Below are 251,531 nucleotides of genomic sequence, written 5' to 3'. Positions count from 1 at the left end.
TGGTAAATCCGCAGGGCGCTCCTGGCAGACTTTCTGCGAGATTTCCAGCGTCAAATACACACATTCATGTTTGTGCTATGTATCAGCCTATTTCATTGAGCTTGCGTGTTTTCTCCTGCCCTTCTGTATCGCAGGAGATTTATAATAAAGTTATTTGAAATTGTTCATAATTTGTCTGTTAAAAAAAAAAAAAAAAATAATTCCCGCCCTTTTTACCTCATATGTGACATTACCTCACAAATTTCTTGTGTGTTGTGGTGACGTTCCTTATCTCTTTGTTATCGACTATTGTTTTATGATGTCATCAAATAATTCTCTACGTCTAAGGCGATCCTATTAAAAATTACTACTCCAAGTGGTGGTGATTTTTGTTCGTAAAACAAAGAAGATTGCAAATGGTGACTATGTTTTTTAATCGTCATTTGTCTCCCAATATATGTTCTGTCACAATTTCTCTCACAAAATGGCTGCGTACATTAGAAAAGTATTATCTGAACTGTTAATAATTAAAATGTTATTTGCAAACTAAGTACCTCATAATTTCATATTTTCATTTATTGCTTTACAGCTGTATAGCTTTTCATGTTCTTTCTATATACTCATGTATACTCATGTTTCATCTATATCTTTGTGCTAGCAGTGTGCTGCTGTATTCTCCTGTTGCTATATATATATATATATATATATATATATATATACATAAATATATATATGCACACACACCGTGCAGAACATGTTTAATAAAAAAAAAGAATACAAAAAAAAAAAGATTTCCAGCAACATTGTGAATTATGCTACAGTCTACCTGCTATGTGACAATATCTCATGGTGCCAGAATGATTACAAAACTATTTATATATATATTTTTTTTTAAATAGTATTTATTTTCAAAATAATATATAACATGCAATTTGAATGGAATTTAACTTAACATTTGTATATAAATACTTCACAAATAAAGTAAATGGTAACTTAACAGTGTATTCTCTACATTCACAGTATAAGCATTTTTAAGTTCTTTTTTAAGTCCCTTTAACAAACACTATACACACTATAAAATGTGTTTTTTAAAAGGCTAATTCAAATGAACTTGTCTTGTAGGAAGAGCAGATTTTGCTTTACTTCCATGAATAGCTAAAATGGTTGTCCCTTTATTAGGGATGCACCGATATATATCGGCGGCCGATACATGTATCGGCCGAAAATAGCTGTTTCGGGGAAATGCCGAAACAACAAAAAATGTGCCGATAATGACCCACCTCCCCTGCCCGCCCACAGCATAAGTTGCAAACACTGCCAGTGGCAGAGGCACTCGTGGAGGGTGCAGGGGGGCTGGGCGCAACATCTGGGGGGGCGCGCTCTCCGAGATAGGAATACTTCTTTTTATGTGCCCGGGCCGGCTCCCGTGTGTGGCTGCAGGCGGGGGCCTCCAGCTGTTGTGAAACTACAACTCCCAGCATGCCCGGAACGGCAAAGTCTGTCCGGGCATGCTGGGAGTTGTAGTTTCACAACAGCTGGAGGCCCCCTGGTTTTTAGTATACAGTATTAGTCTTTATATGCTCTGGTCAGCCCCTGCCTGCAGCCACACACAGGAGCCGGCCCGGGCACATAAAAAGAAGTATTCCTATCCCGGACATCCCTGTGTCCCGAAAAATAAGGATGTCCGCCGTTCACTCACCATTCCCCGGCGTCCTCCTTCGGTCCCTCGCTTCTCCGCCTCTATGGTCGTACACACGGGACGTCACTGACGTCCCGTACGTACAACCTTAGAGACGCAGGAGGACCGCAGGATCGTCGCAGGAGAACGCACGCCGGCCGGGGCCTGGTAAGTGACCGCGTCATCTTGTTCAGTGTTCCGGTCACCGCTCCCCCGGTCCCGGCACCTACTGCTATGGTCCATAGGCCATAGCAGTAGATGTGACCCCGGGCCGGAGGAGCGGTGACCGGAACACTGTGGGGGCAGCAGTACAGACATACAGCCTCCAGCTGTACACTGTATATGGCTGGAAGCTGTATGTCTGTGGGGTGGGGGGAAGCTGCCTACTATTGTGGGGGAACTGCTGACCTAATGTGGGGGGGGGGGGAGCTGCCTACTATTGTTGGGGTGCAGCTGCCTACAAATGTGGGGGGGGGGAGCTGCCTAATATTGTTGGGGGGGAGCTGCCTAATATTGTGGGGGGGATCTGCCTAATATTGTGGGGGGAGCTGCCTAATATTGTTGGGGGGAGCTGCCTAATATTGTTGGGGGGGAGCTGCCTAATATTGTGGGGGGGGGGAACTGCCTACTATTGTGGGGAACCTGCCTACTATTGTGGGGGAACTGCTGACCTAATGTGGGGGGGGGGGGAGCTGCCTACAAATGTGGGGGGAGCTGCCTAATATTGTGGGGGAACTACCTACTATTGTGGGGGAAATGCTTACCTAATGTGGGGGAGTTGCCTACTATTGTGGGGGAGCTGCCTACTATTGTGGGGGAGCTGCCTATTAATGTGGGGGAACACCCGACCTAATGTGGGGGAGCTGGCAATCTAATGTGGGGGAATCTAATGAGCGGAGCGCTGCATTTTACCAGAAGACGGGGAGAAGTCATTTTCGGTATCGGTTTCGTCCGGACATTTTTTTAAATTTTCGTTTCGGTTCTGAAATTTCCATTTCGGTGCACCTCTACCCTTTATAATACAAATTTAAGTCTACAGATTAAATAATAATATTAACTTAAAATTACCTTTAAATTCACTTTTAAACTACAAAAGTGTAAAAATTTTAAAATAAAGAGCAACAACTATTTTACTCCTAAAGCATAGGCAAACAGTTTTCCTTCTTTTTCCCTTTCCACTCTCTAACTAAACCAAAACTACCTTACAAAAAAATAACATCTATTTTACCTTAGTGGTCATGCTAGGCTGACATCTGACACTACCTGTTTAAAGCTACTACTCTTACTCAGGGGTTATCCTGTTATTCTGTTTTTGTCCTTATTGTCAAAGTCTTTAAATAATGGAGGACTTGAGACCTATTTGTCACACTTCATTACGCTAATGGACCTGCGAGTCTCACTATGTAATTTACTGAAAATATTTTCTTTCAATAATTTTTTATTAACTAATACGTAAGTGCAACATCACAACAAACAAAAAATGCAATACTATTCTTTTACTGTAAACTGTAATACAATTTGTACTTAAAATGCAGCCATTCACACTAATATAGGCTTAAGCGTAAGTTTTTATGGATTCATGCAAACCTGCTAACTACAACATCCAAATTTATTTGGGATGCAAGTCTGGCCTCAATTGCCAATGTAGCAAGATCTGAAAGCCTTTCCTCAGTCATTGTTGTGCGTAGGAATGACTTGATTAATTTTAGTGCAGAAAAGCTTCTTTCGCATGATGCACTTCCAAAGCCGGTAAAGCTCAAGGAATAGATTGGAATAGAGTAAGGCTCCAGAAAATTAGTGAACTCGAGAATTGTGTCCACCTTATTGGCATCTGATGACTTTTTCCTTTGTAGGGTTAGCATTGCCTGCTTCAGCTCAATCTTCAAGTTTTCCATCTTGCATTAGTAGAAATTGGCCATTGGCTGCAATTTCTCAAAATTAAGAAAATAATCAAATCGGGGATTCAGAGACTGTACATCTTCCATGATTTCCAGATAATCCCTGGAAAGCGAGAAGCGAGATTTTAGTTCCAAAATTATTCTGTCAAGAACAACATACATGAACTTTTTAATGAAATCATCTTTTCTGAGCAGTTGTTGTCGATAACATACAGTTTCCAAAATGATGCTATTTCTCAAGTGGAAAGGAAGCCGTCGATCTCGCTTCTTGGAAGGTGGTTTGGTATAATCATCAGTTGGTGCTGGTATACTACACTTTATGCTCATTTGGATTGTTTCTGCCCAGACACATCCTATTGTTCCAGAATTAGCAGAAGCGTCAGGTTCACTCTCTGAATTGCGCACTTCTTCAAGCTCTTGTATAATTGTTCGTACAAGAAGGACAGCTGATGCCAAGTCAAGATCTCTGGCTTGTAACATGTTAGAGAGCATCTGGGTCCTTTTTAGTTTGTTCTCAAAAAACACAAATGCCAGAATGAAGCCAAAATCAATGAACTGGTGAATTGATTTTGCTTCAACTACTCTCTCAGTATGGTTTCCTTCTGCTAAAATCTTGAGGGTTTCCAACAGAGGGTCAAGTGTTTTCAGAACAGCATTACAGGCTGCATGTTGGCATGTCCACCTTGTGTCACTTAATTGCTTTAGCTGAATCTCTGGTTTATTTGACATTTCTTGTTGCACATTAGTAAACACTGAATGGACTACAGAGGTACTGCAAAACACATACAGCTTTTCAAGTTTCACAAAAAATTCCTTTGCTGCCTGTATATTTTTAGCAGTGTCCACGATGACCAGGTTGAGACGGTGACTTTTGGAGAGAATAAAATGAAGTGCCTCACAAACAAAAATAATGAAACCCGGGAATTATCTGAATATTGAAGAAATTCCTGCACAGCCTTTACACCCGCATCATGGGGGATGCAGGTGTACAGGCTGACTACATCTACTGAACATAGGCTCCACCCTTCTTGTAACTGGATTTCTCTTATGGTTTGTAATAAGTGACCTGTATCCTTAAGATACAACGGACTACTAGGAAGCAATGGGCGCATAAGCCAATTAAAATAATGGGAAAGATGCTCAGTCACAGAGCCGAGCCCGGAGACGATAGGACATCCCGGGGGCCAACTCAGTGCCTTATGCACCTACGGTAAGAAATACCACTTTGTTGGCTTAGGGTTTTTTGGTATTAGCTTTTCTGCATTTTTCTGTGATAATATACCTATAATAGCTTGGTCTTTCAAAAAGGTTTTCAACCTGTCAAGAATTCTCTGGGTTGGATCAGTTATAAGAGGGGTATACGTGACCGTATCTGACAACTGCCTTTCGGCCTCTTCATATTAATACTGTTTAGTTAGAAGAACCACGCTACCCCCTTTATCTGTTCTTTAACCATTTCAATGCTTTGATCTCCTTATGTGATAAATTGGGCACACGCTGTGGGTATAGTGCTGCTTTCACATCCCTTTTAACAGCTTTATGAAATAAATCAATATGACTGCCTTGCATCACGGGAGGAGAGAATTCGGACTTGTTGCCCTTTTTGAATCTTTCGATTAATTCTTTCTCTTCTCCCGTGGGGCTACAATCCTCCCCGAATGCCCATGCCAACATCTCAACACATTCCCTCTCCCGCTCCAAGAATTCAGGAACTATCAAACCCTAGAGGGCCAATCCTAGCTTGAACATCTCCCTCCTTCTGGTGCTTCTCATTAATGGGTTTATTAAGGAAAAATGTGTATAGAGTAATGTCCCTCATCGCTCGATGTAAATCAATATCAAACTGCACTTCATTAAATTACAGGCACAACACCTGTGAAAGCCTGTAGACTCGCTTGAGACAATGTGGGTAACCGCTGCTCCGGATCCTTTCTGAGTGGCCACAGGTACTCAGCAGAGAAAGCAAAATGTTGGCATATGGAAGCCGTAAAATAAGGATATAGTCCAGGTGCTGGTCCTCACAATTAGATGGTGTCAAGAGTCAGGTGTAGGTAAAATCAAAGTTTCTTTAATGCAACATAAAAGTTTCAAGTCCTTTGCTGGACTCTTCCTCAGGCATAACATACATCAAACAAGCAACATTTAAATACACTAGACAGGTAACTCCTACCGGGTCACAGGTTACATGGTGACGTCACACCTGTCCAAACATAACATTTTCCAAATTTCTAAATAAGATTATTTAAGAGATAGGTAGAATATACTTTTAATTCACACCGTTCCTAATTAAAATGGGAGAGCTTGTTGTATTTTGCAGCGCTGGAGTACCCAAGTTCGGGGAACACCCGCGCTGCTTATCAGTGCTGTCAGCGCTGCTTGAGTGAGGCCGGTGTTTCGAAAACAGCGCATTACCCTGTCACAGAGCTAAACATCCGGGCGATGCGCTGTCAAGTTGTGAATGAACATTACTATAATTGGTAACGAGGCTGGTGACGTACGGCCGACACGCTACAAAATGTAAACAAACAGACCGTGACCGTGAGCTTATCAGGTGAGTTAGAGCCAATAGGTGTATATTAAACCAGATATACAGTTTCTGGGCCATATTGTACAAGCTGTGTATGAACGCTTTAAGTGATATTGGAGGATCTTGATAATTATTAACGTGCAGTTATATGTTGCTTGATTCATTTTGATCTCTTTTATTATTTTATTTTTTTATTTTTTTTTATTTCAAATTACAAAATTACAATAATGCATTTCAAAATTCGCTTTACACAATATAAATAATCCCACCCACACCCCTATCCCCCCACCCACTACCAGCTAGGATGCCTGATCCCATTTCTTCCACTCGTTTTCAACTTTTTGACCTATCTTTTTTCCATGATAGTAAATAGCTTCAAATCTTCTCATTTGTTGAACTTCCCTCTGCCACTCAACCCAACATGGGCCCTGGGGAGCAAACCATCTCCTAAGAATAATTATTCTAGCTAATCCGAAAGCCTTTATCAGAACACTGTTCTTACACTGCACCCTAAGTCCTTTCCCTAGAATTGCAGTTTTAATATCAAAGCTTATCTTAGTACCCAATTTAATTTCTACCATCTTGTATACCCCTGTCCAAAAAGAAAGCAGTTTTGGGCAGCTCCACACCATGTGTGACAAATCCACACCTTCCATATTACATTTCGGACATTTAGAGTCAAGTCTTTTTCCTATCTTATACAAAAACCCCGGCGTATATGGGATCCTATGTATCAGCTTTATCATAGAAGTTTTATGGTTCATGTTGAGAGATGATTGGGAAATATTTATAAACACTTCGCTCCATTCTTCCCCATCGATCTGACCTACTACTTGCTTCCATTTATCCCTACTCTTTGGAGGAAATTTTTCAACGGAAAATCTAACTAGGCCCTTATATAAGTTACCTAATACCTTTGTCGAGGAGAACCGAAGCCCAAACATATAGTCAATTAACTCATGTCTATTTATTGCCCATCTATGGTTGTTCTTCTCCTTCTCAAAAGCGCTTTTGATTTGTAAGTATGAAAAGTAATCGCTCTGACTAATACTAAATTCCCTGTTAAATGTTTCCCACTCTTTTAACATGCTTTCTATCACAAAATCTTTAACTCTAATAACCCCATTTCTTTCCCAGTTAACATATTCCTTTAGTTTCACCATTTCTGGAAAATTTCCATTACCCCACATTAGTGTATAGTACCTAATTTAGAAAAAAATAACTTTTAAAGCATCATCTTCCTTTATCATGTATTCAATTTGTGCCGCTGTATAATACAGTTGCATATTTGGTATACCCAAACCACCACTACTCAAAGGAGGACTCGAAAATGTGTGTTTCATCCGTGTTTGTTTCCCATCCCATAAAAAATCATTAATCTCACTCTGTATTTTATTAAAATGATGTTCCCCTAACCAGACTGGTGCTTCTCTAATCACATGCAAAACCATAGGGAAAATAATTGTCTTTATCAGAGTAATTCTTTCAGCCATATTCATACGCAACTTTTTCCATATTTGAATTTTATTTCTTACTTTCTGTCTCAATGGAGTAATATTCAACTGGGCAAACTCTTCTATATTTCTCAAAATCTTAATTCCTAGGTATTCCAGGGCCTCGTTTTCCTGCAAAACATGTATCACTCCCTGGCAGCCCTGGCTATCACCTGACAACATTAATAATCCTGATTTATTCCAGTTTATCTGAAAGCCAGAATATTTACCAAAATCCTTTATCAAATCGATAATACTAACAAGCTTTCTTCCTGGATCTGTGACAAACAATACAACATCGTCTGCATAAAGCAGTATTTTCTCCTCCTCTCCCTCGACACCAAACCCATCAAACAAGCTGAAAGATCTAATCAACTGCGCGAGTGGTTCAATGAAGAGGGAGAAGAGGAGCGGTGATAGAGGGCATCCCTGCCTGGTTCCTCTCTGCAGCGTCACTACCTCCCGGGAAATAATATTATTAATATTAACTTTGGGGGATCTATATAGGGCCCTAAGCCCCTGTAAGAAGCCTTCTCCGAGATTCATATGTTCTATTATTTTAAAGAGGAAGCCCCACTCCACCCTGTCAAACGCTTTTTGAGCGTCAAGAGACAGGATGGAGTGGGAGCCCCCCTCACCCCTTGCCTGCATATTAAGAAAAACTCTTCTAGTATTATTATAGATATTTCTTCCCTGCATAAATCCTTTCTGTTTCTTCCCTATTAGCTTATCCATCACTCGTTGCAAGCGCCTGGCCCAAATTTTTGCTAGTATTTTCTGGTCTGTATTTAGGAGTGAAATTGGCCTAAAATCATCCATTACGCCACTTTCCCTACCTTTCTTAGGAATCAATACAATGATGGCTTCAGCCATAGTTGGGGATAACTCCCCCATACACAAGGATTCATTATAAACCTCTAAAAGGTATGGCAGTAGCACACCCCCAAAAACCAGACCATCCGAGCCCGGGGCGGAGTTATGTACAAAGGACTTTAGGGCAGATTCCATTTCTCCTATACTAATCTCTTCCCTCATTTTCACCTTTTCTTCCTCGCTGATACTAGGGAGCCCTGTTTTCTTCAAAAAAATGTCAATTTCATCATCTGACTCCGAGCTTTCCCTCGAGTATAAGTCCTGGTAAAATTGAGTTGCCACACTTGTTATTTCCTCCTGTTTAGTACACTCCCTACCCTCTTTATTTCTTATCCCAATAATTGTTTTTTTCCCTTTCTGATTAATAATTCCCATAAGTGTTTTGTTTGGTTTACCTGTTTCAACATATTGTCTCTGTTTCCTGAAAAAAAAATAGCATGTTGAGCCTTCTCTAGGGCAATTTTACTGTACAGGTCTTGCAGCTTTTTAAGATGGTCTCAGTTCTCCGAGTTAGGATTAATACCATATGTATTTTCGGCTGCCACTATTTTCCTCATTATCACATTTTCCTTCTCCTTACATTTCCTTTTAAACCTGGTGATATTCCTAATGAGAAGCCCCCTCAGGAAAGCTTTTAATGTATCCCATACTATCAGAGTATCAGCTGTGCTTTTGTTTATTTCCCAAAATTCTCTAATTTCGGAGCTTACCCCCTTTGTTACGTCCTCAATTTTTAACCAATGGGGATTTATATACATACTCCTAGAGGCTTCTTGTGTCTTCCTCTCCTTTTTAATATAACAGACTAACATTGTGTGATCTGACACACACCCAGGCTCATACACTATTTTGTGAGTAAAAATTAGACCTGCATTATTAACAAGGACATGATCAATTCTGGAGGCTGTTTTGTGAGTGGCATTATAACAAGAGAATTTCTTCTTGTACGGGTATAACTTTCGCCAAGCATCCTCCCATCCCACCTCCTGACACCAGCTATAAAGAAGAGTATCATTATTTCCCAAATTTCTACCCTGCCAGTCAAGATCCTTATTCATGATGCCATTCATAGTACCCATTACCCAAAGGTCAGTATACTCTTTATCCATTTGAAAATCCATTAAGACTTGAAATACTTCTGTTGAAAAGGGAGGGGGGATATATGTAAACGCTAAGATAGATAACCTACCCTCCCATTTAACATAGAGAAATACAAATCTACCTCTATGATCGATTAGAGAGTTTAACACTTGCATGTTTACAGCCTTATGGATTAAGACTGAGACCCCTGAGGAGTATTCTGAAAAAGTAGAATGAAAAGCTTCCTTTACCCAACCCTCACTTAAAATATTCAGCGAATCCTTAGTCAGATGGGTCTCTAGGAGACATACAATTGCTGGGAGATGCTTGTTTATTCTATCGAATATTGCTACCCGTTTACTCCTGTTTTTTAGCCCTCTCACGTTCCATATTAATATTTTATTACTGATAGAAAGTAGAAGAAAAAAACAGGGATATGCGCCCCTAGTGAAGGATGTTTATAGGTGAGATGAAAACAATTTAAGTTGTAACACTCACCTATTTTCGTTGTGCTGAGAGCACAACATCTGTGATAGCCTTAGGTGATGTCTCAGGTCTGCAGCCACGGTCCTCTGGAGCAAAGGTGATGTCCCAGCAGTGTAAATAACAAGAAAAAGGCAAAAGTTGGGCCGTTGGTGGCGCTGGTCCTGATGAAAAGAAAGCTCTGTAGACCCTTCTCAGTGTCTAAATGTGGTTTTATTAGCACAGAAAGCAACGCGTTTCTGGTCCGAACTGGACCCTTCGTCTGGCAGGATGCACACTGCCAGACGAAGGGTCCAGTTCGGACCAGAAACGCGTTGCTTTCTGTGCTAATAAAACCACATTTAGACACTGAGAAGGGTCTACAGAGCTTTCTTTTCATCAGGACCAGCGCCACCAACGGCCCAACTTTTGCCTTTTTCTTGTTAATATTTTATTACTGTTATTCATAGACATAAACATTTTTCTGTTCTTTTTTTTCGGAACCGACAGGCTCCACTTCTCGCTATGGGGTGCATCCCAGCTGGTAGTGCCTCAACCCTCCCCAACCCTCTTCCCAACCTCCCATCCTCCCCCCAACCCCCCCCCCCTCTGTTGACTCGTGATACCCACGAATCTCTAAACTGCACTATGCCCCATCCCTCCGGACCCCCCTCCACCACCTTCTACATAATTTCTGCTTCCCCTACCACTACTACAATCCCCTCTCCTCCAACCATTTACTGGTCTCATCGTCACTAGTGAAGAAATACACCCTTTCCTCAAATGTTATCCTCAGTCTGGCGGGGAACAAAAGAGAGAATTTAATGCCGGTCGCATGCAGTCTCCTTTTAACAGGGTTAAAGGCCATTCTTCTACGCTGGGTATCCCTTGAGAAGTCCGGGTACATGAACACCCTAGAGTTGCCGACTGGGATTGCTCCCTTTTCTCTTGACAATTTCAGAAGGCAGTCTCTATCTTGAGAGCATAATAGTTTAACCAAGAGCGTTCTTGGCGCGAGACCCGGGGCAGGCTTTTTCATGGGGATCCTGTGGGCCCTCTCGACATGAAATAAATTTGTGAGTAGGGATTCCCCAGCAACCTCCTTCAACCATTTTTCAATGTAGGATGTTGGGTTTTCCCCTTCTTCACCCTCCGGGATCCCCACAATTCGTACATTATTACGTCTTGATCTGTCCTCTAAGTCAGCCAGCTTTTCTCTAAAATATTTGTTATCCTCTTTCAGAACTTCCCGCTCCTTTCGCATCTCGCCCAGCTCTTTTTCCATACGTGGAACTGCTTTTTCTATCTGCTTAACTCTATCTTTAATCTTGTTGGTGTCTTCTCTTATAAAGGAGACCTCCGCACTTAAAGCGCCCATTTGTGATGTTAGGTCCTCCAGTGACTTATTACATTTTTCAACCCCGTTCATAATAGATTTCAGAACCTGTGAGTCTAGATTCCCCCCTTCCACCTCTGGCAAGTCATCTCCTGACTGTAATATAGAAAATCTTGATCCACTCATAGTATTATGATGTTCTTGTTCTTATCCCACTTGTTTTTGGTTCCTAGTTTTGATATTATCGAGTGGGGACTTCAGGAATTTATCCATTCTTGTATTATGTGGGGCATCGCTCCCCCCCCCCCGATAGATTTTCTGGCATTGACTTTGGGAGGCATGGCAACACCTGGAGCCGACAGTCAATAATTAAGCACAATACGGAAAGGTGTTTTAATAAAGATGTATTTGGAGAAAGTTCTTAGTTCTTACCATGCTCCTCTTTTAATAGCCTGAGGTGGAGCAGATAGGAAAAAGAGGAAAAAACAAATGAGACTCACAGTTCTGCAGTATATTCAGTTCCCAGACCAGAAATGCGTACAATCCACCACCTCTCACTTGAGTCTTTCGCTGGCTCAATCTATCTCCGCACACTCCTCCAGCCCTTGATTCAGGCTCCTGTGTCTCTCGTCCTGCCTCGGTGTCCTCCGGGAATGCCGAGTCACATGTCTGCTGGATCACATGACCCCGTCCAGCCACTCATCGCAAAGCTGTCAGGCCCCTCTCCAGGGGCCTGGGCTGGCTCAGCCGCGTCCGAGCTCAGCATCGCCCGAACAAGTCCAGGTCCCATCCTCCGATGAGGGAGCTCGATCCGCGGCACATCTTCACCGAGGTAAGGGGGGGGAACCATGGCAGGGTAGCAGGGTTTTTTTTTTTTTTTCCCTTGCATCGTTCGGCGGGAGAAGGGCCGGTCCGGAGACCCGGAGCTGACGGCGTTACGTCATGCCGTCACGTGACCTCCCACCCATTCATTTTGATCTTTGATCTCTATTGGAGTGCAAGCCGCCATATTCCCCATACCAATAAAGACAGACCATGACTTTATGGAATAAATTGACCATGGGCCTTTTATTATGCGTTAACTAATTATTAACAAAAATTCCTTAATAAATCGATGAATCTCAAAAATGTTATAACATAAAATTAACCAGTAAACAAATCCATGTACTTCCATCTGCTGATTTGTCCACCCAGCCTAGCTGGGAGAAAGCCCCACCAACAAAAGGCCCCTGACAAGGGAGGGGGGAGGGGATGTCTACGAGGGAATCCAGCTGTGCACCTCACTTATATCACCTTATCAGTTACCCGCCAAAAATGCATCCTCCAATCCACAAACAAAAAACAGTGCCGAGCAACTTTGGATACTTCCACATCTGCCCAGCAACAGCCGGCAAGTAACCCAAACACAAAGCTGGACAACCTGAGGAGAAAAACTAATAGAGAGAATTAATAATTTAATCACACAGACTCACATTACATATAAGACAGACAACTAGTAAAATGACGGCACCTCACGTGTGGCCCCTTCGCTAACCTTAGGGGCCCCTTTGCATCAGTTATGGTTTCACCTGTCACCTCTGTAAGGGTGCATTCACACCACATTTTTGCAATACTGTTCCCGTATGTGAAATGTGAAAACCATATGGAACCGTATTGAAAACCGTATGCATTGACTCTCCATTGAAAACCGTATGCCAAACGATGCATCTGGTTACATTCGTTTTGCGTCTTGTACGGTTTTGTCCGTAGCCTACCACGGTTTTTGGTCTGGGTGAAAAACCGTATTAGACCGTATAAGTTTTTTGGAAAGTCAATGGGAACCGTACAGAATCGTATGTGCGTACGGTTCCATCCGGTTTGCACAATACGGTTTTTGACTTTGCACAGTTTTTTTTTCTTGGAATTTCAATCAAGTGAAACTTTATTCATAATGGAGTGAAAAGTTAAAAACGTAAAAGTTTATTTTTTTTTTAAAAACAGATGCAACCGGACATAATTTTTCAAACCATATACGGGTTAAAATTTGTACACACTTTTTGATACAGTTTAGTCTGGTTTTGAGGAATCCGTTTTTCATCAAACACCTGATACGGAAACTGTACGGTTGTTTGGTGTCCCCAGGCGGCATGTGTATGAATGATGTGTGTATATGTATGGTAGATGAGGTGGTGCTGAGTGCTGCTTATGGGTACACCATGACTGATACTTCCAATGGGGTGCTGCTTATGAGGATACCCTGACTGATATTACCAATAGGGGTGCTGCTTATGGGGGCACCCTGACTGATATTACCAATAGGGGTGCTGCTTATGGGAGCACTCTTACTGATACTACCAAGAGGGGTGCTGCTTAGTGAGGCACCCTGACTGACACTACCAATAGCGGTGCTGCTTATGGGGGCACCCTGACTCACAATCACTAGGGGTGCTGTTTATGTTGGCACCCTGATTGACATTATCAATAGTGGTGCTGCTTACAGGGGCATCCTGACTGACACTTCCAATAGGGGTGATGCTTACAAGGGCACCCAGACACACTACCAATAGGGGTGCTGCTTACAGGGACATCCTGACAGACACTATCAATAGAGAGTACTGCTTATGAGGATACCCTGACTGACACTATCAGTAGGGCTGCTGCTGCTTATGTAGGCATTCGGAATGACACTACCAATAGTGTTGCTGCTTATGGGGGCACCCTAACACAATCAATAGGGTTGCTGCTTATGTAGGCATCCTGACTGACATTACCAATAGGGGTGCTGCTTACAGGGCCATATGCATTAGATTAAATTAATGTTTATTCAATGTCGGGGGGATACATTAGTCCGCCTTGGTAGGGCCTGCTCGGTGGTGGTCTGGTTTCATATGGAGGACCTTCTCTTCTGCGCAATCTTAGGCGCTCTCGAAGAATAGTATGACCTAAATAAGAAAAAATGTATTTAAAGAATAAATTAATCTATTGATTTCTAGTATATTATGGTCTCTTTCTTATATTATTACTTACCCGCATTCTCAGGTCGACGTAGCCACGCCTCATTATCGTCGTTCAGGAGCCGCAGGTCCTTGCGCAGACTTGTGCCCTCTCTAGGCTTTAGGTGGTGTTGGCCTAAATTGAAAAAAATAAATAAAAATAAATAAATAAATAAATGGAAGAAAATGCTAATTGTAGAGTAAACTAGGTCCTCTTTACCGCAGCAAAGAAATAGTGCTGAGATGTCTGTGCGCAGGGGTTTCATAGCTTTTGATAAATTGTGATGTCATATAGAATGTGACATTACCACAGCCTGACAGCCATGTTGCTAATTTCCAGCTTCACAATATCTCCAATACCATGAATGGAAAGAGGACTTCTCTAGATTGGACTCAAGTATAATGTGGAGTGGAAAGTTGTGATCAGTAATATCAGTCGAAATAGTGCTCTAGACCAAAGATATATATATTATACCTGAGCCGCAGCATCTGTAATGGACGTCCATGAAGAAATGAAGATTACTCAGTCCACCTCTCATTTACCTCCTAAAGTCTGACATTAAAAGAAGTGTAAAATGAGGCAATAAAGTTGCACAAGAACTGTTCAGTTTACAGTCATCTTAATGAAAATATTAGAAGTAGAGCAGGAAAAAACCCTCAGGTATGGCGCTGCAGACTCTTGTAGACAGATGAGGCGGATGCCAAAGGTAATAGGAAAGTCCTCAGCAGGACATTTTATTAAAAAAACAATAAAATGGACAAGATTACGCGTTTCGGGAGGATCCCTCCCTTCCTCAGATCAGGATCCTGATCTGAGGAAGGGAGGGATCCTCCCGAAACGCGTAATCTTGTCCATTTTATTGTTTTTTTAATAAAATGTCCTGCTGAGGACTTTCCTATTACCTTTGGCATCCGCCTCATCTGTCTACAAGAGTCTGCAGCGCCATACCTGAGGGTTTTTTCCTGCTCTACTTCTAATATTGACTCCCAGGACGACTTGTTTCCTCCTGCAACCCATCGGCATAGCAGCGACTCGTACTACAGTACCCAGATTATATCGTGGGTGATATGCTTTTTTGCATAGATCTCAAGGTGAGCGGCCATCTATAAGCCCCGTGGGGTTCCCCCCCCCACCCACCACCCGATCTATTGAGGGTAAATACACGAGGCGCCGTCCGTCGGTCCTTTCTTTTCTTTTCTCTACAGAACCTTAATGAAAACTGCCTCCCCAGCTGCACCTCACCAACAGCTAGGGGGCACTGTTGGAAAAAAGCCCCCCAAAATTTTTAATCCCATTTCTTCTGAGTATGGAAATACCCCATATGTGGATATACGGGCGCACTACAGGGCTCAGAAGGGAAGGAGTAAAATTTGGTTTTTGGAGAGAGAATTTGACTGGAATTGAAGGCCATGTGCGTTCACAAAGCCCCCGTGCTACCAGAACAGTGAACCCCCCCACAAGTGACCCCTCACAGAATGTAATAAGCGGTGCAGTGAGCATTTACACCCAACTGGCCCATTTTCATGGACCAATGTTCAAAAAATCTGTCAGGCACCTGTGGGGTGTAAATGCTCTCTGCACCCCTTGTTACATTCTGTGAGGGGTTTAGTTTCCAAAATGGGGTCACATGTGGGGGGGGGGGGTCACTGTTCTGGCACCATGGAGGCTTTGTAAACGCACATGGCCTTCAATTCCAGCCAAATTCTCTCTCCAAAAATCAAAAATTTTGCTCCTTCCCTTCTGAGCCCTGTAACGCACCCGCAGAGCACTTTACATCCACATATGGGGTATTTCCATACTCAGAAGAAATAGGGTTACAAATTTTGGGAGTCTTTTTTCCTATTACCCCTTGTGAAAACGTCCAAATTTAACGAAAATTTGTCAAACACCTGTAGGGTGTTAAGGCCCACTATACCCCTTGTTACGTTCCGTGAGCAGTGTAGTTTCCAAAAATGAGGTCAATGGCTGACTTCCAGGGGAGGGCAGAGCGAAGCATCTGAACTCTAACCCCCCCGCCCCTGCGATTGGCTGGTCAATCCTGACCGGCAAATCGCAGGGGATAGGAGGAGGTGGCACCACCTCACTCCTATCCTTTAGGATGATCGGGGCTGTCTCTGATATTTTCTGGGTGATCGGGTCATCAGAGACCCGATCAGCCCGGAAAAGCAGTGATTCAATTCTGACCGGAGAATCATGGCGATTGCCGACTAGGGGGGGGGGGGGGGGTCAACAGAAATTATTAACCTGTTGGGGATGAAGGGCATACAGGTTAATAATTTCTGTTTAATTTATACCTTTCCCTCTTTCGTCTATGACCTAGTGATTCCATCGCTGGACCTTGATGTGGATGAAAAACAAGGAGATTTATTTATGTGGTAAAGGAGTACAGCAATTCACTGGTAATTAACAGAAAATTCTCATTTATCTTAATGACAGTAGTGCTTTACAGTGCATCTGTCACTAGAGGGACCCCTAGTAAATGGAGCACAGATTCCAGCAGCACATGAAAAGTCACAGTGTATTGCAAAGTAATAATACCTTTACTTAAAGGGGTACTCCGCCCCTAGACATCTTATCCCCTCCAAAGGATAGGGGATAAGATGTCTGATCATGGTGGTCCTGCAGCTGGGACCCCGGCAATCTCTGTGCAGCACCCAGCATTCGTTTAGAACGCTGGGTGCCTGTGGCGGGGGTTGTGAAGTCACGACCACGCCCCTCCTGATGTCACACCACACCCCCTCAATAAAAGTCTATGGAAGGGGGTGTAGCAATCACCACGCCCCCTCCCATATACTTGCATTGAGGGGGCATGGTGTGACATCACGAGGGGCGTGGACGTGACGTCACGACCTCCGCCGCCCGCTTCAAGCGTTTGGAACAAAATGTTCTGAACGATGGGGCAGAGGAGTACCCCTTTAAATTCCCCGGTGATCTATTACACTTAAAAAGACAATTTGGCTCAACAGTTGGAGAAGCGGGCCCAGGTTGACGATGGCCCAGGGTCCCGCCTCTCCAACTGTTGAGTCAGAGAATTCTAAAATCTTTTTTAATGTAATGGTCTGCCTGTAGAATCAATTAAAGGTACTATTGCAATACACATTTCATGTACTGGTGGAATCTGTGCTCCGTTTACTAGGAGTTTCCCTCGTAAAAGAACCTTAGAATGTAAATAAGTGTTTAATAATGCACAACTGTACATGTAGCTTTATCTCTCTCTTTATCTCTTACAAAAAGATTGGACCAAGTCAAAAAGGAAAAAACAGGTAATTAGATCAGTCCCTTTAATTCTGCCATTTAGGCAACTTTTTTACATAGTGCCCCATCACAGGATATATATATATATATAGATATATATGTATATATATATATATATATATATATGTCCTGCGGGGCTTAGCGCGCTTCATACCTGGCAGTTCCTGGTTGCTATCAGCAACCAGGACCTGCGGCTAATACCGGACATCGCCGGAAAACATTTTTAATGAAAAAAAAATTTGAAAGGTGAAATCACAGCCTGAAAAGCTGAGAGGACAGAGGGAGGCTCCTTATCTTGCTTCTCGCCGTCCGATCGTCGCTCTGCTGCTCCATGCCTGAGGCAGCCAGGCTGGAGCAGCAGAGCACTGATAGCACTGATCAATGCTATGCTATGGCATTGAACAGTGTATGCAATCCAAGGATTGCAGGTAATAGTCCCCTATGGGCAGGGCCAGATTAAGGCTGCCTGGAAGACGGAGCACTTCATTATGATGGCCCCCCCGACAGTTCCCCCACATTAGGTGCAGTATAGTTCCCCCACATTAGGTTGTAGTTCCCCCACATTAGGTTGTAGTTCCCCCACATTAGGTTGGCAGTATAGTTCCCCACATTAGGTTGGCAGTATACGTCCCCGCACATTAGGTTGGCAGTATACGTCCCCGCACAGTTCCCCCACATTAGGTTGGCAGTACAGTTCCCTCACATTAGGTTGGCAGTACAGTTACCCCACATTAGGTTGGCAGTACAGTTCCCCCACATTAAGCTGGCAGTACAGTTCCCCCACATTAGGTTGGCAGTACAGTTCAACCACATTAGGTTGGCAGTACAGTTCCCCACATTAGGTGCAGTATAGTTCCCCCCACATTAGATGCAGTACAGTTCTCCACATTAGGTGCAGTACAGTTCCTCCACATTAGGTGCAGAATAGTTCCCCCACATTAGGTGCAGTATAGCTCCCCCACATTAGGTGCAGTATAGCTCCCCCACATTAGGTACAGTATAGTTCCCCCACATTAGGTGCAGTATAGTTCCCCCACATTAGGTTGTAGTTCCCCCACATGAGGTTGGCAGTATACTTCCCCGCACATTAGGTTGGCAGTATACATCCCTGCACATTAGGTTGGCAGTACAGTTCCCCCGCATTAGGTGCAGTATAGTTCCCCACATTAGGTTGGCAGTATGAGTCCCCGCACATTAGGTCGGCAGTATACATCCCCGCACATTAGGTTGGCAGTATACGTCCCCGCACATTAGGTTGGCAGTATACGTCCCTGCACAGTACCCCCACATTAGGTTGGCAGTACAGTTCCCCCACATTAAGTTGGCAGTACAGTTCCCCCACATTAAGTTGGCAGTACAGTTCCCCCACATTAGGTGCAGTATAGTTCCCCCACATTAGGTGCAGTACAGTTCTCCACATTAGGTGCAGTACAGTTCCTCCACATTAGGTGCAGAATAGTTCCCCCACATTAGGTGCAGAATAGTTCCCCTACATTAGGTGCAGTATAGTTCCCCCACATTAGGTGCAGTATAGTTCCCCCACATTAGGTGCAGTATAGTTCCCCCACATTAGGTGCAGTATAGTTCCTCCACATAAGGTGCAATATAATTCCCCCACAGTAGGTGCAGTATAGATCCCCACAATTAGGTGCAGTACAGATCCCCCACAGACATACAGCCTTCAGCCATATACAGTGTATGGCTGGAGGCTGTATGCCTGTTTACTGCCCCACTTCAGTATTCCGACCACCGCTCCACCAGTCCTGGGTCACAATCTACTGTTATGGGCCATAGCAGTAGATCCTGGGACCGAAGGAGCGGAGGTCGGAACACTGAAGATGACGTGCCGCTGGTCACTTACCATGCGTGCGCGTCCTCCTCAATGCTCCGCTCTGCTTTTCTCGTATGGGCGCACGCAGGGATGTCAGTGACGTCCCTGCGTGCGCTACTTCCCTGCGGCCCCTGCGTTTTTAAAGTTAACGCAGGGGCCGCCGCAAAGAGGTAACCGCCGGGACACCCTTGTGTCCTGAAAAGATTTTTTGGGACACAGGGATGTCCCGAATGTGACAGGGGCCCCCTGACGGGGGCCCAGAGCAGGCGCTCCATGAGCGCCAATGATGATCCGGCCCTGCCTATGGGAAGTAAAACAAAAATGTAAAAGAAGGTTTTAAAAAAGTTAATAAATATGATTTAACCCCTTCAGTAATAAAAGTTTGAATCACCCCCCTTTTCCCATTTAAAATTAAATATATAAACAAAAATAAACATATGTGGTATCGCCGCGTGTGTAAATGTCTGAACTATAAAAATAAATTAAACCGCACTGTCAATGGCGTACACGTAAAAAAAATTCCAAAGTCCCAAATTGCGTATTTTTGGTCACTTTGTATGGTACCAATAAAAAAATGCATTTTTTTAAGTAGTAAAATAAAATAAAACCTATATAAATTGGGTATCCTTGTTACCGTATGGACCTACAGAATAAAGTTCTGGTGTCATTTTTATCGAAGAGTGCACTGCGTGGAACCGGAAGCCCCCAAAAGTTACAAAATGGTGTTTTTTTTTTCCAATTTTGCCCCACAAATATTTTTTCTCTGGTTTCGTCATAAACTTTGTGGTGAAATGATTGATGTCATTACAAATTACACTTGGGGGCACAAAAAATAAGCCCTCATATGAGTCTGTAGGTGCAAAATTGAAAGCGTTCTGACTTTTAGAAGGTGATGAGAAAAAAACTAACGTGCAAAAACCCTGCATCCTTAAGGGGTTAAAGTAATGTTTCCCATTCGGGGTGCCTCCAGCTGTTGCAAAACTACAACTCCCAGCATGCCCAGATAGCCGAAGGCTGTCCGGGCATGCTGGGAGTTGTAGTTTAGCAACAGCTGGAGGCAGCTGGTTGGGAAACACTGGAATAGAGTTTGCTTCAGACTATTCTGTCCAATAGGAGTGCTGGGAGTTGTAGTTTTGCAACAGCTGGAGACACCCTGGTTGGGAAACAATTGCCTTAAAGCATCTTAGTAGTTATTTTTTTCCTGTATTACGGCTGTATGTTAAAAATGGATCCATATTACTAGTCATTTATATGGTCAGAATTATACACTGGGCTGTAAATTACCATGTTACAGGTTTGTGGGATGTCAGAAAATGACTAATCGCATCTACAAATATTTAACAGAACTGTAAGTAAAGCCCAGAATAGACCTGTGAGAGGCGCCATTGATTTTATTTCTAGTATTTCGACTTTCTGAATAAACATGTAACTACCAGTAATGAAATATCCCATCTGTTTATAGGAAAATAGCGGCGGGGCAAAACACACACACACAAATATGGACTGTGACAGACTAGAATAAAATCCTGATGTCCGCAGGTGATGCTAGGAACTGTGGCTGAAGTTTCTTCTTAAAAGACAACTGTAGTGGTACACTTTTATAAATGCCAGTGCCCGGGCCTCAAAAATAAACAAAATAAACTCATACATACCTTTCTACCAGCCCCCGTTGGTCCGGCACAGGCCTCACTGTCCGGCAGTGCTGACATCATTCCACTTCCTGGGGACGGGGACGCCGCAGAGCCGTCGGCGTATCACCGGCCGTAGCGATGTCCCACCACAGCTGATGATAGACTGAGCCCACTGTCATGTAAGAATCCAGCCAGAGCTCCTTACATGACAGTGGGCTCAGCCTATCACCGACCGGGGCGGGACATCGCTGCAGCCGGTGATCCGCCGACGGCTCTGTGGCGTCCCCAGGAAGTGGAATGATGTCAGCACTGCCGGACCGTGAGGCCTGGGGCTCGTAGGAAGGTATGTATGAGTTTATTTTGTTTATTTTTGAGGCCCGGCCACGGGCATATATTCATGTGTATCACTACAGTTGTCCTTTAAAGACCACAGTTTTTTTTTTTTCATTTTTCATTTTTTTCACCTTACCTTCTAAAAATCATAATGCTTTAAATTTTTCACCTACAGACCCATATGAGGGCCTGTTTTTTGCACCACCAATTCTGCTTTGTAATTACATCAATTATTTCACCTCAAAATCTACGGCAAAACCAAAAAAAAGAAAAAATCTTTGTGGGGCAAAATTGAAAAAAACAAACAAACGGCATTTTGAAACTTTTGGGACTTACGATTCTATGCACAATGACACCTTATATTAATTCTGTAGGTCTGTATGTTTAAAATGATACCCAACTTATATAGGTGTTATTTGGTTTCACTTCTTTTAAAAAATTATAACTTTTTGTATGAAAATTAGAATGTTTAAAATGTCCTCTTTTGACTCCTATAACGTTATATTTTTATAGTTCCGACATTTACGCATGCGGCTGTACCACGTTTATTTTTGTTTACATATTTGTTTTTTTTATGGGAAAGGGGGGGTGATTCAAACTACTATTAGAGAAGGGGTAAAATCACCGCCATCAACTTTGATCGTGGTATCTAAAGGGTTGATACCCGACATCAGCCCGATTGGTGATGTCTGGCATTAGCTGCGGGTCCTGGTTGCGGATAGCAACTGGGATCCACAGGGTACGAAGCGCGCTCAGCTCCTGAGCTCGCTTGATATAACAGGAGCAGGCAGTGGACTTAAATATACATCCATTGTCCTTAAGGGCTTAACATATGAAATCTATTGAAAATGGGGGAAGGATTTGCCCATTGCAACATATCTGATCAATGCTAGAACTATAAGGTTATGTTTACACGTCGGAATATCAGCAATTCCGCACAAATTCCATTCGGCAGAGCTTGCTGAACATAACTGCGGAATTCCGCCGGAATTGCAGCAGAATGGCTTCAATGGGATTCTGCCGTGGAATTCCGCAAAATGAAAGACAGTTCTTTATAAACTACTAAAACAGGACGGCAGTGAAGAAGCATAAAAAAGCTATAGAGAAAAATGTAAAATATGTAAAAAACAGATAAAAGCTGCAAAAATAGAGACATAAAGACTCATTGCCAAAGAGAGTAAAACTAACCCAGTACAGGTCACCTGTCTAACCCAGGAAGAAGTACAGTGACGCCTACAAACAATCAAAATAGACAAATCACTAGGCCCAGATGGCATTCACCCCCGTGTTCTAAAGGAATGAAGTAATGTAATAGACAGACCCCTATTTTTAATGTTCAGGGACTCTATAGTAACAGCTGTAGTGACCAGTGTTGGGCAGCTGCTGCCAAGGCAAATAGAATCATGGGGTACATCAATAGGGGCATAGATGCCCACGACAAGGAAATAATTCTACCGCTGTACAAATCACTTGTCAGACCACACATAGAATACTGTGTACAGTACTGGGCACCAGTGTACAAGAAAGATATAGTGGAGCTAGAGAGGGTTCAAAGACGGGCAACCAGAGTAATACGGGGAATGGGAGGACTACAGTACCCAGAAAGATTATCAGAATTAGGGTTATTTAGTTTATAAAAAAGAAGGCTTAGGGGAGACTTAATAACTATGTATAAATATATCAGGGGTCCGTACAGAGATCTCTCCATGATCTATTTATACCCAGGACTGTATCTATAACAAGGGGGCATCCTCTACGTCTAGAGGAAAGAAGGTTTCTACACCAGCACAGAATGGGGTTCTTTACTGACACTGTGGAACTCTCTGCCTGAGGAGGTGGTCATGGTTAACTCTGTTAAAGAGTTCAAAAGGGGTCTGGATGCATTTTTGGAGAATAATAACATTACAGGTTATGGATTCTTGATGTATAGCAACAGAAGGTTGATCCAGAGATCTGTACTAATTGCCATATTTGGAGTCGGGAAGGAATTTGAGGTTTTTTTTGCCTTCCTCTGGATCAACTCAGTAAAGACTCATTAGGGATATAGGTTGAACTTGATGGACTCTTTTTTCAAACTTATGGAATTGGCACTGAAGTAAATTCCGCTGTGTGAATGGGCAGTAAATTATGGCAAATTTTCTGGCTGAATACTTCCAGGAAATTCCACACTGAAATGTTTTTATAAAATTTTTACTGATACTTACCGTATTTTTTGCCGTATAAGACGCACTTTTTCTTCCCCAAAACTGGGGGGGGGGAAAGTTGGTGCGTCTTATACGGCAAATACACACTTTGCCTGCATTAAAACTGCCCCTAACTTTGTGTGGTGTATAGTCCTCTTTTTATGCTGTGTGCACTGCAGGCTGCGGAAACTTCTCTGACCCTCCCTGCATGTCCAGGCTGTGTGTGTTCGGGCTTCTCTCTCCCTCCTATAGCGCGCGCCTTGTCCCCCCTCGCGACAGTCTAACCATGATATCACCGCTACTTTTACCTGCATCAGTGCGGGCTGTGCCTCCTCATGTCTCCCCGGGCAGTCTCACTCCTTGCGCCGCTTCTGTGCATATCTCCCTCCATGTTTACGGTGTGCTTTCCGTGCTCTGCTCCGCCCCGCTCCTATTTGATTTGATGCCCGTGATTGATGGGCAGAAGAATTGATCCACCAAAGCTCCGCCCCCCGATTCCCGGGGAGAAGACACACCGCCCTCCCTACGTCATACTGTTGCCTCTGGATACCATAGGTCACAGGCAGAGTGTATGGTGTGTGGGAGAAAGTTTTCAGGCGGACCAACTACAGGGTAAATGAAATGTACTGTGAAATGTGCATACACACCCACACACATCAAGAGAGCTTAGAGCATACTGTAATGAACTCCTTAACGGCGAAGGACGTGTATCTACGTCCTCCGCCGGCTCCCGCGATATGCCGCGGGGTCACGCGGTGTCCCCGTGTCATATCGCGGCGGTCCTGGTGGCCATCAACGGCCGGGACCCGCGGCTAATACAGGACATCACCGATCGCGGTGATGCCCTGTATTAAGCCTTCAGACGCGGCGATCAAAGCTGACCGCCGCGTCTGAAGCTAAAGTGAAACTAACCCGGCTGCTCAGTCGGGCTGTTCGGGATCGCCGCGGTGAAATCGCGGCGTCCCGAACAGCTTACAGCAGTGTTTCCCAACCAGGGTGCCTTCAGCTGTTGCAAAACTACAACTCCCAGCATGCCCGGACAGCCAAAGCCTGGAGGGAGGGACCCTTCCTGCCTCCTCGGTGTCCGATCGGCGAATGACTGCTCCGTGCCTCCGATCCAGGCAGGAGCAGTCAAGCGCCGATAACACTGATCACAGGCGTGTTAATACACACCTGTGATCAGTATAGGAGATCAGTGTGTGCAGTGTTATAGGTCCCTATGGGAGCTATAACACTGCAAAAAAAAGTGTTAATAAAGATCATTTAACCCCTTCCCTAATAAAAGTTTGAATCACCCCCTTTTCCCATAAAAAAAATAAAACAGTGTAAATAAAAATAAACATACCGTATGTGATATCGCCGCGTGCGTAAATGTCCGAACTATAAAAATATATCATTAATTAAACCGCATGGTCAATGGCGTACATGTAAAAAAATTCCAAAGTAAACAAAATAGCGTATTTTTGGTCACTTTTTTATACCATTAAAAAATGAATAAAAAGTGATCAAAAAGTCCGATCAAAACAAAAATGGTACCAATAAAAACTTCAGATCACGGCGCAAAAAAATAGCCCTCATACCGCCCTGTACGTGGAAAAATAAAGTTATAGGGGTCAGAAGAGGACATTTTTAAACGTATACGGTAAATTTTCCTCCATGTACCATAGTTATGATTTTTTCCAGAAGTACGACAAAATTAAACCTACCGTATATAAGTAGGGTACCATTTTAACCGTATGGACCTACAGAATAATAATAAGGTGTCAAATATGCACTGCGTAGAAACGGAAGCCCCCAAAAGTTACAAAATGGCGTTTTTTCTTCGATTTTGTCGCACAATGATTTTTTTTCCGTTTTGACATGGATTTTTGCGTAAAATTACTAATAGTAGAATTAATGCAAAGTAGAATTAATGATGCAAAAAATAAGCCATAATATGGATTTTTAGGTGGAAAATTGAAAGGGTTATGATTTTTAAAAGGTAAGGAGGAAAAAACGAACAGTTTTTCATTTCTGGATTTCTTGCAGAAAATTACCGTTACCTCCTTTTCAAGATGTCTAAGCAGAAGAGACTGGCATATAAAGTTGCTTTCAAGCTGGAAGTAATCAAATTTGCTAAAGAGCATGGGAACAGAGCAGCGGAGAGACACTTCGGGCCACCTCCAACTGAGAAAATGATAAGAGAGTGGAGGAAACAAGAGGATCAGCTCCAAAAGTTGGATAAAAGCAAGCACACCTTACGTGGACCAACTGCAAAGTGGCCAGAGTTAGAGGTAGAAGTGAAGGAGTGGATCACACGTCACTGGCAAAATGGACTTTCTGTCTCAACAAAAATGATAATCTATGAGGCCAAACGCATTGCTGCGGAAAAAGGCATTCAGGATTTCACCGGATCACCATCGTGGTGCTATAGATTCATGAAGAGATCTGGCTTTTCTATGCGCACAAAAACCAGAATAGCACAAAAAATGCCAAAGGAATACGAATCAAAGATTCTGTCTTTTCATAAGTTTGTTATTGATGCGAGGAAGGAGAATAACTTTGAAATGAACCAGATTGGGAACATGGATGAGGTCCCGCTAACGTTTGATGTGCCATCTAACAGAACCGTAGATAACAAAGGAGCCAAAACCATAACCGTAAAAACCTCAGGGCATGAGAAAACCCACTACACAGTTGTGCTGTCCTGCTGTGCAGATGGTACCAAACTGCCTCCGATGTTGATCTTTAAAAGGAAAACATTCCCAAAAGAAACAATTCCACGGGGAGTCGTCGTGCACGTTCATGATAAAGGGTGGATGGACGAAAATGGCATGAGGCTGTGAATTGACAAAGTGTGGTCCAAACGTCCTGGCGGGCTTCTGAAGAAATCTTCCTTGTTGGTGCTTGACCAGTTCAGAGCGCACATTACGGAAACTACTAAAAAGAACTTTAAGGAAGTTAAGACCTAAATAGCTGTGATTCCTGGTGGTCTTACCAGCCAGCTGCAACCTCTGGATGTTTCCATTAACAAACCGTTCAAAGTTCTGATGCGAGAGGAGTGGAACACCTGGATGGCAGCTGGGAACCATGATCTGACGCCTACTGGGCGGATGAAGAGGCCCACTATCACACAAGTGTGTGAATGGGTTAAAAGGTCATGGGACTCCGTGAAGGAGGACATTGTTGTAAAATCCTTCAAGAAGTGTGGCATTAGTAATGCCTTGGATGGAACAGAAGACCACGTCTTATTTGACACCAGTGAGGAAGAAAGTGATGACAATGACTGTGTGGATCTGTCCTCACTCATTTCTGATAGCAGCGAAGAAGAGGAATTCTTGGGGTTCGAATAAAAACATTACAGCCTTATTTTTGTTACTTTCATTGTTTACTGACTTTACTGACTGTTAATGAGAGTAAAGATAGTTCTTAACATGTTACATGGTTGACATAAAATAGTTGTTAAACTGCTGTTAACTTTATACAGTTGATATAAAATATTTTACTACAATATTTGGTTCAGAATCTTTTTTTCTAGATTTTCCTCCTTTAAAATTGGGTGCGTCTTATATGCCGGAGCGTCTTATATGGCGAAAAATACGGTAAGCATGTTCTTTTTTCAAAAGTGTTTTTATTCCCTCTAATATTTTTATTTCATTAGGACAGAAGTAGCCATCTTGCCTGAGCAATTTTTAACAATAGAAATTTGCCTTACAGCAAGCCGCATTGACATAGATAGACAGAATAGTCTGGAGCAAACCCTATTCCAGTACAACAAAAATAGAGAAACACAGCCGCACATCCACCATTTGTATTTTGATCTACTTGCTTCTCAGCATAATTTCAAAAACTAACAGGTTGTTATTATACATTTTGATCAAAAAGTACAAGCCCACTCGCCACATCAAGGCCACCTATTTAGAGTGGGTTCCTAACCTAACACTGGCGTAGCGCCGAGCGGCGACCACTGCCTCCACGGCACCAAGCCCACAGGGGGAATGACCCAGTGGCCAGGCAGCCCCACTGCTGCTTGACCAAGCCCCCAGCTCAGGGCCACACCACCCCACAAACACAGCACCACAGCAACAATGGCCGCCACAGAGCACCACACCAGTGCTCCCTGCCAGAGGGCTGTGAGAATGCTAGGAGAAAACCCATATGCAGTCTCCTGCCAATTAAAACCACCTCGGCCGAATGGGTGGAGTGGAGTGCTGGCTATGATGGCTTCTTAGAGCCAGAGGGGTAATTTTACGTGTCAGTGCAGACTTACAAGGACGAACAGGCTGCCACACTGGTGAAAGTGGAGGAGGAGGGGAAGTGAGATCCCAATCCGTCATCTGAGGAACAGGCAGATCCAGTGTGGAGTAGAAAACCGTCAGGTCAGCATAAGAATGCAGAACAGCAGAGCGTCCATCCCTTCTGGCATGTAGGGCAAATGGAAAGTTCCATCTGTAGCGCATTTGATGAGAGCATAAAATAGCCAGGAGGGGCTGTAGCATTCGCCTTTTCCGGAGGGTGAGCCAGGAGAGAACTTGAAACAATTGAATTGGAGCCCAGTCAAAGTCAAAATTTCGCAGCATATGGGCCTTGGCCATGGTCACCTCTTTAAAGGAAAACTGTCAGCTTTCTTCCCCTGCATTAACCAGCGGTACTGGCTGGTAGTGCGGTTGATGCTGATCAGTTTGATCCTAACCGTGCCCGGATCTGCCGCACCGTTCGGCCTTAAGCTTCTATTTTCGCTATATGCAAATGAGGTGCTAACTGGCACTCTGACGTCAGTGCCGCTTGCCGCAGCGCCACCCAACTCATCAATATTCTTCCCCTCTCTCTTCATTACAAAGCGGGGAGAAGAGGGAGGGGAGGAATATTGATGAGCTGGGCGGCGCTGCGGCCCGGCACTGACGTCAGAGTGCCAGTTAGCACCTCATTTGAATATACCGAAAATAGAAGATTAAGGCCGAACAGCGCGGCGTATCCGAGCACGGTAAGGATCAAACTGATCAGTGTCCCCGCACTACCAGCCAGTACTGCTGGTTAGTGCAGGGGAAGAAAGCTGACAGTTTTCCTTTAAGTTGGAAATTGTGGACACAATAAATAACATCTCTAGGGGGACCATTAGCAGACTTGGGGCGCAGGGCCCTATGTGCCCTATCCAACTTAATTTTGTGGGAAGAGGGTTCACCCAAGATGAGGTTAAAGATAGCTTCCAAAGTCACATGGAGGTTCTCTTCCCGGGTTGCTTCAGGGAGACCTTGCACCCGGATGTTATTACGCCTCCCCCTATTATCCAAATCCTCCACTTGACCATGCAGATCGCTGAGGAATTTCATTTGCAAAGCTATAGTAGACTGAAGCTGAGCTATATAAGCCCTGGTAGAATCATGGGCATCCTCCAAGCCCTCAACCCTGTCGGAGACATGCTGGAGATCCTGGCGGAGGGAGGAGATTTCCACCCTACAAGTGTCTTTAACTTCAGCAATTAAGGAACGGAAGTCCTCTTTGGTGGGAATTTGAGATAAAAGCTGGCTCCAGTTGGGGGGTGCTGGAGCACTCCAAATCTGTATCCGAGATAGCGTCCCAGGGCAATCCACCATCCCAAGGTTCCTGGGGCTCAGACACAGCACTGTGGCCCCTCTGACTAGAAAACTTTAGGGCCCCAGTATTTATCTTACTGGCTGACATATCCCTCTGTGGTTTGGGGGGTGCAGGCAGAGGAGAACAAGCAGGAGGGGGCACTGCAGGGGGACACAGAGGGGAGTCCGGTGGCAGGGACCAGTCCTCAAGCTGTGGGGAATCCTCAAGGGGACCAGCCAGCTGCACTGGAGAGGGTGACTCCAGGGAGTAAGATCCAGCAGGGGTCGCCTGGGTGCAGGGAGAAGATGTTGAGGAGCCCTGCACAATGGAGGCACAAGATGGTCCCTCACAGTGTCTGGAGGAGGAGTAGGCCGGGGATCCCAGTGGAAAGGAGCAGAGAGAGCAGCAGTGAGGAGCACTCACCTCCCCAGATGGCTGGACCAGTGGTACACTCACTGTCTCCAGCTGTGCGTACGGAGGAGCGGCAGACAACAGGACTGAGGAGACAGGCACTGTCGGGAGCTCCGGAGTGTTCGCAGCAGGAGGCAGAGGGCAGCGGGGGCAGCAGCTTCCGGAAGAGCAGGAGCGGAGTCGGGAAGCACCCGGGGCAGCAGGCCGTCTGAGGAGAGCGTGGAGGAGCAGACAAGTCCAGGGCTGACCAGTGGGTAGGGAAAGGTTTCAGCTGCCGTCTGGAGGTCCTCCCCATGGAAGAGAAGCCAGGTCACTGCAGATTTGAGCTAATTTACAGGCTAAGGGAGCAGGAGAGAATTCAGTGTGCAACCATCTCCTGCAGCGCCAGGCCACGCCCCCCCGGCATGTTGGCTTTTTAACGAAGGGCATTGCAAGTTCTTCCGCCTCTGCAAATACAAGCATGAGTGCTCCAGTTGCAGAGGATCTCACGCAGCCATTAGGTGCACCTCCCAGTTGGTTAAGTAAAATTCAAAAGGTCAGGGAACAGGTGAAGAGAAGGACACCAGTGAACATAGATGCGATGTCCTCCTGGCTCTACATGTGCCCCAATAGGGAGGCGCGGCCTGCCTTATGGAGGAATTTACCTGTGGGTTTTTTATTCCCTTCGAAAATCGCAGAGAGGGTACTTTTGCCCCTAACTTAAAGTCTCCTAGAGATAACCCTGAAGTGCTTTGTTTGAAGCTCCTGAAATAAATTTCTCTGGGCAGAATCGAGGGCCCCTTTTTGGAACCCCCATTTTATAACCTGAGGGTTTCACTGTTGGGTGTGGTTGCGAAAAAGAACCCGGGTCCTTTTGCCTAATTTACCATCTTTCTCATCCCAAGAGTCTGTCGGTAAATGATGGCATCTCTGTTGAAGAGGCGTCCGTTTTGTACGGATCTTTTGACAGGGCTGTGTTTTTGGTGGGGAAGGTGGGTCCTTTGGCCTTAATCACGAAGTTGGATATTGAATCCGCTTTTCGATTATTGCCCAATCATCCTACTTCTTACCATCTGTCAGGTTGTTCTTTTGATGGAGCCTATTTCTACGATACCGGTCTCCCCATGGACTGCTTGATCTATTGCCATTTTTTGAAATGTTCAGCTCGTTTCTGGAATGGGTAGTCTGTAGGGAGACTGGTTGTCGGGCTGTCACTCACTACCTGGACGACTTTCTTTTTATGGCCCACCCAGAGGACTGCCTGTCGCCCCAGAGGATGTGACCTGGGTTTCTGTGACCTCCCCATCACCTGGAGCGGTATCTGTGGTCTCCAATGGTCGCAAGTCCTCCCGGAAGTAATTGCCATCAGTCATTCTGGAATGTCCGATTTGTTGATTCTTATGCTCTCCGATCTCGAGCATTTTCCTGGTTTCTTCTCCCAGCTGGTGGTGATTTGGTCCGAGATAGTTCCTGGGATGGTGTGGCGTGGCTCTCGGGATGCGGCGGCCGTCCGGTGAATGCAAGGATTTCCCGCTTCCTTAGGTCACGTTCTGGTGTGGAAGGAGACAACTCCAGTTCAATGCGTCCTGATGGAGTGCACCTGAATGACATCGGTCTTCACATTTTTTTGTCGGGTGTCCAGGACGGGATTGAACAGGCTCTCTCTCTGCTGGGTGGGGTCGGTGTGCCATGTAGGCCTACACGGGCCCCTCCATGACGGAAATTTGAGTGAGGAAGTGAGCTGACATGGATATTGGTAAGGAGTTCTTGGTGGGATTGTGCCTTTGCTGATATGCAATATGTTTTCTGTTTTGTACGACTTTTTCCTGCTCCAGATCTGTTTCCGGGTCCTCCCAGTGTGTTATAATTTTTGGCTTGATTCTGATGTTTTTATTTTCAGGAAGTCACAGCGTGCAAAAATTTGAGTGAGGAAGTGAGCAGGCATGGCAGGAGCTGCCCGCTGGATGGCCAGTGGCTGGCAGGATCCACCTGGCATATATAAATATTTGAGTATACAGTTTATTTGTTGATGTTATTTATTGCTTATCTACTCAACGGTTTTATGAATAATAAACGCTGAGGCCGACTTTTCACCCAGCAATGAGAAATTGAACATGGTTTTTGTCTTTTTGGTCTTCTTATCATTTCATGGAATTTTTTTTTGTAAGGGTATGTTGTACAGCATCTCTGTGCAGTCATGTTGGCCCAGGTCAGCCAACAGCACCTCCGGTCAGTGGAACAGTTAAGGGTGGACCTCCTAACAGCGATTGGCAGGCAAAGTCAATTACCTCCTTTGCCTGACACCCTAAGCAGCAGCAAAAGCGTGGCACCCTCAGAAACATAAGGGATTATTATTTTAGTTATGCACTTTGACTGGTTAGTTACAAAGCACTGCACTATGCACATTCCTTTTGTTATCTTTCACATTGCTGAAGGTGTTCATTTAGGGCCGCGTTCACTTCATGATTTCTCCATTCGACTTGAGTACACGATTTGTCAACTTAAAATTGTAAACTAAGTCAGATCCATTGACCTCCATTAAAATAATCGGATCCAACATATACATCAGATTTGATCCGCATCATGTTCGGGTGGGAAATCGTGTTTGACCACGGTTTTCCCCCCAGAATGAAAATTGGATTCAAATCGTGTCAACATAAGGAAGTCCAATAATGTAAATGGTAATTGATTCTGTGACTGCTATTTCAGATTAATCACACCCATAATATTTGTTCACACATGCGCAGTAGCCGCCGAATATTCCAGAATGTGCTGGAAAATGCTAGAAACTTTAAGTATCTTCCTCCCAGAAGCCTCTGCTCTATATATAAGGGTCACAGTAGCCTTCCACACACACACAACTAGTCTGGGGAGCCTAGATGCCATCTTGCTACACCCAAGGAGTGAGGTACCCTGTAGAAAGTAAGTTTCCTCAGATATCTCTGTGCAATAGATATCTCTTTATTTATTGTGTTATCAATATATATTTATCTTTTGGAGGATTGTGGTTTGCTTGGGTTTATTGCATTTTTTGCACAACAATGATTTCCATGTTTTGTATCTATACACACTTTCATTTTTTTCTTCCTTTTGCAGTTACAAATTGTGTGGTGATTTGGGTGGGTTACTAGGTCAGCTGCTGTTCGTTTTTACATTGTCTGCCTCATATTTAGGATGTATCTTCCAACGAGTTCAATTATTTTCCTTTTTGCAGCTTGTGATTTTCTTTATTTTGGATTACAGATGTTTACTGAAGATTAAGGACCAGGATATACCCAGGAATCCTTGATAACTGGGGTAATATTTTTCTTTTTAGGTAAAAGTACATTTTTTATGTTGACCTAAAATGTGTGTGTATGTGTATATACATATATATATATATATATATATATATTTTTTTTTTTATTAATATTTTTTCTCTTTTTTGTATGTTTTGTTTGCCGAGTCCAAGTTCATCTGACCAGAGCCCTGTATGTACCCTTTTCTTCAAAGCCTTTAACTTTTCATAGGTAAAGCACAGCTGACCTTAAGGGTACATTCACACGAGCGGACCCACAGCTTATTTTACGCTACGGATCTGCCGCTGAAGGACCGCTGCAAGGTGGCTTTATATGTGCCTGCTCGGAGCGGCAATATGCCGCTACGAGCAGACACACTGCAATGTGCGAGTCGCATCGCGCATGCGCAGTATACTCGCACATGGTGGGAGCTCTCAGCCTAGCTCATGGAGCAGGGAGAGCGGCTGCCATGAGTGCAAGTACACCGCGCATGCGCGGCGACTCGCACTTCGCTTCAGTGTGTCTGCTCGTAGCAGCAGTTCTTCAGCAGCGGATCCGCAGCGTAAAATATGCTGTGGGTCTGCTCGTGTGAACGTACCCTAACAATGCTTTTATATTTTATTTTAGACTCGAGCAAGGTTCAGCCCAGAGCCGGAGGAGCAATGTCGATCTCCCCATCTGCCTACCACTAGTCAGGTTTGTACAATTTTCTTTTTTTGGAAAGTTCTACATAGTTTAGTATCGCAACATTAATTTACAGTTTTTATATATTTTTTGTCATTTTCTATTGTTCTGAGAAGCCAGAAAAGTAAAACAAAGTCAAAGCCATCATCCAGTCAAAGTACAGTTAGGGTAAGTATGTTCACCTTTTCAAGGCTAGTTTGACTTTCAGGGGGAACTCTACCACAACTAAAAACCACTATCCACGTTTCAACGGGGGTAGTGGTGCCAATCACTGGGAGCCCCTCACGATCTGCTGCCTTAAGTCTACTGCTCTCTTCATGCCTAGAGCGTTTTTCACTCCAGCCTGAAGGTCGACCACAGCAGTGGCCAAAACGCACCCTCCATTCCTGTCTATGGGAGATATGGAGCATTGTTCTGGCATCTCTGCCTCTCCCATAATCATGAATAGAGGGGGCGTGTGGGGTACATCATCACAGCGCGAATAACGCTCCATGCAAGAAGAGATCCGGGGACTTCGCACAGCAGATCGTGGTGGGCTCCTGGTTGTTGGCACCACTAACCCCAATCAGAGACTTATCCCCTATCCTGTGGATAGGGGTTTAGATGTTAGAGTACCTATCATGATCTTGATACATTTCATAATCGTCCCAGTTCACTGCCTCCATCATGATAAACCACCTCCTGTCTTGCATTTAGCTATGGTTGCATTTCATTTTCCAACTGTGTCAATGTATTTAATTATAGACCCATAGACCAATTTATTTTTATTTTTATTTAGGTATCCCAGAAATGAAAGAAAAGAATAGCAAAAGAGTGTGATATAGTGCCTGACTTCCCGACTGAAGAATTAATCCTTTCAGTACAGGATTGGCCAGCCCTGTGGGATAATACCCATGAAAAACATTCTGATAATTACCACACAAAAAAGATGTAAAATTGCTCTGTCTAGATGTTAGTTGAATGTCAAGAGAAAATTATGAAATTTCAAACCTACTTGGTGTTTTTTTTTTCCCCACTCTTTTTGGGCTCAGTGGCAGTTTTCAGATAAAGAAAAAAGCACAAATAAATCCAAGTGGAAACCTAGCAAGAAGAAGCAAATTCAGCTGACAGATTTCCTTTAATGGCCAAAAACAAGGGTTGAAAGGTTACCTAAAAGACGCACGTGCTGCCACATGTATGGCTGAAAAACAACATGCAAGTCCCACAAGTTGAGCCCATTATTCTGCAGATAATCCATAAGTAGGCGGAAACCTCCATGAGCCATATTCCAATTTTATCTGAGTGAAAAGAAAATTCCCTCCTGACTCCAAATCTTACATAAATTCAATAGGGGAGATTTATCAAAATCTGTGCAGAGGAAAATCAGATCGCTTCAATTAGTTTTCAGAGGCCTTTGTAAAAATGATAGAAGCGATCTGATTGGTTGCTATGGGCAACTGCACATTTCCCCTACACAGGTTTTGATAAATCCCCCCCAGTAACCTTGTATTGAATGAGTAGGCAATGCATATATCCAAAAACCAAACCAATCAACTTTAAAAACATTAAAGGGAATCTCACAGCTTGTTCACCCACATTAAACCTCATACACAGGGTTAGACTATGTTCACACAGCGGAATTTCTATGCAAAATTCTGCAGAAGTATTCTGCTGAAATTTAAGCTGAAATTTACTGCCCATAGACTTCAATGAAATTCCGCTGTCCCGTTCACACATTCCGCGGCGGAATCCCATTGAAGTCAATTCTTAGCAGAATGTTAAGTTTTGAGAATACGTAATTCCGCCATTCCGTTCAGCATGCTTTGGTTTACGGAATTTGTGCAGAATTTCTGATATTTTGCCATGTGAATATAGCCTTATAGTGCCGGTGAACATGAGTAAAACAATGTTTTGCTCACCCCGGTCGGTGGTCCTGTTAGTGAGATAGAGCCCCCCATCGCTAATATGCAAATGCATCCTTTTGCGCAATGGAGACGGGAATAGGAGAGAAGAGGGGTGTGTGATGTCACTAAAGCCTGCGAGAGCTGTGCCTCGCCATGCCCCGCACATACTTCTTGAGTTTGGTCTCCTTCCAGGTCAGAGGAGACCAAACTAACTGTTTGACTTTTGCAGGGAATAGAACAGAGCCACCTGGTGGCCGTTTTTTCAATCACAATAAAAACATATAGGTTGAGAATGGTTGAGAATTTAAACAGCAAATAAATAGCAAAGTGTCTTATAATTACATAAGGAACAATTTATTAAAATATTAATTTGGTGACAGGTACTATTTAATAATTACCTGTAATGAAGATATAAGATAAATATAGAACTCTACAAATAATTAACTCAACCAACAACTGTACATTGGTGCAAAAACTAAAGCTTTGACCTGTGAGATAGGAAACTAACTGTGTAAGGAAAAGGATTTTATATACAGACGTCTTATGTAATTGAGTGGATCTTATTTTATTTAGTAAACGTTCTATCCTCATGTGAAGCTATTGTTGTGTTGTGGTTTTCACTTTAGATAATTCCATCACATTATATGCTAATTTCTAAGAAAAATAAAACCTTTGTGAATGTACTTAATCCCATTGCCATATCTTGGAATAGTTACAGAATGTGCGTGAACCTTGTTAGGACAGTTAATGATTCAGCAGCTCTCTATAAAGTATTGCGTCTCAGCACGTTTAGCCTTTGACACTTCTTACTGTGCACTCAGTCACTTCTGAGAGAACCTACAAAGAAGACCTGACACCAATATGGACATGATAAACACCCACGAGAGTTCTGTACAGCTTGAGCCTCGGAGAAACTGCTGCTTGGATGCTGCTCTGAAGGTTAAAGAGAGGGTTTTTAACTGGTATGTAGAATATTTTCATTGGCAAGTGATATTGTATAAACTATATATGTAATGGAATGGGTAGATTAGAGAACCAAGACAGGTTATCAAGCTTTGGGGTTATTCAGTTTGGAAAGAAGATGTCTTAGGGGCGATCTGATCACAATGTACAAATATATGAAAGGACAGTACAGAGATCTTTCCAGTGATATTTTTATACCAAGGCCGGTAACATGACAATGGGGCATCCTCTACGTCTAGAGGAAGGAAGATTTCACCATCATCACAGCCAGAGATTCTCTACTGTAAGAGCAGTGAGACTATGGAACTCTCTAAACACAATGGGGGAGATTTATCAAAACCTGTGCTGAGGAAAAGTTGTCCAGTTGCCCATAGCAACCAATCAGGTTGCTTCTTTTATTTTTCAGAGGCCTTATTAGAAATGAAAGAAGCGATCTGATTGGTTGCTATGGGCAACTGGACAACTTTTCCGAAGCACAAGTTTTGATAAATCTCCCCCAATGTTGTGATGTCTAATTTAAAGAGTACCTGTCATAAAACCATATTTTCTAAACTAACTCAGATTATATTCCCTAACCACTGCTAACACCCCTCCTGCCCACAATTTTTTTTCCGAGCTTTAAAAAGCTGTGTATCATACCTTTATCCTTGCTCACATTGTGTGAGCTCCCGTCAGGAGAAAGTGGGAATTCCCCAGCAGGAGCAACATCACTGAAGCCTGTGAGAGCTGTGCCTCGCCATACCCCGCACACATTTCCTGAGTTTGGTCGCCTGCCAGGCCAGGAGGAGACCAAACTAACTGTTTGACTTGCGCAGAGAACAGAACAGAGCCACCTAGTGGCCGTTTTTTCCAATGACATTAAAAACATATAAAGGTTGATCAAAGTGTCTTATATTTACAAAAGGAACAATATATTAAAAGTTTAGTTTGGCGACAGGTATTCTTTAATAGTCAGGTTACAAGAGGGGCCTTGATGTTTTTCTAAAAAAAATAATATTACAAGTTATGGGCACTTTAATCCAGGGAATTTACTCTGACTGCTATATGGAGTTGGGGATGAGTTCTCCCCCTAGTATGGGGCAATGGGCATCTGCCTCATAGGGGTTTGTTATTTGCCTTTCTCTGGGCAAGCACATTAGAGTTAGTGTATGTTCACTCTACGGAAATTGCTGCAGCCTCCCATTGTTGTCAATGTGATTCCACTGCACAGTTCAAATTTCGGAAGTTCCATAGTGGAATTGGACATGTTAATTTTGGCAGAATTCATCCGGAACTGCACTGCAGTCATTAGGATGTATAGTTTGAATAATGGTGGAAAAAGTAGAACCATTGTAGAAGACCAAGAGCTGGGCTATCAGAAGAAGTTAGAATTGACTACATGTTAGTATTATTATATAATAAGACAATGTTAATCTGTCTCAAACCTAATGATGATCCTCCTCCAGTACAAGTGAATGGAGTTTTTGCCACTATCAAAAATGTGTCACATGGAATTCAGTTTGTGGCAAATATGTCACTTGGGGCCCTAGGGCTGATATGTGTTGTAAATGAGTGCAGAGAAAGGCAGCTCTAGAGTTAGTGAGGCCTGAGGCAAAAAAAAATCGAACTTAAAGGGGTACTCCAGTGGAAAACTTTTTTTTTTAATCAATTGGTGCCAGAAAGTTAAACAGATTTGTAAATTACTTCTATTTAAAAATCTTAATCCTTCAAGTACTTATTAGCAGCTGTATGCTACAGAGGAAATTCTTTTCTTTTTGAATTTCTTTTTTGTCTTGTCCACAGTGCTCTCTGCTGACACCTTTGTACGTGCCAGGAATTGTCCAGAGCATCATAGGTTTGCTATGGGGATTTTCTCCTGCTCTGGACAGTTCCTGATACGGGCATCAGGTGTCAGCAGAGAGCACTGTGGACAAGACAAAAAAAGAAATTCAAAAAGAAAAATTTCCTCTGTAGCATACTGCTGCTAATAAGTACTGGAAGGACAAATCTTTTTTTAAGAGGAGTAATTTACAAATCTGTTTAACTTTCTGGCACCAGTTGATTTAAAAAAAATGTTTTTGGTGCACATGCGCGCGGCTCACTGGTGAGGACGTGTTCCCTGTGAGCTCCGCACCTCCTGCCGGGCTTCAGCCTTAAATAGCGCCAATTGATTGGCTACAAAGCGGGGAATCCCGCCCAGATGGCAAAGCAGGGTGAGATCCGTCCTGGCACCTCGACGGACATTTTCAGATCAAGCGGGAGATCCAAGATGGCGCCGACCTTTTACTTAGCTTCATTCCCAATCTGACCCGGAAGGTTGCTATCTAATCTTGAAGGGTCTCTATCAGGAGTCTCGACTGTGCATTGTAAAGACCTACACCCCAAATGATGATCCTCTCACCCATTTTGCTGCTGTTGCCACTAAATTGCAATCCCTCTCCTATGATCACTTGGTGTGGGGAGGCGACTTTAATATGGTGAAGAATAGTGTTCTAGATCGATCCCACATGACGGCTTTCTGCCGCTCTGGTGCTCAGCAGAGACTTCTCCTGGGAACTCTCTCAGATTCTGACCTCGCATATACTTGGAGGGAACACCTTTTATTCTTCCCACAAACTCTACACTAGAATTGACTGGATACTTACCAATACTTCCTTTCTTACTCACCTACTCTACGCCCGTCACATCCCCTGTGTGTGGTCCGATCACGATCTGGTTTTTGCTCATTTTGTCTTTGGGGTCCGCTGGAATACCCCCTTTAAATTGCGCCTCAATGAGTCGCTACTCTGTCGACCCCACTTGTGATCCCAGATCGACACCGAACTTTCTTCCTTTCTCATTGCTAATGAAACTCCAGATGCTGATCCAGGTTGGGTCTGCATGGCCCAAAGATCCTCTCCTCCCTTCTAATTACCGCTCGATCTCCCTCATGAATTTAGATATGAAGATTTTTACTTCTATTTTGGCCAGCAGGTTGAACTCTCTCATTCACACCTCATCCATAACGACCAGGTGGGGTTTATCCCGGCCGCCAAGCCCCCAACATTTTACGGAAGGTTTTAGACATTATTAACTGGGCTTCCGTTACATCCACCCCCTGACTCTGTTAAGCCTCGATATAGAAAAGGCCTTTGACTTAATTTCATTTGTTTGGCGTGCTGCGAGCGATGGGATTTTCTGGTCCTTTTCACGCCCTTACAGTCCTTATACACTTGCCCGTTAGCATATCTTAAGCTTCCCTCCCCATCTTCTACCCCAATTCCTATCGAGAGGGGGACGCGCCAGGGGTGTCCCTCATCACCGGCTTTATTTGCATTGACTATGGAGCCACTGGTGAGTCTCCTTCGCTCATCCCAGAAGGTCTCGGGAGTATCTGTTGCTGGGTTTACCTATAAGGTCAATCTTTTTGCCGATGACCTTTTATTACACTAACCAACCATAGTCTCTCTCCCTAACCTGTTTGCTCTCCTAGACAGTTTTTCTGCCGTCTCGGGCCTGGTAGTCAATAGGAACAAGTCGGGGGAATCTTTTCTGTAACACTCCTACCTCTGTCTCTAACCTGGTCCACCTTAACTTTTCTATCCGTCCTCTTCTTTTCATTTTCCTTATCTAGGCATCTCATTTCCTACCTCTATTTCTTCTCTATATAGGCTTAATTATCATCCTCTCTTTAAATCTATCCGAGATGATCTTGCCAGATGGAATCTACCCCACATTTCATGGTTGGGTTGCCTCCATTCTGTTAAGATGGTGGATTTACCTAAACTTCTGTTTCTGTTCCGCACGCTGCCTATTCCAGTCCGTATGGCGAGATCATCTGGCGAGATCTTCGTCCTCGAATTCCCTCCACTGTCTGTGGCTATGTTATGGGTGGCTATGCGTATAGTGTATGTATTGCCGCTTATGAGGGGTGCATGCAGGATTTTCTCAAGGGTTAGTGGTTTAAAAACATAAAATAATAACTTTGCACCAAGATGACATTTCTACTGCAGTGACTAAAGAGTAATCAAACTGTTATGATTAAAACCCATTATCACCAACAACACCACTATAAATAGGCCAAATAATAAAACTACCACATAATGACTGGAAAATGCCACCATACTGATACTGAATAAATGTACTGAATCCACTGTACTGAATGATACTGAATCCACTGTACTCAGACCAGTATAATCCCCGGCCGCATGGCCCTTTCGGGCATGAGGCCTCAGGCGGTAGCCTAACTCGAGTAATGGAGGAGCCGTCTCTGAGTACAGATCACTATTACAAGGCTCAATCATCGTGCAGGGAGGGCAGTACTGACAGTCGCTGGATCATACAAGTGGCCCCCTGATTCTGTCAATCATTGGCCCTACATACCCTATTACATGGGGAGAGGTGCAGCTAACAAAACAAGGATATTTTAGCAAGGTAAGAGAAAGCAATCAGCCAACAATGGGACTAATCCTTTTGTTAAACAAAGGTGGTGAAACTGTACATTAGCAGGAAATCTGTGACTGAAATGGTTACATTTCTGCTGGTGAAATAGATATCAGAATATTATCCAATGTGTAAACAGTGAGGTATAAAGTAAAGACATGTGTGGCCAGCATTATCACCATGCAGTGCAGTTAAAGGGGTACTCCGGAGGGAAAAAATGTTTGCTGATCAACTGGTGCCAGAAAGTTTGGAAGGATTACATTTTTTATATAGAAGTAATTTACAAATCTGTATAACTTTCTGGCACCCGTTGATTTGGAAACATTATTTTTTCCTCTGGAGTACCCCTTTAATCATTTCAGTACCCAAGTAACTCTGCAACTGCTCAATTTGGACCCTCATTGTAGCAGTGGACCTCCAACTGTTAAAAAAAAGTACAACTCCCAGCATGCCTGGACAGCCACAGTTTAGAGACCTAGGATATATAGTGTGGAAGATATACCATAAATGTCTACTGTATTTTGAGGAATTCTGTGGACTGCTGAATTGCTGTGCACGGTGACATTACTAGTATCAACCCTGATTTTGAGCTTTCAGTAATAATATAGAAATTAATATAAGTATTCAAGTGCCTATACAATTCATAGGAGTGAATCTGGCCTATGTGTTGTAGTGAGTTTTGGTCGATGTTATATTTCAGGGAATACTTTTGGATTTCTTTGGGATCTCAACTCCATTCATTTCTCAATCATTTGCTTTTCATTTCCACCTATTATGCAGACTGACAAGTTTATATATTAACTTTGGCAATTGCATGAGCTGCTCTTAAAGAGAAATGGTGTTGCCTTAAGGGTTATTCATACTTGCAATAGCAATAATTAACAAAAACTTGGACATTTTCTACATATAGCTTCCAAAAGATTAGTAAGTCTTCATCTTAATTGTCATTTTTAGGCTGGGGTCGCAGTGGCACTGTCCAAAACCCCACTTCCATTGACATAAATGAAATCCAGGGAAATACACGAAAAAGACGTAACTTGTCACTTCTTTTTTACGTGATTGCTGAAAGTGTGCCTGTCATATCCCACAAAAGAAAGTTATGTTACTCAGTACCTAATCCCAATCATGTACATATAGTTTGTGTCTAGCACCTATATGTCTGACAAATACCTTCTTTCTGTTGCTTTGGATCCTCTGCTTTGGAGGAGGCGTGTCCTCACTCAGCATTAGCTTACTCCCTGAGTGCTTGGTCTCTTCATCCAATCACTGCAGGCTGCTCTGTAACCCCCTCCTCTCTGCTGCAGTTTGATAAGACAGGAGTGAGCACAGAGGAGTGCTAGCCCCAGCCTTACCTACTGGACTTTGTCCATGTCTGGGCTTCAGCTTGGACAAAGATGCTGCTGCAGCCGGACAGGATTATTTTCTGGATGGTATAGGGTGTTTTATATAAGTCATGGTTTCTTTAAAAAGGAAATAAAATTGTCTTATGAAGTTTATTAGAAAAGTTAATGTTGTGCCACGATAAACAACATATAAAAAGTCTTAGAATCTGACAGTGCCCATTGAAGCTCCCAATGAAGTTGATGGAGCTTTAGGGCTGGGCCCAGCCCTGGCATCCCCTTGGCATCAAGACCTACATTTACATCCATTGTCATTAAAGTGTTAAACAGGAAAGGGGGGCTGATTTGAAGTTTTATTTTAGAAGGGGTTAATTTATATAGGGGTTAACACTATTGTTTGTTTTTTCTTTACACTTCATTAGTCACCATTTATCAGCCATCATTATTTGGCTTATACAGATCAATGCAGTACCTACAGTATGTACTGCATTGATCCATGAAATCTGCTCTCTATTGGTAGAGCCTGCCACAGACAGACAGGCTCTATTAATAGGAGAACACTGGCAGCCACGGAGGCAATAGCGCCACAGGAGATCTGACCCACTGCATCACTGATACCTTTAACTTGCATTTAAATGCTGCTGTCAACTTTAAAACATTTTAGGTGTTAATTAATGTCCGTGGTGATTGGATATTAGCGGTGGCCCCCAGCTACTTAAATAAGCTGAAGGTCACCGGGTATGGAGTGGGCTCGAGTCAGGAGCTCTCTCCATACACCCTTAGCGGCACCATGATAGATTACAAATGTCATGGGTAGCCAATGGGTTAATGGCACAAAGGCTTTGCAGTAAAAAAAAAAATGTAGGAGCCACAGTGCTCAAGTGCTGCAGCCCTTTCATTATTGCAACTTTGCAGTTGCCCATAGCAACCAGATTGCTTTTTTATTTTTCAAAGGCCTTTTTTAAATGAAAAGATATAATCTGATTGGTTTCTATGGGCAACTGCACCACTCTTCCTCTACACTGGTTTTGATAAATCTCCCCCATGGTGTTCATTGCTGATCACTGATGGTCCATTGACCTGTGAACCCCACTACTGTATATCAAATTTGCTGTCTCTTTGTTCTGGGAATAAAATTCACTATATGCACAACTTCAGACGAAGCTTTACATGATCAGATTCCTCAATGGTTCAATGTAAAGTCATGCGGCTGCACCTTCACAATGAGAATTAGGGAACGAGACAGTCAGGATGTGAGAAACAGATGAAAGAGGGCACATTAAAGCCTGAGTGCTCTAGAATTTTCTGCCCAGTGATCCAGAAGATGGATGTAGGCTGACCCAAAGTCATAAGATTTACCATCTCTTTTGGATTGTTCGTGCTATACAGCCTTGATCTGCACATTTTAAGTCTTTCCTGTGCCAGGACATAACAAGCCGTATTAGGTTATATTCAGATAGATAAATTCCGCAGAAAAATTCTGCCGGAAATTCAGCTTACTGTACTGTAGATAAATTGTTTTCCACAGTCCTATTTAGACAGCAGAAATTCTGCATTCCGCATTCTGCAACAATGTAAGACCAGTCTAATATTTTGCAGAATGCCATTGAAATATATGGGGCTTGAATTTTGGCAGAATTCTGTGTCCTGAGAACGCAATTCCATTCAGCAAGCTTTGCTGAACTAATTTTTAGCGTGAGAACTTATCCAACAGCTACTGATTTCACTGCTTATGCCATAAATTAAATCCACAGTGGAAGTTATCAATGTCCAGACCTTTTTCTAAAACCTCTATGTAAAATTCTCTATGTTGTTACAATGGCAGTTGTGAAATATACAAATACACTGCTCAAAAAAATAAAGGGAAAAAAAGGGAACACTTAAACAACACAATGTAACTCCAAGTCAATGACACTTCTGTGAAATCACACTGTCCACTCAGGAAGCAACACTGATTGACAATCAATTTCACATGATGTTATGCAAATGGTACAGACAACAGGTGGAAATTATAGGCAATCAGCAAGACACCCCCAATAAAGGAGTGGTTCTGCAGGTGGTGACCACAGACCACTTCTCAGTTCCTATGCTTCCTGGCTGATGTTTTGGTCACTTTTGAATGCTGGCAGTGTTTTCACTCTAGTGGTAACATGAGACGGAGTCTACAACCCACACAAGTGTCTCAGGTAGTGCAGCTCATCCAGGATAGCACATCAATGCGGACTGTGTCTGTCAGCGTAGTGTCCAGAGCATGGAGGCGCTACCAGGAGACAGGCCAGTACATCAGGAGACATAGAGAAGGCCATAGGAGGGCAACAACCCAGCAGCAGGAGCGCTAACTCTGCCTTTGTGCAAGGGGAGCAGAAGGAGCACTGCCAGAGCCCTGCAAAATGACCTCCAGCAGGCCACAAATGTGCATGTGTCCATTCAAACGGTCAGAAACAGACTCCATGAGGGTGGCATGAGGGCCCAACGTCCACAGGTGGAGTTGCTTACAGCCCAACACCGTGCAGGACGTTTGGCATTTGCCAGAGAACATCAAGATTGGCAAATTCGCCTCTGGCATCCTGTGCTCTTCACAGATGAAATCAGGTTCACACTGAGCACGTGACAGAAGTGACAGAGTCTGGAGACGCCGTGGAGAACATTCTGCTGCCTACAACATCCTCCAACATGACCCGTTTAATGGTGGGTCAGTAATGGTGTGGGGTGGCATTTCTTTGAGGAGCCACACAACCCTCCATGTGCTTGCCAGAGGTAGCTTGACTGCCATTATGTACCGAGATGAGATCCTCAGACCCCCTGTGAGACCATATGCTGGTGCGGTTGGCCCTGGGTTTCTCCTAATGCAAGACAATGGTAGACCTCATGTGGCTGGAGTGTGTCAGCAGTTCCTGCAAGAGGAAGGCATTGATGCTATGGACTGGCCCGCCCGTTCCCCAGACCTGAATCTGATTGAGCACATCTGGGACATCATGTCTTGCTCCATCCACCAATGCCAGTTGTACCACAGACTGTCCAGGAGTTGGCGGATGCTTTAGTCCAGGTCTGGGACGACATCCCTCAGGAGACCATCCGCCACCTCATCAGGTGCATGCCAAGGCGTTGTAGGGAGGTCATACGGGCACGTGGAAGCCACACACACTACTGAGCCTCATTGTGACTTGTTTTAAGGACATTACATAAAGTTGGATCAGCCTGTAGTGAGGTTTTCCACTTTGATTTTGAGTGTGACTCCATATCCAGACCTCCATGGGTTGATAAATTTAATTTCCATTGATAATTGTTGTGTGGTTTTGTTGTCAGCACATTCAACTATGTAAAGACGAAAGTATTTCATACGATTAGTTCATTCATTCAGATCTAGGATGTGTTATCTTAGTGTTCCCTTTATTTTTTTGAGTAGTGTATATAAACCATTAAGTAAACAGTCAGTTCTGGAAGTTCATGTGTTGGAAGCAGGAAAAATGGGCAAGTGACTGGGACTAGGGCCATGTAGTGATGGCTAGACTACTGGGTCAGAGCATCTTCAAAATGGTAGGTCTTGTGGGATGTTCCTAGTATCACCTACCAAAAGTGGTACAAGGAAGAACAGCTGGTGATCCAGTGACATGGTCATGAGCGCCCTAGGCTCATTGATGCACCTAGACATGAGTGGTCTAATGTCACAGAAGAGCTAAATTGACACAAAATCATGCTTGATTTGTGAGGGGCAATTTAGCCACAGAATGCTTATTTTTTTTTTTTTCTTAACTGTTAATTTTTATTAAAGAATTTTTATGTTTACAAATCCAACAAGGAAATAAGGACATGAAAATAACATCATAGGGGGTCGGAGATCCAGGCATATCAGGCATAATAATATGAGAGAACACAAAGAAAGCCATAGAAGGGCTGCAAAGGTAACTGAAACAAGGCAAAGCCCTCTACTGGGGTATGAGCACATAAAGGCTAAAATTTCAGCCATGATTCCGGCCCAGAGGGCTACAAATAGGGGGGGGGGGGGGGGGGGGACAAAAAAGGGACCACGAAGACCAACACAAAAGACAACCACAAAACTGGTAAGGAAAAGGAGAAAGAGAAAAAAGAAAGAAAGGAGGGAGAAAGGAAGGAGAAGCAGAGGAGATCAAGGAGGCTGTCAGAAAAGCGATCCCATGGTTCCCAGATAGAGAGGAACAAAGGAATAGAGTTGTTTGAAGTGGCCGAGCGAGATTCCAAAGAACGGATCTCATGTATACGAGCTAATAAATCAAGTCTCAGAGGGAGGGAGAGACCTCTTCCAGCACTTAGCAATAAGGGTCTTAGCGGCCAGAGCAATATGCATAAAAAGCTTAAAGGGCTTCTTAGACAAAGCTCGATGGGATAAGTGCAAATGATAGATAAGGGTGTCCAGGGGGACAGAGATACCCAAGAGATAGATAGCAAATTTACCATTTCCCAGTAGTCCACTATGAGTGGACAAGACCAGAAAATATTGAACACCAATCCCAGTCCAACCCCACAGAGCCAGCACTGGGGGGGGGGGGGGGGGGGGGGGGAATAGCAGGATCCAGTCTATTCAGCAATTCCTGAGTATGATACCACTCCATAATCATTTATACTGGGTTTCCTTATAAGCAGTGCAAATAGAGGCCTTGGACGCCCGCTCCCAAATGACACGCCACTGAGGTAGAGTAATAGCGTTGTTTAAAACAGCCTCCCAGCGGAAGGGAATAGATATTGGAGAGAAGTCCCCTTGTCTGGAGTCCACCACAGCATAATTTTTGGAAGCCGGTAGGTTGAAGGGTGCCCATGCTTTCAAGATAATATACCCTGCCATGCTTAAAAAATTGTTCAGAATTGGTTTGACAACCAATTAAAGGCCTACAAAATCCACATATCACAATCTTATCAAGCATCTGTGGGATAGGCTGGAAAAATAAGTCTTATTATGTAATAATTTGAGCAATGATAGTGAGGGCCCTGCTCTCAAGAGCTTACACCCTAAGATGCTTGCTATGTATAATGGTACAGCATTCTTTTTACAAATAATTAAAAAGGTATTGCACATAAAAGTGCATGAGCCAGCCATCATCAAACAATGTTTGTATGTACAGATGTGCAGTGTATGGGGGGGGGGGGGGTCTGACGGCTGGGACCCCTGCAATCTCCTGCACTGCACCCCAGCCTTGTATGGAGCAGAGATCACTCCATGCACAAGGAGAACGGGCACCAGGCAGGAGATCGCAGAGGGACCCAGCAGTCGTACCCCCATTATCAAACACCCCTATCATATAGCTGAAGGCTGTACGGGCATGCTAGAAATTGTGGTTTTGCAACAGCTGGAGGTACCTTGGTTAGGAAACACTACTATTGGCACAAAGTATAGCCAATGGCTGTCCAGACATGCTGAGAGTTGTAGTTTTGCAACAGCTGGAGGTACCCTGGTTGGAAAACACTGCTATAGTCACAGTGTATAGATGATGGCTGTCCAGGCATGTTGGGAGTTGTAGTTTTGCAACAGCTGGAGGCATCCTGGTTGGGAAACACTGCTACAGGTATAGAGTATAGCCAAAGGGTGTCCGGGCATGCTGGCAGATGTAGTTTTGCAACAGCTGGGGGCACCCCGGTTTAGAAACATTGGTATAGGAACAGAGTATAGCCAAAGGCTGTCCTGGCATGCTGGCAGTTGTAGTGTTAAAACAGCTGGAGGCACCCTGGTTTAGAATCATTGGTATAGGCACAGAGTATAGCCAAAGGCTGTCCTGGCATGCTGGCAGTTGTAGTTTTGCAATAGCTGGAGGCACCCTGGTAGAGACACACTACCCTGCTCTATTCTCCTGTATGCTACACACAGCACAGCAGCACATCCGCACTGAACGCAGAGCGCGCTTTCTACTGCGCATGCTCAGTAGGAGCCTGTGAACCCTGCGCATGCTCAGTAGGAGCCTGTGAACCCTGCGCATGCTCAGTAGGAGCCGCCGAGACAGCGATGATTCGACGTGCGGTAAAGCCTCCTGGCCATGTGTAGCGTAACTCCGCACTCGCCTGCTGATGTCTGTCCAGCACTGCCCCTTCTGATGGAGCTGTGAAACCCGATCCACATGGTGCGCGGAGAGGAGTGGGCTGTCTGTCCCGCCGCACACTCACATTGTCCGGCTGTGCGGCTCCAGCACTACAGCTCCTCTGCTGCCCCCGAGGATGGATGATGGAGAAGCCTGTAAGCCATCCCTGGGCCATCCACCTGCTGCACCCGGCGCCCGCCTGTGCCTCCTCCTGTCCCAGCTCCCCAAGAAGATCTTCACCTGGTAAGTGATGATGTGTACAGGATGGTGCAGGTGTCACCTACTATATACATGGCTCACCTGTATCATTATATATGTTACCATATGTCTATACTGTAATTCTCTATCCAGGTACTACAACTCCCAGCGTGTACTGGGGAGCACTTTCCTGGCAGTCAGGCTGAGGTGTTGAATCATTCATTGCTATGTCTTAGATTTTATTCTTCTCACTCTTTTGGGTCTTTAAACGGTGATCCTCCGGTCGTTTCAAACTACAACTCCCAGCATGGCTGTCTGGGCATGCAGGGAGTTGTTTTGCAACAGCTGGAGGGCCACAGTTTAGAGACCCCTGTTAAATGAATTAAATCCCAGCTCTCTTCCCTCAAAAGTCCAATGCGCCCCCTCTGCACAGGCTTGGGCTGAACCAGGAATATGGAACTGAAGAAAGTAAAGTGTCCAGCGCAAATGGATGTCACGGAGCAGTTTATTTAAAATAAAACCTCAGTACGTGGACAGCACAGAATAGGTGACGCGTTCCGGCCCACCTAACGGGCCTTAGTCATAAGGTTTTATTTTAATAAACTGCTCCGTGACATCCATTTGCGCTGGACACTTTACTTTCTTCAGTTCCACTGTTCTTACCTATACTATAGATCAGTGTTGCCCATTAAGTGTGCCTCCAGCTGTTGCAAAACTACAATTCCGGGCATGCTGTGAATTGTAGTTTTGCAACATCTGGAGGCACACTTAATGGGAAGTTGTAGTTTTGCAACAGCTGGAGGCACCCTAGTTTTAATGCTGGAAGTTGTAGTTTTGCAACAGCTGAAGTCACCATGGTTGGGAAGCCCTTGTATAGATCTAATAAATCTGATCATATATTTATATATATATAATAAAACCTACATAAATGAAAAGCTGGGGAGTGAAGCATGCTACGGTAATCTTGTCTGTCACCAGTGTCACCTGCACTAACCTGTCAGTACCGGTGCAGGTGACACTGATGACAACGGTACTCACCTTGTCGCGGTCCGTGGCAGGCAGGGATCTTCGGAAATTTCCTCCATTAACTCCGATCGGGACACCCAGCTTGGGGCACGGGCGGAGCTTAGTGAAATCACTAAACTCCGCCCACGCACCAAGCCGCTGGTGCTCTCTGCAGGGTCTCTCAGCAGCGGTGACGTCAGTAAGCTCCGCCCATGCCCCAAGCCGCTGGTGCCCTCTGCAAGGTCTCTCAGCAGCGGTGACGTCAGTAAGCTCCGCCCAAGCCGCTGGTGCCCTCTGCAGGGTCTCGCAGCAGCGGTGACGTCAGTAAGCTCCGCCCATGCTCCAAGCCGCTGGTGCCCTCTGCAGGGTCTCGCAGCAGCTGTGATGTCAGTAAGCTCCGCCCATGCCCCAAGCCGCTGGTGCCCTCTGCAGGGTCTCGCAGCAGCTGTGATGTCAGTAAGCTCCGCCCATGCCCCAAGCCGCTGGTGCCCTCTGCAGGGTCTCGCAGCAGCTGTCATGTCAGTAAGCTCCGCCCATGCCCCAAGCCGCTGGTGCCCTCTGCAGGGTCTCGCAGCAGCGGTGATGTCAGTAAGCTCCGCCCAAGCCGCTGGTGCCCTCTGCATGTTCTCGCAGCAGCAGTGATGTCAGTAAGCTCCGCCCACACCCCAAGCCGCTGGTGCCCTCTGCATGTTCTCGCAGCAGCAGTGATGTCAGTAAGCTCCGCCCATGCCCCAAGCCGGCTGCCAAGACTGGTGCTAACGTCTTTTAGATGACAGGTACACTGGACACATTTCTGGAGAGTCATAACATTACAGGTTATTTATACTAGATTTATAGGGACAGAACATTGATCCAGGGATTTATTCTGAATTTTTCCCCCCTGGTATGGGGCAGTTGGCATCCGCATCATCATATGTCTTCTTCTGAATCAACACAGTAGGGACACAATAGGAATATAGGTCTGTGACAACAGGAAAAACAAAATAAGAAAATGTGTGTAATATTAGGGGTGTTAGAAAAAATCGATTCAGTCAAGTATCGCGATATTTCATTTGACGATACTTTATTGATTCAAAATATTTTCAAATCGATCTTTTTAGGGATGTGGAAATCCTATCGCCCGACGCCCGGGACATGCAGTTCTGGGGGCCGGGCAGGTGAATTTCTCTGGCCCTTAGCCCGACTTCGGGCAAGCAGGGCCGGACCTGACAAGCGTGGCGGCGCTCAGCAGTCTGTATGGAGCGGGCTACGGACTCTACCCGCTCTGTACTCTGCAGCCCCCGGCTGTTCTCTGTAGCCAGGGGCCGCCGCTAATAGCCTGCATGCGGCGAACGCCGCGGCTGGCTATTAACGCTTTACATCGCCGCTGTCCAAGCTGACAGCAGCGTCTAAAGGGACCTGTGAATGCTCCCTGTTGGGCTAGTCGGGTGGATCCTGGCTGGACTAGGCTCTATCAATGGATCGCAGAGCACCCAGATCAATAGATTTCAATAGAACTCTATTGACCTGTATGAGGAATCTAATGATTCCTCCTAAAAGTCCCCTAAGGGACTAATAAAGTGTTAAAAAAATATAAATTTATTCTAATAAAAGTTTAAAAGACACATATTAACTCCTTTCACAAGTTCAAATCGCCCCCTATTCCTATATAAAAACATGTAAACATAATAAAACTAAACATATTTGGTATCGCTTCGTGCGTAATTGTACAACCTATTAAAATATAACATTATGTATCCTGTATGATAAATGATGTAAATGTAAAAAAAAACAAAAAAAAAAAAAACTGAATTCATATTTTTATTATATCCCAGAAAAAAAGTTAAGAGATTAAAAAGTCAGATCAATACCAAAATGGTACCGATACAAAAAACACATTATGGTTATAATATAAAAGTTAGCCCTCCTACAGCCTCATGCGAAAAATCACAATATATCGTCTTTGAGACAGAATCGGGATATATTGTATCGTCATGTGTATCGGGATACATATGGTATCGCCAGATTCTTGCCAATTCAAACCCCTAATATATATTATATATCATATAGATAGCTATATATAATACAATTTTTTATATATATATATATATATATATATATATATATATATATATATAAATTATTTTATTTATTTTTTTTGACTTTGACTTACTAAACCTTGTAGTAATCTGATCATTTCTGGTTTAAAAAGTGTTCCCAGAGTGCTGATCCCAGGGATTATTGATGCAAAGAGTGCATAGGGGTAGTGTCAGATATGAGGGTTACATGTGGTAAACAAGGATCTTTTGCAATGGAACCCTGTGCCCCAAATTGAAAGGAGGTAAAACTACAAAAATATAAACTCAGCTTCACATCAAAGGGCTAAACAACGGCGAGTTTATCCCAACCAATGTGCCTCCAGCTGTTGGGAAACTACAACTCCCAGGATGCCCGGACAGCCAAAGGCTGTCCGGGCATCATGGGAGTTGTAGTTTTGCAACAGCTGGAGGCACATTGGTCAGGAAATACTAATTTATCCTATGAGGAGGATAACTTTTGATAATGAGAATACCCCTTAAAGAGAGTACCAAGCAACTATGCAAAAGTCCCTAAAACCTGGATATAAGGGTTTTTTCCAAATACTAACTTTACCTTGAAGCCCCAGTCCAATATAACAGAGAACAATTCAGATTTTTTTTTCTTCTTTCCTGTTTGCTGTGACAAAGGATGTGCCTTTTATTGCCTTTTTTGCTACGTCCCGCAGCGTTGTATTGTATTTTGTATATCCTGCGCTGCAGTGACTTCCCTCACCTCTGAAGTTCAGGTTGTTGTTCTTTTTTTCCCATTTGGCAGGCTGCCAAAACAAACCTAGTTACTTTATATAGTTTCTATATATATATATATATATATATATAGTAGTTTATGGGTGGATTCAACCGTATGTGTACTGAATAATAATACTGTGCTATATATTGTAATATTCTAGTCTCAACCGAGGTCAGGGTTTCCCAACCAGTGTGCCTTCAGCTGTTGTAAAACTACATCTCCCAGCATTCCCGGACAGTCCAGGCGGACATTCTGCACATGTTTGGCTGTTTGTAACTGGCCTTACAGTGTGGAATCCATCCCAAAATCTACATTCAATTCCACCCAGGGTCTTAAAAGGGTACTCCAATGGAAAACATTATTTTTTTTTTTTTAAATAAACTGGTGCCAGAAAGTTTAACAGATTTGTAAATTATTTTTATTAAAATAATCTTAATCCTTACAGTACTTATCAGCTGCTGTATGCTCCACAGAAAGTTGTGTAGTTCTTTTCAGTCTAACCACAGTGCTCTCTGCTGACACCTCTGTCCATGTCAGGAACTGTCCAGAGTAGGAGAAAATCCCCATAGCAAACCTCTCCTGTTCCAGACAGGTCCTGAGGTGTCAGCAGAGAGCACTGTGGTCAGACTGGAAAGTAGGGATCGACCGATACCGTTTTTTTAGGGCCCATACCGATAATCTGTGGAGGTTAGGGCCGATAGCCGATAACTTATACCGATATTCCAGTATAAGTTATCGGCTATTTGTCCCCCCGCGACACCGCTGCAGATCATTGATTTAAAGCGAGCGCTTTAAATCAATGCACTGCAGTGGCTTTTGCAGGGCCATAGATCGCCGCCGCCACCCGCTTCTCTCTCCCTGCCTGTCCGGGGGTCCTATCACCGCCACCGCCCCCTATCACCGCCACCGCACTGGCCCCATTGCCTCCCCCATCCCCGGTTTTATAATTACCTGTTCCCGGGGTCCACTCCACATCTGGCTCCGGTGGCGTCCTCCTGAACTGTCACTGTGCGCACCGACGGTGACGTCACTTCGCTCACATCACTCGTCATTGCGCACAGCGTAACGCAGGACGCAGCAGGAGCAAGAAGTAGCGTGGGCTCCGGGAACAGGTAATTATAAAACCGGGGATGGGGGAGGCAATGGGGCCGGGGCGGTGGGGGGTGCGACGCGGTGCGGCAGGTCGGGGGGGGCGGTCGCGGTGCGGCGGGTCGGGGGGGGCAATCGCGGTGCGGTGGGGGCGGTGCGGGGCATTATCGGCAAGGTAATTGCCGATACCGATAATGCCCAAAATCGTGATTATCGGCCATACCGATAATCGGTCGATCCCTACTGGAAAGTACTACACAACTTCCTCTGGAGCATACAGCAGCTGATAAGTACTGGAAGGATTAAGATTTTTATATTTTTTTATATAGAAGGAATTTATAAATCTGTTTAAATTTCTGGAACCAGTGGATTTGTGAAAAAAAAAATTCCACCGGAGTACCACTTTAAAGGGGTACTCCACTGGAAAAGATTTTTTTCTTTAACCCCTTAAGGACGGACGCATTTTTGACCTCAATGACCAGGCTTTTTTACATTTTTATTCTAACATGTATCTCTTTAAATGGTAATAACTTTAGAACGCTTTTTCTGAGCAGAGCGATTCTGAGATAGTTTTTTCGTAACATATTGTACTTTATATAAGTGGTGCATTTTTGTTGATACATGCAGCATTTTTTGTGAAAAACGTCAAAATATTGTGAAAAACTGGAAAAAAAATTTTATGGTGTACACTGTGCGGTAAAAGTGATGTTATATTTATTCCGTGGGTCAGTACGATTATGGCGATACCCATTTTATATAGCTTTCTATGTTTTTCCTTTTCTGAGCAAAATTCTTTTTCTTCCATTCATTTTCCAACAGCCGTAACTTTTTTATTTTTTGCGGGATGAGCTGTACTTTTTATTGGTATCATTTTTGTGCTACGTGCTACCTTTTGATCTTTTTTATTCCGCTATTTGTACCAAAATTGGCAAATTTTGGTTTTTTTTTTAATGTTTTTTTTTTTACGGCGTTCACCGTTTGGGATAATTTACATTATAGTTTTATAGTACACGTCATTACGGACGTGGCAATACCTATTATGTATATGATTTGTGTTTTTGATCTCTTTTGGTGATAATACAGGGCTTTTATTGGGAAAGGGGCATTTTTTTATTTATTTTTTTACACTTCATACTTTTATTGAAGAGCTTTTTTATTTTTTACACTTTTTACAGGTTATAATATACAGCAATACATTTGTACTGCAGCACAGTATGACCTGATGAGCTGCACACACTACAGCCTGTGCGATCCAGCCTCCTGCGCTGCCCGCGGCAGTGCCAGACATCGCTAGGACGTATGCATACGTCCAAATGCGCTAATGTGTCGGATGCTGGGACGTATGCATACGTCCTATAGCGGGAAGGGGTTAAATAAACTAGTGATAAACTGGTGCCAGAAAGTTAAACAGATTTGTACATTTCTTCTATTAAAAAATCTTAATCCTTCCAGTACTTATCAGCTGCTGTTATGATCCACAGATAGTTGTTTTCTTTTAGAATTTCCTTTTTGTCTGACCACAGTTCTCTCTGCTGACACCTCTGTCCATTTTAGGAACTGTCCAAAGTAGGAGCAAATCCCCATAGGAAACCTATCCTGCTCTGGACAGTTCCTAAAATGGACAGAGGTGTCAGCAGAGAGCACTGTGGTCAGACAGAAAGAAAATTCTCTCCTCAGGACAGGCCATCAATATTTGATCGGCTATTTGGCGCCGCCGCTGTACACTGTGAAAAGTTGGAGGCTTGATTTCCATTTATAATTTTTATTTAATTATTTATTTTTTCAATTTTATTTATTGAAGGTGCTATTTAAAAAAAAAAAAAAAAAATTGCATGAGTTTTGTAGGAATGACCGTAACCGTATTTTGCATCTCTACATTCCTTGTGATGGCCAATTTCTTATCTTCTCGTTCTCAGGTATGTCTTGAAGACGGTGGTCCTAGGTCAGATGCTGTCTCTGTTTATATGTGGGACCGCGGTGACCAGTCAGTACCTGGCAGAGGAGTATAAGGTGGACACTCCGATGCTACAGAGCTTCATCAATTACTGCCTGTTATTTCTGGTCTACACGGTGTGGTTGGCCTTCAGATCAGGTACGTCAGTTGTCTATCATCTGCATGCTTTATGATTTTATTTTAAGGGAACATTATGGTCCTGATTTACTAAGAGTGTTGTGTAGGTTTCTTTGTGGGTTTTAATTCCCTGTAATTTATTTTCCACGATATTTACTAAGGTTTCCCTACATTTTCCACTTTCCCTACATTTTGCTTTTTTTTACATCTGCTCTGACCTGTAGGGTTTTCCTCAGCTGAAATCCACCACATTTTATGTGGAAACCTTAGTAAATATGTTGTTTTTTTTGTGAAAATGTCGGGAACACGCCCCTTTTCAGTGACCACGATGGTCACGCCCCTTTTTGGGTTTTCTTAGTACATTGGAGAGTTAGTCAGGTTCTTGCAAATTCTGGCGCAGACAGAATTTCTGGCACACAACCCGATAAAGTATGTCGGGTTTGCAATAGTAAATTAGGGCCATAATCTGTCTCGTAAAGAAACCTATATCTTAGGCTGCGTTCACACGGCCGTCTAGACCCGTTCCGTTCAAAATTAAAAACGGACAATAACAGATGCAAATGGATGTTATCCGTTTGGATCCGTTTTTGTTCCATTAATAAACCCAAAAAATATATATACCGTATTTTTCGCCGTATAAGACGCACTTTTTCTTCCCCAAAACTGGGGGGAAAAAGTCGGTGCGTCTTATACGGCGAATACACCCCTATCGCGGCGGTCCCTGCGGCCATCAACGGGCGGGACCCGCGGCTAATACAGGACATCACCGATCGTGGTGATGCCCTGTATTAACCCTTCAGACGCAGCGATCAAAGCTGACCGCCGCGTCTGAAGGGAAAGTAACACTAACCCGGCTGTTCGGGACCGCCGTGATTTCACCACGGTGGTCCCGAACAGCCCGACTGAATAGCCGGGTTAGTGCTTACAGGACACCGGGGGGGACCTTACCTGCCTCCTCTGTGTCTTCTCCGTTCAGGGATCCCCTGTATGGTCGGCGCTCTCCTTCCTCGTCATCACGTCGTCGCGTACGTGTGTCGGCGTGCGTAACGACGTGATGGCGGCGACGGAGAGCGAGGATACCCGGCCGGCAGCAGAGATGTTCCGGAGCGACAGGGACACGGCGACATCGATGGAGCGACATCCAGGGCAGCGGTGACGGGTCCGGAACGGCGGGGACAGGTGAGTATTACCTCCTATGCAGTGGTCTGCAATCTGCGGACCTCCAGATGTTGCAAAACTACAACTCCCAGCATGACCGGACAGCCAACGGCTGTCCGGGCATGCTGGGAGTTGTAGTTTTGCAACATCTGGAGGTCCGCAGGTTGAAGACCACTATTGGGTTAAAAATCTTAATTTTTTTAGATTTTGCCCCTAAAAATTGGGTGCGTCTTATACGCCGGTGCGTCCTATAGGACGAAAAATACGGTATTTTTTATTTTTTTTTTTGTTCTGAGCATGCTCAGAAGTAAAAACGGCCCAAAAAACGGATGCAAATGGATGACATTAAAGGCTCATCCTTTTTCCATAGACTTCAATGTTAAATTTACTGTATCTGTGTTTTCTTCCGTTTTTTTGGGGACGGAAGAAAAGATACTGCTTGTGCCCTTTTTTTCTGCCGTAACAAAATAAAAAAACGGAAATGAGTGCAGACGGGTGCAAAAGGATTGTAAAAAAAAAAAAAAAAAAATCCCATTGACATGAATGGGAGTTTTTTTTAAACCCTTTTGAATCCGTTTACAACCTGCAAAAGAGGAAACATAACGGGGACAGACGGCCGTGTGAATACTGACTTATTCCATACAGCTCGATTACTCCTCATATTTATACTAATCCACCATAACCTAGTGAAGGGAATAACACGGATTATCTGGTGACAGAGGGATATGAGGTAGAACGTGAAGAGTCACTTCTTGAAAGTTAAAGGATAATATAGGGGATACGTTTTTTTTTCATGATACTTATCCTTTAACCCCTTAGCACATATGGACGTTTATGAATGTCCATATGCGCATCCCCATATAATGTGCGCTCATGAGGTGAGCGTGCATCATACCCAATAGGTCCCAGTTGCTATAAGCAACTAGGACCCACGCTAATGCCATTAACGCCATTAACTCTTTAGACTGACTCGGCGATCAAAGTTGAAAGTAAAAGCATCCCGGCTGCTCAGTCGGGCTGATCGGGACCATCGCGATAAAAATCACGATGTCCAGATCAGCTAGGACGCAGCTGGAGGTCCCCCTCACCTGTCTCCTGTGCGTCAGATCGTCGATTGATTGCTCCAAGCCTGAAATCTAGGCTTGAGCAATCAACCGCCAATAACACTGATCCCTGCCATTGAATGCAATGGCATTGATCAGTGTATTGAATCAATGTACTGCATGTTATAGTCCCCTATGGGGGCTACAACATTGCAAAAAAAAAAAAAAGTTCATAAAGATCATTTAACCCTTTCCCTAATAAATCACATAAATCAATAAAAATAAACATATGTGGTATCCCCACGTGCGTAAATGTCCAAACTATAAAAATATATTGTTAATTAAACTGCACGGTCAATGGCGTACGCGCAAAAAAAAATCCAAAGTCCAAAATGGCGTATTTTTGGTCACCTTTTATACCATAAAAAAAAAGGCCGATCAAAACAAAAATGGCACCGCTAATAACTGATCAAAACAAAAATGGTACGGCTAAAAACAGATCAGGGCGCAAATAATGAGCCCCCATACCGCCCCATACGTGGAAAAATAAAAAAGTTATAGGGGTCAGAAGATGACATTTTTAAACGTATACATTTTCCTGCATGTAGTTATGATTTTTTTCAGAAGTACGACAAAATCAAACCTATATAAGTAGGGTTACGTTTTAACCGTATGGACCTACAGAATAATAAGGTGTCATTTTTACCAAAATATGCACTGCGTAGAAACGGAACCCCAAAATTTACAAAATGGCGTGTTTTCTTCCATTTTGTCGCACAATGACTTTTTTTCCGTTTCGCTGTAGATTATTCAGTAAAATGACTGACGTCAATACAAAGTAGAATTAAAATAAGCCACCATATGGATTTTTAGGTGGAAAATTGAAAGGGTTATGATTAGGGATCGACCGATTATTGGTTTGACCAATATTATCGGCCAATATTCACGATTTTGGACGTTATCGGTACCGGCAATTACCTTGCCGATAATCCGAAAATGCACAGCGCCGCACCCCCCACCACCGCACCGCCCCGGCCAGAGACCGCCTCCGCCGCTGCCCCATTGCCTCCCCTATTCCCGGTTTTATAATTACCTATTCCCGGGGTCCGCGCTATTTCTGGCTCCTGCGGCGTCCTGTGTTACGCTGTGCGCTGCGCAGCGCAATGGCGAGTGATGTCCTCAACGCGCCGTCACAGTCAGTGCGCATAATGACAGCTCAGGAGGACGCCGCAGGAGCCAGAAGAAGCGTGGACCCTGGGAACAGGTAATTATAAAACTGGGGATGGGGGAGGCAATGGGGCAGTGGCGGCGGTCTCTGGCCGGGGCGGTGTGGTGGTGATAGGACTCAGGACCCCAGGACAGGCAGGGGGAGAGAAGCGGGCAGCAGTGGTGGTCTCTGGCACCGCAAAAGCCGCTGCAGTTCATTGATTTAAAGTGCCCGCTTTAAATCAATGATCTGCAGCGGTGTCGTCGGGGGGGGAGGGGGAATTGTTGGGGGTATAAATAGCCGTTAATTTATACCGGAATATTGGTATAAGTTATCGGCTATCGGCCCTAACCTCCACGGAGTATCGGTATCGGCCCTAAAAAAAACTAGATCGGTCGATCCCTAGTTATGATTTTTAAAAGGGAAAAAAAAACAAAAACGAAAGTGCAAAAACAGAAAAACGCTCCGTCCTTAAGTGGTTTATTTGTTGGGAGAGGGACAATGGACAAAAGTTAGGATCTGAGAGCCTGTAACAGGGTCTAAATTGCGATGTCCAGATGGCTGGAGTATCTGCAAGATGGCAGGTTTTCTTGGGTGTTCCTACCAAAAGGGGTCCAAGAAGGATCAGTGGCAGCACGATGGGCCCGATAATGTGTGTTGGGAGCAAGGACTAGCTTGTCTGGTCCGATCACACAGACGAGCTACTATAGGACAAATAGAAGGAAAAGTTCCTGCTGTCTAGAATAGAAAGGTGTCAAAACACACAGGGCATCGAACCTTGCTGTATATGGCTCCGTGTAGCCTCAGACCGGTCAGAATGCTCATTCTCACTCATGTTCACTGCAGAAAGTGCCTCCAATGGGAACACGAGCCTCACACTCGCTGCTGTGGTAATATATGTTTTACTTTAAGTATATCATGTGGATGTCTGGGTGCATGTGTGTCACTTAAAGTGGTACTCTGGTGTAAAACTTTTTTTTTTTTTTTTGTGTGAATCAAATGGTGCCAGAAATGTAAACAGATTTGTAAATTATGTCTACATATTAGCTGCTGAATACTACAGAGGAAATTACTTTCTTTTTGGAACACAGTGCTCTCTGCTGACATCACGAGCACAGTGCTCTCTGCTGACATCTCTGTCCATTTTAGGAACTGTCCAGAGTAGGAGAAAATCCCCATAGCAAACATATGCTGCTCTGGACAGTTCCTAAAATGGACAGGGATGTCAGCAGAGAGCACTGTGTTCCAAAAAGAAAATAATTTCCTCTGTAGTATTCAGCAGCTAATAAGTACTGGAAGGATTATGATTTTTTAATAGAAGTAATTTACAAATCTGCTTAACTTTCTGGCAACAGTTGATTTAAGAAAAAGTTTTCCACCAGAGTACCCCTTTAAGAGATGGCACCAGAATGCACTATGGGGAGAAGGGAAGCCGGTGGGGGCAGTGTGATACACAGGGTTATTTGTACTGGATGTCATACTATACCCTTGTCTTGTCTCAGGAGTCACTGTGATGAGAAAAATGGATAGATAAATAGTCTAAGCTCTTCTTCAGCCCACTGGTGCCATTCTTCATGGGATTTTGTAAAAGTGCGATATATAAGGTGTGTCTGTACACCAGGTGGGATCTCTACCCAGAACAATTCTTCTGCGTGGAGATTCCGTAGGCAGCGGCAGAACAAGCCGGCGCTAGGGCCGACCTAATTTAGAATTCCTTACGCGGAACGTCCACCATGGAAATTCTGCAGTCTGAACGGTGCAGCAGAATCTCATCGAAAACAATGGGAGGCTGCTGCATTAGAATTTCCAAACTGAATTTTCTTTGGGAAATATGTAGGGTAAATAGGCCCTAAATAGTCTCACAGCAGCCACCACCTAATGTTCAGTAATTTTTGTAATACTAATAAAAATATATATACATTGCTTAATGTAATAACATTAGAAGAAATCCTGCACACTCTGCAACTATGTAGTTCAGTCTAAGGTGTCTTTCATGGAGATCCGGGGATAGCACTACATAGTTTCAGTGAGTGGAGGATTTCTTCTAATGTTATTACATTATTTTTGTCTTTTTGCCTTTTCTGAGCACCACTGCATTAGTGTACACATATTTTGGATTATGGATTTTGCTGGCATTTTTTTTGTATTGGGCCATGCTGTGAATTGTGCCTCCGCATGTACCTTTTCTACTATTTTTGTATATAAATTGCTTAGTTGATCAGTCAAGCTAATGCTGATTAAAGTATTATGACACAATTGTATACTGCTCAAAACAATCTATAACTGTTTAATATCTGCTTGGTTAAGGGAGTAGTCTAGTGAAAATGATCTTCATCCTGTTGTGCCCGGGCTGCAAAAAAATCCTAAAACAAACATTATCTCACCTTCCTCCGTTCCCCTGTTGCGCCGCTATAGCTCTTCAGTCCTCTGGTCCGGTCTCCTTCCTTTTGTGTGCACGGATCATCACAATGCAGTCAGCATATCGTCAGCCGCAACGATGTCCCGCCTCGGCCGGTGATAGGCTGATCGTAGTGTCATTTAAGGAACCTGTGCAGAAGGCGGGGCCCAGGCTCCTTACATGACACTGTGCTCAGCCTATCACCGGCCGAGGCGGGACATCGTTGCGGCTGACGATATGCTGACTGCAGTATGATGATCCGTGCACACAAAAGAAGGAAGGAGATCGGACCGAAGAGTTGTAACGGCGCAATGGATTAAGGGGAGTTCATTTTAGTTTTTTGCAGCCTGGGCACAACAGGATGACGATAACTTTCTCTATACTACTCCTTCAATACGACTGGTATAAAACCAATATTCAATTGATATACAGAAAAGACCAGCAATCTGTAGTTTGTTCATGCTTTAAAATGTAATGATCTGTGCATAAACATAGAGTGGTTCTATGTTCCTTATATATCTTGAATATTAATTGGGGAATATATTAAAATTTCATATAGAATGTATGGAAGATTCATTAAAGAGTACCTGTCACTAAATAGAAGACGAAATGGTGAGAACAAAAAGATAGAGGACGGCGCCTCGTGTAATTCCGTGGACTAAATGTCCTGAATGCCCTGAAGTATTGCTCACATTAAGTGACGCTTGGTTTTGTGCATTGAACCCCTGAGTAGCGGGGTGGTTGGAGAAATCCTCGGCTGCAGCCTGCATAGAAAACCAGGCACTTTTCGGAAGTCGGTGGAGGTCCAGACGATTGCAGAAAGCAAAAAACTACTGCGGTGGCGCTGCCCAGGTGGATACAAGAAGATCGGACTTGGATGGTGTGGTGAAACATATATTTTATTTATACATGAATCGGTCGTGCAAGACGCGTTTCAAGGGTAGAGCTTCCCTCTTTATCAATTGCATCTTGATAAAGGATGCAATTGATAGAGGGAAGCTCTACCCTCGAAACGCGTCTTGCACGACCAATTCATGTAGAAATAAAATGTTTCACCACACCATCCGAGTCCGAAATACTTGTATCCACCTGGGCAGCGCCACCGCAGTAATTTTTTTTTTCTTTCTTCAATCGTCTGTCACTAAATAAACTTTTCTAAACTAACTCAGGCTATACCCTAACTACTCCTAACACCCCCCTGCCCTTAATTTTTTTTAGAGCTTTAAAAAGCTCTGTATCTTACCTCTCTTCTTGTTCACATAGTGTGAGCGGCCGGCAGGAGGATGTGGGCGTTCCCCAGCTGGCGCTACATCACTGAAGGCTGCTGGGGGGGGGGGACGACTGCTTCTGCCCTCACTTCGCCGACGAGAGCAGGGGAGAAGGTGAGACCTCTCTGATCCTCATTGCCTCCAGCCATACAGCCCCGCTGTCCACTCCCATTGCCCACGGCTGTGAGCAGAGAACAGGGATCACAGCCGCAGGGACTGTCCGCTAACAGCATGGCTGACATCCGTGGCAGAATGCAGGGCTGGAGCTGTTTGGCTGTGTTTGCAGAGCCCCCCTTGTCCTCAGTGCACGGAGCCCTGCTCCCCCCTTGTCCTCAGTGCACGGAGCCCTGCTCCCCCTCAGTGCACAGAGACCCTCAGGGTATGCGAGTGAGCACAGCGCTCCCGCCTGTCTGATTGACAGCCAGCGGTCTGTGATTTCGGACTCACTGCCAGGCCGGCATGAGTCCGAAATCAATAGAAATGCTTGCGGCCACTGACTCCTAGGGAGATCCCTGGTGGACAGATTTTCAAACACAAAATACATATAAAAGAAATCAAAAATTCTTATTAAAATAAATTAGAAACCAGTTTAATATTGAATAATCTATGACATATTAATATTTTTTTAGATGAAATGTATTCTTTAAGTTTGTAAAAGATAATATAAGTTTAATAAAAGATTAATAAAGAATCCCATATTGTTCATATCAGACCTCCTGCACCTAAATAATCCTTACTCTCAGTTTTTTCGCATATTGGTCTTAAAGGAATGCGAGGAGTTCCATAATATCCTTTTTCTCTGTATTGTGATTGATTTTATATGTGTCTAGTCAATGTATAGCCAATAGCTCATACATGCTGAGATATATGTAACTTGTATAAGAAGTCATCTGACCAGTGCTATGTGGCTTTTGCCGTACTCCTGTAGGATGTATACCCGGTCTGAGGTTTTGATTCCTTTTTCAGTTTCCCTAACATGAGTGGCCATTGCCAGAAAGAGAAGTCTCCTTGGGGAGCTGAGTGAGCACGCTTAGTATTCAATCAGCTCGGCCTACGTGTGACGTTTTTCGTCCTCGTGGTTGAATTGTTGACCTTGAATTTCATTTGGCTGGATTCACAGTAGTTGTGAAAAGCGTAAAACATACATGATGTGATACAGAGCACTCATCCAATCACTTCAGATTCCGGGATACTTCCGAATTCTGTCCTCTTCAGGTGCCGGTGGGAAGGTGGTAACAGGGAGTTCAGACGCTGGCCACGGACAGTATCACGCCGCTCGGTGCTTCGTTCGGCCTGACTAAGTGCCAAGTGGCGTGATGCGGTCCGTGGCCACAGTCTGAACTCCCCTGTTACCACCGCCTCCCCGCTGGCACCCGAAGAGGACAGCATTTGGAAGTATACTGGAACCGGAAGGAATTGGGTGATTGCTCCGTATCAGATTCTGTACATTTTATAGTTCTAATGGACTTTATTTCTACGTGAGCACCACTATGGTTCCTATTGCGGGTACACAAGTGCATCCCAGGTGCTTCGAGGTTGCTATTGGTGCAGGTGAAGCTACAGTGCCGGTGCCTTTGTCTTTGGATTGTTGGTTTAATTCAGTTGTCAAAAGTGGTTTGTGACAAGAGATTTTAGAAGGGTTTTGTTACACTTTGATGCTGGCGCTTGTGTTGAATTTGATCATTGGGGCTTTCCCTGGTCCCTTCTTCAGTAGATTTTGATTTAAATAAGTACAGATACACCTTTTTATTTTACTGTGAGTGCCCCCTTTTACTTTTGGAAACAAGAAAAAGCTGAAATGCCACAATGGACGCACACCCAATACACAATATGATGCAAAAGTACAAGTTTATTAACACAATATGCAAATATCCAAAAAGACACAGTAAAAACATTAAAAAAGGGCTACAAAGAGCCACACTACAATGGTGGGACCTGTGAAGATCACCACTGGACGTGGGTGAAACAAGTAAGGGCCCCCATAACCTGACCAATGGCTGTGGCCCAAACAATGAAAAGATACACCAAGGTAATGCAAACACCAAAACATAATAATAACAGAATGAATTGTAATGAGTCAAATGTATAATAAACAATACAGTGCTGCAAAAAAAGTTAAGGTGTATAAAGGTAGATGGAACAAAGAATAATGTGCTGTGCAAAGAATCGCCACAATATACAGGCCACAGACGGAGGAAGGAAGGGGAGATAACCCGATTAACCCATGTCCACAGGAACAAAACCCCACGCGTTCCGTCACCGAATGTGACTTCCTCAGGGGTGTCATGTCCAGTGGTGATCTTCACAGGTCCCACTGTTGTAGAGTGGCTCTATGTAGCCCTTTTTAAATGTTTTTACTGTGTCTTTTTGGATATTTGCATATTGTGTTAATAAACTTGTACTTTTGCATCATATTGTGTATTGGGTGTGTGTTCATTGTGGCATTTCAGCTTTTTCTTGTTTCAAATTGTGTGTTCTCTATGCCGGATAGCACCCCATTTTAACTTGATTTGTATTTTGCTTGAGCCCCCCCTTTGCTTTTTTTCCCTTTTTTACTTTGGCTATAAGTCCTTTCAGCAAATAACTGGAAGAAATAAGCATGTGAAACCAACCTTAGGTTATGTTTACACAGGGTGGATACGCAGTGCTTTCACCAAAACCAGAAAAACTATGTATTTAAAGTGTCCCTTGCATAGTAAAAAAAAAAAAAAGAAAAATCTCAAGTTCTGATCAGACTGGGTCTCTGTACTTAGATTACCAATCCCCACCCCTATGGCTGTATTCTATGTGTATGGGGTTGTGCAGTGAAGTTGGACGGAGATCGCTGCGAGTTGGGGGGTGAAGTGTGTTATGGAACATATTTCCCTGCTTGTTCTAATGATCAGTGAGGGTCTGAGCACTAAGACCCATATTGATCAAAGCTTCTGACATGTACACTTTGCAGAAATTTTGGTGTGGAAAAACTGCAGATTACTTGATACATCTTTGCTGAAATCTTTAGTGTGTCTACCCTTTAGTGTTTGAACGTACCCTTAGAGTAGACTAGCCCAGGGTTGGTTAATGTCAGCCCTGTTGACGCTATACTCAACTTAGATGGGGGCAAATGCTACGGCTATTAGCGGCGGCCCCCAGCTACTGAAATCAGGTGGGGGCCGCTGGGTTATGGAGCGGGCTCGAGTCAGTAGCCTGCACCCTGAGCGTTGCTGGGTCGTCTGTCCGGCTCTGCTAGCCCAAAGCATGTCCCAGTGTTGGGCGATATATATATTACACACAGTGGGGCAAAAAGTATCAAGTGTCAGCCACCAATTGTGCAAGTTCTCCCAGTTGAAAAGATGAGGCCTGTAATTTTCATCATAGGTTTACCTCAACTATGAGAGACTGAATGAGAAAAAAAAAAATCCATAAAATCACTTGATTTTTAAAGAATTTATTTGCAAATTAGGGTGGAAAATAAGAATTTGGTCAATAACAAAAGTTCATCTAAAAAAAAAATATATATATATATATTATTATTACATTTGCTTATTATTGCAGCTCTTCCATGCTTTCTGGACCTTGAATTCACCTTTTACTTGATTGTTATCTCTGTGTCTTGGAGACATCTTCAGATCACTTTACCCCTATCAAGGTCCTGCATTTCTAAACAAGAGTTACCCAGATGTACAGAGTTCTCCGATAGACCGATGTGAAAAGTAAAATGAGTGGAAAGATAAGACCAGGGATGTCTGAACATTTGTGGTCTTTGTTACAGGACAGAATGGACTGTTACATATTTTGAGGAATAAGTGGTGGAAGTATCTGCTGTTGGCTATCGTTGATGTCGAAGCAAACTATTCTATCGTGAAGGCTTATCAGTTCACAACCATCACTAGTGTCCAGGTAATAACAAATAGTCTAATTGTCTCTTTCTCTGCTCCATGTCCTTCAGTATCATAATAGCAGTGCAATGGGGTGAAGTTGTCCATTTTGAAGGGTGGTATGTGGCTTAGTGATTAGCACTTGACTTTGCAGCACTGGGGCCTTGGGTATGAATATACATTTTTATTTTATTTTTTTCATTTTGTGAAATATTGTTTTGTTCATCTTTCTTTCAGCTTCTGGACTGTGTTGGGATCCCTGTTCTGATGGTTCTTTCTTGGTTTATTCTTCACTCGAGATACAGACTGATCCATTATATTGCTGTTGCGGTCTGTCTGTTGGGTGTTGGGACCATGGTCGGTGCAGACGTGCTGTCCGGAAGAGAAGAAGGCAGAGGTTTGCTACATGATAAAACATTGGTTGTTATGGGCTCTATAGACCTGTTTGGAAAATGGGTTTTTGGTTGTTAAAGAAAACTGAAAAGCAGTTTAACATAAGTTGAAAAGTAGGGATTTTACCATTGCTTGACACCCAAAAAACTATTGACATTTTTTTCCTCAAGCCTTATTTCTACACAACAAATTACATTTTTCTTATGCTTATTTCTGTTGTCATTGCATGGATGTGGAAATCCTATTGCCCGACGCCCGGGACATGAACTTAGGGCCGGTGTGAGGTGCAGAATGAACGCAGTTCTGCACCTCACACCAGACCTCTAATTTTAAGGCTTACTCAAGCCCGCTCCATACTCGGCGGCCCCTAGCTGATTGCTTTAGCTGGGGCCTGCCGCGGTTGGCTATTAACCCTTTAGATTGCCGATGTCAGTTTTTAAGGCGGCGATCTAAAGGGACCTTTTAACCATCCCTGGTGGTCTAGTGGGGTGTATCGTCCCCCCGCAGGGCAATCACGGCAGGGCGATCCACTGTGGAGGTAGCCGGAGGGCTTACCTCTCATCTCATTGCCGCCACGGATCTGAATTTGATTGAGAATTTGATGAAGCTAATGCGACCAATAGTAAACTATATGTCAGAATAGAAGGAGGTGCTGTATTGATGTGAGGGATAACTGGATGTTGCTGTGTATCACTGAGTACAGGACTGCCTGAAGAAAATCTGTCACACAGAAAACCGCTATTAAACCACTGGCACTATTAGATAAAATGGAAAAAAAAAAAATATATATATATATATATATATTAGGGATGTAAGAAAAAATCGATTCTCGCGATAATCGCGATTTTTCATTTGCCGATACAGAATCGATTCAAAATATTTTTGAATCGATTCTTTTAGGGATGTGGAATTTTTAATAAAACGCACTTTATCTTACCTGCCAACGAGCCCGCGGAGCTCCGGTACATGTGTTCGGTCCTCGGGCTGTATTCTTCTTACTTCCTGTTAGTCCGGCACGTCACATGGAGCTTCAGCCTATCACCAGCCGCAGAGATGTCCCGCCTCCGCTGGTGATAGGCTGAAGCTCCATGTGACGTGCCGGACTAACAGGAAGTAAGAAGAATACAGCCCGGGGACCGAACACCTGTACCGGAGCTCCGCGGGCTCGTTGGCAGGTAAGATAAAGTGCGTTTTATTTTATTTTGCAGCCCGGACGGGATAACATGAGAAAAGTGAGCACCGGAGTACTAGATCGCCGCTGTCAAAGCTGACAGCGGAGTCTATTGGGAACTATGAGTGCTCCCAGGTGGGCGATATATCGCGATGTATCGTCACCTAGACGGTATCGCGATATATCGCGATATATCGAATCGCCACACTGGTATCGCGATTCGAATCGAATCGCCAAATTCTTGGCGATTCACACCCCTAATATATATACAGATTATGCTTCTTTTTTCTGACAAATTTAGTAGTTTACGAAGCCCAACCAAATGAGCACAGATCAACGGAGATCTTTCTTCAATGATCTATATGAGGAATCTAATTAATCCTTCTTAATCACCCCCCCCCCCCCCTTTCCCATTTTTCATAAACAAAAACCATGTTAACATGATAAAAATAAACATGTTTGGAATTAGCGCATGCGCGATTGTCCAAACTATTTAAATTTGTCCTTAAATGTCCTGTACAATCAATGGCATTCACATAAAAAAAAATACCAAACTTAGAATTGTGTCTTTTCATAACAGAAAAAATGAAGTAAAAACGATCAAAAAGTCTGATCAATACCAAAATGGTACCGATACAAACAGCAGATTACGGCGCAAAAAATTAGCTCTCATACAGCTCAGTGTACGGAAAAATGTAAATGTTATAGAGGTCACAAAATGTTTAGAATTTTTTAAAAATTAGTAAAACATGACAGAAACTAAAATCTGGTATTGCTGTAATCAGGCTGACCTAAAGTATCAAAATATTATGCAAGTTTGACCACAAGGTGAATGGCGTAAAAAAATAAAATAAACTGGGAATTTGCAAAATTCTTTTTTTGTTTTTTTTTGTTTCGGAGCATATGTTCTAGAAAAATAAAAGGTGTCATTACAAAGTGTCAGTCCCCCAATAAACAAGCCCTCAAATGGGTCTGTAGATGGAAAACTAAGAGTTATGGCTATTATAGGTTGAGGAGGAAAAAACAAAAGTGCAAAAACTAAATAAACTAATAAAGATCTTATTTACATGCTATTTTGGTTAAAATTATTTTGTGTACCAGGACAAGTGGATTGTCATGAGTGACAAGTAGATTGTGCTATTTTTTTTTTTTTCTTTTAATCTCCACACCCCTGCATTGATAAATGCCAGAAGCAAATTTGCTACAATGGCCCAGATTTATTAATCCGTCAGACAAAAATTGGCTGGCTTTGCCCATAGCAACGAATCATGGCTCAGCTTTTAAATCTTAACTAGCTGTGATTGGTTTCTATGGGTAAAACCAGATAGATTTTGTCTGAGTCAGCGGGGAAGATTTATTAAAACCTGTCTGGAAGAAAAGTTGCTGCGTTGCCCATAGCAACCAATCCGATAATGTGAATAGAGGTGTAGGAAGGCACCAAATGCTAGTATGAATCTCAGGGGTTAATATAGAAAGTCAAACGGATGTAGCTCAACGAGACCAAAACATATGAAGAAAAGCCTGGGCGGTGGTGCTAGGATATAAACGAAAAATAGAATAGTATACAACGTGTGTAAAGGAATAAGGCGTATGCGCACTCACCGCCGGGTTAGGCTGTCGGAGCGCCTATATGGAGAGTCACACCGGACCGTAGATGCAGAGACGTTGCAGCGCTCAGAGGCTATAACCGGTTATTTCGCGCTTCGTCCGGCCTTCGAGGCCGGACGAAGCGCGAATGCGCGAAATAACCAGTTATAGCCTCTGAGCGCTGCAACGTCTCTGCATCTACGGTCCGGTGTGACTCTCCATATAGGCGCTCCGACAGCCTGACCCGGCGGTGAGTGTGGATATGCTTTATTCCTTCTTTACACACAACCAATCAGATCGCTTCTTTCAGTTTTCAGAGGCCTTTTCAAAAATGAAAGAAGTGATCTGATTGGTTACTATGGGCAACTCAGCAACTTGGACAGATTTTAATAAATCTTCCCCAGTGTCTTTTTTTCTTTTCTTTGGCTCCTTAATTTTTAAATCTAGTTACATACATACAAGTTTCCTTTTGAATTCTTCTCATTTGCATCCAATCTGTAATGCAAATCTTAACCACAGATCATGTGAACCTGGCCCTATTCTTTGTCACTACTGACATGTAAACCTGATGAACCTGTCCATGCTTGTCTTGCTGCCATTATCTGAATCTGTATATATTTATACACAGAATAAATTTGGCACTTGGAGTCAATACAACCTGGCATACAGGACGTTCAGTGAATGGGTGTCGGGGCAGGTGGCCGCCCGTGCCCAATGTAGAGATCATAAACAGCAGACTTGGGGGTCTATTCACATGAAGAATTTCCGCTTGCAGAATTCCCCCTCAAATTAAAGCCCATAGGGGGAGATTTATCCCAACCTGTCCAGAGGAAAAGTTGCTGAGTTGCCCATAGAAACCAATCAGATCGCTGCTTTCATTTTTGAAAAGGCCTCTGAAAAATGAAAGAAGCGATCTGATTGGTTGTTATGGGCAACAGGTTTTGATAAATCTCCCCCATAGACTTCTATGGGATTCCGCACTCCCATTCACACGTCTAAATTTCCGCTTGTGGAATTCCCCAAGTGGAAATTCAGAAGTGTAAATGGGAGTGCGGAATCCCATAGAAGTCTATGGGCTTTAATTTGAGGTGGAATTCCGCAAGCGGAAATTCTGCCGTGTGAATAGACCCTTATGATATCCGCAACGTAAGTATGAATGATGAGGCAGAAGATCTGATGAAACTGTTCTGGCATATATTGTGCAACTCCAGGAAAGATCCCAGAGTCCATTGTCTCCATGAAGCTAATGCGGCCAATAGTAAACTATATGTCAGAATAGAAGGAGGTGCTGTATTGATGTGGGGGATAACTGGATGTTGCTGTGTATCACTGCATACAGGACTGCCTGAAGAAAATCTGTCACACACAAAACCGCTATTAAACCACTGGCACTATTAGATAAAATGCACACAAAAAAAGTACAGATTATGCTACTTTTTTTCTGACAAATGTAGTAGTTTAAGAGTAGGGTCACACATAAGGGATCTGCAGTGTGTCTTATTCCCGACCCTATAGTGAGCCCCCTGGCTGAGCCTGTGTTTCCGCTTGTAGCACAATCCGCTGCTGCGAACACACACACAAGGATCTGCGTGACTGTAGTAAACTGCTCTCGCATGCGCAGTTTACTCTCAGGCTTCGCGGCCGCTCACTGCCTAGCTCACTAGCATAGGAGCGGCCGCCATTTCTGTGAGTAAACTGCGCATGCGAGCGCAGTTTACTACAGTCACGCAGATCCTTGTGTGTGTGCTCGTGCAGATTGCTGAGACAAGCAGAAACACAGGCAGATCAGTCATCGGCGGATCCGCCAAGTGTGACCCTACCCTTATGTTCCATTCCAGTGTCATGGAGGCCACATCGCCTCTCAGCATGAAATCAACTCCCCCCCCCCCCCCCCCACACCTCCCCCCTTCTCTTTGACAGACAGGCCAGGCATAGCTTACAATGCTGGTCATATCCCATGCATGCGCTGTACTTGTACATCTCGAAGCGTTAAGTGTCTATGAAGTGAGAGCAGGAGCAGTGCTCACTACACAGGCGGTGAGTTAAGGCTACTATTGGTAGCCAGGCACTCACTGCTAATGATGTACAGTGTGGATTCCATCATTAACCCTTTAGACTAGTGTTTCCCAACCAGGGTGCCTCCAGATGTTGCAAAACTACAACTCGCAGCATGCCCGGACAGCCAAAGGCTGTCCGGGCATGATGGGAGTTGTAGTTTTGCAACACCTGGAGGCACCCTGGTTGGGAAACACTGCTTTAGACGTTGTAATCAATGAAGATCGTGGCATGTAACGTCTAAAAGAAGAAAATACAGGTGCCGGGGGTATGGTGGTGCGGCACGATCGCTGGGGTCCAAAGAGTTAAAATGGCGATGGAGGTACCCTTACCCTACTCCTGCCGCCAGATCGTCACACCAATATAGTGTTGATCACACTGTACAATGCCATGCAACAAGAATAGCATTGTATAGTGAATGCAATCCAATGATGGCATATCAACGTCCACTATGGGGACCTGAAAAGTGTCAAACAAATAGGCGTTAGAAAAGGACAAATTTTTTTTTTTTGGTAGCAAGATAATCTAAAAGCTATATAAATTGGGTGTCGTATTAATCACATTGACTCACAGAATAAAGAACACATCATTTTTACCATAAAGGGAACTGCGTAGAAACAAACACACCCCAAAGGACGCAACATTGTGTCCCCTCCCCCCCCCCCCACACACACACACACACACACACACACACACACACACACACAAAATAAAAATAATGAAAGTGTGCCTCTGAAAAGGTGAGGAGGAAAAATTGAAAATTGTCTGTCTTCTCAAGGCTGCAGTGGGTTGCGTTTGATGGAAATACGGTTAGGCACTATATAATAATGGAAGTATAGTTGTTCATTGTATAATGAACTTTCTTGTTTATATTCAATAACTGTTGCATCTGACAGCTGAGAGTTTGCTACAATTATAGCAAATCCAGACAATCCTTTTTATTTCCATTCAATGACTGCAAGCAGAATCTTAAAAATGGTTAAAAAAAAAAAAAAATTACTGTAATTGGAAAACCCCAGTAAATGCCATTTAATATACAGTGGTCCTGTAATAGCTATGGCCATATTTCCTTAGGGCTTATTCACACTACTGAATCTCCGTTCGAAAGTATGCAGTTTCCATAGACTGCAATGCATTTCTGAATGCATTCTGCTAATAGACTGAATATGTAAATTTTTTTCAGCAGAATCTGGGGTCTGAATTTCGGTGGTAGATCATCCGCCACGGTTAATCCGTTGTGGTGCAGCAGAATCTATTTGAAAACAATGGGAGGCTGCTGCACCATATTTTCTGTAGTGGAAAATACGTAGGGTTAATGGGCCCTTCCTGAAATGTTTGTTCTCTTTCCAGCCAGTGACATGCTGATCGGTGATGCTCTGGTAATCCTGGGTGCCTGCTTGTACGCCATCTCCAATGTCTCTGAAGAATATATAGTGAAGAACCTGACCCGTGAGGAGTTCCTGGGGATGCTGGGCCTCTTTGGCACTTTTGCCAGTGGTATACAACTGTAAGGGCCTGTGTGTGTATACATATATATGTATATAATGTTCATAGTCTATTCCTTTATCTGTGACTGTTACATATTTAGCCTTTTGACGCTATTTTAGGTTATGGGGCAGATTATAAAAGACTCTTGTTGTCCTTAGCAACCAATCACGGCACAGCTTTCACTTTTCAAAAGCATAATATTAAATGAAAGCTGCAATGGGCAACAAGGGAAAGACTTTTTTTAGCCCCTATTGGAAACATTTGTCACACCTTGGGCAAAGGAACTGTGAGGCAGGTGCCCATAGCAACTGATGAGATTCCCAGTTTCATTTTTATTATATTTTTTAAAATGGCCCCTGAAAACATGAAAGCTGTAATCTGGTCGGTTGCTAGGGGCAATTGCTCTCCTGTTCCTTTGCACAAGACGTGATAAATCTCCTGCAGAGTGTTCTAGAGAAAGCTGAGTGACAACTAGTGCCAGAGACAAGAGAATAAGGCGGGAATAAAGAATAAGGCGGGAATCAAGGCCTAAATGGGCCTACCGTATATACTCGAGTATAAGCCGACCCGAATATAAGCCGAGGCCCCTAATTTCACCCCCAAAAAAACAGGAAAAGTTATTGACTCGACTATAAGCCTAGGGTGGGAAATACATCATCCCCCCCCCTTCATCATCACCGCCTGTCAATCCCTTCATCAATGGTTTTCAACCTGCAGACTTCGGCTCTCCGGGCATGCTGGGAGTTGTAGTTTTGAAACCTCTGGAGGTACGCAGGTTGAAGACCACTGCGGCCTTCGTCATCATCCAGCCCCCCCCCCCTTTAGTTTTCTACTCGCCCCCCCTTGGTGGGAAGGAAGGGTGAGCTGGTCCAGGCCATCTATGCTGCAGGTACCGTCCGGTGGGGAGGGTTAGTTGTTCCAGGCTGTCCATTTTCACCGGGGGGGCCTGCCCCAGACTAGTGACATTGCCTTGACGACGTCGCACAGGGACGTTCATGCGTAGGCTGCGAATGAACGTCGCTAGTCCGGGGCAGGCCCGGAGCGCGCAGAAGAGGGCCCCCCGGGGAAAATGGACAGCTTGGAATGACAGATGGCCCGGACCAGCTCACCCTTCCTTCCCACTGAGGGGAGGTAAGTAGAAAACTAAAGGCGGAGGGGCTGGATGATGACAAAGGCCGCAGTGGTCTTCAACCTGCGGACCTCCAGAGGTTTCAAAACTACAACTCCCAGCATGCCCGGACAGCCGATGGGAGTTGTAGTTTTGCAACATCTGGAGGTCCGCAGGTTGAAGCCCACTGAAAGGGATTGACAGGCGGAGAGTTCACTCGAGTATAAGCCGAGGGGGCGTTTTCAGCACGAAAAATCGTGCTGAAAAACTCGGAGTATATACTGTATATATTTGCAAAACTGCCGCAATGTGTGCAACTTTAACCAGCGTATATGACTTTCTGTGGCTGCGAATCCAGTGGGAGTTTTTCTGGCCATGGTTTCCTAGGTGCATAAGAGTGCTCCACATTAGCTCCAATTTGTGCGTAAACCCCAGTCTGCACAATAATAAATGACCCCCTTGGTGTTTTTTCTACAAAATAAAAAAGAAAACTTGGTACATCACGTAGTGCTGAGGACAAGGGTTAGTAGGAAAATGTGAAACACCAGACCCAATGGCTTATTCACCCCCCCCCCCCCCCCTCACCCTTTTGTGGTGTTTTTAGGCTTGGGGGCTAATTCTCCAAAGTCACAAAAAATCTATGGGAGAAAAGAAAAGGCAGGGGGAAAAAAGTGTTTGTGTAATATTGGCGTTGTTCCTGGCATGTTTTATTTTGTGTTCTCTGTAAATGTCTGATATGTCCTTCTCCCTTCTATTTTAAAGGATGGCTGTAGAATATCATGCTATCGGCAACATTGTGTGGGACTGGAAAGTCGGTAAGTACTGCGCTCACTGCCTTACGTTTATTATTAATAATATTATATATGATATATTCACACCAAAGCATTAGGGCTGCCTACTTCTTACCTATACTGTATTATCACCAAAGGGGTTGTCCCATGTGGTGGTGCTGGCGATAATCTGGTCGTGGTAGGTCCAGCAGGCAATCCGTTGATAATTCTGGAGTATTCATGAAAAGTGGTGTAGGCGCAAGTCTTTTTACTCCAGTAATTCATGTGGTGGAAACTGTGTACCTGCACCAAACTTGTCACATGGTGCAGGTCATGTGATGAATCGGGTGCTGATCACATTTCTTACATCAGTACTTATAATGCTGTCCACGCTTAGTTTGTATGCTGTTTTTTATTTGGTGGTGATTTGCGCCCTTTTGGGTGCTATGCGCCAAAGTACGCAACTTTTTCAAAAAGTTGCAGTTTCATAAATCCTTGATCACTGCAAGCGAAAAGTTGCCAAAATAGAGTGCCAAAATATTGTGATAAGTTTACCCAGGAAAACCTGAGTAAAAGGCTTCATAAATACCCCCATCATGTTTTGATTCTTCCATCAGGCAAAATGCCAAAAATGGGATATGTACATACAGCCCAATATGTTGCAGATGGGAAATTTCGAAAAATGCTAAATGTTCCAATTTTTCAAGACCTCTTGGAATTTTTTACTTAGATGATGAAAGTATCGACAAAAATTTACCACTATGTTAAAGTAGAATATGTCACGAAAAAACATTATCTGAATCAAATTAATAAGTAACAGCATCCCAGAGTTATTAATGCTTAAAGTGACAGTGGTCAGATGTGCAAAACATTCTCTGGTCCTTAAGGGGTTAACGGCTGTTATCAGGGATTAATGGACGTTATTTCGGCCAAAAAAGTGGAAATAAGAAAAAAAAAACGGACCAAATGGATGAAAACCAAACAGTTTTTTTTTTTTTTTTTAGTGTAAAAGTTCAAAGAAAAAACTAAGCGTACATAAAGCCACACGGTGTATTCACACATAGCAGATCAGGTGTGGAAAAAGCAACAGAAAAACAATGTGTGGTTTTACATGGTTTTGTCCGGTAACTGACCACAAAGTAAACCATACAACCACTTACTACATTACAAAACATATGTGCACTTTCTCTGTCGCTTCATTGGGGGACACAGACCATGGGTATACACTCTCTTGCCACTAGGAGGCTGACACTAAGGAACAAAAAGGTCGTCTCCTCCTCGGCAGGCTATACCAAACGGTTCTTATCTGCCGACACTATTCTATGTTTCTATACCCGCCCACTGACAATGAGCTAATCCGTTTTAGCTTAGTGTCAGTAGGAGGCAGACACAGGTCTGGAGCTCTTCTTTTTTGTTTTGTTTTTATCTAGGTAGGGAGGCAGGAATACTATCCATGGCTCCTCAGCCTCCCCTGTCTACCCACACAAGCGACATGGAGCATGACACTAACCTATCTGTTTCATTGCCTCTTGGTCGCCACCGGCCAGCACCTGGCGGCGTGTCTTGGGTCTGTGCCCCCTTCTCACCTTGCCCTTGGCCTGGTTGATGCAGTGGGGCCAAAAGCTGGGGCTGAAGTCTACTAGCCAAGTATGGCTTCAGTGCAGATGTGGGTATGTGCGGAAATGTGGGTATGTGAGTATGTCCCAGATCTCCTAGAGCCCCTTCTGGTGCTCCTGACCGTTGGTCTCTCTCCCCGACAACTAGCCTTCGGTCAGGGGTGCCTTCCTCCAGGTCACCCTCATACCGTTCTCTCTCTCCAGGCGAACTCCCAGAATCTGACTTTGACCATGCCTCTGATGTGGATGAACCTTCCAGGATTTCTGATGTGGTGGACAGCCTCATTGTCGCTATTAAGGACACCTTCCATCTGCAGGACACGGTAGCCACGGACTCTGTTCCTGAGGTCTCCTTCCGCTGCTCTCATCAACCTACAAAGGTGCTCAGCTCCCATGCTGAATTTGACTATCTACTAGACGCGGCTTGGAAACATCCGGAGAAGCATTTCCATACCCCTAAAAGTTTGCTAACCCTCTTCCAGTTCCTGCAGGATCGAGTCTCTAAGTGGACCTCCTCTCCTACTGTGGACCCTCCGGTGTCCCGGCTGTCCAACACCACCACCCTCTCTCTCAAGGAACCGTCTGACAGGCGCATTAAAGGGGTACTCCGGTGCTTAAACATCTTATCCCCTATCCAAAGGATAGGGGATAAGATGCCTGATCGCAGGAGTCCCGCAGCTGGGGACACCCAGGATCATGCACGCGGCACCCCGTTTGTAATCAGTGCCCGGAGCGTGTTCGCTCCGGGACTGATTACCGGCGACCGCAGGGCCGGCGGCGTGTGACGTCACGCCTCCACCCCCGTGTGACGTCACGCTCCGCCCCTCAATGCAAGCTATCACGCCCCCTCCCGTAGGCTTGCATTGAGGGGCAGAGCGTGACGTCACACGGGGGCGGAGGCGTGACGTCACACGCCGCCGGCCCTGCGGTCGCCGGTAATCGGACCCGGAGCGAACACGCTCTGGGCACTGATTTCAAACGGGGTGCCGCGTGCATGATCCCGGGGGTCCCCAGCTGCGGGACTCCCACGATCAGGCATCTTATCCCCTATCCTTTGGATAGGGGATAAGATGTCTAAGCACCGGAGTACCCCTTTAAGGGCCTCTCCAAATCCGCCTTTGAGGTGTTAGGTGCCGCCCTCCTGCCAATCTTTGCATCTACTTGGGTCACAAAGGCACTTTCTTCTTGGGCTTCTCAGCTGAGTCAGGACATTGTGTCTGGGACTCCTTGGCTGATTTGGCCACCATATCACCTCTGCTGGGGATTTTCTCTGCAAAGCTCTCCGGCAGTGGCCAAATGCTTTGCCTCTGCTTCCGCTAATTTGATTCGGGTTTTACTCTAACCTCTTAATCGTTCCCAAGAAAGGAGGGTCTGTTTGTCCCATCCTCGACCTCAAATGTCGCTATCGTCATCTCTGCTTGAGACCCTTTTGGATGGAGTTCCTGAGGTCAGTCATTGCCTCCATGGAATCGTGCCCATTTATCCGCCTCATCAGTGGTTTCTCCACTACGCTGCTTCCAAGGGACATTTCCAGTTCGTGGCCCTCCCTTTTGTGCTTGCCACTGCTTCTCATGTGTTCACAAGGGTCTTGGCGGCAGTTGTGGTGGTCCTGAATTCCAGGGGGTGACCGTCCTCCCTTATTTGGACACCCTTCTGGTCAAGGCACCCTATAGCGCGCAGAATTGGTAGTCTTCAGATCACCCCCCACACTCTGTCTTGCTTTGGCTGGATTGTCAACATCGCCAAGTCCTCCTTGGTTCCGTCCCAATCCCTGGAGTTCCTCTGGCTCATGTTAAATACAGCCTCTGCCACGGTGTCTCTGCCCGAGGACAAGCGTCTTGTTCTGAGGGCAGGGGGCAGGACTCTCCGCCACTCTCGTCCAGTCTCCCTCCGTTTTTGCATGCAGCTGCTGGGGAGGATGGTGGCGGCCATACAAGGGGTTCCATTTGCACAGTTTCACTGCTGTCCCCTTCAGTTAGCCATACTGGCTCTTTGGGATCGGTCTTCCCTGTCTCTCCACCGCAGGGTCCTTATCTCCTCGTGGGTTCGCTGCTCCCTCCTATGGTGGCTCCGGTCTCCCCTCATTCTTCTTGGGCGTTCCTTCCTGACGGTCCACTGGCAGGTCCTGATGACCGATGCCATCCTGATCAATGGGTGGGGATTTTTTTGGACACGATAGTCCATGACCTTTGGTCCCCCATCTGAGGCCTGTCTCCCGGTCAACATTCTGGAGCTCCGGGCCATCTTCCTCTGTCTTCTCCACAGGAAGCCTCTCCTTCGCAAACTTCTGGTCCAGATTCAGACAAACAGCACCACGATGCAGGGCGGGACCCGCAGTGCGGCGGCGATGGTAGAGGTGGCCAGGATTCTCTCCTGAGCCGAACATTATGTACCCATTCTGTCGGCAGTCCACATTTCAAGCGTAGACAATTGGGAGGCGGATTTTTTCAGCTGCACCTTCACAGATCTCGGGGAGTGGGCCCTCCACCCCGAGGTGTTCACTGACATTTGCAGACTCTGGGGGACCCCGGACGTCTACCTCATGGCGTGCCGGTTAAACTGACAAGTTCCCAGTTTCGTCATCAGATCCAGGGATTCTCTCGCCGTGGCAGCAGACGCGTTGGTGGTTCCGTGGGGGAGCTTCTCTCTTCCCTACCTGTTCCCTCTTCTTCCCGGCATCCTACGCAAGATCAAGGCAGGGAAGGGCGTGCAGGTCTTTCGGGACTGGCCTCGGCACGCATGGTATGCGGAGGTGGTGAACCTTGTCGTGGATGCTCCCAAGCGCCTTCCAGACTGCCAGGATCTTCTTTACCTGGATTCTCTTCTTCTTCGTTTGACGGCATGTTCTTGATTTCACGGTCTTGAGGGCTCATAGGTTCTCATGTTAGGTTGTTCGTACCATGATCTGTGCTTGTATAAGCCATCTTCTTCCCACACCTACTATCGCACCTGGCGGCTTTATTTTTGTTGGTGTGAGGATCGTAGCCTTCCTCCCATGCGTTTCTCTCTTCCAGCTCTCCTGGCCTTCCTTCAGTCCGGCCTGGAGTCCCGCTTGGCGCTGGGTTCCATTAAGGGTCAGGTGTCGGCCCTGTCTCTTCTTTTCCAGAGGCCTTTTGCCTCTAATTCTCACTTCCGTATTTTCCTTCAGGGGGTGGCTCACATGGCTTCTCCATACCGTTCTCCCACCTCAGCTTGGGACCTCAATCTGGTCTTAGGGGCGTTGCAGGATTCTCCCTTTGAGCCCCTCCTGGGAGGTTCCCCTTCTCTCCTAGAAGGTGGCCTTCTTGGTCGCTATCACCTCTATTCGGCGCATGTAGGAGCTTGCGGTGCTCTCTCTTGCTGCCATCCTTTCTCTGTCCAGTCCCCTCTTTCCTTCCAAAGGTGGTTTCCTCCTTCCACCTTAAGGAAGACATTGTCCTTCTGTCCTTTTTGTGGAGCTCCTTCTCACTCCCGGAAGTGGTCTCTTCACCGTATGGACGTGGTGGATGCCGTTCGCATGTACCTCTCTGTTGCCTCATCCTTCCATAAATCGGATTCACTTTTTGTCATCCTGGAGGGTAGGCGTCAGGGTCTTCAGGCCTCTAAGGTGGCCATCTTTCGAAGAGTCCCCCTTCCGGGTTACGGCTCACTCTACCGTTCCGTGGGTTCCTCCTTTTGAGGGCCGTAATCAGGGTCAGGCCCTCCATGTGTGTAAGGCCCTCCATGTGTGTAAGGCCACTATGTGGTCTTCTTACACATGTTCTCCCATTTCTTCTTACACATGTTCTCCCATTGCGGCGGACACGGCGCTCGGCCGCAAGGTGCTGCAGGCGGCGGTGGCTCAGCCTTCCGACTGATCGTGTTCCCTTTCTTCTTCCACCCCCCCCCCCCGCCCTAGGGACTTCTTTGGGACATCCCATGGTCTGTCCCACCCAATGAAGCGCCAGAGAAAAGTAGATTTTTTATTACTGATCGTAGAATTAGTCTTAATTGGGGGACACAGCTCCCTCCCATTTCTGGTGTTTTTTTTCCAGGGTGGTTGTTGTTGCCTGTTGGCGGGGTTCTTCTGTTTCCATTTTGTTCGGGGTCCTTCAGACTTTGTTCTGGTTCCTCTTACTGCTTTGTAGTGCTGGGCGGTATACCGGTTCGAACCGAATACCGAATTTTTCCTGCACGACATGAATTTTTCCCTTATAGCAATACCGGTTTCCCCCGCCCCTTCGAATTAATGAATTATCAGCCGCAGCAGGAACTAATCATATGTGACCCGCGGGCACTGTTCTGCTTCTCTCTCCCCCCAATGAATTATCAGCGCTACGCTGTCCCCCACATCAGGGAACTAATCATATGTCACCTGCGAGCTCTGCTTCTCCCCCCCCCCCCCCCCCCCCCCCGCAAAGCAAATAATTATCAGCCACTGTGCTGTACTGTACTATCCTGTGCCCGGGCTGCAAAAATAAACTTTAACTCACCTTCCGAAGTTCCTCGGTCAGTGATAGGCTGAGCCCACTGTCATGTAAGGAGCCGTCTGGCTTCTTACATGACAATGCGCTCAGCCTATCACCGGCCGATGCGGGACATCACTGCGGCCGGCAATAGGCTGACGGCTCTGTGACATTCCCATCCCCAGGACCCAGAGGCTGGTAACGGGGAATGTCGGAAGGTGAGTTAGTTTATTTTGTTTTTGCAGCCCGGGCACAGGATAGTACAGTGCAGCGGCTAATAATTATTTGGGGGGAGGGAGAGAAGCAGCGCTCGCGGGTGAAATATGATTAGTTCCCCGATGTGGGGGACAGCACATCGCTGGGCTGATAAACCAGGGGGGGGGGGGGGGGGGAAGGGGTTGCAGCGCCCACGGGTCACATGATTGGGGGGGGGGGGGGGGGGAGTGGAAAATACAGTGGAACCGCCATAACTTACAAAAATACAGTGATACACATTTTTGGTTATACCGCCCAGCTTTACTGCTTTGTGCCTAAACTGACTAGCTCATTGTCTGTGGGCAGGTATAGCCTGCCAAGGAGGAGCAGACCCTTTTTGGTTCTTAGTGTCAGCCTCCTAGTGGCAAGAGGGTACACCCATGGTCTGTGTCCCCCAATGAAGACTAAGAGAAAGGGATTTTGCAGAAAGTAATAAAAAATCGAATGTGTGAATATATCTTTAGGCCACTTTTACACGTTTTTTCATTTGTATTATGGACACAAATCAGGTCTAGAGCAGTGTTATCCAAACGGTGTATCTCCAGTTGTTGCAAAACTACAATTCTCAGCATGCCCGGACAGCCTTTGGCTGTCCGGGCATGCTGGGAGTTGTAGTTTTGCAACAGCTGGAGACTTACTGTTTGGAAAACACCAGTCTAGAGGCCTGAACTAAAAAGCATCTAAGCCCTCTATGATGCTGCCAGTATGGGTTAGGCAGGCCAGGACCAACATTGGTAATACAGACTCGTAATAAAGTATATGTATTTGTTTATATTGCAGGTCTGCTGTTTGCTGCTTTTGCCCTTTGCATGTTCGGACTGTACAGTGTGATGCCCCTTGTGATACGAGTGACTAGTGCCACCTCTGTTAACCTGGGTATCCTGACTGCTGACTTCTACAGCCTCTTCTTTGGTCTCTTTTTATTTGGATACAATGTAAGTATGACCTGACAGTATTTTATGCTGTTTACTTCATTCTGTCATATGTTTGTCCTCCTGTTGTAATATTCTGTGATTGTATGTTAGGCTAAGTTCACATCATGGCTGAGCCCTGTTTTCCTTCCGGTCTTATTTATTTTATTTTTTTTGTGCAGAATGGACCCCTACACCGCTGGGACCTGACGGATCCTATTGACTTGAATGGGGTCTGTCTGGTATCCGTTATTTTAGGGGATTTGAGTGGAGAAAAATACCGGACAGTATTTTTTTTTTCTCTGCTAAATTCTCGTCTTTTTGTTTTACCCTTTAGCGGCGCTCAGAGATGATGTGAACGAGATCTATTTACAAAGAATCTATGATTTATGTACAAAGAATAGGCTTGTGTATCACTCTACAGTTGCAATCTAAAGCCACGGTCACGTGGCCGAATATGTGCGGAAAGTTTCACGGGCGGACACTCCGCACATTTATATGATGCGACAGCACTAGCAACGCATGAAAATGTGACGTCTCCATAGACGGCTGTGCATTTCCGAGCGAAATCCGCAGAAACCTTGAACAGGCTGCAGCAAAGTGTCCGAGCGGAATATTCCGACAAAATTTCTGCCGTGTGAACATAGCCTAAAGCTGACTATAAGCTTAATGGGGTACTCCCCTGGAAAACATTTTTTTTTTTTTTTTTTTTTAATCGCCTGGTACCAGAAAGTTAAACGGATTTGTAAATTTATTCTATTTAAAAATCTTAATCCTTCCAGTACTGATCAGCTGCTGTATACTACAGATGAAGTTCTTTTCTATTTGAATTTCCTTTCTGTCTGACCACAGTGCTCTCTGCTGACCCCTCTGTCCATTTTAGGAACTGTCCGGAGCAGGATAAGTTCGCTATGGGGATTTACTACTATTCTGGACAGTTCCTCTAAATGGACAGAGGTGTCAGCAGAGAGCACTGTGGTCAGGCAGAAAGGAAATTCAAAAAGTAAACAACTTCCTCTGGATCATACAGCAGCTGATAAGTACTGGAAGGATTAACATTTTTTAAATAGAAGTAATTTACAAATCTGTATAACTTTCTGGCGCCAGTTGATTTAAAAAAAAAAAAATAATTTCTCCAGTGGAGTTCCCCTTTAATATATCCTTTTTCACCAACAGCTATTCTTCCCAACTGCTCCATACATATGCAGGAGTCTATAGTCTAATGTTTATCTTTTTTTTCCCTTGCAGTTCTCTCTATTATACATCCTGGCATTTGTAGTGATTATGGTAGGATTCATCATGTACTGCAGCACGGCGACTTACCATGCGGAGCCAGTGGCAGCGGCACAGACCAGTGAAGGGATTGAGAATAGCGCTATGAAAGAGGAAGAGACTCCTCAGGAGCCTGCCACACCTCTGCAGTACATGCCTGAGGAGCTCAGAGAGCGAAGGGATTAAAACAACCACCCGCCACAATGCCTTTGCCATTTTTATAAGAGAGGAAGAATGTTTTTAAAAAAGAAATTACTTTTTTAAACCCTTTTTATCACTTCTTTTTTTTTTTTTTTTAACTATTCTATATAACCCTGTTCGATTATGTCTGTTTGTAGACCCAGCAATGCCAGCTCTATGCCTTGGACGCATTTTTATAAGAAAGCTGCTATGTACATACAGTTACACTTTAAACACAGAAAGATCTGTTTTTAGTTTTCAATGACTTAATATTTATTCCTATATTTTTTAGTTTTTGCAGTATTTTTTACAAACCTTTTTATAATTGTTAATATTGCAACTTTAATCCAGTCTGGCTGTAGATGTGCAAAACATCGGCTGGTAAGGAGACTGGTCTTCCTTTACTTTTTCATTGGTTTGTGTTTTGATTTTTTTTTTCTTCACAGTTAAAAATCGAATATCCTTTTTTTGCTACTCAATGGGATCGCCTAGTTGTTGAAAATTCATTTTCAAAGACCCTGTTTGAGAATTCTGAATTAAGAGTCAGGGTAGTGCTGGGCGGTATACCGGTTCATACCGGTTGTCCTGCACGATAAGAATTTTCCCCATACCGCAATACCGGTTGGGCCCCTCTCCCTCGGGAATGAATTATCAACCCAGCGCTGTTCTATCCCCACATCTGGGAACTAATCATATGTGACCCGCGAGAGCTGCCCTGCTTCAACCCCCCCCCAATTAATTATCAGCCCAGCGCTGCACCGTCCCCATCGGGGAACTAATCACATGTCACCCGCAAGCGCTGCCCTCCTCGCCCTCCTGTTTGTTACGGGCCGCCGGCACTGGAACTCTGTACTGTACGCTGTATCCCTATGCCTTGGCTGCAAAAGATAAACAAAATAAACTTTAACTCACTTTCCCCCGTTGGAGAGCCGTCAGCCTATCACTGGCCGCAGCGATGTTCCGCCTCGGCCGGTGATAGGTTGAGTGCACTGTCATGTAAGAAGCCGGCTTCTTACATGACAGTGCGCTCAACCTATCACCGGCCGAGGCGGAACATCGCTGCGGCCAGTGATAGGCTGGCGGCTGTCCGACGTGCCTGTCCCCAGGAAGCAGGTGAGACCGGTACCGGACCAACGGGAGGAGAGTTAAAGTTTATTTTGTTTATCTTTTGCAGCAATTAATTGGGGGGGAGGGTAGAGAAGCAGAACAGCGCTCGCGGGTCACATGGTTTGGGGGGGGGGAGAAATAACGTTATATACTGTGGAACCGCCCTAAGTTACAAAAATACCATGATACACATTTTTGTTCATACTGCCCAGCTCTAAGTCAGGGTCTATTCACACGGCAGAATTTCCACTTGCAGTATTCCCCCTCAAATTAAAGCCCATAGACTTCTATGGGATTTTGCTCTCCCATTCACACTTCTGAAAAGTGGAAATTCAGAAGTGTAAATGGGAGAGCAGAATCCCCTATGGGCTTTTAATTCTGCAAGCGAAAATTCTGCTGTGTGAATAGACCCGAAGATCGCTCTTTTGCCCCCCTGAGGTGTTAGAGCTGAGAACAGCTAGAATGAGTTTCTGGGGAACCCAGCATGTTGGTTTTCAGCAAGATTGATGGAGTTCTTCACTTTCCCTGTGGTGGCGCTGCAGGGAAATTGCTTACTGCCTTGTTTCCAATCATGACTATAATTGGCCTATTTTAGGGTCTACCCCTTTTATAAGGGATTTAAAAATTCACATGGATTAGCAAAGAGATCTCCTTTTTTTTTTTTTTGTTTATAAAAATTAATTTTTATTTAAATATGTGTATTTTTTATTATGACTGGATAATCCTCACCATAGCAACTTGTTTTCTCACAAAACTTACTGGTAAACTGATCTTGTTTCCCCTTTAAAGGGGTACTCCAGTGAAAACCTTTTTTCTTTTAAATCAACTGGTGCCAGAAAGTTAAACAGATTTGTAAATTACTTCTATTAAAAAAATCTTAATCCTTCCTGTACTTATTAGCTGCTGAATACTACAGAGGAAATTCTTTTTTTTTGGAATGCTCTCTGATGACATCACGAGCACAGTGCTCTTTGCTGACGTCATAATAATAATAATAATAACTCTTTATTTATTGTTGTCCTTAGTAGGATTTGAACCCAAGGCCCCAGCACTGCAAGGCAGCAGTGCTAACCACTGAGCCACCATGCTGCCCTTAGCACACATCTGCTATACATGGTTGCTAAAATGGACAGAGATGTCAGCAGGGAGCACTGTGCTCGTGATGTCATCAGTGTTCCAAAAAGAAAGGTATTTCCTCTGTAGCATTCAGCAGCTAATAAGTACTGGAAGGATTAAGATTTTTTAATAGAAGTAATTTACAAATATGTTTAACTTTCTGGCACCAGTTGATTTAAAAGAAAAAAGGTTTTCACCGGAGTACCCCTTTAAACATGCATGGGATAGGCATAATATAATATAGGGCCAGGGACTATTGATAGGATTCAGATTATTGGGCAGACTAGATGGGCCAAATGTTTCTTATTTGCCGACACATTCTATGTTTCTCTACTTTTTCTGTATGTAATGTATGCCGATATGCTCCATTTTGTAATTGGGTTATGATCTGCACTGTTTTAACCAGGTAATTTTCATAAAGTACAGTTAGTTATTAGTAGTATTTATTAGATTCCATATTGTAATATAAAATTATTTTATTATCTTTAGCTTTGATTTATTTTTTATTTTTTTAAAGGTTCTCAAAACACAAAGGGGGAGATCGCTTCTTTCATTTTTAACAAGGCCTCTGTAAAATGAAAGAAGCGATCTGATTGGTTGTTATGGGCAACTGGGCAACTTTTCCTGTGGACAGGTTTTGATAAATCTCCCCCTAAATGTCTTGTTTTAGTGAGATTTTGGTGCAAAATCTGTGTGAATTTCGCTCCCAAACCAGGGGGAAAAAAAGTGACGTAATTTATTTACCTGGAAACAGTGTCCATTTACCACAGTAAAGCCTGAGGCATACAAAAGGTTAATCTGCACCAGAAATCTGAAGCTTATGAGGCGAGCAGTGATCCCACTTCACTCCCTCATAAATAGAAGCTCAGGGGGTGGGGGGTGGTCCCCTTACCTGCTGCCAGATCGCCGATTCACTGATGCAGCCTGACTTAGCCAGGCTAAATCAGTGGATCGCAGATCACACTGTGTAATGTCTATGCATTAGGCATAGCGTTATACAGTGAATGCACCTTAAAGGAGAACTCCAGAATATAAAAATTGTCCTCCATACTGCCAGCAGAAAAAAAAAAATAAAGATGTACATACCTTCCTCCGCTCCCCCGAGGCCTCCGGTCTCCGCTGCGATCCTTTTCCTGGTTGCCGGTGAGTCATACTGCACTCAGCCAATCACCGAAAACGTCACACTGCTGTTCAGCCAATCACCGGCCGAGTGCAGTATGACTCGCCGACCGCTGGCAACAAGGAAGAGGCTGGCGGCGGAGATCGGAGGCCCCGGGGGAGCGAAGGAAGGTATGTACATCTTTATTTATTTTTTTTACTGCTAGCAGTATGGAGGATATTTTTTCTATTCTGGAGTTCTCCTTTAATGATTGCATATAAAAGTTCCCTAAGAGGATATAAAAAGTGTAGGATAAAAAGTTTTAAAAATTATATAAAAGCCCCTCCCCTTATAAAAAAAAAAATAATCACCCTTTTTTCCATTTAAAATAATAAGAACAAAAAAAATGTAAAACAATAAACAAATTTGGTATTGCCACGTGCGTAAATGTCAAAATTATTAAAATGATACTGTTGTAAACATTGACAATCCTGGTGTAAACATTAAAAAAAATGACCAAAGGCAAAAATGCTAAAACGTACATTGCACTAATAAAAAACAAAACAAACAAAAAAGGATAATTTTTTTTTATTTTTTTTTTTAAGTACAATGTCATGTCATTTGTTTTGCCATAAAGTGCCCTGCGTAAAAACCAATTGTGATTTCCTGACCTCTACATAGTCCTTTCGGGCAGAACTAGTGACATGTCATCCTAAGGTGCAACCAGTTACTTCTCCTCGCCTTCACAGTTTCCAATGAAAATAAGTGTTAAAGGGGTTATCCAGGCCAAAACTTTATTTTATATATCAACTGGCTCCGGAAAGTTAAACAGATTTGTAAATTACTTTGATTAAAAAAAATCTTAATCCTTCCAATAGTTATTAGCTTCTGAAGTTGAGTTGTTGTTTTCTGTCTAACTGCTCTCTGATGAGCTGTGCAGTTCCTATGGGGATATTTTCCCATCATGCACAGCTCCTGGGACGTGACATCATCAATGAGCAGTTGGACAGAAAACTTCAGAAGCTAATAACTATTGGAAGGATTAAGATTTTTTAACAGAAGTAATTTACAAATCTAAGAAAAATGTGTGTGCAGCTCACAATTAATAATACACACCGAGGTCAAACTGGGCCATGCAACTATACCTCAGTTGCAGAAAAGAGAAAACCAAAAACAAAATATTTAGCCCGGACCTTCTAGGTGAGTATATATTGAATTTAGGATAGGTTATAAATGATTCTAACATTATATTTATAACCTATCCTAAATTCTATATATACTCGCCTAGAAGGTCCGGGCTAAATATTTTGTTTTTAATTTACAAATCTGTTTAACTTTCTGGAGCCAGCTGATATATAAAAAAAAAGTTTTTGCCTGGAATACCCCTTTAACTTTTTGAACCTCCCTCGTATATACAGCATTTAAGCAGACCTATGTGCCTACATGGTTACACCCCACAAACATATCCTACAGTAATATGTTCTAAGAAATGTCTATTAGATCGTGTGTCTATTTTAATTTATAGATTAATTTGCACAATAAAAAGTAAACACTTCAAGTAAGCATTAAAGGGGTACTCCGCCCCTGGCATCTTATCCCCTATCCAAAGGATAGGGGATAAGATGTTAGATCGCCGCGGTCCCGCTGCTGGGAACCCTGGGGATCGCCGCTGCGGCACCCCGCAATCATTATTGCGCAGAGCGAGTTCACTCTGTGCGTAATGACGGGCGATACAGGGGCCGGAGCAGCATGTCATGGCTCCGCCCCTCATGACATCACGGCCCGTCCCCTTAATGCAAGTCTATGGTAGGGGGGCGTGACGACCGCCACACCCCCTCCCATAGACTTGTATTGAAGGGGGCGGGCTGTGACGTCACGAAGGGCGGATCCGTGACGTAACGATGCTCCGGCCCCTGTATTGCCCGTCATTACGTGCAGAGCGAACTCGCTCTGCGCAATAATGATTGCGGGGTGCTGCAGCGGCGATCCCCAGGGTTCCCAGCAGCGGGACCCCGGCGATCTGACATCTTATCCCCTATGCTTTGAATAGGGGATAAGATGTCTGGGGGCGGAGTACCCCTTTAATAGGAGTATTTGACTTGAAATAGCCTTCTGCGGCACCTGTGCTGATCAGCCTTTGAACATTGTACAATTCTTAGGGACTCTGAAGGCATTAACCAGTCTGTGTTGCTTACACGAATATTGGGTTATTTGGGTTGGTTTGTTCTCCCACTTTCCCTGCCACCTTCCATTTCCAAGGCATCGGGTGCAAGAGCAGCCAACCACGATGCCAATGAGCAGTCAACTTGCCACTAGTGCAATGTTTCCCAACCAGTGTGCCTCCAGCTGTTGAAAATAACACCCAGCATGTCCGGACAGCCAACGGCTGTCCGGGCATGCTGGGAGTTGTCATTTTGCAACAGCTGGAGGCACACTGGTTGGGAAACATTGCATTCGGACACCGTGCTCAAACTAACTATAAATGGTTAGCAATGGATGACATGCTTTATTTAGTAGCTGTTTGAATGTTATTTATTTTTATATTTTTATGTTAAATTAAAACTGTCAGACTGTTCCCCCACACTAAACCCAATATACTGGGTGATAAAGGGTTCACTTACTTTTGTGTGTGCCCTGGCCGCTGAGTTCTCCCCCGATAAAGTTCAGTTTCTCCTCTCCGCAATAGTGCTTTGAAGGAATGTCCCCAGCGTCCATCTCTCTTTGGGTCCTGGAGGAAGGGGCCTAAGCCCGCCCCCGTTGTTTGCATATTCATTTAGTTCAACTCCGCGTCCTAGTGACGTAGAGTCACATGCCCCCGGAGTGCAGCGCAGTGCTATGTCTGCGCCTGAAGTTTTTACATAGCTCTCACATCCTGATGACGTGAGAGCTGCGCGTCCGGAGAGCGCTCTGCGCATGTGCCGGTCCCTCGCTACAGAAGTAGGGGGTAGTGAGGGCCTGGCGCATGCGCTTAACAGACGCGCAGCTCTCACGTCATCCAGATGGGAGATCTATGTAAAAACTTCAAGCGCATGCGCTCTGCAGACAGAGCACTGCGCTGCGCTCCGTGGGCATGTGACTAGGACGTGGAGTTGAATAAAATGAATATGCAAAAACAGGGGCGGGCTTTAGGACCCAAAGAGAGTTGGATGCCGGGGGGACCGTCTTCAAAGCGCTATTGCCGAACGGAACTTTACCGGGGGAGAACTCGGCGGCCAGTGCACACACCCAAGTAAGTGAAGGCTTTATGGACTCCAGTTCACCCACACTATCACCCAGTATATTGGGTTTAATAAAGTCTTGGGTGACCTATGTTTCTTGTTCGTCATCACCCCATGAAGATAACACAGTGAGGGCATTTTTCCGGTTGGCATCAATAGTTGTGGTGACGCAATGTACAAAACTCTAAAGAACATATGACCCCTGTGAAATATGAAAAGCCAACAGCGGATTTGTTGGAAACATGAGTATTCTATGCTTACAATATTAGGTGCACACCTGAGAGCTTTCTCTCCGATATTTGCTAAAGGGTAAATATTTAACGATTCCATAATACTGTATATTTCTTTTTGTATAAAGTGACCAAAACGTTATTTAAAATATCTGTAATAAAATTGCATATGTTTGTACAATCAATGTTGTTGTGGATTTTTATTTTTATTTTTTGTGGGTGTAAATTAAATGAGTACTCAGCTGGAATGTTTTATCCATCCATTGTGCCCGGGCAGCAAAAAGTAAAACGACAAACTTAAAAGGGGTACTCCCCCCTTAAACATCTTATCCCCTATACAAAGGATAGGGGATAAGATGTCTGATCATGGGAGACCGGCCGCAGGGACTTGATCATCCGTTGCATGGAGAGAACTCTGTGCCGGATGATGGGCGACCCCAGCCGTCATGCCCCCTACATTCATGTCTGTGGGAGGAGGCTTGATGGCTATGTACTAGCTGTCACGCCCCCTCATAGACATGAATGAAGTGGGCATGATGTGATGGCACAAACACGGAAGCTCCAAGTTAGAGGCCTGCATTGGGATCTCGCGGGACCCAACCCAAAACGTGTGGGCGGTCAGGAAGCTGCTGCGGGCAGGCACAGGCGGTCAGTGACTCCCAGTTAGCTCCACCCTCCAGACTAGGGTGCAATGCTCTGCACATACCCTAACCTGTATGGGAATGTACACACACACACTGCTATACACATGGGGGGGATGTGCAGGCTGCAGAGCATTGCACCCCTACGGTCTGTACATTCTTATGTTAGCGGAAGCGGGCAGGATTGGACAAACATTTTAGTGGGCGGGATTGAACACAAATGTTGCCGGAGCGGGCGGGACTGGAACAAACATCCTGTGGGATTGGTCAAAAAATCATTGGGAGCGGGATTGAAAAAACAGTCCAGCACAGGGCTCTACTCCAACCTTCTCTGTTAAGACTGCAGCGGTGTTAGCATGGAGATTATGAGGCCCCAGCAGACGTCTGTCCCCCCACAATAAGATGTATAGGGGCGGAGTACCCCTTTAACTTACATCCTGCCGCTTCCCCGGCGTGCTGATATCGGTCGTCCGGGCCCGGTCTTTTTCCGCATCTTGGAGCCTGATGTGTCACCCTGCAATCATCATGTAACAAGCCCGGGCCTTACCTTCTCCATGCTGCCAGGAGACAGTTTTATCTAGAAGCAGACAAATCCTATAATTTATAATTCTAGCTCCATGGAGATGTGGTAACAATCACAAACCCAAAATGTACGATGATAATCGGATACTGTGATCGCTTAAATACTATAAACACCTCAGCAGCATTTACTGTCAATGCTACAGAAATACTGCAACTTGCCGTCACACCCCTTCCATAGACTTACACTGAGGGGCCTGATGAAGCGCGATAACGGACCGTCGCCCATTCATTTTCCCCACTTAGTTCCATCTGTCCGCTCTCCCTGCATTAATGCCATCGTTGTACATCTACATGCAATAAAGAGCAAGTGACTTCCCTAAAGACCTGGTGAGTGCATCATTTCTATATATCTTGTTTGGAACCATTATTTTTATTTACATCGGTTTTTTTTATGGAAAAAGGGGAGTGATTCTGACTTTTATTAGGGAAGGGGTTAAATCACATTGATTAACACTTTGTTTTTCACTTTTTTTTATTTGCAATGTGATAGCTCCCATAGGGGGTTGTAACTACACACACTGATCTCTTACACTGTCCACTGCCATGCATTAACATGGCATTGATCAGTGTTATCGCCGCTCTACTGCTCCTGCCTGGATCTCAGACACGGAACAGTCATTAGGCATTCGGACACGCAGGAGGCAGGTAGGGATCCTCCTGGTTGACCTGCAAGTTGTTTGGGATGCCGCAATTTAACCGCGGTGGTCCCGAACAGCCCGACTGAACTGCCGGGATGCTTTCGTTTTCACTTCAGATGCTGCAGTCAACTTTGATCGCTGCGTCTGAAGGGTTAATACCGGGCATCGGGGATGTCCGGTAATAGCCGCGGGTCCCGACCATTGATGGCCGCAGGGGCCTACCCGATATGACGCGGGGTCACCAGTTAAGGAGTTAAGTTACAACAGTGGTTGTCACTGTTTTATCATCGATTATTAGCCCAAATACAGTGACAACATACGATGCTTTGTATGTCGGGGTCATCGCATAAACGCTAGAGATGAGCGAACTTACAGTAAATTCGATTCGTCACGAACTTCTCGGCTCGGCGGTTGCTGACTTTTCCTGCATAAATTAGTTCAGCTTTCCGGTGCTCCCGTGGGCTGGAAAAGGTGGATACAGTCCTAGGAGACTCTTTCCTAGGACTGTATCCACCTTTTCCAGCCCACCGGAAAGCTGAACTAATTTATGCAGGAAAAGTCAGCAACCGCCGAGCTGAGAAGTTCGTGACGAATCGAATTTACTGTAAGTTCGCTCATCTCTAATAAACGCCTATCCGGCAGCGCAGACTGCTTCAGCTGCCACCGGATAGCCGTTTACGGTGCCCCGCGTGGTCCGCTGACGATCACTTACCTGTCCCGTCATCCAATAGGAGCGGCGTGCGTTGCGACGTGATGGCGGCGATGGAGAGCGAGGATGCCGGGGAAGCAGAGGCCTTGCTGGAGCGTCGGGGACACCCCGGGGATGCGGCGACAGCAATGGAAGGCGACATCCATTAGGGTGATGGTCCGGAGCGGCGGGGACACGTGAATACAACCTCCATTACCAGTGGTATACAACCTGCGGACCTCCTGATGTTGCAAAACTACAATTCCCAGCATGCCCGGACAGCCGTTGGCTGTCCGGGCATGCTGGGTGTTGTAGTTTTGCAACATCTGGAGGTCCGCAGGTTGTAAACCACTGTCCTATACTTTACATTGCACGGATCCCTCAACATACGATGGTTTCAACAAACGATGGCCCATTTGGAACGGATTACCATCGTATGTTGAGGGACCACTGGGATAGATCTATTTGGGACACTTACAAAAAAAAATAAAAAATTCTGGTTTTGTGCTCCGAACTACTATGTACTGAGCTTATATGTACCTGACCCTTCCTCCCCCCCCCTTCCCTCCCCTTCCTGGCCCCTCCCCCCTTTGGATTTTGGTTTACGTTGACCTTTATATGGCATTGATCCTTTGTTATTGCACTAGTTCTGTTACTTTGCAAATACTGTACTATATAATGTGCAACATTCTTAAGCTTCAATAAATTTACTCCGTTTGATACTAAAAAAAAAAAAAAAAAAAACATGTCCGTGTTATGTTAATTTAAAAGGAAACCGGTCAGAGTGATTTGTATGTTTTGGGTGAAATGTCCTAATTCCTAGTGTGCAGCTGTAGCCATGTATAAATAATCCCATATCCCCGGGACCTATTGGCACATGTGTTTAGCTATGGTTGGGCCTTTCACACAAACACATAAGCAGTAGAGCCGGCTGCTATCTAATTACAAGTCCTTGGCATTTCTGCAGACACAAGCAGAATCCTCCTGGCATCATCTCAGTACGTCCATTCACCCATAACCCACATTTTGTAAACACAACTATTTTTATATGGATCACGCCATAAGACGTGATAAATTGTAGCTGAGGGACTAACATTTTGCCTGTGACTTTTTAAGACTTTTTAATCATATTTGCTGTGATAAACACTTTTGCAGTAGATTGCTCACGGCTTTATTTTGGATTTGTAACGTTATAGTTTAGTAAGAAAATATTGAAATTTATTTATGAAAAAAAAAAAAAAAAGGCCTTTTGTAGTGGTTTTACCTTATAACATTTTCCTACAGTAACACACACTGTAATTAAGCGCAGTTTGTGTATTTTACAAATTTAAAGGGGTAAACAATTTTTCTCATATCAACCGTCTCCAGAAACAGGTTTGTAAATTACTTCTGTTGAAAAAAAAAAAAAAAAATCTTAATCCTTCCAGTACTTATCAGCTGCTTTATGCTCCAGAGAAAGTTGCGTTGTTCTTTCCAGACTGACCACAGTGCTCTCTGTTGACACCTCCGTCCATGTCAGGAACTGTCTGGAGCAGGAGAAGTTTGCTATGGGGATTTGCTCCTACTCTGGACAGATCCTGACACAGACAGAGGGGTCAGCAGAGAGCACTGTGGTCAGACAGAAAAAAAAACAACTAAACTTCCTCTGTAGTATACAGCAGCTGATAAATACAGGAAGGATTAAGGTTTTTTTATCAGCTGCTGTATACTACAGAGGAAGTTTAGTTGTTTTTTTTTTCTGTCTGAACACAGTGCTCTCTGCTGACCCCTCTGTCTGTGTCAGGAACTGTCACAGACAGCATGCCAAGGTGGCAGCAGAGAGCACCATGGTCAGACTGGAAAGAACAACTCAACTTTCTCTGGAGCATACAGCAGCTGATAAGTACTGTAAGGGTTAAGATTTTTTAATATAAGTAATTTACAAATATGCTTTGAACAAGTAGAGAAAGTACAAGTACGGCACTGCTATGCAGGTGAAGGCAATATACTGAGTGATGTCCGCTATACCAGGCATAGGTAGAGACTAGACGGTGTGTGCTATGTCGGGGTGCTGGTGTGGAAGGCACATATCGCTTGACAGAATCGAAACAATGTAGAAAGAGACCGCACTCACCCGATCAACGTGCACAGGTTACTTCATTCCGTTGGACATAAAACAAAACGTTGAACACAGGAGGACAGGCAGTCGGCAGGAACGCCGGGGAACAAGAGGTGTGGTTACAGCTGTTTCACGAGAACACAGCCCGCTTCGTCAGGCGAAGCGGGCTGTGTTCCTGTGAAACAGCTGTAACCACACCTCTTGTTCCCCGGCGTTCCTGCCGACTGCCTGTCCTCCTGTGTTCAACGTTTTATGTCCAACGGAATGAAGTAACCTGTGCACGTTGATCGGGTGAGTGCGGTCTCTTTCTACATTGTTTTAATTTACAAATATGTTTAACTTTCTGGAACCAGTTGATTTGGCAAAAAATGTTTTCAACCGGAGTACCCCTTTTAACTTTTCCTATATTGTGTATATTTTATACTAGAGCTCCACATTTATGAACTATTGGCAGCAAAATACAGTAAAATTCCTTAGGAATAGGATCATAGGAAAACATATTTAAAAAAAAAAAGTCCGCTCCTCCTGTATTGTAGGAGCGGGCGGTCACGCAAATCCTGCGCCATCCCGCAGTGCTGACACGGCCTCTATATCTTATACCTCCAAGACTTCTGAGACCCAACTGAGCTTACCTGGAGTCATGCTGTGTGTGTGCACTGTGCGTACGCAGCCTCTTGTCCTGCACTGCTGTCTTCTCCCCCCCCCCCCCCCCCCCCACTGTTAGTCATCTGGTGGTCTTAGTGCGACACTGAGGTGATGCACTACATACTTTGTGTACTTACTATGTACAATGGTCACAGGAGTGGGCCACAGTCAGTAGTAGGAGCCTGCCCTAGAGGACCTCTCCAGCCAGTGTACATACATAGTAATACAGTACAAGTACACTACATATACTCATAGTTTTACACCACCGCCTTGGTGCCCACCGGTCTGGCAGTGACCATATTTGGCATAGCCCTACCATTTACGTAAATGTTAGCGGGAGTGGGCTGGATTGGACATGATTGGACAGATATGGAGTGGAGTAAACACATTGCCAGAGCGGACAATGGTCAGAAATTCATCTGGAGCGGGATTAAGAAAACAGTCCCAAGCAGGGCCCTAGCCTGGTCCCCTACAGCTTCAGCTGAGCTTCTTTCATTTCCCCTTATGCTCCTCTCTTGCTGTTTCCGAGACAAGAAGTCAAAGCAGGACCTGCCGCTCAGCCAATCACTGGTTGCAGCGGTGTTTCTCTCCTGACCATTGATTGGCTGAGAGGGCAGGTCCTACTTTCCATTCTTTTGCCTAGAAAGCAGGAATAGGGGATGAGCATTGAGGGGCCGTGGGGAGCCCCAGAGCCCGGTACTTTTATTTATTTATTTTTTTGCGCTAGCTCCAACGATATAATTATTTCAAAACACTGGAATATCCCTTTAAAGCGTACCTGTCCTATCACAGGAAAAAAAGTAATGCTTATATATATGCTAATTACTAGGTCATGCAGATGCTTTACATTTTTGCATATTTTTAGGTGTCCACCTTCTGTATTTGGCTAACAAATCCCTCTGTTTTTCTGCTCATTCATTCTGACATCCACTGCTCAGGAAGGGGCTTGTCTGAGACAAGGACTGAGCCCACACTTCCTCCCTGAGTCTGCCGTGCTTGGTCTCTTTATCCAGTCACTGCAGGCTATAACCCCCTCCTCTCTGTTTTCATGCTGAAGTCTGATAGGACAGGAGTGAGCACATAGGAGTTCTAGTCCCACCCTCACTTCCTGGACTTTGTCCTGTGCTTCTGCTGAGACAAAGATTAATGTTTTAGAAAGATGTACACATATAGTTTATTATATAGCAGATCGCTGCGGGACCTGTACGGGGAACATCAGTATTGTTTTGAAATTTGTTTTTATTAAATAGGGTAGCATAACAGGCTGTAGTATGTGCAGCTCATCAGGTCATACAGTACAAATGTATTGCAGCATAGTATAACCTGTAAAAAAGTGTAAAAAATGTAATAAAAAGTTCTTCAATAAACGAATGAAGTGTAAAAAAAAAATAAAAAAATGCCCCTTTCCCAATAAAAGCCCTGTATTATCACCAAAAAAGATCAAAAACACAAATCATATACATAATAGTTATTGCCACATCCGTAATTATGTGTACTATAAAACTGTAATGTAAATAATCCCGCACGGTGAACGCTGTAAAAAAAAAAAAAAACATTAAAAAAAGTGCAAAAGGTTAAAAAATGGGTCCGTCCTTAACCCCTGAAAGGGTAGCTCCCACCATCCTATTTTTTTTTTCTGTCCCTGCCTATTGCACGTCTATCCCTAACCCCCTCCCTGCTTTAAATTTTTATTTTTACTATATTAAAAATGCTTCTTGTCTGCCTGGCAGTGTTCTCACTCCCAGGCAGACTTCCCCAGCAGGCACCACGTCACTGATGCCTGCTCGGGGGGACTTCCGCCCTTAGTTCATCTACACAGGGTGCCTCCAGCTGTTTCATCACAACAACTCCCAGCTTGCCCTGACATCTATTGGCTGTCAGGGCATGCTGGGAGTTGTAGTATTGAAACAGCTGGAGGCACCCTGTGTAAATAAACTACTAGTTACATGCGGCGCTAGCCCGTCCCCTCCCCTCCCCCCCCCCCCCCCCCGCCATGCCCCGTTCCCTCCATCACAACACCCTCCCCCCCCCCATTACACTTACTACAGAGTCCGGCAGCGGGCGTGCAGGGACAGCGGCGGCGACGAGGCGGCGGTGTGAGGTGGTTTTTTGCGCCCCCGTAGATCCATGCGTCCGCTCCTCCCCCCGTGGCAGAGGACGCGATGTGCTGGAGGAGTGGCCTCCCAGCCTGTGGCCGGGGAGCCAATGCGCTCGCTCCCTGTCTGTCTGATTGACAGGCAGGGAGCGAGCGCAGACTGAATGAAAAAGGACCGATGCCCGGCCGCATCGGTCCTTTTTCAGGCGTGACGTCACGCCAGGCTGTAGCCGGCCACTAGGAGGGAGACCCCTAGTGGCCGGTTTTCAAATGTAAATTAAACTATTTTAATAAAAAAAAAAATAATAATAAAAGTATATTAGAGATATGATGTAGTACATAAGTACTACAACATATCAAAAAATAAAGTTGGTGACAGTGCCCATTTAAGGACCAGGCCATTTTACACCTTAGGACCAGAGCGTTTTTTGAACATCTGACCACTGTCACTTTAAACATTAATAACTCTGGAATGCTTTTAGTTATCATTCTGATTCCGAGATTGTTTTTTCGTGACATATTCTACTTTAACATGGTGGTAAATTTTTGTAGATACTTGCATCCTTTCTTGGTGAAAAATCCCAAAATTTGATGAAAACATTGAAAATTTTGCATTTTTCTAACTTTGAAGCTCTCTGCTTGTAAGGAAAATGGATATTCCAAATAATAAAAAAAAAATTTTATTCACATTTCTAATATGTCTACTTTATGTTTGCATCATAAAATTGACGTGTTTTTACTTTTGGAAGACACCAGAGGGCTTCAAAGTTCAGCAGCAATTTTCCAATTTTTCACAAATTTTCAAACTCACTATTTTTCAGGGACCAGTTCAGGTTTGAAGTGGATTTGAAGGGTCTTCATCTTAGAAATACCCCACAAATTACCCGATTATAAAAACTGCACCCCCCAGAGTATTCAAAATGACATTCAGTCAGCGTTTTAACCCTTTAGGTGTTTCACAGGAATAGCAGCAACGTGAAGGAGAAAATTCACAATCTTCATTTTTTACACTCGCATGTTCTTGTAGACCCAATTTTTGAATTTTTACAAGGGGTAAAAGGAGAAAATTTATACTTGTATTTGTAGCCCATTTTCTCTCGAGTAAGCACATACCTCATATGTCTATGTTAATTGTTCGGCGGGCGCAGTAGAGGGCTCAGAAGCGAAGGAGCGACAAGGGGATTTTGGAGAGTACGTTTTTCTGAAATGGTTTTTGGGGGGCATGTCACATTTAGGAAGCCCCTATGGGGCCAGAACAGCAAAAAAAAAACACATGGCATACCATTTTGGAAACTAGACCCCTTGAGGAACGTAACAAGGAATTAAGTGAGCCTTAATACCCCACAGGGGTTTCACAACTTTTGCATATGTAAAAAAAAAAAATATTTTTTTCACTAAAATGTGTGTTTCCCCCCAAATTTCACATTTTTGCAAGGGTTAATAGCAGAAAATACCCCCCCAAAATTTGTAACCCCATCTCTTCTGAGTATGGAGGTACCCCATAAGTTGACCTGAAGTGCACTACTGGCGAACTACAATGCTCAGAAGAGAAGGAGTCATATTTGGCTTTTTGAGAGCAAATTATGCTTGGGGGGGCATGTCACATTTAGGAAGCCCCTATGGTGCCAGAATAGCAAAAAAAAAACATGGCATACCATTTTGGAAACTAGACCCCTTGAGGAACGTAACAAGGAATAAAGTGAGCCTTAATACCCCACAGGGGTTTCACGACTTTTGCATATGTAAAAAAAAAAAAAAAATTCCACTAAAATGTGTGTTTCCCCCCAAATTTCACATTTTTGCAAGGGTTAATAGCAGAAAATACCCCCCAAAATTTGTAACCCCATCTCTTCTGAGTATGGAAGTACCCCATAAGTGGACGTCAAATGCACTACGGGAGCGCTACAATGCTCAGAAGAGAAGGAGTCACATTTGCAAATTTTGCTGAAATGGGGGGGACATGTCGCATTTAGGAAGCCCCTATGGTGCCAGGACAGCAAAAAAACCCACATGGCATACTATTTTGGAAACTGCACCCCTCAAGGAACATAACAAGGGGTACAGAGAGCCTTAACACCCCACAGGTGTTTGATAAATTCATTCAGTGGGATGTGAAAATGAAAAATTTAATTTTTTTTACACTAAAATGCTGGGGTTACCCCAAATTTTTCATTTTCACAAGTGGTAAAAGGAGAAAATGTCATTGTAAATGTGTAAATACATTTCTTTGGAGTAAGGATATACCTCAAGTCTGGGCGTAAACAGCGTGCACACCGGTCTCAGAGGTGCCGGAGATCAGTCAGGGTCCTAGAGCTTTGGCTTTCTCCTATGGAGCCAGAACAGGGGGACATTACATGGTGTAAATAACTGGGGTACACTAAGTAACTAAAATGGGGTACAGTGGGACATAAAATTATAAAACAGATTATTCCCAGAATGATGACCCAGAGCATAGCCAAAACAAAAAAATATGCCCGCCCCAAACCCTATGCTCTGAATCATCATTCTGGAATGTGATGTGTGTGGCCGTCCCTAACTTGTTGTCTCAAATGAGCACCCCGCTCAGGTGGAGAGAGCGCTGCGCATTTGAGGCAACATAAAAAGTCCCCGATGATAGTGACTCAGTGACCCATGACCCATTTTTTATTAAAAAAAATTCCCCCAGAGGTCTTATCATTTTTTTTTTTTTTTTTTTGGATTAAATATTTTTTGGGGCAATTTAGTGGTTTTATGGGGTTAAAACTTGGAATGTACTCTGGACTTGGTACATTTGGGTCAAATTGTGGAAAATTAAAATGGAGAGGGAAAATTTAGAACTCCATGGAAGTGTGATACTCCCTGAAGCAATCCTTAATGCAGAGGCCCGGATTATCTGGGCAAGTAACACACTCTGCATCTTTTCTGGGCTCATCCCTTCTTTCCAGTGTGGGGGACCTCACCTGGAAAGTGTTGGCCTGGGACGATCCTGGCACCTATTACTTCAGTTCCTTGGGAAGTCCGGCCTGCTCTTTCCCGGTCGCCAAAAATCAGGACCTTTAGGACTTCTTCTTGGAACTGGAGGAATGTCCCTGTGTTGCCAGCGTACTGGGACAGCACAAAAGCGTTGTACATGGCAACCTGTACCAAGTAGACCGCAACTTTCTTGTACCATACCCGTGTTTTCCGCATGGCGTTATATGGCTTGAGGACTTGATCAGAAAGATCAACTCCCCCCCATATACCGATTGTAGTCCAGAATACAATCGGGCTTGAGGACCGGTGTTGTGGTACCTTGCACAGGGACAGGTGAGCTGCCGTTGCCATGAATAGTGGTCAGCATAAGGACATCCCTCTTATACTTGACCAGCAACAGGTTTTCATGGGCAAGGGCACGGGACTCACCCTTGGGAATAGGTGTCTTAACAAAATTTAGAGGGAGGCCTCTCTGGTTTTTCCGCACGGTCCCACAAGCGGACGTGGATCTGGCGGCAAGGGATGTGAAGAGAGGGATGCTGGTATAAAAGTTGTCCACGTACACGTGGTAACCCTTATCCAGCAATGGGTGCACAAGCTCCCAAACGATTTTCCCGCTAACACCCAGAGTGGGGGAACAATCTGGGGGTTCAATACGGGAATCTCGTCCCTCATACACTCTAAACTTGAGAGTGTACCCGGAGGTACTCTCACAAAGTTTATAGAGCTTCACGCCATACCGCACCCGCGGTAGTGTGTGTGTGTGGGGGGGGGGTTATGTACTGTGTGTGTGCTTGGTGTATACTATATATAACGGTGTGTGATTAGAAATCACACACCGTTATATGGGGGGAAAAAAATGCTGCAGCTAAAAAAAAATGGGGGGGGGGGGGGGTAATGCAGCGCTTTGAACCCCTAATAGGGCCCGGGTCACACTGAAAAACTGCAGAAGACCCTTGGGGACCTATTAGGGGGGGGGATTTTTTTTTTTTACTTTATTTTTTACTATTTACCCTACCTTTCCCTGGGCTGTATGCTTTCCCTGATCTATGGGGGGCTTCTTTTCTTCTCTGGGGCTCCAATCTCGGCAGAGGGGGGGGTCCCCGGCTTCCTCCAGCAGCTCTGACCGCTGACTGAACTCAGCCAGCCGCGGGAGCTGCAGGAGGATGCTGTTAATAGCCAATAGCAGCGATCCTGGGGGGGGTGGCGAAATCGCCACCTCCCCATAGATACAGTGGGTGATAGGGGGTGTATCATACACCCCCCGATCACCTTGTATCTCCGGGTCAGCGGGTCACACGTGACCCGCATCGCTGGAATAGCCGCAAATCGCATGTGTGAATTCACATGCGATTTGCGGCAATCGCCGACATGGGGGGGTCTAATGACCCCCCTGGGCATTTGCACGGGATGCCTGCTGAATGATTTCAGCAGGCATCCCGGTCCGATCCCCGCACGGCGGGGACCAGAACTGCCCATGACGTAAATTTACGTCCTTGGTCCTTAAGACCCAGGGTGTCGGGACGTACCGTTACGCCATGGGTCCTGTAGGGGTTAAGGGGTTAAAGATTTTGGGGTATGGTTAGAATTTCCTGTAGGTAGTCCAGGGTGACCAAATGTTACAAAACTTAGCATGCAAACCATATTCCCAGGCAACCAACCTAGTTGCAGGCTGTGGAGGTTGTGACGTCATAGCCAAGCCATCTCGTGACGTCACGCCAAGCCCCCTCAATGCAAGTCTATGGGAGGGGGTGTGGCAACTGCAAGGGGCATGGCCGTCACGTCACCAACCCCTGCAGCCCACACCCAGCGTTTTGAACAAAATGTTCTGAAGACTGGGGTACTCCGGTGGAAAACGTTTTTTTTTTTTTTTTAAATCAACTGGTGCCAGAAAGTTAAACAGATTTGTAAATTACAGTGACCCCCCCCCGACCTACGATGGCCCCAACATACGATCATTTCAACATACGTTGCTTTTGTATGTTGGGGCCATCGCATAAACGGCTATCCGGCAGCGCTGACTGCTTCAGCTGCTGCCAGATAGCCGTTTACGGTGCCCCGTGTGCTCCGGTGATGGTCTCCTACCTGTCCTCGGGGCTCCGGCGCGTCCTCTTCGGGATCCCCTTCATCGTCGGCGCTCTCCAACGTCGTCATCGCGCACGTCGTCCCGTCATCCAATAGGAGCAGCGTGCGGCGTAGCGACGTGATGGTGTGGACGTGAGAGCGACGATCCCGAAGAAGCAGAGACGTCCGGAGCGTCGGGGACATCGCGGGGACGCGGCGACAGCGATGGAGGGCGACATCCAGGGCAGCGGTGACGGTCCGGAGCGGCGGGGACAGGTGAGTACAGCTTCCTATACTTTGCACAGATCCCTCAACAATCGATGGTTTCAACAAACGATGGTTTATTTGGAATGGATTACCATCGTATGTTGAGGGACCACTGTACTTCTATTAAAAAATCTTAATCCTTCCAGTACTTATTAGCTGCTGAATACTACAGAGGAAATTCTTTTCTTTTTGGGTCACAGAGCTCTCTGCTGACATCACGAGCACAGTTCTCTCTGCTGACATCTCTGTCCATTTTAAGAACTGTCCACAGTAGGAGAAAATCCCCATAGCAAACATATGATGCTCTGGACAGTTCCTAAAATGGACAGAGATGTCAGCAGAGCGCACTGTGCTCATGATGTCAGCAGAGAGCACTGTGTTCCAAAAAGAAAAGAATTTCCTCTGTAGTGTTCAGCAGCAAATAAATGCTGGAAGGATTAAGATTTTTTAATAGAAGTAATTTACAAATCTGTTTAACTTTCTGGAATTAGTTGATTAAAAAAAAAAAAGTTTTGGTTCCCATGCCTTGATAAAAGGGATATTAGTTTGAGTGTCTATGTTTTCCAAAACTAAGAATTTATATATCAAGCAAGCAGTACGTCGCTGTACCCAAAGGACCAGGCAGCAGTGATGCAGTTTTATTAATATGCAAATTAGGTAGCTAGGTGCATTACTTTACCCCCAGGTTCCCTGACAAGCCCTCCCACTCCTGTAACAATTCCTTCTCATTAATATGGAGCCATCCCTCCGCAGTTACAGAACCTAAATACAGCCCAGTAACGATCCAGGGAGGTAGTTACTGGGAAAGTGCAAGATTACAGAGTGGCCTTTAGAATACGTCACTGCGGAGGTGTAGCTCCATGTTCATGAGCAGGTATTACAAGACATTTTGTATGCATTCTTATGTTTTGGCTATGTTTTTGCTACGATTTTCCAAAATTGTGGTAAAAATGATTTGCACGTTTGTAGTAAAATAGGGCAATTTTGTGTATATCTACTTTATATTCTGATACCATAAAGGTAGCAGCAGTATGCAGATATAGCTGGGTGGGAAGGTATATAACTACCATATATCCTGATACCATAGGGGTAGCAGCGGTATTCAGACAGAGCTGGGTAGGAAGGGGTCTGTGAGCAGCCCAAAGAGATCTGATAGTTGATGATTTAATCGTGTAGTTCACAGGTAGTCAGCTGACCTGGGACAGACACATTAAACACTGATGAAAAAACACTCCATGAAAAACTGATATAATAGGGCAGATTTACTAGAATTGAGTTGGGCCACCCTGTCATTTTAAAACACTACCAATTGATTTTAACTACTGAGTGACAGCGGCAGAGCACAAGATTGCATGCTTGCATGCAACTCAATGTATTCCTGTGGCTGCAGCTGTAGCTTGATAAGTAAAATTAGTATTTATTTATTTATATAGCGCCTACAGATTCCGCAGCGCTTACAATTATGGGGTACAAACAAAGACAAGTATCAGACATAATATTACACAATAACTATTTAAACAAGAGGTGTGGGGATATATTGAGGATATGTTGGGGATATATTGAGGATATGTTGGGGATATGTTGGGGATATGTTGGGGATATGTTGAGGATATGTTGGGGATATGTTGGGGATATGTTGAGGATATGTTGGGGATATGTCAGGGATATGTCGGGGATATGTTGAGGATATGTTGGGGATATGTCGGGGATATGTTGGGGATATGTTGGGGATATGTTGGGGATATGTTGAGGATATGTTGAGGATATGTTGGGGATATGTCGGGGATATGTTGGGGATATGTTGGGGATATGTTGGGGATATGTCGGGGATATGTCGGGGATATATTGAGGATATGTTGGGGATATGTTGGGGATATGTCGAGGATATGTTGGGGATATGTTGAGGCCAATTAGAGACTGTTATAGGCCTGTCTGAAGAGATGTGTTTTCAGGCCACGTTTGAAACTATGGATGTTGTTGTTGAGTCTGAGGGATTGAGGGATAGCATTCCAGAGAACCGGTGCAGCACGAGTGAAGTCTTGGAGACGGGAGTGAGAAGTTCGGATTATAGAAGATGTTAGTGTGAGATCATTAGCAGATCGGAGAGGACGTGTAGGATGGTAGACGGAGATGAGAGAGGAGATGTAGGGAGGTGCAGCATTGTGGAGAGCTTTGTGTGTGAGACTGAGGATTTTGTACTGTATTCTGGACTGAATTGGTAACCAGTGTAGTGACTGGCACAGGGAGGAGGCGTCGGTGTAGCGGCTGGAGAGGAAGATGAGTCTGGCTGTGGCATTAAGGATGGACTGGAGAGGAGAGAGTTTGGAGAAAGGAAGGCCTATTAGTAAAGAGTTACAGTAGTCGAGGCGGGAGTGAATCAAAGCAATAATGAGAGTTTTAGTAGCACTGTAATCAATAAGTAGCACTGTAAAAAGTCAATGTAGCCCGGCCTTAGTTGTAGACTGTGTAAGGCTGGGTTCACATCACGTTTTTGCCACGTTTTTACTGTTTTCAATCCGTCTTTCTAAAGAACACCGTATGGCAGAAAAATGGATGGAACAGTATGGGAAAAAGTAAACCGTATGCGTTTTTAAACGTTAAAAAAAAACATATGCGGTTGCAGTACGTTTTTTAAACCGGAGACAAAAACGTGGTCAACCATGGACGTCAATGGGAAACGCACATATATACAGTTCCATACGGGAAACCACATACGGTTTTTACTTTGCACATGCGCATTTGCATCCTAAAGTCCCCACCCAACCCCCTTCCCATTAAAAATGGACAAAATTATCAAAAACGTATGTTTTTTTTAAAAATAAAAACGGACGGAACTGTATGCACTTTTAAAAACAGTATACAGTTAAAAAAACGCATACGGTTTACTTTTCCCATACTGTTCCATCCGTTTTTTGCCATACGGTTTTCTTTGGAAAAACGGATTGAAAACAGTATGGCAAAAACGTGATGTGAACCCAGCCTAAATTTGTAAGACTAGACAGTCCAGTCTTACGTACACTCTTTTATACAATAAATTTAGTAGATGTTTAGACAATGACTTACATTGCTGCAAAATTTTGCACCCAAACGCTTCTTTCCCAGCGAGCTACAGCTTCTTGTGGATCAAGGTGCAAACATGTTACGTAACTGTGATGCAAGTCGTGTAAATGAGTTTGATCAATATAAAATCTGCCCCATTCTATCAGTTTGGGAATTAACTGAACTATAGCGATTACCTTGGGATCTATTGCAATTATTGCCTGTAGCAAAGTAAGTAGTACTTTCCAAAGAAAATACACCGCAAGGTCAGTGGTCGCGTTGAGTGTAAAATGGCTATGGCCATTCATTCACTCCACACTATTGCATGTCTGCTTGTTTGTTTTTTTTAATATCATAACGTCATACTGGATCCGATGAAGAGGCACAAGCCTCGAAACACGTCGTGATTTCAAATTCTATCCAATAAAGTCAAACACGTATGCTATAATAGTTACCATGTGTCAAGACTCCAGTGGTTTGTGCCCAACGTCTGAGACTTTTTCCTCTACTCCATGTATGATTCTACATCGGCAGACCCAGTATCCAGTACTGATCCCCAAAGCCCGCACCACATGGCTGTAACAGACTTTCATAAGGTGAGCAGTTTTTCATGAGGGGTATTTTCTTCATCCCATCATTGTGGATAGAAACACTGTCCTATAAGAAGCTCTACTGCTTTTTTCTGTACATGCTGTAAGTGCAATTTTTTTTTTTTTTTACCATTTTGTGTAACTTCACTAAAAGGTAAACTGTAAAAAGTAGGTTTTGCTTATAATGTGCTATCATATAGTTTAACAGTGTATCACAATATACTAGCAGATGACGCATGTGAAGAAGAATACTATTAAAGGGGTACTCTGGCCCCAAGACATCTTTGCCCCTATCCAAAGAAAGATGGTGGTTTGAATTTTTTTTCCAGTATTTCAAGGGGGTACGCCAGTGAAAAAAAATTTGTCAAATCTACTAGTGCCAGAAAGTTATACAGATAAGTAAATTACTTTGATTTAAAAATCTTAATCCTTCCAGTATTTATCAGCTGCTGTATGCTCCAGAGGAAGTTGTATATTTCCTTACAGTCTGACCACAGTGCTCCCTGCTGCCACCTCTGTCCATGTCAGGAACTGTCCAGAGCAGGAACAAATCCCCATAGCAAACCTCTCCTGCTCTGAACAGTTCCTGACATGGGCAGACGTGGCAGCAGAGAGCACTGTGGTTAGACCAAAAATAACTACACAACTTCCTCTGGAGCATACAGTAGCTGATAAGTACTGAAAGGATTAAGATTTTTATATAGAATTAATTTACAAATCTGTGTAACTTTCTGGCAATAGTTGATTTAGAAACATTTGTTTTCCACCGTTGTACCCCATTTTTATCACAGCAGTCATTAGATACGTTTTAGTTTTCCTTAAAATTGTGCGCAGCTTTACTGTTTGCAGTACAAACAAAGAGAATCCAAATTGGCACCTACTATTGTATACGACCCTCATGTTGCCTACTACTCATTCCCTGTACTGGAAAATATATTAAAAAAGGATCACGGGTAAAAGAAGATATAAAATGCACTAATTTAGGTGCATGATGCATTTTCTGGTGTAGTCTTGCTATGAGATGGCGAGATGAAGAGAAATGTGCCATATAGGTTATGTGACTTGCCCCAAATGTCATGTGCCCTGTCAGTTTATTTGCTTGAATCCGCGCCATTCACGCCAACTCTGAAGTGCCAGGCTGACACCATTGACCAATCCCTAACGACTTTTCAGGTTTGTAGTTCTTTCACCTTCACTGCAAATGATGCTTGTTGGGAGGATTTGGATTGAAATTGGATACTTTCTAAGAAGCGATAGGAGCTCAAGGTTGTATATTCTGATAGATTGCAGTGTTTTGGAACACAGTCTTCTCTTTCAATGCTTGTTTACATTTTTGTTCTTCCTTTGTAGACTAGACGTTGTTGGTTAAAGGGGTACTCCGCTGTTAACATCTTATCCCCTATCCAAAGACTCTAAACAAATGTCGAGTGCAGCAGGGAGATCGCCGGGGTCCCCAGTGGCGGGACCCCTATGATCAGACATCTTATACCCCATCCTTTGGATAGGGGATAAGATGTCTAGGGGCCGAGTACCCCTTTAAGCCCTGTCAGTTATAAGGTGCGTCCTCCATGGATTGGACTTGTTTTTCCAGCACATCCCACAGATGCCTGATGGGATTGAGATGTGAAGAGTTTGAAGGCGAAGTCAACAACGTTAGGCTGCAGTCCTCATTCCTTCAGGCATTTTTTTTGAGACCCCCTAAAATTAAAGTTTGCGGCAAGCTTTTGGATTCACATTCTTCTCGTGTGGGTGTATCTTCCCAGCAGTATATATGCTGGATGTGAGGTCTGTGTGTTCAGGAGAGTTAGCTGTAGCTGCTCTGTTTTGTCTCTACATTTGTACACAGTCCACGTGAGTCTCCCCTGCAATATACCTTTTGTGTGCTTTCCTCCCTAACTACAGTTCCGGCTGTACACATGATCAGGAGGAGAGTCCAGCCACAAGGTAGGTTATGTATAATCTATTTGGTATTTAAGGAAGGTAAACAGGTAATACAGGTACAAATATGCTTGTAAACACATTCGGTCAGTCAATGTTAGCAATCCATATGGGGTAAAAACATGCAATAAATAATAGATGATCACCTAAATTAGTGTTTACTTCCGGCCGGAAGTGTGGGAGTCCCACTTCCAGTAGACATGTGCACAACTAAAAATTTTGTTTAGTTTCAGGGTTTTTTTCGGATAAAATTTTTTTCGGTTCTGTTAAACCTTCGGGATACAGTAATTCATTTTATTCTGTTTTCGGATGTATTCGTATATATTTTTTCGGTTCTATTTGGAAACTGTTCGGCTTTCGGATTAATTTATTTCGGATCTATTCGTTATACATGTCGTTAGTTTTATTTTAGTTTTTATGGTTATTGGAGATGGAGATTCTTTTTTAATAAAATTTCCATTAAGTACCATTAAAAAACTAAAATAAAAAAGATTCAGTAGTGAAGGAAAAATTGTATCTTATGAAATTTATCTTTTTTATAACACATTTTTTATAAATTTTTAAACAGGGATCAATTTTTGTGGGCGGGCAGGGCACTAAAAATGTAGCCGACATTAATAAAAATGTAGTACTACACTGTTCCATGATGGGAGTTGTAGTACCTGTACTAATTGACAGATCGCCGATGTTCGTTGCAATCCTCGTGTATAATGTATAGATGCAGCCGGCTGCTCTTCTAAGGTCCCCTGCACTGCCGTATATATACACTGATTCATATTTCCCGCAGAGAGCTGTGATTGGCCAGATGTTTCCAGCCAATCACAACTCTCTGTGGGATATATGAATATGTGCATATATATACGTCAGTGAAGGGGACCATAGAAGAGCGCCGGCCGCATCTATACATTATACAGGAGGATCACAGTGGGTGTCAGGAGTTACATCTGCTGTGATCTTTTCTTAACTGCAGGTACTACTACTCCCAACATGGAGCACACTCTTCTCCATGCTGGGAGCTGTAGTACCTGCATTAATAGACAGATCGCAACAGGTGTCAGAAGTTACACTAGCTGCGATCTGTCTATTAATGCAGGTAATACAGCTCCCAGCATGGAGAAGAGTGTGCTCCATGTTGGGAGTAGTAGTACCTGCATGTAAGAACAAATCACAGCGGGTATCACTACTGACACCAAATGTGATCGTCCTGTCTATTGTAGAGATGGAGTAGCTTTCTCCTGCGCTCGCATCTCTGCACTATACTCCGGCCGTCCACTCATATTTCCCTGTGAGAGCTGTGATTGTCTGCAACCATCCTGCCAAGAACCACTCTGGGCGTAAAATATGAATGAGTGATGTTCTATTCACATCACTGGCCGGAGTATAGAGCAGAGATGTGAGCGCTGTATAGAGCCGCTCCGCATCTCTACTATATTATGGACGATCGCATCAGGTGTCAGACTGATACCCGGGGCGATATGTCTATTAGTACAGGTACTACCACTCCCAGCATGGAACAGTCTGTTCCATGCTGGGAGTAGTAGTACTACCTAAAAAAAATTTAAAATAGAGGGGGAAAAAAGTGAAACACACACACTTTATTAAATGGTCCCTTGCTTCTAAATGAAAATGAATTTTGGTTTAACAAAAATAAAATTTGTTTTTCACAATTTCGTAGGCATGTACAATTTGTTTTGTTATGAATTAGGATTCATTCAGATGTAAATATTTTGTACATTCTGATCAATCCGACTGTACGAAATATGAACAATTCGGACAAAAACTAATTACGGCCGAAACGAATTGCATAAGCCTAACTTCCAGTATGCCGCGGGCATTAAACAGGGGACATACTAATAAAGAGTGCAGGGCAGTATAAGATAGGAGTATGATAGCATAGGGGGAGAGAATAAGGGAATATTAGAGAAAAATAGAAATAGTGGAAATTTTGTAGGTTACGTTCCGTGAAACGCAGCGTGCGTTCCACGTTGTGTAAAGGAGGGCGGATTTACTAAGAGTGGCGTGCAATGGAACGCAGTGTGCGTTCCAACGGGAAATAGGTTGAAATATACCTAGTGTCTAGGTCTCTATAATGTGGGCCTATTGTAGAAATAGGTGTATAAGAAATAAATGTATATATTAATAGGACCTATTGAAATGGTATATATGTGAATCAATAAACTAAGGGTGTATAGGTCGAAATTAATGTATAATAGAATGAAATGGATAATGCATGAATGGAACATGAGGGGAAAGAATGAAGATAATAGAATGAAAGATGAATTAATGGATGAAAATAAATGGGTAATGAATGTATGAAAAGAAGTAGATACACTGCTCAAAAAATAAAGGGAACACTAAGAGAACACATCCTAGATCTGAATGAACTAATCGTAGGAAATACTTTCGTCTTTACATAGTTGAATGTGCTGACAACAAAATCACACAAAAATGATCAATGGAAATCAAATTTATCAACCCATGGAGGTCTGGATATGGAGTCACACTGAGGAACTCATCTCGGCACCCAATGGCAGTCAGGCTACCTCTGGCAAGCACATGGAGGGCTGTGCTGCCCCCCCAAAGAAATGCCACCTCACACCATTACTGACCCACCACTAAATCGGTCATGCTGGAGGATGTTGCAGGCAGCAAAACGTTCTCCACGGCATCTCCAGACTGTCACGTGCTTAGTGTGAACCTGCTGTCATCTGTGAAGAGCACAGGGCACCAGTGGCGAATTTGCCAATCTTGGTGTTCTCAGGACAAATGCCAAATGTCCTGCACGGTGTTAGGCTGTAAGCACAACCTCCACCTGTGGACGTCGAGCCCTCATAGCCCCCTCATGGATTCTGTTTCTGACCGTTTGAGTGGACACATGCACATTTGTGGCCTGCTGGAGGTAATTTTGCAGGGCTCTGGCAGTGCTCCTTCTGCGTCTCCTTGCACAAAGGCAGAGGTAGCGGTCCTGCTGCTAGGTTATTGCCCTCCTACAGCCTCCTCCACGTCTCCTGATGTACTGGCCTGTCTCCTGGTAGCGCCTCCATGCTCTGGAGACTACGCTGACAGACACAGCAAACCTTGCCACAGCTCACATTGATGTGCCATCCTGGATTAGCTGCACTACCTGAGCCACTTGTGTGGGTTGAAGATTCTGTCTCATGCTATCACTAGAGTGAAAGCACTGCCAGCATTCAAAAGTGACCAAAACATCAGCCAGGAAGCATAGGAACTGAGAAGTGGTCTGTGGTAACCACCTGCAGAACCACTACTTTATTTGGGGTGTCTTGCTAATTGCCTATAATTTCCACTTGTTGTCTGTTCCATTTGCACAACAGCATGTGAAATTGATTGTCAATCAGCGTTGCTTCCTGAGTGGACAGTGTGATTTCACAGAAGTGTGATGGACTTGGAGTTACATTGTGTTGTTTAAGTGTTCCCTTTATTTATTTATTTTTTTGCAGTGTATATTAAGGATATAGGCAAAAATAAGAAAAAAGAGAATATGAGAGTATTGACGGAAAATAGAAATAAAGAGACAAGTCATGAGAAAGAAAGGTAGTGGAAGTGGGCATATTGACAAGGAATGCAAAAAAGGATATATGTGCCATAAAATAGAACCTCCATAGCGAATCTGATGGTCAGTTGACCTAAATGAGAGATATCTAATTAGTTTAAGGTATAGCATGTTCAAGACAGTTGCATAATATCATATTCAACGTTAAGTCCTCTAGGTTCGAAAATTTGGAGGGTATGGATCCAATACGCCTCATGTGTCTCAAGGGTCTTAATCCTGTTACCACCTCGTCTTGGTTAAGGTATATGTTCTAATACCTGAAATCTCAATTGCACTATGGTATGTCCTGCATTTAGGAAGTGGTGGGGAATTGGTAATAGCTCTTTCTTTCTGCAAATTGTCGACTTATGTTGAGAAATGCGGTCTCGCACATGTTGGGTGGTTTCACCCACATATGCGAGACCGCAAGGACACTTGATCAAGTCAACCACGTATGATGAATCACATGTGTGGTAGCCTTTGATGTGGTATGGTTTGCCATTCAATGGGTGGTATACCTTATCTCCTTTGGTGACAATATTACACTGAATGCAATGCAAATAAGGAAAGGTACCGTTTTTCTAAAAGTCTCAATTGTGAAGCGCTGCCTATGTCCGCCCTTATAAGCTGGTCTCATATGTTCATTGGTCTCTTGAAGCACGGCATGAATGCCTGTTGGAATTCTGGTATGTCGGGGTCGGCTGAGTTGAGTAAGGGCCAATGTTTGCGAATGATACCATGTACACCATAGGAAAACGGGTGATATGTGTGTGTACAAAGGGTATGCGTTTTTTGCTGAGATGCTTATTTCTGGGGTTGCTGGGGTTGTAGGCATTTTCTTCGTCAGTCACTATGCGTTTAACTCGTTCAAATTGTGGCCCTCATTTACTAAGAGTGTTGTGTAGGTTTGTTTGTGGGTTTTAATTCCCTACAATTTATTTTCCACGGTATTTACGAAGGTTTCCCTACATTTTCCACTTTCCCTACACTTTGCAATTTTTACACATGCTCTGATCTGTCTGGTTTTCCTCAATTCAAATCCACCACATTTTATGTGGAAACCTTAGTAAATATGTTGGGTTTTTGTAAATATATCGGGAACACGCCCCTTTTCAGAGACCATGCCCCTTTTCACGGCCACCACGCCTCTTTTTCGGTTTTCTTAGCAAAATGGAGAGTTAGTCAGGGTTTTTTCAATTCTGGCGCAAATTCTGGCACAGACAGAATTTCTGGCGCAATGCAACAGAATCTGATGCACAACCGGACAAAACATGTTGATTTTGCAATAGTAAATGAGGGCCAATGTGTGCATGTATGTATGTATGTATGTGTGTATGTTCCAGCATCATGTCCAAACGGCTAAAGATATTAACATGAAACTTGGCACACATGTTACTTCTATGTCAACAACAAACATAGGATAGGTAATTTAACCCTTACTCACCCCCATTTGCCAGGGGTGGGGTTTTAGTTTAAAGTCCCATACAAGTCTATGGGAAATATATGTTACTTCATAACTTCCAAACGGCTGGAGATATTTCGATAATATTTGGTCACATGTTACTTATATGTCCACTTAAAATATAGGATAGGTAATTTAACTCTTAACTATCCACATTTGTGAGTGTCGGGGTTTTTGTTTAAAGTCCCATGCAAATCAATGGGAAATGTATGTTCCCACATAACTTCCGTACGGCTAGAGATATTTCAATACCTGGTACACATATTACGAGTCGGGATAGGAAGTCGGGATAGGAGGACGGGATAGGAGGTCAGGATAGGAGGTTGGGATAGGAGGACAGGATAGGAGGACAGGATAGGAGGTCGAGATAGGAGGTTGGGATAGGAGGTCGAGATAGGAGGATGGGATATGAGGTTGGGACAGGAGGTCGGTATAGGAGGTCGAGATAGAAGGTCGGGATAGGAGGTCAAGATAGGAGGTCGGGATAGGTGGTCGAGATAGGAAGACGGGATATGAGGACAGGATAGGAGGTCAAGATAGGAGGTCGAGATAGCAGGTCGGGATAGGAGGTCAGGATAGGAGGTCGAGATAGGAGGACGGGATAGGAGGTCAAGATAGGAGGATGGGATAGGAGGACAGGATAGGAGGTCGGGATAGGAGGACAGGATAGGAGGTCGGGATATGAGGTCGGGATATGGGGTTGTGATATGACAAAAATATATGAGGATGGAATATGAAGTCAAAAGCTTCCTCCTCTGTTGATTTTCAAAAGCTTCCTCCTCTGTTGATCACGTCCAAACGGCTAAAAATATTAACAGGAAACTTGGCACACATGTTACTTATATGTCAACAACAAACATAGGATAGGTGATTTAGAGGGGTTATCCACCATAAAGTGATTTTAGTACGTACCTGGCAGACAGTAATAGACATGCTTAGGAAGGATCTGCACTTGTCTTGGGGCTAAATGGCTATGTTGTGAGATTACCATAACACTGTGGCTAGCTTTTTGTGATCTGGTATTTCCTGTTTGATTTTTCTTTTTTTGACAACAAATCCCATAATTCCATTTTCCTCCCTCCCACACACCACCCACCCCACCCATTGAAGCATAAATGAGCTGCATCCATTCAAAAGACCTGTCGTTTTCAATCAGGGTGCCTACAGCTGTTGCAGATTGATCTCTCTCCCACCAAGCAATCCCTCCACCCATTGAAGCAGACAGGCTCCCTGTCATCAGCTGATTAGTGAGTCAGGTCTCGGCCGCATTGCAACCTGGGAAAAATCTGAGACAACAGTCATTTTGTATGCTGGTAAAAATAAATATTGGAGTGAAAATCACATAAGAATTGTGAGAAAGATATAGAGAGAGAAAAGGACTTTTTGGGAGCGGGTACTAGTTCTCTTTCATATAACCATAAATCTCAGAAAGAATTATTCACTTACAAGACCACTCACTAGCTTCAAAGGCATTTTCTCAATAATTTTTCTTTAGGCGGCCGCTGCACTCTTCTTCTGGCGGAAGAACCTTCTATCCACCCGATTTGAATAGTACTAAAACAAAGGCAAAAAAACGAGGAACGGACACACCTGTGCCAAAAAAAATTCTGTTATGTTTGATCTACTATTTTTTTTAAACACACTTACTTCACCGAGGGGAGCTAGGTATAATCTTGCTCCCCTCATGCCGGCAAGCTTGAATCTCCTTTCGTTACGTTCCTCCGATATTTAACCTTTGAACTCAACTTCCATTCAATCTCAATCCACCTGGAGGATTGGTTGATTAACACATCAAGGATCACTCGGTATATTACAAGGTGAGAAACATTTATTTGACAACTATACAAGGTGTCCGACACCTTGCGGAGTTTCCTCCTTCCTCAGGGACTACTAACAATTACATTTACTAGCTCTATATACCCTTCAGGTAAAACCCCACCCCCGGACATGACATAATAACATCTTCACATATCTATAAAACATCAATAAAAAACATTAAAATCATACCCTTTCTAGCATTTCATTTAAACTTTTCGACACCAAAGTATCCAATTTAAAAATATAATAGCTTTCTCTCTTGCAAAGTATAGAAAATCTATTTAATTTCGCCTCTATCTGTTCTATGGGAAAAAACAACAGGAGATCTGGGTCTGCAATTATGGGCTATGGCAAAATGCCGGGACACACTATGTTTGGAATACCTATGCCTGATGTTGAACTTGTGCGACGCAATCCTTTTTCTTAGGGATTGTGTAGTTCTCCCTACATATTGAATTCCACACGGACATTCCAAAACATAGATAACGAAATTAGAATTACAATTTAAAGCTGTCTTAATCATAATTTCTTCTCCGGTGGACTTACTTTTTATAACCTTCACACCATGCTGGATAATCTTACACGTCCCGCATTTTTTATTTTCACATTTAGAAATGCCCTTTTCACTCTGTGCGTTTTTTCTATTATTTTTATTTTTTATGCAAGGATAAGATGGAGCAATTTTTTGACCGATAGTTTTAGCTCTCCTGTAAATGAATTTTGTTTTTTTTTTACCCATATTACCCAGGGCTTCTATTAAAAAAGGGTCGCTCTCTAAAATATTCCAATGCTTGAAAAAAAAATGTTTCTATTTGTTTTGCATTGCGAGAGTAGCGAGAAACAAAGGCTGTACTGTAATTTTCTTTTTTCTTTTGTTTATTATCTTCCTTTTTCTTAAATTTCAGCTTTTTTATTTGTTCCACTCGATCTATTTCATTCGCTTTTTTTCTCGCTCCTTTTATTATCTGTATCGGGTATTTTTTCTCTAGAAAACGATCCTCTATTATTTTTGCTTGTTCTTCAAAAATCTTTTTTTCTGAACAATTTCTTTTTATTCTAGTTATTTGACCGAAAGGTATATTTATTTTCCAACTTTTTAAATGCTCGCTTTTAAAATGGAGATATCCATTTGCGTTGACTGATTTAAAATGGGTTTGACTCTGAAGAACATCTTTTTTTATATAAATTTCGAGATCTAAAAAAACATTTTTTCTTTATTAATATTTTCAGTAAATTTAATACCCCACTCATTCAGATTCAACATATTAAAAAAAATCAGAAAAATCTTCCTTAGTCCCTTCCCAGATCATAAAAAGGTCTATATAACGCTTAAAATATTTAATATTCGAATAAAAAATACTATTTTCAATTTAAAAAAAATCAAAAACCCCCATTAATAAATTTGCGAAAACAGGTGCGCATTTCGCGCCCATTGCTGTACCCTTTCTTTGTAAAAAAAAAACTCATTGTTAAAAAATTTTTTTTTTAGTAAGTATAAAATCTAAACTATCGATTAAAAAGGCTTTCTGTATATTTGACATTAAAAGATCTTCCTTTAAAAACTCAGCAATCACTTCCACTCCTTTTTGTTGAGGAATATTACAATATAGGGAAACAACATCTAATGTCACCAGCCACAAATCTTTTTTTCCATCCTATATTTTCTATCTCTGAGAGTAACTGTCCAGAATCTCTGAGATAGGTAGGTAGTGATGTAACATATGGCTGTAAAATACGATCTACATATTCCCCTAGGTTGCAGGTCAAGGAATTAACTCCAGCAATAATCGGTCTTCCTGGGGGGGCCGTCAGATTGTTTTGAATTTTAGGTAAAATGTAAAAATAAGGTGTTGCTGGATTGTTATTAAATAAATATTCTTTCTCTGCTTTGTTTAATACCCCCTCGTTAAAGCCTCTTAAAATTTAATTTTCCAACTGTTTTTTAAAAATATCCATGGGGTCTTCATTAAGTCTTCTGTAATACTCAATATCATTTAATATTTTTAAAAAATCCGACGGCCCCCCAGGAAGACTGATTATTGCTGGAGTTAATTCCTTGACCAGCAACCTAGGGGAATATTTAGATCGTATTTTACAGCCATATGTTACATCACTATCTACCTATCTTAGAGACTCAGAGATAGAAAATATAGGATGGAAAAAAGATTTGTGGCTGGTGACATTAGATGTTGTTTCCCTATATTCTAATATTCCTCAACAAAAAGGAGTGGAAGTTATTACTGAGTTTTTAAAGGAAGATCTTTTAATGTCAAATATACAGAAAGCCTTTTTAATCGATATTTTAGATTTTATACTTCCCAAAAAATTTTTGGTTTTTAACAATGAAAGAAATTTTTACAAAGAAAGGGTATGGCAATGGGCGCGAAATGCGCACCTGTTTTTGCTAATTTATTTATGGGGGTTTTCGATTTTTTTTATTGAAAATAGTATTTTTTATTCGAATATTAAATATTTTAAGCGTTATATAGACGACCTTTTTATGAACTGGGAAGGAACTAAGGAAGATTTTTATGATTTTTTTAATATGTTGAATCTGAATGAGTGGGGTATTAAATTTACTGAAAATATTAATAAAGAAAAAATAGTTTTTTAGATCTCGAAATTTATATAAAAAAAGATGTTCTTCAGAGTCAAACCCATTTTAAATCAGTCGACGCAAATGGATATCTCCATTTTAAAAGCGAGCATTTAAAAAGTTGGAAAATAAATATACCTTTCGGTTAACTAACTAGAATAAAAAGAAATTGTTCAGAAAAAAAGATTTTTGAAGAACAAGCAAAAAATAATAGAGGATCGTTTTCTAGAGAAAAAATACCCGATACAGATAATAAAAGGAGCGAGAAAAAAAGCGAATGAAATAGATTGAGTTGAACAAATAAAAAAGCAGAAATTTAAGAAAAAGGAAGATAATAAGCAAAAGAAAAAAGAAAATTACAGTACAGCCTTTGTTTCTCGCTACTCTCGCAATGCAAAACAAATAGAATTTTTTTTTCTCTAGCATTGGAATATTTTAGAGAGCGACCCTTTTTTAATAGAAGCCCTGGGTAATATGGGTAAAAAAAAACAAAATTCATTTACAGGAGAGCTAAAACTATCGGTCAAAAAATTGCTCCATCTTATCCTTGTATAAAAAATCAAAATAAAAATAATAGAAAAAACGCACAGAGTGAAAAGGGCATTTCTAAATGTGAAAATAAAAAATGCGGGACGTGTAAGATTATCCAGCATGGTGTGAAGGTTATAAAAAGTAAGTCCACCGGAGAAGAAATTATGATTAAGACAGCTTTAAATTGTAATTCTAATTTCGTTATCTATGTTTTGGAATGTCCGCGTGGAATTCAATATGTAGGGAGAATTACACAATCCCTAAGAAAAAGGATTACGTCGCACAAGTTCAACATCAGGCATAGATGTTCCAAACATAGTGTGTCCCAGTCTTTTGCCATAGCCCATAATTGCAGACCCAGATCTCCTGTCGGTTTTTCCCATAGAACAGATAGAGGCGAAATTAAATAGATTTTCTATACTTTGCAAGAGAGAAAGCTATTATATTATTAAATTGGATACTTTGGTGCCGAAAGGTTTTAATGAAATGCTAGAAAGGGTATGATTTTAATGTTTTTTATTGATGTTTTATAGATATGTGAAGATGTTATTATGTCATGTCCGGGGGTGGGGTTTTACCTGAAGGGTATATAGAGCTAGTAAATGTAATTGTTAGTAGTCCCTGAGGAAGGAGGAAACTCCGCAAGGTGTCGGACACCTTGTATAGTTGTCAAATAAAGGTTTCTCACCTTGTAATATACCGAGTGATCCTTGATGTGTTAATCAACCGATCCTCCAGGTGGATTGAGATTGAATGGAAGTCGAGTAACGAAAGGAGATTCAAGCTTGACGGCATGAGGGGAGCAAGATTATACCTAGTTCCCCCCGGTGAAGTAAGTGTGTTTTAAAAAAAATAGCAGATCAAACATAACAGAAGTTTTTTTGGCACAGGTGTGTCTGCTCCTCGTTTTTTTCCCTTTGTTTTAATAAGAATTGTGAGAAAACCGTCACAGGTACAGACACTATATTATGAACTACACTAACTTTACAGCCCCTGTAGCATAGTCAAATAAAAAAAAAATCCTGGAATACCCATTTAACCCTTACCCACCCCCATTTGCGAGAGTCAGGGTTTTACAAGTCTATGGGAAATATATGTTACTGCATAACTTCCAAACAGCTTGAGATGTTTGTATAATACTTGGTCACATGTTGCTTATATGTCAAATAAAATATATAATAGTTAAATTAACCCCTAACCTGCCCTCATTTGTAAAGGATGGGGTTTTTGTTTCAAGTCCCATGCAAGTATATAGGACTTCTGGTGCCTTACTCCACAAGCTCCACTCTGCTTCTCCTGGTGAATGCGTCAGTCCGGCTGGTAAGCCACACCCTCCCTGCATGCCATGTCCTATTTCACAAAGACATGCGCACCTTTAAGCCACACCCCTTTTATTTTCAGCTTACAATATCTTTACCACAACACAGCCCCACCTGAGGATGGGATATGAGAATTAGAAATGAGGATTAGCTATGAGGACGGCATATGGGGTTGAGATATGGGGTCGGGATATGAGAACGGGATATAGAGATGGGATAGGAGGTTGGCATATGAGGTCAGGATATGAAGACAGGTTAAAGGGACGGAATATGGGGTCGAGATATGAGAACAAAATATGAGGACAGGATATGTGGTCGGAATATGAGGAGAGGATTTTGTGTCGGGATATGAGGAGGGGATATGGGGTCAGGATTTAGGGATGGGATATCCCATTTCTTTTCATCCCTTCATTCATCTTTCATTCTATTATCTTCATTATTTCCCCTCGTGTTCCATTCATCCATTACCCATTTCATTTTATAATACATTCATTTTTACCTATGCACCCTTAGTTTATTGATTCACAAATATACCTTCTTAATAGGTCCTATTAATATATACATTTATTTCTTATACAGCTTCTATTTCTACAATAGCCCCACATTATAGAGACCTAGACATTAGGTATATTTCAACCTATTTCCCGTTGGAACGCACATTGCGTTCCATTGCACGCCTCTCTTAGTAACTCCACCCTCCTTCACTCAATGTGGAACGCACGCTGCGTTCCACGGTACGTAACCTACAAAATCATCCACTATTTCTATTTTTCTCTAATATTTCCTTTTTTTCTCCCCCTCTAATATCATTCTCCTATCTTATACTGTCCTACACTCTTTATCTATTAGCTTGTCCCCTGCCGAATGCCCGCGTAATACTGGAAATGGGACTCCCACACTTCTGGCAGGGCGCTTCTTAATGACGGAATCTATCACCATAGCCGCAAGAAATTGGAGAGTGCCATATTTCTCTCTTTGTATGACCATTCACACTACTATCAGAGCCTCCATTTCTATTTACATTTGCAATTAGAAAATTGCTTTATTTCCCATTCAGGAAACAAATCAACAATTACAAAAGTTTTTAAAAAAATTGTCTTTACAGGATGCATTATCCTGTTAAAGAAAACACTTGACATGTACGATGTTTGGGTGGGTGGTACGTGTCAAAGTAACATCCATAGGACCAGTAGGACCCAAGGTTTCCAACAGATCCTTGTCCAGAGAATCACACTGCCCCCTGCTGACTTGTTTTCTTCTCACTCTGCATCCTGGTGCCATCTCTTCACCAGGTAAGTAACACACACTGGCCATCCTCATGACTGAAAAGAAAACATGTTTCATCAGACTTGGCTGCTTTATTTCATTCTTCCATGTAGGCACTCTTGAATCTCTTTTGATAACCACTGTATACTATGAACACACCAGGATCAGACACCTTGGGAGATGGTCTGATCCTGTTATCTAGCCATCACAGTTTGGTCTTTGTCAAAGTTGTTCCGATCCACACATTTGGACATTTTTTTAAATATATAAATTCCAGGAAGTTCACTTAAAGGGGTACTCCTTTGCTAGACATCTTATCCCCTATCCAAAGGATAGGGAATAAGATGTCTGATCATGGGGGTCCCGCCTCTGGGGACACCCGGCGTTCTGAACATTAATGTTTAGAATGGTGGGTTTGGGCGGCCATGGGCATGATGTCACGCCACGCCCCCTTGTGATGTCACACCACGCCCCCTCAATTCGTGTCTCTGGGAGGGGGCGTAACAGCCATGACATCATGGCCACCGGAACTCAGCGTTCTGAACATAATGTTCTGACCGCTCGGTCTCTTGCACAGAGATTGCGGGGGGGGGGGGGGGGGGGGGGGGGGGGGTCCCAGTGACCAGGTAATTCTATTCACTTAACCATCAGTGGTTATGAAATTGTGGTATGGTGGCAGGGTGTGGGGTGCAGGACAGATGTTGTTATCCTAGGGGCAGATGGTATTAACCCCTGTCACGATGCCGGCTGGCAGGAGGTGGATCCTCTGTGCCAGAGAGGGATTGGCGTGGACCGTGCTAGTGGACCGGTTCTAAGTCACTACTGGTTTTCACCAGAGCCCGCCGCAAAGCGGGATGGTCTTGCTGCGGCGGTAGTGACCAGGTCGTATCCACTAGCAACGGCTCAACCTCTCTGACTGCTGAAGATAGGCGCGGTACAAGGGAGTAGACAGAAGCAAGGTCGGACGTAGCAGAAGGTCGGGGCAGGCAGCAAGGATCGTAGTCAGGGGCAACGGCAGGAGGTCTGGAACACAGGCTAGGAACACACAAGGAACGCTTTCACTGGCACGATGGCAACAAGATCCGGCGAGGGAGTGCAGGGGAAGTGAGGTATACATAGGGAGTGCACAGGTGAACACACTGATTAGAACCACTGCGCCAATCAGCGGCGCAGTGGCCCTTTAAATCGCAGAGACCCGGCGCGCGCGCGCCCTAGGGAGCGGGGCCGCGCGCGCCGGGACAGGACCGACGGAGAGCGAGTCAGGTACGGGAGCCGGGGTGCGCATCGCGAGCGGGCGCCACCCGCATCGCGAATCGCATCCCGGCTGGAGGCGGTATCGCAGCGCACCCGGTCAGTGGAACTGACCGGGGCGCTGCGGGAGCGAGAGTGTAGCGAGCGCTCCGGGGAGGAGCGGGAACCCGGAGCGCTCGGCGTAACAGTACCCCCCCCCTTGGGTCTCCCCCTCTTCTTGGAGCCTGAGAACCTGAGGACCAGATTTTTATCTAGGATATTGTCCTCAGGTTCCCAGGATCTCTCTTCAGGACCACAGCCCTCCCAGTCAACCAAAAAGAAGGTTTTTCCTCTGACCTTTTTGGAGGCCAGTATCTCCTTTACGGGAAAGATGTCTGAAGAACCGGAGACAGGAGTGGGAGAGATAAGTTTAGGAGAGAAACGGTTGATGATGAGTGGTTTAAGAAGAGAAACGTGAAAGGCATTAGGAATACGAAGAGAAGGAAGGAGAAGAAGTTTATAAGAGACAGGATTAATCTGGCACAAAATTTTGAAAGGACCAAGATAGCGTGGTCCCAATTTGTAGCTGGGAACACGGAAGCGGACATATTTAGCGGAGAGCCATACCTTGTCTCCGGGAGAAAAAATGGGGGGAGCTCTTCTTTTCTTATCAGCAAACTTCTTCATGCGTGATGAAGCCTGTAAGAGAGAATTTTGGGTCTCTTTCCATATGGTGGAAAGATCACAAGATATTTCATCCACAGCGGGTACACCAGAGGGCAAGGGAGTAGGGAGGGGGGGAAGAGGGTGACGGCTGTACACCACGAAAAATGGGGATTTGGAAGAAGATTCAGAAACTCTGAAGTTATACGAGAATTCGGCCCATGGTAGAAGATCTGCCCAGTCATCCTGGCGGGAGGAAACAAAATGCCGTAAATAATCACCCAGGACCTGGTTAATTCTTTCTACTTGCCCATTGGATTGAGGATGATAAGCAGAAGAAAAGTTTAATTTAATCTTGAGTTGTTTACAGAGAGCCCTCCAGAATTTAGACACGAATTGGACGCCTCTATCCGAGACGATCTGCGTGAGCAACCCGTGAAGACGAAAAATGTGTACAAAAAATTGTTTTGCCAACTGAGGCGCAGAAGGAAGACCAGGAAGAGGGATGAAATGTGCCATCTTGGAGAATCGATCAACGACCACCCAAACAACAGTGTTGCCACGGGATGAGGGTAAGTCTGTAATAAAGTCCATACCAATCAGAGACCAAGGCTGTTCGGGAACAGGCAGAGGATGAAGAAGACCAGCGGGCTTCTGGCGAGGAGTCTTATCCCGGGCACAGACAGTGCAGGCTCGCACAAAATCCACAACATCCGTCTCCAGAGTCGGCCACCAATAGAAACGAGAGATGAGTTGCACGGATTTCTTGATGCCCGCATGACCTGCGAGATGGGAGGAGTGACCCCATTTGAGGATTCCGAGGTGTTGGCGTGGAGAGACGAAGGTCTTCCCTGGAGGAGTTTGCCTGATGGAGGCTGGAGAAGTGGAGATCAGGCAGTCAGGAGGAATGATGTGTTGCGGAGAGAGCTCTACTTCCGAGGCATCCGAGGAACGAGAGAGAGCATCGGCCCTAATGTTCTTATCGGCAGGCCGAAAGTGAATTTCAAAATTAAATCGGGCAAAGAACAGAGACCACCTGGCCTGGCGAGGATTCAGCCGTTGGGCAGACTGGAGATAGGAGAGGTTCTTGTGATCGGTGTAAATAATAACTGGAAATCTTGATCCCTCCAGCAGATGCCTCCATTCCTCAAGTGCTAATTTAATGGCTAGTAGCTCTCGATCCCCGATGGAGTAGTTCCTCTCCGCCGGAGAGAAGGTCTTAGAAAAAAAACCACAAGTAACAGCATGCCCGGAAGAATTTTTTTGTAGAAGGACCGCTCCAGCTCCTACTGAGGAGGCATCAACCTCCAATAGGAAGGGTTTAGATGGGTCAGGTCTGGAGAGCACGGGAGCCGAAGAAAAGGCAGACTTGAGCTGTTTAAAGGCGTCTTCCGCTTGAGGAGGCCATGACTTAGGATTGGCATTCTTTTTGGTTAAAGCCACGATAGGAGCCACAATGGTGGAAAAATGTGGAATAAATTGTCTGTAATAATTGGCGAACCCCAAAAAACGTTGGACAGCACGGAGTCCGGAGGGGCGTGGCCAATCTAAGACGGCAGAGAGTTTGTCTGGATCCATTTGTAGTCCCTGGCCAGAGACCAAGTATCCTAGGAAAGGAAGAGATTGACATTCAAACAGACATTTCTCCATTTTGGCATAAAGTTGATTGTCACGAAGTCTCTGAAGAACCATGCGGACATGCTGGCGGTGTTCTTCTAGGTTGGCAGAAAAAATCAGGATATCGTCCAGATACACAACAACACAGGAATATAAGAGATCACGAAAAATTTCATTAACAAAGTCTTGGAAGACGGCAGGGGCGTTGCACAGGCCAAAGGGCATGACCAGATACTCAAAGTGTCCATCTCTAGTGTTAAATGCCGTTTTCCATTCATCCCCCTCTCTGATGCGGATGAGATTATTAGCACCTCTTAAGTCCAGTTTGGTAAAGATGTGGGCACCTTGGAGGCGATCAAAGAGTTCAGAGATGAGAGGTAGAGGGTAGCGGTTCTTTACCGTGATTTTATTAAGACCGCGGTAGTCAATGCAAGGACGTAGGGAGCCATCTTTTTTGGACACAAAGAAAAATCCGGCTCCGGCAGGAGAGGAGGATTTGCGGATAAACCCCTTTTTTAAATTTTCCTGGATGTACTCAGACATAGCAAGAGTCTCTGGGGCAGAGAGAGGATAAATTCTGCCCCGGGGTGGAGTAGTGCCCGGGAGGAGGTCAATAGGACAGTCATAAGGCCTGTGAGGAGGTAGAGTCTCAGCTTGTTTTTTGCAAAAAACATCCGCAAAGTCCATATAGGCCTTAGGGAGACCGGTTACAGGGGGAACCACAGGGTCACGGCAAGGAGTACTGGTAACCGGTTTAAGGCAGTCCTTGAAACAAGAGGAACCCCAACTCTTGATCTCCCCTGTGGACCAATCCAGGGTTGGGGAATGGTGTTGAAGCCAGGGTAGTCCAAGGAGAATTTTGGAAGTGCAATTGGAGAGGACCAAAAACTCAATTTTTTCGTGGTGAGGTCCGATGCACATTAGGAGGGGTTCCGTGCGGTAACGCACGGCACAGTCCAATCTTTCATTGTTAACGCAATTGATGTAGAGAGGTCTGGTGAGACTGGTCACTGGGATGTTGAACCTGTTGATGAGAGAGGCCAAAATAAAGTTTCCTGCAGATCCGGAGTCCAAGAAGGCCTTAGTGGAGAAGGAGAAGGTAGAGGCAGATATCCGCACAGGCACAGTAAGACGTGGAGAAGCAGAGTTGACATCAAGGACTGTTTCACCTTTGTGCGGAGTCAGCGTACGTCTTTCCAGGCGGGGAGGACGGATAGGACAATCCTTCAGGAAGTGTTCGGTACCGGCACAGTACAGGCAGAGATTCTCCATGCGGCGTCGTGTCCTCTCTTGAGGTGTCAGGCGAGACCGGTCAACTTGCATAGCCTCCACGGCGGAAGGCACAGGGACGGATTGCAGAGGACCAGAGGAGAGAGGAGCCGGGGAGAAAAAACGCCTCGTGCGAACAAAGTCCATATCCTGGCGGAGCTCCTGACGCCTTTCGGAAAAACGCATGTCAATGCCAGTGGCTAGATGAATGAGTTCATGTAGGTTAGCAGGAATTTCTCGTGCGGCCAGAACATCTTTAATGTTGTTGGATAGGCCTTTTTTAAAGGTCGCGCAGAGGGCCTCATTATTCCAGGAAAGTTCTGAAGCAAGAGTACGGAATTGCACGGCGTACTCGCCAACGGAAGAATTACCCTGGACCAGGTTCAGCAGGGCAGTCTCAGCAGAAGAGGCTCGGGCAGGTTCCTCAAAGACACTTCGAATTTCCGAGAAGAAGGAGTGTACAGAGGCAGTGACGGGGTCATTGCGGTCCCAGAGCGGTGTGGCCCATGACAGAGCTTTTCCAGACAGAAGGCTGACTACGAAAGCCACCTTAGACCTTTCAGTAGGAAACTGGTCCGACATCATCTCCAAGTGCAGGGAACATTGAGAAAGAAAGCCACGGCAAAATTTAGAGTCCCCATCAAATTTATCCGGCAAGGATAGTCGTAGGCCTGAAGCGGCCACTCGCTGCGGAGGAGGTGCAGGAGCTGGCGGAGGAGATGATTGCTGAAGCTGTGGTAGTAGCTGCTGTAGCATCACGGTCAGTTGAGACAGCTGGTGGCCTTGTTGCGCTGGTGTGACTGCTGGGCGACCACCGTGGTGAGGTCGGCGACAACTGGCAGAGGGACTTCAGCGGGATCCATGGCCGGATCTACTGTCACGATGCCGGCTGGCAGGAGGTGGATCCTCTGTGCCAGAGAGGGATTGGCGTGGACCGTGCTAGTGGACCGGTTCTAAGTCACTACTGGTTTTCACCAGAGCCCGCCGCAAAGCGGGATGGTCTTGCTGCGGCGGTAGTGACCAGGTCGTATCCACTAGCAACGGCTCAACCTCTCTGACTGCTGAAGATAGGCGCGGTACAAGGGAGTAGACAGAAGCAAGGTCGGACGTAGCAGAAGGTCGGGGCAGGCAGCAAGGATCGTAGTCAGGGGCAACGGCAGGAGGTCTGGAACACAGGCTAGGAACACACAAGGAACGCTTTCACTGGCACGATGGCAACAAGATCCGGCGAGGGAGTGCAGGGGAAGTGAGGTATACATAGGGAGTGCACAGGTGAACACACTGATTAGAACCACTGCGCCAATCAGCGGCGCAGTGGCCCTTTAAATCGCAGAGACCCGGCGCGCGCGCGCCCTAGGCAGCGGGGCCGCGCGCGCCGGGACAGGACCGACGGAGAGCGAGTCAGGTACGGGAGCCGGGGTGCGCATCGCGAGCGGGCGCCACCCGCATCGCGAATCGCATCCCGGCTGGAGGCGGTATCGCAGCGCACCCGGTCAGTGGAACTGACCGGGGCGCTGCGGGAGCGAGAGTGTAGCGAGCGCTCCGGGGAGGAGCGGGAACCCGGAGCGCTCGGCGTAACAACCCCTTGTGTTCGTGATGCCAGCGCATAGTTTAGCCTTAACCACCTGAAGGTATACCTCTGTATCCTGAGCTAGGCACGGGGGCAATGAAGATACCGATGCAAAATTATGGACAACTATCTACCCAATGCCTTGGCTACTGGGGTCCCTTGGTTTAACACACTTTCCCCCAGAACTCTATACATAGACTTTAAACATAATGTTACATTTACATTTGGTTACCTCTGTCACTGCACGTGTGTTGTGGAGCTATCAGGAATACCTTCTTGCCAGCAAAGTATCCTTCACACTGGGACAGGAGAAAACAATAGACATACTCGCTATAGACATGGGTGGACTGGAAAATATACATGGCTACAGTCCTAATCTACAAATGGACATTTGACTAGACTAATTTAGTAATATTGTACTCACTATACTAGACTGTGTGTGGTACATAACTTATTTATTTTAACGAGAGTTAATCTTTGGACCTCTCTGGGATTTGTCCTTGGGTTGAACTGAATAAGGACACTGTACACTTTAGCCATTTCTGTACAAACATATTATACAAGTTTTATTACAGTTTACCAACATAAAAACATATTTTTTTTTACTTGTGCAAAAATTATAGACAAAATATGTTAATTTGATGATATATACAGACATTCATTGCATTGCTCTACAGTTCAGGTACATTTTGGAGTTCTCAGTAAAAGGTCACGGCTAAAAGCCGGGCAGGAACACTTACACAGGCGGTTACAAAGTATACTTCTTGACAAGTCCGTCAGGCACTTCTCTTAAACGTTGCAAAATCTAAAACAACAATGATTTCTGAAAACAGTTAATCTCACGACTCAACAGTAGTAATCTTCAAATACTGGGGCTTGGCAACTTTTCATCCCAACCTCGACGGTCACCTTGCTTCCTAGGCTGGGACATATACCTAGGACCATGAAACTGTGCCCCCTCCATGGGGCTGACATAAGTGTCCCACAACACATGGGACAAACTGGATTCGGTGATGGTCGGGCTCACGGTGACCACCACTTGAACAGCAGCAGCTTGCACCACTGGGAGATCACATGTAGGTGCCTGTTGGGCCAGCCAAACCTCCTCCTCAGCAGGAGTAGGCCGAGGCACTTTAATTGGTTCTGTCAGGGACCGACCAGGGAGACAGGGAGAGTGAGCCCTAAACTGACCCTAAAACCACTCTCCCTTATTTGCCCATTCACGCTGGGCCTAACAAAAACGCATACTAATAGTCGGCCACAAACCGGAAACATAACAGGAACATACAACTCTAGAATATATTAAGTTCAGAGGACACCGATCAGTGAGCAGCACAGAGGACACTATTGATCATCAGACATGAACAGAGGACACTATAGATCCATGGTCGTGAACAGAGGACACTATATATCAGTAGTCATGTACAGAACTCCAGAGATTATAAATCAAGAACAAACAAAAATAGAGTTCAAAACACCAGACAGGAAAACGGATAAGTCAACAGACTTTAGGAACAGACAGGAATCATAGACCTAATCCCCCAGAACATCCAATAGAGAAATAAAGTCCCCATGGACCAGAAACAGGGATCTATCACTAATAAGGAATATACGCATTCCCTATGCAAAACCTCCAGTAGACACGAAGTCCCTATGGACAGGTAATAGGAATGCCAGATACACAGGATATTATAGTACACTGTTCACACTGAACACAAGAAAAAGGGATGCCTAACATAGGACCCTGTTTACACTGGACACACAAACTGGACACTCCATTCCACTATAGGAGTAGCCATTAATAATAAATCCAAATAGACTACTGGCCAGCGGCACACTCCACCGAGGTCAGGATGCTGGCCCAGTAGGAAAACAGAAATATAAAACACAGAACTTCCCATAAACGAATACAAGAGAAAACACAGTGTGAACAGACACATAGCAGAAAGGATAAATAAATCCTAAAACCGACTAAACCAACACAGCTTAAAATCTAATAAGAGCATGCCACCTAACATGGCTAAGACCAGAAAATACAAAGTGCATGCTATAACAGAGATAGTAGATTAAAAGCTCAAACAAAGAGTGTTTCACCCAGCCTCCAGTAGCTGCATGTCCAGCATAGCAGCAAGTCAGGATATAATGAGGATAATCACCAGCGCTGAGGCTAGGCTGGGCTGACTATAACTAGACACACCCAAAAAGCAAATGGCTAACAGAGGATGAAGCTGAAAAGCCAGAGACATTAACTTTTCCCTGACCAGGAAACATAAAACTTCTCACACAGCAAAACCAATAGGCTATGTGTGAACACAGACCAATACAGACATGACAGGTGCCCGTTGGTTAGGCCAAACCTCCTCGACCAGAGGAGTAGGCCTGTGCCCATCTGTGGAAGATCCTCGACGCAGATATCTGGGGTCCACAGCAGGGGACTCAGGATACCATTCCTCATGGACGACCTTCCCCTTGACGCTTGGTGGCAGGAGACTGAATGGATCTGAGTCCCAATCGTCAGAGAGGAAATAGGCAAAGGGGATTTGCGTAGGATTCTTGGGCCTGGTGATGGCTGCTGCCAATTCACCTCGCAGGCTCTGTATAGGGGTGTGTTCTACAATCTCCCCGCTCTCTAGGGAGTGTTCAGGGAGGTAGTCTCTCTTCACCGCTCTCCTGTTGACCAGAATAGTACCACTATGGTGGCAGTCCATTAGTGTGCCATACCCCCTCACTCTGTCAAACTTGATGACTATAGCTCTTTGCCATTCTAGAGGTGGCTCTCCCTCTTGGAGTTGTTCTAGGCTTCTGATATATAAGGCCTCAAGGCTCTTGTTGTCCTGTTGCTGGACTTGTCATACTTCATATGCCTGAAATTTAGGGCCATACTCCCTTTTCCTCTGCGCCCTTAACTCTTCCATTATAGCAGCCACGGGACGGGAGGATGGGACTTCCCTGGCAGGGGTAGGAGATGATTCCTCATGAACTGGACTAATGCTGGCTCATTTCCCTCCTCCATGTAGATCTCCACCCAGGATCCCCAGGTTCGGTGGTGGGGTGACAGCCTCACCGGCAACGGCTCACTTTAATACTCCGGTGTACCTTCTGCTGGGGTTGCAGGCCAATCTCCATCGTCTTCGGGCAGCGGGACTTGATAGCAGGCCTCCTCGGCCCCCGAGGGAGATCTTCTGAAGATGGTCCACTAACTCCTGGAACATGTGCGCCGCGGCGACTCTCCGATGCCATCTTGGCACTCTCTGCCCAGGTAGTCTTCTGCGAATCCGCCATCTTCTCTCTCTCACTAGGAACTTCTGCAAGACTGAAGAGGTCGAGCTCTGCTTCTTATACCAGTCTCAAGCAAAATGGCCGCCATCTGGAACTTCGTCATAAGCAGGGCCTGGGACAGGAAGTGACTCATTGGTGCGTCATCTTCTTCCGCCCCCCCCTAGCAGAATTTGAAAGGGGCGAACCTTTCAAATTCCACTTGGGACTAGATGGGCTAGGCACGGGGGCAATGATGCCAAGTTACGGACAACGGTAGCTTTACTGAGGCTAGACAGTTGTTACAGCCTATGCAGTACAGCCAGTGCCCAAGGAGGTGACCAGTGAAGAGACATCACATGTTTGCTGGGACTTGTAGTAGACAGGAGAATTTAGTGCAGGCCATGCTGAGTAGACAGAAGACTTGACTTGACTGACAGGACAGTGACTTCAGCTTACTTGCACTTGACTTGTGGCTGCAGGACTTGACTTGTGGCTGCAGAACTTGACTTGAGGCTGCAGAACTTGACCTGAGGCCTCCACTGCTCTGAACACACACTATAGGCATGACTTGACTGGACTGGACCTCAGCACAAAGAGAGAGCAGAGCTCAAAGAGAGAGAGGCTAGCTCCTCCCAGGGCTTATATGGTGGAGACTAGCAGGGAGCCCATAGGTCACCTTTGGGGTCAGCTGGTGATTAGTACCTCCTAGTTAACAATCACATGGTACAGTTATTAAAGGTACAATACACAATATAATACATAACCTATTTACATGGGGGAAACAACTACAGGGGACACTGCCTGACAGGGCAGGGAAGGTATGGGGAAACAACATCCCGTACTGGGCCACCACATTATGGATGAATGATGTATCTTTGAACAAACATTGTGTGAAGGAACCTGTACATATCCATATTAGGAGTAAGCACAGGCTGCATTCATAGGATTTTGCTATGTACAGGAGCCCTGAACAGGATGTAATCTTGCCTGCAATGTTTGTTTTACAACTGACAAACAGTATTGTAGATATCTTATTGTAGATACATAGGGGTTAATTTCCTCAAGTAGTGTTTTTCTCTTAGGTTTTATAGTCTTTGACACTAGATGGTGCTGTAGGATTTAAAAAAAAATATACAATCTTATATCATAATTTAGAACTGTTAGGAAACCTAGGGCATGCCTAATGTATTATCATTGGGTACATAGTAGGTGTCACAGATGCCCCAATATTGTATATACACTTACCTATTTACATGCAGTTGCATGAGTGGTGGGCCAGTACCATCTCTGTATCCACTATTTTGCCCAGCGAACAAATGCAAGATTTTTCTCTTCTATAAGAAAGTGGGGTTGCTGTAGAAAAGTTGTGTTGTTGCCCGTCAAAAGCTGATTAAAAATAATAATAATAATAATAATTTGAGTGTATGTTCACACGTAAAGGATCTGCTGCATATTTTGTGCAGCTTATTTTGCTACCTATTAACTTCAATGCATGACAAAATCAGCTACACAAAATATGCAGCAGATCCTGTGTGTGTGACTGTATCCTTAATGTGCAAAAAAAAACTTACATGTATATAAAAACCATTACTTCTCTAATATTAAAGCAAAGGACAGCGCCAGCAATAACACATCCTGCACAGAGACCACATAACAATTTCAGTCAATTTATGTTGTGGATACACTTTATTTCATATGGATTCCCTTCAGAATACATTAAATGGGCACTCTCATTAAAACAAATTTTTGCTATTGCACTCCTTATGGTAAATAAAAAAATCTTTCTAATGTACTTTGTTTAAAAAATGAAGTTTTATATGTTTTATTTTTGTTTAAAATGCTGCCACTAGGTGTCTCCCTACTTGTCCAGAGCATATTTCCCCCCCCCTCTTTTGCATAAACTTTGGACTCCTGCTGGCCTGGCAAAGGTCCAAAATCAGGAAATGCTGAGGTGTGTTTGTGCAGCCTTACCCAATTATAGCTCATCTCACACACAGAGTAAGGGAGGAAGTTCTCCCCTGTATGGCTTCAGATGATGTCATGCCTGCTGGGTAACACCCCTTCCCAATCTGTGAATCTGACTGAGGCTGAGCAGAAAATACAGAGCAATATCAAGGTAGAAAACTAACAAATAATAAAAATAAAGGCGGGGGGGGGGGGGGATCATGATGGGGGCAGTGAACTGGGAGAATTATAACATTTAACAAGATCATGAGAGGTTGTGTGCATTTTGCTGCAAAAATTCGAAGGGGGGGGGGGGAAATTCATCAACAAGCGGGTACCTGCAAAATTGCGTGTTTTTATTTTGCGCACTGACTTGTGCCAAAGTTATCTAATAATGCACTTTTTTAAGTTGTCTGCATGGCAATTTTTCTTGTTGTGCGTGGGTAGCAGAAGTTTGTGCTCTGAATTTACCACTTGCGCAAAATTATATTTGTGCAAATGTACTCCAGTGTGCGAGGGTTTCACCCTTTATAACACTATCCAGGGGCTTCCTGTCATTTGCGCATATTGATGAAGTGATGTGCGCCCCATAATACATTTTGTGCAGCAACTGAGAAAAACACACACTTGTGCAGCAGGTTTTGCATTGTGTACATTCTGCGCTACATTCCCCTTTAGGATCCACAACTATAGATTTTTTTTTATTATATTGATTTCTTATTTTATTCTTTTTGCAGAATTGGTACCTAAGCATTTCTGTCCTATGGCGGTCAGATCTGCTGCCAGACTCCCTTTACGTTATCTGGTGACCAGTTGACTCCACTGCTGTGAATGGAAGGTTTCCATCACAGGCCTCGGAGGACACGAGATAAAAGCTTTTCATCAAGCAGAAAATGCAGCAATAATTGAATGAACAATTTATTATAACAGAGAAGATAAAATAAGCCATTAGCTTTTAGCTATTTTCAGTAACATGACCTTTTCTCATACCCTGAGCACTGTGGGGTAAGAAGAGAGCGTAGCTTGAGATCACAGACAGACATTCTTACAGCAAAGAACCAAGATTATAAATTAGACAAGTGCGTAAAATATCTTCAATCTGCACCACAAATCCAAGTCAGTTCTGTGAAGTGTGAACGTGGCTTTCCTGTTCTAATAGAAAAAAGAATCAAGCTGATCATACACGTAAGATCAATGTCTACCAAACTGGACAATTTCAGATGGATACCTGACAATCTCGTATATGGGGGTTTCTTGGCTGTGATAGATTGGTAAATTTACAGAGGGCAAATTTAGCATCGGCCGATCCTGACTGGGTATGATGGGTATGATAGGCCAAAAGGGGAACAAAAAAGGGGTGTAAAAAGTTCAGTTTGGGTATAACGGAAGGAAGGGGTGAGTGATATGATGTAGGTCACTTAAAGGAGAAATCCAGCAAAACATATTCCCTATCCACAGTGAGGAGTGCATGCTGCAAACGGCATGCGTTCCATCGATTTCTATGGGAGTGTCGAAACGACCTGAGTACAGCTCTTGGGCATCATCGGCGCTCCCATAGAAATTAATGGAGCGTGGCCATCTATTGTTAGAAGACATGCGCTCCTCACTGAGAGAGCGGGTCCCGTCCCGGAGATTACAGGGGTCGCAGGGGTTGGATCCCCCAAAATCAGCTACTTATCCCCTATCCTGTAGATAGGTGAAAAGTTAAATTTTGCTGGAGTACTCCTTTCAGTTTTCTTCTTGAGACAGCTTTTTATCATCTTAAGCTATCGCCACAACCGCCTGGAAGAAGTGAAGTCATGAAGGACAATTCTAAATCTGGATCCTATAAATGGGGAAGTCAGTGATATCATAACGCCTGGTTATAGTTTATATGGAGTTTAAAGAGTGCCTGTCATGATCTTGTTAAATTTTATAATCCTCCCAGTTCACTGCCCCTATCATGATAACTCACCCCCTGCCTTTATTTTTATAATTTTTTAGTTTTCTACCTTGATATTGCTCTGTATTTTCTGCTCAGTCTCAGTCAGATTCACAGACTGGGAAGGGGTGTTCCCCAGCAGGCGTGACATCATCTGAAGCCACACAGGGCAGAACTTACTCTGCTACACACAGCCCAGAGCAGTTTAGTGTGTGAGATGAGCTATGATTGATTAAGGCTGCACAGTCCCCCTTCAGCATTCCAGATTGCATCTCTTGATTTTGGACTTCTGCCAGGCCAGCAGGAGTCCAAAGTCTGTGCAAGAGATGGAGGGGAAATGTGCTCTATACAAGTAGGGAGACACTTAGTGGCAGCTTCTTAAAACACAAATAAAACATAGAAAAATAATTTTTTTTTAAACAAAGTACATCAGAAAGATTTTTTATTTACCATATGGAGTGCAATAGCAAAAAATTGGTTTTACTGATAATGCCCATTTAAGATCTGTGTTGTTCTTGCTCGATTAGGTCCGGGCAAGTGGTGGTGTGTGGTACGTAGTGCCATGAACATCTTTTTTTACCTACTGAGTTGGCACAGTATGGCTGAAAGATTCTGTTACTGGCACTGCTTGATAGTCACTCTTTCCTAGTATTAATATGTTATATTATAATTAGTAGACATCATAGAGACTAGTCCCCACCCACTAGCTCAGGAACAACTGAAAATTAGAGATGGAGCCTACAGAGGGGAAAACTGGTGAAAAATGCCATGTATAAGTTTTATTCTGTTTAGAATTTTTTTTACTCCTAGTGAACACACATGAGAACTTATCTAGAAATATTTCCTGAATTATAACTCCAGTATTCTGTGAACTCAAAGTTTATGTATTTGTTTCCAATTGCTTATATAGTGGCAACATATTCTGCAGCGCTGTACAGAGAATGTCAGTAAGCCTTCGATCGACTGTTTCTTTCTCAGACATAAACATGACACACAATAAGCCTATCAATTTGATTGTGGGAAGAAACTATAGACCAGTGGTCTCAAACTGTAGCTGTAATGACTGGTTCTCTCTGTACCCGTAGGGTTAATGCTGTTTAGCCTTGTTGTTTACTCTGGTTGCTGTGGCTATGTCCTAGCTATCTGGGCTGGTCAGCTGACCATGCTGAGATCGCACATGTGTAGCTGACTATTTAACCCCTTAAGGACCAATGCAAATAAACCTGTACGCCCCTGAAAGACCAGGCCTGTTTTTTCAAATCGGGGATGTCTGTCTTTATTAGAGAATAACTCTGGTAACGTTTTGCCAATCACGATAATTCTGACATTGTTTTTTTGTCACAAGTTGTCCTTCATGTACATAGTAAAAGTAAGCCGATATCATTTGTAGTTTTTTTTTACAATGCATAAAATCATGAAATTTTTACAAAAAATTACGATTTTTTGCTATTTTAACACTAATTGGTTGCATATATTTATACTTACTGACCAAATAGTTTATGAAACTTATACTTTCAGATCAGGGGCGGACACAGACAGCAGAGGGCCCCTGTGCAAAGAATGTGCCTGCCCCCCCCCCAGCACTGTGCCCCCTTATGTACCTAGACCCCACCGGAGGGCCTCCACTTACCCCGCGCATGTAGTGTCGCCACTTGCCTTGTCCACCACAGGTGGATGGAACGGCTCCTGAGGTGGGCTCCGGGTGGCCCCTGTCCCTCTCAGTGTGGGGCCCAGTGAGTACTCCCCCGGGTCAGCCTGACCCGTATCTAGCTGGGAGGCAGAGGGCAGTGCTCCCCTTTACATTCACACCCCTGGACTTAGCACGACACCCCTTGGCACCCCCTGGTTCATTGGCTTCTTATCCTTAGTGATAGAAGTGACTTACAGGCAGGGCCAGACTGGGACCAAAAATAGGCTCAGGCATTTTAAAATAAACAGCCCATTTTTATGGTGGGGGTCTGACTCATGGGACCCCCACCAATCACCTTGGTTCAAGTGGCTCCCCAGATGTTGGAAAGCTGCAACTCGTCAGGAGACTACACAATGATATCAGTGACTACAGCTCTGATGGGACAGTCAGGAGAATACACAATGATATCACTGACCTGAGTGACGTCTTCTCTGTTGTCTTTACTTTTCTTCTTCATCTGGTCCAAACACCAGGATTTCTTCCATCTTCTCTGCAGAGTCTGACACCTGGACATCATTGGTTCCTTAATTTGTCAGTAGATCCTCATCCTCTGTATGATGACAATAATCATTATAACCTTGCCAAATACTGTACCCCCTGAATATAATAAAAAAAAACACAGAGAAGCAGCGTGTATAGATAAACAATTAATAAAGTTTTATTGAGAAAAAATTCATAAAAACATGGATATTACAAATGAACACCATGGTTCACCAAATATGGAAAACATAAAAGGAGACACAGACAAGACACTGAAGATATGGAGGTGGGCGCTCAATCAGCTGTGGTATTGTATTAGTATAACAATACATAAATAATAAAGTGCATAGCAAAGATATGAATAATTAAGGTGCTGCTATGTTGCAAATTATACAACAAATAAACAACATAAAATTAAGACAAAGTGCATTTCATAATTACCAAGTGGTACAGAGGAGCAAAACCACACCGCCAAAACCCGACGTTTCGCCCCTGAATATAATACTGCCAACCACTGTACCCCCTGAATATAATACTGCCAAATACTGTTCCCCTGAATATAATACTGCCAATCACTATACACCACTGAATCACCCCATACACCCAACGCACTCCATCCTCAGTCTCCTCATCACCCCATACACCCCATGCACCCCATCCTCAGTCTCCTTATCTCCCCCATACACCCCACGCACCCCATCCTCGGTCACCTCATCACCCCATGCACTCCATCCTCAGTCTCCTCAACACCCCCAAATACCCCATCCTCAGTCTCCTCATCACCCCATACACCCCACGCACCCCATCCTCAGTCTCATCACCCCCATACACCCCACACAACCCATCCTCGGTCTCCTCATCACCCCATACACCCCATCCTCAGTCTCCTCATCACCCCATACACACCATCTTCAGTCTCCTCATCACCCCATACACCCCACGCACCCCATCCTCAGTCTCCTCATCACCCCATCCTCAGTCTCCTCATCACCCCATACACCCCATGCACTCCATCCTCAGTCTCCTCATCACCCCATACACCCCATGCACTCCATCCTCAGTCTCCTCATCACCCCATGCACTCCATCCTCAGTCTCCTCCTCACCCCATGCACTCCATCCTCAGTCTCCTCATCACCCCATGCACTCCATTCTCAGTCTCCTCATCACCCCATACACCCCACACACCCCATCCTCAGTCTCCTCTTCACCCCATACACCCCATGCACTCCATCCTCAGTCTCCTCATCACCCCATGCACTCCATCCTCAGTCTTCTCATCACCCCCATACACCCCATGCACTCCATCCTCAGTCTCCTCATCACCCCATACACCCCATGCACTCCATCCTCAGTCTTCTCATCACCCCATGCACTCCATCCTCAGTCTTCTCATCACCCCATGCACTCCATCCTCAGTCTCCTCATCGCCCCATGCACTCCATCCTCAGTCTCCTCATCACCCCATGCACTCCATCCTCAGTCTCCTCATCACCCCATACACCCCATGCACTCCATCCTCAGTCTCCTCATCATCCCATGCACGCCATCCTCAGTCTCCTCATCACCCCATACACCCCATGCACTCCATCCTCAGTCTCCTCATCACCCCATACACCCTATGCACTCCATCCTCAGTCTCCTCATCACCCCATGCACTCCATCCTCAGTCTCCTCATCACCCCATACACCCCATGCACTCCATCCTCAGTCTCCTCATCACCCCATAGACCCCATGCACTCCATCCTCAGTCTCCTCATCACCCTATGCACTCCATCCTCAGTCTCCTCATCACCCCATGCACTCCATCCTCAGTCTCCTCATCATCCCATGCACTCCATCCTCAGTCTTCTCATCATCCCATGCACTCCATCCTCAGTCTCCTCATCACCCCATGCACTCCATCCTCAGTCTCCTCATCACCCCATACATTCCATCTTCAGTCTCCTCATCACCCCATGCACTCCATCCTCAGTCTCCTCATCACCCCCATACACCACATCCTCAGTCTCCTCATCACCCCATACACCCCATGCACTCCATCCTCATCACCCCATGCACTCCATCCTCATCACCCCATGCACTTCATCCTCATCACCCCATGCACTCCATCCTCATCACCCCATGCACTCCATCCTCATCACCCCATGCACTCCATCCTGTTCACCCCATGCACTCCATCCTCAGTCTCCTCATCACCCCATACACCCCATGCACTCCATCCTCAGTCTCCTCATCACCCTATGCACTCCATCCTCAGTCTCCTCATCACCCCATGCACTCCATCCTCAGTCTCCTCATCACCCTATGCACTCCATCCTCAGTCTCCTCATCACCCCATGCACTCCATCCTCAGTCTTCTCATCATCCCATGCACTCCATCCTCAGTCTCCTCATCACCCCATGCACTCCATCCTCAGTCTCCTCATCACCCCATACATTCCATCTTCAGTCTCCTCATCACCCCATGCACTCCATCCTCAGTCTCCTCATCACCCCCATACACCCCATCCTCAGTCTCCTCATCATCCCATGCACTCCATCCTCAGTCTCCTCATCACCCCATACATTCCATCTTCAGTCTCCTCATCACCCCATGCACTCCATCCTCAGTCTCCTCATCACCCCCATACACCACATTCTCAGTCTTCTCATCACCCCATACACCCCATGCACTCCATCCTCATCACCCCATGCACTCCATCCTCATCACCCCATGCACTCCATCCTCATCACCCCATGCACTCCATCCTCTTCACCCCATGCACTCCATCCTTAGTCTCCTCATCACCTCATATACCTTAAGCACCTCATCAGTATTACACAGCTGACACCCCCCAGTCCTTCTCATCAACATTAAACCCCCTAATCACTACACCCCTGACCCCCTTTCTGGTCCTCCTTATCAACACTACGCTCTCCCAGACCCCCAATCCTTCTTATCATTACACCACCAACCTCTTCAACACCCATCCTGTCCTCTTCATCATCATTACAATCCCCCCCGCACAGCCCTGCACCCGACCGTCGCTCTCCTCACCTCAACTGCTCAGCGATGCGGCCGTGTGAGGCGGGAGGGTTTGCTGCTCCTGTCACTTTTGCCGGGGTCAGAGGCCATGACACGTGACATCAGGGGCTTGGAACAGACGTGCGTGCCTGTGCGGGGCACGTCTGTTCCCATCAGCCCCTGGCCTGTCCGTCTCGCCCGGCCGGTTTAAAGGTATATCACTGCTGTCAGCGGCAGGTCCGGGACCTGTTGCTGCAGCATATAGTATGAAGCACTGGCAGGGGGCTCTACAGGGGCCCAGACTGTGAGGCCCAGGCTGTGACCTGGGCCACTAGGTGGGCCCCCTAACACGCTGGGCCCCTGTGCAGCCGAACCGGCTGAACAAGTGATATGTCCGCCCCTGTTTCAGATGTCTACTTTATTTTGACGTCATTTTTTAGTTTTTAATTAACATTTTAAATTAGTTAGAACCCTAACAATTTAACTTGAAATTTTGAAAATTTTGAAAATTTGAAAAGTACATCTTTTTTTATGTGCTATGCAAGGTTTGCTGAAATTAAAAGGTAGTAGAACATAGGAACACCCCCCCAAATGACCCCATTTTAAAAACTAGACCCCTCAAGGTATTCGCTAGGGGGTACAGTGAGTATTTTAACACCATAGTTTTTTGGCAGGAATTATTACAAAGTCAGTGTTAAAAATTCGAAAATTGCAATTTTTCACAAATGCATCATTTGGGGGGCATATTTTTTGTACATCACTTCTGATATTGAAAGAAATGCACCCTATATTTTATTTAGCTGCTTGTCCCATGTTCGGAAATACCCCCCCTTTGGCCATATATGGTTCCTTGGCCGCGTGGTAGGACTCAGAAGGAGAGGAGCGCCATTTGGCTTTCAGGGCAGAACAGTACCCCCACCCCCACAAGTGACCCCATTTATATACCGCACCCCTACAAGTTATTGGCTGGACCAGGGACCTCTCTGATTGGTCCTTGGTCGGCTGGCAGTATAACGCGTCTGTCTGTGACAGTTAAGGCTCCTGATGGATATATCCGCCATGTTGTGGGAATAAGCACCCGCTCATGGCGAATATATCCACCACTGCTGCAGCTGGGTAGCTCAGTGTGTCCGCTCATGACTGCTGGCGGAAAATCCGCTGCTGTGAGTGGACACACAAAGCTACCCAGCCACAGCAGCGAGCTCATTACCGTGACTGCTGCATAATGTGTAGGATCACGTGGCGGACATCCGCAGCATATTACATGCTGCGGATGTCCGCCAATGCGATCCTACACATTATGCTTTTTTTTTTATTAGATTCATTTAATAAATGTATTTTTAATATATATATATTTTTTTTACACTTTTATTACATTTTTATTTATTTTTACACTTTTATTTTATTTATTTATTTATTTATTTTTACACTTTTTAATGCTTTGGAATACTTAGTATTCCAAAGCATTGCAGTTATATGCTGCCTGCCAGTTTTCACTAGCAGGCAGCATATTTCACTAGCAGGCAATACCCAGGGCAGACCTGGGGGTCTTTGTAGGACCCCTGGCTGCCCAGGTATGCAGAAGCACCCCGCGATGCTCCGGGGTGCTGCAGGAGAGACGAGCTCCCTCCCTCTGTCAGAACTCCTTACAGCGCGCGGTCACTTCTGACCGCGGCTGTAGGGGTTAAACTGTCAGGAGTGAAGTGAACTTCACTCCCGGCAGTGCGGCCACACACAGCACCCCGCGATCGCGCTGCGGGGTGCTGCAGGAGAGACGGAGGGAGCCCCCTCCCTCTGTCAGAACTTCTTACAGCGCGCGGTCACTTCTGACCGCGGCTGTAAGGGTTAAACTGCCGGGAGTGATTACACGAGTATTACACGCAGCACCCCGCGATCGCGATGCGGGGTGCTGCAGGAGTGACAGAGGGAGCTCCCTCCCTCTGTCATAACACTTACAGCCCGCGGTCACTTCCGACCGCGGCTGTAAGGGTTAAAACTGCCGGGACCGAAGTTTACTTCGGTCCTGGCAGTGCAGCAGGGTCCCGGCTGTGTGTTACAGCCGAGTCCCTGCCGCGATCTCGTGGGTGCACTGGGCAGCACCCACGAGAATAATGGACGAGTATAGACGTCCAGGTGCGGGAACTCCCGCCAACCTGGACGTCTATACTCGTCCATGGTCGTTATCGGGTTAAGCCTGAAATGTGCTTCTAGTCCTTAACAGTGAAAGAACTTAGTTTTAGTAACCAGCATTGTTTGTTCTCTGCCTTCTGGATATTGAACTTTGGCTTTTCCCTTCAGTCTTCTCTTGCTCTGTGTTCCTGTACTGTGCTATCTCCTGGTACTGACCTCCGCTAGATTGACATTGATTTGACGGTGTGTGTCTTAGTGTATCTCTGTTAGTTTGTGTGTCTCCAGCTTTTCCCGACTCCTACTGTATTTGTATTTTATTATTTTGACAACGCTGCCCCAGCACTTTGCAGGGAGGGTTTGTCATCGTGCTTGTCAATCTTTCAATATTTCGGATGGATAGGCAATAGGTAGGGACAGCTGTGGGTGATTTAGGGCTACACTGTTCCCTGCCCATACGTGACAGTAGCCCTCCAGATGTTGCAAAACTTCAACTCCCAGCATGCCCGGACAGCCGTTGGCTGTCCGGGCATGCTGGGAGTTGAAGTTTTGCAACATCTGGAGGGCCACAGTTTGAGACCACTGTTATAGACCCTGTAACTCTATGCTACTGGAATGAGTAAACAACGCGTCTGCCACATGATTCCCTAACCTGTGCTGACTTACATAATTTATACTTTACTGATGATTTACTTGTCTGCTCCCATAGATACCTGGAGAAAACCCAAAAAGAATATACCAATCATAGAAAAAACTATGGAAAAATGATTATTAAAGCTAATCCCTAAAATAGCTCTAGCTTCTATTAAAAAAGTCTTCTAGTTTGGTAAGGTAAATAAGCGGCAGAATCCCCAGCATGAATGCAGCTCAGTACTTATAATACAATGATTATGTTCTATCATACAATATATATGATATAAGGTTATTATAATCAGTCTTCATGTCACATGAGTATACAATATAGGGGACAATTTATTAAGCTGGTGCACAAGTATTCTGGGGTAAAAATAAAATTTGAAAAGTTGACCATAATTTACATCAGAAATTGGCATTTGTTGTTTCAGATATCTACTACGGCTTGTAGCTGTCATAGATTTCAAAGTGAAGGTACATGGGCATTAAAAGGTACAACAAATGTATATTTAGAGAAAGGGAGTAGGCTAAAGGGATGGCTAGGTGAGGGTTATGTGACCCAGCCCTATGGGCTGTAATACAGTGGTTGGGAGGAAACCAGAAGGTAGGTCAAGGGGGCGAAGCTTTAAAGGAAAACTTTTCCCCCCCACACTAACCAGCGGTACTGGCTGGTAGTGTGGGGGATGCTGATCAGTTTGATCCTTACCGTGACTGCATCCGCCACGCCGTTCGGCCGTAATCTTCTATTTTCGGTATATGGTAATGAGGTGCTAACTGGAATCGGCCGGGCTAACTGGCACTCTGACATCAGTGCCGCCTGCCGCAGCGCTGCCCAGCTCATCAATATTCCTCCCCTCCCTCCGCCTCTTCCTCTTCTCCCCGCTTTGTAATGAAGAGAGAGGGGAGGAATATTGATGAGCTGGGAGGCGCTGCGGCAGGAGGCACTGACATCAGTGTGCTAGTTACCCCGGCTGGTGCCAGTTAGCACCTCCTTAGCATATACCAAAAATAGAAGACTACGGACAAACGGCGTGGTGGATCTGAGCACGGCAAGCATCAAACTGATCAGCGTCCCCTGATCAGCGTCCCGTCCATCAGCCAGTACCACTGGTTAGTGTGGGGGGGGGGTAAGAAGGGATCTTGCTTCCCTATATCTCTACAGTACATCCTTACAAACAGCAGCACCATGGATGACATTATAGAGCAGCTGTGAACAGTTTAAGGTGTGGATCAGGCCCTGGAATGAGGTCTATTACTTCCAGGATAGGTAAAAGTAGATCCCGGCACACAACAATCTTGATGCAAATCTTGATAATTTTTATTTAAGCATTAATTCATGCTGAAAAGAACGCAGCACGCGTTCCGGCTGTAAAGCCTTTCTCAACTGCATATGGGTAGCTCCCAATTGCACAGTATTTATACATTACAATTAATTGCGGCAATCAAGGTTCCCCAGCAACCCACCATCAACCAAGGAAAAAGTAACCCTTTAGGTAACAAAATGTAACATGAATGTAAAATAAAAGAATGGACTTCCTACATTAGACAATATAGCTGTACATGTTTTCATACATATTTTTCTCTGAATCCTTCTCAGGTAACTCTCTAAAAAGAAGAAAGAAAACATATAAAAATAAATATACAATCACAATCAAAAGCAAGGAAATCACTTATATTAGCTGAGCAATATCGTAATCCCGGTTTAAGCCCCGGGGTTCTAGGGTCCCCAACCTGTGGATCCAGAAGGCCTCTTTTCTAAGTAAAAGTTTCTTAATATCCCCACCTCGCCTGGGGGGAATCACCTCATCAATAATCTGGTATTTTAACTGTGCCACTGTGTGTCCCTTCTGTCTAAAATGATATGGTATAGGTAATAGAACATTCGCACATCTAATGTGCGACTTATGCCTATTTAAATAGCCATAAGTCGCACATTAGATGTGCGAATGTTCTATTACCTATGATGTGGTTTGAATAAAAAATGTGGTATATGAACAAAATAAATAAGGGAAGAAAAGTGAATAATAAATGAAAAGTGAATAATAATCTGCAATGCTGAATACATTTTCCCTCCAGGCCTATAACACATTTGCTCTGCCCGGTCCCTAGCAGCTGCAATGAAGCTGTAATATATGCCATACCATTTCAGAGTATCGGGCACATTCCTGTTCTTTCTGATTGATTCACCAGACAAGAAATAGCAGATCACATTACACATCAGTCATCAATGTCCATATGGTGGCACACAGGATGTATAAGTCAGTGCATAAATACATCCCATGGTTCCCATCTATTTATATGAAGGAAGTAAGAAGCCATGTTTTTCACTGAAGTAATGTACTGAAAACTAATCTACAAAATAAATACATTCTGTTATATATATATAGTACCAAGGAAGAAGCAGCACATGTGGCATATAAAAAGTGGTTTATTCACCCATCCAGTCGCAAGTGCTACATTTCGGTCTGCTCAATGAGACCTTTCTCAAGTAACACAGTGCCGGCTCCTTCTACTACGCTATATATATATATATATATATATATATATATATATATATATCTCACTACTGAAACTGCTAAAACTCTCATTATTGCTTTGATTCACTCCCGCCTCGACTACTGTAACTCTTTACTAATAGGCCTTCCTTTCTCCAAACTCTCTCCTCTCCAGTCCATCCTTAATGCCGCAGCCAGACTCATCTTCCTCTCCAGCCGCTACACCGACGCCTCCTCCCTGTGCCAGTCACTACACTGGTTACCAATTCAGTCCAGAATACAGTACAAAATGCTCAGTCTCACACACAAAGCCCTCCACAATGCTGCACCTCCCTACATCTCCTCTCTCATCTCCGTCTACCATCCTACACGTTCTCTCCGATCTGCTAATGATCTTACACTAACATCTTCTATAATCCGAACTTCTCACTCCCGTCTCCGAGACTTCACTCGTGCTGCACCGGTTCTCTGGAATACTATCCCTCAATCCCTCAGACTCAACAACAACGTCCATAGTTTCAAATGGGGCCTAAAAACACATCTCTTCAGACAGGCCTATAACAGTCTCTAATTGGCCTCAACATATCCTCAATATATCCCCAACATATCCCCAATATATCCTCAATATATCCCCAACATATCCCCAACATATCCTCAATATATCCCCAACATATCCCCAACGTATCCCCAACATATCCCCAACATATCCCCAACATATCCCCACACCTCTTGTTTGAATAGTTATTGTGTAATATTATGTCTGATACTTGTCTTTGTTTGTACCCCATAATTGTAAGCGCTGCGGAATCTGTAGGCGCTATATAAATAAATAAAATAATAAAATAAAATAATAATATATATATCATATAGTGTCATCAGAAAGTTCTGTGTAAGGTATGATTCTGAAGGTCCAGTTGCCATCTATACAGAACATTTACATATAATATTAGTCCTCATTCATAAGATCTTATATGTTATTTGTGATACATCCAATCAGAAATAGACTCTAATGACAAGTGACCATCTAGTGACAAGTGGCCATCACCAAATTTGGGTTGTCTTCTGCTGTACCATTTGGGCACTATTGTATTAGGCGCTATTATTCTGTCAGGTCATGAACCCACTAAAGCATTCTTGCTGGTTTGCTGGTCCTCTTTTTTCAGTTTTAATTTGCTAGTGTAGTAGATCCAGCTAGCCTAAATGGGTTATCCAGTGTTTTATTAAAAAATAGACTAATATGGTGCTGGGACAGAAGCAAAAGAAAAACTACTTACCTTTCCCCAATCCCCAGAAGCTCCTATTTACCTCTGTCTGGTCCCTCTGTCCTCTTTCTTCTTTCTGCTTATGGAACAAGGACTCAATGCAGGACCTGCCTGCTCAGCCAATCATTAGCTGAGATGGGACACCGATGTGGCTAGTAATTGGCTGAGCAAGCAGGTCTTGCGTTGAGTGCTCATATCGGAAGCAAGAAGACAAGAGAAGATCGGGGGACTGGGTAAAGGAAAACAGGGGCTGTGGGGGACTAGCAGGGGATTTGGGGCTAGGTAAGTATGTTTAGTTTTTTCTATTTTCCCCCCTGTCCAGTACCATATTACTTATAAAAAAAAAAAAAAAAGTGGTGGTAACACCTTTAATAAACAATTAAGCAATATGCCAGATATGTTACTGGACAAGTGCATCATTACCTTATATTGTGTCTTTAAAAATGGTGATGAAGGAAGCTTCAAGGTGGTCTGACCTCTGGGACCCCCTGCGATCCCCAGAATGGGGCCCCATTTTTCCTTGTTCATGGAGAAGCGTGTAGACATATGCTCCATGCACTGTCTATGGGAGCGCTGGAGATACCTGGGTACAGCGCACATGTACCTCTGGCGTTCCCATAGAGAATGTACGGAGCATGTGGCGACGTGCTGCTCTGTGCACAGGGAAGTTAAGAGAAGTTAAGTAGTGTCGTACCCCTTTAACCCCAAAACAGCACCCAACTGTGCTGCTCGGCAGTTCTGAGTTCTGCTTTGCTAATAATGCATAAATAAGGAAACTGGGCCTAAAGTGTAAAAAAGCCCAGGGGGTACTGGTTCAATGGTGTTTGGTAGCACTATATGAATCCACTATGGAGAAGTCACGGTTTATAGAACGCTTTATTGTGCACACTTTACCTACAATAAATCTGCACAAGAATGAGTTGAATATAGCATGGACATCAAGCCTACTAGCTTTCCAGACATATTGGGAATAAACCACTAAAGTGATGGGCTCACACTCTCTTTTAGCATCGATAAAGGACAAACAATGTGTAGGAGGAAGTGTGATCCGCGTCTTCAGATGGAAGATGTTCATATGCTATGTATCAAGTGGCAAGAAAGACATGCAGTAAAGTAGGAAGACATGCATGGTGCTACATATTTATTGTTTGACATTTTCCTGAACGCATTTGACAGCATTTTACTATACACTTAACTCGGAAAGTATGCGGCCGGATGAGATATTGACTACAGGGCAAACTACAAGGGCAAAAAGTTTTTTTTTTTTAACCAGATTATTTTATTTTTCTCTGAACAGGACTTTAAAAATGCTAAATAATGTTAAAATTGGGGAGGGGAGGGATATTCCCGTCTCTTAAGATCAAATGCCAAATGGCCCTTCTAACCTTATTCCTGCTCTATGAGATGTTCACGAAGCCAAAAACAGCCTAGGTGTTATAACTCACATTGAATTTAAAGGGGTACTCCGCATTCAGCAGTTTCCATCATCCCCTTAGACTGTACAGGCCAGTGAAGCACATGCTCCTCCATGCATAATCCTCATCACCGTGATCATTCAGTGATAAAGACTATGGGTCAGGATCCCTGTTCTAGACATTAAAGGGGTATTCCAGGCAAAAACTTTTTTTTATATATCATCTGGCTCCGGAAAGTTAAACAGATTTGTAAATTACTTCTATTAAAAAATCTTAATCCTTCCAATAGTTATTAGCTTCTGAAGTTGAGTTGCTGTTTTCTGTCTAACTGCTTTCTGATGACTCACGTCCCGGGAGCTGTGCAGCTCCTATGGGGATATTCTCCCATCATGCACAGCTCCCGGGACGTGACATCATCATTGAGCAGTTAGACAGAAAACTTCAGAAGCTAATAACTATTGGAAGGATTAAGATTTTTTAATAGAAGTAATTTACAAATCTGTTTAACTTTCCGGAGCCAGTTGATATATATATATATATACATATATATATATATATATATATATATATATATATATATATATAAAAGTTTTTGCCTGGAATACCCCTTTAATAGGAACCCCAATGGTGAAGCCTCCATTGAACTGTCCTGTTAATAAAGGATACATTTTTGCTTTTCTTTCTTTTTTTTTTTTTGGGGGGGGGGTGGGGGGGTGGGGGGTAAATCCTTTTAATGACCAATGACAATAAAATTCATATTGGTTCCTATATATTACAGTTTTCTTTAGCCCTCCCTAAGTGTTACTATCAATAACCAAACCACAGTAGAAGTAATGTAGAATTTTGTTCCTCAGCTGATATTGGGTTAATATATTGAGCTTGTTGTGTTAAATTCATCTCGTTGTTGGTTTTAGCAGGTAAGGTGTAAATTGTTTCATCCAGGACCGGACTCAACTACATGAGGTTTCAAGTGTCTTCTACAAGCTGAGTCAACATATTCGGATGCACGCTCTATACTGTATGAACAGGTGTATTAAACCAGGGAGAATGAGGAATGGGAATATTTAAACTAAAATTAGTAAACAGGAGTCTACACTGATCAGAAGTAACATTCAACAAAAAATGGAATAACATTTAACAAAAACTAAATACATTTTTTAAGTGTAGTTCATCTGTCAAGGAGCATAAGTATCTAAGTGTCTTGTGTAAGGATCTGTGTAACTTAAAGGTGTACTCCACTGCTCAGCATTCGGAACAAACTGTTCCGAACAATGGAACCGGGAGCTCATGACGTCATAGCTCTGTCCCCTCATGATGTCACACCCCGCCCCCTCAATGCAAGTCTATGGGAGGGGGCGTGGCGGCTGTCATGCCCCCTCCCATAGACTTGCATTGAGGGGGCGGGGCATTTGTTCCGAACGCTGAGCAGAGGAGTACCACTCTATGTAAGGATCTGAGTTACTCTGACAACGACCAATATGTTGTAGGACAGTGTTTCCCAACTAGGGTACTTCCAACTCCACCAACTCCACCATGCCTGGACTGCCTTTGGCATTGACCCAATACCAGTGCTATACAATGTCTGAATATAATTGTTATACAATTCATATTAAATAGATACTGTCAGAATCAAAAACTTTTCACATGTTGTACATTTTGGGAAAACAACCTTTCTAATATATTTAAAGATATACATAAAAATGTTTATCTCCTTTTTATACAAATCATAGCTTATAAAAAAAAAAAGGCCTTTAGGGGTCCCCATACCATCCAGAACATAATCCTGTCCATCTTAATCCCAGGTAAAGCATAAGCTGTGACGAAGTTCTGTAAGTGAGGGCGGGACTAGCACTCCTCTGTGCTCACTCCTGTCCTGTCTATTAGACTGCAGCATGAAAACAGAGAGGAGGGGGTTTTCAAAGCAGCCTGCAGTGATTGGATGAAGGGACCCAGCACTGCACTGCATACTCAGGGAGGAAGTGAATGCATGGTGAGTGAGGGCGGGCTCAAAGCTTGCCTTGGACACGCCCCTTCCTGAGCAGACTTAGTGAGCAGCAGAAAAGAGGGATTTGTGAGCCAAATACAGAAGCTAGACACATAAAATGACATGTAAAGCATCTGAATGACCTAGTGAGTAACATATAAAGGCATTATATTTTTTTCCTGTGATATGACTTCCTAACCCAATAGGCCAATGCATGGATGGAGTGAACCTTTGCAAGGCATTTAATATGCACTACAGTATTAGGCAGTCACATAAGCGTTGTCTTTTCCGTTATTCTGCTCATAGGACAGAACATAGCAACATGGTTCATAAGGTTGAAAACAGACCAGAGTCCATCGAGTTCAACCTATAACCCTAATGAGTCGACATCCAGCGATTGCCCCTGGTCCAGTCTGGAGCTCACCTCCTCATAAAAGCTGATCAGGTTAGTTTGACCGGACCGATCCCTCATAAAGCCATGTTGATATGGGGGTCATTCATTTATATTTATCAAGATACTCCAAAATAGCATCTCTTAGAAAACCATCAAACAATTTACATACAACAGAGGTTAAACTAACAGGTCTATAATTCCCAGGGTCACCTTTTTGACCCCTTTTTAAATATTGGCACCACATTTGCTATGCGCCAGTTCTGGGGAAAATACCCCGTCACTATAGAGTCCTTAAAGGGGTACTCCGCTGGAAAACATTTTTTTTTTTATAAACTGGTGCCAGAAAGTTAAACAGATTTGTAAATTATTTCTAAATCCTTCCAGTACTTAGCACCTCTTATATGTTCCACAGGAAGTTCTTTTCTTTTTTCATTTCCTTTCTGTCTGACCACAATGCTCTCTGCTGACACCTCTGTCCATTTTAGGAACTGTCCAGAGCAGGAGAGGTTTTTCTATGGGGATTTGTTCCAGTGGAGTACCCCTTTAATAACAAAAAGGTGCCATCATTTGCAGTTTTAACACAAAGAAAAACATATGCAGTCATGGCAATAATTGTTGGCACCCCTGAAAGTTTTCAAGAAAATGAAGTATTTCTCACAGAAAAGGATTGCAGTAACACATGTTTTGCTATACGCATGTTTATTGCCTTTGTGAGTATTGGAACTAAACCAAAAAAGGGAGGGAAAAAAGCAAATTGGACATAATGTCACCAAACTCCAAAAATGGTCTGGACAAAATTATTGTCAACCTTTTAAAATTGTGGAAAATAAGATTGTTTCAAGCATGTGATGCTCCTTTAAACTCACCTGGGGCAAGTAACAGGTATGGGCAATATAAAAATCCCACCTGAAAGCAGATAAGTTCACTTAATCTTTGCGTTGTGTGTCTGTGTGTGGCACACTATGCATGGACAACAGAAAGAGAAGAGAACTTTCTTAAGAGAACTTGAGAACCAAAATTGTAGAAAAATATCAACAATCTCAAGGTTACAAGTCCATCTCCAGAGATCTAGATTTGCCTTTGTCCACAGTGCGCAACATTATCAAGAAGTTTGCAACCCATGGCACTGTGGCTAATCTCCCTGGGTGTGGACGGAAGAGAAAAATTTATGAAAGGTGTCACACAGGATAGCCCGGATGGTGGATAAGCAGCCCCAAACAAGTTCCAAAGATATTCAAGCTGTCCTGCAGGCTCAGGGAGCATCAGTGACACAGAGACATAAAAAAGCAAGACTACATTTTGCCAAAATGATCTTGAGTAAGCCAAAATCATTCTGGGAAAACGTCTTGTGGACAGATGAGATCAAGATATAGCTTTTTGGTAAAGCACATCATTCTAATGTTTACTGAAAACAGAATGAGACCTACAAAGAAAAGAACACAGTACCTACAGGGAAATATGGTGGAGGTTCAATGATGTTTTGGGGTTGTTTTGCTGCCTCTGACACTGGGTGCCTTGAATGTGTGCAAGGCATCATGAAATCTGAGGATTACCAACGGATTTTGGGTGGCACTATACAGCCCAGTGTCAGAAAGCTGGGGTTGCGTCCGAGATCTTGGATCTTCCAGCAGGACAATGACCCCAAAAATATGTTAAAAAGCACCAAGAAATGGAGTGCAACAAAGCACTGGAGAGTTCTGAAGTGGCAGCAATGAGTCCAGATCAAAATCCCATTGAACACCTGTGGAGAGATCTCACAATTGTTGTTGGGAAAAGGCGCCTTCCAATAAGAGAGACCTGCAGCAATTTGCAAAGGAAGAGTGGTCCAACATTCCGGCTGAGAGGTGTAAGAAGCTTATTGATGGTTATAGGAAGTGACTGATTTCAGTTATTTTTCCAAAGGGTGTGCAACCAAATATTATGTTGAGGGTGCCAATAATTTTGTCCAGCCCATCTTTGGAGTTTGGTGTGACATTATGTCCAATTTGCTTTTTTTTTTCCCTCCCTTTTTTGGTTTAGTTCCAATACACACAAAGGGAATAAACATGTGTATAACAAAACATGTGTTACTGCAATCCTTTTCTGAGAGAAATACTTAATTTTCTAGAAAAATTTCAGGGGTGCCAACATTTACGGCCATGACTGTATGTGATACATTGTAGGTTATAATTTATTTTTCTAATCTTGGTATTTGGGACATGTTTCACATGCAGTCATTTATGTACCGCCACCTTTCCTGCTGTCTTAGAAGAACCCTATAGGTTACATTTGACAATATGGCGCTGACGTCTGTCCTGTAGCTCCATCTATAACCATGTCTTTAGTTTAATATGTGAGCATGCTAATCTCCACGTGTTAATCTGGCCAGGCCACAGCTCTCCTGCTGGGTGACAAACTCATAAACAGAGGCCCTTGTGGGAAAAGGAGGGTACATGCTATAAACCAGTAGCTGGCCGGTCATGCTGAGCTTCTGTCAGTGTTAAAGAGGAAACGGCCAATGGGCATCCTGGGTGTTGTAGTTTTGCAAGAACTGGAGGCACATTGCTTTAGAACTTGAACAAGTCCTTGGAGTAAAAGCTGCTAGGGACCGGATTAAGAATAGATCTAGTAGACAGTCCCTTTGGCACCTTTTGAGAAAGGGGCGCAATTTATGCTTTACATAAAAAATCTATGTTTTCCTTTAAAACTATGTTTTCTTGTAGGACTAACTAGATGTTCTGTCAGAGTTTTTGTTATCATTATTATTATTTTTATTTTTACTAAATTACATTTGGAGGGTTTTCAAGGAGTATAGGAGGAATAAAACAGAATAACTCCGCATCTGACTATATAGAGTTTGTAGTATGTTCCTATGGAGACACACAGATCTGTATAGAAGTTGTAGAAATAAAATAATAGTAAGTTTTTATTTTCCTCTTCGCCCTTTAAGAGACGTAACTCTTATTTTTTCATCCACAGACCCATGTGAGGGCTGTTTTTTGGGGGGATCAATTGTACTTTGCAATGAAACTTTATTTTTCGATTAACCTCTTAGGGACTCAAGTTCCAAATTTTACCTAAGGACTCAGCCCTTTTTTGCAATTCTGACCACTGTCACTTTATGCATTAATAACTCTGGGATACTTTTACTTTTCATTCTGATTCTGAGATTGTTCCCCCTGCCAGCTGTTGCAAAACTACAACTCACAGATGGTGCATGCTGGGAATTGTACTTTTTCAACAGCTGGAGGCACACTGTGCCGTGACCGACTGTGGGGAAAGGGAGAGTGAGCCCTAAACTGACCCTAAAAACACTCTCCCTGCCTACTTGCCCATCCATCCTAAGTGATGGATAGACAACTTGGAGCCGGTCCCTGCCTGTGCTAAAGTGCAGTGGCATTAAAACAAATATATACATAGTCGGTCATAGGCCAGAAACAGAAATGGAAAACTACCAGACAACCCGATATACCAGACAGGATACAAATACTAACGGGGCAGAATATAGTGTATTAACAGACAGTTAATAAACAAGATATCAGATAAACGGCAGACATGATCAGGAACATAGGACACTGTTCACAAACAGATACAAGTACAAGGGACAAAGATCAGATCAACCAAACAGGATATAAATATAGAACACTGTTCACACTGGACACAGATAACTAACAAACAGATTAGGTCCAGAACACAAGACTGGGAAACGGATGAGTCAGAATAGACTCCAGGAACAAACAGGAATAAAACTCAATCCCCCAGAAAGCCTCCAGAAAACACGGGAATATCTTGATACTAGAACTCAATCTCCCAGAGTCCACCATGGAGCACAGAGATATCTTGTACTAAATCTCAGTTCCCCAGAGTCCCATTAAAAGGTAACAGGGATGTCTTGTTGCAAAAACTCAGAAAACGGATACAAGAAAACTTAGTGTGAACAGAGACTTAGAAGAACGGACATACATCCTAAAACCGACAAATGTAACAGACAAAAAACTACAATGAGCATGCTATTTAACCCCTGAGGGACCGGGTTTTTTTCCGTTTTTGCATTTTCATTTTTTGCTCTTTGCCTTTAAAAAATCATAACTCTTTCAATTTTGCACCTAAAAATACATATGATGGCTTATTTTTTGCACCACCAATTCTACTTTGTAATGACGTCAGTCATTTTGCCCAAAAATCTACGGTGAAACGGAAAAAATTGAAAAAAAACCAGCCGTTTTGTAACTTTTGGGGGCTTCCGTTTCTACGTAGTAAATTTTTCGGTAAAAATGACACCTGATATTTATTCTGTAGGTCCATATGGTTAAAATGATACCTACTTATATAGGTTTGATTTTGTCGGACTTCTGGAAAAAATCATAACTTCATGCAGGAAAATTAATACGTTTAAAATTGTCATTTCTGACCCCTATAACTTTTTTTATTTTTCTGCGTATGGGGCGATATGAGGGCTCATTTTTTGCACCGTGATCTGAAATTTTTTACGGTACCATTTTTGCATTCATAGGACTTATTGATCGCTTTTTATTCATTTTTTCATGATATAAAAAGTGACCAAGAATGCACTATTTTGGACTTTGGAATTTTTTTGCGCGCACACCATTGACCGTGTGGTTTAATTAACGATATATTTTTATAATTCGGACATTTCCGCACGCGGCGATACCATATATGTTTATTTTTATTTTTATTTACACTGTGTTTTTTTTTTTATGGGAAAAGGGGGGTGATTCAAACTTTTAATAGGGAAGGGGTTAAATGATCTTTATTAATTTTTTTTCACTTTTTTTTTGCAGTGTTCTTTCACATTGATCACTGGTTTCTCATAAGAAACCAGTGATCGATGATTCTGCCGCTGGATCTCAGGCACTGAGCAGTCATTCGGCGATCGGACAGCAAGGAGGCAGGTAGGGACCCTCCTGCTGTCCTGTAAGCTGTTCGGGATGCCGCGATTTCACCGCGGCTATCCCGAACAGCCCACTGAGCTAACCGGCACACTTTCACTTTCACTTTAGACGCGGCGTTCAACTTTGAACGGCGCGTCTAAAGGGTTAATAGCGCGCGGCACCACGATCAATGCCACGCGCTATTAGCCACGGGTCCCGGCCGTTGTTAGAGGCCGAGCCCGACCCGCTATGACGCGGGGCCACGCCGTGGCCCCGCGTTATAGATTGGGAGCGGACACATGACGTTCCAGTACGTCATGTGTCCTTAAGGGGTTAACCATGGCTAAAAACCCAGATAAAATCACAAGATAAATGCAAAGTAAATGCTCAAGCAGAAATAGTAGCATTATAGCACAAACAGACAGAGTATTGCACTAACAACTTCATAGCAGCATGTATGCACAAACAGACATCCTAGTAGCAACAGCTCAATCACCAGCCCAGAACCTAGACTGAGCTGGAGAAATAAAGACACACCCACAGCCGTTGGGGGAAAGGCTAAGAGCTTTAACCATTCCCTAGCCAGGGAACATCAAACTTATCAGCCACAACCTAAATCCAATGGCCATGTCTGAACATAAACCAAGACAGACATTATACACTGGTTGGAAAACATTGAGTTAGGTTCTGTTACTTAGGTTCTGTTCTGTTATTTTTCCAACCAGTGAGCCTCCAGCTACAACTCCCAGCACGTACTGATCGCCGAAGGGCATGCTGGGAGATGTAGTTATGCAACAGCTGGAGGCACGCAACTACAACTCCCAGCATGCCGAGACAGTTGTGCATACTGGGAGTTGTAGTTATGCAAGATTTAGAGGACCACAGTTTAGAGACCACCGCAGTGATCTCCAAACTGTGCCTCCCCCCCCCAGATGTTCCAAAACTACAAATCCCAGCATGCCCACACAGCAAACTGCTGTGTGGGCATGCTGGGAGTTGTAGTTTTGCAAGATCTAGAGGGCCACAGTTTAGAGACCACTGCACAGTGATCTCCAAACTGTACCCCTCCAAATCTTGCAAAACTACAAATCCCAGCATGGCCAAACAGAAAACAGCTGTCTGGACATGCTGGGAGTTTATAGTTTTGCAACATCTGGAGGGCTACAGTTTAGAGACTGTGACCCTCCAGATGTTGCTAGGCAACAACTCACCTACTGGCTTTCGTCATCAGCAGGATCGCTGCTGCCGCATCAAGGGATCGCCATTCGTCACCCGCTACCAGTTAGGGACGTCTGCCGCCACTGAAAGGTCAGTTCCCCCGCTCTGCACAGACTACGATGGGTGGGCAGAGCGGGGGTAACCGAACTTTAACCCCCTGCCCCCGATCTGCTATTGGTCGGTCGCTTCTGACCGACCAATAGCAGGGATAGGAGGAGTGGCACCCCTGCCACCTCACTCCTATCCCTTCAGGGGGATCGGGGCTGTCTTGGACAGCCCCAATCCCCCTTATTTTCCAGGTCACTGGAGATCGCCGGTCTGAATTGACCGTCGATTAGCAGTGATGACCCGACCTGGGGTCTCAGGACCCCATCAGGTGTTGGCACGGGATGCCTGCTGAATGATTTAAGCAGGCATCCCGGTCCGGTCCCCGCCCGGCGAGCGACGGGGAATGGGAATTCCCACGGGCGTACAGGTACGCCCTGCGTCCTTAAGGACTGGGGATGCAGGGCGTACCTGTACACCCTGCGTCCCCAAGAGGTTAAATGTATAGCAAAACCAAATATAATATTTTTTTGTGGGGTAAAATTGCAAAAAGAAAAACATAATTTAGCAACTTTTGTTTTTATTTGTTCTTACACAGTGTAATGTAACAGTGACATGTTCTCTTTATTCTGTGGGTCAATACGATTACAACAATACCCATATTTACATATTTTTCCATTATTGTACTACAGTTAAAGAGGTTATCCAGGAATAGAAAAACAGAGCTAATTTATTTCAAAAACAGCTCCACCTCTGTCTCCAGGTTGGGTGTGGTGTTACAACATGGCTCCATTCACTTCAATGGAACTAAGCTGCGGAACCACACCCAAGCTGGGACAGACGGGGAGCGTTTTTTGAAAGATTGCCCTGTTTTTCTATTCCTGTATAACCCCTTTAAACTTTTATGACAAGAATCAGTTTGCTTTAAATTGTCCTATTCTGACTCCCTATAACTTTTTATTTTAATAATGATGCTGTATAAGGACTCATTTTTGATACTGTGATCTGTAATTATTCACGTCACACATGATGTGACAAAAAAAATCTGCAATTCTGGCACTTGGTATATATATATATATTTTTTACATTAACCTGTTCACCATACAGGATTATGAACATTATATTTTAATTGTTCGACATTTCCACACTTGATAATAACAAATATATTTTTGGGTCTTTTGTTTTTTTTTAAATGTATTTGTACAAATGAGAAAAGGGGGTGATCAACATTTTTATTAGAGGAGGAGGGGATTTTATATTTTTTTTTGTAAAACTTTATTATTTATTTGACACTTTTTAAATCCCCTTACATCATATACAATGATTAGATTGCATATACTGTTCAGTACCAGCCTAGGCAGACTAAACAAGAAGATGGAAGATCCTGGGGCATGAAGGAGGGTATGAATTTTAATTATCTTAACCCACTGGACCCCTGCAGTCACACAGCAGGGGTCTGATAAGCAACCTGAACCCACTGGCACCTCCATTTTCCTACTTTAGATGCCGTAATCAGCGGTGAGAGTAAAAGGGTCACTAATTTACACCATTAGCAGTGAGAGCAGCCGTTATTGACCCGCTATGAAGTGAGCACAGCTCCTGAACTTGCTTTGTAGACAGCAAACACATTGCAACGTAAATGTACCAAGATTAAGAGGCAGTATATATGCAGTATATTTACGGTGCACACCCCCTAGGGATTTAGAACTATTTGCAAAGTTTAATCATTTTACATTGAGACAATAATTTTTTTTGTTGTTGTTATGATAGACATAGCCACCATATTTATATTTTTTGTTAAAGGGGTTATCCACCATAAGCTGATTTTAGTAGTATGTACCTACCAGAACTGGGTATTTCCTGTTGAGTTTCGTTCTCTAAACTACACATCCCATAGTTCCATAGTTTGTAAGTATGAGGTCACTTTCCTCCGTTCCAAACATCCATCAGCCACTCCACCCATTGAAACACACCGGTGATCCCTTCAGTGCAATAAACAAGTGTTTTCTGACTAGGGGGCCCACAGCTGTTGCAAAATGATCTCTCTCCCACCCTGCGGTCACTCCACCCATTAAAGCGGGACAGACTCCCTCTGATCATCTGACTAGTGATGTCAGGTCTCGACGCACTTCAACCTGGGAAATCCCGAGACCTGAGTAATTTTGTATGCTGTTAAAAAGAACTCTCAGGTACAGACACTGCATTATGAACTACACTAACTTTACATCCCCAATAGCATAGTGAAATAAAAAAAGATACTGGAATACCCCTTTAAGCTTGTTTAAAGTGTCCCTGTCATCACAGAGAGATTTCAAATGTGTTGATTAGTCAGGGTCTGGTGTTCACTGATCATTAAAACAACTGGGAGAAGTTCACAGCTGTGCTCTTCACTCCCCAAGTTGCTGTGATCACTGTCCAGTTGTGCTAGATAGGCACCATTATAAGTCTATAGACCTCATCTAGTGCAGCTGGACAGAGATCGCAGCGAGCCAGGGAGTGAAGAGCACAGCCGCAGCCTTGCTCGTTCTAATGACAAGTAGAGGTCTGAACACCCATGAAAACAGTTTAAATGTCTCTGTGACCCAAGTTTTTGCCAACGCAGAATAATTTAATTTAATTTATAGAATACAAAGTATTATTGTATGTCTACATTTCGTTATTGTCCAGTTTGGATCATAATCTGTAACGGCCCTTTCTATATTATTAATATTTATTCTAAGTTAATCATTTCCTCATTGTACAATCATCTGATGGATTCATCTTCCATCTAATTGTCTTACTGTGGCTCATACCATAATTATATGTGTAAATAAAAGTGCTGAGCTGCTTCCCATGTATCTGCCAACTCAGGCGGCTATTAATCACAGTAATCCGGCAATCAGTTGTTACGTTCCAGCACAGGGACTGTTCGTGTCAATACCACAATCCTTCTTCTTATCCTTCTTCCTGGTTACATAGAGGAAACCTTAGAATGTTACAGTAATATTAGTCAATATAACAAAACGCTCTGCATCCTCAAGCATTAAAGTTTACCTGTCAGCAACCAAAAAAAAAAAAAAAAAAACACCCAGACTTCCCCTGACACAAATACTGATGTTACCGCTGTGGTTTTCGCCCATTGGAAATTCCTGTAAGCACTCCTTCTATCCTCCTCACATACCTTCTTGCATGGAGGGGGAATTCCTTTAGCCAGCGGCATGGCACAGAGGGTCACTTACTAATGGAACCCCCCCATAATACAGACCTCAGAATCACCACCCACCATAATATAGATCCCAGAATCACCACCCACCATAATACAGACCCCAGAATCAGTCCTCACCACAATAAAGACCCCAGAATCACCACCCACCATAATACAGACCAGAATCAGACCCCACTATAATACAGCCCCCAGAACCAGACCCCAGAATCAGACCCCGCCATAATACAGACCCCAGAATCAGACCCCACTGTCACGATCACACCCTATCGGTCCAGCCAAGACATTAGAGAGAGTGTGATGGTGCAAGGGTTAAGGCCTCCAGACCTCTGGGTATACACTACTAGTCCCAGCAAGTCACCAAATTAAACCTTAGATAAACGTGTTTTACCAGAGCTGCCTTCAGAAAGGTGAGCTCCTATATTTAGAGATCAAAGACCAGAGCTGATTAATTAAACATTTAATCTGATAAAAGGTATCACAGTGCTATGCATAAAAATAAACAAATGACATACAGTTACAAAAATATGAAAGAGTTTAGCAAGGCAAGTTCAGAGAACAAAAGATGAAGTTCTTACAGCATGATGATATAGCAGTCCATGAGTGAGTGAGAGTGCTGTTCTTAGGATGGTCTTGTCAGCTTGGGGCACAGCCTTGAACACCCAACTTTTAGTCTAGCATTGTTTAAATATCATATCTGCTCTCTTGGGAGGGAGACTCCATTCCCCCCTCCCCTCTGATCCCACCAGGTGGGGCATCTCTCTTCCTGACCCCTTATCTCTTTGATTATATGATGAGACCAGAGTGCATGACTTCAAAGGAGATACAAACAAACAGCCAGACCCCAATAAAATGCTATACACAAAACACAGTCTGAATGACCCCTCACCCATGTCTTAGTTTATACACAGATATAATTTATAATACACATATAGGATTTTAATAATCAGGCCTTGGGCCTGACACCTCCCCCTTAAGATGGAGGCAGAGAGATCTTGCCTGTCCAGGCTGATCAACGAAGTGGGCTCCGTTGATAACTATTGGAAGGATTAAGATTTTTTAATAGAATTAATTTACAAATCTGTTTAACTTTCCGGAGTCAGTTGTTATATTAAAAAAACTTTTGGCCTGGAATACCCCTTTAAGATTTTTTTAACCCCTTCCCGCAGAATGTCATATATAAACGCCGGGTTGTGCAGTGCGTTCGCGCATCCCGGCGTTTATAAATGACATTCAGTTAACCCGGCGATGCGCAGCATCGCACGGGTTAACTGGCAGAAGTCCCGCTGTTTCCAGCAGGGGACAACTTCTGCTTCACCCCACAGGACCATCCATTGATGGTCCTGGTCAGTGATCACTGTGATTGGTCCCTGTGGACCAATCACAGTGATCTGGGGTGAAAGTTCAGATCCCCCGCACTGCCCGCCCCTGGAAGTCGGGCAGAACGGGGGACGAAGGCTGCGGGGGCTCGCGGGGACCTGCGGCATTCGGGGGGAACACGTGGGGACCGGCGGACTTACCTGATCCAGCGGCGGGACCGAGGAGCAGCGCGGGACCGGCCACGTGCACGAGCAGCGACGGGTAAGTATGTGGTCCTCAGAGGCAGCAGTGAAGATCTTCACTGCTGCTTCTAGGAGTCTGAAAACTACAACTCCCAGCATGCCTAGACAGCCTTTGGCTGTCTGGGCATGCTGGGAGTTGTAGTTTTGCAACATCTGGAGGGCCCCCGTTTGGAGACCATTGTATAATGGTCTCCAATCTGTGCTCTTCCAGCTGTTGCAAAACTACAACTCCCAGCATGCACTGACTGTCCAGGCATGCTGGGAGTTTTAGTTCAGCAACATCTGGCCCTTCAGATGTTGCCGAACTACAACTCCCAGCATGCCCTTCAGCTGTCTGGGCATGCTGGGAGTTGTAGTTTTGCAACAACTGGAGACACACTGGTTGGGAAACATTGTTTCTAACTCAGTGTTTCCTAACCTGTGTGCCTCCAGCTGTTGCAAAACTATAACTCCCAGCATGCACTAACAGACCATGCATGCTGGGAGTTGTAGTTTTGCAACATCTGGAGGGCCCCAGTTTGGAGACCATTGTATAATGGTCTCCAATCTGTGCTCTTCCAGCTGTTGCAAAACTACAACTCCCAGTATGCACTGACTGTCCAGGCATGCTGGGAGTTTTAGTTCAGCAACATCTGGCCCTTCAGATGTTGCCGAACTACAACTCCCAGCATGCCCTTCAGCTGTCTGGGCATGCTGGGAGTTGTAGTTTTGCAACAACCGGAGACACACTGGTTGGGAAACATTGTCTGTTTCTAACTCCGTGTTTCCCAACCTGTGTGCCTCCAGCTGTTGCAAAACTATAACTCCAAGCATGCACTAACAGACCATGCATGCTGGGAGTTGTGGTTTTGCAACAGCTGGTGCACCCCCCCCCCCCCTGTGAATGTACAGGGTACATTCACATGGGCGAGGCTTTTACAGTGGGTTTCTCGCATCTTGAGATGCAGCAAATTTTGCGCTGGGAAACTCGCTGTAATCCCCCGCCCATGTGACTGTACCCTAAAAACACTACACTACACCTACACAAAATAAAATAAAAAGTTAAAAACACTACATATACACATACCCCTACACAGCCCCCCTCCCCCAATAAGAACGTCCGGTACACCACTGTTTCCAAAGCAGAGCCTCCAGCTGTTGAAAAACAACAACTCCCAGTATTGCCGGACAGCCGTTGACTGTCCACGCATGCTGGGAGTTTTGCAACAGCTGGAGGCACCCTGTTTGGGAATCACTGGCGTAGAATACCCCTATGTCCACCCCTATGCAAATCCCTAATTTAGGCCTCAAATGCGCACTGCGCTCTCACTTTGGAGCCCTGTCGTATTTCAAGGCAACAGTTTAGGGCGACATATGGGGTATCGCCGTACTCGGGAGAAATTGTGTTACAAGGTTTGGGGGGCTTTTTCTTCTTTAACCCTTCATGAAAAGGAAATGTTGGGGTCTACACCAGAATGTTAGTGTAAAAAAATTAAATTTTTTACACTAACATGCTGATGTTGCCCTATACTTTACATTTTCACAAGAGGTAAAAGGGAAAAAAGCCCCCCAAAATTTGTAACGCAATTTCTCCCGACTACAGAGATACCCCATATGTGAGCGCAAAGTGCTCTGGGGGCGCACAACAAGGCCCAGAAGGGAGAGTGCGCCATGTACATTTGAGGTGATTTGCACAGGGGTGGCTGATTGTTACAGCGGTTTTGACAAACGCAAAAAAACCAAAACCCCACATGTGACCCCATTTCGGAAACGACACCCCTCACGGAATGTAATGAGGGGTGCAGTGAGAATTTACACCCCACTGGTGTCTGATGGATCTTTGGAACAGTGGTCCGTGAAAATGAAAACTTGTACAGCCCACTGTTCCAAAGATCTGTCAGACACCAGTGGGGGGCAAATGCTCACTGTATCCCTTGTTACGTTCCTCAAGGGGTCTCGTTTCCAAAATGGTATGCCATGTGTTTTTTTTTTTTGCTGTTCTGGCACCATAGGGGCTTCCTAAATGCGATATGCCCCCCGAGCAAAATTTGCTCTCAAAAAGCCAAATATGACTCCTTCTCTTCTGAGCATTGTAGTTCGCCCATAGTGCACTTCAGGTCTACTTATGGGGTACCTTCATACTCAGAAGAGAAGGGGTTACAAATATTGGGGAGTATTTCCTGCTATTAACCCTTGCAAAAATGTGAAATTTGGGGGGAAACACACATTTTAGTGGAAATTTTATTTTATTTTTTTACATATGCAAAAGTCGTGAAACACCTGTGGGGTAATAAGGCTCACTTTATTCCTTGTTACATTCCTCAAGGGGTCTAGTTTCCAAAATGGTATGCCATGTGAGGGTTTTTTGCTGTTCTGGCACCATAGGGGCTTCCTAAATGCAACATGCCCCCCAAAAACCATTTCAGAAAAACGTACTCTCCAAAATCCCCTTGTCGCTCTTTCCCTTCTGAGCCCTCTACTGCGCCCGCCGAACACTTTACATAGACATATGAGGTATGTGCTTACTCGAGAGAAATTGGGCTACAAATATAAGTATAAATTTTCTCCTTTTACCCCTTGTAAAAATTAAAAAATTGGGTCTACAAGAACATGCGAGTGTAAAAAATGAAGATTGTGAATTTTCTCCTTCACTTTGCTTCTATTCCTGTGAAACACCTAAAGGGTTAAAATGATGACTGAATGTCATTTTGAATACTTTGGGGGGTGCAGTTTTTATAATGGGGTCTTTTGTGGGGTATTTCTAATATGAAGTCCCTTCAAATCCACTTCAAACCTGAACTGGTCCCTGAAAAATAGTGAGTTTGAAAATTTTGTGAAAAATTGGAAAATTGCTGCTGAACTTTGAAGCCCTCTGGTGTCTTCCAAAAGTAAAAACTCGTCACTTTTATGATGCAAACCTAAAGTAGACATATTGTATATGTGAATAAAAATGTTTTTAATTTGTAATATACATTTTCCTTACAAGCAGAGAGCTTCAAAGTTAGAAAAATGCAAAATTTTCAAATTTTTCATCAAATTTTAGGATTTTTCACAAGGAAAGGATGCAAGTTACCACAAAAATTTACCACTATGTTAAAGTAGAATATGTCACGAAAAAACTATCTCGGAATCAGAATGATAACTAAAAGCATTCCAGAGTTATTAATGTTTAAAGTGACAGTGGTCAGATGTGCAAAAAACGCTCTGGTCCTTAAGGCCAAAATGGGCTTGGTCCTGAAGGGGTTAATAGAAGCAATTTACAAATCTGTTTAACTTTCTGGCACCAGTTGATTAAAGAAAAAAAAGTTTTCCACCAGAGTACCCCTTTAATGGGTTATTCGTATTTGGATGTGTATGGAATATATCCATTTTCCATTCAAGCAGAGAGCTTCAAAGTTAGAAAAATGTTCATTTTTTTAATCAAATTTTGGGATTTTTCACCAAGAAAGGATGCAAGTTACCCAAAAATGTTACCACTATGTTAAAGTAGAATATGTCACGAAAAAACAATCTTGGAATCAGAATGATAAGTAAAAGCATTCCAGAGTTATTAATGTTGAAAGTGACAGTGGTCAGATGTGCAAAAAATGCTCTGGTCCTTAAGGTGAAAAAAGGCTCGGTCCTTAAGGGGTTAAAGGATTACTGTCATTCAAACAAACTTTTGACATGTTGTCCCGGCATGTCTAAAGTTTAGATCACACCAGGTCTTACTCCTGAGACCCACTGTGATCATGAGTCTCAGCCAGGAAAAATGTGTGGCAGCAGGCGCCTCACTTCTCAGCTGTCACTCAAACCAACTCATTCTCTGCATAAGTCTGTAGAATAGATTGAGAGTCTAATAGAGTTAGAGGATAGGGAGCGAAGAGCGCTACCACACACTGATTATACCTTGAGATCTAAGCTTTTGATATATCTAAACAAATAATGCTTTAAAATAATCCAGGTGGCTGTTTTATATAGCTTGCATAACTTTTACAAATTAATGTTAATGGAGTTGTACAAACCACACAGCACTACAAAAGAACTTGGTGCCACGCTGTGTATGCAGCTCCCATTAACCTCTATGGCAGTTAAATGAACTACCGTATATACTCGAGTATAAGCCGAGTCCCTGTGCTGCGGCGTCAAGGCAACATCACTAGTCCGGAGCAGGCCCGGAGCGCGGAGAAGAGGGCCCTCCCGGTGAAAATGGACAGCCTGGAACGACTAACCCTCCCCACCGGACGGTCCCTGCAGCATAGATGGCCCGGACCAGCTCACCCTTCCTTCCCACCGAGGGGAGGTGAGTAGAAAAAAGGGGGGGTCTGGATGATGACGAAGGCCCCAGTGGTCTCCAACCTGCGGACCTCCAGAGGTTTCAAAACTACAACTCCCAGCATGCCCGGACAGCCGATGGCTGTCATTTTGCAACATCTGGAGGTCAGCAGGTTGAAGACCACTGGTGAAGGGATTGACAGGCGGTGATGATGAAAAGGGGGGGGGGGCGATGATGACGGGGGCCTGAATGATTACATGGGGGGGTGTATTTCCCACCCTAGGCTTATAGTCGAGTCAATAACTTTTCCTGGGTTTTTGGGGTGAAATTAGGGGCCTCGGCTCATATTCGGGTCGGCTTATACTCGAGTATATACGGTATGTACAACAGCCTGTTTGGCTCATTTCACCTTCCAGAACACCTCCGTACAGCCACAAGCTAGCCAACGGGGGCTGAGGGGCCTCGATCTTGATATATGAGTCTGACCCACACCGTCTGGACATTTATGGCATATCCTGGGGAGATGCCATACATGTCTACATGGGAATAACCCTTCAAATGACAAAATAGCTGAAACGGGTTTTGTTATTGATTAAAAAGTTAAAGTTTACTGCTGCAGTATTATCCTGCAACAGCTACTATATGTACAGAGAACTACAACAACGCCCTGTTTCGCTCGCACGAAAGGTACGAGAGGTCGGACTTGGACAAGTCTAATGTTCTGGTATACTTGTGATATAACCTAGGTATGGTCCAACGATATCCAGATTAAAAGACTAATATGAACTGGCTGAGGATCAGGAATAGAAGGTCAAGGGGTCGCGTGCCAAGCCTGGTAGAAGGTCTCAGTTTCAGAGCATGGAACGGGTCCAATGTAGAGGTTGTATGTCAATATCAACAACAAAGTAGATGGAAAGAAGAGAAAACAAACCAATAAAGATCTGAATAGTTCTCTGTCTGCTTGATAAACCTGGGGTGTAAACTTGTAGAGTATCAGACCGCAGTCATTCCTGATTGTTTACTTTTTTAGTTTTTTTTGTCACTGTTCTTCTGTATCAGGTTTTCTTATATATTTTTTGTATTTGTATTTTTTTTTTTTAAAGGATTCTACCAACTTTGGGAAATACTTGTGACAGCCAGTCCTGTAAATATAGGCCCCAGACATATGCTACTGTATGCCTATAGGATTTATAGCCATCCACATATATCTTTGTTTGCATACAGTTGTGTAAAAAGTAAATTAAACTATGTTTTGCAGAACAGACAACATTCTAGCAATGTGCAGCTATAAAACACAGCTACAGGACACCTAAGAAATTCATTTTCTGCATTATTGCAGTCATGAAGGAGGACATTCAGACCCTGTAAAAAAAAACGTATTTTACCCTATATATAGAGTTTCTACCAGTTATATAGGGTAAAATCTGATGACGGTTCCCTTAAATAATAAACTGAATACTGTATAATCATTACTCCTGCACAAATGAGAACTACTCCAATGTGACTAATTTACTATGCTGCTGCTGCTGCTGTAGCCCATCTGCTTCAAGGTTTGACATGTTGTTCAGAGATGGTATTCTGCATACCTTGATTGTAACAAGGTAATTTGAGTTACTGTTGCTTTTCTGTCATCTCGAACCAGTCTGCCCATTTTGGTATTTCATTTTCATCCACATAACTGGTCCTCCCTGGATATTTTCTCTTTTTTGGACCATTCTCTGTAAACCGTAGAAATGATGATGCGTGAAAAATCCAAGTAGATCAGCAGTTTCTGAAAAACTCAGACCAGCTCGTCTGAGCCATATCACATTCACAGCAGGGGCAGATCCAGAGTCTAGTCTCGGGTGAGGCACTATCAGAGTATCGTGCAGGGGTCAACACGTCCCCTCCCATAGACTTGCATTGAGGGGGCAGGGCGTGGCATGATGTCATGTCCATGCCCCTCATGATTTCACACCACACGCCCTCAATGCAAGTCTATAGGAGGGGACGTGTCAACCCCCGCAGCTCGCACCCAGCATTCAGAACAAAATGTTCCAAACACTGGGGCAGTGGACTACCCCTTTAAGTATGCAGCATAGATCCCCACATAAGTTTGGCAGCATAGTTCCCCCCACATTAGGTTGGCAGCATAGTTCCCCCCACATTAGGTTGGCAGCATAGTTCCCCCCTCAAAGTTCCCCCACATTAGGTTGGCAGCATAGTTTCCCCCACATTAGGTTGGTAGCATAGTTCCCCCCACATTAGGTTGGCAGCATAGTTCCTCCCACATTAGGTTGGCAGTATAGTTCCCATCACATTAAGTTGGCAGTGTAGATCCCCCACATTAGGTTGGCAGTATATTTTCCCCCACATTAGTTGGTAGGCAGTGGCCCCCACAGACATACATCCTCCATCATTATACAGTGTATGGCTGGAGGCTGTATGTCTGTATACTGCCCCACTTCAGTGCTCTGACCACCACTCCTCCAGTCCGGGGTCATGATCTACTGCTATGGCCTATAGGCTATAGCAGCAGGCCCTGGGACGAGAGGAGCGGTGGTCGGAGCATTGAAGTTGACGTGCCGCTGATACCTTACCATGCCAGCCAACACGCGCCCTCCTGCTCGATGCTCTGCTCCTCCACTCCTATGGACGCACACACAGGAGATCAGTGACGTCCCTGCGTGCTCTACCACCCGGCAGCCCCTGCGTTTTTAAAGTTAAGACGGGTCTGCAGAGTGTTAACCGAGCATCCTTGTGTCCCAAAAAGATCTTTCGGGACACAGCGATGTCCTCAATACTGATGGGGGAAATTAATCGGGGGGGGGGGGGGGGGGGGAGGGGGGATAATTGCCCCATCTCATAGACAGCAATGCATTTCTGTGCAGACTCTACAGAAAGAACTGACATGTCTATTCTTTCTGCAGACTCCAGAATCGGGATTTCAGCGGCATAAACATCTGCCGCTGAAATGTGGAATCTGGAATGTCCATGCGGAATTCTTCTGCAGAAATCCGTATGAAAAGTGCATTGTGTGGACGTAGCCTATGGCTCCGCACCATGCTGCCATACACTTTTATTTTGAATGTCAGTTTTCATGGAAGGCAATGTTGCCTGAATTGCTGCTATTTATGCTGGATATATGACATAGCTGCAGAAATCATATAAGCATCTGTAGCATGAGTATATGCAAAATGACATGCAACCAGACAAATACAAGCAAATGCATAACAATACAGAGAATCCTATTATGGAAATGTAGATGCCAGCTGTTTCAGTATATTAATAAGACTCTATATATAGCCAGGATCTTCCACTTCAGCCAACCCTTAGCAACAGCCTTGAGCTGTATTTACATTTTATATGCTTAGAGGATATCCCTGTCCGTCCCGCTCGGTAACACAAGTCCGTAGTGGCTAAATGCTGCAGAGTCAAGAACAGTCTACCATGATTTCATATGCACAGATACAGATGGACATGCCGCCTCTTACCCGATACTTTTTACTGATATCAGACAATCAGTGGAGCTGCCATTATTACAATAATTACATTAGTATGATCATTAGGGCCTATTTACACCTTCCACTGCGGAATTCTGCTTGGAAATACAGTGCAGCAGCCTCCCATCGTACTCAATAGAATTCTGCTGCACCATTTATACCAGTGTTTCCCAACCAGGGTGCCTCCAGCTGTTGCAAAACTACAACTTGCTGGGAATTGTAGTTTTGCAACAGCTGGAGGCACTCTGGTTAGGAAACACTCATTTATACTATGGAATTCTGCACCTCATTTGCCACTAAAAGAATAAATATGTTCATAATTTCGTCGGAATCCGCTCTGAAATGCATTGTCGTCTATTGAGAAGGTGCATTTCCGAGCAGTCCTAGCGCAGGCTTGTTTAGCTGGTGCCCACTCCAGACAGAGATATTTCGGGTGAAGATTGTGTAGTGTGAATGAGCCCTAAAACTTTTACCTATTTTTGTTATTTTTTTTTTGCATTAAATTTTTTTCAATTTTAACGCATTGACATACCAATGTTTAACTGCCGCAAAATACTACTTCACATAACCACAGATGGAGAACAGCTTTGGGGGCTCTAGTAATATGGCCATACATCTGTCCTTTATAGGCCATGTTTACAGGACAGAATTTCCAAGTGGAATCCAGCAAAAAAAAATTGTTGAGTCCAATTGACTTCAATTGGATTCTGCTGCACCATGCTCATGGCGGAATTTTAGCGGTGGAAACATTTGTTATGGAAATCCCGATTCCTGCCTCCGCCAAAAAATTTCTATTCTTTTGTCGAAATCACTCGGAAATGCATTGCCATTTACGGAGACAGCGCATTTCTGAGCAGTCCTGGGCCGGCATTTTCTGCCAACAACGGCTATTTACAGAATATCGTTATCCAGGTAGAAAATCTGCAAATATTCCGCCGTATGAACATATATTTGTCGGCCAAGCAAACTATCTTTCAGAATTCCTTTTTCACTTGGCTGAGCTTAGCGTGCGTGTATTTTATATGGGGAGAGAGAGGAATAGACTGCTTCCATACAAGCCATGTTCTCTACACATTTCTATGTTTCTAAAGGTTTTATATATGAGCACAATACAGACATCCTCCATACAAGTTTCTGGACTCTGTTATAGATGGCCATCTCCCTTTTACAAGTCTCCCTGAATAAGGGCAATCATACATCAAGTATCTTCTGTGGCCTTCAAAACAATTAGCTCACATAACTGCTGTCAGCGCGATGCCAACCATCCCTCCAGCTGAGCCGCTGATTGATTTCAGATAGACTGCACTAGTTATACACGTCCATAGATAATAGATCTGAGCTGTCAGATAGACTGCACTAGTGACTCATAGATATTGTGGTGGCCCAGTACAGGAGTTGTACCCCTGTACCCTAGCTGCCCTGTCAGGCAGCCTCCCTGCAGTGTCCCCTGGGCCCCCTGCACCTGTTCCCTTTGTATAGTTATCTTTATGCTGTGTATTGTATATAAGACTGTTATGTCTTTAACCCCTTAACAACGCAGGACGTCCTGCGCCGGCTCCCGCGATATGAAGCGGGATCGCGCCGCAATCCTGCATCATATCGCGTCGGTCCCGGCGCTCATCAACGGCCGGGACCCGCGGCTAATACCACACATCGCCGATCACGGCGATGTGCGGTATTAACCCTTTAGAAGCGGCGGTCAATGCTGACCGCCGCTTCTAAAGTGAAAGTGAAAGTGACCCGGCTGCTCAGTCGGGCTGTTCGGGACCGCCGCGGTGAAATCGCGGCGTCCCGAACAGCTTACCGGACACCGGGAGGGCCCTTACCTGCCTCCTCGGTGTCCGATCGACGAATGACTGCTCCGTGCCCGAGATCCAGGCAGGAGCAGTCAAGCGCCGATAACACTGATCACAGGCGTGTTAATACACGCCTGTGATCTGTGTAGAAGATCAGTGTGTGCAGTGTTATAGGTCCCTATGGGACCTATAACACTGCAAAAAAAATGTAAAAAGAAAGTGTTAATAAAGGTCATTTAACCCCTTCCCTAATAAAAGTTTGAATCACCCCCCTTTTCCCATAAAAAAAATAAAACAGTGTAAAAAAATTAAATAAATAAACATATGTGGTATCGCCGCGTGCGTAAATGTCCGAACTATAAAAATTTATTATTAATTAAACCGCACGGTCAATGGCGTACGCGCAAAAAAATTCCAAAGTCCAAAAAAGCATTTTGGTCACTTTTTATACCATTAAAAAATGAATAAAAAGTGATCAAAAAGTCCGATCAAAACAAAAATCATACCGATAAAAACTTCAGATAACGGCGCAAAAAATTAGTCCTAATACCGCCCTTTACGTGGAAAAATAAAAAAGTTATAGGGGTCAGAAGATGACATTTTTAAACATATAAATTTTCCTGCATGTAGTTATGATTTTTTCCAGAAGTGCGACAAAATCAAACCTATATAAGTAGGGTATCATTTTAACCGTATGGACCTACAGAATAGTTATAAGGTGTAATTTTTACCGAAATATGCACTGCGTAGAAACGGAAGCCCCCAAAAATTTCAAAATGGCGTTTTTTTTTCGATTTTGTCGCACAATGATTTTTTTTCCGTTTCGCCGTGCATTTTGGGGTAAAATAACTAATGTCACTGCAAAGTAGAATTGGCGACGCAAAAAATAAGCCATAATATGGATTTTTAGGTGGAAAATTGAAAGGGCTATGATTTTTAAAAGGTAAGGAGGAAAAAACGAAAGTGCAAAAACGGAAAAACCCTGAGTCCTTAAGGGGTTAAGAACCGTTGACATGTGATTAACCAGTGTCATGTGATTGTAACCCTGTGAGGTGTCAGTGACCATGTGACCATAGGGTGACCTATGGGACCCCTCCTAGTCTCCCCCATATAAGTCCTGGGAGGAGCTAGCTCACACTCTTGAGTTCCAGTTAAGTCTTTGCTGAGGTCCAGTGCAGTCAAGTCCTAAGAGTGTGTCTGGAGTCCAGAGGAGGCCTCAAGTCAACCACACAGCCACAAGTCTACAAGCCCACAACCCCCAGGTCCCAGTCAGAGCCTGATAAGCAACAAATGAGGTATAGTCAGTCTCAGTTAAGTCAGTCAAAGTCAACCTGTCTTCAGTCAGCGTGGCCTGCATCAAAATTGTCCCAGTCCACTGCAAGTCCCAGCAAGTTCTAAGGTCTCCGAAGTCACTGGTCACCTCCGTGGGCCTGGCTAAGCTGTATAGACTATTCCACCTGTCTAACTCAGTAAAGCTACCGTTGTTCCGTCGGAGTCATTACTGCCCCCGTGCCTAGCCCAGGATCCAGCGCTATGCCTTCGGGTGGTATTGAGGATAAACCATGCCCTGGCGTCAGGAACGCAGGGGGTTAATGTCATCTGCCCCTAGGGCAATGCCATCTGCCCTCATCACACCCTCTACCACAACTTTTGGCATCCGACGAGGAGGATATGGGTGTGCGCCCAAAATACACCCCCCCAGTCTGAACCGTGTCCAGTGTTACAGAGTAAAACGCACGAGCGTGTGACAAAAATTTTGCCAGAAATTGTACGGGACTTTGTCTGTAAAAAAAAGTTCATGTCAAGAGGCGCTTGTGAAACCGAGGGGGAGGTGAAGAAAAGACTGTTGTTTGCCATTGTGAACTGTAGAGAGCGTGTACCTGAAAGGGTTAACTTGGCCCGGCATTACCCGCACGCGTGAGTGGTCACAGCTCCGCCCCATCAGTCCCCAGCAATGACGCCTCTTCAGTACAGCGAGGAGGAACCAAAGAGCCACCCTGTGTTTCACAGGGGAAGATTTTGCTGACCGGACCAAAACCGGAAGTTCCCTGGGCGCAGCCATATTGGAGGCTCCGGCTGCTGTGCTCGTCTCCGCTATCATCATCAAACACCCGCTGCAGCGCAGAATCTGCAAACACCAACGATTGTCAGCATCAAGTCTCTGGGGCCTGTAGCCATCAATATTACCACGTTACTGCCCGCAAGTCTGGTCGCAAGACTATCCATAACCGGATGCCTGCAAAATAGAGGGGGAGTATGCATTACAGTACCCCCATTAGTCAAGTCAAAGCCGCTGCAGCACTCCAGCAAGCATCTTGAAGGGGAACGCACCTTGTTTCTCTTAAAGCGTCCCCCCTGCCTGCAGTCAGCATGAACAGCCCTGGTGTTCCAGCGTCTGCACCGGTATTCATGGGGAACCCTGTCCTCCCTACCTACAATGGAGACCCCTTCACCTTGAGGGATTTCAAAGAGAGGATCCAGAGTTTGTTTGTCTTTAACTCTTTCCCTCCTAACCAACAGGTGCAACTGCTAACAGGACAACAGGGATCGGCACTAGGCGAAGTCCGCACCTGGCCAGCCTCCGAGAAGGTGACTGTAGAGCAGATCTTTGAAGGACTGTACCAGGTATTTGAGTCACACTCTCCATCAGAGGGTCGTCTCCAGCTGTATGAAAGGTGACAGAAGCCAGTTGAGACCTTGAGAACGTATACTGTAGCCCTACAGAATGCCCTAGAGACTGTTCAAAAATTAGATTGTATAACTCCGGAGCAGGGCAACAAGGTGTTAATGTACAGATTTATTGATGGGGCTCATAATAAGTGGGACAAAGCCCAGATGAGATTGTTAGCGGTCCAAAACCCCAACATGTCATTCCCCGCTTTCAAAAGACTGGATATCCAAGTGATTGAGTCAGGAACTGAGTTAGAGGAAGTTTGTCCACCTGTCCAAGAGCCACTAGGGGCGGTAGCCAGACCAATACCACCACCATCACCAGCCCCCACCCCAGTGTCATCTACTTTGCCAGTCACCACAGCCTCAGATCTACAGAGTGTTAGGCAGGACATTGAACAACTGACTAAGGCTGTGCTTGCCACCCGGGCCGCTCGACCTGACAGTGAACCCCCCCCTGCCTAGAAAACCTGCTCCTGCTCCCCGCAATTTCAATTACTGTAATCCTCCACCCAATAAATACTCAGGGATTCAAAGACCTTTTTGCACTTACTGTAACAAGTCAGGACATTGGAAAATGCAGTGTTGGGATTTAAACGGATTTCCCCTGAGGTCGAGGACCGGCCCTCAGGATAACAGTCATCAGGTCTAATCCCCGAATGACCTAAGTCAGGACTCCCACTTTATGTCGCCTCCTGCCCCTATATAAATATTGTTGTAGAAGGTGTACCTTTAGAGGTGTTGATAGATACAGGGACACAAGTGTCTACTATGCCTAAAAGTGTTTTTTATCAGCATTGCGATGCTAGTTTATTGTGTGAGCCTGATGATGTTAATTTCAGAGTAGTTGCGGGTAATAGGCAACCAGTCCCCAGACATGGATACTGGGAGCCAACGATTTAATTGGGAGAGCATGTACTTAGCGGGCAGGGAGTGATTGTAACTAATGTGACAGATAAGGGGTCTGCAGAGTTTATATTGGGGATAAACATTATGAAAAATTGTGTCGCTGAAGTATTAGATGCCTTGCATGCCTCTCTTCCCCATATGTCCCCTTCAGACCAGCGGGCTGTGCAGCACCACTTGAAAGTTCTACAGGCGGAGCAGAAGTTTGCCAACAAGCAAGGTGAAATCTGCAGAGGACGAGTTCAAGTCATCAGTCAACCCAACACGGAGACAATCATCTGGTGTTGTGCACGTCCCAGAGTCAAGAATAGGGACTATCAGGCCCTGCTGGAACTTATGCAATTAGAAGATCATCCTCTTGTGCGAGCTGCAAGAAGCATTGTCACTGTCACCAATGGGAGAGTCCCAGTGCGGTTAGTAAACCTGTCTGATTCTGTTACTGTCTTACCCAAATATACTCCAGTAGCTCAGTTGTACCGCCTACAGTCAGAAGACATTGTGGCAGAATGTCTGGTGGCCCAACAGCGTGCAGTCCAAGTGGCCAAATAATCCAGTGCAAGCCCTCCAGAGCCCTGGTGAGCGCAACTCCAGGTGGGAGACGACACTACCCCAAGGGACCAAGTCAATGGTGTCATCAATGTGGGCAAAAGGTATCATGAGGCTTTCAGCAAACATCCCACAGACATATTTCCATGATCCAGCACCGAATCCTCACAGTAGACAGTCCGCCTATCAAGGAAAGACACGGCCCGGTCGCGCTAGGCATGTACCAGACTGTCAAAAAGATGCTGGCCGACATGAAAGAGGTGGACGTGATATAAGAAAGTCAGAGTCCCTGGGCAACGCCACTTGTCCTAGTCAAGAAGAAAAAAGGGACATCCGCTTCTGTGTTGACTACAGGAAACTGAAAAATGTCACACATAAAGATACTTACCCTTTGCCAAGGATCGAGGAGTCAATCACGGTCCTCGGGACGGCCGCTTACTTCTCCACCCTGGACTTAACCAGTGGATTAACCAGTGCTGTGGAGGATCGGGAGAAGACCACCTTCGTGACACCCATGGGGTTGTTCGAGTTTAAATGTATGCCGTTTGGGCTGTGTAATGCCCCTGCTATGTTCCAGCATCTGATAGAAAGGTGCCTGGGCCATCTGAATTTTCAAAGTGTCTTATTGTACCTGGACAATGTCATTGTGTATTCCAAGTCCTACCAGGAGCACCTCAGTCATCTGTCAGACATCTTTCAAGTCTTAATCAAGCATGGACTGGAGATTAAACCGTCAAAGTGTAATTTGCCCAAAACTCAAGTCCATTACTTGGGTCATGTTGTCAGCGCAGAGGCAGTCCAGCCCAATCCTGAAAAGGTGGAAGCTGTCAAGGACTGGCCTACCCCATGCACGGGGAAAGATGTCAGGAGCTTCCTGGCTGGCTACTACCGCCGCTTCATTCCAAACTTCGTCCAAATTGCAGAACCCCTCACAGCTTTCCTGCGGGGTACGGTGAAGGAGAACTAAAATGGGAAACTACCTATTGAATGGCCCGAAGAGCAAGAGATAGCGTCCCAAGCTCTTAAACGTCTGCTGACAGAACCCCCATCTTGGCATATCCAGACTACAGTCAGCCGTTCCTGCTATATACTGATACGAGTTTTGAAGGTCTGGGAGTTGTCGTGTCCCAAGTCCAGGAAGGACGAGAGCGAGTGATCACCTATGTCAGTTATAACCTGCGAGGAGCAGAGAAGAATGATGCCAATTACAGCTCATTCAAGTTGGAACTTCTCACCCTGGTATGGGCCGTGACCGAAAAGTTCAAAGACTATTTGGCTTCCTTTTACTGTCTACATGGATAATAACCCGTTGGCCCATCTGAACACTGCCAAGTTGGCTGTTATCGAACAGCATAGGGCTTCAAGATTAGCCAATTACAGTTTCACCATCAAGTACAGAAGTGGCAAGTCAAATGTCAATGCCGATGTACTGTCTCGAATGACCCTTGGCGAAGAACCTCCCGTCAAAGACGTGTGGGAAGACATGGAGATGCCCCCATTTTACCAACAGTTCGTGAACCAGAATGTTGTGACCACCCTCATGGATGGTGAACCCAGGTTTGAAAAGGTTAAAGAAGACCTATACACTTGTAAGGCCCTTCAGGACAAAAGTCGAGTCATGGGGGATCTGTTGGACTACCTTCTGGCGAAAAAGGTACCAACCTGTCTATGCCGGGCCCAGTGTGATTATGAGCTGAAACATCTGTGGCGACAGGGGAAGCGACTGTTTGTGCACAAAGGACTGTTGTACCGAAAGTCTCTGGTGATCAACTTCATCAGATTCTGGTTCCCTGAAGAGATGCGGCGATGGTCTTCAATGTATATCATGACCAGTTGGGACACTTTGGAGTCCACAAGACCGAAGCTACTGTCAGGCGAAGATTCTATTGGATCAGAATGCGGAGCGACATTAAGAAATGGTGCAGTGAGTGTGCAGTCTGTAACGTCACCAGGAATATGCGCATGGATGCAAGAGCACCCCTTCATTCCATCCAGAGTGAAAGGCCTAACCAGTTGGTCGCGCTAGACCATGTCAAACTGTTTCCTACCCGGTCCGGGTATACCTATGCTCTCATCATGGTGAATCATTACTCCAAATGGGTTGACATAGTTAGAGATGAGCGAATTTTTAGAAAAATTCGATTGGGCCGATTCGCCAAATTTTCCGAAAAAATTGGGTTTGGTCCAAATTTGTTTGTGGTGAATTGCTATTAAAAACGGCTATTTCTGTCCTACAAAGGGCCTCAATAGGGGTGTAGAACACAGCCTTGCTGTAACACACATAGGGTGTGTGCTGGGTTAGTGAAATAATACTAGAAAAGCAGGATATAAAGAAATGAAGGATATCCAGCTCACCTTGCAAGCCAAACCCCTGCCGCACGGAACTGTGTGAACCAGCACCACGGTAATGTAGAGAAAAATGGAAGATCCAGCACAGGGTAACGTGCAAATAAAATCGAATTTATTTCAAAATCAAGCCACAGGACAGCAGGCCACAAGGACACAAACCTTGTGTCCTGCTGTCCTGTGGCTTGATTTTGAAATAAATTCGATTTTATTTGCACGTTACCCTGCGCTGGATCTTCCATTTTTCTCTAGAAAAGCAGGATGTCCAGCGCCAACTCGTGAACAGAACTTCTTTATTCAGTTGCCATAGAAAACATAACATGGACTCAAGTAACGTGACGCCCTAATATATGCAATAGGAAAGTGACGTTCACGGGCAGTAAATTAAATAATTATACTGGACTTGACATATTGTGCAATTATTTAATATACAGAGTCAGGGTCATTCCCCTAAGATTTTTTTTGCTTTTCCCTGCTGTGTCCGGTGTTTATAGAAATATAATGTGCACCTATTATATTTGGTGCGAGACGGAATTAATGTATTATGTCACACCAGAACACCATGGTTTAGCAGTTGTTGTTGTTTTTATGTTTTGTTATTATGATAGATGTTTTTTATGGCATGTTTTTTTCTATTTCTATTTGTGCTACATATGTTTTAAACAAGTATATGTAATTTTATGTGCAGGTGTTTTGTGACGTATCCCAGGCACTGCCAGTGAACATCACTTCCCTACTGCACATATAAGCGATCCAAGTGTGTGTAACAAGTGTATGAATAAGGCCTTCCGGGGCCAAAACACGTCCCGTTACTTGAGTCCATGTGATGTTTCCTATGGCAACTGAATAAAGAAGTTCTGTTCACGAGTTGGCGCTGGACATCCTGCTTTTTTTCTATTTTGGTGTGGACGAGTCCAAGTCCAGTCCAGGTGCCTATACATGGGTAAGCTGGACTACATTGTTATCTTCAGTGACATGCAGATCAGAGGCGTCGCTATTAGAATCACTGTAGCGACATAATGACAGAGCCTGGAGGTGGCATCAGTATGAGGAGACCATATAGTGGCTGAATGACACAGTGTGGAGGTGGGGCAGCATGAGGAGAACATATAGTGGCTGAATGACACAGCATGGAGGTGGCGGCAGCATGAGGAGAACATATAATGGCGGAATGACACAGCCTGGAGGTGGCGAAAGCATGAGGAGAACATATAGTGGCTGAATGACACAGCCTGGAGGTTGCGGCAGCATGAGGAGACTATATAGTGGTTGAATTACACAGCATGGAGGTGGCAGCAGCATGAGGAGAACATATGATGGCAGTATGAGACAGCTTGGAACTGGCATCGGCATGAGGAGAACATATGGTGGCAGAATGAGACAGCCTGGAGGTGGCAGCAGCAGCATCAGAAGTCCTGAAAGTGACCCAGTGACAGAATGGTGTGGTGGGTGCCAATATTAGTACCCGTGACGAAGGTGGCTGAAAAAAGGAGAACTTGGCATCAGATGTGTGGCATCAGGCGGTTGGCAGGATCAGAATAGTAGCTGAGGCAGGTAGGCAGAAGAAAATGGTCTCTTTTCTAAAAGTGTTAGTGTGCACAAGTAAGTATTGAGGATATACATTATGTAAAACTTTTAATAATATGCTTAGGATAAAATATATGGACCCCATTTTTTTTTTAATCAAACAAAAAGAAAGGTGTGCAAAAAACACCATGTGCCACTTACACCACCAAGTAATGATGTGATGCAAAGACCTCTAAAAGGTTAACATAAAATGTCTAGCATAAAACGTTTAGCATAAACTTAATACAGTGTTCTGGGGAGAAGTGTTTTAAATGCCAAGGGACCCCAGTACCCAAGGCATTGGGCAGAGAGCCCCAGGCAACCCAATCCGCAAATGTCTGGTGTAAAGTATTAAGTCTAGTCATGTATAGTATATTACATGTATAGTCAAAATGTTGTGTTAATTATTATGCATAGTCAAGCATCATAAAATGCATAGTTATAGGTCCTTAAGTAAAGTTATCGGTACAAGTCATAGTCCTTATTAATCCTGTTCTCAGCTGAGCAACCAAAAATCTGAGCATGTATGGACAATTATGCAGAGGCTCTTACGTTCTCAGTTTTTTTGTTTTTTTTTCAAAACAAATTACCAGCCTGGAAATGGATGTTTGTTTGCAAAAATGCCCCAGGACTGCATCCAGCCACAAGGCCGCTTCGACCCTCAATCCTGACAGAGCCTGCGTTGAGGCCAACTTTCATTAAGTAGGGGGAGGGGTTTAATGTCCCAGTGCAGGACATGGTCCTGCACTACCCTTAGGCCCTGTCAGGTTGAGTCCCTCAGTGACTTGGGGCTCTCCTGCAGTGTCTCCCCGCTGTTACTTTAATGTTATTTATTGTATTATATGTATAGTCATTAGACTAATGTATAGCTAGTATAAAAGACCTTTGGAAGACTAATGTAATTTTCTAAAGGATCTGTGAGATGTTACATGTTATGGTTATGTTACCCAGAATCACCAGCTTAACACATGACCTGCAGCTTGACCTATGGGCTTCTGGTTCAGCCCCCCTTTATGAGGGGGCGGCCATTACAATTCTGTCTCTTCTACCAGAAAGCTGTGAGGTCCTTCTGTGTTCCTGGCCACCTCTCTGGGATTCTGGCTGAGCTGTAGAGACTATAACACCTATCTGACCTCAGTAAAGCCTCCGTTAAACCATAACCTGGTCATGGACTCTCATTTCACTCCCTAGCCATTGGAATAGCGGAGATATTGTTTGGGTGGTTCCCGATACCCAAAAACCACTCTGGCGTCATGAACATTAGGGGTTTATAACACCTTGCCCCTGGGGTTAATACCACCTGCCCCATCCACCTACACCACTACACCCCGTGGTCCTGCCATTCACCGTGGCTCACCACACTGTACTGATCCTGAGTTATAGCCTGTATTATACTCCAGAGCTGTACTCACTATTCTGGAAGTCAGCCATCCTGATGCGCTGCTGATAGAATACTTTTCATTTATAGCGATGCGGAGGCATATGATTATAGAAGTGCTGTAGGGGCCAGACATATAGATATATGTCTGATCCCCACAGCGCATCTATATACAGATGCAAGGAAAAGGGTAAAAATGGCGGATGGTGGAGGCGCTGCTCGTGTGGCATCAAGAATCGAGAATGCAGAGCGGCAACGGGATATCAATATATTTTATTTTGGTAGAAATGGACAACGCGTTTCGGCATACTTCTGATGCCTTTCTCAGGTCCAATAAAATTGCTAAAATAACAGACAACCAACTGTTGTAGTATTCATATAAGGTGGTAGTCTGACAGATACATATATACAGGACTGAACTAAATATGGCCAATTAATAATTTGTCAGTAAACATGAGACCAACGATTAGTTGATAAAAAAAAATGCACATATCATAAAATTAATGCGGCAACTATAATAATAAAAAAATATATATAATATATAATAAGAGGTATGGTAAAAAATGATAAATAAACATGAATGGGCTAATAAACATGACTGAATTGTGAACAATTCAATGCGTGTGGTCCACATATGGCATTACTGAGGTTATACTTCCGAGATGGATATTATTAAACCCATTCATGAAAATACACCATTTCAATCGCAAAATATCTATAGACAGAAGAATAAAATCATATTCAAACCACATAAAGAATATTTAAATATACTAAGGTACATATACACTTGATGATGCTGGTGCACACAACAGTATGCAGGTAATGACGATAGGAGTAACAATAGAATTGGTATTGGGCAGTTATCATGTTCACAGTGACCTTACCATACTTCGTTGATGGTGAGCTCCGGAGCCCCGAGGACAGGTAAGTGATCGTCAGTGGAGCTCACGGAGCACCGTAAACGGCTATCCTGTGTCAGCTGAAGCAGTCTGCGCTGCCTGATAGCCGTTTATACGATGGCCCCGACATACAAAAGCATTGTATGTTGATGCTGCCTTCAACATGCGATGGCCTCTGAAATGATCGTATGTCGGGGCCATCGTAAGTTGGGGGGTCACTGTACTGTATATTGTACCACCATATAAACAGACTCCAATATAAGTCAGTGCATTGGCTTTTTTTTTTAATGAAAATGAACTAACACGACTAACATGACACAGGCATTTCATGTTTTGTATTCATCAAGTAAGTGTACATACATGGCAATTCTACAATGTAAATAGAAACAAATACTGCCCATGAGAGCCATGTCAAGGCTCATAGGTGCGGAGAAAAACAAACCTACCAATATTTGAAAATATCAAATGACAGGCGCCTATAAGTATCAACAATTGTCCTGTACATGTTAACAACAATTAGAAAACAACACAACTGTATAATATATAACTCATAAAATGAATATCGGCCATTTCTCCTAACTGAAGTATTATGGAGCTTATCTGGATCACAATGGCTATGTTTTTAAATTCCTATAGATGTAAACATGCATTTAATGCTACCACGAATAAAGATAAGTTAATTATAAAGTCACATTATTTGTTTGAAACACCTAGGGGAAATTTTATCTTTTTTAAAATAAAATTATTAAAGGGCTATTCTAGAATTTTTTTTTTTTATTTGACTATTCTACAGAGGCTGTAAAGTTAGTGTAGTTCATAATATAGTGTCTGTACCTGTGTGTTACGGTTTTCTCACAATGATGATTGTGATTTTCACCCCAATATTTATTTTTAACAGCATACAAAATGACTGTTATCTAAGATTTTTCCCAGGTTGCAATGCAGCCAAGACCTGACTCACTAGTCAGCTGATGACAGGGAGCCTGTCTGCTGCAATGGGTGGAGCGATGTCTTGGTGGGAGAGAGATCAGTGTGCAACTAATGCAACAGCTGTAGGCGCCCTGATTGAAAACCACAGGTCTTTTGAGTGGATGCAGCTCATTTATGTTTCAATGGGTGGGGTGGCTGATATGTGGGAGGGAGGAAAATGGAATTTGGGATTTGTAGTCAAAAAAAGAAAAGTCAAACAGGAAATACCAGTTCACAAAAAGCTAGCCACAGTGTTCTGGTAATCTCACAACATAGTCATTTAGCCCCAAGACAAGCGCAGATCCTTCCTGAGCATGTCCATTACTGCCTACCAGGTACATACTAAAATCCCCTTATGGTGGAGAACCCCTTTAATATTGCTGCTTCACGAGGAATTGAGTTTTTGAGTAGGAGAAAATAGGAAAGGTGAATTTTCTGAAGATGAATTAAATTATATGGTGAAAAGTCTGAGGATTGTTTCAATGAATGAGAATCACAAATTAATTCAATTTAGCCCCTTAAGGACCCAGCCCATTTTCACCTTAAGGACCCGAGCATTTTTTGCACATCTGACCACTGTCACTTTAAGCATTAATAACTCTGGGATGCTTTTACTTTTCATTCTGATTCCGAGATTGTTTTTCCGTGACATATTCTACTTTATGTTTGTGGTAAATTTTCGGAGATACTTGCATCATTTCTTGGTTAAAAATTCCAAAATTTGATGAACAATTTTAAAATTTAGCATTTTTTTTTTATTTTGAAACATTCTGCTTATAAGGAAAATAGACATTCCAAATAAATTATATATTGATTCACAAATACAATATGTCTACTTTATATTTGCATCATAAAGTTGACATGTTTTTACTTTTTGAAGACATCAGAGGGCTTCAAAGTTCAGCATAAATTTTCCAATTTTTCACAAAATTTTCTAAATCTGAATTTTTCAGGGACCAGTTCAGTTTGAAGTGGATTTGAAGGGCCTTCATATTAGAAATACCCCATAAATTTCCCAATAATAAAAACTGTACCCCTCAAAGTATTCAAAATGAGAAAGTGTGTTAACCCTTTAGAGGTTTCACAGGAATAGAAGCAAAGTGAAGGAGAAAATTCTAAATCTTCATTTTTTACACTCGCATGTTCTTGTAGACCCAGTTTTCTGAATTTTTACAAGCGGTAAAAGGAGAGAAATCTCCCTAAAATTCGTAACCCAATTTCTCTTGAGTAAGGAAATACCTCATATGTGTATGTTAAGTGTTCTGTGGGCGCAGTAGAGGGCTCAGAAGGGAAGGAGCAACAATGGGATTTTGGAGAGTGAATTTTTCTGAAATGGTTTTTGGGGGGCATGTCTCATTTAGGAAGCCCCCATGGTGCCAGAACAGAAAACAAAACAAAAAGACAAGTGGCATACTATTTTGGAAACTACACCCCTCAAGTGACCCTATTTTGGAAACTACACCCCTTACAGAATGTAACAAGGGGTGCAGTGAGCATTTACACCCCACTGACGTTTGACAGATCTTTGGAACAGTGGGCTGTGCAAATGAAAAATGCAAAATCTGAGGAGGCACAGTTTGGAGACCACTATATGGTGGTCTCTAAACTGTAGCCCTCCAGATGTTGCAAAACTACAATTCCCAGCATCGCCAGACAGTCAGGGATGCTGGGCATGTAGTTCTGCAATATCTGGCCCTTCATATGTTGCAGAACTACAACTCCCAGCATGCCTGGACAGTCTGGGCATGCTTGGAGTTGTAGTTTTGCAACATCTGGAGGGCTACAGTTTGGAGACCACTACTTAGTGGTCTCCAAACTGTTCTTCCCAAGTTGTTGCATAACTACAACTCCTAGCATGCCCAGACTTTCCAGGCATGCTGGGAGTTGTAGTTCTGCAACATCTGAAGGGCCAGATATTCCAGAACTACACGCCCAGCATCCTTGACTGTCTGGCCATGCTGGGAATTGTAGTTTTGCAACAGCTGTAGGCACACTGGTTGGGAAACACTGTGCTAGAGTCTGTTTCCTAACTCAGTGATTCCAACCCGTGTGCCTCCAGCTGTTGCAAAACTACAACTCTCAGAATGCACTGATAGGCCATACATGCTAGGAGTTGTAGTTTTGCAACAGCTGGAGGCGCATTGGTTGGAATCACTGAGCTAGAGTCTGTTTTCTAACTCAGTGGTTCCCCACCAGCGTGCCTACAGCTGTTGTAAAACTACAATTCCCAGCATGTGCGGTCTGTCAGTGCATTCTGGGAGTTGTAGTTTTGTAACAGCTGAAGGTTTGGGGTGCCCCCACCATGTGAATGTACAGGGTACATTCACACGGGCGGGTTTACAGTAGGTTTCCTTCTACAAGTTTGAGCTGCAGCAAATTTCCCGCCGCAGCTCAAACTCCCAGCGGAAAACTTACTGTGAATCCCCGCCTGTGTGAATGTACCCTAAAAACACTACACTATACTACACTACCAAATAATAAAAAGTAAAACACTATACACATATACACCCCCTTACATACCCCCCCCCCCCCCTAAATAAAAATGAAAAAAAGTCACATACGGCTATGTTTCCTAAAGGGAGCCTCCAGCTGTTGCAAAACCACAACTCCCAGTATTGCCGGACAACCATAGACTGTCCTGGCAGGCTGGGAGTCTTGCAACAGCTGGAGGCACCCTGTTTGGGAAACACTGCTGTAGGGTTTTACTGTAGGTAACCGGGTCCGCCCCTATTGCAAATTACTTATTTAGGCCTCAAATGCGCATGGCGCTCTCTCACTTCAGAGCCCTGTCGTATTTCAAGGCAACAGTTTAGGGCCACATATGGGGTATTTCCGTACTCGGGAGAAATTGCACTACAAATTTTGGGGCGATTTTTCTCCTTTTACCCCTTATGAAAAGGTAAAGTTGGGGGCTACATCAGCATGTTAGTGTAAAAAAAATTAAAAATGTTTACACTAACATGCTGGTGTTGCCCCATACTTTTCATTTTCACAAGAGGTAAAAGGAGAAAATGACCCCCAAAATTTGGAACCCAATTTCTTCTGAGTACGGAAATACCCCATATGTGGACGTAAAATGCTCTGCGGACGAACTATATGGCTCAGAAGTGAGAGAGGGGTGGCTGATCGTAACAGCGGTTCTGACATGAACACAAAAAAAAAAAAAACACCCACATGTGACCCCATTTTGGAAACTACACCCCTCGCGGAACGTAACAAGGGGTATAGTGAGCCTTAACACCCTTCAGGTCTTTGACAAATTTTCGTTAAAGTTGGACATGAAAATAAAAAATTTGGTGTTTTCCCCCTGAAATGTTGGCGTTACCCCAAATTTTTCATTTTCTCAAGGTGTAATAGGAAAAAAGCCCCCCAAAATTTGTAACCCCATTTCTTCTGAGTATATAAATACCCCATATGTGGAAGTAAATTGCTCTGCGGGCGAACTACAATGCTCAGAAGAGAAGGAGCGCCATTGGGCTTTTTGAGAGAGAATTAGGCTGGAATTGAAGGCTGTGTGTGTGTTTACAAAGCCCCCATGGTGCAAGAACAGTAGACCCCCTCCACATGTGTCCCCATTTTAGAAACTACACCCCTCACGGAATGTAACAAGGGGTACAGTGAGCATTTACGCCCCACAGGTGTCTGACAGAGTACGGAAATACCCCATATGTGGGCGTAAAATGCTCTGCGGACGAACTATATGGCTCAGAAGTGAGAGAGGGGTGGCTGATCGTAACAGCGGTTCTGACATGAACACAAAAAAAACACACCCACATGTGACCCCATTTTGGAAACTACACCCCTCGCGGAACGTAACAAGGGGTATAGTGAGCATTAACACCCTTCAGGTCTTTGACAAATTTTCGTTAAAGTTGGACATGAAAATAAAAAATTTGGTGTTTTTCCCCTGAAATGTTGGCGTTACCCCAAATTTTTCATTTTCTCAAGGTGTAATAGGAAAAAAGCCCCCCCAAATTTGTAACCCCATTTCTTCTGAGTATATAAATACCCCATATGTGGAAGTAAAGTGCTCTGCGGGCGAACTACAATGCTCAGAAGAGAAGGAGCGCCATTGGGCTTTTTGAGAGAGAATTAGGCTGGAATTGAAGGCTGTGTGTGTGTTTACAAAGCCGCCATGGTGCAAGAACAGTAGACCCCCTCCACATGTGTCCCCATTTTAGAAACTACACCCCTCACGGAATGTAACAAGGGGTACAGTGAGCATTTACGCCCCACAGGTGTCTGACAGAGTACGAAAATACCCCATATGTGGGCGTAAAATGCTCTGCGGACGAACTATATGGCTCAGAAGTGAGAGAGGGGTGGCTGATCGTAACAGCGGTTCTGACATGAACACAAAAAAAAACACACCCACATGTGACCCCATTTTGGAAACTACACCCCTCGCGGAACGTAACACGGGGTATAGTGAGCCTTAACACCCTTCAGGTCTTTGACAAATTTTCCTTAAAGTTGGACATGAAAATAAAAAATTTGGTGTTTTTCCCCTGAAATGTTGACGTTACCCCAAATTTTTCATTTTCTCAAGGGGTAATAGGAAAAAAGCCCCCCAAAATGTGTAACCCCATTTCTTCTGAGTATATAAATACCCCATATGTGGAAGTAAAGTGCTCTGCGGGCGAACTACAATGCTCAGAAGAGAAGGAGCACCATTGGGCTTTTTGAGAGAGAATTAGGCTGGAATTGAAGGCTGTGTGTGTGTTTACAAAGCCCGCATGGTGCAAGAACAGTAGACCCCCTCCACATGTGTCCCCATTTTAGAAACTACACCCCTCACGGAATGTAACAAGGAGTACAGTGAGCATTTACGCCCCACAGGTGTCTGACAGAAGTTTTGAACTGTCGTCCATAAAAATTGAAAATGAAATTTTTCATTTGCACAGCCCACTGTTCCAAATATCTGCCAAATGCCAGTGGGGTATAAATGCTCACTGCACCCATTATTAAGTTCTGTGAGGGGTGTAGTTTCCAAAATAGTATGCCATGTGTCTTTTTTTTTACTGTTCTGGCATCATGGGGCTTCCTAAATGCGACATGCTCCCAAAAACCATTTCAGCAAAATTCACTCTCCAAAAGCCCAATGTTGCTCCTTCCCTTCTGAGCCCTCTAGTGCACCCACAGAGCACTTTACATACACATATGAGGTTTTTCCTCACTCGAGAGAAATGGGGTTACAAATTTTGTGAGGCATTTTCTCTATTACTACTCTATTATCTATTACTCCTTGTGAAAATGAAATGTTTGGGGTAACACCAGCATTTCAGTGTTAAAAATCAAATTTTTAATTTTCACATCCACTTTAACGAAAGTTTGTCAATCACCTGTGGGGTGTTAAGGCTCACTGTACCCCTTGTTACATTCCTTGAGGGGTGTAGTTTCCAAAATAGTATGCCATGTGGGTATTTTGTGCTGTTCTGGCACCATAGGGGCTTCCTAAATGCCACATGCCCCCCAAAAACCATTTCAGCAAAATTTGCTTTCCTAAAGCCAAAGCTCCTTCTCTTCTGAGCATTGTAGTTCGCCCACAGAGCATTTTGCGCCCTAACATGGGGTATTTTCATACTCAGAAGAGATCGGGTTACAAATTTTGTGGGGCATTTTCTCCCATTACCCTTTGTAAAAATGGTAAATTTGGGGGAAAAACTGCACTTTAGTGAAAAAAAATGTTTTCATTTACATATCCGACTTTAACGAAAAGTCGTCAAACACCTGTGGGGTTTTAAGGCTCACTGGACCCCTTGTTACGTGCCTTGAGGGGTGTAGTTTCCAAAATAGTAGGCCATGTGTTTTTTTTTTTTTTTTTTTTTGCTGTTCTGGCACATAGGGGCTTCCTAAATGTGACATCCCCCCCCCAAAACCATTTCAGAAAAATTCACTCTCCAAAATCCCATTGTTGCTCCTTCCCTTCTGTGCCCTCTACTGCGCCCTCCGAACACTTGACATACACATATGAGGTATTTCCTTACTCGAGAGAAATTGGGTTACAAATTTTGGGGGGCTTTTTCTCCTTTTACCCCTTGTAAAAATTAAAAAACTGGGTCTACAAGAACATGCGAGTGTAAAAAATTATGATTTTGAATTTTCTCCTTCGCTTTGCTGCTATTTCTGTGAAACACCTAAAGGGTTAACAAACTTTCTGAATGTCATTTTGAATACTTTGAGGGGTGCAGTTTTTATAATGGGGTAATTTATGGGGTATTTCTAATATGAAGCCCCTTCAGATCCACTTCAAAACTGAACTGGTCCCTGAAAAATTCCGATTTAGAAAATTTTGTGAAAAATTGGAAAATTGCTGCTGAACTTTGAAGCCCTCTGATGTCTTCCAAAAGTAAAAACATGTCAACTTTATGATGCAAACATTAAGTAGACATATTGTATATGTGAATCAATGTATCATTTATTTGGAATGTCTGTTTTCCTTACAAGCAGAGAGCTTCAAAGTTCGAAAAATGCTAAATTTTCTATTTTTTTTAATAAAATTTTAGAATTTTTCACCAAGAAATGATGCAAGTATCGACAAAAATTTACCACTAACATGAAGTAGAATATGTCACGAAAAAACATTCTCAGAATCAGAATGAAAGGTAAAAGCATCCCAGAGTTATTAATGCTTAAAGTGACAGTGGTCAGAATTGCAAAAAATGCTACCGTCCCTAGGGTTATAATGGGCTCCGTCCCCAAGGAGTTAAGTACCAGGGACCCAGGGCATACCCGTACGCCCTAGGTCCTTTAAGGGGTTAAAGGTATTTATAGACTATATTATACACCTGAAAGTCTTTTTAAAAGTGGTTAGAGAACTTCTGCTGATTGTCCTCGGTGTGGAATGAGTTATGCAGGATTTGAACATCTCTTATGGTAATGTGTGCATGTAAAAACCCTTTGGCATGCAATTATTAATACAATTCCAGATTGCATTAGTGTAAATTTGTAAGTTAATCTTACTATGGTTATCCTGGGCAATATGAAGGGAATTGAAGTCTTAAAGCGTAAATTGGTTTCTAAACTTGTCTTTTTAGGGGTCTTATTAATAGCTAGGAACTGCTTTGGTGGGAAAATTCCACCCATTAACCCCTTAAGGACGCAGCCCTTTTTCACCTTAAGGACTGAGCCCTTTTTCGCAATTATGACCACCGTCACTTTACGAATTAATAACGTGAAAACGCTTTCACCGAATAGTCTGATTCTGAGATTGTTTTTTCGTGACATATTGTACTTTATTTTGGTGGTAAATTTTTTGCCTTATTTGCATCCTTTTTTGGTGAAAAATCCCCAAATTTCATGAAAATTTTAAAAATTTTGCATTTTTGTAACTTTGAAGCTCTCTAATTGTAAGGAAAATGGATATTCCAAATACATTTTATTTTTCTTCACAAACACAATATGTCCACTTTATGTTGGCATCATAAAATGGACATACTTTTGCTTTTTGAAAAAATTTGAGGGTTTCAAAGTAGAGCAGCAATTTTCAAAAATGTCATAAAAATAGCTAAATCTGAAGGGACAGATGTTACAGAACTACAACTCCCAGCATGCCTGGGTAGTCGAGGCATGCTGAGCGTTGTAGTTTGGCAACATCTGGAGGGCTACTGTTTGGGCACCACTGTAACAGTGGTCTCCAAACTGTGACCCTCCAGATGTTGCAAAACTACAACTCCCAGCATGCTGGGAGTTGCAGTTTGGCCCCCCTAGTGGTTGCCACTGTAAAGATCGATTTACTTTCACTTTCAATTCCCCCCCCCCCCCACTGTCGATTCCCTACCTGAGCAAAGATCCAGCAGGCTCCAGCGAAGATCCCAGGTCCCCAGGCATCTTCTCCTGCAGGTACGGCCTCCATCTTCTTCCCAGAGCCCCTCGACATCCAGGGGTGGGCATAACGGGGGGTTGCCCCTGTCCTGCGCTGCCAATGGTCAGAACTCCGTTCTGACTAATGCCAGGGGATAGGAGGAGATCGCAGCTTTGCGACCTCACTCCTATCCTTTAAGCTGATCGGGGCTGTTGCTGACAGCTCCGATCAGCCCTATTTTCCGGTGGATCGGGTCACCAGAGACCCGATCAGCCCGGAATTGGAGAAAATCGCATGTCTGAATTGACATGCGATTTTCTCCGATCGCCGACATGGGGGGGTCTCAGGACCCCCCTGGGCGATGTGCCAGGGTGCCTGCTGAATGATTTCAGCAGGCATCCGGCTCCGGTGCCCAACCGGCTAGCGGTGGGGACCGGATTTCCCACGGGCGTATGGATACGCCCTCGGTCCTTAAGGACTCGGAATGCAGGGCGTATCCATACGCCCTGTCTCCTGAAGAGGTTAAGGTATGGGAACAGTTAGTGGATAGAGTAAAAAAACAAAAACGATATTACTAATAAAGTTACTAAAAATAAAATACAAATTAACCCCTTAAGGACACAGGGCGTATCCATACGCCCCCGTTTCCAAGTCCTTAAGGACACAGGGCGTATGGATACGCCCTGCGCATTTCCGGCCCCAGCCGCTAGCTGGAGCGGAGCCGGTGCCGGATGCCTGCTGAAATCGTTCAGCAGGCATCCCAGCATATCGCCCAGGGGGGTCATTATGTCCCCCCATGTCGGCGATGGCCGCAGATTGCTGGACAATTCAGTCCAGTGACCTGCGGCGGATTCCGGGTCAATCGGGTCTCCAGTGACCCGGTGACCCGGAATTACAGAGACGGCCCTGAACAGCCATAACCAGCAGGGGTGAGGTGGCACTGGTGCCACCTCACGATCGCCCTGATTCGTCGGCCGGTTTCCCGGCCGACCAATCAGGGCGCCTGCTGCGGGTGTCACTCCCGCAACCGGCTCCGCCCCTCTTCCGGAGGTCGTGAGCGGGTGCGGGAAGAAGACCCCCGGAGCTGAGGACTCCGATCCCAGGCGTCCCTGTTGGGATCGGGGCCCCAGGAGCGACGGCGGTGGCGGCGTGGAGTAGCAGTAGGAGGTGAGTGACAGCCTCCTGCTGTTGCTTAGCAACAGCTCCCAGCATGCAAAAAGGGCTTTTTGAAAAAATTAGAGGGCTTCAAAGTAGAGCAGCAATTTTCAAAAATGTCATAAAAATAGCTAAATCTGAAGGGACAGATGTTACAGAACTACAACTCCCAGCATGCCTGGGTAGTCGAGGCATGCTGAGAGTTGTAGTTTGGCAACATCTGGAGGGCTACTGTTTGGGCACCACTGTAACAGTGGTCTCCAAACTGCTGGGAGCTGTAGTTATGCAACAGCAGGAGGCAGACCACCACAACTCCCAGCATTCCCTTATGGGCATGCTGGGACTTATAGTTTTGCAACAGCTGGAGGCACATTTTTTCTATGGAAAAGTGTACCTTCAGCTGTTGTAGAACTACAACTCCCAGCTTGCATCAGCTAAAGTGCATGCTGGGAGTTCTAGTGGTGCATCTGCTGGTTGCATAACTACAACTCCCAGCATGCCCGTTGGCTGACGGTGACTGCTGAGAGTTGTAGTTTTGCTACAGCTGGAGGCACACTGGTTGTGAAACACTGAGTTAAGTAGCAAACCAGTGTGTCTCCAGCTGTTGCATCAATACAATCCCCAGCCAAAGTAGTATGCCTCCAGCTGTTGCATAACTACAAGTCCCAGCATGCCCTTCCGCTGTTCATACATGCTGGGGGTTGTAGCTTTTGCAACAGCTGAAGGCACACTGGTTGCAAAACACTGAGTTTGTTACCAAACTCTGTGTTTCACAACCAGTGTGCCTCCAGCTGTTGCAAAACTACAACTCCCAGCATGCACTGATAGACCGTACATGCTGGGAGTTGTAGTTTTGCAACAGCTGGAGGTATTTCCCCCCCCCCCCAATGTGAACGTACAGGGTACACTCACATGGGTGGAGGTTTACAGTAAGTATCCGGCTGCAAGTTTGAGCTGCGGCAAATTTTCTGCCGCAGCTCAAACTGCCAGCGAGAAACTACTGTGAACCCCCCCCCGTGCGACTGTACCCTAAAAGCACTACACTACACTACACTAACACAAAATAAAATAAAAAGTAAAAAACACTACATATACACATACCCCTACACAGCCCCCCTCCCCTCTCCAATAAAAATGAAAAACTTCTGGTACGCCACTGTTTCCAAAACGGAGCCTCCAGCTGTTGCAAAACAACTACTCCCAGTATTGCCAGATAGCCACTGACTGTCCAGGCATGCTGGAAGTTTTAGAACAGCTGGAGGCACCCTGTTTGGGAATCACTGGCGTAGAATACCCCTATGTCCACCCCTATGCAATCCCTAATTTAGGCCTCAAATGCGAATGGCGCTCTCACTTTGGAGCCCTGTCGTATTTCAAGGCAACAATTTAGGGTCACATATGGGGTATCGCCGTACTCGGGAGAAATTGTGTTACAAATTTTGGGGGGTATTTTCTGCTATTACCCTTTTTAAAAATGTAAAATTTTTGGGAAACCAAGCATTTTAGGTGAAAAACATTATTTTTTTACATATGCAAAAGTTGTGAAACCCCTGTGGGGTATTAAGGTTCACTTTACCCCTTGTTTCGTTCCCCAAGGGGTCTAGTTTCCAAATTGGTATGCCATGTGGTTCTTTTTTTGCTGTCCTGGCACCATAGGGGCTTCCTAAATGCGGCATGCCCCCAGAGCAAAATTTCCTTCAAAAAAGCCAAATGTGACTTCTCCTCTTCTGAGACCTGTAGTGCGCCAGCAGAGCACTTTTCACCCCCATATCGGGTGTTTTGTGAATCGGGAGAAATTGGGCTTCAAATTTTGTGGGGGTATTTTCTGCTATTACCCTTTTTAAAAATGTAAAATTTTTGGGAAAACAAGCATTTTAGGTAAAAAATTTTTTTTTTTTTACATTTGCAAAATTGTTTCCAAAAGTTTCCAAAATGGTATGCCATGTGTTTTTTTTTTTTTGCTGTTTTGGCACCCTAGGGGCTTCCTAAAGATGACATGCCCCCCAAAAACCATTTCAGAAAAATGTTCTCTCCAAAATCCCCTTGTCGCTCCTTCGCTTCTGAGCCCTCTACTGCGCCCGCCAAACACTTTACATAGACATATGAGGTATGTGCTTACTCGAGAGAAATTGGGCTACAAATACAAGTAAAAATTTTCTCCTTTTACCCCTTGCAAAAATTCAAAAATTGGGTCTACAAGAACATGCGAGTGTAAAAAATGAAGATTTAGAATTTTCTCCTTCACTTTGCTGCTATTCCTGTGAAACACCTAAAGGGTTAAAACACTGACTGAATGTAATTTTGAATACTTTGGGGGTGTAGTTTTTATAATGGGGTAATTTATGGGGTATTTCTAATATGAAGACCCTTCAAATCCACTTCAAAACTGAACTGGTCCCTGAAAAATATCGAATTTGAAAATTTTGCAAAAAATTGGAAAATTGCTGCTGAACTTTGAAGCCCTCTGGTGTCTTCCAAAAGTAAAACCATGTCAATTTTATGATGCAAACATAAAGTAGACATATTGTATATGTGAACCAAAAAGAAATTTAATTTGAATATCCATTTTCCTTACAAGCAGAGAGCTTCAAAATTAGAAAATGCTAAATTTCCAAATTTTTCATCAAATTTACGGATTTTTCACCAAGAAAGGATGCAAGTATCGACAAAAATTTACCACTATGTTAAAGTAGAATATGTCACGAAAAAACAATCTCGGAATCAGAATGATAACTAAAAGCATTCCAGAGTTATTAATGTTTAAAGTGACAGTGGTCAGATGTTCAAAAAATGCTCTGGTCCTTAAGGTGAAAAAGGGCTCGGTCCTTAAGGGGTTAATTACTAAAAATATTGAGACTAATAATAAAGAGGGAGGAGGCAAGGAACAAAGAGCAGTATATATCGGGATAATTGGAGAGAATAGCTTAGAAATAAGGGAAAGGTAAATGGGAAAAGGAAAGAGAATATCAAGAAATAAGGGCAGCTTTTTTTATGTGTTTTTTTCCTGTCCTGTGGGGTTGGGGTGGGGGAGGGGGTTATAAGAGGTATGTCTCACCATTTTATTGGAGAACTATGTGGTATGTAATATGCTGCTATGTCGGTGCTATATTTCGGCTACCGTGTTTTACCACATATTTATGTTTGTATACAAGTTTAACTTTATGTATATATAAATATATATATATATATATATATATATATATATAATATAATATGGATGCACTACTGTGGTAGATGTAAACAATACATTGGCTATCCCTCAACACTGATGTTAAAATTGAGACATTCGCCAGTGTATCCTTATATGAAGGACACACCAGAGCCCGCACACCAACGCCAAGGTTTCTCATTTTGGTGCGAGACCTAACGCTAGTCCTACCTGTGCTTGATAAACAGAACAGGGGCCAGTGGGCAATTACGGCAGCATTCGGCTGGCTCACAACTTCCTTCCAGATACCCTCCAGTGTTACTACGCACACATGCAATGGGAGGAGGGAGGCAAGCTGCAAGCCCCACCTGAGTTGGCTATTATGGGTGCCTGGCCTCACAGGTGCTTCCTTAATGCTGCCTGGTAGATATTCAAGGCGCATTAATGTTGGAGTTTACACACCTCCAAATTTAAAATTTAAACAAACAACAAAAAACGTGGTTTCAAATGGCTGGAAGTGCTCAACCCCAAATGCGGCTGTGCATTTATACTGGGGGAGCAGATCCTGCCCTTGTAGTCCGTTGCTAGGGGCGATCCCCAGCATAAAAATGCATACAATGGAGGATGCCTGCAGCGGACTACAAGTGCCACAATAGAATCCTACACCAGATAAACGGTGTGGATATGTAACAGTTAGAATATTCTAACTGTTACATATCCACACCGTTTATCTGGTGTAGGATTCTATTGTGGCACTTGTAGTCCGCTGCAGGCATCCTCCATTGTATGCATTTTTATGCTGGGGATCGCCCCTAGCAACGGACTACAAGGGCAGGATCTGCTCCCCCAGTATAAATGCACAACCGCATTTGGGGTTGAGCACTTCCAGCCATTTGAAACCACGTTTTTTGTTGTTTGTTTATATATATATATATATATATATATATATATATATATATATATATAAATTAATGTAATTTTGTATGGATGTATTTTATGTATATAATGTATCTAATTGATTGTAATAATAAAAAAAAATTATCTAAACGCAAAAAAAATCCTATGGATGTGAATTTTGGAAATTACATAAAGGCAAATTATAGCCTCAAAAGCCCCCAAATGGATATCAGATATGTAGACAGCATTTACAATAAAATGAGAATATTTTTCTTTTTTTTGGTCAATAAAATGTGAATACAAAGGCATGCAAGAAAATAATCCAGAAAACAGCTGCTATCTTGGATAGGTGGCAAAGAGCCTAGAATGTGCTATTCTTAGATCAGGAAAATAGAAGAAGGTCAGGTTACACTGAACTTGTCATCGTAATCTCCTTTAAAATCAGAAATGGCTGAAGGTCAGAAAGAACCTTTGGAAATGTATATGTACTGTATACACCCAAGGTAGTTTCATTAATACTGTAAATAAACATAATAGGACACATTACCAAAAGCAATGGTATTAACAAGAACTCACATATCCTTTAGTATCAATACTATGGAATTTGGTCTGTTGAATAGGATGATAGGATTTTCGGGTTCACACGGCAGAATTCCACATAAATCTTCTGCACAGACATTCTGCAGCAGCAGAGTCCCAATGATTTCAATGGAATTCTGCTGCCTTGTTTACACAGCAGAATTTCTGCAGCTCATGTTAGCCACAAAAATCCTGATTCCAGCATCCACGAAACCATGCAACACGTTCAATGCATTGCTGTCTATTAGACGCGCCTTCATGAGCAGTCCTAGTGCTGGCATGTTTTGCCGGAGCTCCACTGTGTATGGTATGTCCGCTTGGAAATTTTCAGTTCGGACATTCCACCTTGTGAACATAGCCATAACCTATTGTGAACATAGCCATAACTTATTGTGAACATAGCCATAACTTATTGTGAACATAGCCATAACTTTTTTTCTTGTTGTAAAAGCAAATGGAGACATCGACAGATTTTTCACACGGCAGAATGTTCCAGCTGAATTCCGCAGGATTTCCATTGATTTCAGTAGAAATCTTCTGCACTGTGCACACGACAACATTTTCTGTTCACATGACGAAATCCCAATCCCGGTGAAAGCAGAAAGAATAGACTTGCCCATTTCCGAGCGGTCCAAGCACCCGCCGGATTATTAAAATGTGCGGGATGTCCGCCTGTGTGTTTCGGAGATCTTCGATCGTGTGAACCTGGCCTTAGACAACCCAAGCTGTACACAATTGCCTATACACACGCCTTGGTAATCCTGCAGGGAGGGAAACACTGAAGATCACTAGACCATTCATGCAGCCTTTTGCTGCACATCCCCCATTACGAGGGGAGATGAACAAGGATTGGCTGATACTTTTTTAATGGATCAAAACAACCCAATCAGCTGATTAACAAGCTTGTTCTTACCATTACACAGGGCCGTACTACGCTGTTCCCTCACTACACCGATCTTCCACTACAGCCCATTACTTCTCCCCCCCCCCCCCACAGGCCTAGCTTATATCACAGCTAGGATATGGCTATAGTCTAGCTATAGCTAGATCTAAAGACTCACCCATCCTTGGCACACACGTCCACCAGAGATACACTGGCTGCACTTGAGGATTAATTAGGGCGCATGAGGCAGGGGGTCCCAAACTTTACTCATAGACACAGAGGTAAAACAAATAACATTACATTTTATTGAAATGATGATGCATTTCAGGTGTCCCAGCTCCCTTTGTCAAGACCGAAACGCGTTGTCACATTAATAAAATTTCATGTTATTTGTTTTACCTCTGTGTCCATGAAAAAAGTTTGGGACCCCCCGCCGCGTGTGCCCCAATAGACCCTCTTTTTTCCAGCAGCCTTCTGGATGTCCAGGCGGTTATCACTCTCTTCATATTGGATCCTTCTCTGATGGCGGCAGCCACGGCACATCTCTAACATGGATATAAGATAATCCAGTCCTCAAAGGTACATTTGAAAAAAAGAGAAAAGAGAGAATGGATCCAGAAAAATGTCAATTTATTAAATGATGCATAAAATATATGTAAAAAAAAATTAAGCCTCCTATCGCCTTAGCAGGGCCCTTGCATCGGCTCAAACGGAAATAATATGTGAAATGATAAAATGTGTAAAAATGAAAATACATTAAAATATGCTGATAATTGAGGCGTATATACCAACTGGAGTATAAGCTAACTGAGATGGATAGCAACGTAAAAGTTCGTTAGTGGTATAATGTAACAATTTAATATTTGGCAATAGTTCATAGAATAATTTGTTGGTAGTAAAGTGCAACAGTTTAGCAATAATGTAGTAGTGTTCGGTAATAGTTCATTAAAATAGTTTGTTGGTAGTATAGTGCAACAGTTCAATAATAGTAGTAACAGTTCAATAATAGAAGTAACAGTTCAATAATAGTAGTATTCATGCAACCAGGGATAACATCTTATTTTGGTGAATACTCGTTGGTGGTATAGTGACACTGGGATAATATGAGATTGGTGCACGGCACAACTCACTGACCGTAGGAGATGTAGAGGGATAGGCAGTCAGGGCTGGCACGGTGGCGTCCAGTACTAAGGAGTATGCCCGTCTATGTGATGCTGCAGGATCTCGGTCTCTAGGTTTAGTCTGCGGTGTTCGGCTGGCATGGGACAGCGTCCGACCTATGGGAAGGTGGTCGCCGAGGTGGTTGGCAGATGGAGATACAGGTGAGTCTTGTGCTGGTACGGGAGTGGACACCGGCGTCCTCGTGTCTTTGATGCGCTGCAAGCGATTCTACACTATAAATGAGGAATACAAGAAATATGAGGATCTGACTATGAAATGCCTAGACACACTAGAGAAAGAAATCACTCGGAAAAAATCCAAAAAACTTTCTTGGCAGATTAGAACTAATACACTTTTAACCAAACCTGAAACCTCAGGAGACACAATCCAAAATTGAACAAACTGAACCAAGATATAATATCACCGCACAAAACAGATTTACTCCCTACACTGAAACCAACAGAGATAATTTTTTAGGGATACAACATTGGAGATACCCCAGTCAATCACCGAACAATTATTATAGATCCAACCAACACTACAATCACCACCGCCCATACAGATCCTCCCCACACTCCCACAGATATCACTATCAACACCGACCCCACTACTCCCCACAATCTCATCACCCACTCAGAACACCAACCGCATCCTATCACCCACCAATACACAACCCAACACATCACTATGCCAAGAAACAATCTGTACAGGTAGATATTAATGCCATTCCCCTAATTCCCTTACTTCACACTCACACCCCCAACAAACAAAGAGGATACGAAGAAGACAGAAACGAAACACAGCCTCCACAAAAAATAGGGAAGATCAACTAGAAATATCAAATCTTATATTTAATTTAAGTTCCAACATTCTAACTGATACACAAAAAAGCTACTTAATAAAGGCTTAAAATTTGCACCTAGTCAACCTTTAAACAAATTTCATGCATACATCGGTATAGAGAAATATGTGAGGAGACTCTGTCTCAAAAAATACTTTATCAAACAACCAGTCACCACATGCATTACCCAACCCAGCAAATGCATCCACACTACATGCACTTTAAAATCCAAGTTTTACCCTAAAAATTAGGCCAGGCCCGATATCTCAACTTTCAAAAAAACTGTAGAATCTGACATTAGAAAACTCAAACCCAATCTGAAAAAGAATAACATTACTCACAAAAAAAAAATCTAAAAGACACGACCCAAGCCATAAATGTACTTGAAAACATCAAATGGGAATCTAATTACATACTTGCCTCTCTCGACGTAAGTTCCCTTTACACCATCATTAAACAAACAGATGGCCTAAACACCGTCAGACATTTTTTTAACAAAAGGAGACATCTTACCTGAACAAATTGATTTTATCTTACAGGCCATACACTTCATTTTAACTCATAATTATTTAAATTTTGAAAATGACTTTTATCTACAGTTAACTGGCACTGCCATGGGTGCGAAGTTCGTGCCCAGTTACGCTAATCTGTTCATGGCAGCCTGGGAAGAACAAATCATTATTCCCAGAATAGGCACGGACCTCGTACTATGGCGGAGCTACATAGATGACATTGTTTCTATCTGGAAAGGAATCAGAGTTCTTTTAGATAATTTTATCCAGGAAATCAACGCTAATGACTTAAATCTCAATTTTACACCTCATATCAGCACTGGCACTTTAGAATTTTTTAGGTATCTTGATTACCATCGATCCTCCCAAATTAATCTGCAGTACCTATTACAAGCCAGTTGCGAAAAATAGTTTTATTCTTTTTAACAGTTGCCATTTACCTAGATGGCTTTTAAATGTTACAGTGGGCCAATATTGCAGATTAAAGAGAAATTTCACTTTAAATACCTAGTTTAAAGAAGAGGCCCAAACTCTTACCGAGAAATTACTGGATAAAAATTACCCTAAAAATATTTTAGAAAAATCTTTTAACAAAATTTGTGCTTTGGATAGATCCTCATTTTTCAAAACCAATTGACCCAATCACCACTAAGGATGATCCTAAAATAATTCTACCTTTTAATAAAGATCACAAAAAAATAGAAATGATCATCAAGAAAAACTGGCACTTTTTATGTAATGATAAGATTATTGGGCAAGATATCCCCTTACACCCACCGATAGTATAGACCAAAGCTCTAAATTTGGGGATCCAGGTTGCCCCCACTATTAAACAGCCACCCACCTCCCACTTGTCAATCACATGGCTACAAACCAAAGGCTTCCATAGATTGGATGTAAAACCACACATTCCCCCCAAAAATCACTGAAGTCTCATCCACCTCTAATCAGTTCACATGTACGTGTGGCAAGCAATATATTGGCCGTACGAAAAAACAATTAAAACCCTGCATTGCCGAACATATTTACACACCACAATCAAGATCCATCTAATTTCTTTTTTGTAGCCATCCAAAATGTAAAAAAATGTCGGAGAGGTGGATTTTATCATCCGAATGTCCAAAGCTGAATCAAGAATGATTTTCGAGTTTAATTCATTAGTACCAAGAGGACTTAAAGGGGTTCTCCGGTGCTTACACATCTTAAGATGCCTGATCGCGGGAGTCCCGCCGCAGGGGACCCCCGGGATCTTGCACGAGGCACCCCATTTGTAATCAGTCTCCAGAGCGTGTTCGCTCCGGGTCTGATTAAGGACGACCACCAGGCCGACACCTCTGCCCTCGTGTGACGTCACGCTCCACCCCTCAATGCAAGTCTACGGGAGGGGGCATGACAGCTATCACGCCCCCTCCCTTAGGCTTGCATTGAGGGGCGGAGCGTGATGTCACACGAGGCGGAGGCGTGACGTCACTCGCCGCCGGCCTGGTGGTCGTCGGTAATCAGACCCGGAGCGAAAACGCTCCTGGGACTGATTACAAATGGGGTGCCGCGTGCAAGATCCCAGGAGTCCCCAGCGGCGGGACTCCCGCGATCAGGCATCTTATCCCCTATCCTTTGGATAGGGGATAAGATGTGTAAGCACCGGAGAACCCCTTTAATGCAAAATTCGAGATTTTTGGATTTCTCAGAAATTCAGCTTTCAGAAGTTAAAATATACATGTACATTTTTTTTATTTCATTTTTCTATTTCTTATTTTTCATTCTTTATTTATTTTTCTATCATCATTATTATTTCTGCATTCTGTTTCTATTTTATGTCTCTTTATCATCTCTCTAAATCTCCCATTTTCTTTCTTGGATCCAGTACTACTATCATTACAATATGCACCATTCCCGTGCTCCTTCCCATTTTTTCCAATTCTCCAAGAACACATCATCATTCTGAAACTATATAAAGAACATCAATTCTACCTACCAACTTACATATTGCTACTGAATAAAAGGCAGTGGCCTTGAAACGTGTCTAGAATTGATACCCGTTCACCTTTGCCACCCCTTAGCCTTTTTACCAACCACTGTGTCAGTATTTACAGTTGGAACAGCTGGATGCCCCCATTCTGGGACCACTACTATACGCAGGCTTGCAGCGCATCACAGACACGGGGTCGCTGGTATCCACTCCTGTACCAGCACAGGACTCACCCGTATCTCCATCTGCCAGCCACTACGGCGATCATTTGCCAACCACCTCAACGAACACCTTCCCATAGGCAAGACGCTGTCCCGTGCCAGCCGAATACCGCAGACTAAACCTGGAGACCTACAGCATCGCATAGACGGGCATACTCTTTGTGCCAGCCCTGACTGCCTATCCCTCTACATCTCCTATGGTCGGTGAGTGGTGCCATGCACCAACCTCATATTATCCCGGTGTCACTATCCCACCAATGAGTATTCACCAAAAATAGTTATCCCTGGTTGCATCAATACTACTATTATTGAACTGTTGCACTATACTACCAACGAACTATTTTAATGAACTATTGCCGAACACTACTACATTATTGCTAAACTGTTGCACTTTACTACCAACGAATTATTCTATGAACTATTATTCTACGAACTATTACCAAATATTAAATTGTTCCATTATACCACTAACGAACTTTTCAGCAGCTATCCATCTCAGTTAGCTTATACTCCAGTTGGTATACACGCCTGAACTATCAGCATATTTTAATATATTTTCATTTATACACATTTTATCATTTCACATATTATTTCATTTTGAGCCCCTTCACCCGATGCAAGTGCCCTGAAAAGGCGATAGGAGGCTTCATTGTTTTTTACATATATTTTATTCATCATTTACTAAATTGACATTTTTCTAGATCCATTGGGGGAGATTTATCAAAGGATTTAGACTGATTTTTCTTGTCTAAATTTGTCGCACAGAAAGTCGCAGTCTAAATATGTGCGACTTTTCTGCGACTTTTGCTCTAGAGGATTTTTAGAACATGATGCATACAAGTCTATTTTAGACTGAAATGCATTGAAAAATGCATTGGTGCTGAATTTATCAAAAGCGACTTTTCAGCGACAAGTCGCATAGGCTGAAAGTACACCGAAATGTCAGACCATGTTGGAGCAGGTTTAAATATAGACTAAAGCATAGATCATGCAGTCTGTGCACAGAATTTATCAAGAGCTGTGCGCCATTTGATAAATTAGGTGCACAATAGACCAGACTAACCCTCTGTAGTTTGGTCTATATTGATGCGGGACATGGACAACTTTGATAAATATCCCCCATTGTCTCTTTTCTCTTTTTTTCAAATGTACCTTTGAGGACTGGTTTATCTTATATCCAGTTTTTTGGCCTTTTTGGGTGAAGGCATCACCGTTAACCTCGGGTACATACTCTCACAATCCTAAGTGAGCTACACATCCTTTTTTCTATTTACATCTCTAACAACTGCAATTATAGATGTTAACCCCTTAAGTACCCATCCCATTTTCCCCTTAAGGACCCGAGCATTTTTTGCACATCTGACCACTGTCACTTTAAGCATTAATAACTCTGGGAGGCTTCTACTTTTCATTCTGATTCCGAGATTGTTTTTCACAACATATTTTACTTTATGTTAGTGGTAAATTTTCATCGATACTTGGTATAATTTCTTGGTGAAAAATTCCAAAATTTGATAAATTTGAAAATGTGGCTTTTTTTTTCTACTTTGAAACTCTCTGCTTATAAGGAAAATAGACATCCCAAATAAATGACATATTGATTCACATATACAATATGTCTACTTTATGTTTGCATCATAAAGTTGACATGTTTTTACTTTTGGAAGACATCAGAGGGCTTCAAAGTTCAGTAGCAATTTTCCAATTTTTCACAAAAATTTCAAAATCGGAATTTTTCAGAGACCAGTGCAGTTTTGAAGTGGATTCGAAGGGCCTTCATATTAGAAATACCCCATAAATGAACCATGACCCTAACTGCACCCCTCAAAGTATTCAAAATGACATTCAAAAAGTGTGTTAACCCTTTAGGTGTTTCACAGGAATAACAGCAAAGTGAAGGAGAAAATTCAAAATCTAAATTTTTTACAGTCGCATGTTCTTGTAGACCCAGTTTTTGAATTTTTATAAGGGTAAAAGGAGAGAAATCTCCCTAAAATTTGTAACACAATTTCTCTTGAGTAAGGAAATACCTCATATGTGTATGTCAAGTGCTCTGTGGGTGCTCTAGAGGGCTCAAAAGGGAAGGAGCGACAATGGGCTTTTGGAGAGTGAGTTTTTCTGAAATGGGTTTTGGGGGGCATGTCGTATTTAAGAAGCCCCTATGGTGCCAGAACTGCAAAAAAAACAAAAAAAAAAACCATGGCATACTATTTTGGAAACTACACCCCTCAAGGAACATAACAAGGGGTGCAGTGAGTGATAACACCCCAAAGGTGTTTGACAACTTTTCGTAAAATTTGGATGTGTAAATTATTATTTTTTTCCCATTAAAATGCTGTTTTTCCCAAATTTAAAATTTTTACAAGGGGTAATAGGAGAAAATGCTCCCCAAAATGTGTAACCCCATCTCTTCTGAGTATGGAAATACCCCATGTGTGGACGTCAAGTGCACTGCAGGCACACTACAATGCTCAGAAGAGAAGGAGTCACATTTGACTTTTGGAAAGAAAATTTAGCTGAAATGTTTTTTTTTGGGGGGGGGGTGGGGGGTGGGTGTTCACGTCGCATTTAGGAAGCCCCTATGGTGCCAGAACAGCAAAAAAAAAAAAAAAAAAAGATGGCATACTATTTTGGAAACTACACCCCTCAAGGAACGTAAAAAGGGTTACAGTGAGCCCTAACACCCCACAAGTGGTTGACGACTTTTCGTTAAAGTCGAATGTGTAAATTACATTTTTTTTTATTAAAATACAGTTTTTTTCCCCCCAAATTTACCAATTTTACAATAGGTAATATGAGAAAATGGCCCCCAAAATTTTTAACCGTGTTTCTTCTGAGTATGGAAATATCTCATGAGTGGATGTAAAGTGCTCTGCGAGCGAACTACAATGCTCAGAAGAGAAGGAGCGCCATTGGGCTTTTGAAGAGAGAATTTGGCTGGAATTCAAGTCGGGGGCCATGTGCGTTTACAAAGCCCCCATGGTGCCAGAACAGTGGACCCCCCCCCCCCCCCCCCTACATGTGATCCTATTTCGGAAACTACTCCCCTCACGGAATGTAATAAGGGGTGCAGTGAGCATTAACACCCCACTGGTATTTGACAGACTTTTGGAACAGTGGGCTGTGCAAATGAAAAATTTAATTTTTCATTTTCATGGACCACTGTTCCAAAAATCTGTCAGACACCTGTGGGGCGTAAATGCTCACTGCACCCCTTATTACATTCCGTGATGGGTGTAGTTTCCAAAATAAGGTCACCTGTGTGTGTGTGTGTTTTCACATTTTGGGCAACATGGGGGCTTTGTAAATGCACACCACCTTAAATTGCAGCCAAATTCTCTCTCAAAAAGCCCAATGGCACTACTTCTCTTCTGAGCCCTGTAGTGCGCCCGCAGAGCACTTTACATCCACATATAGGGTATTTATATACTCAGAAGAAATGGTGTTACAAATTATGAGGGACTTTTTTCCTATTACCCCTTGGGAAAACAAAAAATTTGGGATAACACCAACATTTTAGTGGCGAAATACAAATTTTCCCATCCAACTTTAACAAAAATTCTTGAAGCACCTATGAGGTGTTAAGGCTCCTTGTTACATTCTGTGAGGGGTGTAGTTTCCAAAATGTGGTCACATGTGGCTGTTTTTTTTGTGTGTGTTTATGTCAGAACCGCTGGAGGGGACTGTGTAGGGGTATGTGTATATGTAGTGTTTTTTTTAACTTTTTATTATGTGTTAGTGTAGTGTAGTATTTTTAGAGTACATTCATACAGGCAGCGGGTGCTGCAGGGAGATCGCGGGGGGTCTCAGCAGCGGGCCCCCCGCGATCAGACATCTTATCCCCTATCCTTTGGATAGGGGACAAAATGTTTTTGCCCGGAATACCCCTTTAAACAGGTGAGTCAAACAGATGGGCCAGTGCTGGTTGCTTGCTCCCAAGGCTAAATTTTGCCAGCACTCCCAAACAATTTTAATTGATTCATAGATAAAATTTAGGACTAGGATTATTCCTAATGGTTCTGAGCATAGGTTAATAAACAGATAAATAGGGGCAAGATGCAGAGTCTTACCCCCAAGATTCTGCATTATTGGTTTAATATATCTAGTGTTGCAATGTTTTATCCAAAAACCATAAAAGCTCCTGAGGGCCTGGTGAACAACCCCAATGAATACCCCATGGGTTCATTTGGAAAACTCCATATTGTCCCCGTTCACCTTAAAAGATTTGTTATGATTACCCTTCTGGAAGACAGCGGTCTCAGTTGACCTGAGTCCAACAGTGTCAGCCTCACTTCTGAGAGTATCATGCTATGTTCAGACCAAAATTATTTAATTTAAAAAAATCTGTCCCAGATTCTGTAGATGGGAGGCACCCTGGATTTGAGCCACAGGTTTACCATTTTAATGCTGGCCATTTGGATGCTGGCTATAGCCTGGATTCAATGCCAAGAAGCCACATGTCACTTCTTTGTCATCCACAAAGTCCGGCTTACTAAACTACAGGTTTAGTCACAATCCTGCACAGCCAACAAATTGCTTTTATCTGCACTGAATATGTAAACTATGCTATCTGTGATTATATGGCGGAGGGTGTCACCCCGGCCCTAGACTGTTCCCTTTACCAAGTGATTCTTGAGCTGCATTCTCGCTTAGATGTTACAGAAGACCTGTAATTCGTGTATTGTTGTATACCCTCTCTAAAGTATTATATGGAGCAAAATGAAATGTAATGGAACGGAAACAGTCTTTCTGTCCCAAGGGAAGATATAGTTATTTTGAAGCCATCATGGCAAGTATTTTTGGTGCTATCTCCTGATGACAACCATTTTCAAAGAAAAGCTAAAAAGATTATCAGTTGTTTTGTATGTCCATCAGTTCTCCAGTCAATGTAGGGGGAATGAAGCGTTGCCAACCTTGGCATGTCCATGTAATACAAGGGCATGCTGAGTCTGCTAGAGCAACAGGGGCCCCCACCTGTAACCCATAAATATGCATTGTCCCATCATGACTGCTGGAAGGAACATTGTGGAGGTGGGGATTATGGGTTGGGAGAATCATAAGGGGAAACCACAGGCAACACCAGAAGTGATAGGTACTGGAGGTATGGAGATTATGATGTCAAAATCCCTCAATGTTTCTATTCGTTCCCAGTCATTTTATGAAGAAAATGTAGGTAAGTCTTTTTCAAATAGGTTAAAAAATACAACTAGATTGTTACCCTTTAAGAAGTAATTTTATCTGCAGCTAAGCTGCATTGCAAAGGTGGATGCCTTGTCTTTGAAAACAAGTCCGCTTACATGCTCAAGTGGTTACCAGTTATTTTCAAAGGCTACGTGCCTCTTGATCTGAATCCCAGGAGGAATCTTTGGACAGTCAGCAAAACTAAATAAAGACCAAAGCCCCTACAGTGGATATGTAAGGGATGGGCAAGAGATTCTGGCACAGCTGTAGTGTAAGGTTAGAACATCTATCCAAAGCCAAGAATTATGAGTATCAACATAACAAGCATCCAACGTATTATCCAATACAGTCATTAAGGTGTCAACCTCATAAAAACATGTTTTAACCTTTAAATGAATGTCCCAATCCCAATAGATATTGGACTAAAATTCGCTTCATAAGCCCTCAAAATGGGTTAGTTTTCTGCTGAATCTTTGGGATCCATTAGTGTTTCAGAACCTGGGCCCACTGGAGAATCCTTAGGTGTTCTGGTGCAGTGGTTGTCATTATGTGCGACTTCTCTGAAAGATCCAAAAAAGTTGCAGCTGCCGTCTTTTAGATCCAAACCCACACTCATTTACTTCAGCCCTGTAAAGCAGTCTAAACGGGTATAGGGGAAGAGGACATACATTCAACAGTTTGCCAACACTGATAAATGCTTTTCAATAGAGCAGCATAGATCATTGTTATAAGCGCTCCTTTGCTACAGGCTTCAATGGCAAGCTGCAGCATAGGAGTGAAGATCATACTGAGGTCAGGCAGGTAAGTGGCCTCAGTCATTAAAGCTGATCCGGACACCATTCTTTCAACGCGGTTGTCCTGATCAGCTTCCCTGAGCTACCGGCAAGGTAAAAAATGTTTAAACTACTGTGATTAAGTGTGATCGCGAGGTCTAAAGCGTTAATGCCGGACATTGGCCGAAAGGCAATGCCCGGCATTTAAAACAGAACATAGCAGTTCAGGAGGGAATAGCATACCTGAGGGAGGCAAGGAAAAGTTACAGCACATTTAGATGCCACAATCAGGTGTGATTGTGGTGTCTAAAGGGTTAATCGCGTTAAAAAGGTACTTCGCTGCTTAGCCTTTGTTAGGGTACTTCACTGCTTAGCGTTTGTTCCAAATGCAAAAAAATTTAAGATATATGGCGTGACGGCTGTCATCCCCCTTCCCATAGACTTGCATTGAGGGGGCAGGGTGTGACGTCATGAGGGGGCGGGGCTATGCCATCACGAGCTCCCAGTGCTGGCTCCAGCATTCGGAACAGTTTGTTCCAAAAGCTGAGCAGTGGAGTACCCCTTTAAGGAGTTTCAAAAGGCAAAAAAAATTGAAGATATATGGCAGACCATGAGTGATCTCTTACTCACCCTGCCTCATATATGCCGGACAGAACAGGTGGGAAATGTAGGAAGACTTTGAGGTAATGTTCCCATGCACCAAATTCATCAAGTGATGTGCGACATTTGATGAATTTGGCGCAGGAAGGTAAAATCAAATGTGACTTTTCATCTCAAAAATAGTGCACATACTAGACAACAATTGATGAATTCTCCTCATTTCACCCAAATGGAGTTGTCTGATATGGCACACCTTAAAGGGGTACTCTGCCCCTAGACATCTTATCTAGATGGGGGACCCCCACGTTCTCGCTGCTGCACCCGCCATTCGTTTAGAGCGTCAGGTGCATCTCCTGAGGCTCATGACGTCACGGTTGCGCCCCGCTTGTGACGTCATGTCCACGCCCCCTCAATGCAAGTCTATGGGAGGGGGCGTGATGTCACGAGCCTCTGCCTCGCATCGCCAGTCAGCCAGCACTGAGCGAAGTTCGCTCCTTGCCCCAGATGTCTGATGTGCCGGAGCCGAAATCACAGGGGTTCCCAGCGGCGGTCAGACATCTTATCCCTTATCCTTTGGATAGGGGGATAAGATGTCTAGGGGCGGAGTACCCCTTTAAGTAATATTGTCTTCATTGACCTTCCTACTCTTGTTGAAAAGGCATTGACACACATGACCGTCCTAGCTGAATACAGCAGGGATCTCCGTAGAGTGACCTCTGTCTACATAAGGACCAGCGCCATTATTGCCACAATATATTTTCATCTATACAGATGCAATATGATATCATGTTGTAACCCTAAGTGTTGACTGACCAAGGTCTCTGAGGTTCGTTATTCAACACTGTCTAAATTAAGAGTACATGTAGTATTACAGAATAGCTTTTGTAGTCTCTTTGTTCCTGCCTTAAGCCTCTTGATCTACATGACAGGATTTGAGTTCTCATTACTATGCTAGGGTTTAGCCCAATACATTCTTCTTTTGAATACTAAAAGGGTACTCTGAAGGGAAAAAAAAATGTTTTTAAAATCAACTGGGGATAGAAAGTTATACATATTTGTAAATAACTCCTATATAAAAATGTAGTTCTTCCAGTACTTACCAGCTGCTGTATGCTCCTAAGGAAGTTGTGTAGTTCTTTCCAGTCTGACCATTGTTCTCTCTGCTGTCACTTCTATCTGTATCAGAAACTGACAGGAGCAGGAGAGGTTTATTATGGGAATTTGCTCCTACCCTGGACAGTTCATGACATGGACAGAGGTGGCAGCAGAGAACACTGTGATCAGACTGGGAAAAACTACACAACTTCCTCTGAAGCATACAGCAGCTGAAAAGTACTTGAGCGCTTAAATGAGTACTCCACTGGAAAACATTTTTGTCACGATTCGGCTGGCTGGAGGTGGATCCTCTGTGCCAGAGAGGGATTGGCGTGGACCGTGTCGGTGGACCGGTTCTAAGTTGCTACTGGTTTTCACCAGAGCCCGCCGCAAAGCGGGATGGTCTTGCAGCGGCGGTAGCAACCAGGTCGTATCCACCGGCAACGGCTCAACCTCTCTGACTGCTGAGATAAGCGCGGTACAAGGGAGTAGACAAAAGCAAGGTCGGACGTAGCAGAAGGTCAGGGCAGGCAGCAAGGATCGTAGTCAGGGGCAACGGCAGGAGGTCTGGAACACAGGCTAGGAACACACAAGGAAACGCTTTCACTGGCACAATGGCAACAAGATCCGGCAAGAAAGTGTGGGGGAAGTGAGGTAATATAGACAGGGAGCAGGTGGAAGCTAATTACGCTGATTGGGCCAGGCACCAATCATTGGTGCACTGGCCCTTTAAATTTTAGAGAGCTGGCGCGCGCGCCGTAGAGAGCGGAGCCGCGCGTGCCAGAACATGACAGCCGGGGACCGGGACGGGTAAGTGACTTGGGATGCGATTCGCGAGCGGGCGCGTCCCGCTATGCGAATTGCATCCCCGCCGGCAATGTCAGTGCAGCGCTCCCGGTCAGCGGGTCTGACCGGGGCGCTGCAGAGAGAGAGACGCCGCGAGCGCTCCGGGGAGGAGCAGGGACCCGGAGCGCTCGGCGTAACAATTTTCTTTTAAATCAACTGGTGCCAGAAAGTTAAACAGATTTGTAAATTACTTCTATTAAAAAATCTTCCTGTATGCTCCACAGGAAGTTCTTTTCTTTTTGAATTTCTTTTCTGTTGGACCACAGTGCTGTCTGCTGACACCTCTGTCCTTGTCAGGAACTGTCCAGAGCAGGATAGGTTTGCTATGGGGATTTGCTTGTACTCTTGTCAGTTCCTAAAATGGACAGAGGTGTCAGCAGAGAGCTGTGATCAGGCAGAACGGAAATTTAAAAAGAAAAGAACTTCCTCTGTAGTATACAGCAGCTGATCATTTTGGAAGGCTTAACCTCTTAAGGATGCAGGGTGTACCTGTACGCCATGCGCCTGGTCTCGGTAAAAAAAACGGGTTCACGCCGTGACCCCGCGTCATACCGGGTCAGTCCCGGTGGCTAATGATAGCCGGGACCCTGGGCTAATGGCGCGTGGCACCGATAATTTTGCCGCGCGCTATTAACCCTTTAGACACGGCCATCAAAGTTGATCGCCGAGTCTAAAATGAAAGTGAAAGCTTCCCGGCAGCTCAGTCGGGCTGATCGGGACCATCGCGATAAAATCACAATGTCCCGATCAGCTAGGACACGAGTGGAGGTCCCCCTACCTGCCACTGTCGCTTACGATCGGCGAATGATTGCTCCAAGCCTGAGATACAGTGTCAGGATTCGGCATGCTGGAGGTGGATCCTCTGTGTCAGAGAGGGATTGGCGTGGACCGTGTCGGTGGACCGGTTCTAAGTTGCTACTGGTTTTCACCAGAGCCCGCCGCAAAGCGGGATGGTCTTGCAGTGGCGGTAGCAACCAGGTCGTATCCACCGGCAACGGCTCAACCTCTCTGACTGCTGAGATAGGCGCGGTACAAGGGATTAGACAAGAGCAAGGTCGGACGTAGCAGAAGGTCAGGGCAGGCAGCAAGGATCGTAGTCAGGGGCAACGGCAAGAGGTCTGGGACACTGGCTAGGGATACACAAGGAACGCTTTCACTGGCACAATGGCAACAAGATCCAGCAAGGAAGTGCAGGGGAGGTGAGGTAATATAGGGAAGTGCACAGGTGAACACACTAATTAAAAACCATGCGCCAATCAGTGGCGCACCGGCCCTTTAAATCGCAAAGAACCGGCGCGAGCGCCCTAGGGAGCGGGGCCGCGCGCGCTGGGACAACACAGACGGGGAGCGAGTCTAATAAGCGGGTCGGGATGCGCACCGCGAGCGGGCGCGTCCCGCATCGCGAATCGCATCCCAGCTAGGGACATTATCGCAGCGCACCTGGTCAGCGGGTCTGACTGGGGCGCTGCGAACAGGAGAACGCTGTGAGCGCTCCGGGGAGGAGCGGGGACCCGGAGCGCTCGGCGTAACAGTACCCCCCCCTTGAGTCTCCCCCTCTTTTTAGAACCTGAAAATTTGTAGATAAGGTCCTTGTCAAGGATGTTGTCCTCGGGTTCCCATGACCTCTCCTCCGGACCGCAATTCTCCCAATCTACAAGAATTTTTTTTTACCTCTGACCGTCTTGGATGCAAGAATTTCTTTAACCGAGAAGATGTCTGAGGACCCGGAGACAGGAGTAGGAGCAACAACCTTAGGAGAGATGCGGTTAAGGATAAGTGGTTTAAGGAGAGAGACATGAAAAGCATTGGGAATACGGAGAGAAGGAGGAAGAAGGAGTTTGTAGGAGACAGGGTTGATTTGGCATTTGATTTTAAAAGGACCAAGATAACGTGGTCCCAGTTTATAACTGGGGACACGGAAGCGGACATACTTGGCGAAGAGCCACACTTTGTCTCCAGGAGAAAAGACAGGAGGAGTTCTTCTTTTTTTGACGGCATGTTTCTTCATCCGGGATGAGGCCTGTATGAGAGATTTTTGAGTCTCTTTCCAGATGGTGGAGAAGTCCCGAGTCACCTCATCAACAGCGGGCAAACCAGAAGGCGTGGGAGTGGGGAGGGGGGGAAGAGGGTGACGGCCGTACACCACAAAGAATGGGGATTTAGCGGAGGACTCAGAGACTTTGAAATTGTACGAGAATTCGGCCCATGGTAGGAGATCGGCCCAGTCATCCTGGAGGGAGGAAACAAAATGTCCTAAATAGTCACCAAGAACCTGATTAACTCTCACCACTTGCCCATTGGATTGGGGATAATAGGAAGACGAGAAGTTTTCGTGTATCTCTGGCCCTCACTTATCCGCGATCCTCTCCGCGATCAGACACTTATGCCTTATGTTTTGGATAGGGGATGCATTGTCCTATGCCACAGTACAGAAAGAATTGGAAATAGATGTAATTCACAAATCTGTACCCCTTTTTTCATATCAACTGGCACCAGAAAGATGAACAGATTTGTAAATTACTCTATTTAAAAAAAATCTTAATCCTTACAGTACTTATCAGTTGCTGTATGTTCCAGAGGAAGTTGCGTAGTTCTTTTCAGTCTGGCCACAGTGCTGCCTGCTGACACCTCTGTCCATGTCAGGAACTGTCCAGAGAAGGAGCAAATCCCTATAGCAAATCTCTCCTGCTCTGGACAGTTCCTGACATAAACAGAGGTGTCAGCAGAGAGCACTGTGGTCAGACTGAAAAGAACCACTTCACTTCCTCTGGAGCATACAGCAGCTTATAAGTACTGGAAGGATTAAGATTTTTTAATAGAATTAAAGGGGTTATCCAGGAAAAAACTTTTTTTTATATATCAACTGGCTCCAGAAAGTTAAACAGATTTGTAAATTAATAACCTACAAAATAAGCCCAAAGATATAGTCAAAAATATAATTCTTTATTACATATACAAAAATAGGTAGAAAAACACCCATAAAATAACCCACCCTTAAAAACCCCCCAACACAAAGCTAAGCAGGATATCACCAGGATATATATAGTGATCAGTAATGCCAATTGAATTCTAACAGTATTAAGTCTAGTCAGCACATAATTATAATGACTCAAATCAATACAATACCTAATTGTGACATGCTGACGGCTTCCCAGTGATGATCCTGCACCTCGACACGTGTTTCGGATGATTCCTTTCTCAAGAGGCGCTACATGAGGTAGGAACTACCGGCTATTTATATGGTCGCCCTCCAATGGCGCATGTAGCGGAACCGGACGCCGGCCGACTTCCGGGTGGCGTCACCGACGGATGCGCGTCATAACTTGAAGCACATCCGCCCGTACTGACTGCCCTCCGAAAGACGGCATAGCGCCACGGATCCGCGCATGCGCTCCGAGCGTAACCATTCTCAGATATCCACTAGGGGAGCCGCATCGCATATCACAACAAGGGAAGGTACATAAGATTATAAATTACCTGTACTGTATTGAAAACATGATGATCACATATAAAACATCAAAAAGCTGGATTACCATACCATTCAATCCTAAATATGATCACCCTTTATAACATCATTACCTATCAAAACAATTACAAATTATTACAATACAAGTAGATACCCTCATTGTCCATCAAAGCAAGAAACATAAGGACATACGGCCCATATCATTATCCATATTGATCATATAATCACTTAATACCTCTCATAATTATATATCCTTATCTTTAGGGAGCCCCCTATATATGACAAGAATCCCACAGACTATACCTGATATCCCACATCCATATATTCTACCCAGCCCTTCATTTACACTTGTCATGAAAAAAATATATATATAATGATTGAAAAAAATATATAATAATAATATTGTGTGAAATGTAATCCACCTCTATATATATGAAAGAAAACAGGGTTTTAGTTATATATGGATATGTGTGAAGTGAATGCACATGCACAAGCACACACACACACTCCCCTGTGTGTGCATGCATGCATGTGCACACACCCACACACATGCCCATGCATGCACAACCAACACCACAATGCCAAAAAATAAAATGATATGTCATACATTTGTGCAATTGTATTATTCCCATAAGAGAGCAAAAACTCAATAAAACACCTAGTGATAATACCCTATTATGTGTACTAGTGATCATTGTATGTGTTAGTGAACATAATGTGAAAATATGAATAGCTTAAATTAATTATAGTGCAATATAATTGTGATTAATTAGTTCATTAGTTCGTGTAATGATGACGACAACCTACCCATCCCCCCCCCCCCCCCCCCAAACCCCCCCATATAAACCCTGGAATATTTGCTGCAGCTCAAATTTGAAACTCGCTGTAAACCCTAGCCCGTGTGAATGTTGCAAAACTAAAACTCCCAGCATAATCTGAAAAACCATGCATGCTGGGAGTGTCTGCCTGTTTCCTAACTCAGTGTTTCCCCACCTGTGTGCCTCCAGCTGTTGCAAAACTACATCTCCCAGCATGCATGGTCAGTCAGTGAAACACTGAGTTAGGAAACAGACAATGTTGCAAAACTACAACTCCCTGCATGCCCAGACAGCCAAAATATTCAATTGGTCTGGCTTCAAGGTGAACGTCAGCTCCACGTGGCGCAGGATACAAAAGGAATGGAGATCAGATAAAACCGAGGTAGTTCATTTCCCAAGATGCTAAACTTCAACTCCCAGCATGGGACGAGACTGTCCAGGCATGCTGGGAGTTGTAGTTCTGCAACATCTGAAGGGCCAGATGTTACAGAACTACAACTCCCAGCATGCCTTGACTGCCTGGGCATGCTGAGAGTTGTAGTTTTGCAACATCTGGTTAAACATTTTAACAGGTTACGTTACATTTTAACATAGGACCCCTTATTTGATAGCAGCTTCACAAGTCTTGCATCCATTGAACTTGTGAGTTTTTGGACAGTTTATGCTTGAATTTGTTTGCAAGATGTCAGAATAGCCTCCCAGAGCTGCTGTTTGGATGTAAACTGCCTCCCATCCTCATAGATCTTTTGCTTGATGCTCGAAAGGTTCTCAATAGGATTGAGGTCAGGGGAGGTTGGAGGCCTCACCATGACTTTCTCTCCTTTTAACCCCATAGCAGTAATTGATGCAGAGGTATTCTTTGCAGCATGAGATGGTGCATTGTCATGCATAAAGATGATTTTTATACAGAAAGCATAGTTCTTCCTTCTGTACCAGGGAAGAAAGTGGTCAATCAGAAACTCCACATACTTTGCAGAAGCCACCTTTACACCTTCAGGCACCCTAAAGGGGCCGACCAGCTCTCATCCCGTGATTCTGGCCCAAAACTTGACTCCACCACCGCCTTGCTGACATCACAACCTTGTTGGAACAGGGTGGCCGTCCACCAACCATCCACTACTCCATCCATCTGGACCATCCAGGGTTGCACGGCACTCATCAGTGAAAAGGACTGTTTGAAAATTAGTCTTCATGTATTTTTCTGCCTAATGCTGCAGTTTCTTCTTGTGAGCATTGGTTAGCGATGGCTGAATAGAAGGTTTATGCAAAGTTGCAAGACTCTGGAGGACTCTACACCTTGATGTCTGTGGGACTCCAGAGGCACCAGCAGCTTCAAATATCTGTTTGCTGCTATGTAATGGTATTTTAGCAGCTGCTCTCTTGACCCGATGCATGGATCTGGCAGAAATCTTCCTCAATGTGCCTTTATCTCCACGAACCCATCTGTGCTCTGAATCAGCAACAAATCTCTTAATAGTGAAATATCTAATGTACTTAAAGGGGTACTCCACTGCTCAGCATTTGGAACAAACTGTTCTGAATACTGAAGCCGGTGTTGGGAGCTTGTGACATCATAACCCCCCCCCCCCCCCACAATGCAAGTCTATGGGAGGGGGCGTGACAGCTGGGGGGGACGGGACATCATGAGGGGGCGGGGCTATGATGTCATGAGCTCCCGGCACCTGCTCCAGCGTTCAGAACAGTTTTTTCCAGATGCTAAGCAGTGGAGTACCCCTTTAACAATGTGGAACACTCACCTTTAGTAGTTTTTCCTTAAATTGGGCTCACCTGGCAATCTAATTATCACAGGTGTCCGAGATTGTTTTCAGTGATCAAAAGAGCCCGGAGACACAATGCCATCCATGAGTTAAACTGAAAGACAAAATATTTAATCTTTTTGACATTTAAAATATTTAAATATCATTTGCATAATCATTTGGAACAGGGTGTATGGTAGCACTTGCTTATAGGAAAATTTGTGCTGCAAGGCTAAATGTGACATATATTTAGTGACTACTCTAATGAGCAGACTAATAAGACCTGGCAACCCCCTTTCAACATGGATTCCCCTTCCCCAAATGATGGCAGCACCACTCTTTCAATGTGTGAAGGTCAGCCACAGAATTTATTATTATAAATAAATCTTAACTTTAAGTTACTTAAAGGGGTATTCCAGAATTTTTTATTTTTTATTTGACAGGGGCTGTATAGTTAGTTTAGTTCATAATATAATGTCTGTACCTGTGTTTGATGGTGATTTCGCAATTCTTCTGTGATCTTTACTTACCTTAATGTTTTTTTTTAACAACATACAAAATTAGTGTTGTCTCAGCTTTTCCCACATAGCAATGTGGCCCGAGACATGACATCACTAGTCAGATGTTCAAAGGAGCCTGTCTGCTTCAATGGGTGAGCAGAAGATCATTCTGCAAGGAATTGTAGTTTTGCAACAGCTAAAGGCGCCCTAGTTAGAAAATACCGATCTATTGTTCACAGCACAGCATGAAAGGCAGCTCACCTGTGCTTCGATGGGTGGGGTGGCTGATGTGTGGGAGGGAGATAAGTGACCTCACACTTACAAACAAGGAAACCTGGGACTTGAAGTTCGAGGGAGGAAACCCCAACAGAAAATAGCCATTTTACATAAAGAATTCAGCAGCGTTATAGTGGGATCACAACATAGCCATTTAGCTCCATGTCAAGCACGGATCTTTCCTAAGCATGTCCATTACTGTCTGGCAGGTGGGTACTAAAAACACCTTATGGTCGATAACCCCTTTAAATCTGTAGACAAGGTTCTCCAGTATGCTCCACTGACTCCGGCAAGCATAAACACCCAAAAACTCGCCACGTGCAAAATATTATATAATAACCGTCCACTGTGACTTGTAACCTGAAGCAGACACACTACAAGATATCCAGACAAAATAACACAAAACTGACAATGGAGTAATGGCAGAAGGAACTGTGTTGACCCTATGAACAGTACAGGGGAGGAGGGATCCAGCCACACACTAAAACATTGGCGAGGTAAGGGAACTGGAGGGCTCGTCAGTCAGGGGGCCTATTGGCATACACCACCGTGCCCCTACATAAAATGTGATGACTTTTAAAGTGCAAGTCCTACTTTTCAGGCCCGCGACATCCACAGCTCCAGCCTGGGGAGATGCAGGCCACATTGGGTGGTAAGTTGCTGAGGTAATCGGACCCCACTCTGCCAAGTTCCACGCACGTGCCCTTTTCTGATGAAGGACTTCCTCAGGCAACTGTATCACCCAGCAAGGCCGGAGGCTCCCAACGCTGGAGCTGAAGATTCTGCAGGCCTGAAACCTGGGACTTGTGCTTTACCTTCTCTCATATAATGTCAGGGGAGTCATCTTTTTCCAAGTGTGGGTTTCCACTTGTTTTTTTTTTGTGCAAAAACGCCAATAAAAAACGCCCATTCTGCCGCATGGCGTTTTTATTTTGTGAAAAAACGCTGCGGCCAGATGTTAACTGCAAGTCAACAGAGAACTTCAAAATGCCATATCCACTTGGCGTTTTTCAGTTTGAAATTTTTTTTTCTTCTCCTTTTGGCGTTTTTCTGCTATTTTGGGCAGTTAGCAGTTTTTCAAAAACCACTTCTTGTTGAGACTTTGGTGTTTTTTCGGGAAAATCTTGGAGTTTTCCTCCCATAGAAGTCCATGGGAGTGAAAAAAACGCCAAGAAAAACGCCTTGTGGGTTTTAACTTTGGCATTTTTGCAGGCGGTTTTTGTTTGTTTTTTTGGACTTTAGCAATCCAAAATAGTGATGGAGATACCTTTTTTATTACAATTTCGTAGGGTACCATTAAAAAAATAATAATAAAGAAGATATAGTAGTGATGGAAAAAATTGTATTTAAAGAAATTAATCTTTTTTATAACAACATTTTTATTAACTTTTAAACAGGGATCAATTTATGTGTGCGGGCAGGGCACTAAAAATGTAGCCGACAATAATAAAAAATTTGAAAGGGGCCATTTAAATGTAAAAATAATATATCTGTTATAATTAATTTTGTTAAACTTTTTATTAATAATGTATTTTAATAATGTGTTGAATGAAATGTTTGTGTTTTTTATACTTTTTTTTTCTTTATTTTTCAAATATTTAGGTAGTACTACTACTCCCAGCATAGAGCACACTATTCCATAATGGGAGTAGTTAGTACCTGTACTAATTGACAGATCACCCTGGGTGTCACTTCTGACACCCGATGCGATCCTCCTGTATAATGTATAGATGCGGCGGTCGCTCTTCTATGGTCCCCTGCACTGTCGTATATATACACATATTCATATTTCCCGCAGAGAGCTGTGATTTGCCAGATGGTTCTAGCCAATCACAGCTCTCTGTGAGAAATATGAATAGGTGTAGATATACGTCAGTGTAGGGGACCTTAGAAGAGCGGCTGGCCGCATCTATACATTATACAGGAGGATCACAGCGGGTATCAGAAGTGACACCAGGGGCGATCTTTCTTTAAAGCGCAACTGACATGGATTTTAACCCCATAAACTATCCCTAGGATGACAACGTTGTTAGAAATTACAGTTCAAGCATACCTTTTGCTGCTTTCTAGTAGCTTTAATCAGGTTAAAAAATGCTTTTTATTAAAGTCAGCAACAGTCAGATGTCCCCTGAATGTCAGTGCTGGGACCGCTGTGTGATTGACACACAGGTCCCAGCGCATAGGCCCCTTATTCTTCTTATATGCGCATAAACAGTGCCCGTTCTCCTGTGCCCAGCAGTGATGTGATGCGGGCGGCCACGGCAAGTGCTCGCTCTCTCTGCGAGTGTTCACTCCATAAGGCCCTATGAGCTGCATAATGCAGTAGCGGAATGAGCCGGCCGCCCATTCTCCTGTCTTCCTAGAGTGCACAGCGGTGATGCGATGCGCGCGGCCTGCTCATTCCGCTACTGCATTATGCTGCCCATGGGGAGCGAGTGCTTGCTGTGCACAGGAGAATGGACACTGTTTATTCCTTTAGGGTACGTTCACACGTACGCAGATTTGATGCGCAGAATTTAATGCACAGGATTTTCTGCTGCAGATTTCAATGTAAACTAAATGACTGAGCACAGCTTCTAATCTGCAGTTACAAATCCTGCGCATCAAATCTGCGCAGGATCCTGTATGTGTGAATGTACCCTTACAGTAGAAAACTCACCACTCACATATAAGAATAAGGGGCCTATGCTCTGGGACCTGTGTGTCAATCACACAGCGGTCCCAGCACTGACATACAGGGGATATCCGACTGTTGCTGACTTTCATAAAAAGAATTTTAGCCCGATTAAAGCTGAAGGTATGCTTGAACTGTAATTTCTAACAACTTTGTCATCCTGAGGCTAGTTTGTGGGGGTTAAAATCCGTGACACTTGCACTTTAACTGCAGGTAATACTACTCCCAACATGGAGCAGGGTGTGCTCCATGTTGGGAGAAGTAGTACCTGCAGTTAAGGACAGATCACAGCGGGTGTCACTCCTGACACCCGATGCGATCGTCCTTCATCCTTCATCCCTGAGATACGGAGCGGCTTTCCCCTGCCCTCTGCATCTCTGCACTATACTCTGGGCCAGCCAGTGATGTCAATATAAATTCACATCACTCATTCATATTTCCCGCTGAGATCGGCGATTGGCTGCCACCATCCGGCCAATCCCCACTCTGGGTGGAAAATATGAATGAATGATGTGAATTCTATTCACATCGCTGGCCGGAGTATAGTGCAGAGATGGGAGTGCTGTATAGAGCTGCTGCGCATCTCTGCAATGGATGATCGCATCGGGTGTCAGGAGTGACTATTAGTACAGGAACTAATACTCCCATCATGGAACAGTGTGTTCCATGCTGGGAGTAATAGCACTACATAAAACATGTAAAAATTAAAGAAAAAAAGTTAAAAACACACACACACACACACTTTATTAAACACAATATTAAAATACATTACTAATAACAATTTTAACAAAACAAAATTATAAATAATAAATTATTTTTACATTTAAATGGCCCCTTTCTACATTTTTATTATTGTCGGCTAAATTTTTAGTCCCCTGCCCGCCCACGTAAATTAGTCCCTGTCTAAAAATTAATAAAAATTTTGTTATAAAAAAGATACATTTCGTTAAATATATTTCTTCCACCCCAACTATCAGGTTTTGCCCATAGCAACACATATCTTATTAAGATATAAAGGTACGGTCCCATGTAGCGTATACGCAGTGTATTTTGCTACTGCTGTGTATTTTCCTACCCACTGAGATCAGTGGGTAGCAAAATCAGCTGCAGAAAATATGCAGTAAAATACGGCACGTGGGACCATACCCTAATAATAATAATTAACCAAATCATTACCCAATTTATCAACCTTGGAAGGATGAGGGGCTGTGTTGGCCCTGCCGAGACTTAAAAGGGGAATTCCGGCCATAGACATCTTATCCCCCATCCAAAGGATAGGGGATAAGATGTCTGATCATGGGGGGCCTGCCGCTGGGACCCCCCGCGATCTCCGTGCAGCACCCGCATTCTATGCTGGGCTGCTGCTCCAGTCTCAGAAACTTCTGTTTTTCTGGGACTGTAGATATTATGCCACGCCTCCTCGTGACATCATACCACGCCCCCTCCATTCGTGTCTATGGGAGGGGGCGTGACGGCCATCACGCCCCCTCCTATAGACATGATTGGGGGGGGGGGGGGTGGGGGGCGTGACGTCACGTCTCCAGTCCCGGAAACACAGAGGTTTCCGAGACTGGAGCAGTAGCCCGGCATAGAATGCAGGGGCTGCACAGAGATCGCTGGGGGTCTCAGTGGTAAGATAAGGGATAAGATGTCTATTGCCGGAATACCCCTTACCACTCTGCTATAAGAAATCTGGGTTGTCTCTTGTTGCTATGGGAAAAAAACAGACAATGTTGGTTTTGGGCAGATTGATAAATCCGGGCCTATGAGTTTATTCTGCACCTCTGTAGAGTAGGCTCCATATGGCGGCACATAAAGTGCCTTTGGCTCCATAGGACGGACAGCAGATAAGCTCCATTTGATAAATACGTTCTTCTAGAATTTGCACCATGCCAGAGGTACTGTACATCACAGTCCCACTGGGTTGAACATCATCTGAATAGATGGGGATCATAAACTTTTACACTTTCTAAGCGCTATGTCCGGGGTTACGTAGACAGACACTGGAGAAGCTGCTGGGTCTATATTAAGAACAGATGACAGCAACAGGTGCCTGTAAACTAATGTGTTTTGTGACTGGCTTCTTCTCAGACAGTGAGAAAAGAAAACAGACTTGCCACAGATGGAGGTGAAAAATGTTATCTTAACCCCTTTCCTATGAAGATTTTGTGTCAAAGAAGCTGTTCAGGGCCATAAATATAATAACAATGCTATGCACACCAAAACTAAACAATACACCTCAGTTTGTCTAGGTAAAAACATTCCTACTCCTCAATTTGTGATGACCCACGGTGTATGGCAGGACCACGGGGTATAGCGGTGTAGGTGGTGGGGCAAGATAATATTAACCCCTGGGGCAAGGTGTTATCAACCCCTAGTGTTTGTGACACCAGAGTGTTTTTTGGTACCGAAACCACACGAACGGTATCGCCGCTATCCCAATGGCTAGGTAGTGAAAGGAGAGTCCACAACCGGTTATGGTTTAACAGAGGCTTTACTGAGTTTAGATAGATGATATTATCTTCACAGCTAGGCCAGAATCCCAGAGAGGTGGCCAGGAACCCAGAAGGACCTCGCAGCTTGCTGGGTCCAATAAGACTTGTAATAGACTTTAGAGATTTGACTTCAGGCTTAACTATAGGCTGGACTTGACTATTTGTAGTGACAGCAGACATAGACTTTTGACTTACTGGAATGACTGTAGCTTTGCGGCCTTCCAGCTGCTGGTCACTAGCTTTGAGATCTCTGGTGGTTGCTGGTCTCAGTAAAGAAAGTGAGTGAATTGTAATGGCCTTATGGACTTATATAGAGGGGGGCTGAGCCAAAGCCCATTGGTCAAGCTGTGGGTCATAGGTTAAGCTGGTGCTCTCTGGGTAACATCATGTAACAACATAACGTAACATTTCACAGGTCCTTTAGATGACATTACTGGAGTCCTCCAAAGGTCCTTTGTACTAACTATACATAGTTATACTGACTAGACATACAGTACAACAAATAACACTATAATAACAGCAGGGGAGACACTGCAGGAGAGACCATGTCCTGTACTGGAACATTACAAATTGTGCACCCTCCTGCAACTTAGAACCAAATGCAAATCTTCATCAGTACATGAGAAAACATAATATTAGTATTCTCTATATTAAAGAAGTTAGAAGTTCACAAAGTAGCAGTAAAACCTAAAAAAAACTTATACTCACCTGTTGCCGATCCCCTGTTCTTTTTAATCAATTGTATGTTTTTTTTTTAACATTTTTAATAATAAAAGTGTACAAAATACATATCAGTGTTCTTAAGGTATACACAAGTATCACACAGAAATATCGAAGAACTAACATAGCACAGATCTCAAAGAGACAAGTGGTCAAAGACAATCTTGGTAAGAAGTATACAGGGAGAATGCAGTGAGAAAATAGAATACGTCATATACAAACCTCCAGGCACATATCCACAAGCTAGGAGAAAAAAATGGTTCCATGGGTCTTCTTATATATCAAGTGGAGAGCATATCTATTGGAGCGAGAGAAAATAAATTGTAACATACAGGAAAGCAAGAAAAACAAAAGACGTATAAACAGTTGGAGCCTGCAAAACAGGAGATCATTAATGGTGCTGCTGTTCTGACGATGTTCTCCATCCCAATACATAGGAAACGTCACTGGCTGATGGGGGTCACTAATATAACCAGTGACTGGCACTTCCTATGTGTCGTAAAAGAGAACAGGAACGTCTGAGCTGTGAGGCCTGCCCAAACAGAATGGTAGACAGGGGATTAGTGGCAGGTGAGTACATGTTTTTAATGTTTTACTGCCTTTAGTTACCTATTCTGTCCTGGAAAACCCTTTTTAACTGTGCATGTGTGTGTAAGCCTTTCTTGGTGCACCCTATTGTTGCTATTGCTTAGTCTAATTTCTGTATGTGTTAGGCTGTGCTTACACTGTCACTGAAACCATTGACTCTATTCTATTCCAAAGCCCCTTGGTGTACTGTTATGCCTGCCCTTATCAGCCCAGTGCTACACCCCGTTCAAAAATATACATTCTTCTTTCTATAGCATGTAGCTTAGACGCGTTGTGACATCACCAGCATGGATGGTCCATCCCAGCAACATAGCAGGAAAGGGGCACATGCGTGCAAGTTGTATATGCCGTCACAGCACATGTCAGCTATGTACTTGTAGAAATATTTCTGAAGGGGGTGTTTGGCATAGGACCGAGGCGGATGGGCATAAAAGTGCACCAAGGGTCTCTAGGGAATGCCAGAGTGCACCAAAAAAAGCACATTTAACATATTTGAGTTTTAGCCCAAAAATCGGGAATGGTGCCACTAAAACAAAAAAGGTAAAAAGCTTTGGAACCAGCATAAGCAGGTTATCGTGGGAGACACTATTACTTTTAAGCTCTCTTTGTACAAATACTCTCTTGATGCCCGGAACATGAATGCCTCATTGGACTTGGTAAGACCCCATTAAAGATGAACTGATCCATTGAAGTATTCAATACTAAGTTCATCTCTGGTCTTAATGCAGTTTCGCCATTAAAGGGGTATTCGGGGCAAAAACATTTTATCCCCTATCCAAAGGATAGGGGATAAGATGTCTGATCGTGGGGGTCCCGCCGCTGGGACCCCCCGCAATCTCCCTGCAGCACCCACATTCTATGCGGGAGCTGCGTCTCCAGTTTTGGAAACTATATTCCAGGACTGGGGACGTGATGTCACGCCACGCCCCCTCCCATAGACATGAATGGAGGGGGCGTGGTGTAACATCATGTCCCCAGTCCTGGAAACCCAGAGGTCTCCGAAACTGGAGACGCAGCTCCCGGGTGCTGCTGGGAGATCCCGGGGGGTCCCAGCGGCGGGCCCACCGCGATCAGACATTTTATCCCCTATCCTTTGGATAGGGGATAAAATGTTTTTGCCCGGAATACCCCTTTAAGCCTTTCTAACGTTGGTGCCAAACGGTGTATGATTTTGGGAAAAGTAGTCTGTGAAGTCTCGACCTTACACGATGACACAATTTTCTTTTTACTAACCATAAGAGAAGTGCTCACTTCCAGAATATTCCATTTTAAATAACTAGAGGTCATGTTATTGTGCCATAATATCAGTTTACATACAAGCACCTGGCCACGAATCATAACCTTCTCCGAAATGACAGGCCAATTGTGCTAAGTGTTTGAGAAGGTCGTTTGATTTAATTATTGTCTATCTCAAGGCCAGTCTTCTAATGATGTCGCTAAAGAATAGAGGACCTACGGTATCTAAAGTGACGCTTGTGGGTGGGATGGAAATAGCTGTATTTATAAGGACGGGTCATTAACGTGTTTCTCCAGGGAGGCTGTAAGCGTTACGCACGGACAGCAAGGAACCATAATGGGGGGAATAATTGAACCCATTAAATGTGTGAATTCAGTGATATTGTGATATGGCATACATTCAGTCTGGCTATGTATATGCACCTCTTGCCATATATATACAGAAAGCATGACCTCATCAGAAATTCTGCCAGTTCACTTGATGCTCTCCACCCTCCTGCTACTTTAGTTCCAACACAGACAGTTGCAAATCACATTGCTCAGAGAGGTGACGAGAGTCAAAGCCAAGAAGGGATTGATAACATCCATTGCCCCGGGAATAATCCATCTGTGCCATTAGTTCAGGTAATCGTATGCTAAGCACCTCTCCTATTATCATTGTAGTCTCTCTGTGTTTCCATGGGCTCAACATGTACTGTAGTCTCTATTATACTTTACAGTCTATTCCAAGATTGGAATGTCAAATGTTGGTGAGTTCTATCTTATGGCACCCGCTATGTTCTGCCCAGCTGTCCCGTATCTCTATATTCGAGAGAGGACACAGCATTCTTGGCATCCCCAGTTAATACAGGAAGCGTCCTTTGTAATAACATGGGAATTACATTGGCACGGTTGGTTTACAAGGCTTAGTATTTATTCACTATTAAAGATGTTTATGTGTTAGGTAAAGATTTTTTTTCCGTGAAATTTGAAAATTTCATCCCTGCGGATATCATTGGGCTAATTACTAATAGCAGGTACAATGGAAAGCTGAATATAGGCAAAAATATTATCTGTACATTAGAAAAATATGTCAAATACTCTTGGAATGTAAAAGAAAAATTTGTTTAAATGACTTTTTATGTAGCAGCACTAAAATTGTTATTTAAACCTTAGGGTGGGTTCAGTTTTTCTCAATTTTCTCCCACATTTTTATGTGCTTGTTAAAGAAGTTATCCAGGAATAGAAAACAGAGCTAATTTCTTCATACCTGTCCTCAACTTGGCTCCTTTAACCCCTTAAGGACTCAGGGTTTTTCCGTTTTTGCACTTTCGTTTTTTCCTCCTTACCTTTTAAAAATCATAACCCTTTCAATTTTCCACCTAAAAATCCATATTATGGCTTATTTTTTGCGTCGCCAATTCTACTTTGCAGTGACATTAGTCATTTTACCCAAAAATACACGGCGAAACGGAAAAAAAAAATCATTGTGCGACAAAATCGTAGAAAAAAACGCCATTTTGTAACTTTTGGGGGCTTCCGTTTCTACGCAGTGCATATTTCGGTAAAAATTACACCTTATCATTATTCTGTAGGTCCATACGGTTAAAATGATACCCTACTTATATAGGTTTGATTTTGTCGCACTTCTGGAAAAAATCATAACTACATGCAGGAAAATTTATACGTTTAAAAATGTCATCTTCTGACCCCTATAACTTTTTATTTTTCCACGTACAGGGCGGTATGAGGACTCATTTTTTGCGCCGTGATCTGAAGTTTTTATCAGTATAATTTTTGTTTTGATCTGACTTTTTGATCACTTTTTATTCATTTTTTAATGGTATAAAAAGTGACCAAAACACGCTTTTTTGGACTTGCGCGTACGCCATTGACCGTGCGGTTTAATTAATTATATATTTTTATAGTTCGGACATTTACGCACGCGGCGATACCACATATGTTTATTTTTTTTTTTTTTACACTGTTTTATTTTTTTTTATGGGAAAAGGGGGGTGATTCAAACTTTTATTAGGGAAGGGGTTAAATGACCTTTATTAACACTTTTTTTTTTGCAGTGTTATAGGTCCCATAGGGACCTATAACACTGCACACACTGATCTTTTACACAGATCACAGGCGTGTATTAACACGCCTGTGATCAGTGTTATTGGCGCTTGACTGCTCCTGCCTGGATCTCAGGCACGGAGCAGTCATTCGCCGATCGGACACCAAGGAGGCAGGTAAGGGCCCTCCCGGTGTCCTGTCAGCTGTTCAGGACGCCGCTATTTCACCGCGGCGGTCCCGAACTGCCCGACTGAGCAGCCAAGTCACTTTCACTTTCGAAGCGGCGGTCAGCTTTGACCGCCGCTTCTAAAGGGTTAATACCGCACATCGCCGCGATCGGCGATGTGTGGTATTAGCCGCGGGTCCCAGCCGTTGATGAGCGCCGGAACCGACGCGATATGATGCGGGATCGCAGCGCGATCCCGCTTCATATCGCGGGAGCCGGCGCAGGACGTAAATATACGTCCTGCGTCATTAAGGGGTTAAATGGGTTATCCAGGAAAAAACTTTTTATATATATATATATATATATATATATATATATATATATATATATATATCAACTGGCTCCAGAAAGTTAAACAGATTTGTAAATTACTTCTATTAAAAAATCTTCATCCTTTCAGTACTTATTAGCTTCTGAAGTTGAGTTGTTCTTTTCTGTCTAAATGCTCTCTGATGACACCTGTCTCGGGAACCGCCCAGTTTAGAAGCAAATCCCCATAGCAAACCTTTTCTACTCTGTGCAGTTCCCAAGGCAAGCAGAGATGTCAGCAGAGAACACTGTTGCCAGACAGAAAACAGCAACTCAACTTCAGCAGCTGATAATTATTGAAAGGATTAAGATTTTTAAATAGAAGTAATTTAAAATCTGTTTAACTTTCTGGAGCCAGTTGATATATAATTTTTTTTCCCCCTGGAATACCCCTTTAACCTCAATGGAACTGAGCTGCAATACTACACACAACCTGAGACCAGGGGTGGTGCCGTTTTTTTTTTTAAGACATTAGCTCTGTGTTTCTATCCTTGGGTAACCTCTTTAAATGTAGGGAAATCACATGAAAAATATAGCACAGTGAAGATTAATTGTCTACGTTCCTGGTGGTCTGGGGGGTAATAAAGTGGTTAATGTCTGTATTCCTGGTTGCCTAGGGCAGTGAAAGGGGCAATGTCTGTATGCCTGATGGTCTGTGGCAGTAGATATGCTAATGTCACCATCTCTGGTGATCTAGGGCAGTGAAGGGGATAATGTCCGTATGCTTGGTGGTCTATAAGCAGGACAGTGTCTAGTGTCGCAACAGTTGGTGATTTAGGCAGTACAAAGGTTAATGTCAGCTTTCCAGATAGTCTAGAGCAATGAAGAGGTTAAGGTCAGAAGTGAGCGAGTTAATGTCACCATATCTGGTGATCTACATCTATTAGTTAGTGTAACAGTCCTTTGTTGTCTAGGGTAGTATCAGGATTCATGTCAGAATCCCTAATGGTCTAATGCCATGAGGGGGTAATATAACGATCCCTGATGGTCTAGAGTTGGAAAGGTTTCAATGTAAGAATCCCTGTTGGTCTAGAACAGTGAGGAATTTATGTCACCATACCTGGTGGTTTAATACAGTAAGGGGGTTAATCTAACTATCCCTGGTGGTCTAGAGTAGTAAAGGTTTTAGTGAAGAGGTTAATGTCAAAATCCTTGGTGATCTAAAGCATAAGAGAGGTTAATATCACTATGCCTTGTGCTCTTGGTAAGTGAGAGGGTAAGCTCTACAATCTCAGAGCGTGGTCTATACTTACCTACCCCTTGTCCCTTGTTGGTTAACGTCAGAGTCCCTGGTGGTTTATGATTATGAGGAAATGAATGTAACGATCCCTGGTGGTCTAGGGCATTGCCACCATACCTGGTGGTCTAAGACAGTGAGAGCAATGATCCCTAGTGGTCTAGAGTATTAAAGATTTTAATATAACAATCCCTGGTGGTCTAGGGAAGTGAAGAGGCGAGTGTCAGAATCTCTTGTGGTCTAAGGGAGCATAGGGCTTAATGTAAGTACACCTGGTGGTCAACGGCAGTGGGGTTTACTCCAGTGTCCTTGGTGGTCTAAGGCAGTAGAGGGGTTAATGTCACTATACCTGGTAGCCCCAGAACAGTAAATGAGTAACACTAATATCCTTGGTGATATAGAGCAGTCAAATAGTAAATTTTAAAATTCCAGTTGAAAAGTGGAAGTGCTAATACTACATACCTGCTGTCCAATGGTTACTTACTTTCAAGGCTTCATCCAGGGTTGGCCCTACATGGGACCCGGTGGGACCACTGGTCCCAGGCGGCACATTTCAGGGGCGGCACTTTGCTCTTTTCTGACCCCTTTCTTTTTGTGCCACCTAGGTCGGTGGTCGGGCCGGCTGCTCACTGTTCTAAAGTGGCCGTGGCGCCGGTGCAGCCCGAGCTGCTTAATAGCGCAGCGACCACATTAACACAGTGAGCCTGCGGCCAGCTGGGTCTGATGAGGGACTTTGCGCAAGTGACGTTCCTCCGCAGACTCGCACAGGAGGTCACTAGTCAGGCTGCCGCCGGAGAGGAGAAGAGCTGCGCAGGCCAGGTGAGTGTGTGTGTGCCTGTGTGTGTGTGTCTGTGTTGGTGTGTGTGTGTCTGTGTGTGTCTATGTGTCGGGGGGTGGACTATGCTACTTAATGTTGGGAAACTGCTACCTAATGTGGGGAAACTGCTACCTAATGTGGGGAATCTATGCTACCTAATGTGGGAAAACTATGCTTCCTACCTAATGTGGAGGAACTGCTGCCTACCTAATGTTTTTTTTTTTTTTTTTTTTTTTTTGGGGGGGGGGGCAGCATTTCACTCTTAGACCCAGGAAGCACAATGTCTTGGGCCTGCCCTGGCTTCAGCACTTATCATAGAGAAAGAATAGAGAACCTTGCAGCTATAAGGCTATGTTAATACTCTAGAATTTCTGTGCGGAGTTCCACATTAGAATTCTGCAGCAGAGTCCGACCAATTTGAATGGGATTCTGCTTCACTGTGCACATAGCATCCACGGAAATTAAAATTCCGGTGTCCGCAGAAACAATGGACATGTCTACTCTTTCTGCAGACTCCGCACGGAAAGCATTGCTGTCTATGAGACGGCGCATTCCGGAGCGGTCCTAGTGCCAACATGTCCTGCTGGCGCCCGCGGTCTGCAGAATGTCGGCACAGAGATTTTCCATGCAGACATTGTGACATGTCAACATACCCTAAATGTGCAGCCATACAGTTCTCTGTATGATAGATACAACAAGTGTTCTGCCTGATCATTAAAGGGGTACTGCACTGGAAAAAACATTTTTTTTTTATCTACTGGTGCCAGAAAGTTAAACAGGTTTGTAAATTACTTCTATATAAAAATCTTAACTCTTCCAGTACTTATCAGCTGCCATATTTTCCAGAGGAAGTTCTTTTCTTTTGTGTCACACCACAGTGCTCTCTGCTGACACCTCTGTCCGTGTCAGGAACTGTCCAGAGCAGTAGCAAATGCCCATCGAAAACCTATCGTGCTCCGGACAGTTCCTGACACGGACAGAGTTGTTGTCAGAGAGCACTATGGCCAGACAGAAAGGAAATTCCAAAAGAAAAGAACTTCCTCTATAGCATACAGCAGCTGATAAGTACTGGAAGGATTAAGATTTTTAAATAGAAGTAATATACAAATCTGTTTAACTTTCTGGCACCAGTTGATTAAAAAAAAAAAAAAACTTCCAGGGGAGTACCCATTTAAAGGGATAGTATGTGTGGTGCAGGGGGCTGCGGGCCCCTGAAATGGCCCCGTCACTGCCACAACCAGTGTGACAATTGGATATATTACACAGTAGCTGCTGTTACAATATCGGTGGAGCCTTCCTAATCCTCTAAATAAAGCTGCAGATATAATCGTCCTGTTAAGTATACAGTCTGGGGGAGATTTATCAAAACCTGTCCAGAGGAAAAGTTGCCCAGTTGCCCATAGCAACCAATCAGATCGCTTCTTTCGGTTTGCAGAGGCCTTGTTAAAAATGAAAGAAGCGATCTGATTGGTTGCTATGGGCAACTCAGCAACTTTTCCTCTGGACAGGTTTTGATGAATCTCCCCCTCTGTGTTTATAACACATGCTGTAAATACTTATCTGGACGCTTTAATATTTATTCCGGTGTCTCCATATAGAGCCCTGCAGGCTCACGCGCTCCACGACTCCGCTATGTCTGAGGCTTATAAGGAATCGCTTTCTATTTATAATCCTACAGCGTGCCGGCTAATCCAGGAGGTCCCTGGAATTATATCCGATAACCAGTGGGAGCCAGGGCGGAGATGAAACAGCTGCTGCACCTCTATACAATGATATATATGACTATTATCCACTAGTGATGAGCGGCAGCGGCCATATTCGAATTTGTGACATTTCGCGAATATATGGACTAATATTCATCGAATGTTCGCGAAATTCGCTATGTTCGTTCTCTTTTTTATTTTTTTATTTTTTATTTTTTTATTCGTAATGAAATTCGCATTGTGATTTCACCTAAAAGAAGGGAGGGATCAGTGTCCTGTCTGGAAGTGCCGATGTTCGCATAAATATTCGCATAAAAAAGAAAAAAGCGAATATTCGTCATTACAAATATATATCACTATATTCTAAATATTCGCGAAATCGCAAACTGACGATATTCGCGGTAAAAATTTGAATTTCAAACATTCACGCTAAACACTATTATACACTGCTTCTCAACCGGGGTGCCTACAGCTGTTGCAAAACTACAACTCCCAGCATGCCCGGACAGCCTTCGGCTATACTCTGTGCCTATAGCAGTGTTTTTACAACCAGGGTGCCTCCAGCTGTTGCAAAACTACAACTCCCAAAATGCCCGGACCGCCTTCAGCTATACTCTGTGCCTATAGTAGTGTTTTTCCAGCCAGGGTGCCTCCAGCTGTTGCAAAACTACAACTCCCAGCATCCCCGAACAGCCATTGGCTCTGTATGATAGAACAGATTAATTCACAAGGGTTCTGCCTGATCGTTAAAGGGGATCTCCACAATAAAAGATTTTTATTTTTTTTTTTAAATCTACTTCTATTAAAAAATCTTAACCCTTCCAGCTGCTATATGTTCCAGAGGAAGTTCTTTTCTTTTTGAATTTATTTTCTGTCTGACTACAGTGCTCTCTGCTGACACCTCTGGCCATGTCAGGAACTGTCCAGTACAGGAGCAAATCCCCATAGCAAACCTTTCCTGCTCTGGACAGTTCCTGACATGGACAGAGGTGTCAGCAGAGAGCACTGTGGTCAGACAGAAAAGAAATTCCTCTATAGCATACAGCAGCTGATAAGTACTGGAAGGATTAAGATTTTTAAATAGAAGTAATTTACAAATCTGTTTAACTTTCTGGCAGCAGTTGATTTAAAAATTTTTTTTCCAGGGGAGTACCCCTGGGGATAGTCTATTACACACTGTTTGCCTCCAGCTGTTGCAAAACTACAACTCCCAGCATAAATATTCGCATAAAAAAGAAAAACGACTATTCGTCATTGCGAATATATATCACTATATTCTAAATATTGGCGAAATTGAGAAGTGACGATATTTTCAGTAAAAATTAGAATTTCAAACATTTGCGCTCAACGCTATTATACACTGTTTCCCAGCCGGGGTGCCTCCAGCTGTTGCAAAACTACAACTCCCAGCATGCCCGGACAGCCGTTGGCTGTCCGGGCATGCTGGGAGTTGTAGTTTTGCAACAGCTGGAGGCACCCTGGTTGGAAAACACTGCTATAATATATGAAATATATTAGTTATTGGAGAACAGGACGGATCGTTAGGGTTCTGCAGCCGTCAGCAATGTAAACGAACATTATAATAAAATTCTGCATTCTGTGCTTAGAAATAGGGAGTTAGTCAGCGCTGATATGAACAGCCGGCAGAAGTTACTGTATTCATTTCCTCGTGAGGTTTGTCCTGGGCGTGTAGCCGTAAGGATAGGGTGACAATCTGATAATCCGCTACTTTGTGCGTCCGCGAGTTGTCTGCCATTCTATAAATGATGGAATGCAATGGCGGGTTTATTCTGCAGCATTATTTCCATTGTAACCAATATGGGAAGATTCATGGAGATAAATTATATATAGTAAATTTTGATTTGGGATTTATGTAAAAATCCCAATGTTTTAAAACAAATACTATGGGGAAAATTTATAATGTATCCCTGCTCTTGGACCTCTAATGTGTAAAATAATTTTTTCATAGCCATTGGCAATATATTATGCATTTTGCCTCGCTCTATAGTTTTGATTTCTAAGTTTAAAATGTTAGAATTTTTTTTAAAGGGGTACTCTGATGGAAAACAATCAACTGGTGCCAGAAAGTTAAACAGATTTATAAATAACTTCTATTACCCCTCTTATATTCATGAGGGTTGTGCCTGATCATTAAAGGGGTACTCCACTGGAAAATATATATATATTTTTTTTAATCAACTGGTGCCAGAAAGTTAAACAGATTTGTAAATTACTTCTATATAAAAATCTTAACCCTTCCAGTACTTATCAGCTGCTGTATGCTCCACAGGAAGTTCTTTCCTTTTTGGATTTATTTTCTGTCTGACCAAAGTGCTCTCTGCTGACACCTCTGTCCTTGTCAGGAACTGTCCAGAGCAGGATAGGTTTGCTGTGGGGATTTGCTTGTACTCTGGACATTTCCTGACATGGACAGAGGTGTCAGCAGAGAGCACTGTGGTCAGACAGAAAAGAACAGAACTTCCTCTGTAGTATACAGCAGCTGATAAGTACTGGAAGGATTGAGATTTTTAAATGGAAGGAATTTACAAATCTGTATAACTTTCTGGCACCAGTTGATTGTAAAAAAAAAAATGTTTTTCACTGGAGTACCCCTTTAAACAATGTGTGCTGTATCAGGCACTCCTATATAGAAAACATAGAAGGAGTGTGGTTGACTGCGCTCCGGGCACAAGGAGAGTCAGAGTGTTGTTCTGGGGTCCCGGTGGATGGACCCACCTTCATCAGACACTGTGGATAGGGGATAAAAAGTCCCAAATTGTCTCCCTCCACTTGAAGATTGGTATAAAAATCCTGTATTCTGGTTGGATGATCCAAGGCTGAACCCTAGATATCTGCTGTAGATTTTATTGTATGAATACAGCGTTAGGCCATGTTCACATGGAAGAATGTCTGTGCAGAATTCAGCAAAAAAATCCAATGGGATTCTGCTGCATTGTGCACATAGAAACATTTCCGGGAAGACATTCCGCACGGAATCAGCCATGTGAACATGGCTTTAGACTTGCTTCCTCTATTGAAGTAGAGGAAATTCCGTGAGGAAACGATGTCATGTAAACCCAGCCTTACAATAAGGTTTCTTCACAGGTGGCAGCTGATCAGCTTATTGTCAATGGACCCTTCTAACAAGTATGGATTGCCCAAAGCAGACAACCCCTATAAAAGTGCTCTTCTTGGGTATACCTGTCAGCTGGGCCCAATTTCCTTTGGTGGACCCAGGAAAACCCAGTCTGACATTGGTTGTTATTGTTGAAGGGGTTTTCCAGGACTCTTTCAATGATGCTCGATTCTCAGGATAGGCTGACAGTATCTGATCGGTTGAGGTACGACATCTCTGTCACCTCTGCCAATCACTAGAACCATGTGCCCTCATAGGCATTGAATGGAGCCAGAAACAGACAGCTCTTTATATTTAGTATTGGCCATGCTGGGGTACTGCAGCCCACCTGCCATTCACCTCAGTTGGAGTTGAGTGATCTACTGTAGTATGGTCACTACACAATTTATGGAGTTGTCTACTTCGATGAAAATGTCCCAGAAAACCCTTCTACAGATTATCCATCAATAGAAAACATTATATTTTATGGGCACTGCCAGTCATCAATCCAGAAATGGAATAAGAAACCCAGCACTCACCGGTAATGCTAAATCATGTTTATTTATTGATTCACAATGGAAATCATTACATAAAGGAAGCGTTTCGGCATATTGCCTTCCTAAGCTTGCTGCCTATAGGCAGCAAGCTTAGGAAGGCAATATGCCGAAACATGTCCTTCATGTAATGATTTCTATTATGAATCAATAAATACACATGATTTAGCATTACCGGTGAGTGCTGGGTTTCTTATTCCAAATACTGGTCTGCTCCCACCTCGTGCACCACCACCACAGACGGAAGTGCCGACCTTACTATTATCAATCTGGAAATGACCTCATCTTATTATCCAAGTACTTTGTGGATTGACAACTGGCAGCGTCTATAAGATCTGACCTTTTATTTTTTTGTGACCTACCGTAGTGCAGCCACCAATAAGCCAATCAGTCAGTACAGCTCCATTTGGTGAGCAGGATTTCAGGTGCCCAACCTGTGTTTTAACCAACATCTCCCAAATGGGCTTCACAATGAAGTGCTGTTTATAGTTTATGATCACTGATCTCCAAGGTTTAAAGGGGTACTCTGGTGAAAAACATTTTTTTATATATATATATATATATATATAAATTTTTTTTTTTTTATCCACTGGTGCCAGAAAGTTAAACAGATTTGTAAATTACTTCTATTTAAAAATCTTAACCTTTCCAGTACTTATCAGCTGCTATATGTTGCACAGGAATGTGCTCTCTGCTGACACCTTTGTCCATGTCAGGAACTGTCCAGGGCAGGATAGGATTGCTATGGGGATTTGCTCCTGCTCCGGACAGTTCCTGATACGGACAGAGGTGTCAGCAGAGAGCACTGTGGTCAGACAGAAAATAAATTCAAAAAGAAAAGAACTTCCTCTGTAGTATACAGCAGCCGTGAAGTTTTGGAAGGATTAGGATTTTTTAATAGAAGTAATTTACAAATCTGTTTAACTTTCTGGCACCAGTTGAGTAAAAAAATGTTTTCCACCAGAGTACCCCTTTAAGTCACCTATAAAGTTGTCTAATCTTCTCTCTTTTTTTCCTCTTTAGATTGAACATTGGTGAAGACCTTGGTGGTGTTTCCTCGACTTCTTTGTGGTAAACAACTCCGCCCTCCGTAGTCCTTACGAAGATGGAGCGATCCACACAAGAGCTCTTCCTCAACTTCATGATCGTGTTGATCACCGTGCTGTTGATGTGGCTTCTGGTCAAGTCTTACATGGAATAAAAGGACTGCACAATGCTTCTCAGAAATGTCTAAGTCAATGTTTTCAGCCCCTTCAGTGATGGAGATGTCTCCTCAACACTGAAGGGGCTCCGTGAATACGTCTATGGCACCGTGTACATAACATCCATTCTCATATTCAGAGCTTAGCTGCAATAATTCATAGGAACCAAAGGAAACTATTTGTCTTCATTTAAAACATGCTGCTTTTCCAAAACATAAAAGAAAAGCCATACTACGGTCAACCTCTGACCATGTCAACTGCTTGTAAAGATCAGCTTACAGTGTTACCACCACCAATGTCTACAACGTAAGAAGCAAGACAAATACAAAACAACTAATCCCGGGAAACAACAAGATTTCAGCTAAATAAAACAAAAAAGTTGAAACTAAAGACAGGAGTGGCGTGTTATTAAGATTTTTTGGTGCTTTTAAATGATGGTATTGCATATGAGAATATATGAAAATGTGATCTTTATTCAAATAGTATACACAGATGTCATTGAACATCAACAACTTGACTTAATTAATTTATTCAAAAAAACATTCACCCAATGCCATTTGCTTCTATGAAAGAAGGATGTGTGTGCCTCACCTAAAACTAGAAGAAACTGAAAAGGATTTCAGCACCCGAAGGCTATGATCACACACAGGTTTTTACCATATTTTTACTCTTAAAAATAATCTTCAGCTTTTAATTCAAATACAGCTGAAAATAGTTGTGCATTTTTTCAGCAGTTTTTTAATGGCTGGAAAAACTGACCAAAATCTGTCCCCTTTGGCGACCTTAAAAAAACAAAAAAATTAATGCCATTTAAATTTTTTGGCCAAAAAATAAAAAAGCTATTTTTGTTGTTTTTCTTAAGCCATGAAAAAGCCATTTTACAGGTGTTTTATGGCCCCAAAAAACTGCATGTGAACATGACCAAAGGCCTTTTGCACATGACCATATTACAGCTCCATTTTGTAACCTTAAAGGAAAACTGTCACCCGGATCACCAACACTAAACCCAATACACAGGGTTATAGTGTGGGTGACCAGGAGTGCAAAGAGGGGTCATTTACCAAATTCCATCCAGTGGCTCCTGTGATATTGCCCAACAGAAGTCCCGTTCTCAATTCGGTTACCTGCGCACAGGAGGCGGGCCCCAATGGCTGTTCCCCCTGCTTCAATCTGCCTCCTGAAACAATCTGACTCTATTAGTATATTCAAATTTTGTGCTGCGCTCAGAGGCAGGAGCGCAAGCGCAGTTAGTTTACAAACAGCTCTCATATCCTAACTGCAGTTATTGAGCCAGAAGTAGATCCATCAGGAAGGAGAAGTGTAAGTCCTTTCTTTATATTTCCCATTAATTTGGAAAACACTTCTGGTTTTGGCCTAAATACTGTATAGTGTGAAAACCTAGCCTAACCAGGCTGCTATTGTAGCAGCCTGGTGGTGTACCTGTAATTCCACATGCTCACAATTTTAAATGAAGGCATACAGAGGATTTTTTTCTAATTCTGACTAAGTATCTGACTAAAAAATAACCATGTCATACTCTATTGGTCTCCATGGCCCTGGTTTACTAGGAGTGTTAGTGATGGTTTATGTGTGGAATGCTGTTTCAGAATTTCCAGCCATATATTTGTGGTGAGAGTGTTGGAAGGGCAGATGGTATTAACCCTTAAAGCAGATGGCATTAACCCTTTGTGTTCGTGAGGCCAGGGCGAGGTTTACCTAATTCACCACCCGAGGTATAGCCAATGATTCCTGGGACAGGCGCGGGGCAAATAATCACTCTGATGCAAGGTTAAAGAACAACCTTTTTTTTTTACTGAGGCAGACAAGGTGTTAAAGTCTTTAAAGCTCAGTTTAGGCCCAAAGAGATGCACTGTGAACTTTAGGAAGCTTATCAGCTTGCTTGGACTTGTAGTGAACTTGGACTGACTTATGCAACCCACGCTGATTTTGGTAAATGACACTTGACTATTTTGACTCTTCCCCTGTATTTGTGCTTACCGCGAGGCTTTGACTTTAACCTTCAGGGGTTAACTTGCAGTAGATGTGGGGCTGCGTGACTAGGCCTTGGGCCTCCCTCAGGAACACCAGGAAAACTTTTTTTTTTTACAAAAAAATGTTTTATTGAATGATTTTGCATAAAACAAACAACACACAAATACAAAAGTCCCCAAGCCCCCCCCCCACCCACAAAAAAAGAACATCTCCCCTCCACCCCCCACCCCCCATGTCTTTTCCACACAGCGGATCCGAGGCAGCACAAGTGAAAATAAGGCAGCACGGCACCTGACCTCAGCCTGTGTATAAGGGATATAGGTAGGGTAAACAACGGTTTAACCACATTAGAAACAAGTGTTATACTCTAGAACCATGGTACTGATAGATGAACAGAGATATTGAGAAAAGCAGGGTCAATATGGGCAATTACTGATTGTGTAGAGAACCCACACAAAAGAGACCACCTACAAAACAACATAGCACATAAACACAGACATGAAATGACAAGACACCAAAAACATACAAAGTACATTCTAGACATCAGAATGTATTAGTGAACAGACCTCTCAAGTCCCCCCATCAGCACTTCCATGGGAGTCTTTCGTAAGTACGTGGACGGTAAACCTGGGGTATCAATCCATGGGCCCCAAATAAGTTCAAATTTACGCATAGCTTTATGTTTGCAGTATACACCCTTCTCCAATCTAATGACGTGATTTAATTTCGTAATCAGCTCCAATATAGTAGGAGGGGAGACTCTCAGCCAGTGCTGTGCAATTAGTTTACGAGCTTGATACAAAAGTCTGCTAATACCAATATATAAGCCACCGTCCTCATCTAACCCATCCAGATAGCCTAGGATACACGTCATGGCGGATAATCCGAACGGGCAGCCATACACTCTCTGAATCAATCGCCCCACAGCAGACCAAAATGGTGCAAGTGGAGCACAGTCCCACATCCCATGGAGCAAATGAGCATCAGGCAGAGAGCATCAGGGATAACAAGAATCCAGCCGTACCTCGATCCTATGCAGGAATGCAGGAGTACAATATACTAGATGCAGTAGGAAAATTTGTGACAACAGATGAGCCTCCGAAACGGCAAGCCGTGGGGTCATGGCCAAAATCTGTGTCCATTGCTCATCTGATAAGGGACCCACATCCACTTCCCATTTATCCTTAACCGTCAAAGGAAAGGCCTTGTGGAAAGAGAATAGTAGGTCTTTATACAGCAATGATATCACTCCCTTAGTAGAAACCTGTGTAAATAAATCATTTGAGCCAACAGTCAAGTCACAAGCCCTAGACTGCGCATCCAGGGCATGTCGCAGTTGCAGGTAGCGGTAGAAAAAGGAATGCGGCAAATTAAAATCCTCCTGCAGTTGAGCAAATGACTTCAAAGCCGGCCCATCATACACCTGAGAAAGATAGAGAATCCCATGAGAGATCCATAGGGCAATATCTGGCAAGGAACACAATTCCGAAAGACTAGGATTATACCACAATGGAAAGTACGTTACAAAGACAGGATAATGCATAAGAGTCTTAAACTTCATCCACACCCTACGGATAAGGATAAAGGTGGGGGGGGGGGGGGGGGGAGGTCCGGGGGACGAGTCTATGCAGCCATTTCTAACAAGTAAATAGGGGTCACATCGCCTATGCGCTTTGAGATTATATTGCCCGTATGCCCCATGGTAGTGAATTGTTCCCATCCCTTCAATTGCTGGACCTGTGATGCAAGGAAATATAACCACGGGTTTGGGACAGACAAACCACCCTTCTCTTTGCCTCACTGTAGCGTGTCAAAACGGATTCTAGCCGACTTACCATTCCAAATGAGCTCTCTATACAGGGCCTGAATCCTATTAAAGTATTTCACAGGAATCCAGACAGGGGGGTTATGTAGAATATACAAAAACTGGGGCATAAGAACCATTTTAACTAAGTTAGACCTACCTACCATAGAGAAGGGGAGCTTACGCCAGGTAGCCACTTTCTGAGAACTATGGTCTAGCAGGGGAACAAGATTGAGAGTAATATAGTCAGAGGGTAGGCAGTGACATGCACTCCTAAATACTTAAACCTGGAGACTATAAGGAGACCAACCCTAGCAAGTACTGGCATCGGGGGGAGGGGGTCAAGAGGAAGAAGCGTGGACTTATCCCAGTTAATGGCAAGGCCAGAGTAACTGCCATAGGATTCAATAAGGGTCATCAACGGGGTTAAAGAAAGCGATGCATCCCCCAAAAAGAGGAGCATGTCATCAGCATAAAGGGCTATGTGTTCTTCTAAGTTCCCATAACAGAAGCCTTTAATATCAGGGGATAACCTAACTAAAACTGCCAGGGGTTCTATTGCTATAGCAAATAGAAAGGGGGGCAAGGGACATCCCTGACGTGTACCTCGCCCTAAAGGAAAGGAGTGGGAGAATAGGCCATTAGCTCGGATCCTAGCACAGGGAGCAGCATACAGTAGTTGAACCCATTTCAAGAACACAGGGCCAAAACCCATTCGTCTCATAACACTCCAAAGAAAATTCCACTCAACACTGTCAAAAGCTTTGGCAGCGTCGAGTGAAAGCACAGCCCTACCACCAGCATTCTCAGGCTGCAGCTGCAAATTCAAAAAGAGCCCTCTAATATTATCGGCTGTTGATTTCCCGGGCATGAATCCCGTCTGATCCCCATGAATCAGGGAGGTTATAATCCTCAGAAGATGGTTGGCCAAGACCTTCGCTATCAATTTAACATAAGAACACAGGAGAGAGATTGGTCTATAGGATCCCGCGGATTGTGGATTTTTACCAGGCTTCAAGAGCAGCACTATAATAGCAACCTAGGCAATAAAATAACTTCCTGATACTATTCATTAGGGAGTCCATCGACTTGGGAGTCCAAGCGATTTTTCAGAGGGCAAAGCCCCCAATGCACATTTCAACTCTTCAATAGTGATAGGCTCATCCAACAAATCTCTTTGAGTCTGCGACAGGGCCGGGAGCGGGGTGACAGACACAAATTGGTCTATAGCGGCCAGATCATGCGTCAATTTAGAAGAATAGGTCTCCTTATAAAAGCAGAATAGCTCTATCATCCTGGACCAGAATCCCGGCTCCATCACAGAGGCAAAGGAATACAGGTCGAACCCTGCTGAGCCCTAACAGTACGAGACAAAAGCCGACCTGTGCTCTCACCACATTCAAAGTAACGCTGTTGTTGAAAGAAGTGCTTATTGTCCACCATTTGTAATAGATGTGAGTCTAATAAGTCCTGCAGAGACTGCCAGCTATCCCTGTTCTGGTTGGAGGGGTCCCCAAGGAACTGTTGTTCCGCTAGAAGCACCTGTCCCTGCAATGAGGTTTGAAACTCCCTATTCTTAGATTTGCAAGTAGTAATATCCCTAATAAAGACGCCCGCACAAATGCCTTTAAAGAGTCCCAGACGGTACCCATCGAGGCAGTCCTCACATTGATCTCAAGAAAGGTGTCTATATCAGCCATTAGCGTTCGGCCCACTGAGGAAACCTGAAGCCAAAAAGGGTTCATACGCCACAGAGAACCCCGCAATGTAGGATGTGAGTCAAATGTAAGACGTATAAGTATCGGGGAGTGGTCCGAAAGAGTATGAGGGAGATACTCCACCGACTCAACCAGGAGAAAGATTAAATCTTTGCTTAATGCAAGATCAATGCGGGAGAGTGTGCCATGAGAGCTAGAATAGCAGGAGTATTGTAAATCGGTAGGGTGCCGTTTCCTCCACAGGTCCGCCCACCCCACCTCCTCTACAAACCTAGCCAGACTGGTAGATCCCGTGACCCCAGCCTGTCCCCGGGTAGGAAACTTATCAAGGGTTGGAGCAATCACATTATTGAGGTCCCCGACGACCAAGAGCGGCGCATTGGGCAGAGAGGAAAGAAAGGATACCACTCTGCCCAAAGCATCGCCCGAGTACGGGGGGGGGGTTGGGTGTCAGGGGTTTGGTGTGTAATATAAAGTTCCACCAGCGTACATATAGTGTATCCAAAAGTGCCATGGAGGCACACAAATCTGCCTTCCGGATCAATTAGACTAGAAATACAAGAAAACATAATACTTCTATGAATAAGCACGCTTACTCCCCTAGCATGCGAGGAAAAGGTGGCGTGGAGGGTGTGGCCGAACCACGGTTTGTTCAACACATGTTTAGTATCATTAGTCATATGCGTTTCAGAGAGACACAGTACAGCAGGTTAAAATGGCTTAAGCGCCTGAAAAACAGCTGAACGCTTAGTGGGATCATTGAGGCCTCTAGTATTCCACGCTACCACAGGTACCTTAGTAGCTATAGTATAAACGGAGAAACATAAATGACAACATGGAATAGCGAACATTAAGGACATCTGTCCGGCAAGGTACATAATAACACAAGATATGAGGGTAATAAGGTGCGGGCACATGACAAGCAACACAATACATGAGAGAAGAGAAAAAACTGAAATGACAATGTGGAAGGGAAGGCATAGAGACTGGATACAGACATGGAAGACACAGCACTGCATGTAAAATCAGAAGGAAAGACACAGAACAACATAAACACCCCAGACAAACGAAAAACCAGATAGTCGCAACTCGCAACACTAGAGGCAAACAAATAGCCCAGGTAGGGGGAGCAGGGAACATATGAAACAAAAGGGTTAAATTAGCAACATGCCGCTCTCAAAGCTGAGACAATAAACATGAAAGATATGAAAGACATTTGGCATTAGGGAAGGGTGCCTTCAAAACAAGAGCAGCCAACTAAATAATGCATAGAACAATGAGCATTAAGGCCTAGCACAGGTAATAATACACTTCTGGCATTGTATGGTGGGCGCATAGAGACATAGGCCATAAGAGTCCCGAATCAGTCCTCATAGCTAACAAACACAGGAAAAGTCCAAAACCTCAAGGTCGAGCACGTCTTATCTGCGCCTCGTGCATATCCAGCTACTCCACAGCCGCCACAGAAGTGTCAAACATATGAGTAGTTCCTAAGGCAACCATACGGAGGCGTGCGGGGTAAAGCATAGAGTACATCACATTCAGGGCATGCAGTCGGCGTTTAACATCCGCAAATTTAGCACGTCTCTTCTGGACTTCAGGCGAAAAATCCGGAAAAAGTGAAACACGACTTTCATTGATGGTGAGGGAGTCCATGTCCCTGGCTTTGCGGAGACAAATGTCCCTATCCTTGTAATGAAGGATCCAGATAAGCTATGGGTGGGGCGTCAGGCGGAAGGGGATGGGTAGGCACCCTATGGGTTCACTCGACCGCAAACAGGGGTGTCAGAGTCTCTTTTCCAAATGTATTAAGGAGACAGCTTTTAAAATATTCCCCAGGGTTCTGACCCTCCGCCTTCTCGGGGACATCCACCAAGCGTACATTATTCCACCATAAGCGGTTTTCCAAGTCGTCAGACTTAGCGGACAGAGCAGTCAGATGGTTAATCACTCGGTGCATGTCCTTTTTAAGCAGAGGGACCCGATCTTCTAAGTCCCCCACTCTTTCCTCAACAGCACTGACACGCTCAGACACCTTCTGCATATCATGGCGGATAAGGTTAATGTCCTCACGTAGCCCGCCCAGAAGCATCTTAACATCAGTGTTGCCCTTAGATCAGTGGCGGATCCAGGGGGGGGCAACGGGACAATTGCCCCCCCAGATTGCTGCCCCCTACCCTCTAGAATGGTGGAGCCGAAGCTGTAAGCTTCCGCTCCACCATTCACTAACCTAGGCAGTCACACGCTGTGAGTACACAGCGTGTGAGCTGCGGGGACGCGATCCTCTGCAGGCCGGCGCGATGACGTCACATCATCGCGCCGGCGCCCCGAAATCCCATCCCCGCGGCCAGCATACAGTAAGTAAGAAAAGTATGCTCAGGGCCCAGGGGATTTGGGAGACAGAATATGTGCCACTGTTAAGGGCACTGTATCGGAGGGGGATTTAAAAACTTAGGGGGGGGGGGGGAGAGAAAGGGGAAATTTGAATGTGAGGTGCTGCAGGGCAAAGCACTGGGGGCGCTATATGTTAAGAGCACATGACAGGGGGCCCCCCTGTGCTGTGCCCCTCACATATAATGCCCCCTGTGCTGTGCCCCCCACACATATCATTTATATGTATGGGCACAGCACAGGGGGCATTATATGTGAGGGGCACATCACAGGGGGTATTATATGTGTGGGGCACAGCACAGGGGGCATGATATAATGCCCCCTGTGCTGTGCCCCACACATATAATACCCCCTGTGCTGTGCCCCTCACATATAATGCCCCCTGTGCTGTGCCCCACACATATAATGCCCCCTGTGCTGTGCCCACACATATAAATATGTGTGGGGGGCACAGCACAGTGGGTATTATATGTATGGGGCACAGCACAGGGGGTATTATATGTGTGGGGCACAGCACAGGGGGCATTATATGATATAATGCCCCCTGTGCTGTGCCTCACACATAATTCCCCCTGTGCTGTGCCCCACACATATAATGCCCCCTGTGCTGTGCCCCACACATATAATGCCCCCTGTGCTGTGCCCCACACATAATGTCCCCTGTGCTGTTCCCCTCACATATAATGCCCGTGCTGTGCCCCACACATATAATGCCCCTTGTTCTGTGCCCATCACATATAATGCCCCCTGTGCTGTGCCCGACACATATAATGCCCCCTGTGCTGTGCCCCTCACAAATAATGCCCCCATCATGCGCCCCTCATATATAATGCCCCCATCCTGTGCCCCTCATATATAATACGCCATCATGCGCCCCTCACATATAATGCCCCCTATCCTGTGCCCCTCACATATAATGCTCCTGTTATGTGCCCCAAACATATAATGCCCCCTGTGCTGTGCCCCTCACATATAATGCCCCCTGACTGGACAGGACAAGGGGCATTATATGTGAGGGGCGCATGATGGGGGCATTATATGTGAGGGGCAAAGAACGGGGGCATTATATGCGAAGGGCACAGCACGGGGCATTATATGTGAGGGGTGCATGATGGGGGCAATATATGTGAGGGGCAAAGAACGGGGGCATTATATGTGAAGGGCACAGCACAGGGGGCATTATATGTGTGGGGCATGTGACAGGAGCATTATATGTGAGGGGCACAGCATGGGGGGCATTATATGTGAGGGGCACAGCACAGGGGGCATTATATGTGAGGGGAACAGCACAGGGGACATTATATGTGAGGGGAGCAGAACGGGGGGCATTATATGTGGGGCACAGCACAGGGGGCATTATATGTGAGGGGAGCAGCACGGGGGGCATTATATGTTGGGCACAGCACAGGGGGCATTGTATGTGAGGGACGCATGATGGGGGCATTATATGTGAGGGGCAAAGAACGGGGAATTATATGTGAAGGGCACAGCACAGGGGGCAATATATGTTAGGGGCACAGGGCATTATTATTATGTGGGGGGAACAGGACGGGTCACAATTATTATATGTAGGGGCACAAGATGGGGCATTATTACTATATGTGAAGGCACAGAGTGTTCTGTATTTCAGAAGTATATTGTAGATTATGAGGAATTTCTGGGGTGGTACGTTTTTTTATGGGCCACAATACATTTGGGTATTTTATTCAGAGGGTGCACTGCACAGCAAGTTATATTCAGAGAGTGCAGTGTGTGGTAGTATTAAATTTAGAGGGTACAGTGTGTAGTAGTATTATATTCAGAGAGTGCAGTGTGTGGTAGTATTATATACAGAGGGTACAGTGTGTGGTAGTATTCTATTCAGAGAGTGCAGTGTGTGGTAGTATTAAATTTAGAGGGCACAGTGTGTGGTAGTATTATATTCAGAGAGTGCACTGTGTGGTAGTATTATATTCAAAGAGTGCAGTGTTTGGTAGTATTATATACAGAGGGTACAGTGTGTGGTAGTATTCTATTCAGAGAGTGCAGTGTGTGGTAGTATTAAATTTAGAGGTCACAGTGTGTGGTAGTATTATATTCAGAGAGTGCAGTGTGTGGTAGTATTCTATTCAGAGAGTGCAGTGTGTGGTAGTATTACATTTAGAGGGCACAGTGTGGTAGTATTATATTTCCAGAGTGCAGTGTGTGGTAGTATTATATTCAGAGAGTGCAATGTTTGCTAGTATTATATTCAGAGGGCACAGTGTGTGGTAGTATTATATTTAGATGATCAGTGTGTGGTAGTATTATATTCAGAGGGTACGGTATGTGATAGTATTATATTCAGAGGGTACGGTGTGTGGCGGTATTATATTCAGAGGGTACAGTGTGTTGTATATTCAGAAGGTACAATGTGTCAGAATTATATTCAGAAGGTATATGCCAGTATTATATTCGAAGAATACAGTGTCTGGCAGTATTATAATAATTATTGTTTTCATATAGAGGATCAGAATGCGCTGACATAGTGAGGAGACGTCTGGGCATCAAGTTCTGCAGAGAGAAGATTTAGCTGGAACAAGTCCTGGCGGTATGTACCAGCTGATTTAGATAAGGAAAGACTATAGAGAAGACGTCACCTGTAGTCACTGATATCATTCTGTATCCTCCTGTGTGTGTCCCATCAGAGCTGTAGTCACTTGTAAGTTCTGCAGTAATGATGGGTGAAACAACAACTCCCAGCATAACCTCACCAGTGCTTAGGTCATACTGGGAGCTGTAATTTTAAATGGTAAAAACTTCTTTAGCACTTTCCCATTCTGTGGCAATTGGTATATTTGATAATTATTCTGACATATGAGCGTGGCCTAAGAGTCTTAAACAAGGTTAGGACTGTATGATACATTTAATAATATTGTAAGTTCCGTAAGCAACACCTTTTTTTTTGGCCGCCAACACAAAATACTCTAATAGTGCCCCTCCCGAGAGTAGACTCTGGATCCGCCCCTGCCTTAGATATGGCCAGGAAAACATCCTTCAGAGTGGGTTCAGGAGGTGGAGCGGTCACATATTCACATGATTTTGGGAATTAATTAGTAACAAGTAGTGTTGCTCGCGAATATTCGCAATGCGAATTTTATTTGCGAATATCGCATATTCGCGAATTCACGAATATTCTCGAATATAGCACTATATATTCGTAATTACGAATAGTTTTTTTTTGTTTGTTTGTTTTTTTCCACAGTACACATCACAGTGATCATCCCTCTCTGCTTCCAGCTTGTGTGGTGTAAAGAAGGCTCTAATACTACTGTGTGATACTGGTGTGCGAATTTTCAGATATGCGAAAATTTGCATATGCTAATTTTCGCATATACGCATTTTCGCATATGCTTATTTTTTTCTATGATAATTTTTGCATATGTTAATTTTCGCATACGCGAATGTTCGAATATGCAAAAATAAAACGAATAATTTTACTATTATGCGAATATTCGTGAATATATGACGAATATTCGTCCATATATTCGCGAATATTCGCGAATGCGAATACGGCCTATGCTGCTCAACATTAGTAACAAGGTCCAATTGATCTGAAATCATGAAGCCACAAGCCCTTTTTTTTAAAGGTTTTTCTAGTGATTGTGCTGTGAAAGTTGGGTAGTTGTTTTTTTTCCCCACAAATTGGGGCACAGACACAATTGTCGCACACAACCAGATAAAAACCAGTTGTGAACTCAACAGGAAATGAGGGTTATTATGTGCAGAGGTATCTTCTCCAATAAGTATAGCTTCTAGGAGAAAATATTTCCATACACAGGGAATCCGAGCATTATGACTCCATACTAAGGGCCATCACACATCGTCCACTGCTTTATGGGATCTGAGCACAGGCCTCTGCTATGGGTATAATGGTTTTTAGAGGATCTAGGAGAAATCTGTCTCCCTCCTCCACCATTCCACGAGTCATTTTAAAATTAAAACCCTGTTACCCTCAGACATATAGATAGCTTTGCCATTTGTTGTGAAAATGAGTATATAAAAGGGCACTCTGAGGCCTTCAGAAAGAAGGATAACATTTTTTTTTCAAATTAACTGGTGCCAGAAAGTTATACAGATTTGTAAATTACTTATTTAAAAATCTTAACCTTAAACCAGTACTTATCAGCTGCAGTATGCTCCACAGGTGTTAGGATTCGGCAGGCTGGATATGGATCCTCTGTGTCAGCGAGGGATTGGCGTGGACCGTACCGATGGACCGGTTCTAGGGTTGCTACTGGTTTTCACCAGAGCCCGCCGCAAAGCGGGATGGTCTTGCTGCGGCGGTAGCAACCAGGTCGTATACACTGGCAACGGCTCAACCTCGCTGACTGCTGAGAAGGCGTGGGACAGAAGGACTAGACAGAGGCAAGCTCAGATGTAGCAGAAGGTCGGGGCAGGCGGCAAGGTTCGTAGTCAATAGCAATAGCAAGAGGTCAGGTACACTCGTAAGGCAAACACTGTAAACGCTTTCTCTGGCACAAAGGCAACAAGATCCGGCAAGGAAGTGAAGGGGAAGTGAGGTTAAATAGACTGGGAGCAGGTGGAGGCTAATTAGACAGATTGGCCCAGGCACCAATCATTGGTGCACTGGCCCTTTAAATCTTAGAAAGCTGGCGCGCGCCCGCCCTAAGGAGCGGAGCCGCGCGCGCCAGGACGAGACAGCCGGGGATCGGGACAGGTGAGAGACTTGGGATGCGATTCGCGAGCGGGCGCGTCCCGCTATGCGAATCGCATCCCCGCCGGCAGTGTCAGTGCAGCGCTCCTGGTCAGCGGGTCTGACCACGGCGCTGCAGAGAGAGGGACGCCGCGAGCGCTCTGGGGAGGAGCAGGGACCCGGAGCGCTCGGCGTAACAACAGGAAGTTGTGTAGTTCTTTCTAGTCTGAAAAAACAAAATGGTGGGTTATTGAATGGCCAAATCAAATTTCATCAAGATGCTGTGGTGAAAAATCTGAAGAATTTAAAGGGGTACTCCGGTGAAAAACTTTTTTTTTTTTTTTTTTTTAAATCAACTGGTGCCAGAAAGTTAAACAGATTTGTAAATTACTTCTACTAAAAAATCTTAATCCTTCCTGTACTTATCAGCTGCTGAATACTACAGTGGAAATTCTTTTCCGTTTGAAACACAGAGCTCTCTGCTGACATCATGAGCGCAGTGCTCTCTGCTGACATCTCTGTCCATTTTAGGAACTGTCCAGAGTAAATGGAAATCCCCATAGCAAACATATGCTGCTCTGGACAGTTCCTAAAATGGACAGAGATGTCAGCAGAGAGCACTGTGCTCATGATGTCAGCAGAGAGCTCTGTGTTTCAAAAAGAAAAGAATTTCCGCTGTAGTATTCAGCAGCTAAGAAGTACAGGAAGGATTAAGATTCTTTAATAGAAGTAATTTACAAATCTGTTTAACTTTCTGGCACCAGTTGATTTAAAAAAAAAAAAAGTTTGTTCACTAGATTACCCCTTTAAGAAACCCCTAAAACATTGCATAACTAAAATATCATTGTGGGAAAACATGAATGCCAATAATCCTGATTCCAGCCATTTAACTCCTTAGTTATTGTGGTCAGTGTGGACTTTTCCATCCTATTAGAGTATAGGTGGGTTCCACTGTTACTTATATGATAGCCAGGGGCCTTGTTCAGCAATCTTTGTATACCTAGTAGGACCTTTTAAAAAACATAAAACACTTAATCTTGCTTTTTCCATTGCTTTTCATATTTCAGAATGAAACACTATAATAAATATGTGTAATTTTACAGAATATGGGAGCTGTGCCCCTTTTGGGTGACACACTACCTAATGCGGGGGGGGGGACCATGGAGGTAAATGGCCTAGCCTTAGGCCCCAGAAGTACTGAGTAGTGCTGGCAGAGCACACAAGTACACAGTCACTTTGACACTCCTGCTATCCTGGCACAGGGGATCCTGTAGCAAATGATCAGGCTCCCGTCATTTAAAGACCGCAGCCTGGCTCAAAGCCCCTTAGTGACCACCGTTTATATATGTAAGATGGTTACTGGGGGTTAAAGTGCAAAATGTGCTTATGATAGAGAAAGAGATCAGGATCTATATCATCTATGTCATCTTCCAGTGAATATGGAGACAGTACACACAGACTCAATCAATCAAATCGTCGCTTTAAACGGAAGAAGGACGACGTTCGACCTGATGCCAAAAGACGTCCGGGGAATGATAATCAAATGACTACATCTAGTAACAACTTACAGGTAAATAATTCATGATTCATCTACACATGAGTTTTCTGCTGTAGATGTATCTGTATTAGAGAGAGGACTTACATTTCCCCCCTCATCACCATTTGATAAATTTACGGCTTTAAAATATCTGCATTTATTTGCACGTACCTTGCTTTTTAAAATGGCTGGTCCCAACAACACATAGAGAGGACGATTCCTTCATTAGAGGCTGGGAGAATCTCCAGACAGAAAATTCCCTCCGCCTGATTAATTACTTACTAGAGTATGAGAAAACGTTCTCACAAAAAGCAAATTCTCAATTAGAAATACCGTATATACTCGAGTATAAGCCGACCCGAGTATAAGCCGAGACCCCTAATTTCAACCCAAAATCCCAGGAAAAGTTATTGACTCGAGTATAAGCCTAGGGTGGGAAATACCTCATCCCCCCATGTAATCATCCAGACCCGTCATTAACATCCTCATCATCATCCCCTTGTCATCATCCCACACATCCCCCCTTCATCATCCCCTTATCATCCCACACATCCCCCCTTCATCATCCCCTTATCATCCCACACATCCCCCCTTCATCATCCCCTTGTCATCATCCCACACATCCCCCCTTCATCATCCCCTTATCATCCCACACATCCCCCCTTCATCATCCCCTTATCATCCCACACATCCCCCCTTCACCATCCCCTTATCATCCCGCACATCCCCCCTTCATCATCCCCTTATCATCCCACACATCCCCCCTTCATCATCCCCTTGTAATCATCCCACACCCCCCCCTTCATCATCCCCACCCCCCTTCATCATCCCCACACCCCCCCCCTTCATCATCCTCTTCTCATCATTCGCCCTCAGTGGTCTTCAACCTGCGGACCTCCAGAGGTTTCAAAACTACAACTCCCAGCAAGCCCGGGCAGCCATCGGCTGTCCGGGCTTGCTGGGAGTTGTAGTTTTGAAACCTCCGGAGGTCCGCAGGTTGAAGACCACTGCGGCCTTCAACATCATCCAGCCCCCTCTCACCCCCTTTAGTTCTGAGTACTCACCTCCGCTCGGCGCTGGTCCGGTCCTGCAGGGCTGTCCGGTGAGGAGGTGGTCCGGTGAGGAGGTGGTCCGGGCTGCTATCTTCACCGGGGGCGCCTCTTCTCCGCGCTTCCGGCCCGGAATAGAGGCGTTGCCTTGACAATGACGCAGAAGTACGTTGGCAATGAACGCACCTCTGCGTCGTTGTCACGGCAACGTGACTATTCTGAGGCCGGGCCCGAAGCGCTTAGAAGAGGCCTCCCCAGTGAAGATAGCAGCCCGGAACCACTATCCCACCGGACCACCTCCTCTCCGGACAGTCCTGCAGGACCGGACCAGCGCCGAGCGGAGGTGAGTATTCAGAACTAAAGGGGGTGAGAGGGGGCTGGATGATGTTGAAGGCCGCAGTGGTCTTCAACCTGCGGGCCTCCGGAGGTTTCAAAACTACAACTCCCAGCAAGCCCGGGCAGCCGAGGGCTGCCCGGGCTTGCTGGGAGATGTAGTTTTGAAACCTCTGGAAGTCCGCAGGTTGAAGACCACTGCGGGTGGGGGAGTTCACTCGAGTATAAGCCGAGGGGGGTGTTTTCAGCACGAAAAATCGTGCTGAAAAACTCGGCTTATACTCGAGTATATACGGTAGAAATATAACAAATCCAAAACTTTACTAAGAATCCAGAGTACAAAACTTTGGAAGCTAAATTTCAAAAAAATTTGGAAACATTCGAAAGTGAAATAAAAGAGAGAAAGCATAGAAAATATATAAGAGGTTGCACAGACTTTGCAAGTGACAAAGTATATACATATAAGGAGAACTACCCAAGAGGTAGAAGAAATAAACAATATAGACTAACAAGTGGAGAACCGGATAACTCAGGAGTGGAAGACACCTATTCTGACTCTAGTAGTAGTTCTACAGGCACTAAACGAAAAGGGCAAAAGTGGAAGCCTTATCCCAACTCAAAAACGTATCCGCAGCAGAATACCAGTGTGGGAGGAGGAAAAAATTGAAATAAAAGAGGATGGGGAGATTACAACACCCAAACCAATTTAAATACTGGTATATCATCACAATCCTCATCTTATACCAAAACGTTACCTACACAGGTACAGAGTATAAACACACAAATACCTACAATGTTCCAACCCAATACAATTCAGAGTGCCCATAGAATGATGACTCCGTTAATAAATGCCCCAATGTCTATTCCTCCTTCTTTTTTAGGACCACAACCACATAATATATATCCACCAACTCAAACCCAGCCACAGCTGATTACTATACAGGGTCCTTCCCCCACTTACCAGTCCTTGGGGGGGAACAGTCTGCCGCCCAGGTGAATATGATCCAGCTTGGCATCAAGAAAAAAGTAT

General features: G+C 44.0%; 2 protein-coding genes and 2 long non-coding RNA genes across 13 annotated transcripts; 3 read left to right on the top strand and 1 right to left on the bottom strand.

The window, feature by feature from the left end:
• Positions 1–32,912: 32,912 nt before the first annotated feature.
• Positions 32,913–34,368, top strand: LOC130357609 (uncharacterized). Its single transcript, XR_008889194.1, has 4 exons — positions 32,913–32,984; positions 33,381–33,449; positions 33,554–33,605; positions 34,216–34,368. It is a non-coding gene; the product is annotated as an uncharacterized LOC130357609 (long non-coding RNA).
• A 1,801-nt stretch (positions 34,369–36,169) lies between these two features.
• SLC35F2 (solute carrier family 35 member F2) lies at positions 36,170–84,325 on the top strand. 2 transcript variants are annotated; one of them, XM_056561627.1, is made up of 8 exons: positions 36,170–36,282; positions 55,082–55,257; positions 66,062–66,189; positions 66,405–66,564; positions 72,724–72,880; positions 74,732–74,784; positions 81,815–81,969; positions 83,194–84,325. In XM_056561627.1, exons 1-8 carry the CDS (start codon positions 36,182–36,184, stop codon positions 83,401–83,403), a joined length of 1,140 nt encoding a protein of 379 aa, XP_056417602.1. In that variant the 5' UTR covers positions 36,170–36,181; the 3' UTR covers positions 83,404–84,325. The 2 variants fall into 2 exon arrangements, with proteins under 2 accessions (XP_056417602.1, XP_056417601.1); XM_056561626.1 differs by lacking the exon at positions 36,170–36,282 and adding an exon at positions 47,966–48,311.
• LOC130358413 (sarcolipin-like) lies at positions 73,972–235,375 on the top strand. 9 transcript variants are annotated; one of them, XM_056561630.1, is made up of 3 exons: positions 108,302–108,410; positions 222,407–222,539; positions 234,824–235,375. In XM_056561630.1, the coding sequence occupies exon 3, from the start codon at positions 234,906–234,908 to the stop codon at positions 234,999–235,001; it is 96 nt and encodes a 31-aa protein (XP_056417605.1). In that variant the 5' UTR covers positions 108,302–108,410; positions 222,407–222,539; positions 234,824–234,905; the 3' UTR covers positions 235,002–235,375. The 9 variants fall into 9 exon arrangements, with proteins under 9 accessions (XP_056417612.1, XP_056417605.1, XP_056417604.1 ...); XM_056561629.1 differs by lacking the exon at positions 108,302–108,410 and adding an exon at positions 164,923–165,067; XM_056561637.1 differs by lacking the exons at positions 108,302–108,410; positions 222,407–222,539 and adding an exon at positions 73,972–73,992.
• LOC130358415 (uncharacterized) lies at positions 196,743–229,768 on the bottom strand. Its single transcript, XR_008889516.1, has 4 exons — positions 229,691–229,768; positions 222,192–222,267; positions 215,336–215,419; positions 196,743–197,458 (listed from the first exon to the last, which is right to left on the bottom strand). It is a non-coding gene; the product is annotated as an uncharacterized LOC130358415 (long non-coding RNA).
• Positions 235,376–251,531: the final 16,156 nt, after the last annotated feature.

The sequence above is a fragment of the Hyla sarda genome, chromosome 2 (genome assembly GCF_029499605.1).
Source record: "Hyla sarda isolate aHylSar1 chromosome 2, aHylSar1.hap1, whole genome shotgun sequence".
Taxonomy (NCBI): Eukaryota; Metazoa; Chordata; class Amphibia; order Anura; family Hylidae; genus Hyla; species Hyla sarda.
This window is presented reverse-complemented; position numbering and strand designations above follow the sequence as displayed.

What these genes read in the sequence shown, in the direction of transcription:
- SLC35F2 (XM_056561626.1), top strand. Translation starts at nt 48,205, where the DNA reads ATGGATGATGGAGAAGCCTGTAAGCCATCCCTGGGCCATCCACCTGCT. An exon ending in CCCAAGAAGATCTTCACCTG is followed by an intron (nt 48,312 to 55,081) that starts GTAAGTGATGAT and finishes TCTCGTTCTCAG; the next exon opens with GTATGTCTTGAAGACGGTGG. An exon ending in CAACCATCACTAGTGTCCAG is followed by an intron (nt 66,190 to 66,404) that starts GTAATAACAAAT and finishes TCTTTCTTTCAG; the next exon opens with CTTCTGGACTGTGTTGGGAT.
- LOC130358413 (XM_056561637.1), top strand. Translation starts at nt 234,906, where the DNA reads ATGGAGCGATCCACACAAGAGCTCTTCCTCAACTTCATGATCGTGTTG.